At 42.6% G+C, this 258,738-nt stretch overlaps 5 protein-coding genes and 2 long non-coding RNA genes across 11 annotated transcripts; 4 read left to right on the top strand and 3 right to left on the bottom strand.

Moving 5' to 3' along the window:
- Positions 1–1,587: 1,587 nt before the first annotated feature.
- DDIAS (DNA damage induced apoptosis suppressor) lies at positions 1,588–19,339 on the bottom strand. Its single transcript, XM_068181631.1, has 7 exons — positions 19,215–19,339; positions 17,270–17,396; positions 16,352–16,513; positions 15,140–15,257; positions 10,987–13,369; positions 10,152–10,313; positions 1,588–9,481 (listed from the first exon to the last, which is right to left on the bottom strand). Exons 1-6 carry the CDS (start codon positions 19,321–19,323, stop codon positions 10,183–10,185), a joined length of 3,030 nt encoding a protein of 1,009 aa, XP_068037732.1. The 5' UTR covers positions 19,324–19,339; the 3' UTR covers positions 1,588–9,481; positions 10,152–10,182.
- Positions 9,479–10,310, top strand: LOC137469157 (uncharacterized). The gene is made up of 2 exons (XR_010996374.1): positions 9,479–9,765; positions 10,067–10,310. It is a non-coding gene; the product is annotated as an uncharacterized lncRNA (long non-coding RNA).
- A 678-nt stretch (positions 19,340–20,017) lies between the features above and the next one.
- On the top strand, positions 20,018–49,142 carry PRCP (prolylcarboxypeptidase). Of its 2 annotated transcripts, none has more exons than XM_068181572.1 (9): positions 20,018–20,181; positions 35,574–35,714; positions 36,823–36,924; positions 37,254–37,435; positions 37,888–38,045; positions 38,650–38,822; positions 40,185–40,349; positions 41,435–41,622; positions 49,082–49,142. In XM_068181572.1, exons 1-9 carry the CDS (start codon positions 20,056–20,058, stop codon positions 49,125–49,127), a joined length of 1,281 nt encoding a protein of 426 aa, XP_068037673.1. In that variant the 5' UTR covers positions 20,018–20,055; the 3' UTR covers positions 49,128–49,142. The 2 variants fall into 2 exon arrangements, with proteins under 2 accessions (XP_068037673.1, XP_068037672.1); XM_068181571.1 differs by lacking the exon at positions 49,082–49,142 and adding an exon at positions 45,924–49,047 and having other exon boundaries at positions 20,019–20,181.
- A 23,344-nt stretch (positions 49,143–72,486) lies between these two features.
- Positions 72,487–73,691, top strand: FAM181B (family with sequence similarity 181 member B). The gene has a single exon (XM_068178360.1). It carries the CDS (start codon positions 72,590–72,592, stop codon positions 73,628–73,630), a length of 1,041 nt encoding a protein of 346 aa, XP_068034461.1. The 5' UTR covers positions 72,487–72,589; the 3' UTR covers positions 73,631–73,691.
- Positions 73,692–82,818: 9,127 nt separating this feature from the next.
- On the bottom strand, positions 82,819–200,779 carry ME3 (malic enzyme 3). Of its 2 annotated transcripts, XM_068181569.1 has the most exons (15): positions 200,570–200,614; positions 178,485–178,544; positions 137,592–137,725; positions 136,110–136,259; positions 119,100–119,175; positions 114,809–114,970; positions 111,768–111,871; positions 100,063–100,172; positions 88,267–88,364; positions 86,981–87,094; positions 86,210–86,315; positions 85,498–85,640; positions 84,411–84,584; positions 83,904–84,002; positions 82,819–83,090 (listed from the first exon to the last, which is right to left on the bottom strand). In XM_068181569.1, exons 3-15 carry the CDS (start codon positions 137,720–137,722, stop codon positions 82,929–82,931), a joined length of 1,629 nt encoding a protein of 542 aa, XP_068037670.1. In that variant the 5' UTR covers positions 137,723–137,725; positions 178,485–178,544; positions 200,570–200,614; the 3' UTR covers positions 82,819–82,928. The 2 variants fall into 2 exon arrangements, with proteins under 2 accessions (XP_068037670.1, XP_068037669.1); XM_068181568.1 differs by lacking the exon at positions 178,485–178,544 and having other exon boundaries at positions 200,570–200,779.
- Positions 200,780–233,192: 32,413 nt separating this feature from the next.
- On the bottom strand, positions 233,193–238,601 carry LOC137469134 (uncharacterized). The gene is made up of 3 exons (XR_010996355.1): positions 238,124–238,601; positions 234,798–234,848; positions 233,193–234,080 (listed from the first exon to the last, which is right to left on the bottom strand). It is a non-coding gene; the product is annotated as an uncharacterized lncRNA (long non-coding RNA).
- A 3,545-nt stretch (positions 238,602–242,146) lies between these two features.
- PRSS23 (serine protease 23) lies at positions 242,147–252,079 on the top strand. 3 transcript variants are annotated; one of them, XM_068181566.1, is made up of 2 exons: positions 242,147–242,254; positions 248,911–252,079. In XM_068181566.1, exon 2 carries the CDS (start codon positions 248,924–248,926, stop codon positions 250,040–250,042), a length of 1,119 nt encoding a protein of 372 aa, XP_068037667.1. In that variant the 5' UTR covers positions 242,147–242,254; positions 248,911–248,923; the 3' UTR covers positions 250,043–252,079. The 3 variants fall into 3 exon arrangements, with proteins under 3 accessions (XP_068037667.1, XP_068037666.1, XP_068037668.1); XM_068181565.1 differs by lacking the exon at positions 242,147–242,254 and adding an exon at positions 243,829–243,979; XM_068181567.1 differs by lacking the exon at positions 242,147–242,254 and adding an exon at positions 244,016–244,024.
- Positions 252,080–258,738: the final 6,659 nt, after the last annotated feature.

Below are 258,738 nucleotides of genomic sequence, written 5' to 3'. Positions count from 1 at the left end.
CCATTTTTAATATTTTCTTGCTATTTTTAGGTCATTTTTATGACTAGTAGTAAAAGAAAGATATAGAAGTTGTGGTATGAAGCCTGTTTGTCGTTTAGGTGACATTTAGCAAAGAGCTTCTGTTAGTGTGAGATGTTGGGGGACACATCATCTGCTGCTCTGCTCTGGTCCATTTCAGCCTCTGCTTGTGTTGTAATCTGGAGGATTTGGAAATGTGTGGGACTTGGTGACTTCTGCTGTACTGGACCATGTGATCTGTGCTGAAGAGCAGCATCTTTTTTCTTGAGCATTCCCCCACACCACCAAATGCAGCTTCATTTGAGCTTGTGAAGAGCACCCAACTCCAAGACAGCTGATTCTGCACAGCTCTTAGGTGGTTCTTTAGAGCTGGGCTCAGGGTGTTCTGTGGCAGGTAACATTCAAGTTAAAAATCAATGCCATGTGTATTTAATTTGTAGCAGCTCTTAGTCCCTGAAGCTGGACCTGTCAGCATATAATTGCTAACAAATAGGGCAGGGCTCTTTGATCAGTTCAATCAAGGAGGAAGGAGACTGCCCAATAAAACACCCATGGGTTACTCAGCCTGTTTTCCAAAAAGATCAAAGCTGGGCTTGGGCTCTTCATCCCTGCCACGTAGCACTAATACATGCATTTTAAAGTGCTCCTTGCATCACTTCTGGAGCTGGAACATGACTGAAAAAACTGAGCTGGTCAAATAGCAGAAACTGCTAACTTTATTTTCTTGGATATTTACTTTGAGATTTTTAGAAGCCTAAATCTTTTCCTAGTGCTTTCCTAATCTGTAGGTGATGATTTTGGAGACTAGCTGCCTACTAGCAACCTCAAAGTGCTGGTTCTTTTTATTGCTACTGAATCTTTGTGTAAGGACTCCATCTCCAGACAGTGATGTGCTTTTGTGGTGGGGCGGAGTGCTGTGGTTGGGCTGATGTTCAAGTAAATGACCTGACTTCTCCAGTAAAATTTGAACTGATTCCTTTCAATGTTTATTCTGTGTAGACTTAAAAAGTTGGAAGGAAACAATGGTGGTATGTGCAACGTTTCTTACACAGTCATAAACCAAAGCTGTAGTTTGAGACTCGCCTCTCTTTCTGCTGTTTGCAAACATGCCTCTTGTTGAAGAAGTGGTGTTTTATTGTAGTAACTCCTTTCCTGGAGTTACTTTTGTACACCTCTGAATATCTCTGTAGTGCATACAGCCAAACTTTCTTTGTAGTACTGAGGGCTTATCTTCTCTTCTACAGTCTTATCCACTGCTGAAGGCTTCCCAACTGGAAGAGGAAGTTATCAACTGCAGAGTCTTGAAAAATAAAAAATCCCAATTATGTGATAATCAGCTCTCCAACTAAACACCTTGCTAGATTTTTGAGAGAACTGTCAGTAAAATCCTTGTGATGCTTGCTGGATAAAGTATTCAAAACCCTTGCAGAATTGATATAATGGGGACAAATTTGACTGGGTATGTTCTCTACTATCACAAAAGCCAAGCTTTTAGTGTGGTTGCTGGATTTGAATGTGATTCGAGGGTGATATATTCACAGCCATGGAGTAATCTTATTTCTGGCTGAATGTTAATTTTTGTAGTAGTCCTGTAATGAGACCCTTTCGTGACATTTTTAGCACAATGATTATGTCCAAACAGAAGCCAGTACTGGATGATCAACAGCTGTTTGCTTAATCTAGCAAGCCTGTTAGCAGAGATTAATAGAAGCATCTCTGAAAACTGGATGGTCTAAACTCCAATCTCCAGTGGGAGCCACTGATTCAGTCAGGCTGATCTTGAGTAAACTACCAAACACTCAGTGCTTCAGATCGCTGGATGTGAAGTACTTGCTGTGAAGTTTTGCATTGGGTGTTGACACAGCGTTTGCTGAGACAAGCCATGATTCCCTTCTGTCCATATTTGAATTCCCCCATTTAAATGCTAGGGGGCAAAAAACCCAAACTAAAAAAAACCCTTCATGTCAAAGAAGTAAGATGGGAAAAGTGAAATTATGAGCTCTGTAAAGAAGGGGGATGCTGGGTGCCTCTTCCTATCTCAAACCCTAAAGTCTTGATTTGACCTCCATTTGTAAGCTGTTTGAACGTGCAGTCAGATACTTGTTTGTACTGAATGCTAAATGGCTCTATGATCATTATTTAATGAAAACCACACATGACAAATTATAGGCAAGATACTTTGTTCTTTGCTGTAGAACACATGAAACAGCCCCTAAAATCTGTCAGCCTGCTGGTGCTGTTTGTATTTTTTTGGAGATGGCTGTGTTGGTAACAGTTGGCTCCTGCTAGTCTAGGTTGAGCAGTTAATGGCTATCGAATTCCTTCTGCATCAGTAATGCCAGGAGCAGACTGGGGCTGACACAGGAGACAGTGATTTGAAAAGAGGGAAAGTCAAAGTTAGTGATGCAGAAGCACGGTGGGTGCACACGCAGGACAACAGGCTTTCCAAAGCTTTTGTTGACAAGGGATGCAATTAGAGTCAAATCCACTGGGTTTTGCCTTGTTTGTTATCCCTAAGGAACTGCTGTTTGTTCAGCTGCTTTTCCACTTCTCTTTTCAGTATGAAGGACTGTAAATCAGTCTGAAATGTTGAGCTGGCATGATTCCTGCAGTCAGAGACTGAATTCAATTGGAAAATAGGTGAAATTCTCCAGCTACTGAAGCAGGCTGAGCAAACATGTAGGATATGCTGCCCTTTGGGAACCTGTGGTGCCATTGGGGTCAGAAATGGCTGGAGACACTGTTGCAAAAACCCTCTCCTGGCTGTGGGGCAGAAATGAGTGCTACAGCCATTTCTGCAATGGAAAGATGACTCTGGAGTAGAAAATGCAAGTAAAGAGATGGCTTCATGTGTTCAGGATTTTCTCCATCCCATCTGCTTTTAAAATTGCATCTATAGATAGGATTTTGATTGCTCTGGGCTTTCTTAAAGGTTTGCTTTGAAATTTAGTCTGAAACTCTGCATTATTTTACTTTTAGTGTCAAAGCACCAAATATCCGTATGCAATTGGCTCCTACCAACAAAGTCCTTTTTTGAGTTAATTCAGTTGGAAAAAGGTGTTTCTAGAGGATATTTTGTGAATTCCAAATAAGCAAGTATGGAAACTCTATCCTTTTCTAAATGTCTCTGTACATAAGGGCTCACCAGAAAACCCTCTAGAGCCAAAGGAAATGCTCTAATCCATTATACTAGTGAAAACCCTGTTTAATCAACATATTTTCTTCCTCTTTTTATAAACTTTGTTATCTCAACAAATTTTGGGTTTGACATCACCCTTTTTCCTAGCATCAGTTCTATCCTTTTGCTGTGGATAATTGTTGTAACTGCTGTTCAAGGATCATCGTTTTGAAGGACAGTCTTGTCTTATGATGATGAATGGTGGTGAAACAATAGCTTGATTTCTTATAAGCATGCAGTGCATCCTAAGCAGAACAGCCTCAACTGGAACTGGTGATGTCTTTGAAATGCAATCATCCACTTGAGCTGTAGCTAAATGTACCATAAATGTTACTGACCTCACATCTGCCTCAGTTTAGGATTTGTCTTGGCTGGGAAAGCAGACGGCAGGGTAGTCATGCTGAGCATGATGCAGGGCTCCCAAAGCAGCATGCTGCCTTCGCTGACTTACCCCTCTAATCACCACCTCACTCACCTGACCCAAAGTTGCCTTTGCTGTACTGAACCATATCCAGCTGGGATAGATCACCAGCTGTTGTCACTCACAGACGCCATCACAACCTTTCCCCTCCTGTGAACAAGCTGTAACTTAAACCAGAAGTAAAAACTATGCCATGTGAGTTACAGGTGTGTGTTTCTTTTCCAATGGGAGCCACATATCCAGAAAAAAAGCCTAATCTCTAAAGCTTGCTCCTTCAAATACAGTCAATGGGATAACTGGGGGAAGATAACCCAGACAGAGCAGAAAATGAGGTGGCAATGAGTGTAATTTAGGCTGCAAATGTTGTCAGTGAAAAATTAGACTGGTTTTAATAGCACAGTCAGGATCAACAGCTCAGCTTATCTGTCTGGATGAACAGAAGCTGGGTTTAGAATACTCAGAGATTGTCTCTGTTTTCATGTTAATAACTTGCAATTAGGACTTGGTGGATGTGATCACATTTTTTGAACAAGTTATCCTTTTCCAGTAAGCTCAGAAGATAATTTTAGCTCTGGTTAGTGCTACAATATTACTCAAAAACAGATGCCAGTTTTACATTTGCACCTTTGTTTTTTCCACTTCTGCTTATTTTGGGATAACATTCTCAAGGACATGCCCACTCGTGAGTACAGAGTGGTGGTGTCCCTGGTGAGCATTTTCTGACTGCCTGGTCCTCAGGCAAAAAATGATATGGCCCAAACCTGTGTCAGTCATGGTTTTGGCTGTGCACAGTTCCCTGGGGCAGAGGGGATGTTAAAAGTATTCTTAGGCTTGCATGGGTAGCAGTCAAGGGCTCTGGAGTGTCTGGTGTCACACGAATGCAAACCTCGGCACTTCTCAAAGCTTGATTCCTCTAGTACCTCTCATCAATGAATCTGCTCTTCTCTAATTACTGCTCATGCCTCAAGCACTGTGGAGGGATGATCTGATTGCATGAAACACTAGATCTGACTCCTGCTTTAGTTAGAAAGAAGAGCAGCAGAGACTCATTTTCTGTGCCACCTCAAGCTTCTTACTATGGACATAAAGTTAATAATTCAATAAGCCCCTTCCAGCCAGGACACCCTGTAAGGAATACTTCCCTTTTTACAGGACCAATAAAAAAGATTCAGACATTAAGAATTTATGGGAGTTTTGTGCAAATGAGTTGCTCTCTAGCGAGTAGGTGGGTGCTGCTCTCCATCCAGTGAGACTTGGGGTGGTGTGGAGGAGGAGCTGTCACTGGGAGGTGGGGTGCTGTGGATGTCTCTGAGGGCTGGGGTTGCATCATTGCCACTGAACTTTAGTAAATGCAGTGTCCCGCAGTGTCCCAGCAGCTGAGTCTTTACAGAAGGGCAAGCAGAGGAGAGGGAATGCCAGTTTTACTTTTTAATAGAGGGGGAATAAAATACTTGGTCTCTGGTGGGGAGAGCTGCTATGATTTCAGGCACTGCCATTGCCTCAGTTCTTACAGAGTGCTGGGAAGAAAGGGTTACCACTCACCCCCACCCACAGCCAGCACTGAAGGGAGAAAAACTATCTTCTGAAGCCAACATTTTAGTGGAGAAAAGGCCCTCTAATGAGAGTATGGAGCAAGCCCAGTGCTTGTTACTATGCTGATTGGGAGTGACAAGTATATCTCTGCATATTAGGGAAATAGTTTAAAATATGCCATAGTTTTTAGCATAATAAGATGCACTGCAGATATGCCATTTTATTCTCCACAGCTGTTTACAAAAGGAAAACAAAAACCCCAAAACCCTGAGATTGGAGCAGCTGTAGTCACTCAGCTGTCAATATGGGACAAGGCTCTTTCTGCTCTTTTATTTCCACTTCACTCTGTTCTGCTGCACATATTTGGCTGTTCTGTGAATTTGCAGATCACGAGATTTTTTTCAAACTGCTTTTGATCTATACAGAAAGACTCACCCCGTTCTCATTTGAATTCATTAATACTTTGAGTAGGCATTTTAATTTTATGTTTACTGGCTTGTTTCCCTTTGTAATGTTATCTAACTGACAAGTTCGTCATGCTCTGCATTACCTTTAGACTTTTGAATCTAAAACATTTCCTCTTTCCTGAAAGCTATGATAATTTTTAGAGATGCTACAAAGGCATCTTCGTTTCCTCAGGAGAAAACCTGAATTACCCTCAGCTTTGATTACTATCTAATCAACATGGAAACACGTAATTTCTTTTACAGTATGAACAAAGTATATTTTACACCATCAACTATAGTTTGAATTGTAGTTTAAAAATCTGCTTAAGCACTAACAGCAGCATTTTGTTTGTGATATCCATGCCAGGGAATTCACAGCATTAAAGGAATTTTCTGTGTTGGAGTTTTTCCCACAAAGGTCTGCTGTCTTTTCCCCAACAATTGTGAACTTAGCACAATGTACAGAATTTTAGCAAGAGCCCTCATTCCTAAACATTTGGCCAGAAGGATGAGGAGAGGATGTGGCTTTTGCTGATCAAGCACAACCATTTCAGTGGAGAAAATGCACTACAGCTGGTCAGACAATTGATCTCATTGGTGGGGTAGTGCTGTCTTTGGGGAGGGTATAGGTGTTAGCAAATCACCAAAATGTGAATCATTCACTGTCAGAAGCATTTGGCTTGTCTCTTCTTTAAGTTCTTGTGGTCAAGTGTGGTACAGTGGGTTTGAGAAAGGAATGTGTTTTGGATGACCAGGATGATGAATGTATGATGCTTCACATTTATTTGTAATGTCCTTTTTATACTTAGAAATTGCTTACATGTGTATCTGTATGTAAATAAATGTTTAATCCTTTCCACTTGGTGACTAAAGTGTTTGATTTGTTTGGTTTTTGATTTGGACTGCAAAGCAAAATTGCCATAAATATAAAGCATTCAATTGACATGGTTTGACATTAGACCAGCAAATGAATGGCTACTGAGGATTTTCTGCTTGGGCTGAGCATACTGAGGCTCTTGCAGCACTGAGACCTCACAAGAAGAGCAGATGTAGAGCTGCTGCCCATGGGAGCAAGGTCCCTTTGCAGTAGAAGAGAAAAAAAAAAAGTAGGAGAAATTATAGAGATTTGAAATGCCAAAAAATGCCGTCATCAGGCACTAGAGGGTGGCCTTTCACAGAGGCACCATCCACTCACTGAACTTGCAAACCTGTGGCAGGTTAAACTCTTGTTTAACCTGCCACAAGATGCAAGATGTTGGATGATGGTTGGAAGCTTTGGTTGTCTTTTATTCTTTGACCTAGTAATTTTTTGTTTTTTTAATGCCATTCCTTCTGCTCAGCCTTCAACTTGCTGTTTTCATCCTCATTGAACTCCACTGGAGTGCCCCAGTGACCTGCCTTCCTCAAGGCCTAAAATCCTTTTGGACAAGATCTCCCATTTTAAGCCTTTTGTCTTTTGGTAAACACATTTCAGTTTATGCTCTGACTTCTTTTGGGGATCACATTTCCTTCCCTGTGCTGTGCCCCACATCAAAGATGACTCCTGCTAACACTTACACTGAGAAACGAGCTGTGAAGCTTGAAGACACCATGTGTCTTTTATTGCCTCTTCCACTGACCTTGAAGCTCCTTCCTTGGTAAATGTCTGACATGAGGGCTGGACCATCTGCTCTTCCTTCCCCAGGAAGCTGGCAATTGGAGTCGGTGAGAACAGAGAGGTATTTGGATAGGGAAAAGTCTGTGTGCTTCTAGGTAGGTACGAGGCAAAGGGAGGGGAAGGAAACATCCTTCAGATGCTCAGACCTCTTGGGAAGTGAATATTTACTGAAAGAGAGGAAGGCTGGAGTGTATTGCTTTTGGAGGTGAAGGCTGGAGAAAACAAATCAAATTCTTCCTGGGGAAAGGAAAGGGGCAGGTGAAGAGTGGCAACTCTTCCTTCCAAGGAGCATGCAACCAGTGGAATGTGTAAACTTCTTCTTGTTCAGCAGGTGTAGCAGCAAGGGTACAGCCTGTGCCAGGCTTTGCTGAGGGTGAAAGGAACAGGAGCACACAAAGGCTCCCTGCAAAAAGGGAACAAGCTGCCCAGGGGAAGATGTGCAAGGCTGACTGACTACAGGAGCAAAAGCAAGAGAGCTTTTTCTACCTCTCTTCCATCCTCTCATGGTCAAAGTCTCCCTACCGAGCATGTGGGGAGCTCTGCCTCGATGTCATCTTGCTGACAGGGGCCTGTCACACAACAATACTTTTTGCTCTCACTCTGTATGCAGTCCTCTTGCACAAAGCACGGGAGATCTGAGTGCCCTGCTTTAATTTCAATGGTATGGCACAGACAGTCTTGCCTAATTTAAAATCTTGCCTTGATTTATGGATTTCTATGCATAGGGAATCAATCACAAACCCAGTGTGCATTTTCAGGAGTTTTATTCCCCTCAGAATTAAACAAGCTGAGCTTTAGTCTTTTTGTACAAGCTTATAATTATAATCACATCAGCCTGCACCAAAGCTATCACTTACCCTAGTATGTGAATGAATTGTCTGGTGAAAAAAAAAAATTACTCATGCTGGACCAAACATTTCATGTCAAGACGCTGTCAGGTATATGATGTAGAAGCTCTAGCAGTGTTTCATAGCCAGCTGCATCAAGTCTCTGGTGTCTCACTTGGATCAGCTCTAACTCCTGGTGATAGAGTGGGTGCTGTCCGGTTCATCACAAGGGAGTGCTTGAAGAGGCAATGATAACTGCAGTACCCTATTATGTGCTGTAGTGTTTTGATGTCTTCAAACCTTTTCTGTATTGCCTTCCCTATGCTCAGTGATTTGGGTATGAGTAATGCTGTCTTTCACTTCAATTCTTCTACATAAGCTCTACATGCAGATTTGTAATTTCCAGGCAGGCAACATTTCTTACTCCTTTTCCACTTGCCCCAAGGGTTCATCAAGTTGGATTTTATTTGCAATATATAAAATCTTTCCAATAGGCACAGCACTTGGTAAATGCAGGCACAAATCCAGGCCTTTTCACTGGGCCTCATCCTGGAGCCCTGCCCTACCCTGACTGAAGCAGCTCTGGTGTGGTTTTGGTGTGCTGATTTGCTGGGCTAAAGCTCAGCTGGACAACTCAGCAGCAGCTTGCAAAGCCCTTACAACTTCTGCTCTTACCTCCTGTCCCTCTGGCTGTGCCAGGAGGCCTTGCATAGGGAGCTCTTGTCCTTTACAGCAGAGCCCTGCCATGTTCTGCTGTCACTGGCACTGCACTTAGCAAGCAACTCCACTCACAGGTTACCTTGGTCACAGAACCACAGAATGGTTTTGGGTTGGAAGGGACTTTAAAGATCTTGTTCCAAAACCATCTGCCATGGGCAGGGACACCTTCCACTAGCCCAGGTTGCTCAGAGCCACATCCAATCTGGCCTCGAATGCTTTCAGGGATGGGGCATCCACAGCTTCTCTGGGCAACCTGCGCCAGTGCCTCACCACCCTCACAGTGAAGAATTTCTTCTGTGTATCTAACCTAAATTTCCCCCCCTCTCAGTTTAAAAACATCATTAGCTTATCAATTAAACATTGTTAAAAACTGTGATGTCTAATTCTGCTCTTTTTCTGTCTCTCTTTTTGCTATAACAAGATGTTCCTTTTTCTTCTGTTTCTGTCTAGGGTTCAGGGACTGCAGAGCTCTAGGCCTGGACCTGTCAGCAGAAATCTTGTGCCTCTTTCCACTGCCATCTGCTGTTGCAGGATCCTTAAATACCAGAGAAACTTTCGTGGTGTGCTTGAGTATCTTGCTGGGGATAGCAAGAGGAGACAAGGTCTTTCACTGATCTGCAGAGCTGTGCTCCATGTCCTTTCAATGCCAGGCAAGTCTTTGAACCTGTGCCTAGATTTCAGCTGTAAATAAGGGGAAAAAAACCCCAAACCAACCAATGCTGACTTGAAAAAGCTTCTTTGTAGAAGGAATTTACCTGTGCAGACCTGCTGCATAACCATGTGTAACTTTTTCTTGGGTCAGCCTGCAGGAATGCCTGCAGCCTCAGCACATCTGCACCCTTGGCAGGAGAGGCTGTACCTCATTTATACCCTACTCAGCCACAGGAGAAGCTTGTTTGATTCCAAATACCCTTCTCCTTCCCATCCCTCAAAGGGAAAAGCATTTGATTAAAAGCATTGCAGAAGTTAGGCTAGAGACTGAGAAACTGAAAAAGTTTACCTGTATGTTCTGTGATGGTGATCCATGCTAAAAATCATGGATAAAGAACAAGGCAGTGACAGTAAATGCCCTTATTCCTAAAAAACTCTTCTGAACAAAGAGGGAGACTTAAGCAGATGCTGTAGAAATTATATGAGGCCTCAAACACAGGAAGATAAAAACATCCACCTTGCAGCTCAGAAGGAACCAAGTAACCGCTCCCTGTCACTAGTCACAATGTAAATGGTTCATATTTATTTTATACCTCAAAAGAAAGTCACAGCAAGTACTTTTAAGTCTGTTTCTGGTTCTACAAACGTGGTGCATCCCCTTCACCCCCTTGGAGCCCCACCAGGACCTTAAAACACTCACTCACAACAAAATGTCAGCATTTTCAGGCTGCTCAAATCCTGTGCCAACAGATTCCCACATCCTTCTGCAGGACCTGACTTAAAAGCTTACAAGCAGCAGATCCAATACTTCTCTGTTCAATGACCCTAAATGCAGCTGTTTTGGATTTGGGATACAGAAGACCTTAAAGCAAGGAGAGGGAAGACACTGTCAGAAATCTGCCACTAGCAGTCTTTAACTTGAAAAAAACCTGTAGGAAAACTGGGAGCTGCTACCAAGCTCTCAGAATGGCCCCCGTCACCCAGCTCAAGGCTGTCACAGGATCCCAATGGGCCCAGATACAAGGCACCATCAAACCTTCGATGAAAACTTGGCCCTTCTTCTGAGTCATCAGGGAAGAATCTGGAGTGGATGTGGATTCCAGGGCTGCTCTTGTGATGAAAAGACAACAGTGAACATTAAAACACTTCACCTACTTCTTCTTTATGAAGTGAGATCTATTCAATACTCACACATTTACAAAAGTGTTTATTGCACATCCTCATTAATTTTCAAGAAAATATAGTAACTACAAATTCTAATTTCCCTCATCTCTGTGGTACAAAGGGCTGAAAATAAACCTAACTCCTCTTTGCAAGGTATATGCTGACAGGTGTATAAACAATTTAACTTTTAAATAACTGTTTCCTTTCACCAGATCCTTCCCAAAAGTTAAAAAAAAAATTAAAAGAACACATCACAGAAATGTATCTTCCCTAGAATTTTGGCTTCTTAGAAAAACGGGTCTGTGCTTGGAAGAACAGCTCAGGAGACCAGAGAGTTGGCCCTTCCAACACAACCTCTGAATAATTTCCACCTGAGAGGTGATTCTCACCTTCTGAAGGGGAAGAAGTTTTCAGGACGAGATCATTTAAAAATGAGGTCCTGCTGACACTTGCAGATAAAGGCGTTAGAATCCTGGCTCTATCCCCAGGGCTTATTCTCTCATTTTGGATGAGATTTTCATTATTTTCACTGTTCTTTCTACTTTCAGAAATAGGGTTCCTGCCAGTGTGCCCACAGGTGGATTCCAAGTCAGCAGCCCAGCTAATTGTTTTTAAAGATGCAGTTGGTTTCAGCCCTTTGTTTGAAGATGGAGGGATCCACTCCTCCAAGCTGGCAGGCAGTTGGCTGTTAAGGAACTTCTGGGAAGCAGAGCTACCACTTTCTTTGTCTTTCCTGTTCCTTGGTCTCTCATGGTTCACTAACTTGCCGGTAAGCTGCTGCAGCAGAGTGTTCTGAAAGGAAGACCTGGATCGCTTGCCTTTGGAGTGGATTTTAGAGGGATTTTTAGGGGTGAAGAGGGTGATAAAAGAGCTTTTCTCCCCAACAGGCCATAGTTTCTGCAGAGGTTTTGTCATAGGAGTTGACTGTGAATAAGGAACGAAGTCCTGAGCACAAACTGAACTGCATTCTGCATCCCAAAAGGAGTAAGTTACAGGTGTACTGTGCTTGCTAAAAGCCTGAGGGGACCTGTGTAGGGATGAGCTCAGTTTTGAACTGTTACAAGGAACACCTCCATGAGAAAGCACTGATTCAGCTGTGACCTTCTCTGTCAAAGTATCTTCCTGTATTAAAGAATTACATGATTTATTTAAGAAATCCACAGGTTTTGCTACATCTCTTACACTTGCATCAAAGAGATCAGCAGAAGCATTGTAGCTGCCTTCAGGGAAGGTGTTGTTCCACTGCATCTCTTTCCTACTAACACTTCTGAAGGTATTATCTGACAGTTCTGTCAATGGTTTTAATTCTCTTTTATATATACTTCTTGCATTGTTGGGAGTTGGTGGATCAGAGACCTGGGCCCCTGTGAGTGTAAGATCCTTTTTTTGGCTTGGTGTAGAATAATTTTCTTTATTTTCACAAGAAGCTAAACAGCTTTCAGATGCAGAATGCACACAGGTGGCTGTCTTGCTCTTTTTTGAACAGGAGGTTTCTCCATGCAGCCTAATAAAAGACCAAGATGAATTTGCTTTGTCATTATTTGCTTCTTTGGACTGCACACATCTGCTCTGAGAAATGGAAGGCTCTGGTGTAACTGGAGAGGAAGCTCCACCTTCCTTGAGGGTTGAAGATAAATCATTAGGGGAAGACTCATATTGTGAGACATCACTTGGAGGGTTTGCATTTGACTGAAGACAAGCAAACACTGTGGTCTCCCAACTATCATTCCCTGCTGGTGGTAAGAGCCTCCCTGAGACACAGGCTGCAGGCAAATCACCTACAGCTTGCTTGGAATACGATTTGTTAAGATTTACACCCAACTTGTTACTTTCAAGATGGACAAATTTGCCTGCATCAAGGCTGGGTGATGTTACAACACTCCTGCCATCCTCTATTCTGGCTAACAATTCATTTAGGCTTTCTGAGAATGGGAGCTCTTCCCAAAACATAGAGTCCATCTGAGACACTCCAGCTACATTTATGTGATTAGGAGCTGAGGCATCTCTCTTGCAAACAAGGGAGTTGTGGGATTTTTCTGCATAACAATAGTTTCTACTATTAGTTTTTGGGTAATTGTTTTTTACCTCAGATTCCAAGGGATGTTGTAACAACTTGGAACTGTTTCCATGTGAACATTTGGTGTTTGAAGAGGAAACTCTCTCCAATTTATCAGTTGCAGAGATACCATCAGTCCGACTAAGCTGTGAACTCGATTCATTATCCTTCTCTTTATCCCCTTCCTTCACAGAAGAGATCAGAAACTGTGAGTCCCAAAGAGTTTGATTGTTGAGGCTTACACTGCCCAATTCTGTAGAGACAGGCTTCTCCTCTTGTTCATGCTGTTCACTTACCAGATTTCCCACTTCCAGAGTGGGAAAGTCTTCCGCTGTTACCCAAGCAACAGATGAAGTCAGACTTAAAGATTGCTGCCAGCACCCTAAAAAACTTTCCCTGCCACTAGACTGAACAAAACAGGAGCTCCTGCTCAGGCTAGACAAGTTGCTGAGCTCACTGAGAGGTTCATCTATGGGAGCTGATGACGCATCAGGTAAATATGAGCTGTTATTACAGCTCCTGAATTTTGCCGACTGCAGGAGATGATCTAAGTAGCTGAAAACAGTAAAGCCAGTAACAGCAGCATTTGGCGGGAAGATCTGGCACGCCACAAGGTTTTTCGTACTTCTATTAATTATGGAACACTTCTGCAAGACGCTGCTGGCAGCAGAACGCCCTCCATCTTCCCTTGCACAACGCTGAGGGGGGGAAAGAAAACAAAAAACCAACCAACTTAGAGAAAAAATATGACCACATGTCTTTTAAGTCAGGCGTAAATTTAGATCTCCCTTCTTGTCAGGATCTGCAGGGGAGAGAATACAAAACAGTCTGTCACACAAGGCCCTCCCTGGGAAATAAACCCTGGCAAGGGCTGTAAAGGGTATCTCAGTGAGAGGTTCTTTGCTTGTTGCAATTACAGAGTTTTGGAGCTGGCAAAACAACCAAGAACTCTGAGAAAGGACTTCACACAAAATTTCTTCCTCCCTTTAGGGCACTGAATGCTTCCGGGCCTCCTCTAGTGCAGTTCAGTGTGAATGGCTGGGAGCCTAAGGCCAGTGCTTTGCTTTTATCCAGGAGGCACTGGGCAGCACTTGAAACAAAGCACTCTGGTACCAGACACTTGACTTGGCAGCTCAACTGCCAAAGCCAGCGTGGTACTTTCTGTGCACTACATCCGTGAAAGGGAAATAAGCTACGACCTTTATCTGCTCAGATTTTTTTGGAGAGCAGTGTTCCAAGGGAGCTTCAACTGCAATTCTTTATAAAACCTGCTTCTCTCTACACTGAAATCAGAGGTGAGAAATGACATTAAACAGAGAGGGAATTAGCTCGTATTTTAAGAAGTGGATAAACCCTTTCTCATCTACCCCTCAAGGTCTGGCAAAGCCAGAGAGGCCAAAAAGCAGATATAGTTATCTCTAACAACCCTCCTCCTCCCTGAGTCTGTGCAAGGTTTAAGGCTGAAGGCTGTTAGCCAAGGACAACACCCTCCTAGGTTAGTCTTTAAAAAGTATGTTATGCTGATTCTGAGTATTATCTGGGATGTATACACAGCTGAACACAATTATACAGAAATGCCTACAGCCAAGGGCTTTACACAAAGTCTTTGAATGTGTGTTCAGCTCTTGTGTGTGCGGGAGCAGCCACAAGGCTGATGACATCTGGGACTAGTTATACTTCTCAAGGCATCAGGCCCACAGACCTGGTCAAGGGTTCTAGGTAAGAAAAGTTAATCCATTAAGTCCTCCAACCTCCATTACTTAAGATGCTGTAAATCAGGAAAAACCTCACTTCAGATACAACCTGTGGGAGAGGCAAAACACCTGCCAGGTAGGATTTAGTTCACAGATTTCATAATATGAATGACTCACATAAGCACCACTTGAAGAGAACCTTGAAGACTGATCCTATAGAAATACTGTTAAGAACTATTATTTCAAAGAGTGTTAAACACATAAAAGAGCCACCAGTGCAGATGGTGAACATCTGTACTTTAACAACATTTTGAAAATGCTCTTAAATCCAGAAATATAAAAATGGTACAAGGGGATGTGCTTCTCCTTACATTTTAGACTGGAAAGGAGAATACACGGCATGGGAAAGGTAGGGCAGTGCTTGGAAAGAGAGTCTGTTTCTTGCTCCAACTGTACATGGCTTTTTTACAGGCTCCAAGCTGTTACTGATATGCACAGGAGCTGGCATTGCTCAGGCTCTCCAAAAAGCACCCTGACAAGCTGTTAAGCTGACTACTGCCAATCAAGATGATTTTTGGATGTGACTCATTCAAAAAAAAAAAAAAAAACCAACAAAACCACAGGAGTCTTGGGGAAAAGAAGCAGAATCTTTCTCATGTCCTAGCCTTACATTTTCTCAAAAAGAAGTTGTACATGAGGGTTTGATAACTCAGTCTATACCCCTAAGTGGCTACAGAAACTCACTAAAAGGCCATAATGTGGATTAAAAGTTACCTTCACTCCAAATATAAACCTTTTTCCAATGAAACAGGTTTCCACTGCTTGAACTAATGCTCTTGTAGTTGACTCTGTGTTTGTTTCTCCTGACAGCTGATTGAAGTCTTGAATATACCTAGAATAAAAACACACAGAAGTATTGGACCAACAGAGCAAGAAGCCTTTTACATAGCATTTTAGCTGTAGTACAGTGCTAATGAGGACACATGTTAAGGTAAAGACTTTGTGCTAGCTTCAACTGAACTCAGAATGAAAACAGGAAAACCATGAACCTATAAATTCAATTCTTTAGTTCACCTAACTTGTTACTGAGATAAAGTAAACAAAACAACCACTCTGAACAAGTTCAATACACAGACAACTTTCAGGTGTTCCCCATGGTTGTGATTTTTCTGCCAACACAGTGACTGTGCAATGCTGGTCAAGATGCTGCTATTCCTTACACACCCTTCCTTCCCAGCCTTTACAGCATGGTAGTGTCCATGTAAGACACGGAAATAGCTGTTTTTCATAGCTGACAGCAGTACAGCAGTGTAGGGCAGAATGCCTGTCACAAGCATGTTATTAATGCTGCTAATATGCCATTACAAACAATTCGTCTTTGAGCCAGTGATAACACAGAGCATTGGGAAAATAACAGACTAGAGAAAGAAGCAGGGAATCTATCTGAATATCCCATCCTGGCAGTTTGACATTCCAGAAAACCTGAAACCTATCATGTGGGTGGTCAGGCTGTGAGGATTAACAGACTTTCTTAGAAATCCCTTCTTTCTTCAGGAAAATTTGGTCATACTGCCAAATAGTCACAAGGTGCATTCAAACTGTTAAAAAAGAAAAGCCAAAGTCTCTATCTGGAAAAGCCAACTTACTTAAACAAAGGAAATTCAGTCATCTCAAAAAAAGGAAAAAGGACATAAGGAAGAAGCCAAACCAACCAAGGAGTGAGGCTTACTTAATAGGTAGTAGCTGCCTCGAATAGACAAGTGGAGGATTTCTTCTACTACCTAGAAGTAATCCATCTCAAAACATCAAGATTTCACGAAGAAACAAACTTCCACGCTTTCTCAAGGTGATGGGTACCAAGAAAATGCTGGAAGGGAGCACTTTAGCAGTTACTTCCCACTCATCTTCCCACCATCTAGGCTCATTGGAGTTTTTTTAGGCTGAATAAACAGCAGCACCTATATGGTCAGATAATCTATTCCTTACCTCTGCAGATTCTCTGCGGTGACCCCAAAGAATGGATCTAAGCAACTTCCAAAAACAGTGATGTCAAACAAATCATTAGTGTCAGCAATCTTTAGGGACAATCTATATCTGTAGCTTGCTTCTTTAGCTTCACCTGTGCAGCCACATTTTAGACAGTTGAACCTGACAAAAGACAGTAAAAGGATAAAAAAGATTGAATATACGAACTTCTGTTAATCACTGCTGAGGTAAGAATTCATCTGCAGCTGTAAATATTACTACTATACTGAATCAAATATTCCATACAAAACTGTAAGATTTTTTTCTTATTCTTTACTCCTTGAGGCATTAATCTTACTAAAGGCTCAGAGCAAGATGTGTGTATTATGACAGAATGCCTCTGGATTCTTTTACTGATTTATTAAATGCTAGCCTGTTGTGAAATTGAAGGGACAGTGGGTTTTGAGAGACTGTTGGGGTGCAATTTTGAATTTCCTGCACTCATTTTTCACACATTTCATTCTGGTTTGGGATTTTTCCTCCTGCAACTTGAGTATAAATACCTAGGTTTAAAAAATAATCAGGAAAGAGCACTGTTATCTTGTACTTCAGCATTTGAAACAACAGATATCCTTGTTTTACAAAGTCAGCGCCTTCCATTTAGCACTGATATTCATTGATTTACTGTTCTTCTGTGTGTCAGAGATTTCACCCACACTGCAATTAAAAAAGAAAGCTCATCCCTTTCTGGACATGCACTCAGTGAAGAGTCATACAGGACTACCAGGTGCACTGCACATGTAGAATGAAATGAAAAAAAAAAATAAAATCAGGATTTGATCTGGAGGGGCTGGATTTTCACCACTTTGTTTAGTGTTCAGCTATCAGAGATCCCCAAGTTAAAGGAAATCAGTACATGATCCCCAAAACAGGACATACCTCCTGGAATCCAGTATCAGCCTAGAAAAGCAGTTTCGACAGGCAGGATAGATGAAGCAGGAATTCTGGATGGAAATCACAGAGGCAGCCAAGAGTCCCTGCACACTATTCATGTGCTCAGCATCACCTGAAACAAATAAGTTGAAACGGTTAGAAGAGTTCTCATGAGGTGTTAATATTAACTGCTTTTAGTAGGGTTGTTTTAACAGTTTGAACAGCAGTGTTCAGGAAATTATAGTCTCTGATTGAAAATATAAATTCTATTAATTAACTCTTAAAAAAAAAAAGGATAAAGTTATGCAATATGAAGGAACTGTTCATGGCATTTGCACACCATTGCACACAGATCATGCAAATTCTCACTTGCATTTAGGGATCTTTATTAAAATTATCCTTGGGCACAGCACTGCAGTAAATAGCTTTCTAATTCTCTTCCTTAATTTACAGTGAAGTCACAACATGGGGTTAAACACTGAACTTGTAATTCTGCAAATGCTTCAACTCCAATGACTTGGGAGAGATTATTCAGGAAATCTTGAAAAAGGCTCACAACAGCAACTATATTTGCTCCTATATCATGCTCTTTGAGCTAAAAGGGCAGCTCCTGGTCAACAGAGGCTGTACAGATTTGACAAATAAATTATTAACTAAACATTTAAATAAACAGGAGTGAATTTATTTTTATTCAGTATTACTTTCCTGCAGATTTATTTTGGCTTTATTATACTATGCTGCCCAAAACATCAAGCTTTAGGAAACTTCTCCTATTTCAGACAACTTTTTTTCTCAGCAGATGTTAAAAAAATGTAGACAACAATCATAGAATCCTGGAATGGTTTGGGTTGGAAGGGACCTTAAACATCACCTAGTTCCAGCCCCAGTGCCATGGGCAGGGACACCTTCTACTAGACCAAGCCACTTGGAGCCTCATCCAATACCTCAAATCACAGAGTTCCAACTTAAATGACCAAAATGATCTCTACAGCTGAATCAAATGACTCCTTAAAAGCCTGCATTTGCAATAGCTCTTTAATCACAGCCGTAGCTAAATATAAATCTCTCTTTGATATAAACTGCAGAATAGGAAGGGAATTCCACATCTTCATCCCAAAGCTCTCTCTGAGAGCCAGAACACCAAAGAGATAGAGAACACTCAAGTATGGCTTTTACAGGCTAAAAAAAAATCTCACATTCTATAATCAACAATGATGTTTTGTTCATATTTTGCCACCGGAAGGTTAAACTTACAGGCTGTTCCTTTGCCCTTTGGAACACCTTTCTCAGCATCCTGGCAAAAACAAGTTCTGTAACACTGAGTACTAGAAAAATGTGAGTGACTAAACTTATTGCTCTGAGTAGTTCAGATTAAAAAAAAAAAAAAAAAAAAAAGGAAAAAAAAAAGAATCCCAATATTCCCTACATCTGGAAAATGGAGGTAGGGAAAAGCTGTAATAGGGGGCCAAAGAAAATAAGAAAAAACCCATCTCTTTACAACATACAAATTAACAGAAACTAATTTGACTCAGTATATTGAATGGTGCATGCCTTCAACTCTTACCAAAAGGGAACTATTTCATTTTAGTTACAAAGATTTCTTTTTCTATGTAAAAAAGGAGTAATAAAGTTAAAGTCTGATTTTTTTATTGCCCAAGAAGGTGGGCTTGGAGAAAATAGCAGGTGCTTCGTTCCCACCTGTTTTCAACTCAGAACTTTAGAAACAAAGTTTACATAGTTTTTGTTACCTGCACTTTTACGAGACATTAAAAAACACACACACAAAAAAAACCAAAAAAAAACCACCAAAAACAAAACAAAAAAACCCCAAACTGCCCACCCCAGAAAACAGAGAACGCTGCCAGTATTAAATTGAAATACGGGAGATAAAGCACAGCGTTTGAGTGCTCACACAGGTTCTGTCAAGAGCAAACAGACTCAAGATCTCCACCTCTATTTCCCTTTGGAAGAAATACAGGACTCACTGCCGGGATACAGACTGAAAGAGGTCGGCACGAATAGATCTGTTTTACTCGAGCTTTTTGGAATAAACCAGACATCCCAAACCTCAGCGCCCGGCCGGGGAATCACGCAGCCCTCCAGCTGCTCCCGCCGCCCTTCAGCGGCCCGGCTCCCAGCGCGGTTCCTGGTGCCCTCTGGTGATCCCGCTGCCTCGCTCGCTGCCTAAGGAAAACCAAAGCATGGGTCCTTAGCACATCTCGCTCCCGTTTGCAGCCCTCAGCCTCAGCGAGCGGCCGGGCCGCTTCGACTCACCCGGGCGCGGGCTGCGCTGGGGCCGGGCCGGGCCGGGCCGGGGAGCGGCGGGGCTCGGCCGCCCGGGCCGTCCCGGGGCCTGAGGGCAGAGCGGAAGGGCGGAAGTGCGGCTGCTGCGGGCCGCGACGGGGGCGGGACGAGGCGGCGCTCAGCCAATCGCGACGCACTCCGAGGGGAGAGCTGCCCCTCTCGCCCAATCACAAAGCCAGAAAGTGGGCCGCGCCCCCGCCCGCGGCGCGGAGCGGCGAGACGGGCGGCTCACGTGCTTTGGACAGCCAATCGCTGCCTCCCCGCGATTACCTATGGAAGCCGCCTCGGCCAACCGCGAAGGCGCGCGCGAGCTGACCGCCGACCGGCAGCCAATCGGAGGGCGCCGCTGGTTAGGGCCCGCCCCTGCACGTGTAGCTTGGCCCCGCGGGGCAGCCCCCGCGGGGGAGCCGGGCCCGTATAAAGCGGCGGGGCCGGCGCCGCTCCCGCTTCTCCCCCTCCCGCTCCTCCCGCCCCTCCCGCCCGCGGCGATGCTGCGGCTTCTCCTGCTCCTGCCGCTCCTCGGCGCGGCCGGCGCCCTGCCCGCCCCGCTCCGCCGCCACCGGCGCGCCTCGCTGCCTGTCGGCCCCTACCTGACGCGCTACCTGAGCCAGCAGGTGGGAGCCGGCTGGGGAGGGAGGAGGGAGGGAGTTTCCTTGGGGGCACTTTCCCCTGTCATTAGCCTCGCTCGAGCCACGGGCGGGACGCGACTGTTCGCAGGCTTTTAAATGAGCGCTGAATGCCGGCTGTGTTTTGTGGAAGGTTCCAAGGCGCGCGTGTTCCGGTGTTTCAGGTGTCGGGGATCCGCTCTCTTGTGTGTCCGTGTTCCCGCACACGCCGCGCCCGTGCCAGCAGCGAGGGGCTGCGCTCCGCGGCTGCGCCCGGAGCGTCCTTGCCAACAGCGGTGGCGTGGGGACTTCTTGTTTGTTTGGTTAATCACAGGATGGTTTGGGTTGGGAGGGACCGTAAAGATCCGTCTAATTCCACCTCCCCCCCCCAGCCATGGGCAGGGATACTTTCCCCTGGATGGTGATGCTCTTTTGGTTTTTTGCCTTTTTTTTTTCTTTTATACGTTCTCTGTGTTCTTCGCACACGTATTTGTAGCTCTGTAGCCTGCTGTATTAGTGGCTAGTTTTCCCAGTAATTCTCCATGGCCTTTCCCTAAGCAAAAAGACAAAACAAATTCCAGAGCTCCCAGCACAAGGCTCCTCTCCTGTCTTGGTTCTTTCTGGGAACCAAGGTTGAGAACAGCTCTTTGAGATCCATGGACAAAGTACAGCTAGTACCAAAGGGGGAGCCTCCAAGAAGGGACTTGACCTGGGGAGGAATTGTGTCACCACTTGTCCTCCTAATTGGTGCTTTTTATCAATTATACTGATTGCTGAAAACCTATAAAAATGTACTCAGCCCTGTACAAGGGGCTGGGCTTTTGTGGACATCTTTTAAGAACTGCCTCCGAAAGCCTTCAATAAAGATCCACTTTTAAATTACCTCCTTAGGAAAATTATCTCGAGTTTCATTTCCACATTAGAAAAAAAGGCAAGAATGGAACATGGGACAGATTTCTATTGCTGACTTGAGCTTTGTCATCCTGTCTCCTCCAGCAATTTGTTGGTGAAATCTATTGCATGTGGATAGAACAGAGGGCTCTGCAATGTCTTTAAGTGTTGGTGTGGTTTTGTTGAACCAGACTTGAAACCCACCTTGTTCATAGGTTTTCATAAAAGTTCCTTGGGTGTGTCGAGCAGTGTCTGCATTGTCCCCTGTTCTGTACTTGGGTTTCCTAGGGGAGGCAATGGTTCTTTTCACTGGGAGGCATGGTAAGGGAGGAGGACGTTTTCCCAGTACTCTCTTGGTGTGTTCAGAATCAGGCTTGTATCTGAATTTCATGTCCTAGTCTGCATAGGGAGTGGTGGGAAGGAGAAGGTGTTTAATTTACATGCACAGAATAGTTTAGGTTGGAAAAGACCTTTCAGATCATCAATTAACCCAGTACTGCCAAATGCACCACTAAACAATGTCCCCCGATACTATATCTATACCTCTTTTAAAAACCTCCAGGGTTGTTGATTTGACCACTTCTCTGGGAAGCCTTTTCCAATTGCTTGCTAACTGTGTCAGTGAAATTTTTTAAATGTCCTATCTAAATGTCTCTTGGTGCAACTTATGGCTGGGCATCTTGGATGATATGTGGATTGAATATCTCCTGTTTCAGCTTTGTACAAGGTGAAGTTATGGTAGAGTGAGCAAAATGGGAAGATTACACTGACAGAGAGAACAGATATAAAAAAAACAGATAATCTTTGTAAGATTATGCTAAATAGCTACAGAATAATTTTAGGGTCAAGGTCCCTGTCATTTGAGATGGAAGATAGATTTGGAATGATTTTAGTGAGAAATCCATCCACTGAGACTACAATCTTCTGCAGATAGTGTTAATGGTTTGGGAATGCTCCTGTTCCAGGATCTCCCTGCATAAATCATGGAATTCCTGTGTCTCAACATCATCTCTGCCTCATGTTCACTCGGGTAATGATTTGAGATTTGTGCCCCTGCATTAACTCCTCTAACAGCCCTGGAGCTTGTATTGTGAGCATACTGCAGATAGCTTCTGCCATGTGTGGCCAGCATTGGCCAGGATATCACTCCTGCAGCAGTGGTGTAATTAACCCTAATTGTTGTGGCACACTGCTTGTTGCACATTGCTGTCATAGTATCAGCGATACTAATTCTGCGCTGTGGTCTGAGCCACCCTTTGTCACCATCTGTTGTACTTCTGTCCTCATCTCCTCCCGGGGCTGTGGTGTCACCTGGCTTTTCTCCTCAGCTCTGGCACTGACAGCCTGGGTGCCATCCAGCTGCCAGCAAAGCATCAGAACTGTGGTGTGGTTGAGACCTGTGGATTTTGGGACATAGATAAGGTATTTGGGTATTGAGAGATGGGAGGGAAGAGTCACAGTAACAACCAATTGCAAATATTGAAGCCACATCTTGTTTACCCTTCTGTCTCTTCCTCTCATGCTTCAAGCAAAATCATGTTGGCTGAGAGTGACTGCTTCAGGAAAGAGGGAGACCATTCACTGGCCTGGAAATCCTTTCTTTCCTTGTCCAAAGACTTAATAATATTGTTGAACAGAGTGTGAGAGGTGTGTTCATCAAAGATTTGAATTCTGCTGCATGGCACTTGAAAGATACAGGGGTTGCACAAGAGGTCTAATCACACGGAGAGCATAGGACACGCTATCAGTAGCACAGTGTGTAGAACTGATAAACAGCATTCAGCCCTGATCAAACATGCACTCAGTGTTGTTGTCTGGGAATTTGTAATTGCATTATTCTGTAGTGCAACATAAAAGCTGTGATTAACATGTTAAATGAGGTGCGGTGATACTTTGCTGCCTCTCAGGATTGTTGAAGTTTAATTACGTACATTATATTTCTTATGTCATTAATTATCTGCTTGTGTTCTTTGCTGCCAAGTCTTTCTTCTTAGCTAAGGTTCCTGTTTTGATTCTTGTTTCTCTCTTTGGTGGTTTTCATTACAAATTGAAATAATTTATCTAAAAGCATTCAATATAAACAAAAAAAACCACTTCATAAGATGGCAAAATACTTTGCTGTCACAAAGGAAATCGTTTTATACCTATTAATATTAAAATACCTTTGCATAGAGTCTTTAAATACTTAATACTTCTACAGAAGAAAACTTTGAAAGTGTAAATAAATCCCTTACATGATTTGTTGCCTAAAAAGTTACTTCTTGATCACTGTGAATAATTTATTACTGCTGCACATTGGAACCTCGGGGCATGACAGTCTATAGACATGTAACATTGTTTGAAGGTCTAGTGTCAACTTTTACTGTGAATCAATGACATTTAAGTCTCTTTTCATAAAAATGGGGAAATAACAGGGTCAGAGTTAAGCTCAATGCTCATTTGCATTAAACTTCCTCCTGTTTACCACTTTACGTGTCAGACATCTGTGATGATGGGGCTAAAGTCTAGAATATTGAGAAATCAGTCAAGCAGTGCCTGTGTCAGTGTGACTAGCATCTTAGCTTGTTTGTTGACCTGTGCATGTATTTAATAACTTCTATTATTTTGTCTTGGAGGTGTGATTTTTTTTTTCCTTTTCCTCTCCCTTCAAAAGTAACTGATGTCTTTCAGCCCTCTACTCCTATGTGTGAGTGAAATTACCCCAGTAACGAGGTACCTCATGCAGACCTAGAAGAGGAGATGGCCCTTGAAGGAGAAACTCTGCCATCAGCCATATCTTTAACAAATTTTGTCTGTTTATGGGATGATTATCTCCTTTTTAGCTTTTCTGATGTATTAATGTGACTTTTGTAGGCAAGTCTGTGGTAATTTGTTTGCCTGCTACCCAGTTGATTGGGATTTGTATGTTAAATTAATCCATCCAAAATGGAACTTTACAGAGAGAATGATGTGTAGAATGTATAGAGCTGTATTAGGATCACCACTGTTGGGATGGCTTCTTTGTAAGCAGCTGGGTCTGTGACCACAGTTCAAATTCATTGGAATGACTTGGTGAGGCATCCAAGATCCATCTAGTCCTCTTAACCCAAGCAGAAATAACCTTACAGCATACTGAGGAGGCTGTGGAGTCAGTCAGTTCTGACCTTTGGGGAGCCTTGTCTTGTACCTTTATATCTCTGTCTTTGGCACACATACCAGTGTTCCAAAAACCACAGCCTGAGGACTTGTGCTGCTCTATGTGCAGCACTGCTGAGAGCATGATGCCTTAAAATTCCTGATATTTGAAGGCTTCTCAGTGATAAACTCATCTTAGGAAGGAGTGTGGATGTGGTGTCTCTTCACTCAAGCTGATAACTGATGGCTGTGTGAGACTGTGCTGGGAACCCTTCACCTCGGTCACAGCTTGTGAACTGCTATCAGTTTGTGTGAGAACCAATGTAACAAGTACAGATTAATTTTTGTTCAGCAACTTGCTGAGCCTGGTCCTTCAATCAGATTGTCTTTTGAACTAATACGTATCAGTTGTGTCAGCCATTACAAAAGAAGGATTCTGATTACATTTCATAACTTCCTAGGTTTCACACCTATGTCAGTATCTCGTAATAAATTCACATGCAAGTCTTTGTGCTCTGAAATGCATCCACACTTCATATTGTGTGTACATAAAAGGAAGATCTGTTGAAGCTTTAAAGTGATTAAGTTTAAAAAAGTAATGCAATTTGATCCTTTCTGGCTTTATCAGGAGACTTTAATACCCTGTTTTTTATTACAGACAGAAATTCTGAAATATAGAAAATAAAAGCCCTGATTGAAAATTAGAATGGATGTAAATTTTTTTTAAACCTAATTAAGTACTTTTCAATCATAGGTCTAAAACTTGCTTAGGAAGACATTGAGATGGGTTGAGGTTGTAATTTTTAATTGTGGTTAGCATCTTATTGTGACTCAGGTTGGTGTCTCAGAATAGTAACAGATGTCGGGAATGGTTAAGATGGGTTTGTTTTTCATGCCTGGCACCATAATACAATAGCACTTTTGGCTTCTGGTGAAGGAAAAAACAAAGTGCTTTTTACAGAGCCCCTTGGTACCAATTAAAAGTTAAGCTGGTGTTTAGAGAAGAAGTGATGCTGGTGTTTGTCTCTGAGGTGAATTACTTGGAATATGTGTTTTACTCATCAAGTAGTACAGGAGTACTTGGCAGCTCTTACTCTGTGATTTCATAGCATGATTTAAAATGGGAACTGTTAGCTATAAACCAGGAACAATAGCTCTTACTCAGTGAACAGGAAAACGGGGAAGTACTTGTTAAAGCTTGTCAGTGAATTTTTATTTTTATGCACTACTTATCTGTGGGGTCACAATGCAGACATCAGCTTCTCAAATTAATCAGGAAACAATTTCCTCACAACTTGCAGCCTCTTCCTCCAAGTGAGCAGTTAATACTAGTGACTCAAAAAACATCAATGATCACTATTCCCTCACTGAAAATGAGCATATCTCACTAGCTTTAATCGTTAAAATCTGTAATAGACCACTGAAAGATTTCTTATAGACTGTCTAGATTAAGAAAAGTCTAAAGAACAAAACAGTAAACAGAACTGCCTATGGCTGAAGTAGCAAGCCGTTTCCAAGCCAGATGTGCATGAGAACTCTGTTAACTTCATTGATTTTGGCTTGTATCATGAGATTCTGCAAGTTGAAGCAGAGTCTAAGAGCTGATTTTTTTTTTTTTGTGGGGAGATATGGAGGACAATGAAGTTCAAAATGAAATTTTATGCTAATGAGTTGTGTGTCTATTTCTTCATCTGACTTTGAGGAGATCAGCCATCAGCATAAGAAGTTGTAGATCGTGCAGATAATTTGTAGCATTTTGCCAAGTTGGTGAGAGACCAGAAGTCAAGCTTGATTATTTCATTTTAAGCTTTCAAAAAACCAAATACCTTAATTTATTTCACACATCCTGTAATATTTGGATTTTATAGCTAAAGCAGTGAAGCTTATAAGAAATTTAGTGGGGTAAACCAGTTTGTACTGGGCCATCTTACTGATACTTGCAGAATGGTTTATTTCCTTGTTTTCCAGGCATGTCAATTCTGAGAATTAAACATGCACAGAAGAATGGGAATTGCATTTCTTTTAAGCACATTCAGTAGATACCCTTTGTCTATGGTATAATGGGATAATTTTTTTATACCAAATTTCTAGTTTCTGTCTTGTGCTTTCATTCAGCTCTAGCATGCGTGTAGTATGTTCTGATATTTGGTGCTGTTATAGTGCTGCTGTCAGGTGTGCTGTGTGTGGTTGTTGTTCTCTAAACACACACAGTGAGCAAAGAACAAAAGTTCTGGTCCTTGTGGGCTGTTGTTTCTAACTTTAATTTGATGTAACAGGTTTTTCCATTATTCACGCTTGCAGCCAAGATACAGAGCTTATGTGCAAGTTCACCCTTGTGTCAGGCTTGAAGCCAAAGTGGTTATGTGAAGATTAGCTGGAAAAGGTGCTTGTAGAGTGAAATTTGAGATGTCTCTTTCCTGTAGAGGAGATGGCTCACTGAAAAGCCTACCTGCATGGGATACCATGGAGCTGTGATGCTGTGTGATGTCCTTTCCCTCTGATTACTGATAGGGACACACTTGGTGGTGCAGGGAGCCGCAGATGATATTTCCCTGAATGCTGCTGCTTTCCCCATCATCCTGTCTACCAACATCTTGCAGCCCTGCAAGCAGAAGTTGTTCCTTGGTGTTGCAAGCTTGTCAAAGTAGCAGTTGCTACGTGGTATTTTTGTTGTTGCATCAGGGCTGTGGAAGTAATTGCTGCTTTCCTGCTTTGTTTTGTGAAACTTTCTCTCTCCCCACCTCAACGCTGATCAGAATTGGTGGCTGCTAAATGCATGATCCACAGTGGCACGTGTAAAACACTTAGCCTTTTAATACTGATAGATTGCCATCCCTGCACTGAGCTTTTGTCATTTAGTCTGTGTCATTTAGCCTAATGAGAAGATTATCTGGGTAGATGACAGGACAGTTTTCCTGTTTGCTGTCATTGTTCATTTCTACTTCCTTGGATCCTTTTTTGTAGGATTAGCAATAGAAAATAAAATATAAATAATAGTGGTTGAACTACATCTGGGAGAATGATAAAGCAAATTTATTTGTAGTTCTGAAAACCTGGGAAATAAAACAATTGCAACCTGGATTAAACCTTTTAAAAATGTTTAGCAAAGTAGACAGTTCTAGACCTTTCTGGGGTAGGGGTAGAGCTGGTTTAAATATTGAATTTGACTAAATAAAAATATTATCTTGGATCTGAAATGCTTTTATATCCTGTGTCTTTATACAAAAAAAAGAAAAAATGAGGAAGTCTTTCAAATGAGAACCATGTTCATCAGAGAGGATGAAACTTTGCAAATTCTTTTGCTTAAACAATTAGTCCTACGCAGAACTTTAGGTCACTCCAAAAAAGACCTGGAATGCTTTTATGCTGCTTAATCTGTGACATATTGACATTTCACATCTAATTTTTTCTTCTCCTCTGAAGTTAATCCTCTGAATATGATGGATTTGTAATTCAGTCTGGAAGGCACATGGAAAAAATTAGTGGCCTTTGCCTGTTAGGGGTCTGAGAGACCTTGCACAAGGATAACTTTGTTCTTGCTGGTGTAGTTAATCTTTGTGCTTTTTTCAGCCTTGAGAAATCACACCTTGTGAAGTAGGGCTCTGAGCTGGTCGTTCCCCATGCCTTGTCCCATCCCTTGTCCTGTGGAAGAATTTAACCAAGAAAGTAATACCATGAATGGAAGCAGCAATGATGTGAACTTTGGGGTGTTTACTACCATAGTAGTTATGTAGCTGGTGGAGTCTGAGCAGCACAAGCCTCTTCATTGCTCTGAAAAGAGCCAGGTGGCAGGGGAATGGTGACTGGTTAAGGAGTGACAGCAGTAAAGCTGATTGAAGAGATTCCTGCCTTGGTCACCCATTCTTCCCCTTGTGCTGGAGCTTTGCGGCTCTCAGGTCTGGGACGGAAAATGTTGAGACTGCCTGTGGTACTTCTCCTTTCAAATGGAGGAGTTGTAACAGAGAATAGCATCTTCACTGTCTGCTGGAGGATTTTAAAGCCTAAATGTGTTTATGGACTTCATTTTTACATGGTAAGCAGAATCTGGAGGTTCAGTTGCAGCACAAAACTATTAATGGTTTGTGGAAGTTTAAATCAATTTGTTTGTGTTCTCATTAGCTGGTTGGGCTTCCGACATAAAAATAACCTTTCATCATGTACTGTTTGTTTCTAACAAGGGCTGACCTGAGTACCCTGGTGCTTTCCTACAGCATATCCTGTAGCAGTTTAGATTGTCTTTGGTCTTTTCAAGTGCCTGTCCAAACTGTGTGACTCAGGGCAGGGGCAGGGTTCCTGTCTGAAGTTTTCCTTGTTCATGTCTTTTAATCACTGAAGAGATAAATCACTGTTAAAAATCAGACTTTCTTAAACACCATTGCAAGAGCAGGTGCTGTGATTTCTGCATCATAAGAGAAGCTTCAGAAAGATACATGAAGTGTAGAATCATAAACACATTTAGGCTGGAAGAGACCTTTAAAATCATCAAGTCCATCTGTAATGTAACACTGCCAAGTTTATCACTAACCCATGTGCATTATCAAAGGCCAGTGTATTCTCAAGGACACTGTTGCAATGATAGATTCCTTCTATTACAAGGATCCTAAGCCTGCATTTGCTTTGGGGGCATATTTGGCTGGAAGCTCATTATAGTCAAAAAGCTTGTCTATTGGTATCCATATGGTTTGGTAAATGTTATGGATTAACAAATAAAATCAAATCTGGTGACCAAAACCTCTAAATTATGAAGCTTGTGAAAAATGACAATGACAGAGTCAGTCTTGGCTTGGATGAGCATATCCTTTGCTGGGTGGAAAACTGGCTGGATGGCTAAGCCCAGAGAGTGGTTTAGTGAGTGGGGTTAAATCCAGCTGCTGGTCTTCTGGAGGGCAGGAAAGCCCAGCACAGGGATCTGGACAGGCTGAATCCCTTGTCTGAATCCAGTTGTATGAGGTTCAACAAGGCAAAGTGCTCAGTCCTTGCCCCTGGGTCACAGCAACCCCAGGCAGTGCTACCAGCTGGGGGAAGAATGGCTGGAAAGCTGCCCAGGGTAAAAGGATTTGGGAGTGCTGGTCAACAGCAGCTGAACATGAGCCAGTGTGTGCTCAGCTGGCCAAGAAGGCCAGTGACATCCTGGCCTGGATCAGCAATGGTGTGGCCACCAGGACCAGGGCAGTGATTGTCCCTGTACTCAGCACTGGTGAGGCCTCACCTCCAATCCTGTGTCCAGTTCTGGGCCCCTCACTGCAAGAAGGACATTGAGGGGCTGGAGCGTGTCCAGAGAAGGGCAGTGGACCTGGGGAAGGGTCCGGAGCACAAAACTGATGAGGGCTGGCTGAGGGAGCTGGGGGTGTTTAGTCTGACAAGAGGGAGGCTGAGAGACCTTAATGTTCTCTACAACTATGCGAAAGGAGATTGTAGGGGGGTGGGTTTCTTTCTCTTAAGTAACAAGCAATAGAAGGAGAAGAAATGACCTCAAGTTGCAGCAGGGGAGGTTTAGATTGGATAGTTGGAAATCTTCACTGTAGGGCTTGTCGGGCACTGCAACAGGATGTCCAGGGAACTGGTGAAATTGCCATCTCTGGAAGTGTTCAAAAGGTGTGTGGATGTGGTTTTAGGGTGAGCTTATCACTACTGGGTTACTGGTTGGACTCAATCTTAAAGGTTGTTCCAGTCTAAGCAGTTCTGTTATTTTAATCTATGATCCTATCTCTTTTCAATTTCTGGTATAATTTACATTGAAGACTTTCCATTTAGTGGGTTACACAACCTGATGCAAAAAGGTGCAGTTTACATCTCCCTGCTCTTCCACAGAGCACCAAATGATTATGCATTTCAACAGAAGGGTGCAAAGCTTCAATCTCTGCTGTTCCTTGCCCTACTGTCAGCCTTGAAAGCAAGGAAACACCTCATTCCTTGCATTTAAAATTAAAAATATGAAACAAAGCTAAGCTTGATTTTTCTTGTCTTTTTCCCCCTCCCTTTCCTGGACTGAGCAGGGACAAACAGAGAATCTTAGCAGATACTGGTGGGATGAAACTTCAGTCCTGGCAGGCTCAATAAAATCTGCCCCCACCCCCTCGTCCTTTGTTATACAGACATGACAACAAAGTCCCTGTCCTCATGAACTTCAAATTTGGATAGAGGAAGCAAAGTTTGTAAGAGGAAACAAAACTAATAGGGCCAGCTGATTGAACTGGAGTCCCCCACAGCCCATCAGGAGTAAAAGCAGGAATAGAAACGCATCAGTGAAATCCCAGGGAGGCTAAGGTCCACATGGCTGTTCACACAGGAGGATATCCTCAGGCTATCCTGTATCTTCCTGTCCTGAGGAAATAATTCAGACAGGATGAGCCCTCAAAACAACTCCATGGACATGTGGAGAGTAAACTTAAAAATCTTAAAACAACTTAAAATCCCCTGGCTTCTCACCAAGTAAAACAACTGTCTTGATTTCACATGGAGTATCCAATTTGGGAAAACAAAGCTATCGCATAGAGGATTGAAATTCAAGGCATCACAGAAGGGCTCTCAGATGCTCTCAGTCTTGCCAGAAACCCAAAAGCATAAAACCATCAGGTGCTGATTTACCACCTCACATGGTATTGGATGCTTTTTAGTTAAAAACTGCCTTGTGAATTATAGTCTTTTTTGGTAAAGGCTTGGCTTTGCTGCCCTGTCTCTGTAGTCACTGATGTCCTTAAGGTGCTGCTGAGAAGGAAGTGGGTTTTAGCCCACATGTCCTGTTTTGTCTTTGTGCTCTGCTCATTGCCAGAGTTCCTGAATACTTCCAGAAGTACATTAAGCAGACTAACATCTGTACAATAACTAACATCTGTTGAGCATTTTTTGTCTCCCTCCCAGGGGAGATGTGTAGCAGAGTGGCTTGTTTTATTTTAAATGGACTTCTAAAATAGCAAAAAAGCACATTACAAAAAACTCACCTTGAGATAAGTAATCTTTGAGAGTTTAACCAAAGCACATGGTACATTTGCACATATAATGTAAAGATACAGAAAGGTGCTATGTAGTTGAAACAGAAGGCACCAGGGTGGGGTTTGGCCATTCCTCCCAGTGTGAGTTTGTTCAGTAAAGCAGTCTGGGGAAGCTGCCTCACCCTGAGCTGATCAGCTGCACTTCTCTGTAGACAGTTTCTCTGAGCTGAAGGATCAAAGCTGCTGACTTGAGCCTTCAGTCTGGTGCTCTCATCAGTCTCATGGGCTCAGTGCCTTGTGCTGCCCACTGATGCTTGTCACCAGCTCAGGGAGTGCAGTTCCCGGCAGCCCTGCCTTGGGTAGCACCTACAGTCTTCCATCAGAGCTGCCTGCCTCACAAGCCATGTGCTGTATGTTTGCTTTTATTTTCCCCAAATGCTTTGTGAGTCTTTGGACTCAAAGGTGTGCAGGCTTTCTTAATCAAGCAGTGTTCACCAAGGTTTTTGTATGTGGAACTGAAATTTAAGTGTTCACTTTGCCATCCTGCCTGCCTCAGCTGACAAGAATTTCTCTTAAAAACTTATCCATAACTTATGAGTTTCAGTGCTGCTTTTTCTAATTTTATCCTTCCTCTTATTAGTATCAGAATGACTGTTCTTGTGTCAGTAGATCATACTTTCTTCTGTAAAACATTTCTCTTGCGTCACAGATGATGACTCTGTTATTTTTTACCAAACTTGCCAGATAGTCCTGTTTACAGAAGCTTAGCACTTTGGGCTGAGTAACTGGTTTGCATTAATTCTAGAATAGTTTTAGAAGTGATTTTTGCCATCATCTCTTCGAACCCCCTCACAAAGCAGTGAAAATTTAAAAAATGTTTAGGATTGCTCAAGTCCTTGTACTTTCTGCTGACATCCTGAACACAGTTGTAAATATGAAAATTTTAATTGCAAAAACCACGTATCTGCTAGTATACCATTACCATTGTTTTAACCAGCAGTTAAGGTATTTTAAATGTGTACTAAACAGATTTATTTTCTTTTTGCTGTTGTGGTCTGGTTGTAAAAGTTATTGCTTTTGGCTTACTTCATTTGTGTAAGAGTGGGGAAAAAACCCCTTTCTGGTTCAACTTTTTAATGACATGTGCTTAAGGAAAAAAAAGCTATAAAAATACCTGATTGATTTGAATACTGCAGTAGGCTTCACACAGTTGCTGGGGTTTATTACCTGTTTGCATGCCTGTTCCATAAAGAATGGTGAGGTAAAGCAGTAGTTTGAATGAGACCCAGCAGCCCCTGTGCTCTCCTGCTGCGCACTCTGGCTACACAGGAGCTCCATCTGCTGTTCTCAACTGCAGCTTTCCCTGTGGGTCCAAACCTTTCACCTCACTGTTTGATATTGATTCTTGGGCTTCTTCCCTCTGGCTCGACAAATTTAAACACAGTTTTTACTCTTGTGAGAAGATTCTCATTGGGATATCTCCACATTGTGCTTTGATGTTCTGGATTTAGAATTTCTTTGAATTTCTTGGCAATAACCAGCATTTGTGACACTTTCTTCTCTGACTGCTTTACAAACATTAGGGTTTTGTTTTGGTTTGGATTTTTTTACTCATCTTGTATGTCTTACCCTTGCAAAGACAAGCTACTACAAGGTATGAAGCTCCATCATCTAGAACTGAAGGAGTTTCTGCACTTCAGCCAAGTAATAGCTACTTGTGATTTTTTTTTTTTTCCCCTCTGGAGAAGTGTGGATTTGTGTTTGTTCTGCCTGGGCTCTTACATGTGTCCACGGTTGGCCGTGCTGTGTGATGAACAGAGGCAGTCTAGCTGTTGAGGGAGTATCAAATTTCTACAGATTGAGGGAGGAATGGCAAAGAATAACATGGCTGATGGCAGTGAGGGGGTGTACAGCATGTCAGAGTCAAGACAGAGAATCATGACTCTTTGATCAACATGGTTACTAAAACCACCAAAAGAGAACTTAAATTCCTGTGTTTTTCTCCCTTTTGGTTTTGAAAGACAGACTCACTAAGAGTATTGTGATTTTGTGGTTTGTTTTGGGGGAGTAGATTTGCAGATCACATGAAAGGAAAACTCCAGTAAATAATGTCTCTAAAGAAAACTAGCCATAATTTGGGAAAAGATACGCATGTTGGAGTATCACTCATAATTTTCTAGCTCCTGTGAAACAGGAACAGTAAGATGGACTTTAGAATCTGTTCTGCACAATACCCCATTGGATAAGCTCAGCCCGGTATCAGAAATTTTCTCACTTTTTTTTTTTTTTTTTTTTTTTTTTTTTTTTTTTTTTTTTTGCTTGGGTTTTTTTGGTTTTTGCTTTGGCTTTCCCTCTGTACTCTTTTTTGTGTCTTGCATGTTAAGTTGCCTGCACTGGTATATATCTTTGTAATTAGGGAAGTTGAATACTTTTTGGGGTGTAGTCCTCTAGCTGGCACTCTGGCTTCAGGCAGGAAGGATGCAGACTCAAGTTCTAAATCTAAATATTTAATTTTGGAAGATTCCATAAAAGGCAAGCAGGACACATGGGCCTGTTTTTCCTATCTTTGGCAAGCAGCCTAACAAGAAATTTTAAATAGAAAAATAACTTCTCCCTTTACAAACAGACAGGGAACAAATGATGTGTTGGTTGTACTTTCTAACAGCATTGGAGTTTATCAAACTATACTGTGACTTTTTAGATGTGCCTTAACTGATTGTTCTCTTTAATTGTCCCAAGGTCTTATGACCAAAGACTTTTTCAGTTGCTGACCTTGTTCTGCCTTTCTACATTTAATCACTCTTAATAGGTGAAACTAAAATAGCTGTGCAGGTGAGTTGTCAGTGTGAAACAAGCCCAGCATGTTTTGTCAGTACTGAAGTTCAGTGAAAGAGCCCTTAAATATGCACATGATAGCATCACCGTGTACTTAAGAGTAAGGAGCAATTGGCCTCCCTGAGGAAAACTGTGAAAGTACATAAAATAGTTTTATTTGGGTCTGGAAGCGGACACTGAAGTTATTTATTGAAGGCAAAGACTTTGTCTCATGTCTGTCCGCACCATGCACAGACCTCTGTCTGCTCCTGCTCCTGCAGCACATTCATCCTCCCACTTGAGTCCAAGAGTGAGTAACCTCTGAGGGAGTTCAGAAAAGATATTTTGCAGCAGGCTGTACATCTGAAATAAGTTCCTTGCTCTCTCTGACCCAAAGCAAATACAAGTAGCTGAATCCTGCAGGTCAAGCACTAGTCTTTTCTGAACTACCTAAAGGAATCCACCTAGCAGGTATATTGCTGTGATAACAGCAAGTGCTTGGATTTGGGTGTGATCTGCTGCTTTTCAGCTTTAACTTGCAGATGTTCCCAAAACAGGGAATGTGAAAGTTTGTTTCCTGTAGCATCTGAGAGGTGTGGCAGAGTTTGGGTGTGAAGGCAGATGGATGGGTGAGCAGAGATCCTCAAGCCAGCAGATGTCAGGCTGTTACCACTAGCAGGAACTATGACAGGAAAAGGTGGATCGATGCACTGATAAAAGTCAAAATTGGGAAGCTGCAGGTCATCTTCAGCTGATGACTAACAATAGTGAAGAACTGTGAATACATGGTCATTAAGTAGGATAGATCTGGAGTAATTCTGTGGTTTGGTTTGCTTTTTTTATATTTCATATTAAAAGCCTGTATGGGTATCCCAGAATAAGATTATGCCTAAGCAGGGAGTTACTTGTAAAAGCAATTTACACAGCTTTCCAGTTGGATGAATTCTGGGGACAGGGTCAAAGTGGATGGTGAATACAAAGCAGTGTGAGTTAAAGTTGAAAAAAAAATGACCTTAGGAATTAAATTTATAATGAGGGACTAAATCTAACACTGTGGGGTTTGGGTTAAGGGGTATGATATATATATAGGCTGGCAATATTTGTAGAGCAGTGGTAAACAAAAAAAACCCGCTTTCTAACAAGAATCTGTTTAAATTTAATTCTTACGCCAGAAGGAGGAGAGAAGGAAGAGGTGAGATTTTTGTTGGTTTTAGTTTTGGAGTTCTTTTTGTTTAGTTTGCTGGTTTTTAATAATAACTAGGATAGTAAGGTTTTGCTGAGACTCAAAACATCCTGTGATGACTCTTTTTACTTGTTGATACAGTTTTATTGCATGAGGTACTTTGTGACCTCTCAGCATGCTGATTGGTCTGACTTCCTAAATATATTTAGAATATCTGGTGTTAAGTAGAATGCTATAAAAAGGGCATGGATTTTTTTTCTGAATGCCTGAAGATAGCATTTCTTCTTCAGTATGCACACCTGTAATTTTGACTATTTTTTTCACAAAACAGAAATAATTTGATGAATTAGGAATATAAATTAATTTAATAACATTTTTTTTTTATGTTAAGTAACTGTCAGCACTCCCAGTGGGCTCCAGGAACAGTTCTAGCTTTCTGACCGCGATGCTGATGCTTGTTCTTACAGATTGATCACTTTGGATTTGATGAAAATCGTACATTCCAGCAGCGGTACCTGGTAGCAGATCAGTACTGGAAGAAGGACAATGGACCAATACTGTTTTATACAGGCAATGAAGGAGACATCGAGTGGTTCTGCAACAACACGGTACGTGGGAAATAGTGGCATTACAGCCCTGCCTGCCAGAAATGGCATACTGAAAAAGTGAGGAGGAGCAACAAGACCAGTCACAGAAGGTTGTTGAAGGATAAGTTTGTAATGATTGCTGTGATTGTTATAAGAGGGAGGGGAAACTGAACAAAAGCACAGAAAAAGTTCAAGGGGGTTCAGGGTCCTATTTGAAGCCCAAACAAATAAAGGGATACCCTTCTATTAAATTCCTGCAGCAGTGAAGAAAATTTCTAGAGGAGACACCGTAGTTGCCCTGAGCTAGCAGTTCAGAATTTTGGACCAAATTAAACTTATCCTAGTACTTTAGATTCCCCAAGTAAAATGGAGGGTTTTCATGTTTGGATTTTTGTTTCTTTATTAAGAAAAATATGAAGGGAACTGGAAATCACAGCCAGATAATTCTTGTTTTCTACAGTACCTGTGGAAGTTTTTACTTCCCTAACTGATACAAATGCAGAATGGAGTGTGTAGCATTTTTCAGCCATTTCAATACAATGTCCAGTAACATGACAGGAGGTGGCATGTGCTGAGCTCAAAGACACCAAGGACTGCTTATATGCTTTGTGCAGCCAGCAGATGATCTCTGCTTCTTCTCATAGCTGGTGGTAACAAACTCTTATCAACAAATAATAACAAGTTGTACTTATTTATTAGTTGAAAATAACTGTATTGCAGTGCTCTAGATTATTGCTTATTGCCAAACAAGTTTTGTGTTTTCTGTAATGTAGTCCTAGCTCAAATGCATGCTTTTCTCCTGTAGCCTTTTTTATTTCCTGTGGATTAAGCTTGTGCCATAGGAGTTCTATTAAATTTCCTGTGTGTAGTCACAAAACTAGGATGCTTAATATTTCACAGCATGAAATATACCTACTGTCTTTGTATATATCACCTTCTCTGGGTTGATACCTGTTTTGTGCGTTTTCTTACTTCAGTGATACCTTAAAACCGAATTGCACTCTTGTCTTTCTAGTGGCATTTTGATAGCGATATCTTTCTAATCAAAGAATTGGAATACACTAGACTGAAACTAGAGACTTTTAAACAAGTTGAATCAATTATTTTGAGTGTCTTTTCCTCCAACCAGGGTTTTATGTGGGATGTGGCTGAAGAACTTAATGCTATGTTGGTATTTGCTGAACATAGATATTATGGAGAGTCTTTGCCCTTTGGGAATGAGTCTTTCAGCGTAAGTGTCATCTTTTTGTCTTCCTAATAAATGTATTCCATACAAACATAATTCTGCATATTTTAATTCTTGCCAGGGCATTGAGTGTTAACTTGAGTAATATGTAACTCTTTTGTAACTATCAATTCTAGGGTAAAAAAACCCAACAAACTAGAGGGTTTTTTTAGTGCTTCATGTACCAGCAAAGACTATTTCGTTTGTTCTCAGGCACAGATTTAGACTTGTGATTTTAGCTGTAGACCTGATTTTAGCTGTAGCTGCCAGGGGGAATAGAAAGACTGTTGCTGGAAATCACTCATGCTGTCCATAACCTGCCTTCTTTCTCTCAGGATTCCAAGCATCTCAATTACCTGACATCAGAACAAGCTCTGGCAGACTTTGCAGTACTTGTTGAGTACTTAAAGACGACCATTGCAGGAGCCCAGCACAGTCCAGTCATAGCTATTGGAGGGTCTTACGGAGGAATGCTTGCAGCCTGGTTTAGGATGAAATATCCTCATGTAGTGGTTGGGTGAGTATGCTCCTCCTGTGTAAACAGAGCAGACATTTGTTACTTCTGTGCTATAAATATTACTGCTCTGGGGGAAGTACCATAATTCAAGCTGGCTTGAATTTTTCAGTACTGGAAGAAGGATTCAAGTTACTTTGAATTTGGGAAGAGGTGCTGTTTGCCTGACAAAGGCAACTGTCAGGCAGCAGGCACTGGATGGTGTATTTTGTCAGAGTTGTCTTTTGTATTTGTATACCTTTTGTATTTGCTGATATTGTTGTACCAGTGTCCAAGACATATCCTCCAGCAGCCTTTTGCATGCAGACCTGTGGAATAATTTTTCAGTATTATGGTTAGTTCACCTAGAGCACAGTGTCCAGGATGAATTATAAATACTGCCTAGATAGTGACTGTGGGGAGGGTATGGAAGTCCATTTTGCAGGAGTTCAGGATCTTTTTATGTTCCTTTGCAGAGCTCTGGCAGCCTCTGCCCCAATCTGGCAGTTTGGTGATTTAGTTCCATGTGGCACATTTTTCAGCATAGTGACCAATGATTTCAAAAAGAGTGGCAAGGGCTGCTCAGAGAGCATCCGGAATTCCTGGAATGCTATTAACCACCTTTCCTCAACAGGTAAGACCTCACCAGTGCTTTTTCAAAGAATAGGAATGATCAGGAGTGTGTATGATCAGATGATTTCACCTGTGTATGTATTGGGTTTTTTGAAACTCTGCTCCTAGTACTGCAAACTTGAATCTAGCACTACTTTTAAATGCTGTTTTGTTGTATCACAAACTTTTTAGACCTGGTGGAATGCAGAATCCAGGTCCAAACATTCCTAAGGTCAGATAATGACAAACTTAAGATCAGAACCTCAAGGCTTATATTCTTTCTGACAAAATAGGCCAAATAGTCATTACTATAAAAAAGTACTTTGTTTGCCAGCTGAGGCATTCAGGAAAAGAAAATTATTGTAGTCACTATGAACTCAGTGATAGGGACTCAGTTGGACTTGAGATCTTTTCTAACCTAAGTGATTCTGTGATTATACAGCTACCTGAAAAGAGGTTGTAATGAGGTGCTGACTAAAATTTGATCTGCTGTGCTTGTATGTGTGTGGAATAGTTTCACTAATTAGTTGGGCTAAGTGAAAATATTTTTAGTAGCAGCACAGCTGATGTATGTGTTAATGGTACAATACATTAAATATTGTGTTATTCATTTATTTTTATTAAAGATGCAGGTTTGCAGTGGCTTTCCAACACATTTCATTTGTGCAGCCCCTTAAAAACTCTTCAGGATGCTGCTGTATTGAAAAATTGGCTGAGTGAAACATGGGTAAACTTGGCTATGGTGAATTATCCCTATAAAGCTGACTTCTTGCAGCCTCTGCCAGCTTGGCCTATACAGGTAATTTAGAATCAATATCTTATAGAATTGACTATTAGGTTTAATTAATTCTCTCCTTCTCTCCTAGCTTGCACCTTTTCCTTTGTTTTCTTGGCTCCATAGAAGCAATGTGAGAAAAGACAACCAAGATAGTATCTTGTGCATGAGCTGGTTTGTTGCCTAACTGCCCCTTGTAGGTCTAACAGGTTATATCAACAGCCCAGGAGAAAAAAAGTGCCAGGGATGACTGAGAAACCTCAGCTGTCCTGCAGAGCTGTTATTGAGTAGCAGAAATGCTGTACAAAAAGCACATGCAATTAGAGTTTCTGATGTGAGACTTAGCTGACAGAACTTGCAACTCAGCAAGTTTTGAGCCTATGTCCTTTTTGAGGTGAGAAAACTAGTGAGAGAGAAAATGTGGATCTCCAGAAACATATTCCTTGCAGGGTCTCTTCTCAAAGCAGAACCTCTTCTTACACTTGCAAGCCTTTGCTTGTGCAGTTCTGTGTATCCTTGAAGTGTTCTTATTCTTTTAAGACTCTGGCTGAATTTCCCTGCAGGACTTTGAGTTACTATGTGAGGTAGGTAAGATGTAAGTATTTTAGGCAGTAGTTAATTATAAAACAAAATCTTTCCCTTGTGTAGAGCTGCCTGGTGAAGGAGAGAGGGAAATTAATCTGTGCTATGTGGCTGACTGTAAAGAGCAGGATAAACACCTTGAAAATTATTTCTGCTTATAAACCTAAGCCAGAAAAGGCCACTACCCATCTGAACAATACTAAAGTATGAAATCTGATTTATATAAGCTGTTAGGATACTTTATTTTCTGAAACAGTAGCTCTGTTAGGACTTTGAGGGCAAGAAAGGGGGAGGGAAATATGGACTTGATGATCTTGGAAGTCTTTTCTAACCTTAATGAGTAGCTAGATATATGTATGTATGCATGTATGTATGTTGTTTAATCTGTTCTCTCTTGTGAGCTACCTACTTCAAACTGCAGGGAGCTCCAGTTGATACCTGGAGTTTCTCTGTTATATATGCTGTCTTTAATTAGAGAAGTACTAAATACTATTTATTAAATATTATCTATTTTAAAGTATGGGAAATTGATTGAAAAATTTGGTGAATGAAACATTAAGGTGGAACTGTTGGGTTTTTAAAAAAAAATTTTTGTCAGGAGAGATAAAGTTTCAGGTTCCTCATAGTAGTTTGCGCTACACATGTGTGATAGTGCATTTTGTGATAATTGGGGTATATAACTTCATAGCCACTTTTTGGAAATGGTCTGATTGTACTTGGAAAAGAAATTAATATCCCACCAGGTGTCATATATTAATATTTAATTAATATAGATTGAGACTTCTTCTTATCTCTTTATTGCAGGAAGTCTGCAAGTTCTTGAAGGATCCCAGTCTCTCTGACAAATTGTTGCTGCAGAATGTTTTCCAGGCAGTAAATTTATATTACAATTATACAGGAGATGCCTCGTGCTTAGATGTGTCGCAGACTGCAACGAAGAGTCTGGGTGACACAGGCTGGTACTACCAGGTATACTTACTAATCTTTATAAATTGCAAGTCAGTGGTGGTTTTTTAATCTACAGCTGATGAGAATTGTCATTTAGCTGTCAATATGTTGTGCCAGAAGTATTGATGTGTACTGATGACAAACTTAGTCACAAACCAAGTGTGATTGCAGTGGGGAAGGCAAGGCAGGAAAGAGAAGCAGCTTTCCCAGGAGGTTTAGACTGTATCTTCATTATCTAGCTACTTGTTGAGTTTCAGCTGTTCATATAGGCTGGAAAATTATGTACAGCAGACAATTTTAAGTTGTGTGGGGCAGTAGTTGTACGAGGTCTAACAAGGCCAAGTGGTGGGTCCTGCACTTGGGTCACAACAACCCCGTGCAGGGCTAGAGGATGAGGGCACAGTGGCTGTAAAGCTGCCTGGTGGAAAAGGATCTGAGGGTGCTGGTCAGCAGCAGCTGAACATGATCCAGCGTGTGCCCGAGTGGCCAAGAAGGCCAATGGCATCCTGGCCTGGATCAGCACTGGTGTGGCCAGTGGGACCAGGGCAGTGATTGTCCCTGTACTCAGCACTGGTGAGGCCTCACCTCAAATTCTGTGTTCAGTTCTGGGCCCCTCACTGCAAGAAGGACATTGAAGGGCTGGAATGTGTCCAGAGAAGGGCAACAGAGCCGGGGAAGGGTCTGGAGCACAAGTCTGATGAGCAGCTCCCTGAAAAGAGATTGAGGCAGGTGGGTTTCTGTCTCTTAAGTAAGAAGCAATAGAATGAGAAGAAGTGGACTCAAGCTGTACAGGGGAGATCCAGATTGAATATTAGGAAAAATGTCAAGCACTGAAACAGGCTACACAGGGAAATGGTGGAATCACCATCCTGGAGTTTTTTAAAAGATACTATGCATGTAGGTACATGGTTTAGAGGTGGACTTGGCACTTTTTGGTTTATGATTGAGCTCAATCTTACAAGGTCTTTTTCAACTTAAATGATTCTGTAGCAGTTAGGTAGTAGTTACTATCAAATGCTGTTGGAACCTGCCTTTTTAAATACTGCAGTAACAGCTATTGGATCTTCTCTTCAGAATATACTCTACTGACCTGCCCTTTCTTTCAGGCTTGCACTGAGATGGTGATGCCCTTGTGCACAGATGGTGTCCATGATATGTTTGAGCCTCAGAAGTGGGACTTTGATGCCCTCTCAGAAGAGTGCTACAGGATGTGGGGAGTGAGGCCTCGCCTCTCTTGGATTCTTTCTATGTATGGAGGAAAAAACATCAGCTCACACAGCAACATCATCTTCAGGTAAGCCTTGTTTCAACTGATACTCTAGAGTCTTCCACCAGTTTGGGTTTCCAGTGTAGAGAATCTGCTCCAAATAGCAAAGGGATCTGTCTCCAGCACTCCAGCTGAATAAATGATGGGCATGCTTTGTGTTGCTATTGAGAGTAAAATGGTCGGTCTGCAGTGGCCAAAGAAGCCAACTGTTCTGTTACTGCCTGTGTGACTCTAAAAGAAGAATCTGAGCTGGGATTCTGCCAAACATCTTCTTTCCATGTGGATTCCTTCTTATCTTGTGGCCAAATTCCAGGTTTCCCATGCTGGTAAATTCTTACTTTTATGAACCCAAAGCACTGTTGCTTACACACAAAAGGAAAGTCTAAATGAGTTCTACCTATAACACAGAATCTTGGTCACCAAAATTATTGCTCTGAGTAATAGCCATGTGAAGGGGCTGGCATGGCATTCCTTTTCCCCTTTGGTACAGAAAAGAGAGGGAAGTAACTTTGGCAGTTTTTCTATTACTGCTGTTTCTTTTAGTGGTATTTAGGCAGGTTTCAACAAAGTTTAAGATCCAAATACAAAGATGTTTCTATTTTAGTAAGGAATACTAGTAATACAGCAAAAGTTTGAAACACCTTTGTATGTGGACAAAAAGTGAAAGAAACCTTTCAGTCTAGCACAAAAAACTAGTCAGTGCTGCTTGCTCTCTATTCAGCCTTCACTTCCCTGATTTTTAAGAGTAAACTCTGCTATTTTTAAAGGGAGGTTCATGAGGTTTTACTTATGCTGCAAGGTGATCCAGGTGAGTATTGTCTATCCATCAGGTTCTTATGTAGGAAGGAGCTGTTCCACAAACCCATTGAGACCTCAGGAGTCCTGACTGGCTGTATCCATTGCCCACTGTGGGAGGCCCCTGGATATGTATTCTTCTGTGTTCTGGTTAAAATTTTGCAAGGCCTTTTCATAAAACACCTTGGCACTTCTACAAACCAAGCTCAGAATTAGTCTTTTGGATGTGGTAGATAGATATGCATTTTAAAAGTAGAAAATTCTCGCTTGAATTGAGGATTATTTTCTGGATCACAACTGTTAGTGTTGGTCTGTTTGGCTGCAGAGGCCTTTTGCTTTGCTCTTGTTTGCATCTTGTTGTTTCTGTCCCAGCAGGATATCTACTCTGGATGGAGAAATCCCACCCTTTTTTTGGAAAACTTTTTAATAAAAAAAAATTGTTGGTTTCACTTAGTTTCTGCAGTGCTGCTTATTTCCAAGGCTGCACAGCTCTGTACAGTAGAAATCTGCTTTGTAAGCCATAGACAAGCAAACAAATCTAAATAAGTGTTTAAGAATTTATGCCAGCTGAAGGAGCTGGAAATGAGAAAAGCCTGAAAGCAACCAAATGAATGTTAAAGTAGTGCTGTACACACAAAGCTTTTGGATCTCAAGCTGGGATGTTTCTCTTCAAATAAATACATTGTCAACACTGTACATTTTATATAAGAGCCTTTTATCCTCAAACACTGCAGAGTGCTTTACAAAAAACATCCCAGTGTTTACCAGGAGCTGTGGCTCCCTGTGGGGTGAAAAGGACTGTGTTTCAAGTGACAGGCAACTTGCACAACAGTGTAGAGCAGGAAGGGAAAAGCACTCCATCTAAAGAGAACCACTGTAGGGATTTATCCAGACACAGTGGGATTTGGCCAGGATGCTTAAACTGGTGCTGCTGCTTCTCCCTCTGTGAGCACATCACTCTGCAGTCACCCTGTTTGTAATTTGTGGGATTAATGTAGGGAATTCCATTGCCATTCTGGTACCTTCCTGGAGTTACGCAGTGTGTAAGCGGTTACTTAGGCTGTGAGCAGGTGGTACTTGCCTGTCCTGGGCCAGACACCTTTATTAAAACTAGTCTGAGGAAATTGGGGGTTTCAGAACACTGTTTCCCCTTTCCTTTCCAGCAATTTCCCCTCCTCTTATGGGAACATGCTGTGTACTTGGTGTGGAAGTGTTGCACAGTGGTGGGAAGTGACATTTTAACACCATTCATACATGTGGCAGAGATCTTGTAGCAGTTGTAGTGTCTCATCATCAGTATATTGTGGTAGTCAAAATCAGCCCAAGTTATATCAGACAGTATGAAATCTGGTGTGCACAGTGTAAAAATGGGTTTTTTTTCAATCTCAGTGAGTCACACCTAAGTTGTAGGATTCTAAGTCAGGGCACCCACATATCGAGTCCTGCACTGGCGTGGGAGAGGCAGAAAGTGAAGGCTCCGTTTTAAGAGATTCTGGTGCTCTGTGCAGAGGGGAGAATTGTTAGCACTAAAGAAGGGAATGGAGGCAGAGAAGAGAAGGCAGAACAATGTGTGGCTGAAGAGAAAAGGTTAGAGAAAAAAGTTAACAGGAAGCATGACAGTTGTGGAGGGTGGTCATGTTAAAAAAGGATGCACAGACAGTGCTGCTACAATTGTGTTAAACTTCTGGGCAGGGCAGGAGGGCTGAGGAGACTGGAGAGAACATAGGAAAGGGAACTGTGTGCTATGGGACAGGCAGAGCCCTATGTATGCTATCAAGGAAGTATATTAATTGAAAACAGGAGTAGCATGCTGTTTTTTGCATTCGTTTTTTTCTGAAGTCCTGCTTGCTTGGCCTCTGCTATAAAGAAATGTGACTTATTCTTTCTCTTCTTTTGCTTCTTTGGTTTATACTGGGAAATTCCTGTCCTGTGAGATGGGCAACTGAGTACTTACATGCTTGCTTAGTTTTAACACATAAATAATTGATTCCAGTTGGAATGATCTTAATTTGCAAAAACCGTAAAGATTTATGATTTTGTGGTGAGCCCTTCATCCCCCTCCCTTCAAGCTTCACTTCCTAAACTGTGTCAGTGCCTCTGGTGCCGTCCTTTGGAAGGAGATACAGTGGATGCAGCCATTAGCTCACAGAAAAGCCTGTGGCATGCTTAGCTTCCACATGACTGGGACCAAAAGATCCAAGTTCATGTGCATGATGAGTCTCTCAGCAACTCATCCCCTGTTGCCAAGGTGCTCTGCTGATTCAGGTGACCTTTTAAATCCAATGCGTTGGGCTTATTGGGCAGCTCTCAATGCTTTTTGTTTTGCAGATACAAAATCTTTCACTTGTCCTAAGTCATATTTAGTATCGCTAAAAGTAAAGAACTATAGAGACTCAAGATACTTAGTTGATTTGGTTTTTTCCAGTGGTGAAACAAGTAAAATATTAGTTTAGACCCCAGGTTTTTAATTCTGGTTATTTCTAAAAAAGCTTTTTGAAAAACTCATTATTTTACTGTTATTTTCTGGTGCTACCATTGTGATATTTTTCTAGCTGCATATCTCTGTGTCAAGGATGTTTTAATTTCTTAGCTTCTTCTAGAAATTTACCCTCTCATACCACAGCCCATCTCTGACATTTCCTTTTGTGGGCAGGTCCAGTGTTTTAAGTGAGAAACAGATCTAGGTTTGTGTAGTTCCACAAGTATATGGATGTTGCTTTCTTTGTGCAGAAAGATGGGCCATGTTTGGGAAGGTCATTGCAGTAAAGGAAAATAAGATGTAGTAGGGGTTATTGGATGAAGTCCAAAGCTAGGAAGGAGAGAAGGAAAGCTCTCTTCCAGCTGAGTCATTGGCGTGCTTTATGGACTATTCTTTGGAGCCGTATCTATAGTGTAAGGAATTTTTTTAATTGATCTAGGGTGAGGGAGGAGGGGGGAGTAAATGGTATTAAGTTGTCCTGTCATAGAGGAAGAGTCAGTTTAGACTTTTTTTTTTGAGGGATATAATCTTCATTTTCATATGGTTGTTATTAAAGTCAGTGCAATAACAAACCATCCAAGCATTTCTTTGCAAAACCAGGTTGGCACTCAGCTGAGACAGCAAAAGGTAGAACTTCCTAAAAATTCAGCTCTAAAGGGCCCAGTGAGTAATTTCTTTGTGGCAGACTGTGAAGAAGGAAAGTTAAGTGCTTTGGTTTGGGAGTTTGGGCATGTTTTGGTAGAGGCAAACCTGAGACTTTAATGACAATTACAAGTGGCAGCAGATTTCTCTTCAGAGGCTTTTGCACTGTTACAGGTTATTATCCGAATTAGCAGATAATTAATGAGAAGTGTAGCCTTGCTTAAGCTGCTGATAGCTCCATAGCTCTGTCAAGAAGTTGCTTTTTAGCAGAGGGGTGGGTGCAAGACATTAAGACAGGTTTGAGGTCTGTTTCTGTTGCTGCACATGCAAACCTAGTAGAAAGGCTGATGTGAGCTGCAGCCTTGCTGACTGCTGTGCACATGCACCCTAATGAAGTAGTCTTTCCTTACAGCAATGGTGGCCTGGACCCATGGTCTGCAGGTGGGGTGACCCAGAACATCACCAATTCCCTCGTGGCAGTTGTGATCCCAGATGGAGCCCATCACCTGGACCTACGCAGCCGTAACCCTTTGGACCCCAAATCTGTGCAGCAAGCTCGAGCCATGGAGATCTGCCTCATGAAGGAGTGGATTGAAAAGGCCAGGCACAGCCACTGAAGTGGTAGTGCAACAACTGTGGCCATTACACCTCTCTTGGCTGGTGTAGGGCCAGGCCTTGTGATATGGTCATTGGAGCATTTCCCTCCTGCTTCCTCACCTGCACCACAGTGGTCACCATGGCTTGTGTCCATGAGAGAGGCAGGCAGCAGATGGATGGAGAGCCTTCTCACATGATAAACTCCAGTCAAAGTGCATGGATTGAGCTGCCTGCTCTGGTTTGCTTTCCTCTTCTGCTCTTCTCAAATGCTGTACTTTACTGGACAGTAATGGGTTCCTGTTCCTGTTGCTCTTCTCACTGCACTGAGTGATTGTTCCAACTGCTGATATATTCAGCAGTGGATTACATGGGAGTGCTGTTGGTGGTGAAACTCCTGCTTGCCTCCACTGTGATTGAATTTCAGACATCCTCTGCTGGTGGAGATAATGAGGGAGCAGAAATGACATCTTACTGTGATGTTTGGTGGAGAGGTAGGGAAGGCCTGGGGAAAGTGGCTTTGCTGTTTGTAAGAAAACTGAAAGCCCTTAACCTTTGGATCAGTGTTGGAAAAGAAATAAATATACAATTGTTTTCCTACCTAGTTTTCCAGCAGCTTATTAATTGGTGGATTTTTGTATTCTGTGCTGTACTGAATGGTCAGGGCTGGGCCCAGACTCACTCTGCTGATAACTGGCTGAGGATGCAGAATCTGTGTCAAGATTTTACTTCTTCTTTTGCTATGAGTCCTAATTCTGAGATAAGTCACTATCTGTGTTGATGGTTACCAAAGAAAACTGAGTATATTTTGTGTGTGTATGTGTGTGTATCCCTCACAAATACTTAGCTTTTTAAAATCAGGAAGCTTTTGAAGCAAGTCTTCTTGAAGAGCAAATGTGACACTTGTGCTTGCTACATCTTATGAAGTGACAAATAATTGGGGCTGTGCCTTGTGTGGGTTCTTCCCTCCCCTCCATTCTGTGTATTGTTCAAATTCTGCATGATCTGTTTGCTGATGGCTCTTCAATAAAAGCCTTTTAAAAAAATTGCTTGCTGGACAAACTATTGAAAACACAGAATGCAGCTATTCCCTTGGATCAGCCTAAAGCCTGATGCTGAGCTCACCAAGCCAGGTGCACTGGGCTTTCTGTAAGGCTTCCAAACCAGACAAACTGCCCTGATTCATGAGACAGCATATTTGACATTAATAAATGGCTGGGAAAGTCCCCTTGTTTTCCAGCTTTAGCTTCATTCACACTGCAGCCCTTCTTCAGAAAGGATTCTTTGCAGTTTAAAGGACAACTCCATTTTAGAATGACTCAGGCAAGTCTTCATGTCCCCAGACTCTTAAAATTCCATCTCTCTTGAAAAGTTTTCTCAGCTTTGGTGATATGCCTGACAGTTGAGTATATTCCTAAGATCTCTGGTGGCCTTTTCTGTTTCCAGTCTCCTCCTGTCCTCTGGTAACAAAGGCAACGTAACACCAAATTTTTGTATTTTCAAACACTCCTGTGTATCGTCTTTCCAATAAATTATCTTTTCCTCATCTAGTGTTAAACATGGCATTTATGTTCAGACTCTGCAATCTGAACATGCCTGTGCTTTTGAGCAAGGTAATTTAGAGACTCCAGAGAACAAGGCCAGGGCTAAAGGATGAGCTGTGTAGGATTTGCCTGAAACCTGTTTACTGAAAGCTGTTGGTGTTCCCCTTTTCCAATAGTTCCAGTTTTTGATGGAAATATACTCCAGACTCTCACTCATGGACTTTAGAATAACATATCCTTGATTCTTTTGAAGCAAAATTTATTGATTTTTAATCAGTTATGTTACAGCAAAGTTTTTAGAAATACTATTGTATCTGCTTACTTGTTAATTGATGTGTGGTAATGTCCTGGTTTACTGCAGGGCAAGGAATGAAACCTGTAAGTCTTAATATAAATTTGGGGATCAGAAATTATTTAATTGAGCAAACAAGATCCTGGTCCAATTGCTCCCACTAGTCCGCTGATTGCTCAGGGTGCTACTCGAAGTGAAAATTTTGGGATGAGCATTTCCTTGTTGTATGGATAAAGATGTGAACAGCCCAAATTAACAGCTACTCTGTGTTATTAGTCAGCTTGTGTCTCCTCTCTCTCCCCTGCTAGTGAACTTACTGTCTCAGGAAACAGCTGCTGCTTTGTTGTATGGAAAACACTTTGTAGTTTCAAGCTGCATAAGTAATTTAAAATTTCATTCTTTCTCTTTTCACTCCCTTCATAAACAAAAAAAGTTACCTTCAACAACATTTAGGACAACATGCAATTTTTCAGCTTTAAGTTTTGTGAAATGACACTTAGAAAATTTTTTTCAGAGGGGTTTTGTTTGTGTTTTTTGTTTGTTTGGGGGGGGGGGGGGTCGTTAATACGCTTTAATGTTCCATACAGTTTCTGTCTGTGAGACTGATTCAAGTGCACTTTGGATCAGGTTCTTATTGGTTGGACCAGTTTATGAATGATGTGACTTGTTCTTATGGTATTTTTAATCAATTTTACTTCTTTTCTCGTCAAGCTGAGTAGTGAAAACTTTAGGTCATATTTATCTCAAACATTCAGACTTCATCTTAAAATCCCTGTACACATCTCTGAATGCTACCAAGGGACTGCCTTGTGGTTTGGCTACCTCATCTAAATGTTAGCTCTCCTGTGTGTTTCATACAGGTGAGAACAAGTTCAGCCATAACAAATGGTTGATTTATCTTTCCAGGCATATGATGATGGGCCATACTTCATCTCAGGCTTATGTAAGTCCTTGGCTTGTGGCTTCCAGAAATTACTGGAATTTAAGATTGTATGTTTCCTACTCACTGGGAAAAATGCAGAAGGAAAAAGAGTTAATGTTTTCCCCAAAGCCTGAATCTTAGTGGTGAGCCTGCAGTTTGTATCAATAAAAATGCATTAAAATAATGATGAGTTTCTGGAACTGGCTTTTGTTTTGCAGGGACATCAGTTTTTATCCTTTGGCAGATTCCAAGTTCTGCAAGTGACATTGTCTCGTTTGTACTTGACTCTTGAGGAGTAGGGGGAGAGCTGGTTACAGGAATCCTCGACTCACACACATGGCAGTCAGGATGGCAGATGGTGAGTCTGCACTCCTTTGGGAGTTTCTCACTTCAGAGCTTTGGCTGTGGTGAGGAGCAGGTGTATGAGCTGGTTGTCCTCTGTAGGTGACCACACTGAATGCAGTCGAGCTACTTATAATGGGAAAAGTCCATTTTCCTTTTGAAAGCTTTCCCAGGCAAACACACATATCCCATGTCTGTACTGAGGAAGGTTGTGAGTGCGGATCTGTAACGTCCCCTGACCTGGCAAGGGGAGGTTTTAACTGAGTAGCTAACAGGGCAGAGCTAAGGCTGCAGGCTCTTGGGAAGGAGCTAAATAGGTTCTGCAACTCATTTTGTTTGTAGGATAATTTTAATTTTGAAGATGATCAAATATTTCATCATCAAAAGAGTGTATAGAAAGGAAATTCCCTCCTGGAGCATGGATTCTAAATCACAGGAAAAGTGAGAAGTTTTGTCTCCCGTGCTGTCTGCACACCAAGGATGTTGCAAAAAATGCCATTATGCTTTAAATAAAGGGATTTCTTTTTCTACCTCTGCTCTTAAAAGGGGTATTTAGCTGTTGTGAATTGAATCTCTAAGGAATAATGAGTGACCTAAAGAGCTTTATGTAGGTTAAAGACAGCACATAGACACTTGGATATTTTAGCTCCTTGCAGGACTAATGGTGGAATCATTGTGGCTTTCTTGCAGTCAGGAGGACAGCATGAAACCACTAAACATGGGATGAAAGAATACCAGGGATTGCATACTCCAAGCCTCCATTTTTACCCCTCCCCTGTTGATTCAGAGCATCATATTATGCCGTAACTTGCATCTTACTGAGTGTTACTACTGTAGCCTCTAGGTTTTGGAGTTTTTTTTAATAATGTAACCTCTCTGCGTGTTTTTAAACCAAAGCCTCTGTCTTATAAAGATGACTGCAAATCTGTCTTTTTTTAAGACTGTCCCTGTCAAAAAACCTAAAATGGTTTGTTTTAGCAGTGCAGGTTAGCAGAAAATATGCAGTGAAGCAGTGGCCAAAAAAATGAAGATGTCTGCAGTAAATTAACAGTGCTTAAGTACTTTTTAATTTCCCTTCTATTGTTAAAAAAATCCAGATTTATAATTTAAAGATGCTGGGCATTGGAGCTTCCACTGGTCAGAGTAGACTTGTGCTCCTGTATTGTTTGCATTCCTTAATTTCCCAGCACTGCCTCCAGCTGCAGGAACTTAAGCCTTTCTTGTTTTATCTCCCAGCCCAACTTTATTTTACCAGCAAATCTGAAACCATTTGATCCACATGCCTTAAGGCAGTGTCCATCTCTGTATCCTTTCAATAATACAAGCCCAATGAAGAAATTGCTTTACAGCAGAGACTGCTGACAGCTGACTGCACTCCTACCCTGAACCCTGCTGAGGTGGGGACCTGCTTTGTCCTTGCTGCACCCCCTATGGGGATCCTGTGGTCCTGGGCAGGATGCAGAGACAGCAATGCCCTCAACACCCACACCAGGGAAGAGTGAGGATGTGCTCCTTCAGCACAGAGCGCCTCACAGCTGTGCTCTGCAAGGCAGTGATCAGCTCAGCCTCGGCTGTCGCTGATCTTGCAGTTGGGTTTTGGGTGCCGGATATTCAGCGGAGGAAAATCAGCTGTGGGGGTGCCTTGGGTGTAACCTGTGGGCATCTCCATGTGTAACAATGTTCTCTGAGAAGTCCTGGTGCTGTACCCAAGTGTTTCCTGCGTGTGGAGCCAGGGCTCCCCAGGGCGGGTGGGGCTCTCAGGGGCTTTTGCCTCCGCTGGTGATTTGAAAAACCTTTTGGTTCCATCCCCCAGTTTAGAGAGTAGGGGCAGTGAAACACTGAGACCGGGAATAGCAAATCCCTTCCGTTTGTCTTGTTGTTTTCTAATGTATGCGACCTCTCTGGGTGGTTTAAGCGGTTTAGGTACTTTCTATAAAAGGGATCTTTTAATGACAAAACTAATGTGATTATCTTACCAAGTGTGAGAGGCGTATTCAAGGTTTAAAGAAAATCTGTTAGAATAGCTGAATGTATCTGCTTAATCCTTTCTCTAATGTGGGTGGACAATGCTCTGGGAAGCAATTGGTCTTTCTTTCTTAGAGTAAATGCCTGGTCTCCAGAGGTAGGAACTTGTTTGCAGCTTTTTATACACTTATGCTTCACCTTCTAGAGAATACAAAGGCACAGGAGAGAGGCAGAGAGCTTTGAGAGGCCAAGTTTTACCTCAAATAGCTGGGGGTGTAACCAATACAGGGCCAATTCCGGCAGGCGGCTGAGCACTCTCTGCTCCCTTTCACTGCCACCTGAATAGAGGGTCCTTCTTTTTTGACCTCCTGCAAAACCACACTCCCTGCAACATGGAATACAAGAAGGCATTCTCCTTTCTGAGTGTGTGGTGAAGTCGTCTGCAGTTACTTGGATGATAAGACTCTGTCTGGTTTTGTGCTTTGGGTGAGCAGCCCTACCTCTGCAGATCTGGGGCTTTAGACCCTAAGGTCCAGTTTTCCATATCAACCCCTTGGAAAGGTTTGCACCTTCTGACAAGTTTTTGCCGGGTGGTGCCTGAGCAGGGGAGGGAGGACAGCACCGAAGGGTGATGCTGTGGGATGCAGCCACAGCTGGATCTTGTCTGGCACCAGCCTGGTGGTGTTCAGCTTCTCTGCTGTTCATAGGCCTGTGCTTGTGGTTCTTTGGTTTCCCCTGTGCCATCTGAAGGCACAGGTTTTAGACACATTAGGAAATCTTGTTGGGAACAGTTAGCAAGATAGTTAAAACCCCTCTTGTTGCTGAAGCATGTAACAAAGCAAGAAGTGACTCTGGGGCTCTTTAGCAAATGGATTTGGCTTTACAACAGAGACAAACACATTTTCTAATATGTTTTCTGAGCATCCTCAAAACAGCACATCAGGAGGAAAAGGATATTGAGCTATTGCCTTTCCCAGCTGGAATGAAACACAATCTCCTCTCACCACCCAGTAGAGTAACACAGGAAAAGGAGGTACCTCAGCATCACTATATGTGGACTTGGTGCTGGGTTCTCTGTTGTGGAGAGAGAGACAGTGTTAAAGAACTTAGTGCACCACATAAAAACCAGTCCCAGATTGTATCAAACTGAATATTCTGAAGGAGGGGAAAACAATTCTGCACCACTGCAATGAGTCCTTCATTCCCAAAGGAACAAGGTTTTGTGCTCGCTCACAGAATGCCATGAAGTTCTTGTCTCCTTCTTTCGGCCCATGTATGAATGGCCACCCTTCCTTCAATTCTTCACTCTGACTTGGTGTCATCTGCAAGGCTAAGACATTCCAAAGAACTTGAAATCTGAGAACAGCATAGCTTCTTCATTGTCTTTCTTGTAGGAGATATGCTTGGACTAGTTTTGAAAACACTTTTTCTCTAAAAGTTTTGCAGCACTGAAAGGCTGACCACCTTCTTGCTGTCTGCATCCTTACATCAATCCTGTCATGGATTCTCAGCTGAGATCTGACCAGCTACCAGGACAAGGGAGGAAAAGCTTTGGCTGCTCTGAGCTTTAGAAGTGATGTTCAGTCCTCGCAGTCTCCATGCTGCAATGAAAACAGGGCCCACTCATTTTTGAGAGGGACTGTGAGGCAGGTTTAACAGCTAATCACTGTCCAAGCAACTGGGATGAGGAAGAGGAGCAGTCTTGGCTGCCTCCATACAAGGGTAAGAAATTTCTTTTAGAGGATGGTTCGTAGGGTCAAACAAGTCTGAGAGAGCTATGCATAGGATCACCAGTGTTTCATCACAGGTGTTATATAACTGTTTCATAAGTAGGGAATTTGGACCAGAATAAGACCACTTAGGTCTTGCCTATTTCTCTTCAGAAGGAATTATAAACATTTTAATTTGTGTCTCTGTCCAAATCTTGAGCGGTGCTCCAGGGCTGCTCAGCATTCCCTGGGAAGCTATCTAGTACATCTGGGCAGATGCTGAGGAGTCATCAGGAGTGATAGCAGGCACAGCTCAGTGTGTCACTATTTCCAGGACTGGCTTCCCAGAGCGCCCGGAGCTCTGCTTCCACACCTGCATCAGTCTGATACAAAGCAACCCCAATTTTTGCGTTGTCTAATGTCTCTTGGTGTTCCTCCAAGCATCTCCCCGATCCACCGGCTGTGCTCAGCTCTTTGGCTGAGGCAGGCTCTGGTGATGTGAGCCCCATTCCTTTGGTTTAAGGGGACGACAGCGTGCTGCCCTCCATGGGACACGTATCTATGCGTGAGCACACAGATGAGGCCAGTGCTTGCTCGGCAAACGAGACTAATAAATGTCAGGGCAGCAGGAGGTGAGTGCAATCAACTGTGAGAGCCTGAGTTATAGCGGTAACCTGCTGAATTCCTGGGTCACAAAGTAATTTACAGAACAACCCCAATGTCATTCAATAATTACTGCGACAGCCCGGGCCCCGGGGGGCGCAGCCTCCTGCCGCGGGTGTTATTAATACCATCAACAAGCAGCAGGATGTTGGTGTGAAGAAAAGAGCCACAACGCAAGCGTGTGAACCTAAGGAACAAATGGAAAATGGTGTTAGTAGGATATTGTACCAGACTCTAGAAACTGATCTATCTTGTCCTAGCAAGTCATTCAGCGAAATATGAATGTGTCCCCTGTGGCAATGGAAATGGCTGATGGCAGTTTGCAACAGAAGGGGAGGAAGATCGTGTGTCAGTGCTGCTCATTTCTATCGTCCAGCCTCTGCGATAGTCCCCATGGAGACTGAACAGGAGTGGGGGGAGGAGGTGGTTTCCAAGCACCCCAGAATAATTTAAATTAATATCCAGTGAACAATGTAAACCTTCCCTTTGACGTGGCGTGGGAATAGGCAGTCACAGCACTTGGACTGGGTCACCCGAAAGGGAAGGTAATGCCACAGCCCAGGATTTGATCAGCAGAGTAAGCCTGGGGCTCGACCTCTGCTACCTCAGTTCCTTCCCTTCCCTTCCCTTCCCTTCCCACCCCCCGTTCTCCAGAACGTCAAGAAATGGCAGCAAAAATACCTTTTGGTGGATGGAGAATTTCTGGATAGGAAGGATGTATAGGAAACCTGCGAGTGGGTGTAGAGGGCAGTGCCTTCTGCAATGTGTGTGGACCCTGGCAAACGGGTGACAGGAGATGGAAGCGCCAATAGGGTGGCATTGGCACAGCTGTACTTTAAAATCATTTCACAAAACCACTTTGGGTTTTCTGAACCTTCCTGTCCCACTCGAAGTTCTGTGTGCTCTAAAGATGATTGCAAATGCACAACAAGGAATTACGTGGGCAAAGCCTGAAGGGAGTCAAGCCTGAAGTAACCCCGAGTTGTTTCTCAGCTGGGAAATGACAGCAGAGGGCTACTTGCTACTTTGCTTTGATCTGGTACACATGGCTAATAAACAGCCAAGCAGAGCCCTCCTGGTTCTGATCCTTCCTCATGCAGAGGAGCACAGAGTTTATTTAAACATGAGGGCAAGTGATTCTTCAGGGCTTTTAGAGCATCAGAGCTGCTCCTGGCCATTATGTCAGGGATAAAATAGCACACATTGGCCTACAGCAGAAGATTCTTAGCCTCAGGGTTGTTCCTGTAACACAGTGATGGAGCTGGGCTGTTACCTCAGGCACTCCTTGAGGTCCATGTCCTTGCTTGATCCACCCACCACGTGTGAGGAATAGGCCACCACCACTGACCAGGAAGTGACCATCATGCCTGAGGTGCCCTGCTCTGCACAAAGCCCTCCTGGAGCATCTCTGGCCACAGGGTCAGGCTGTTAACAGTAGCAGTAGTGTCAACACTTTGACTTGGGATATGAGATGAACTCTGTGGTCCTTTTTGCCACTTAAAAGTGCAAAATGAGTAAATCTCCACGAAATGTTGTGGCAAACAGAAGCAGGCCATGCGGAGCTGCCCAGTGGCAGGCAGTACTCTGGACAAGTTCATCCTCCACTGGGCACGCCTGGCACGTGAGGAGTGAACATGGTCAATTCACTGCTTTTTCATAGGTTGGATAGAATCCAGATGTCTGTGTAACTAAATCAGAATTAAGCAGAGGTCCAGCAGCTGATAAATGTTCATCTGCCAAGGAGAAGTGCCCAGGGACCTGCAAAACCACCAGTCTTGGAGAAACTCCCAGCAGGTAGGCATTTTATGACTTGGGCAATGCAGGGAGGGACAACCCTATAACTCTGTGGATGCCTCATTCCTAGAAATGTTCAAGGTTGGGTTGGGTGGGGCTTTGAGCCATCTAAAGAAAGATACCCCTATCTATGGCAAGGGGAATGGACTAGATGTCTTTAAATGTCCCTTCCAACCCAACTCATTTGATCTAAGGAAATGTGATGGGATTTCTGGCTGGGAACCAGGGGGACGTAGGGTAGACGAGTGTGTCCTACACCCATGGCAAGCAGTCACAGCCTGAGGTTTAAGAAGCAGCTCAGCCATACAAATTGTTCACTGGCCACAAATGACTTCTTTCTGTGATCTTTTTCAACGTTAGAATATTTCAATAGAGATCAGCACTCTTTTTCAGGTTTCAGTTCTGCTTTGCTTTTGTGCTGCCAGTGCCCATCAGGCAGACAGGAGGTGTATAGAGCACTGCAGGCATTGATGACGAGCGGTATGGGGGCCTTCTGATATTAGTTTTAGACTCTGGGCCCTTCCTTTTGTTCACAGTTTAGCAATATATTGCTGGTGCCTCCACCCCATCTAACCTCTCTCCTTGACTTTTCCTACACCACACTTCCAGAAGTGACTGCAATTTTGTGCCTGTGCTGCTTCTCTTGATGAGACCCAGGAAAAAAGGGTGATAACATCACAATATTTTATTGTGATGTTATCACTGTTACTGCCTAAGAACAGGATTACCAAAATACTTCTATTTCCTCTATTTCCCCTTTTGTGCTCATGCACGGATGTTGCTACTGATATTCCCTGAACTCCCCTGGAAAATAAAGAGTGTTTTATCCGTATTCCCCCAGTGCCCAATACAAATGCAAATCAGCTCTGGGACATTGGTTTGTTGTTTGTTTTGTTTTTAGGTTTTTTTTCTCTGTCTGGCCAGCATTGCTTGGCAGGTTTTTTCTCACTTGTTTCTTTTCCTCCCTTTCCTTTAGCTGGCGTGTCCGGAGCGAGGTCCCCCAGGATGGTCAGAGACCTGCTTCATTCCCACACCTCTGCCCTCCTCTTCCTCCTCCTCCTGTTGCCCGACTTGTGTCTTTATTAACCCTTTGTGCAGAAAGACCTGAAGGGCTAAAAATAAACCAGAGCTCACTCAAATTCCCTAAAATAATAGTCAGGTGGGCCACACTGGTTCCAGATGAGAACAGTTGAGCCAGTATGTTCCTGCTTTGTTGCTGCTCTGCACAGCTCATCCCTTGGACAAAACTGAGTAGGAAATCACAGCTCTGGGGACCCAAGATCAAAGGGAGGAAGGACTCTGAACTTTCCCATCACTTTAAATAAGTCAGAATTCTTAGGTAATAAACTACCTAAATGAATGACTCCTATATCTCACAAGTGGGATTTGGAAAAGGGGGATTTAAACTAGCGAGGCTGGTGAGAGTAACCAGTGCTCTAAACCCTTAGGCCAGAGCAGGTGCCTACTCACTTAGAAAATTCATGCACAATTTTTTAAAAAAGACAAGTAGTAGACTAGGCTGCCAGATTAAAGCCATGCCTGCCCTTTCTTTCTGCCTTTCTGCAGTTGGCACATTTCATGATGTGCCCAAATTTCAGTCTGATGCTAACTCTGTGTCCTCAGCATCTCTTGCCTATTTTAAAAACAAATTACTTTAAATTGTATTTAAAGCTACAGCTGAACATATTTACAGGTTATGTTTGATATGTACAGGATTACTACGGGGAGAAGTTAAAAATGAGACACCAGCATCAAAATTCAGCTATAACAATCCAGCCAAAGGCAGCCTGCAGGTGCTGTGATCCTGAGCTGAGCATCACTGCCAGGGGCAGCCATGAACTTGGTCAGGATCCTTGCCTTCCTCCCATAGGTTTCAGATCAACCAAGCACTTAAATACACATTGACTAGTGGTGCATGAGCAGCTCCTGCCTACCAAAATGTTCTTGCAATGAGCCTAGCATTTGGGACACCCTTAAACCCCAGCAAAGGGCTGGTGAAGCCTGGGTGAGGCTGAGGGATGCAGCTTCCTTCCCTGCTTGGGTCCACAAAGGGGCTCAAGATCCCACAGATCTGCTGAGCCTGTGGGCCTGGCTTCATGTGGTGTTGGGGCCCATGGAGACCAGGAGCCGTCTGCTGGGGGTGAATGAATTTGTGTGGGAAACATGTGGGACCCAGTAGGACTCCCAGCAATCCCTTCATTGCTCTTTCCCATTTCCCAGGTGCTGACACCAAGCAGTTTGTTCTGCCCTCAATGCTGCAGCTGAGCTTGTTCCTAAAAAAAAAAAAAAAAAAAACTCAAAGGGAAAAAAATAATTTGTGTGGGTTTCCTTCTTCCCTTTTCATCTTCTTTCCTGCTGTTATTCATTTAGCATGAAATAACCCTCCAAATCAATCCGGAAGAGATAATTTGCAACTGTTGCTGTTTTCCCATTGCTAATTGATGGTTTGAAATCCCATTCAAATCGCCCTGAATACACAGTCCAGTGTTCCTAAGCTAAGTGCCTACCAGGTATTTTTCCTGATGGGCTTTTATTTCCTTGCAGAAAACCCCACAAACAAGCAGTCCTGGATCACTGGTTGGATTTAATAGGACAATAGCTTCTCCATAGTACATCTTGTTTCCGAAGCAGAGCAGTGTTTTGGCAGGAACCGACCTCTGCTGAGTTTCACAGGCCTGATGGCATGTTTTGGTACTGGCAGAGCCAGAAATGAAGCAGTTAATTGCCCTACTGGGAAGGAGGAAATTTCTTGTAAAAATCCAGAATCTGGTTGAACAATGTGGCCTTTTATTTTTCAGCCTTGGAATCAAGCCTGGCTGCCCTTGTAAACAAAGAAAGGAAAGAATCACTGAACCAACCCAACACATAAAAACTGACCACGTCTGTCTTTGAAGTTCTTTTTATGTTGTTTGGAAAACTTGGGATTATAGAGATTTCTTCATTTTTTTTTTTTCCTTCTTTTTTTTTTCCCTAGGAAAAGAGAGATGGAAGTTAAGGGAAATTTTTTCTGAAACAGAGCAGAAGTCATTAATTAAGTATCCCATTCATCCCCGAGGCACCGGCTCATCAATCAGATTTCTTATTAGCATTCTGATGACCCGCCTGACCCCCTGTCTCTGCACTGTCTGCATGACGACACCGAGCAGCAGACCACACACCGAACGACAGGAGCAGGAGGAGGATTATTCCACGCTTTTCCTTGCTCGGGGTGGGGGACTGAGCTGGGAAGAGGAACGATGATGGACGTTGTTGTTTTGGGTTGAGGAGAGTCAATAAGCGGCTCCTGGAGAAACAGCCCTGAGAGCCTGGGAGAGTGACTCAGGAGGTGTCTGCTGCGTGCACAGGGCTGCCGTGGGGCTGGGACCTATGCTTGGTGCTATCACAGGGTTATATCAGTTATCACAGGGTATCTCTGCTCCCCCCGTGGTCACAGGGGGCTTAAATCCAGTGGGAAGAATAGGATTTCAGCACAGTGACCACTGTGGTCTTACTCTGAGGTAACCCCTGTCAGGAAATGATTGGGCCCTGAAAATGTGCTGGTGGCTTCAGGCTCCATAAGTAGGAAGACCCTTACCCTCAAGGTGGGTAAGGGTGCCACATTACCAGTCCTCCAGCCTTTCTCCTTCCAAGTTATCCTAATTACAAGCACTTATCTGATTAAATCTTTACACAAGTGCTTTTGGGCAAAGTTTTATGTTAAGAAAAAAGAGGACAGTGACAGCAGCAAGCTGTGACGTGGGCACATCTTGAGAGAAGATGCAACTGCAGCAGCCCCTTGCTTAGAATGGGAATTTACACAGCCCACACATGCTCAGAGCATGCAGCAAAGGGTTGAAGGAGTGTTGGTTCAGATTAGGTATAAAAAAGAAGTTCTTTGCAATGAGGGTGTAGAGAAACAGGTTGCCCAGAGAGGAGGTGGATGCCCCATCCTTGAAAACATTTGAGACCAAGTTGGATGGGGCTCTGACCAGCCTGATCTAGTTGAAGGTGTTCCTGCTCATTGCAGGGTGGTTGGCCAGGTGGCCTTAATGGTCTCTTCCAAACTAAATTATTCCATGATTCTATGATTCCGTGATGGCCCTGACCAGGGAAGGCCGTAGCCAGTGGAGGAAGGCAGCAGTGGCAGTGTGAATGGTGTGCCCATGTGCCTGCCACAGGAATAGAACCAGGAATATGGTACTACTCCTAGAGCAACTTGTTACCGAGAGTTGGCTGAGATTGCTCAATGAGATTCATTTTGCCAAGTGTTCTTAAAATAAAACATTTTGACTCAGCAATCTGGGCTTGCTGTTTCCCTATTTTTTCATTATTTTCTGTTTTTCTTTCTCTTTTACACAAGCAAAAGTACAGTGATGTGTGTGGTGGATGGACTGGAAACTGGGAAAAAGGAAAGGGAAAACTGGGAAATGTGAATAAAATTCAAAAGTTTATAAAGTATAGCTGGCTTGAACCTGACCAAGTGTCACATACTCTCCTTTAAGTCTCACAACCCCGAAGAGTTACCACCACAGATCTCTGGCCTTAGGCAATATTCCCTGAGTCATGCTAAAACTGGTAGGGATTGGACACCTTTAGGAGTCTGAGCCTCAAGATTTAGCCTAACAAGAAAATCCCTGTGGGCAGCAAATTGCATCTTCTCTCCAGCTAAAACCCCAGTGTGTGAAACATCCTTGTCTTTGGGGCTCATCCTCAAGGCAGAGGGTTGCTGTGACAGGTAAAGGGAACATGAAGGTCCTTCCTGGAGATACAAAGATATACATCAGTCTTAGCTGATCAAGGAGGAAATGGAGAGGATGGAAGTGAAAGTGGGCAGCATTTTCATCTGTCATATTAAACACCAAAACAGCACCGGGAGCCAATACCTGAACCCAGGGCTTCACAACCCATGCAGGAGCCTTTGGCACAAAAGCTGCAGGAACTCTTCAGCTTGCTGTCCCAGTGAATCCTCAGTTATTGGACACCAGTGTAAGGGGTGCAAGTCAACTTCTACACTGTGTTCTGAAATTGGCATTTTGTTGTGGTTTAACCCCAGCCAGCAGCTCAGCCCCCCACAGCCATGCACTCATTCTCCCCATCCCCTCAGCAGCACAGGGAAGAGAATGAGAAGAGTAGAAGTGAGAAATAATGACAGTTTAATAGATGAAGAAAAAGCTGCACACACAAGCAGAACAATATAAGGAATTTGTTCCCCACTTCCTATGGGCAGGCAAGTGTTCAGCCATCCCCAGAAGAGAGCATGTAATGGTGACTTGGAAATGTTTTCCTAAACATCAGTCTGAACATCCCAGGCAGCCTCTGTGGCTCCAAGTGCCCAACTTTGACAAATATTACAGAGGTATAATAATCCCCTCCGTGGCAAGTAACTGTGGACCAGGGCCAGGAGGATCAGCTGGGACAAGGGTAAGGGCAAGTCAGATATCAGACTATCAGTCAAAGTAGCTGGAAACTGGTTCCCTGGGCTACCAATACAGACGTATCTTCCATGCTCTCAGAAAGAGACCTGTGTATCCCAGACACTTTTTAAAAAGCCATATTTTTTTCTGGTGATGGGAAGAGCACCCTGACAGAGAGCTCTTAATGATGGTGCTTGAACCAGGGCATCCTCCCAAAGCTGCTTCTGGTCTCAGAGTCCTAAAGACTGATACCCCATTGGGTCATTGCTGGACCTCTCTACACAGCCCTTCATGTCATGGAGCAAATAACGGATGGTGGGCATCATCTCCACACCTCCATCAAGCTGATTACTGGTGTGTATTCTGCTGCTGGGAAACACAGAAAGGAATTAAACCCATCACTTCCCGAAATGTTAAGGGGGTGGTTTAGATATTGACAATAAAGTCTAGTTTTCATGGCCCTTGTTAACCTAAGCAGTGCTTGATCTAGTTCCTCCGTGAAGTATCAGGTGGGGAGAGACTTCTATGTAGAAGATCAAAGAATGCAGAGGATTGTGAGGAGGAAGGCTCAAACCTCCCCTCTAATCTCTCTCTGGTGCAGCAAACAAGGAGGTGAGTTCAGCTGGGTACCAGTTTGGCAGCTGCTGTTCTGGTGCTGGACCATCTCACAAAGCGGTCAGGTATTGTTTGCAAAGATGGCATAAATTAAATTCCATGGAAAAAAAATTAAACTGTATCTCTGGTGCCAGCAGCTCCTCTTATCATTTTATAGCCTGTTCACATTCCCTGGCAGATAATCACCATGACTAACATTTATCTGACACCACCAATTTTGCCACCAAAATCTGTTTTCTGACTTTAGCTGACTATTCACAGACATGACAGCTCCCCCTACGATAGCATAAATGCTAACAAAGCTCTCCTAGAAAATATATCAGTTTTGTGGACACTACAAAATCAAAATAAGATGTAATGAATGCCCCAGAGAGCTGGATGGGGGGGCTGAGTGCTTGTTATTTCTGTCTTAGGGGTGGTTTCCTTCATCTGATTTGTTTATTCTCCTGTTTTCTGTTCTATCTTCAGATGCAGGGAGGCTATGTGCAGTTAGATGGCCACGCTGGAGAATGAGCTGCCTGCCATACTCTTCATGCCAACTTGACTTCTGGGCTTCCTTTGTGATTTTCTGTATTTCCAAGAGGTCTGTAAGGTGGGAAGATCTGGTACAAGGGTTTGGCAATGCAGCGAAGGGCTCTGGGAGTTCCATCAGGGTTCACGTGAACCTGTCAAAATTGAAAAAGGGCAGGTTTATCTTTTAGCAGCAATTTGGGCAGTTCACCATGGGGCTCTGTGTGATGCTGGTTACAGACAGTGGTGGAAGCTGGGGTTGAGACAGGGAAAAAGGAATGACCATGACAGATGTGCACAGGTCTGCCTGTGGCTCATTAGCAGATTTCTAATCTAACAAGATTCTGCTGCCCTGATCAATTCCCTCTGAAACTGACCCAAGTTTCCATAGATCTCCACTCAAGTCATGTGCATTATAAACCCCCAGTTTGTCCTCTGGGACACAGACTGGGCAGGATCTCAAGGTGCCCTTGATGGATAGATACGGGAACATTTTATCCACAATGATTTTTTTAAGCACCTGATAGTTGTCCTTCTCAAGAAAGAAATTATTCAAGTGAATCTGCCCACCCCTTCTAAAATTCTCTTAACAGCCCTTCTACCCTCTTTCTCCTTCTGATTCTTCCTTGATGAAGCCCATACCATCCCATGAACCAAAATCATGCTTCTAAGGAAAACCACCTTTAAATAGTGCATATGGGCCATGTGTTAACTCTTCAGTGGTCCACACCTAGTGGTCCCCACCTGAAGATCAGAGATGAAGGCTCCATACTGCAGAGATGGCTCAAAGTTGGTATCTTGCACAAAAAAATATCACCAGATGTACTCAAAACAGATATACATAACTACTTCTGGGAAAAATTGAGTGCATAGTGTTTGTATTTCCATACCTTCATGTCTGGCTATTTGTGAGGGTGACAGGCTCAGAACTGGCTTGAGTCATTGGCAAAAGTGCCCACCCTATCTGTGTCTGAGGATGTAGTCTGAATCCTCTCATCCCTCAGAGTTTTCCAGTGGAGGATTTTTTTTTTCTATTCTTCCTTCCTGTGATGCCACAAGAAGACTGAATTTTGTCAATATTGGTGAGTCTCCCCATCCAAGCTGAATGATGGCTCCATATTACCTTTCAGATCCTTTTTATAAGTCCCTTTCATAGGTCCACAAGAAATAATTAAAAGTTGTTTGGAAGACAATGCCTTTACTCACTTTCATTTTCCTGAGCACCCAGTCATATGAACAAGGCTTACTACATTGGCAACTATTTATTGTAGTGTCTGTACATTCTTGGCATGAGGCTAATTATGGATATTTAGATATATTAGTAGACTTTCTAAACCTAAAAATGGGAGTAGGAGGGATTAGATGACTTGGAGATTTTTGGAGAGAGGTGCTCTGTGTTTTTTCCCTTTCCAGCTTTGGTCCCAGTCCAATTTAAACCTGCAATGAGCAAAAGTAGTTACTGGATGGCAGTGTCACCCTCAAAAAGGAGAGTGGTGACCTCTGAATTTCTAAAAACAATTTTCAGGACATTTTGGGTAACTGCCTGCACTGGTTTGACACTTGTAGCTCCAATGGATGTTGGGACAAGTTGGCAGGTGCCCTGAGTTCTTCAGATCTGGTTGAGATTAGTTTGATTAGGTTGATAATGGGGCCCTTTTCATGGTCAGCAGGAAAACAAGGTCAGCAGCATCACTGAAATAGGGCAGGGAAGTTACTCTGGAGCTGCCTGTTTCTCCCCATGAATAAGAGATTAGGGGTGAAATCATGTAGGGTCCTCTTTGACAGCCACAATCAATGGCTTCTGAGTATTTGTTTGGTTGTCAGTGTCTGTATTTGGCAATCTGGTGGGCAGGGTCTTGTGGTCCTTATCGAGGTTCTTGCTGAGCTGGATGATGGCTGTGGCGATGGCTGTGCCCATTCAGGCTGGCACAGCCAGGCTCCTCTTTCGGCTCCACATAGAGGGGACGATGAGAAACCCTTGCACAGCTCACCCAAGGGAGGGTGGGAAGCAAAGAAACCCTCCATCCTCCAGCTGGGAACCCCTGAGAGCGTAGGAAGGAAGGCGAGAGCGTCAACACACGAAAAGGGCAAGGCTTGAATCTGGTGATGGAGGCCCAAGCCATGGAGGATGGTGCTGCCAGACCCCACCTTGCATGGACCCTGCAGCCCCCATCACGTCTGGCGGTCCGGACACGCTAAGCAGGAGCAGCACGTTCCCACCGCCAGGCGCGCCGAGATATGACAGCGTGCCAAAGGATCTTTAGGAGCTGAAGGGGGGGAATATCCTGGCATAGAATTTAAAATGTGCTCTAACCTTTTCTGCAAACTGAAAGCAAGAAAAATGCTCATAAAACTAGTCTTTGTGCACAGAAAGAAGTCTGTTTTTATACTGTTGCTAAGTTCCTTATTGTTTTCTGGCTGTTTTTTGTGTTTCTGTGGCAGCCTTTTCTGTGGGCCTCTTTCAGTGACTTAGCTATATTGGCCTGCAGATAATTAGATCAGTGCTATCATTTTCACTGTCCTTTTTCCTCTGGAGCTATTTGCATGATAATGGCAGTTTGTGCGACTCTCTCCCTCCGTCTCCCTCTCTCTTTTAACCAGACACCATTTCTAAACATGAAATAATTCAGGGAACAATCTGTGAGTGGCTCTGTTAAGAAAAGACTGAAAACATCTGGTTAAGAAAACATTTCTGGTGACCGAAAATGCAATATTTATGTCAGCTATAGCTTTAAAAAAGAGGTCTTTTCTTAATAGCATTTTTAGTCTATATATATATTTTAGTCTATGTATAGTATTGGCTGTATGCAAAGCTCCTAAACACAGTATGCTCCCACTCTGGCTATATATGTCTTTGTTATATGTTTTTCTAGACTTATAGGCAAATAAAATATTAGAATCTAAACTCCTAATGAACCCTACAACAGGTACCATTTAAAAGGCAGCGGTGCCCCACAAACTGGTTCTGACCCCTCTTTCTGTGAGCAAAGTCTTTCGTCCTGCAAGATATGCCCAAAGCTAAGCAGGAGAGCAAAACCATTGAAACCCAGAGCTTGACCTGGGTGACTGGCACTGGTGTTGTGGTGATTTAGAGTCTGGGGCTTCCCATGGGAGAACATATCATGGCCAAGGGTGGGCCAAGGAAGCTCTTTGTGCAGGAACAGTCTCCTGCCATGCCCAGGTCCTGCAGAACAGTGGCCATCTCAGCCTCCAGGCTGTGCTGCACCACTGAGAACATTATCTTTGCTGTAAGAAAGGGGTCTTGGGACCAATTCCCGTTCCCCATGAGATTAAACTCCCTGCAGACATACCTCGGCAAGGGAGAAAAACAAATAGGGGAAAAAGTAGAGTTAATAAAATTGGTCCTGGTATCTGAAGACCATTAAATTAATTTGGGATTTTGATTTCCCTGTGGCAGCTCAGACAAGGAACATCTGTTGTTCTACACCTGATAATTTTTCACATGGATCTTCATGTCACCCTGGCCAAAACGTATTCCTGGTCTAGCTTCAGATCTTGGAGAGCCCCTCAGAGCAGCCCAGTGCTGCAGTGGATGGGTGGCAATGCTGGGAATAGAAAATCATATTTGCCTGTTGAGTTAAGCTTATTAAAAATGATTTGAAATTTCCTAATAGGCAAAAGTGGACACAGTTTTGATAGCTTTCTAAATTAAAAATAAAACCATTAAAATTGCCACAGTTGTTTTTCTTTTTATGAGAAAAAGATTCTTGTAAAGAAATGGTGTTTAACCAGTTTTCATTTATTTGAATTAATTAACTAATTATTTTTATTTAAATACTGGAACATGTTGCTGAACAGTATTTTTACAGATGAACTTGCACTGCAAATATAACAATTGTAACACACCAGAAAAACCCTGTGGGTAAATATCTGTGAGGAGTGGGCTCTCTTGTTGTCTGCCATGGGGTCACACAGAATCACAGAATGGTTTGGGTTGGAAGGGACTTTAAAAGTCTAATTCCAAACCCCTACCATGGGCAGGGACACCTTCCACTAGAGCAGATTCCTCAGAGCCTCATACAGTCTGGCTTAGGACACTTCCAGGGTTGGGACATCCACAGCCTCTCTGGGCAATCTATTCCAGAGCCTCACCACCCTCACAGTAAAGAATTTATTTCTTACATCTAACCTAAACCTATCTTCTTTCAGTCTAAAGCCATTCCCTCTTGTCTTGTCATGCCATGCACTTGTGAAAAGCCCTTCGCTGTCTCTCTCATCGCCTCTGGAAGGTGCTGGAAGGTGCTTGAAGATTTCCCCAGAGCCTTTTCCTCTCCAGGCTGATCCATCAGCTGAGCTGCACCATGTTTGTCTGAGAGACATAAAGAAGGAGGAAAAGTTATGATAACACTGCTGTGATCAGAGGTACCTGAAAATCACATTCAAGTCAAAGAGAAGTCACCTCCCAGTGAGCATAGCTGAAGCATTTGAGAGCTGCCCAGAGTGGCAGAGAGTGCTGATCCCAGGCCACGGAAGAGCTGGAAGGACAAGCAGAATTCAGCTCATAGCTACATGGAGCAAAGATGCCACAAATCATATGAAGATTTTGACTTGGATTATTCACACACAAAGGGCAGGGACAGGGACTGGCTTACCAGAGTCATGAGAAGTGCTGGTGCCCAGCAATTGTGAACGTTAGATCCATTGGCCAGAGTTATTCATCTGTTAATGAAATTCAGTGGAAATGGCTTCGCTGGGAATGGGACCAGGTCCTTACTTCACAGCATAAATCGTGAAAGAGAAGGCTTCTTTCTGAAACAGTGTTGCCAAACTGTGTGTGACCATGATCACAGCCCAGACAGCACCTGGCCCTCTTGTGCTCTCCCCTGTGCTGTGGATGGTGCGTGGCCAGACCTCTGAGGGACACCGAGCACCTGTGGTACCAGTGGCCATTCTGAGATACATGAAGGCTCTTTTGCAGCATTTTTAAATCCTCACTCTTTGCATCAGGTGAGGTTTGAGGAGCTCTTGTCTTCCCCAAAGCCACGCAGCCCCTCCTCAAAGCCATGTAGCACCTCCTCAAAGCCTGTCAGGGACCAGGAGATCAAACAAGCTGCTTCCTGCCAAGCAAAAAAAAAAAAAACATTACAGGGAAGACAGTCTGCAGCAAACAAGACAGTGCTTGACATTACTTGCTGTCTGATAGCATTTCACATTTCTTCCAAGCAGGAACCTTCACTCCTAGAGAAATAAAGGAAGGAATTCAATCCTAACCCCTGCATATTTACCTTCAGAACTGTCTCTGAGTGAAGATAAAACCCTGAAAATTTCAAGGAATACACAAGAACTGAGGACAAAAAAAAAAAGAAAAAAAATCTCAATAGTATCGAAAATCGTTTATTTTCTAATTAATTTCATGTATTTGTAAATGTTTCCTCATAGAGTATTTCTACCAGTAGCCATGTGCCGGATTATAAGCACGAATAATTAATGAAAAAAATTACAATTTCAACCCCCAAAACTCTTTCCTGAAGTTGCCAGTGGTGTTTTTTGCACAGCTCTTGCAGTGGTGAGTCACCAGCACAAGAGGTGGCTTATCAGCTTATTAAATGCACTATTTTTTTGACAGACAAGTTCATGATTTTACAATTCTTGTAGGATTTTGATCTACTCCAGGTAATTTATAATCAAACTTTAAATAATTATAGACAATTTAGGTGGAAGACTGGCATATTTCAGCTAATTTCAGCATTCTTCTTGAATGCTCCATGTTTTCAGAGTATGAAAAATATTAAGACCACTGAAGGTAGCTTCAGTGAAGAGCTCAAAGCCTGCTGCCATCACCTTATATATTGTATACAAGATCTGAACAAAAATCACAACAGTATGAAGAAGATCAGTTTCTTCAATCAGGAAGTTTACATAAGGAAAAAATAGCTACAAAGTGAAATGTGAAAGCAACACCAAGTTTTTTAAGCTGGTGCTGAGGTTTCTTTTCAGAGGAGCTGCCCCAGGAATTAGATTTGGACATAGTCCCTTACCCATTGCATACTTCTTCTGATCTTCTTGTCCTTAAGCTTCCAATCTACCTTCACACAGATAGATTCTCTTCACAATATTTCATGTATAAAGTACAGAACACAGGTGAGGAACAGGATTTAAAACTGTCCAGATGAAGGAGGGTGAGATGGCTGTCATGGAAGAGCTGATTCACTGCTCCAGGTTTACATTGGAGTAACCTCACTGAAATAAGGAATTTCAGTCCTCCAAAACTAAGAGCTGGGTCAGGCTCAGCTGAATTATGGACTTCTGCATTCATTCAGAAGATTAAATGGAGTCTCCCATGTGTGCCTGTTTTTCCGCTGAGTCCTGCACACCTCACATGGGCAAAACAATCACTGCATTACGAGCAACATGATGGCAGAACTGGACACTGAAGGACTGGACTGCATAGCACCGCAGAATTTCAGAAAATACTGGCAAACCGGAAATAAAGGATCTCCCTCATGACTTTATGAACTCAGCTCCAGTGGAAACCTTGCCTATATAAATTTGATGGGTTGAGGGATCTACATGCAAATATTAAATTCATGTTAAGGGGACTAAATTTGGCTTAAGCGGAATATTTCCTTTCATGTCTCCTGATTTCATTGAGTAGTTTATTGCAATTCTTTCTTTATTAGTAGGAAAGCAAATCAGTATGTTTTAAAATTGTTCCCACTGTTGTGAGTATAAACTTCCTGAAGATTTTAGCCTGTTTGCAAGAGATTGAGTAAAATAAAGATTTTTTTTTTTTTAGGTCAACATTTTCTTCTGGCAGACTGAGCCTGAAGTGCACTTTATTTCCCTTTAATTTAACAGCTCCAGCAGCTTTTCCAGTTAAATCGACTGTTCATTATTGAGCCCATTTATGAAGGGCTGTGCAGTGCAGTTTAATGAATCCCTGGCACAAAGCTCCCTTTCAGTGTAGGGAAAGAATAGCAGCCTATTTAGGTCCTGTAGGGCTGTATGTCAAAGGCTGCCTATAATACTTGTCAGGGAAGGGCAGAAATTCCCACTGATATAAGAATGTGCAAGAAATCAACTTTCACAACCAACTCGCCGATTAAGACGCGATCAGGAAATGAGTCTGTAGGTTGGGAGTGGTGACACCTGTTTGGGCAGCCAGATTTTCCCATAACTCGATAACCATATGGGCCATACAACCAGGAAGAGAAAAAAAAAAGCCCCCCCTCCCCTGTCGCAGAGATTTTTTTATTTCATGCTGCCTTCTTGATGCCACCATGAAAGGAAAATGGGTGTTGTGAATTGTGAGAGCTGGGCTCAGTGCTGGATTTGGTTTTCCTTCCCTAGGAGAAGGTTTTGCTAGTGATCATAAAATCATGGAACAATTTGGGGGTTGGAAGGGACTGCAAAGACGACCTGGTTCCAACCTCCCTGCAGTGAGCGGGGACATCTTCATCTTGCTCAAAGCCTCATCCAACCTGGCCTTGAACACTTCCAGGGATGGGGAATCAACCACCTCTCTGGGCAACGTGTGCCAGTGTTTCACAACTCTCATCATAAGACATTTCTTCCTTATATCAGCCTGAATCTATTTCCTTTCAGTGATGAGGCACAGTGTGAGATGTTTCCTTCAGGCTGAATCCCAGTGGGATCCTGCTCCAGCATGGCAGAGGATTTGCCCTGGGGCTGGACACTAAGATGGGTGGCCCATGAGCATCAGGAGGGCAGTCAGAGCTTCTGTGACTGGCTCCAGTGAGGAGCTGCTCCACAGAAGTGCTGGAATTGTAACGCACCCTTCGACCATGCAAGGCTTCCTTGCTTGTAGAAACTGCTCTCCTTTCTGTCCAGCCTGGTCTGCAAGGATAATAAATTATTCTTCTTGTGAAGAGCTTGATCATGTGGCCATGAGCTCAATCTATGGCCAGAGCAAAGCATTAGTGGTCAGGGCATGCTCCTACCTCCTTTGATTCTCAGAGTGACTGTGCCCTGGTTTTCTAAAAAAGCCAAGCTTGATGGCAAGGGCGTTACTCTCAGAAGCCTGGGTTCAACCCCCAGAGGTGGTTAAGATGCTGCTCCCTATAACAAGCAAGAAAATGAACAAAACCAGATAAATTTCCTGCACAAAAGTAGGGAAAAAAAAAAAAAAAAGCAGTATAACCCCTGGAGCCCATTAATAAGCACTGAATGCTCTTCTGTGGGATGAAGGTTTGGGGTGGTGGAAGCAATTCTGCAGCCACTTCACTCACCCCAGTCTGTTAGGGGTGAAGTGGAGGGAAAAGGACATCTGGTCCATAATTTTTCCTGGGGTTGGGGCTATTTTGTGGGTCTAAATCCAGCATTTCCTGGACATTAGACCCTGCTAGTGAGCTGAGGTGGATAGCTGGGCCTGAGAGTCACCACAAGTGGGCTGAGCATCAGCATCCTGAAAGAGCACAGGCAGAAGACAAGCAGGCTCATACAGCTGCTAGAAAAGAGATGTTTTTCAGGAATAACCAAACTACTATTTCCTTGAAAAAAAATCAAGTTTCTTTACAAGTTGTTGACATCATGTGGCTTAGCAAATTTCCCTTCAGGCATTGCCCAACTTGGGGTAATCAGCTCTGCCTGAGAGAACACGGAGAATAAGCATGTTTAATGCAATTATGAAGGCTTTCTAAATCTCCAGATCTGGTTGAGAATATGTAAATTCAGCTGCTTAGCACAACTGAATGCAAACTTTCCTTTGCATGCCTGACAATTGTTTTAATACTCTCCAAGTTTTAGGAGGTAATAAAGTCTCCCGCTAAACCGTAGCTGAGCTCTCAAAGCTGTTTAATTGAATGAATTCAGCCTTACAGAAGAGAAGCTGGGGCTTTCAGCTCTTTTTTATCTGAGCCACCGGATATTTATCCACTCTGCATATAATGCCACCCAGACTCATTAACAAACCCTTTAGACAAGCTATGGAATATTGCTGCTACCATGCTGAAGCAGATACTAATTTGAGGACAACTTCATTGCCGCTCTGTTTGAATAATTTTGTGTTGCTCAGATAAGAAACAGTCCCAGACTCTCTGCACATCCCGTGAAGGATAGTGACCCCCGTTTTCTAGACCCATGTACAGTTCAAAGTGGCCTCACAGGGGAGGCAAAACTATCTAGTGGAGCACACAGGGGATGTATATGTTGTTCTTTATATTTTCCCATCAATAAGGGAGCTTGGAGCAGGCTGCAAAGCTTGACAGGGCTTGACAGGGCCTGAGGGTAACAGCTCGGATCGTTAATCCCTGTCAGTTGTATTCGAGCTAAGTAGTTTAAATCCACCTTCTATGTAGACATACTCATTCTGACATGGAGAGATACATAAACTTCCCATAGCCCTCTGCCTACCAGGGTTTTTTGCTTCAATTACACAGTTGCACTCAGAGCAAGTCCTGAAATATGAGACTCTGGAAGATTCCAGCTGAGCAAGTTTTGCAAAGGAGACCCGGTCCCGATGGGCCGGCACCAGAGCCAAGGCTGTGCCTGGGACTGTGAGGTTCTGCCTGCCTCAGGGACCCTGCAGAGGCCTGCTGAGATGCTGGTGAGAGATCAAGAAAATCAGCAATCTTGTTTCATAGAGGATATTGAGCCTCCTTTTCCTCTCACAAAATATGTGCTTTCTCCTCTTTTCTTTTTGCAATACTTGCTTTGCAGTCAACAAGTGTTCCAAACCACAGGGAGGTGAATTTGGCTGGTTTTTCCAGTTTACCACTAATTACAGTCCAAGGACCCTGTCTCACTTTCCTTCTGCAGTTTTGCTTTCTGTTTTTTCCTTCCAGTACAAATCTGCTGCATTTCTAATGAACTGATGCAGACCATGAAATCTCACTTTACTTAATTCCAAATCAGATATGGATCTTCATTCAAATTTGGACATATAAAAGCATTGAACATAAATCTGGAGCTGGGTTGAGGGTTGTTCTGCATCAACGTAAAAATCTTCTGAAGGCAAATTGAAATGGTCTAGTGGAAGGTGTCCATGCTCACTGTAGGGGAGTTGAACTAGATGATCTTTAAAGTCCCTACCAATCCAAACCATACATAATTCTGTGACTTTAACTCCATGCGCCCCAGTCATTCGAAATCTCTACTGTATCACAGCTCTGAATTTTCTTAGGACTTGACTAGACAGAGAATACGCTATGTAATGTGCATATCAATGAGCTTGGAAAAAAGCATCCTTTACAAATCAATTTAAGTGTGTGTATCTTGGCAGCTGTCAAGAGTAAGAGCATGTCCCCGTGCCCTCGCACCCAGAGCCGTGCAAGCGCCGGACCTGACACCAGACGGAGGAACATGTTTTCTGCCAGCTGAGCAGCTGCGGGAGGGGGGACAAGACTGATGGGGTCTGAAGGATGCTGTGCACCTGCTCTGGGGTGCCTGCGTGTGTCTGGTCAGGGGATGCCTGTGCACCTGTCCCAGGGGGTGCGTGTGTTCACCTGTCCCGCGGGGCTGCCTATCTGTCCCAGGGCGGGTGTGTCCAAGTCCCGGGGGTGATGCTTGTCCCGTCCCGCCGCTGCCAGTGTTCCCGCCCGGGTCGGTGGGTTGGTGGGTGCAGCCAGCCCGGCCCCCGGGCTCCCGGCAGGGAGGCGGGGAGGGCCGGGGCCAGCCCCGCTCTGATCCCTCCTCCTCCTCCTCCTTCCCCTCCTTCCCCGCCCGCCGCCTTTTCCCCGCTGCCGCCGCCGCCGTCCGCCGGGCGCATCCCAGCGGACTCTGTCGGAACTCGGGGCGGCGGCGTTTGCCGCCGGCCATGGCCGTGCCCGCCGCGCTTCTCAGCCCCCACCACCTTCTCTCCTTCTGCTTCCCCGCCGCCGGCGGGCTCCTGGGCTATGCCGACCTGGAGAAGGGCTACGAAGGCGGCGGCGGCGGCGACGCGGGGGACTTTAGAGAAGCCACCCGGGACCTGCTGAGCTTCATCGACTCGGCTTCCAGCAACATCAAGCTAGCGCTGGACCGGCCGGTGAAGTCCCGGCGGAAGGTGAACCACAGGAAGTACCTGCAGAAGCAGATCAAGCGCTGCACCGGCATCATCGCCGCCGCCGCCCCGCCGCCCGCGCCGCCGCCCGCCGCCTGCCCGCCCGCCGCCTGCCCCGCCCGGCCCCCGCCGCGCCGGGAGCCCGCGCAGGCGGCCGGCAGCAGCCTCCAGAGCAAGAGCCTGGCCGCCCTCTTCGGCTCCTTGCAGCGGGGCCGGGGCGCGGCGGGCGGCGCCGAGGCCAAGGCGGGCGGCGGGGAGAAGGCGGCGGGCGGCCCGCGGAAGGTGCCGCTGCGGGACCGCAACCTGCCGCCCTCCTTCTTCACCGAGCCGGCGCTGCCCGGCCCCGCCGCCCGCGGGCCGCCCGCCAAGGAGCCGGAGAAGGGCGGCGGAGGCGGGAGCGCGGAGACCACCGAGTTCTTCGAGCTGCTGTGCCCCGAGTACGGCGCGCTGCTGCCCGAGCACGCCGCCACGACCGACGCCTTCGGCGGCCGCCCGCCCGCCGAGCTGGGGCTGGAGCACGGGCTGTACGAGCTGCCGCTGCCCGCGGGGCCGCACCCGCTGCTGGGCGGGCTGCTGTACCCCGAGCCGCCCTGGAGCCCGGCTGCGCCCTGCAGCCCGCCCAGGAAGGCGCCGGCCGAGCCGCTGCGCCCGGTCTACCCCGGCGGCGCCGAGGCCGTGCCCGGCGGCAGCGAGGAGCCCGGCGGGCACCTGCCCGCGGGGTTCGCCCCCTTCTTCCCCGAGTGCCCGCTGCCCCCACCGCAGCCGCCCTACGACTACGGCGGCGGGTACCACCGCGGGGGCTACCCCGGTCTCTAGGGCGGCCGCGGCTCGAGGTCCGCCGGGACGGCGAGGCGGGGAGCGGAGCCCGGAGCCCCCGCGGGGGCGGGCGGACGCTGGGGCAGCGCGGAGGCCGCACGGGGCTCCGCACACTCCACTGCATGTGAGAGCCCCGCAGCCGAAACCGCGGCCACGGCCCCCGCAGGATTCACCCTTGTGCACTGCCAGTCTCCTCCTCCTGCGGTTTGGGCGACGCTGCAAATAAAATGTGAAACTTTGGGTTTCTTCAGGTCTTTTTGTAGCGGCCGGTGCCCCCCTTTCATCCTCCTTCCTTAGGGACAAGGGCTTGGCTGGCTGTAGGCAGACGCGTTGCTGTACCTGTAGGCGACGTGGGGACAGGGGCTGCGCTCTCAGAGGCCGCGGGGACCACTCGTCAATGATTTCAGTCTAAATCTAAAGCTCATGTCAACACTTGAGGTGCGTTTAACATTTTTCCTAGGCTCACATTTGTCACAAGTGCTGGCAGGTGTTCAGCTGAGGACACAAAGGCAAGAAAGTGAAGCAAAATTAAAAATGCTGCTACCAAAACTCAGTGTCCTGAAATTTTAACAGCGTCTTGCAGGATCTTGCAAAACGGCGAATTGCAGTGATTCGTAAGTTAATTGATGGTGTAAGTTCGGGACGAAAAGGTACTGTAGCCACTGCGGCCATGTGATTCCTGCAGACTGTTGGATTTCTTCCAGGAATGTGTCAAAGCTCAGAAAGCGATGCGGCTCCGTCTCACTGTGTACAGGAGATTATTTGATAATCATTTAAGTTATGTAAAAGAGTCTATGATAGGTCCTATAAAAATAAAGCTGCACAATAGATCCAAGATGTGTGGTTGTTACTGCTGTTGAGACGCGGCGTTCAGGGGGCTTTCACTGTGCCTTCATCCTCTATAATGGTTTCTTGGCAGGAGTTAAGACAGGCAGCAGGTTTTGTCTTTTCTAAATCTTTTGAAATGCCGTATTTTATCCACAGCGACCCATGCTTGTTTGGCCTTCATTTGCACCGTCTGTTTCTGTAACTTAGTAGAAAGAAGGAGCAACAATATGCTACAAAGTCAAGGGATGAAAATTGTTACAGTTATGAAAACTGATCAAAATACTCCGAGCTTTCCTATTGAGATGCAAGTTTTCAAAGGCAATCCCGCAGTCTGGCTCCCTGCCAGCCCCAAGTGGATTGTTTGTTTTTTAAACGGGATCCACATAGGGATGAGCCTGGGGTTTTACCCTCAGCCTGGGGTTTCACCGTCGGTGGTGGTGACAAATCCTTGTGCTTTCTGTGTTTTAAAAGATAGCATGGACGGTAAAGCAATTTTTTTTTTTTTTCATTCTTCACCCAGATTTAACTTTTCAGAGATTTGGGGTCAGGATGCTGGGAAGTGTGGAGAGGTGAAGCAAAATATTTTGGAGATAAACTGAGATAATTTGTTTTGGCAAATGTTTTAATGTTACTTTTATAAGCAAGAGCTGTAACTGCTGCCTCCTCTTTCTTCCCCACAAGCTGCCCAAGGTGTCCACAAGCTGTACGGGAAGGAACCACCATGGATGAACGTCCACAACACTCCAGCGTTTGATAGCTGAGTGCTGTTGAGGAAATGCACTTTTCAAGAACAATTTTGCAGCAGTTTATTTCACTCAATTTCTTGAGAGCCTGTATAAGGATCAATGGGCAGCCAAGGTAGCTACAAATTAGGTTAATCCTGTCCTGCTGCTGGTTTTGATGATGGGACAATGTTCTGCTCTGTAAGCTCTGTCCTGCCTTCTTCACTTTGGCAAGCCTCCCAGCTTGCATTAGTGAGTTGCACACTGCCAAATCCCAGCAGAGCTTGCATCTAACTGCATCTGAGACTACCTGGGAAAGACCAGCTGGGGAGTTATGTCATGTGGAGATGTATTGTATTATTCTTTTTTTTTTTTGTTTAGCTCCTACTTCAAGCATGTGAATTTGTAGCATGTTTTGACAGCTGCCCAGAATTATTTCAGTTTGATGATGCTGTGCTAATAATCTCAGTGCCCATTTTACTCCCCTGAGCTTTGCACCTAAAGTTTGTGTTTTCAGCAGGCCAGGCAAATGTTGGGGGAGCTGATAATGCAGTGGTCCCAGGTAAGGAACAAACCCACCTTTTTTAGGATTTTTTTATCTTATAAGCTCGATAGGCAAATGTGTATTAACTGGGGATCTAATCCTGAAGGCTTTATAGCCTATCGTGCCAGCTGTCTCACAGATGTCAGTGAGATTTTGCTCAGAAAAAGTCAAAAAGAGGTTTTCAGCAATTGGTTCTGGGACAGATATTGCAAACCTGAATAGTCTGATTGCCCACAGACCTCACCTTCTTATTCTAAGTAGCTGTGAAGGGCCACAAAAGTGACCAGCTGGTGTTTTTTGCTCATTTGGTGCTCTGCTGCCTTGTAGATGGTGACCTGTGTTGCTCAGAAGCTGAGCATCAGCTTTCTTGGGTTAGACCTTGTCTAAAACCAGTGGGAGAAGCAGCTCTGTGGGTGCCAGCAGAGCTGGGCTGATCCAAGGCTGGACTGGCACCTCATTCCCAGTGCTGCCAGCTTGGGAGGGTTATTTGTGGGCTTGCAAGAGCTTTGGGTCAGGCTCTGGGAATCAGGCTGACTGAGCAGCAGCTGCACAAGTCTCTTCAGCTTAGCCTCTATCCTGCTATAGTTCCTTAAGGGGGATGTTCAGATTATAGGAGCTTGCCCTGAAAGAAAAAAAAAAAAAAAAAAAGAAATCTAGAAATTAATGTTCTTTGAAGAATGGCTACATTGCTGCCAGAGGATGTATTTGTATCCGAGGAGTACCTGGCATGGGAAGTATGATGAGCCGGGAAAGGAGCTAACAACAGCTTTTTCCACAACACAGACCAAACAAAGAACTTCTGTGTAACTCCTGAGGAGCACTGGAGCCCCTCTCCATGCTGTGGAGGCAGTGTGGGCACCTGAACAGCCCAGGCGTTGCCATCTAGTGAGGCTGCATCTTTGATCTCCTTTGTGCATGTGTGGGCTCTTTTTGTTGGGTTGTTTCCCCCAGCTTGAGTAGTGCAGGCACTGAAAACATCACCTAACAGTCTTACTCAGAAACACTCTTGGAAATTGCTTTCTCCTCTGAAACACTGAAGATCATAATAATAAAAGCTTTTGTAATTGAGCAAGATATTTTGATTTTTTGGATGCACTTTTATAAAGAGTCTGTCCCTAAGGACTAAAGCTAATTCTTTTTAGCTTTTCTGTCTTAAAAGAAATGTCTCCCCTTGAAAGGAAACGGGTTCTGTTTGGTTGGATCGAGGTCAGACTACCAAACTATTTCATTTTACAAAGCCTGCACTGAGTTCTTCAGACACACTAAACTCCATTTTATTGGTGGTGTATTTGACACATATTGCCTGATGTTACTGGTGATTTTGATGGGAAAGCATACACGTTAATAATTTTTTATATATAGTCAAAGATGATAAAGGGGAATGACAAAACCCTTGCATTTTATTTTAAATGAGGGAATCTTAACCTTTCCTTAATGGTGATTTACTGACAAATAAGTAAGGGTTCACCATGAATAATTACTACTGTGTCTCAGTATTTTGTGACTTAAATGGTCTGGGTCTATTCCAAAGCCACTTTCAGAAAGCAGAAAGATTCTTTTTTTTAAAGTGTTTTGAAACAGGCTCATTAACTATTTCATGGCCTGAGCTTGGGAATGCTCTAGTACAGCCTAGCCATTGATGATGATCATGTTCGTTGAACTTACATAGTTGATCAAAGTGTGAAAGTGAAAAAGATACAGAAGTTTATTGTAAACTCTTTTTGTTTCCTGACTTTCTAAAGAAACTGCTTTTGGCAACATTGCAAAAACTGAAGGTCATTCTGCACTTATTGGCAACAGGAGGAAAAAGGTGGTGGAGCAATTCCATAGAGATGTGCAAGAAATTCAGATGAGACTGTGAGAGTTTAAGCCTACAAGCCTGACTATATAAAGTGAGATCTGAGAATGCTTTTAGGATAGCTTTGTGTCAGCCAAAGAGGCTGCTGAACACTTCCTTAAAATCCAATGGTGTTTGTAACACATCTACAAAAACAGCCAAAAATAGAGTGTGTTATAATGAGTGCTCTCTCCCCAGTTCTGTGTGGGTAAATATTGGCAGGAGATTGCTGAAAGGCAATGCTATGAATGATTAAGGTGTTTAATAATATTTTTCAATACCTCACTGTAAACCTGATTATCCCCTCCCTTGCTGGCAAAGAACTACTTCACCAGCCTGCAGGTTTTTAGGTTTTTGTGCTTTTTGGACTCCCTCCATATGAAAAGTAAATGTACTGTCAAAGCCTTATCTTTAGGGTTGTTATGATTGTAGTCCACAGGCCTTGGTTGTCCAGAGATCACAGACTCAGTGTCACTGCATTGCTGTCAGTGGAATGTATTTTCAATTATTTGAATTCGCCAGTGTGGGATTTGAGGAATAGGCAGCATTTCCCAAACGATCCTTCATCTTTCCTTCTCTGAAATGGGGGAATCACATCTTATTTATACAATCTGTTTCACCCTCTCAGAGGCAGCTAAAACTGCACGATTTACCCTGTGCTCGCTCCAGGTATCCCCAACAATGTTGGGCATATAAGAAAATGTGGACTATTCTGCACTGAAGGAGGGAGGAGAGGATTCAGGATTTGTAGTAACAGTTTCTAGTGCGCCTGTTAGTGCATGTTTTGTGTGCTAGGACGTCTCCTGGTGGGCATTTTAGACTGCTTCAGCCTTAGCAGCTAATCATAATTCATTCTGTGAATGAATGTTCTGCTGCACAAATTCTGGCAAATCCTGCTGTGCCAGATGAAGAGATGACTGTCTCCATTTTCTGCCCTGTCTCTTTGCCGTAAGTGCCATCCCTTAGCTATGTGCTGAAGAGAACTGTACCTGTCCCTCTGTTGCGACAACCTGTGATCAGTGCCCAAAAGCATCCTCAAGGAGGGTTTGGAGTGAAGTGGGGGCAGTTTGACTGGTCCAGGAACAGCTGGAGCTCAGCTCAGCCATTTCAGCCACAGCTAAGTGAAGTAAATCTCCTGTCAGACCGGGAGTGAATTAAACCTAAAACACTGCGTGACAAATCACTTTACTGGTACCTGTATATGGGAAATACATATATATTCTCTCTTGGAGAAGCTGGCCATAATTGTTATTAATTTTATTTTTGTTTGGCTGCATGAAATATAGAGGCCCACAGTTTCAACCCTTTGTACGTCCACTGTGGTGAAAGCTCAGTGAAGGATATTTAACTTGATGTTGCTACAATACTCTTCAATCAGAGGAATCCTGCCTCAAAAGCTTCTGGGCCAAGGATGGTGTCACAGGAGAGGTGGTAGTCCCTTTTTTCTTAATTGTAGAATGTGATAGAGGCTCTTCTGTACCACAGGGTAAAGGAGAAATTTATAGAGACTGATTTCCATGACTCATTTCAATTATGTAGCAGACATGACCCTTTCTGTCTTCCAAACCTCATACCGAAGAGCTTGAACTTGTGCCACGTGTGCTCAGGACTCTGCTTTGGGTTCAGGTGGACACAACACTCCAGGGTGGCACTGAGAGCTGTCCTGGACCCTCCTTTAGCATGACATTCTTATTTCCTTCTCTTCCCATCTCTCTTTAATGTGTTCATCTCCCAAGCTCACCAGAATGGTTCTTTGGGTATTGAGGCTGAGCACCCTGAAAGACTATGGAGGTTTATGTCTGTGAGACCTCTGGACACCTCAGTGACTTTCCAGACCAATCTACAGGAGTTACAGACTAAATAACATTTAGTTCTCTGACTGCTGACTGTATGAATACAGCCCTGGATAACTGTGAGTTGAGCTGGACTCTGGCAGATCTTCTTTCAATAATACCAGCAGTGTTACAGTTCTGTGATCAAATCCCCTCCCATACCAACAGTCTCTTCTCTGCCAGTGGTTTGTCAGCTGGATTTGTTAGGTCTGGAGTAAACAGCCCTGTTATTCTCAAGATACAGAAAGCAGAGATCAGAGGGGTAAAATTTGGTATGAACTTTAAATGAGGAAAAATTCCATCCTTCTACCACCATTTTTCATCAGTGGCTAACTAATAATTTTTTGCATAGAAATGCCTCACAGTAGAACTGGGCTTCAAATAACAGCTATAATTGCTTCTGTGCACTCCAATAATTGCATATAAATCAATTACCACCATTTTAGGTATTTGAACAGCTCGCTCTATGAAGAAAAACCTTTCTTTCCTGTTTAATAGCCAGACCTTTAGCTTCTTTGTTTATCCACATATCTGGGACAAATGATTCAAACTCAGTCATTAATTAGTGATTTTATCAAGATTTTCCTTTCAGGATGGAAAGGTCATCACACCCTTGAAGTGCCAGCAGAACAAATGTCTCCTATTTGCACATGAAATCATGGCTTGTGAGGAAGACTCAGAACATGACTTAAAGTGTAGAGGCTTAATTTGGGGTGGATACTTGTAAGAACATGCCTGGTGTTCCTAATACAAATGTGATGGCCTGACTTTTTTCCTAAAGTCTGTGATTAATACTTTTTATGGCTTAGGTGACCCTTAGTGCCAAGAGCCAGCTGACAGAACACCAGGCACAGGGGCTGAAGTAAAAAGTCAGGCCAGAGGACGATGGCCCTGACTTCAATATAATTTATTTTTATTGTATTGTCTAGAGCCCCTTGGGTTGTCAGAGCCACACACTGGTTCCTGGATGCTCCTGGAGATAAGCCAGTGCTACAGCCTGTGGCAACTCCAAGCAATGTGCTGTCTTGGCCAATGTATGGGCCTCACCAGGGGAAGAAGAACATATTTTACTACAGGACAAATGCTACCTGGCTAATCCAGACCAACTGGAATTATAAATAAGATGAAATTTTGTTAAATAAGAGGAGAGACACAAGAGATGAGGCAAAGATACGTGAAGGTTTTTTCTTGGCAGAGGTAATTCAGATATCAGGAAGTTGTCAGGCCATCATGTTTGCATGACACAAGCCCTTTCTGAGCTTGAAATAGGTATTAATATTTCCAAATTATCATGTATATTGATATATTTTTCTAGTGTTTATGCTAGTTATATCACTGGTTTCAAATTAACTTGTTTTTCAAAGGAAGAAAAAAAGAACAATTTAAGAATAGAGACTTTTCCTGCTGCTGAGAGAAAAACTGGGAACAGAGAAATCTAGAATGATCTGCTAGAAATATCCTTGCTTTAAAATAGAAAACAAAACACAGCAGCTATAAATCCCACACTATTCAACTTGAGTTTTTTCTACACCAATTTAGTCTCTTTTACTAGTTGATGTTCCTTGTAGGGCAGACGCCCAGCAACTCCAAATCCAGTAAGTATTCCCTCTGCGGGAGACTTTTCTTGTACAAGGCTGGACAAGAAGAGAATATTCACTGCCACTGCTGAAGTCCCTGGTAAAATGGGAGGTACAGCCGACAGGACTTTTTTTCCTGGGGTAACACTGCGCGTAGAAGTCCTCTGCAGCCCTCCAGTGGTTCCCTTTGAATCCTACACGGTGGGAACACAGGGCTGGGGGCTTTGGCAAGGAACTCACAGCGCGGGAACAGCCCTGCTGCCATTAAAGGCTCCCAGCCAACTTGCTGTGCTCCCCCGAGCACACCTTCCCTTCCTTCAGCCCCACCCTCCCTCCCTTCAGCCCCACCCTCCCTCCCTTCAGCCCCACCCTCCCTCCCTTCAGCCCCACCCTCCCTTCAGCCCCACCTTCCCTTCCTTCAGCCCCACCCTTCCTTCAGCCCCACCTTCCCTCCCTTCAGCCCCACCCTCCCTTCCTTCAGCCCCACCTTCCCTTCCTTCAGCCCCACCCTCCCTTCCTTCAGCCCCACCCTTCCTTCAGCCCCACCTTCCCTCCCTTCAGCCCCACCTTCCCTCCCTTCAGCCCCACCTTCCCTCCCTTCAGCCCCACCTTCCCTCCCTTCAGCCCCACCTTCCCTTCCTTCAGCCCCACCCTCCCTTCCTTCAGCCCCACCCTCCCTCCCTTCAGCCCCACCTTCCCTTCCTTCAGCCCCACCTTCCCTCCCTTCAGCCCCACCCTCCCTTCAGCCCCACCTTCCCTTCCTTCAGCCCCACCTTCCCTTCCTTCAGCCCCACCCTCCCTTCCTTCAGCCCCACCCTCCCTCCCTTCAGCCCCACCTTCCTTTCCTTCAGCCCCACCCTCCCTTCCTTCAGCCCCACCTTCCCTTCCTTCAGCCCCACCTTCCCTCCCTTCAGCCCACCTTCCCTTCCTCCCTTCAGCCCCACCTTCCCTTCCTTCAGCCCCACCCTCCCTCCCTTCAGCCCCACCTTCCCTTCCTTCAGCCCCACCTTCCCTCCCTTCAGCCGCCCCAGCGCAGGGAGTGTGTGCTGGAACAGTTGCCAGCAATCCCTCTGTTCTTTCCCAGTTTTGGTCAGGGGCACCCATCCTGCTGGGATAATATTTGGTGAGGCATGACAATGTCACGAGGCTGGCGGAGGCCTCCCTGGAGCTCTGTGACACAGAGAGACTCCCAGGGGAGCCCTTGGCTAATGGCAGTGCGTCCTTAGCAGTGTCCATCAGGAGCTGCACCAATGTGATGGCTGTATGTGGTTTGGGGTGTCCTGCTCTCTGGCTTGGCCCCTGTGTGTCCCTTCACTCTTGTTATCTTGAAGGGCCGCCTGAATTGAGGAGGGGAGGGGTTGAGGGAGGTTTTGGGGTTTGTTTCCATGGGGTGTGGCAAACGACAGTGCCATGCACCACTTTGGGTTGGTTGAGACTCCCCAGCATCAGGGACTCCAGAAGCAGAAAAGAGTAGTGCTTCCCAAGTGTGCAGCTCTCCAGGGCAATGCACACACTTCCCATTACATCCAGAGAGCCACAGGCAAAGTGTGGCTGTCGTGTGAGGGACGGCTGTGTGGATTCGAGCTTCCTATGGGCACTCCCAGTAGCCATGGGATTCTGTGCTTCTGAGGTGGCCCAGGTAGCTTATCTCAGGGCAGCTGAGAGCAGGCAGTTTGTTAAGCAATCAGCAATCAGCAGTGCTGACTGACTGGGATGTGCTGCAGCCAGTCTGTCTCCCTCCTTGGAGTACCCACTGCCCACCCTGGACTCCATTTTATTCCCTACTGACATGCTCCCTCAGACAAAAATCAGTGGCAAGTAAAAAAAAAAAAAAAAAAAACCAAAAACTTGGATTAATTTACTTTTATCATTCTGCAAGCCTGGAGGTGCGTTATATCAGCAATGACATGGGCCACAGGAACTGATGGCAAAAATGAGAGAACAATTCTCACAAAACATTATATACTTTGTGTTTGCATGGCTGCGGGGGGCCACCTGTAATCATCAAAAGCAAATGAATCATAGTCAGAGCTGTACATGAGCTGTTTCACAAAGGTTTCCTTGTCTGCTGGCTCGGGGTACGAAGAAGCGAGGCTATGCTTGTAGGCCCAGTCAACAATCTGCAAAAAGATAAGCAAAATGAGCTGCTGAAACAATGCTGGCATGTTATGAAGTTGAAACCAACTGCAGTTTGGCCCTGTCTGTGTTTTCCCTCTTTCCTCCTCTCAGAATTGTGCAGTTGTTTTCTTTTTTCTCTTTATGAGTCAGCTGCACTTCACCTCAGTTGGGTGAGGGAATGTAAGCTGCCTGCAAGAGGTGGCTGGTAAGAAAAGCACCCCCCTGCCCTGGCAGAAGGTTGGGGTGTGCAGGTGAAGGAGGAGAGCAGCCCTCTGGCCAGCTCCATTCACACCTGTAAGCTCCTCATCCATGCTCTGCATCTGGCAGTAGCTCTAAGCAGCCCAAGGAGATTCTCAGTGGGTGTCTCTGAATCACAGATCTGATGTATACAGGGCACCAAACCCATAATTAGACAAGTACACATGTGGAATAGTATTTATGTACTTAGGTCCCTATTAAATACATGAGGGAAGGTTCCAAAATAGCAGTTTGGAGCCTAAAATCTTTTGGCAATTTCAGTCATGTTTGATTTTAACTCTAAACCTCATTTTTTTAAGTGCTGAAGACTCACAGCTTCAAGCAATAAAGCAGAGCTTTGTGAGCTGTGAGGCATCCAGAATCAGAATGCATTTTTCACATCTAGGTTTTAATGATGGAAGAAATCAAAGCAGCAATTATGGCCAGAAGAATTCCTGAGAATGACTGCTTTAGACTTTAGAATAAATTGAATTAAAAAAACACAAATCAAAAATGATGCCAGGGCAATTCCTTCCCTTCCTACCATGAAAAGTGGAAATAAGAATGGAAATACTCACTTTCACAGCAATTTTGAGAGACACTTCTCTGATGCTGCCCAAGGGGGGATAGAGTCTTCCTTCTGCAAGATTCTGCTCTGTCACCTCGGCAGCAATAGTCTAGAAAGAAGAGGATGGTAGTTTTTAGGGATGGTCTCAAGCACATACCACATTCCCTCACATTACATGGTATGTGACTGAAACCTCAGCAGTCCTGAGTGGGAACTCATGACCTGTTCAAACACATGTGTGTACACATTTCATCACAGACTGGAGCCAGAGTGGGGCAGTGCTGTGTTAGGGCAGCAGGTGTGGGGAAGGAGAACCCTGTCATGACTCCTGCACCTCTGTAGGTGTAATGGAAGCATGAGCTTTCCCTGAGCCAGGAGAAGGCTGCAGCTTTTTGCTGAGACTAAGCTATTTCCCCTCCACACATTGTCGTGGGCCAGGCTCTTTAAAACACCTGAAGTAGATACATGTGCCTCTTATCATCTTTTTTGCAATATCATTTAAATGTCTGTTGGAAACCTCTGCTGTGATGAGGAAGATTTCATCAGAGATGTGTCGGATCCCGCCGGCAATGACTCCCAAAGCCACCCCTGGGAAGACGTAGGCGTTGTTTCCTTGGCCAGGGAAGAAGGTCTGTCCATTGGGCAGGGTTACCTTTGGGAATGGACTCCCACTTGCAAATATTCCCCGGCCCTGATCAAAGAGAGAGAAAAAAGCATTCAGATTCAGAAGAGAAGTCTTATATTTCTGCTGTTCATTGTGACCTGTGCTCAGGGGACACTGGTGACAAAGTTGCCAAAACTCAGTCAGCAGAGGCATCTCTACCAGAGCCACCTCCAGCTGACATTTTGGGAGGACCCACCCCCCTCCAGAGCCACGATCAGGGCCATGGGAAGGGCCACCAAGCACTGAGCATGTGTTTGCACTGCAAGTGCTCTGCTGAGGAGTCTTTCTACCTCTCTATCAACCATCCATGGAGTATGAAGAGAGACTCGTGGGATAAAGGTCTGGGGCTGCGTGATTGCTCTGGCCATAGACAGGTGGTGGGGAAGGCAAAGGAAAGAGTGAGACAAGGGCTCCTCTCTCAAGCCAAGTCAATTCACATTACTGTAGTTCTTCAGTGACACTGGGTCTAAGTTGGATGATGAAATAGTAACATAAACAGCTAAGCTGGGGTAACACAGGGGACAGAAACCAGAGAGGATGGGACATCTCAGACAGCTGTGGGTGAAGGAGGCAAGCACTTTGTTTAGAGGATCACAAAGTAATTCAGGTTGGTAGGGACCCAAATTCTTGCTCACAGCAAGGTCAGCTATGAAATCAGACCAGGTTGTTCAGGGCTTTACCCAGTCTGGTCTTGGAAAACTTGCAAGGACAGAGACTGCATGAGCAACCTTGGCCCTGCCCCCTGCTCCACCTCCTGACCCTCCTCACAGCGTCAAAATCTTTCTTTACACCCAGCTCAAATGTCTCTTATTTCAATTTATGCAGGCTGTCATTTTTTTGCCAGCATGCCCCACTGTGGTTTCCTGGGTCCAGCCAGGCCCCAAACTCCTGGTGCTGAGCCATGGTACCTGGGTGAGGTGGTACCTGGGTGAGGCAGTACCTGGGTGAGGCGGTAGCACTGCTCCGCTGTGCACTCTGCTTTGCTCGTGGGGTTGCTCAGGGCGAACACGATGGGCCTCTCATTGAAGGCTGCCATGTCCTTCAGCAGCTTCTCAGTGAAAGCGCCTGCGACGGCCGCCACACCTGGAACAGCAGCAGCAGGGTGAGGCGGTGCCTTCCCGCTGTGCAGCTTCAGTGCATCGGGCTGGTCCTTCTGGGACTGGTAAATGAACTGGGGGAGGGAACCAGCTTCATCTCTGGAGATGCAGGTGGCATCTTTCTCATATGACAGTGAGATTTAAAGCCTATCTCAAAATAAAGCCCTCTGCTCCTCCAGGCAGAGTGGGCACAAGTGTTTTGGCCAGCCTGACTGCAGTGCTCTGACTCCCAAAGACCTTCTTGAGGTGCCTGTTGTCATCCTCATCCTGCCCAGCCTGATAGGGCCAAGTTTGTTGCTTGAGAGCCCCAGATCCTGCCTCCCCCATCACCTCCCTCTACAGCTCTGTCTGAAAGAATTCCTACAGCTCCAAAAGTGAGGAAGCCTGTGCCCCATAGTTAACACAAAAAGGATATGGAGAACTCAACCAACAAAATGGGGGTGAAAAAAGCTCATTTTGTTTTGATTAGGAGAACAAAAGGAGACTCCAGAGGAAAGACAGAAACTTTTCTGAGAATTGAATTGTCATGAAAAGGTCATATGAAGTGAACTCCACCTATAACTGCTGTAGGCTTCACTTTCTCCACAACCTCTTCCAGTGTGTCCACACTAGGGTGGTCCTGGGCAAACATTTCTTTCTCGTGGTTCAGGTGGCTCCTGCCCTGTAAGGAAAAAAGAATCAAACTTTGGTCTGTTGGCAAAAGGCGGACACATAACATAGTAACTCCTCTTCAGCTCATTTCGTCTCTCAGCCCTCTGCCTAAAGCAGATTCCACATAGCAGGAGCTCAGCATCAGCCAGTCAGGCATGGAGCAGTGGGTGTAATGCCACACTGGGCTGGCCTCTGCTCCTCTCACCCACCGAAGTATGCTGACTGTGTGGAGGAAGGACCTGGCTGCCCTTCACTTGTACATAAAGCACAAGTCTCCTCCAGTCTGAGGAGGGACAAGGGCAGAAGCCCTGGGGCCCAGGGAGTGCAGAATGGAGCTGGGCCAGGCTGGGTCACCAAGCAGGGCACAATTTTGCTGTGATAATGCCCCATATGATGTGCAAGACTTCCAGCACTGCTTGAGGCCATGGTCAGCAGGGTATCCTTCCACTTCAGAGGCCCAGCCTGAAGCATTGCCTTTAGGGCAGCCACTGCTGCTGGCACACTTGTCACCATGAGACCTAGTCCTCAGAAAGCAGGAGCAGCAATGCTGACACCAATAAAACTGCAGCCTTTACATCAGGGCTGAGCAGGGGTCCAAGGTATCTGCCTGCTCTGGCTTCTCTAGCTGGCAATGGATGGCGGGTGAGTGGAGCTCAGCTCTGGAGACAAATTCACCTTCACAATCAGTCCCTTGGAGTCCACCATCCACATTTTTTTGATGGCATCCTCTCGTGAAACTCCTTCCTTTTCCATGGCCATGAGGATGAGATGAGCTATGCCCATTGCAGCCTGGAACACAGTATATAAAAACTTAATTGGGATATCATTATCTTTTGGGGGAAGATTTTAAATGAGAGGTGGGTTGGGTCATCCCCCAGCACTGTAAAAGCAGGGAGACTTTCTGTGGTACAGTGCCAAGGCATAGGGCTGGTTTTAGCATTGTAGGTGCTGCCATAAATAAAAACCCTCTCAATCATTTAGCAGAGCAGGTTGCAGGTGAGGCTGAAAAAGCAGAGGTGGTACCTTGACAAGCAGGGGCTGTCTCCATAATTTAAACCAGCTGCTGCAGGGGAGGAAGAGAGGCAGATACTTAAAAAATGCTGGTGGCAATACCAGTACAGAGGAACTCAAAGCCAAGTGGGACTGCTGCATCTGAAATACGGCCATGAGGAAAGTCTTCTCCCATTCCTGCCTGGGAAAGCAGCCCTGGACATTCTGTGTGTTTGTGGTCCTATAGCCATAGTTAGATGGGGACTAACAAGGCAGGAGGGGCTCTGTGCCACAGAGATGGTGACCAGCACAGACATATCTGCCAGCAGGGGTGGAGAGACAGAGAGCAATCTTTATCTCTGTGAGGGATAGACAAATAATAACAGACCTTCCCAAAGTCTCACAGGTGGGTAAGAGCTGAGACAGGTCCTAGACCAACACCTTTAGTCCATGGACCAGGCTTTGGAGGGTTCTTCTTCTTCCTCTCTCTTTGAGCAAGGCGCCACACAGGCGACTTGGCTTCTGCCATGGAGCACTATGACTGACTCCAGATAGAAAGGTTGTGTTCTTACAGTTCTTTGAGTCTGAGTCCTTTGGACTCTGCTGCTAAAGAAATTTCTGCTTTACCCTAGACATCAACCCTGAGAACTCAAACCAGCCTCCTTAATATTCCTGCCTCATAAGGAACTTCCCTAAAGGTACTTAAAGCCCCACTGACACATGGGCAGCCTTGTAGTATCCACGGAGTCTGCCCAGGACTCGTGGGCCAAGAAATCACTGAAAGACTGTTGGTAACTTCCACACAGCAGCAAGATCCACCTGTAGGGCCCAGTCCTGTCCAGTGACAAGGAATCTGCTTCTGTGCTTCATCCTCATGAAGCCAAGCCTTGCAGGAAGTTTCACAGTTGACTTTTCTCTCTCTAAATTTGAAGATGGAGCATTTTAAGGTACAAGCTCAGGAACACTCCTACCTCTCCTGCTCCCTGGAAAACAAACTTCTGGTCAGAGAGCTTGGTCTTTGTGATCCTTAAGGCTGCAATGAGGCCAGCGACTGCAACAGATGCTGTGCCTAAAAGAGAGAAACACCATGAGATGGACATCCTGGCAAATGCACTCTCTACCCTGCAGATGTACCGTCAGAAACCTTGTGGTAGGAATAATTCTCTTAGATTCTGTCGCTAAAGGATCATAGTGTCTTCCCTATGCTGAAATATTAACATTCAAATTCTCCTGCAAGGCTGGAGAACTTGAAATTTTCCTCCATGTAGAGTCAAAGGGACACCAAATCCTAGAATGTCAGAAGAAGTTAATACCTAATTTGCAAGGGTTTAAGATGCACCTGACTTCTCTAAGGTCACATAAGACCTCCGTAGCAGAGCAGTGGTTTGAACTTGGGTCCCCTTGTCAAAAAATCCTGTGATTATGGAATTACCATCCTCTTCTCCTATTTACCTTCACAGCCCAGCATCACCATTTTTTTACTCCTCTTACCCTGATACCCTGAGTTACAGCTATCATATCCTGCTGCTAAACATTAAGGAGTCATTGAGAACAGGAGTTGGTCCCAGATAAGTGAGAAACAATGCAGTAAATGGAGCTGTTACAGCCACTGTGATAGCTACAGCTTTCCATGCATTAAGGGGGGCAAACGTCCAGACTGAATAACCTGCCTTCACCCCACATAACTCACACATAAATCCCATGCAACATTCATCTAATGTCCTGTCCCAGGTGAAGAAATATGGTGAAATAAATAAGGCACAAGCTAATAACGATTCAGGCACTGGTGGTATCTCAGCTCACCTGGGCACGCTGGATGCAATGTTAAAGGGGACCTTGGACAGAAGGTGGAAGTTTGATCACAGAATATGGAAAGTTGGAAGGGACACATAAGGATCATAATGTTGATTAGTATTCTTCCTTAGCATTTGAAAGAATATCAGTTTGGATATGTCCTAATTTTGATCTATTCTCAGCTGTAGTGCTGGTCTCTCCATTCTGATCTTTAGAAGCTTTGTAAGAAATCAGGAAGACCTGATAGTAATGAGTAGCAAGTCTTGTGAGGGTGGTCATGGCTGGGGCAAGCAATGACCACTTTTAGGTTAATACACCTAATTTCACCAAATTTACAGTATTTCCTATTTTGCTGCCCATGTAATCGGCCAGTGGTTCAGGGTTTCAAGTAGCCAGTGCTTCACTGAGGTTCCCTGCAGGGTCCTTAGGGCCTGGGGTGCTGCAAGGCATCAGGAACAGTCTGGTTGAGAAACAGCAGCTCCTGAGTAGACATGATCACGAGCAGTGACACCAGCAGATGGAGCTGCCTCATCTCTGAAGGACCCAGAAAACAAATTCAGCTGTACCTGCTCCTTGTCTTTAGTGCAAAAGCAGCAGACAAGCTAGGAATCACTGGGGAATGGTTCACACTCTTATCATTTCCTAGCAAGCAGAAAATATAGCGGAAGCACAAGTACTCTGTCAAAGAAGTACTTTTATTGACATGACTTATCTTGTTTAGGGAATCCATATACTTTACTCTGACAAAGAAAATCTTTATAGGCCAGACCAGAATTATTTGTCAGTACAATGTGAAATATTTTCTGATTATAACTCAGATGAATTTAGTTCTCCAAAAGCTAATAATTAGCCTCTCTTAAGAGTGATTCTGGTTTAGCAGAGGTGACAGCAGCCACACTCCTGCAACAGATGTGGTGTCCACACTGGCACAGTGGTACAGAATGGCAGCATCACTTCACAGAACCATAAAGTGGTTTGGGTTGGAAGGGACCTCAAAGACCATTTAGTTCCAACTTCCCTGACACAAGCAGGGACATCTTCCACTAGATCAGATTGTTCCAAGCCCCATCCAACCTGTCCTTGAACTCTTCCAGGGATGAGGCATCCATGACTTCATGAGGGAGCTGCAAGCATTCATGCCTTAAACACAAAACAGACTAGACTAATGGTTGATAACTTTGTAAGGTTTTCTTGCAATGAATCACTTGAGACACTCGTTTCAACATCAAGGATGAATTCCCTTCATCAGCTCAGAAGAGTTTTTACCATTACATTTCCAAACCCAGACCATGTGAGTACAGTCAGTTTAAAAGGGAGTTGATGGGGAGGGAACCAGCCACTGAGCGCCTCGTTGCTTCAGTATTAATATGTCACACAACTGAAGGAAGCGTACAAAGGATTTCCTCTTGCTCCTCCTGCACTACATCTCTGCCTTTTAATGCTGTCTCTAAAGTAGTGAATTTGCCTGGTGAAATTCCACTGGACTACGAAAATTACAGAGGAAGATAATGAATGTCCAAGAAATTTAAAAGAACACTGGATAATTGCCTAGTTTTTAGCTTTTGTGTTTTATGGGTGTCACATATCCAGTCCATGCTCATTCTCTGTGTTAGGGTGAGTCTATAATCAGCAGGACTGCTTGGTGTGCTGCCATGACAGATGCTGAGGATGGGACTCCTCTAAACATGTATGATCCTGCTTATGCTAAAGCAGCCACCTGAACTGGGTCAAATGAAATACACCCTGGAAGAGTCACCACTACCATATGTTTTTTAGAGAGACAAGGTAACTGGAATAAATGTAGGCACTTCTGTTGCAGACATCTAGTCTGTGCAGGAAGAGATTCCACCCTGTAAGTCTGAACTGCAAAGAAGTGGGGAAGAGACCAGGGTCCCCCAGTTGCCAAGATTGTGACATGCAGTAGAGCATGAACATCTGTGTGTACACTCACACATGTTCACACACTATCTCCAAGGCTTACTTTGCACAGAAATCCCCAAATCCCTGTGTGGGTGATCAAAGTTAAGAGACCAGAAGTGAAACCATTACAGTGTGATGGTTAAGTGTCAGGTCATAGCATTAGCAGTGATAGATGCCTGGAAAGTATTGAAAAGAAGGAAATGTAACTGGAGAAATATCTTGTTTCTCTTGGTCTTGACCCAGGCAAAACTGCTTTATACCCTGCGACTATCAAGAAGTCTGGTGGGACAAATGCTGGTATTTGCAAACCCATTTAAGTGGGAAATGCTCTTGAGAGATTCAACAGAGGGAGGTACTTGAGGTACTTTTTAAAGGTGTCACTAACAGGAATTTGACAAGTGGTGTGTATGAAAAGAAAGGGGGCATGGACTCAGTCTGCAGAGCCGAGACCTGTGGGATTGGGTGTGCCATTACTCATCCCCTGCACTTGTACTGCAGCTTTGACTAACAGCAGGGCTCTGTTCAGCTCTGCCACTCCTAATCCTCCTCTCTTGTTCCAACGTGTTTCTAATCCCTCTATGTCTCCCAAATTCCATCTCACCCCCATTACTCAAGTAATAAAGTTACTGTACTCTGGCCTTAGCGCAATATTTTTCTTTGATAATTACAATTTCTGAGCACGGAACAACAGAGTATCTCTGTGGAGAAGGGTTCACAGCTGGTTCATGTAAAGAACTGGCTAATCATTGTGCTTCAGTTCTAAAAGAAAGTCAGACTGGGGCAGGGAACTCCTCAGCATGGCAAGAAAAAGCCAGCTATCCTTCAACATGTTGGTCTATCTGTTTTCCAAAGAGAAAGAGTGCTGCTATTGCAGATAACTGCTTCCCTAAGTAATTAGCAAGAGCCAGCTTGGCTGGTCTGTATCTGAGGTGAGATATGGAGGGGTACAGAGAGAAGAAAGGAAAGTGCTTGCAAACCATCCTGTCTATCAAAGACTTAAAGTGAGTGCTAAACATGATATCACAAAATAGCAAGCAGATCTCGGGACCCCTCTGGGAAGCCCACAGCAATAGAACCAGTACAAAAAAGAGGCATTTAGAACTAAGGCACACTCAAGAACATGGCTATCTCTGCAGGAATCAATTTTTGACACTTGGGCACATTCAGAATATTGTAAAACGTTAAGGAAAACCCTGTGGAGTTGATGTTCCACTTGTACTACTGCAAGTGAGAACAAGCCCCAGTAGATGTCAGTGGAGGTACACTGGAGCATAACCTGAGGAAAGGATCGGCTCCCCAGCATCGCATGGGAAAGGCTGCAGCAGAGAGGCTCCCATTCCTGGGGACCTGACCCTTTCTCAGAGTGGGGAGAGTGGGCAGAGGGGGGAGCAGCTCTGCACGTGGAGTTACAGGAAGCACTGCACGAGTCTCTGGGGAAAGCGCTGCCCAGTGCCGAGGTCAAGGCTGTGCTCTGTGCTGTGGGTGCCAGCAGCCAGTGGCTAAGCAGGGAACACGGGGAAAGCATGGACCATGGGGGTGCTTGGGGGCAGGAGTCCTCTCATGCTAATGGTTGGCACTGCCCTGTCACCTGTCCTGGAGGGCTGACTGAGCTGAGCTGAGCTGAGCATCACCACCATGTTGAGTCCTTCCAATAGCAGCAGCAATGGGAATGTGCAGCCACACCACTGTCTGTTTCTTCACACAACACCTGTGTGGGTGATTCCCCCTTCTCCACAGTACACTGGTGGAAAAGATGACCAAATTCAGCCTGATCTTTTATTTTTTACTCTTGACCTGCCTGCTTACGCTTCGCCCTGTCAAAACCATGCCAATACGAGGGCCGGGGGAACAGCAAACTCTAGTTTAACAGCTCCAGCAAAGGGCAGCCAAGGAAATATATCTAAATTTATGGATGAGGAGGAAGCCTAGGGCTTTTCCAAATTCTGGTTCACATTAATTCCCTGCAGCAGTTCCGCCCATTACTGGAAAGCAGAGTGGAGCTTGTCCAGATCCACTCCAAATGCATACTCAAAAGTCAAACACAACAAAGCTGGAGCAAGAAACTGCCAAAGTGTTTCAGCTCAAGGTCCTCCCCTCCATGGCTGGGGGCTAGTGATACCGTTCCCCCAGAGGGCCTCTGTAAGACATAAAGAAAATAAACTTAGAAATGGTGCAGTGTTAGTCAACAAGAAGAGCAGTAAAATGCAAAGCATTGATGCACAGGGATAGAACTTGCTCTCTGAAGGGTGACCTGGAATTGTTGGTGGCATGGAGATGAGCTGCCTGACAATGGAGAAGCCTAATGAGGCCATTTCTAGGTTCCTGCTTTTAATCTTTCCACTGTAATGTGCTTGGACTATACTGTGCATAAACTTAATGATGGGTTCTGACCCTGGCAGCAGTGCCCTCCCTCCTGCCTGTAAGGTGCCAGCCTGCACCCGCTGTGCCCATGCAGGCTGAGCCCCCTCGTGCACCCGCATGGGCAGAGGCTGTCAGGCAGCTGCCTGCACTCTGCAAGAAAGCATCTCCATCCCCATTGCAGCACTGGTGACTCTGTGCATACTGCTGCACACCAACAAGCTAAACCAGATCAGAGCACAGCCCTTTCTTCTGTTCGTTTTGCCTCCTTAGCCTGGAATTAAAAGATGACAGCTTAACACAGAGGCGGCCTGTGCTGATCTTCACTGGAAAGGAGGAGTTGGCAGTGGCATCCAGAGAATGAGATAAACAGCAAACAAGAAAAGCAGGAAAAGAAAGGGAAACAAATGCCACAATTCCCAAAAGTGACAAAATATAAGGGCTTGATCTTTAGAGTCCTGCAGGAATAAGCCCAAGAAACTGAGACCCATTTACAGCCTGGAGTCCACACTGTTCTGACCTGCTTTGTGTAGCAGTCAGTGTGTGAATTCAACACAAACCCAGGAGCTGGCTCTTACATAGTTAAGGCAGCAGCACCAAGGGGAAATGCAGCAGCCTCTTCTGCTGTGGAGCACGGCAGGTCTAGAGGGACTATTAATAGTGAACCCCTGCAGGACTGAGAACACCTCCACATCTATCTCCAGGCTGGGTAAATCCCCAGGGAAAGCGTGCTGCTCAGGAGCTGCCTGGCAGGACATTGCCTGCTTTGTTCCACAGTACGGTACTGTCCTGCACTCCCTTCCTATTGTGCTTCCCCCTCCTTAGCTTCCTGTGATAATTACCGATGCATTTGCCACACCAGCTGAAACAACAAAGTAAGATACTGTACCATTTTAATCTGCTGAAATTAGTGACTGCTGAGCCAAGAACTCTCACTTCGCCTGCTTCGCACAGCACATGGAAACGTGCCTGTGAAACAGACCTCGTTTGCACATGATTGATTTCCAACTTGCCCAAGTGTTTGAAGCTGCTCAGATTTGTGACACTGGAGTCAGCCTGTTCCCAGCCTCAGCTGAGATCTGGAGCACTGTTGCTTCAGGCCAGGCACTGCTTCCTGAAGTGTCTTGGGAAGGTTAGGGAAAGGTTATCTGCTAGGATAATGAGAAAAGGTAGTTGGTGGGTCAAGAGATATTTTGAGGATCATCAGCAGTCACACATCCTATAGAAGGGAATCATTGCTGTAATGACTCAGAAAAGACTCAGAGGTGTTCTGTGAAAGGGGGAACCCTGAGCATTGCCTGCAGACTACTTTAGATGACAGGCTTTATGCTTTTGTGCACTGTTCTCTTTGCCCTGCCTGTATGTGTGAAAAACTTTTGAATGACATGATCTGACACAATTAATTAAATAAGACATAAAGATTTCTTCATTTTTTCTGCTATTCTGACCAAACTTGCAGAACTACTTCTGCTGTTCAGTACTGAGTAAACATCTCAAGAGGCATCTAAGTTGGTCAGGTATGATTTGCCTTGGGAGATCCATACTGTTCTCATTCCCCATCATGTTCCTAGGTGCACTTCCAGAAGATTTACTTTGTAATCCCCAGACACTGTGGTTAGGCTAGCTGGGCTAAAATTCCCTGGGTCTTTCTTTTTACTTTTCTAGAAGATAGGTGTGACATCTGTCTGTTATTCAGGAATTAGGATCTCCTCAATTACCATAACCTTTCAAAGAGTAACTTTGTAATGCTGCTTGCCACATGCCTCAGATGAATCCTTAGATGCATCTCATCAGGTCTCATGGACTTTGTCTCTTGAACAATCCCTGCTAAATAGGCAAAAGTCCATGGAGATGCTGTAATTTTGCATGCGTAAAGTTCTCCTAACGGAAATAGAACTCTGGATGTGTGGGAATCCAGGGCATCCCTCTGGAAGGTCTGGGACCCTGGCAGGGGGTCAGGAACCCCCCTGTACAGAGCCCCAAGAGACACTGTCTCTGATCTCTGTCCATGGAAAAGAGTTTTCAATCTTACAGGATGAATTATAAGCTCTGAGTATTTGATATAAGTAACAATTAGTGTGGCACGGGTGCAAAAGCAGAATTTTAGGATTCTAGGTAAGGGGTTCAAAGGAGGCAAGATGGAGGAAACTGGGCGTGCCTTGTCCTTTTTCTTCTTCATGCCCTCCATGTTTCACTGTGGTGCTGGCATTTTTCTGTTGGTTTAGGCTCTGGACACACTGTTCACCATGGGTGATAGATATTGGCACGTTATTGTAAATATACCACACGTAGTTTCTAGTATATAATGTTTGTAACATCCCACTGAGGGGCAGAGCCCCACACACTGTCCTGCAAGACAGACATGCTGCATGTCAGAAAGAAAACATTTTAGATAAGAAAGAATAAACAACCTTGAAAACCAGCACAGACGAATTACGACTCCTTCTTTGGCAGCGGGGCTGAAAGACGGAGGCTTTCTACAATCTCGGGAGCATCTAAATATCACAGATCCTGACATGGATGTTTTCCTTGATCTGCATGAGGCCTTTGACATCACCTCCCAAAACATCCTTGTGGCCAAACTGGAGAGGTACAGACTGAACAAGTGGGTGCAAAAGTGGCTGGGCTGGTAGGCTCAAAAGTTTGTGGTCAGTGTTACAAAGAGGCCAATACTATTTAAGTTCTCATAACAATATGGATTATAAAACAGAGTGCACTTCCATAAAGTTCATGGATGATTACAAATTGGGGGATAGTGATTGACACAGTGGTGGTATGACAGTCATTCACAGGGATCTCAGCAGGCTGGAGAAATGGGCTCAGGAAAACCTTGTGAGGGTCAGCAAAGGCAAATGCAAAGTCCTGCAGCTTTGCAGAAGAAAACTTTGGGGTCTTGGCAGACAGCAAGTGGAAGATGAGCCAGGAATAAGCCCTTGTGACACAGAAGGCCAACAGCCTGCTAGACTGTGTCAACAGTAGGTCAAAAAAAGTGATAATATTTTCTATTTCAGCACTTTTGAGGTCATCCCTAGACAAGCACGTCCCATCTGGGGCTTTCAGCACAATGACAAACTGGACAAAGTCCAGAGGAGGGACACAAGTATGACCAGGGTATACAAAAAGGACTGAGGAGCTTGGGTTTGAAAGGGATGAAGACTAAGAGGACATCTAATTTCTGTTTAGAAGCACTTGGTTGGAGTGTTTGTAAAGAGGCCAGATTCTTCTTAGAGGTGTACAAAAAAAAGATGAGGCACAATGAACACAAATTGCATCTAGCAAAATTCCAATCAGATATTAGGAAAAAAAATTAACAAGGAAGATGAGAAAACTTTGGAAGAGGTAGCACAAAGAGACTGTGGATATCCATCCTTGTATATATTGCAAAGTATTTGGCTGGACAAGGCTCTGAGGAACCTGAAATAATATAAAACTTGGATCTAAGTTTGAAATCACCCTTTATTTGAGTGAGGGCTGGCTGATGTCCAGAGGCCCCTTCCAGACTAATGCCTTCAATGGCTTTATGTCATTTATTGTATGAAGGAGGAATCCAGAGATGCCTGCTTCGAGGATTCACCAGACTTGACAACTTTTTAGGACTTTTAAGTTGTCTACTTTCTGTTTAACACTGAACAATTAAGTGGAACAAAGTTAGAGGAGGAAGAGAAAGAGCAGGAGCTAAAGCCTTCTCATGTACCTCTAATCTTATGTGCTTCAGAGCCTGCCCTTGTACTTTACTGGGAAAAAGGAAGAAGTGACAATCAATTTTCTCCCTCAGAGCTGTAATTGAAGCTGTTGCCCCTTGCATGAACCCAGACAGAGCTGGGAAAGGACTGATGTCATCACCCCCTTAGAGGAAGGAGAAGCACTCCCTCAATGGGAGCTCCCACACACGGGCACTGTGAGCCAGCTCCTGCCTAGATCCCAGGCTGATGGCTTTCACAATAAGCAATCACCTCGTCCCAGTTGGTGGTACCTGGCAGGCATCCCACTCAGCATCAGCAGGCTGGCTCCAACTGGAAGGGGTCTGAGTCACCTTCATTCTCTGGGGTTAGGATGAATTTGGAAATACAGTAATTTGTAAGACAAAAGAAAAAAAAAAGTAGGTATTAATACTTTAACTGTTTTTCATTTTGTGTAGGCCCTGGGGCAGCAACAGGGAGGCTTAAAACATCTTAAGGGAAGCAATTTATACCTTTTTTCCTCATCTCATCTGGGTGTGTATGTGTAGGCACACTATATCCAGAGTCCCACCAACCAGTGGTCAATGAGTTTAATTAGTATAGCTCAGGCCTCATCTACCTTGCACTGCTTGTGCCTAAGATGATTTTAATTCAACAAACTTAAAATATTGCCAGCTCACAAGATGGAATAATTCAGGCTTCAGAAGGTCTGTTCCTGTCTTGCTTGAGTAAAATTAATCAGGCCTGCATTAAGAAGGCTTTGTATAATTCTCATTAATCATTTAAACACCACTTATATTGAACTCTAACACTTTTTAAAGTAGGTGAGTCATGAATGATCATCACATTAGAAAGGAGAGAGGCCAAGGTAAACCCAAAGAACAGGCGTGTGTAAGTGAGGAAATGCCACTTCCTACCTTCTTCATATCTGAGGGCACAGAGGGATATATTAGGGTGGGTAAATCAGACTACTCATCCCAGATTCAACTCTTTTATCTCTGACATGACTCCAAGACAGAGTTAAATGAGTAGATCCACGTTACTTCAGCAGTCCAAAGGTCCTCAAAACTAATTTCTGACTACAACCCTAGCTTGGATTTCCCTTTTCTTTCTGACAGCTCTGTAAAAAAGCCTAAACAGGTGCATGCTTCCTTCGTTTCTTTGCTTGTTGTACAAAAGCTCAGCAGGATTTCTTTACTTATCTACAACTGAGAAATCAGTGCCAGGAAAATGTTTTATTTGAGAATATAACCATGTTTTACTATGAAGAGGTAAAATCCTACTCTTCCGAAAGGCAGGACTTCAAAGAATTTTCGGGAGACTTGACATCTCCTATGCACTGTGACATGCATCTAAGTGGAGAGGATCAGATAAGGTCCATTTTTATGACAATACTGTTTTACAGCATCCTCCTGCACTTGGTTTGTTGCTCTGGGGCAGTCATTACCAGGAACTGTCTGAGGCATTCAGCTATGACCTATGGCCAAAAGAAAACAATAAAAAATAGTCTGCTGCTTCCCACTCAGAATATGCAGTTTAGCTTTAATATTGTCTTTTTCTCCTGTTATCAAAGAAACCTTTCAAATTCACCAAGAAACCTTTGTTGTTCACTCCAGTTCTTCCAATAAAACCTACATCCAGGCCCCTGATATGTGATTTGCCACATCACTGGCCTCTTTTTGACTACTGAGTCCCCTTCCACTTTCAGAAAGAGCAACTAATCCAAAAGAAATCTTTACAACATCGGCTTCTTATTATGGCCTTCATCTGCCCATCTTCATAAAAGTCTGAGTGCTTGGTTCCCCCATTCAATACTTCAATACAAAAATGTGTCTCCTGTGCTTCTCTCTCCACTGAAAGTTTCTGGAGGTGGCAAGAACACCTGATGAATTGTCTTGTACAGGAGTATCCATCTGCCCTTCCCTGAAGTGCCTTTAGATTCTGTGCTTCTAAACCCTCTTCATGAAAATGTCTTTGAGCAGGTCCATGCATCCCACTACACCAACCATATTTCCCCTAACCAGGATCTTACTCCTTGTGTCAGATAGGAAGAAGCTGCTATACGCATTGCCAAATATTGTTAGATAAGCAGTAGATGCAGAAACAGCACTGGAAAGTCTGCTCACAAAAGAACCAGTATTGTGTGAAAAATAACACTGATGTTTCTTTCAGTCTCTTTCAAGTACAAGTGAGGATGAGCCCAACTGACTGCAAATAATTAAATCAAACACTGGAAATTTCTGCATGTTTCAAGCAGGACTAGACAAAAGAAAAGATGAAGGGACTCAGAGGAGAACTGGTTGTTTGTAGACACTTGGGAAGATCCTGTCCCTTTCAAATGGGCAAACAGCCCTTCCAAAGGTTTAAAGCAAAGTCAGCATCAGACCGGGATGCAGAGTGCATTCCTGTGGGCATTGACAATCCTGCTGACTGCTGAGCCTCTCAGGGCCTGGAGACTTGCTTGTTATTACCCCAGCTTTGCTGCTGTCACTTCTCTTTGATGCTGGAAGAGTTATGTTAACCACGCTAGGGGAGAACAGATCTGTTCTCAGATTACTGCAGAGTTAGCATCCACAGAGAGGAAAGAAGCTGGTTTACCTTTATTTTTGTGCGTGTAGTAAAGAGGATAACAATAGAGGGAAAATGCCAGGATCAGCTAATGACCACCTGGCTCATGCAAATGGAAAGCCTTGCATAACTGTTAAAACATCATCATTGTTTTAGGTAAATTAGAGAAAATTAATGGACCTCTCTAAGTTACCTGCATAATCTAAAGCATATGATCCATTTTCTCCCTTGGATATTTCTTCAATGAACAGCTAAATTCCTAAGAACATTGGAGACTCACTTTTCAGCTCAGATGGCTGAGCTTTTGTTTATATTTTTAAATGCTTCTGTGTAAACTCTAAAATTTGTCAGACATCTGACTACTGTATAATAAACAGTCTTGTGATATTGACCACTGCTTCTCATGACAAGGTGAAGGTTAAATTTGATTTTCCTTACAGTACTTACCCTGAATATCATCATTGAATGTACAGTATCTGTTGCGGTATTTATTGAGGAGACGAAAAGCATTAGCATTGGCAAAATCTTCAAACTGGATCAGACAATTCGTGCCGTACCTGCAAGTTAAAGGGCAATTTAAAATGGATAAATAGGACAAGATATACACCTTTTACTAAGGCAATGTAGCTAGACACTGTAGTGCAGAAATAAAAGTATCATGACAGAAATGCAGCACAGTAACAGCAAACAGGATCACACCCATCCCAATGTCCACAGACTGAGAAATGTGGAGTCACCAGGACACCAGGGTTAAATTGCATTCATAATTCAAGTGGCTTCTTAATATGTGCACTTATATACCTACACGTACATGCATCTTTGGACTTTTGGCATGAGAAGTTTTCAGTGGTGTATTTGTAGAGGAGATTCTCAAAGCAAAGGAGACACTCTTTGTGGTTCAGCTGCCACACTGCATTACAGCAAATCTGACTGCAAAGGAGACGCCAGCTAAAGAGACACCACCAGGGGCCCACTTCAACTGTAAGTGGCCAAAAGATGAGAAAAAAATCTGCTTGTAGGATCCCGTGGAGTAAATGTTTCATGGTGGGACTGAGTGGTTCATGGTGTGATTTCACAGCCACACTTCTGTGTTTGGAAATGTTTTTCTCCACTGAGTTATTTAGCAGGAAACCAGCACGCAAAGACAGCTAGTGACCTGTAGAGTGAAAAGGCAGGAAATAATGCATACTTTCCATGATTGTCCAGTAATTTCCAGCAATTTCAAGGAGAAGTGTGCAGTTTATAAATTGGGTAATATTCAGACTGGTCCATATGTATACACATTCATCAGTTTGTATGACTCTAGGCTGCATTAAAGCTTTGCAAATAAAATCTAAAAGGGCCATAATTACGCGTTTCTCACACATAAATGTGAATAGGGCAGTTAGAGAAACTCAGGGAATGAGTAATGCAACTATTAGCAACCTCTGGGCTGCAGGCAGGTGAAGGAGCTCTAAATAGCTGCACTTTGTTAGATGTAGCATCACCTTACATAGCTTCTATTCAGACTTTCCTCCTTTGCCACTGAATTCTGAGGTAGAACACCCCTGCTTTAGTGTAGAAACTGATACTGGATAAAACATACTCCATTTGAGAACGGAGGCTTCTGTCATGAAAAGGTCTTTTCATGGCACTCACAGTGTGGGCAGTCAGGCTCTCCTAGAAGGGCCTTAAATTTTTTATTATTATTATTGTTTTCCACTTCAATTATATCTGTCAGTAATGAGACAAGGATAAGGACATGCATTATGCTCCTTTATTTTTCCATCCTGAGAATCTCTTGCTTGATAAACCCCCTGGTCTCAAAAAGAGACAAGGGCTGGCTCTAACACTTGCTTCCCATTCTCTGTGTTTGCTTTTAGAAAGGACCACAATGGGGACAGAGCTTTTAGTAGGGTCTGTAGCAACAGGAGAAGGGGTAACAGTTTTAAACTAAAAGAGGGTAAATTCAAACTACATGTAAGGAAAATATTTTTTACAGCGAGGGTGGTTAAAGACTGACACAGGTTGCCCAGAGAGGTAGTGGATGTCCCATCCCTGGGAACATTCAGGGTAAAGGTAGATGGGGCTCTGAGTAACCTGGTCTGGTTGAAGATAAGTTTACTAATGGATGTTTCTCTTATTAATCATTAGGATGTGTAAGGAAAACATGCCTAAGAGGGAGATGACAGAGCATCCAGAACATCTGCTAATATCTCACAGCAAATAATTAGCAAATATTTATGCAACTTCAGTTGCTATAGAAACTATTTATCTAACACCAGTCTTACTTATTGGTATCACTCAGGAAGTAACATTACTGACTTGCTTAACAAAATCAATGATCTCAGCCATCATTAATGTACATGTGACCAGCTCTGTGTATTCCTTCCTTACTTCACATTTGTGGTCTGCAGCTTGGGACAGTGCACAAGTTACTTCTACATCTTTGATCCCTGTTTATTAAACAGAGCACAAAAGAAGTATGGTAGCCCATAAACACTTCATCTCTCTTTCTGCCTCTCAGTATGACAGGATAGTGCTGCAGTGCATGCTCTTCTCACTAAGGCGTTTTTTGAAGATTGTTTTCTTCTTCACTGCAATACATCTACTGAGCTTTTTAAAGTATGAACTCCATTTTTGAGCTTATGTGAGCCTTTGAATAACATGAAAACTAAACTTTTCATTCATAGAGACCACATATTGATCACGGTAAGACCTGATGACTGGATGTTTTAAATGAAAGAACCAAGTATTTCGGATTCACAGTTAAAGATGGGAATCTCAGATCATGATCTTAGTCCTCAAGGGCTACTCAACTTACTGAAGTTTTGAGAGAAATTTAAAGTACTTGCGCTACCCAAATTAACTGAAAATAAACACAAGTAGGCAGCTGACTTACTGAGTTGTCTTAGAAATCTACCAGTTGATCTTGCTGCCCTTTTCTAGTGGTACTTTGGCAGCTGCACAAAGTGCTCCATCCAAGGGTGACCAGAGCAGGCTAAGGATGAACTTAGAAAGGAGTTTGAACAAACCAAATGCTGGGGCCATGTGCAGTAACATCTTTGTGAGCATCAACATGATGAGTCAGTTCTACTGTCCCTCCCCCACAGCACAGCATCTCAATAGTTGTGTAATTCCTTTCATCCCGAAGGAATTCAGAGCTCTCTACAAAGAATGTTTGCGTTGCACCCAAAAGTAAAATGTAGCCAGCTTGGGACTAGAGCACAGAAGTCCTTTAATATGCAATAAGGCTAAGAAAAGGTCCAACTCAGGTAAGAAGGTGGAGAATGCTTGGTACTGCAAAGGAAAAGGGTGTCCTGAGAGCTGCTACACGTATTGGAATCCAGCCAATAAAAGGCAATGCAGAATGCAATTTCTCACACTACCTTTACATAACTAAAATTTGGTTGTGTAATGCCCAGCTGGACAATTCTGACTGCCCTCTCAGACCATGGAGAGAAAGGGCATATCCAGCAGCAACTTCTTTCAACTAGTCTAAGTGAAAAATGGAAGTAGATAACATCTCTGGAGATGCCTCTTTCTTCAGAGTATCTGTGAAGGCAGACTAAGATGACCAACCTAAATTTAGATATCTAACTTTAGACACCTAAATTAGGAGAGGTAATCTAGTATTATCTAATTATCACAGTTAGGGAGATCTGGTTGGGAACATCTTAAATATATGTAATGAACCTTAGGTCACTGGCTTATCACCCTTTCACTGCAATACTGTGCTGCCCTTCAATGTTTGCAATTTCTTTGTTGATGTCTGCAGAAACTGCCCTGCTCCTTCCCTTGTGTATGGTGTCCAACTGGTCCCCCATCAGCAAGCAGAGAAGTACTTGATGAAGCGAATTATACTGGCCACTCTTCCCCATCAGAATGTTTTAAAATGAAAACTGATTTTGCAAAATTGTATTTAATTGGAAACATTGTATTTCCCACTAAGAAACCAAAATTAATAAAATCCTGTGGAGGAATAATTTTTAATGAGGTATGCTTTTTTGGTACCTGTTCTGTTTAATATGTGACATCTGATACAAATGCAGTCCCAGTTAGTACTCACATACTTGCTGTCTACAGGTGCAGGATGCCTTTTAATAGAAAAAGTGTTCATAAAGTGAGTATTTGAACAAGGATTTGTGAAGATCCCTTCCAAGACATTTAAATATTCTTAAATTTGAAGCAAGAATTGATGCTGGCCTTGCAGAGAGATCTTCAAAACTGCTGTGATAGGAAGAGACTCTTGAGGTCAGTCTGCTTGGTTTGTTGTCAGTTCTCATAGATTCTTCCACTGATCCATGTGACTCATCTCCTAACTTTCAGCTGAGGGCCCTGAAGGAGATTTGGAAGCAGATCAGCAGGTCACATCAGGACTGAATGTTTTCCAGTCCAGGAAAGGCATAGCCAGCTAAGGTTCTCTCCAGCAATCTCATCCTGGCTGTCAATGATTCATCTTCTCTAGAGCATTCTATGATCTTCTTGGCATGGGACACAAGTAGTTAAAGAGCCAGGATCTGACTGCCTTTATCTAAAAGGAAAGCTTAAATGTACACTGTCAGGATTTCAGACTGACAAGGTACATTGAAACTTAGCAAGTGCCATGGTCCAGTGTGGCTTCTTCCATTTCTCAGTTATCTCCCTTTCCAAAAAGGGAAGTTTGTATTTTTTGGAATGGTTTTAGGCTCAAAGTGTTGCCATTACTCTTGAGCACACTGCAGTTTGCATTTCGTGGGATCTCTGTAGTTCTATGTCTCCTTGCGGAACTGGAGCTTTCCCCTCAGCATGAGTCATTCTTACATCTGTAGGGTGTCAAGAAGGATCCTTGGACAGAGGTGTTTTTGAAAGAATTCAGACATGCTGAAACTTGTAACTGGTTACGCTACAAGAGGCATTATTTAATACTGTCACCATGTCTCCTGTTGGCTGCCAGACCACCATCTGGGGGATCCTATTCTCTGCCACCTCTGGAATTAATTTACCCATTTTATAGAATTGGAAACAAAAAGATACATTTTGTCAGTTCTTCCTCATCCAAAAAAATTTACCAGTCTTTCAGGCAAAGATTATATTGCCGCTTCATTAGTTTGCTTATTTCATGGCTTTGTGCCACGAATAATGATCCAAATTTTGGCTTGTTGTATTCCTCTGGGAAATGATTCCCCCCCGCCACCCCCCGCCTGAGACCCCTGTAGCTGTAACCATGTTAGTTTAACCCTTCCTTCCTTTCTTGACCTAATTGGCTGAGAGCCAATTATCTTTTCCTGAGCAGGAGTCTAGATAAAGGCCCTGTTCTTCCTTGTTTGCTCTCTTTCCCCCCTGGAAACCTTCGAGAGTAAACGTCTTGGACTACGTCGGGGGTTACAGCCTCTGGTGGAATCTTTTGCCTTGCCCCTGAAATATTCCCCCCCAAAGCCCTCTCAGATCTGGGCTAGTCTAGTAACTCTGGGGGGCTGTGGGGGTAATTATTTCACTGGCTCTCATACCTTGCAAAAATCCTCCTGTGAAAATAGCCTCACTGGGAAATGCTTTATAGAATGGTCCCATACACTCATTTTAGACCAATCTCCAGCCTTTGCCTAGCAAATCTTCTACAAACAGTACTTTCAATGAAACAATACACTATTGATTAGAATAATAGTACAAATTGTCACCCTAATGAAGGATGACTCTAGCAACTGAACAGATATAATATTATAAGCCTATTGTAAAAACTATCACCTGAAAATCTTTATTAAGAATTGATCCCTTTTCCTGGGAAACACACAAAAATAGGACTTATGCTTTGTTTATCGCTGTATTGCTGTTCTGGTACTGTTACTATCCACCTAGATCTACACAGAACCCCTGGGCTGTTCCAAGAGAAAAGATGCTCTCAGCAGAGTTTGTATCCCCTGCAGAGAATGATACACATTTCTCTTGGATGACCACCTGGAACAAGTGGTGGAACAAAAATGTGGAACAAAAGAGCATGAATCCCAGAAAAGGAGCAATGATTACACTGCTTTTAGATTCATTATTCAAGAGACTTCTCAGTTGCCTAAACAATCTCATTATGCCATTTTTTCTTTCAACCTCATTTGTATGTACCTCTTTGAATTCATTCAGACTCATTATAAGCCATGAGGTCAGAGAGGAAAAAATTCATGAGGCAGCAGTTACCATTTGAGAAGCATCTGACCAAAAGTGCCCAAGTCAGAACTTCAAGGGTGGCCTGAAGACCTGTGCAGTGCCTTTGCTGACCAATATTAAAAGCGTTTTTTTTTTTTTTTTTTGGCAATGAGGAGGGAGTATAATGTATTCTTACATGCATTAAAAAAAAAAAAAAAAAGTATTTGCAAGAAGATCCTGTTTCTTTACGGAAAGAATCAAGAAAGAAGTTCCAGTCCTTGTCTGAATTTAAAATTGTATAGCACTACTTTCAGCCATTCATGATGCAAGGCATCGAGCAGAGGAGATGCAACTCCTTTTCATAGTCTTAGATAAAAACAGGCAGAGAAGAAACAAATTGTCCTTGCCCTTGTCATCTCACTGCTGCTTGAGACACCAGCAACCAAATTCTGATTTCCAAGAAAAACTAAATTATCTGTAAAGAAGCCCATCATCAGAAAAATATCATGCATGGCAAGTGCTTAGCATTTAAGATTGGAAAAACAAAGTCCACTCAAGCAAGTAAAACAAGACTAGAACCTGAGTCTCTCTGGTGTCCTGAGGCCAATCTTAGCATTACATTTTTACTATGATACTTGTCAGGCTTCTCATCAGACCAGCAGTACTCTGCCATACAATTCCTGGCCAGGGCTAGGGGTCAGTTTGGTCAGGCACCTCCTCAAGGGGCCAGCTGGGAGCAGCCCTGTGAAGAAGGACTTGGGGGTATTGCTGGATGGAGAACTGAATATGCTCCCAGCCCAGAAAGCCAACTGTGTCCTGGGCTGCATGCAAAGCAATGTGGGCAGCAGGGCAAGGGAGGGGATTATGTCCCTCCTGAAATCCCACCTGGATCCAGCATCCTGCTCTGGGGACTCCAGCACAAGAAGAATGTGGACCTGTTGGAGTGGGTCCAGAGGACGCTATGAAGATGATCATGATGGCTGGAGCATCTTTCCTACTGAAGACAAGCTGAGAGAGCTGAGATTGTTCTCCAGGGAGACCCTGGAGCCGATACAAACTTAAGAACTCTGGGTCCTGGGTTTAGAAATCCCATGCTAGGGAGCTGCATCACAAATCCAACAGGACCTGCTGCCTCCCTCACCATCATCTTAGGCTATAGACAATTTCTAACATTGGGCAGGAGTCTCACTGGGTTTCTGCCAACATAAACATAGCCACCATGCTCTGAGGCACAGAGCCTGCTGTGGATTCAGTGAGTGCTGCATCAATAAAAGCACCTCTTGAAGCACAAAGATATCAGGAAATCCCAGAATTGTACATTTTGGAAACTAGGGAATGTGCTAAGGTTTGCTGTTCTTAGTCACCTGCCGGGGCATCTGCTATGAGATACTGTTAGAAACAGGGTGAGAGGCAAAATGAAGTTAAGATTGATTACAAAGTTCTTGGGGTAAAAAAGAATCTTGAAAGTTCATAGTCAACTTTCATTATATTCTTTTTAAGGAAAAACCTCCAAACAACTATTCTGCACATCCAATCTCATGCCTTTCAAGCACTAAGACCAACACTAATGGCTGGTATGACCATTCTATTGCTTTTATGCAAAATGACATCATCCTGCTTTGCAGTTGGCAAGAGGAAGGACTGCAGCTGGAGATACAGGGCTCCTCAGAAGCAGGCCAAAAGCAGGAGATGCAACCAAATTAGTGCTGATCCTCAGATGTAGCCTTGAGCTACCTTCTGGCACACAACAAGGAGCAGAGCACAAAGAGAGCTTCTCCAGCTGCATCTTACTGAAACTGCTGTGGTTCATCTGGCATAGGTAGAAAAGCCCAGACAAAAGCTTAGAGCAGAGGGCTTTGTGACATCTGTAACTGCATTACCGCAAAGGATTTGAACTCATGGTAATAAAACCCACAGTGTTCCCTAGCAGCACATCTGGAGCTCAGTCATTCCTCAGTAGCAGAAAATTAAGCTAATGAAACCTAAATATTGTTCCTTGACTTAAAATATCGTCCAGTGTCCTAAAGCAGATTACAGATGCTGGCTGATGATCTTATCTCACATCAAGCCAGGACAATGGACAGCTGGGGTGGCTCTTCCCATCACCATCACCTTTCTCTCATGAATGGTGTCAGAGTCCCTCTGGCCACGGTAACTGGGGTAAATGGGCAAGGAGAATATCCACCTTGTTTTCCATGAGGGCTGGATGTGGTCTACATGATGCCCAGGGCACTAGTAATAGTGTGCAGGCCTACTAAGAGACACACAGATGCTAGGGAGTGACTTTGAATGTTAGCAGTACATGTGAGGGCTTTTTTGAAGTCCATCAGTGCCTAGATACTGGTGCCTAGAAAATAAACTCTAATCTTTCAGGATCAATTAGCCAAGTTAACCAGAGCATGTGAAGAAATAACATGGGGGCATACCGTACTGGTGATTTTGTTTCTGGAAAGTGCTGGTGAATTTGTGATCCATGACCCTGGAGAACTGCTGGAACAGAGGTGGCTTCTTTTCAAAAAGGTTCTGATTGTTGAAGAGCACATGAAACCTGGCTTGGTATGTTTGTGGGTAAAAAGTACTGGGAAGGCATTAGCCAAAGAGAAATCAGGTATGGAATATACACAAAGAAAAAGAAACTCAGCAGAGGTATCTTTCTTTTTCCATCTGAGTAATTGAACACTTGATCTCCTGATGCCTTTTGTGCTCTACCTTATGGCGCAGGCTGACAGAAACTTGTTCCCCTGGTCACTCTGTTAATAAGCACTCCTGGGAAAGGAAAGGGGAGTGAAGTTATGACAGGTTAATGAGGCTTCTGTGACACGGTTTGCTGGCATGGGGAACTGCACCTCGTAGAGTCTCAGGCTTGCACATTCCACATCTACCAGCCAGCGACTGAGGCTAGAGCTCTAAATGGAGGCTGGAGTTCTGGGACAGGTCTGGCCCCTTGGAGCATGATGAAAGCTACACAAGCATTAATTTGATGAGATACTCACGCCCCAGAAACTCTGGGGTTTATTGCAATTACAATCCTTGGACACTTTAGGTGAATACTTATTTCAGCCTAAAGCAATGTACCAGGTTGAGCAAAACTGACTTGTCCTTTGCCACAGTGACTGAGCAGAAGGAAAACTGAAGCAGTGCATTTTCCCATGTGAAGCATATTGCTGCTCACTGTGAGAAAACCGCAACTTGTCAGGCTACTTCATTCAGACACAGGTAGGCTCAGTGGGCCAAATTTTGCATGTAGCTGCTTCCCAAGAGGAGCAAAAGGCATAGCTTAGAGCTGTTGTTAAAGAGCTTAGTCATTTCACATATTTTAGGTGCAAGAGTAATGAATGGTGGTTTAGGCAGCAGGAAAACACAAAAATTTATCCATCTGTCCCAGAAAGAGCTTTTCTTCCTAAAATTGCCCAGGGTACCCACACTTTATTTCAAAATATTGGAACTGCTAACTCTGAAGCCTCTGGCACATGCCTCGTGGGCATTACTAGGTGGGTGCTATGAGACCAGGAGTCCTTTCTACTGACTCTATGGGTCTCCAGCAACAGAAATTTAACATCTGTTTGATATTATTATTCCATTAGAAGATTAAATCTTCACTCCCTTGGCTTTTTTGTGGGCTCCAACACATTCCACTTCAGTGACAAATGTCCCTTGAGCCAGCAGTGCTTTGACAGGGTAGGAGGTACCTCTGCAGAGGAACTGACAAATGGTTTCCATGAGAAGTTAAAGTACCCTCAGGAAGTAGGCAGAATTTCTGCATGAATATCAAGATGAAAAGGAAACCCCCAAATTGCAAGGGATTTGTGGCAAAACCAAAAGGTTGCTCCCCAAGTAACTGAATTTGCATGTGACATTACAGACTTGCATAAGAGATTGCAGCAGCTCGTACTCACAGGCTGCCTCAAAACTGGAAGCAGGCTACAATAAAGCAGCATGTTCTTGACCTTCTGAACAATTCCTGCTTCCTTTTGTAACAGAAGTGAGAGCTCCTACTGGGTTGAATCCAATCATTCCAGTGGAAATTTGAGACCAAATGAACCTGCTTCATATGAGTTTGCCAAACCCAGGCTGATAGCAGGAATATTCACTAGCCCAGAGTGCATAAGGATCACACCCCTACAATGCTTTAAAGTACGCTGGTGGTCAGAATGGTAATATAGGGTAATGGCTCCTTCTGCTCTAGGATCTCCAAATACTTTACAGATGTGAATGGAGAAGTGCAAAGCAGAATTTCCCAGCCCCACTTTGCTGAGAACTTTCAGGGGCCTTACTGTGTTCAAGGAATTCATCCTGGTTAAGGGAAATAGAAAAGTGGGGACAGGGGCCCCAGGAACTTGATTACCAATACTTGGATGAAAGCATTAGACATGACTTCACAGCCTCCCAAGATAAGAGTTCATTGTTTCATGGTCTTCTCCCTTCAATGTGGAGATTAGCTCATGTAAACTAAACACAGGAAAATAACAGCCAATCCTTCCTCTCCAACAGCAAGCATGGAAAAGGCAAATTGTCTTTAGTGGGTGCAATGAGCTTTGCATTTAACACCACAAGCATAAATCTCAGAGCCAAATTTATCATGGCTGAGACCATCATCTGCTTTCTCATTCTATTGTTCCCATTCTGTCATCAACCCCAACACTGCAATGCCCCCATGGTCTTCTGGCCAGAAAAAAAAGCAGGTTAGGGTTTCCCTGAAGGATTAATTAGTGACTACAATGAAAATAAACAAAACCCCCACAAATCAACCCTGATGACTCTTAAATCGTTTCTACTTGTCTCTTGTGATTTTCTAGTTGTATTTTACCAGCTTTCTGGCCTCTAAGAATTTCTTCCCACTAGATAATGCACAAAGCATCTAACTTAATATTACAATGTAATTAAATGACATTTCAGTCAAGATTCTTTATCAAATACAAAGAATGTTCAGCTGTGACTGATAGTCCTCTGCATTTCTGTCTCTATTTCCTCCACCCACAGCCAGCTGGGCACTCATACTATGTGTAAACCCATCCTTTTCAGTGGATAGGGAGATGCTGTGTCAGACACTGCTCATGGTGCCTCCTGCCTCCAGGGAGACAGGGAGCTGTGAGGTGATGACACATGTACCACCCACTCCCTCCCCTTTGTGCAGGAACACACACACACATACAGCTGTCTGGAGACACAGAGGGAGGGTCAAACATAGCTCCTTCACCGGGAAGAAAAGACAGGCAGCAGCTCGGCAACCAGGCAGAGACTGCAGCTCTCTGCTGCTCCTTATCAGTATCATCTGCGGCTTTAGGAAAGGCAAAAAAAGCTGCTTAGGAGCTTGTAGTTTTCCATCTATGGGTCTTTTTTCCTTAACAATTGTCCTCACGATGCTTCTTATGATAATCTCCTTGGATCTTCATGGAGAGTTTATTACTTATTTTTTTTCAGAGAGAGGTGCACAGGGCTGAGGTGGTAGTTCTGCTCTTCCATATTAAACTTCCTGGTACATCAGAGACCCTCTATCCCAGTTAGTGAGTATGAATGGAAGTATGCAGCTGGTCTGTCCCATATTTATAATCCTGGACTTCTGACTCCACAGACTTAAATACCAGCAGTAAAATTCCTATTTTTGACAAAGCCATAGAGAGGCAGTCAGCAGACTTCACACTGTGTGAAGGAACACGCCATTTCCATTTAGATGATTTCCTTCACAATGGCAAGAGCTAGAAACTTCCTTTCTAAAGTGTAAACAAACCAAAGTTTAGGTTCTGATTATGCTGAATGAGGCTCATAAATACATGACAGAGGCCATATCCAGCCCACAGGACATATGTTTGACACCTCTGGCCTATGTCGATAGGAAATGCTTATAAATAGTCAGTCCCATTTCAGTTCTCTGAAGACAAATATTTTTGACACAGAGTGCTCAAGCATAAAGAGTCACTTGCAGACCACCCAGGAGACTTGCACTGAAATGACCTTCCTTTGCTTGGATGATCAATTATATTGATGTTTATTTCAGGAGTTGCAACATTTATTCTTAAATGGAAGCAGCCCGGAGGAGACATGTATATAACACCACTTACTTGCTGGTAACTGCCTGCATAAACTCATCAATCAGTTCGTCGTACTGCTTCCCACGAACCCTCTTGTGTTTCAGTCCAATATACAGGGGATCATTCAGGAGAGCCTAGGACACAAAGCAATTCTGTTGACATCGTCTCTTCTGTGGATGGACAGAGATTTATGTCCCAGCCTACCAAAAATTTTTGTCTGATGTAGTCATGTTACTTTTACTTACTATGCCAGCTCACACGTCTCCTCCCAAGCAGGAAGTGTTTCCGTAGGAAGCTATGGCCTATCTTTTAGCATAAATAAAGTCAGAGGGATGCAACAGTTCTTGACTGCCACAGGAAATGGAGCTCTGCATCCCCAGAACAGCTCTACTACAGGCTCTCTACCAAAGTGCCTCACCCCTGGTGAATAAAACTGACCCTGTGTGGGGGTGTTCACTGTGCATTCAGTTCTTAATTTTGCACGGAGGGCAGGACAGCTGTTGACCACAAACATTGCTTTGTGTAATGAAGACCACCTGATGTAACTTGAAATGATGTCTCATTTAGGTCTTTTAGGTGACAGAACAGAGGTGACCACACTCAGTGATCAGATGGCAGAGTGTTCCCAAGACCTGCACCTGCCTAGCACTCACCTCAGTTATCTGGCAGGTATAAAGTCAAGGTATTTTCATACAACAGATTAACTTATATTTTAGTTCCCAACAAGCACATAAAATCAAGCCATTCCTCCAACCAGTCCAGCAGGAGTTAAATCAACTGCCATAAGCCACCTAAAAAGGATTGGATCAGCATGGCAATTACAGGACAAACACTGGCAGGAGACAGGTGGGCCAACACCTCTGAGAATCACTAGAAAGGAACTCTACTTCCCTTCCAATTTCAGGAACCAAACTATCCATATGAGGGGCAGGATGAACCATCTCCAACTTATTTTCCTGTAGCCATATAGACCTAAATATTGGCAGGTATGCTAGTATCAGATCTGTTTTTACAGGCACAGCTGTTTTCCCTTAGAAGGAAGGATGAAAGAGGTTTTCCTGTGAGATTGATACATTATGGCTCTGCAGGGCCACAAACAGAAAGGAGACCCATTTGCATAACTTCACAGATTGCTCCTACAGCACTGTGTGCTCTGGGCCCTGTTCATGGAGCACAAAATTCTGCCACAGACAAGCTGAGAAATGCTAAGCTCTGAAAAGAGACTGATTTGCTGAAAGTATATGCAAAGTACTATGGACTGTCAGAAGGAGAAACTGGCAACTGATGCTAAAAATATAATACAATGGCTGTATTTACTGAGTTCTACCTGAGGTTCATGTGTTAGCAACACAGTCGCCCTTGGCTCACCAGATGTTAATGGGCAGAGATGAACAGGATGAATGCCCATAAGAGGTATCTTATTTACACACCGATAAACGAGTTTAGCTGTGGGGCAGGATGCTCCTAGGATGTGCTTTGGGTTCGGTTACTCTGGATTTATGCACAAGAGAAAGCCATTAAATAAATAAGCAAACAAATTATGAGGAAATACATTGTTTATATTGCTGGAAAAGAGTGGCTTCTATATCTTAACCCCAGATGTGGAAATTGACATCACAGAGAAGTTCCTAAAAACCTAAATTACATCTAATCTTGGGCAGAAGAAAAAGGGTCCAATACTGATTTTGTAAGTCCCTTTTACTGATACCATCTGACCCTTGTAGCGGCCTAAAAATCATTGGTGCCACTTTGGATTTTAGTGTCCCCTGTCTGCTGAGACAGAAACAAGATGGACATGCACCATAAGATGCTTTTCATGAGAAGGGCACTTTTACCCAGGTCCCTCTGGGAGAAGCTCCAGCTGGGAGCCTCAAAACACTGGTGGTGTGCAGATCAGCACAGAGGATAAGGAAGAGATGAAGGATCCAAAGTCAAGTGCAGTGTTCTATTGACTAGAGACTGCAGTAAGTGAGAGACTGAGATTTAATTCCTGCTTTAGCCTCAGAGGGTCTAAACTCAGAGTTCTCCCTTTTCAGGAAAGACCATGAATCAGGCTGAGATGAGCACACCCTGTATTCCACAAGTCCATGACAGGCCACTATGCTAAAGGGGTAGCAAAATCCTGGGTCCAGAGACCAAAGACGTAATTGAGATTCTCAGATGTCATCTATGGGCACTGATTTTGCATTCTTTCATTCTTTTCAAGGGTCCAGTGTGAGAGACTTGGGGCAGGTCTGAAAGGGGGGCAGAAAATCTAGCTGTCCACTGAGCATCAGCATGTCTGAAAATGTCAGCAATAATTTGTCTTCATACACAAACTTAAATCTCTTATACCCCAGATTTTTTATGTCCCTTAAGAAATGTGTGTTTGGTTTACATGGGGTCATGTGAAGCACAAGTACATTTTATAAAAATGGACAAACCCAGGCCATCACAAATCGCTATACGATATTAATTTAAAAAAGACATCCTCACAGATGTCCATTCTGGCATTGTTGAAATGTTTCACTTTGGCCTTTCTGAGCCAGAGTCATCAGGCAAAAATCTGCAAACAGATGGAGTCCTCTTGCTTGGTTATCATGTGCAGTAACATGTGCAATCTAACAAAACAGTGACATTAATCATTCCCAAACCACTCACCAGGGACTCTCCATTTCTGGAATATAGTCATCTCTACACAGACATGAATATCTGCCTGTTCCCTCACAATTACCAGAGGAAGAATCATTCTGGGACTTCCTGTACGAAGCCTGTCAACTCACCTTGCCATACTGAAAGGTGGAGCTGAGCTTTCAGCTCCAGCTGGTAACTCTGAGACTCTGAGTCTTCCCACCAGGGGATCATGAGTCTATTTTGTGTTTATTTCAGTTTCCCATAAGAACAAAAGGTTCTCATGCATCAAACAGGAATTAAACCTTCCCACTTTCCTGCAGGAAACATAAAATCTGGTCTAGCCACCATCTCATCTCGGATATCTCCAGCTTTGTCCTCACATTTAGAGAACTGGCCCCAGTTGAGCACTAATCTTGATTCTTTCTCCCCCATGTCAGATTTATGAAAAATTGGCTTACCTCGTTGTCTGTGCCAACATCCAGTAGGACAGGGAGACATTGTTGTGGGTTAACTCCACCACAAGCAGTGTACAAAGCAAGTTTTCCAACTGGGATACCCATGCCGTAACTTCCTAGGTCTCCTAAACCAAGAATCCTCTCTCCATCTGTCACCACGATAGCCTAGGAGGATCAGAAGAAACTGTTGTATGGGGTTGCCAAGGCTTTAGAAGCAAAACCAGCTCCACTGTTTCCACACTGATGCCACTTTGCAGATGCACTGTTGTTGTATTACGACACGAAATAACTCATGAATTCACTTAAGATGTAAAAGAAGGAAAAGAAGAAGTTTTATTTCTGACTTAGCTATATATAGAATTCTAAAAGTGACAGTGGATTGGAGGGTGAAATTGCCACTCCAACCACACTGGTCGAACTAACAGTCTATCAATTCTCTCTTCTCACAAAGAAGAATGTAAAGCAATCATTATTTACATGAACAGTGCGTGAGAACTCTAGTAGAAATATGTAAACATTTGAAGGCATAGAAAACTTTTAAAAGAACAGGATGACACCCTGTGAAATGGATATTTGCTCCTTGTCCACAACAGCATGTTAATTAGCTGTTAGCAACAGGATGCTGTTCATTTTTGGGGGTAGAGAAATTGTGGTTAACAGGTAGCACCTCACAGTGTGGGACAACAGCAACTCTGTTGGAGAATACTTCAATTCACTGCAGCAGAGCCCAAGCAGCATGGCTGGTTTTTTTTTTTGTTTGGTTTTTTTTGTTTGATTTTTTTGTTTGGTTTTTTGTTTGTTTGTTTGTTTGTTTGTTTTTGGTTTTTTGTTTTTTTTTTGGTTTTTTTTTTTTTTTTTTTTTTTTTTTTTTGCATCCCCAGCTCTACTACAAGAAATATCACAAATGAAATCTGGCTTTGATTTTTTTCTTCTTTTTTTCTTAGAAGAATAACGTGTGCTTAGGAACTGCATCTGTGGAAGAGACATTTCTGTGTCCTTCCTTATTCAACATAAACTATGCACATATTTGAACTTTCTGCTATTTGCTTTTCCTTTTGAGTCAATGTGAAGTGTTAGCAATGAGGAAGTCTCTTTTTGGGTGGGCTCCATCTGGTTTTGGGTGTGCACTCCCTTCTTTACCACACCCAGAGGATGCAGTTGGGATTGAAAGGCAGTAATGGGAATAGGGAAAGCAGCAACCATATGCACTGCTTCAGGTTTATCCTGAAATTAAATGGAGTTAATATTCCAACTATGCAGAGAATATTAAAACAAAATTAAGTTCTAATGAATCAAAATATTTCTCTGGAGCACTGATCCCCTTTCATCCAAAAAAGTGTTCTCAGGCAAACCTAAAAACCTTTCAATAGCCTTTAGATATCCATCAGAGAGAGAAAAATTCTTCAGCCTAGGATGTGCTGCAGCACTCTATAGTTACCAAAGCTCCTCAAGGCAACACTGACAAATGAATCAGAACACAAAATACAGCATGGGAGAAATGCATTGCTATTTGTAAGAGAGGGGGAACAGGATTCATGTTTGTTTGTGGCTCTTTGGATTTGAAAAACACCCTAAAAAAGGGCACAATTTTTTGAGCACCTGATACACAAGGACATTAATGTTTTTATTTGCTCATATTCATATGATCAGAACTCAATAAATAGGACATTAATCTCTGGCTGAGCAGGGCAGATCCTTCTACCTGAAGGTAGGAGGTTACAGATTTAACAGTTAGGAACCTGTTTTCTACTTCCATCTGTGATACAAATTTTCTTGATGACTCTAGTGAAATCACTGTAAAAAGGTTAGGTGTACAGTTTATGACAGCCATCTAAATGGTTTCTAAACACATTTGACATCTGATGGGGAGAGACAGAAACCTCCAGAGGTCATCTCCTCTCTCCAGCAGCTGTTTTGAGAACAGATGAAGAGCTGAGCTTTTCTTTGAAAAGCTCAGCTCCCTCTTCATTGTCACTGCAGAAGTACTTACAATATGGGATAGGCACTAAGTCCCCAGGCAGCTGATATTGACTGAGATGACTCTGGACCACAGGCTGTGCCCAGTTAACCAGTCCAGGTTTGCAGTGCCTTAGCAGCAGGCATGTGGCCCAGCAGAGTGATCCAGAGTGCTATGATGATCTCTAAGCTGCCAAGGCAATGCAGAGAGGCAAGGGCTGCTGTTGGAATTCCTAGTTCTCTCTACTGATTGCACGAGGTCAGTCTTTACAGGATGAACTCTACACTGAACTTTACAGGATACTCTACATTGAGTGAACCAACAGAAAACACTCCATGGGAAGGATTTTTAACAGCCCTGTACAGCAGTAATCCTGGTGGGGATTCAAGATCCTGAGTGCACTTCTAGGGCAGGCATCCCACAGAAAGAGGAAGGAATGAAGGGAGGCAAGGCAGGATGGAAAGCCAGTGCAGTAGCTTGCACGGCAGCACACTTATCTTGGAATAAAATACATTTTTCTTCACCATCCTCACTTTGAGTGGCTTGAATTCATAGCTGCCAGGATGACACTCATCCTGTACGATTCTTTGCATTCTTTTTGCTTTAGCTGGGCCATTGTGAAGAAAAGAGTACAAGACTAAGGAACCAGAGAGAAAATTGTCAAGGGAAGGCACTCCTGAGGATGGCCAGAATTTCATCCAATATTATTTCATATCAGGATTCATTAGCCATCCTGGAAGAGACACAAACCCCCCACATTCCCATATAAGTATGACCAGAAATGGTTTCTTTTCACTTGTTCTGTTTCTGGTACTATGATTCTTTCAAGGCAGCCCAGCTTTAACAGGAGAGTTGAAGGTGTGGCTCATTAGAGCTTGGCTGAAGCTTTGCTAAGGTAAGCAGAGCACCAGCACCCTTCCAGCCCTTCCAGGCAGAGGATTCAGGGTTTGGCCCAGATTTCCCATTTCTACAGTAAGCACTGTTGCCATGAAGCCCTAATAAGCCAAATCTAATGAGCAAAATGTGGGCAGCATCTCCAGGTATTTCTGCACCGTCTTTAGTAGGTGGTGTTCAATTGTGGGGAGTGTTCAGCCTTTAAAAAAAAAAAACCTGGGTCCCTCCAGGGACTTAGGTGCAGTCCAGGTGCCTCCCTACTTATCTCAAAATCTTGAGTGTTCCAGTGCCTACCAGTTCAGGCATGAAGAAGTCTGTGCACAAAGACACAGGGAACCATGTGGTCCATAACAGTGAGGCTGCTAAAATGAGTTGCCTTTGTAGTCTGGTAAACCTGGAAAGTAGATAGTCTGAATCTCTTTCATGGACCATTGCCCTTCCTATGGTCTGCTTTGGGTGCCAGAGGGGCTGTTTCAACAACAGCCTCTAATCTTTCTGTGCCAGTTTCCCCATCTGCAAAAACATTTCTATTAGCCATAATGACTTCTGCTCACAGTTCTGAGCTGGAAACAAATGGAAATACTGAGTTTGTTGGACAGAACAAGGACAAAATACCTAGCCTGCCTCTCTTCTCCATGGTTCCAAACACAAGTTTGCATGACGGTGATCACTTTTTCTGAAAATATGTTAAATTTCCATTCTTTTTCCCCTTAGAAATGGAAAATGCTTGCAAGATTTTCTCAGCTGCCAAACCTTTGCTCTTGGAAGAAGCAGACGATTGACAGGGGACCAAAACTCTGTCAATAGCCATGAAAATTCCCAGGAAGATGTACTTTCAGACTGATAGAATAAGGTAAGGTGACTGGCAAGACCTGTCTTAAGTGTTGACTTCATTTCATGCCAGGGACTTGCCTAGCCCCGAGCTCTAGTGAAAAACACTTCACAAGAACACTTTTTGGGTGGGGTGTCAGTATTATTTTAAGCTGCTGGATATCAAACATGATTTGCAGTGTTCTTGATGCTGCATGACTCACTGGATTTGGGAAGGAGTCCTACAAGCATGTTAATTACAAAGATATCTCAAAGAGCTTTGGTACAAGTTAACCACACAATTCTTCAATACACGTATCTTACCTTTTCACTACGGCCCCTATTCTGTGCAAATTTATTATCATGCACATTTTTTTTTTCATTGACCAAGATCCTGCTACCTCTGAAAAGTTGTTCTTGACTGCCTACATACATGATAGAGTCTCTGAAGTTCCAACTTGACTGGAAATTGAAATTGAAGTTCAGCCTGAAAATTATCTTAGGAAGAAAAGCATTCTTTGCTTGTCTTTTAAACAGCCAGTTCTGTAAATGATGCCAAGCACTTCCACTAAATATCCCATTTTGCACCAAACTGCCTGTAATTTCTCAGTCCACAGAAGACATGCCACATACCTTAACATTTTCTTCAGGCCAAGAGTTTAGCATTGTTGCAATGTGGCCTCTGTCATGGATGGTGATAAACAATCCCCTAAGAGAGGAAAAGAAAAGGAAATAAATAGAAGAAAAATAAGCCTTTTAATAAAACTAGTAACTTCAAGATAAAAGGAAACAGGTGGACTTGAAAATGGAGGATGTGAGCTGCTGAGTACAAAACCAGGCAAGTCACTGATACAAAAATGAGACCTCAAGGGACTGCTAATAGCAAGGTAAATTCTCATTTTCAAACCAAAAGGCTCAATGTCCTCAATGGCAACTTCATTCAGCAGCCACCAGTGTTGCACATTTAACGCTTGTGAAAAATCTTTGCTTCAGGGAGCAAACTCTGCCTTAGTGCAGAAGAGTTTTCTAGTTAAAACAATTTTGATAAATGCAGTAGAGGCTGATGGTTTTACCATAAGCCTTGTTACTCATTCTTTCCTGAGGAGTTTACAGCTTCTGGCCATCCAGACAGTGAAAGCATGATCCTTCTCACCCAGCTACCAGGGTCAATGATGGGGATGGCTCCACCAGAGCTAGATGTTTTGGGTCACCTCTCTAGTCCACAGAACTCCAATCCAACTGGATCAATATCTGCCATGATGTTTGCTTTGATCAAGCCAAACTTGCCCTTGTGACAATATTTCTTTTTTCCCCACGAATATCTGATCCCAGTTTTTGACATTCACCAAGTGAAAATCATGAAAAATTACGAGAAGTAAAGCAGAAAATTAAATGTTTGGGTGTAACTTCAGTGTGAAGTGTTTATATGGACAATAACATAGCTGATTGCACTAAGTTTGATCATTTCTTAACGCAAAGGTCTTCGGGGTTTAAACAAAAGTGCTTTCATTTTAAATAAAATCAGGATCTGGAAGAGATCGTTATTGAAACATGTTTTAGATTTGTGGCTTATTTTTTTGCCTCTCTGCTGTTGTTATCAAAAAGAATATCTGTAGCAGGGATTCTTTCAATACCCAGGACAGTATTATTTATGTTGACTGATCTCTGCTCTGATACTCTGGGATTTTGCTGAAGTTCCTTTTAGGCTGCACTAACCCCAGAGGAAGCAACCTGTCCTCTATACCTATGTCAGGGAAAATTGCTTACATTGCTTACATTGCTCACAGTGCTGTCTAATCAGTGCAAATCAAGGGCTCTAACTCGAGGAGTCCCCTTGGCAGAAGGATGCAGCCATTTTCCTTGCCTTGTTATCTGCTCACAAAAGCAGGAGTTGTGCCAGCAATTAGTAACAGTCGGAAAAAAGGAGAGATGCATTTTTGTTGCTTACATCTCTCAACTATTGCTCAGCCCTAGAAAGTTCAGATCCGGTCATGGTTTGGGCTTCTAATGCGAAACACTGGGGAGAAGAAGCTTGAAAACAACTTCCATTGTAAGGCCATATGAGTGATGGATAATCAAACATAATTGGGCTACTCACTCTGGCAAGGACATATCTCACATGACTCTTCTAGGGGACAGATATCTTCCCACAGTCAACTGTGGGATTCCTAATGAAAATGCCCTTTACTTTGAAAAGAAGAAAAATAAAAGTGCTGACTTCAACACTGATCAAGTCACAATCACACAGACAGATCAGAAAGGCAAAAAAGGAAAATAACATTTCATTTATTCAGTGTAATTCTTTAACACTGTGCCAATAACCAATGAACTAATCACATACACATGGCTTGCCTCAAAGGCAGTATTCACAGATGTCAATCTTCATAAAAAGGGAGTACTGTACTGCTGCCATCTATGTTTAGAAAGCAGTTATTAACTGGGAATTAAAAGTGCAAATTAGCAACATCACTGCATATATTTCAGGTTGTGATATGCTTTTAGGAAGAATGCTATTGTTTGAAGGTAACATTTTCCATACATAACGAAGACATCTATTAAGTGTCTAGCCGTGTGCCTCATACATTCGCATCTTTTCAGTACTGAAGGGAGTCCACCAGCTATTTAACCTTTGAAAAACATCCTGAGCTCGCAGCAGAAGCTGAACTCAACTGTCTACCCACTGCTGGTCATGCAGCTCAATGGAACTGAAAGCTGTTTCATATGAAAGTGGAGAGGGCAGCCACCCAATGCCCCTTGATTTTGACCCTCTGTTTGGGAAGGCAGCGGGCTGGTCTTCAATCCCTGCTCGGGATTTGCCAGCAGAGAGAGTTCAAATTGGGTCTTCCAAAATTTGATGACTATTCTCACTATACTCCTTGGGAATAGGACTCTCACAGCTGTCATCAGATTGGCTTGTCTTAGATAGTCTGGTTGGTGACTGAGAACCAATCCTGGAGAGACAGCCCTCCAGAATTTGTGTTTCCTTCCTTAATATTATGTATTTGATGCCAATTGCTCCTTACTTTACTTCAGGCAAAATCAGATGGTTTATTTTAGACTAACACCCTAATGGCACTACCAGCTTTGCAAGGGAAACCATCAGGAGGAGCAGCAATGATGATCCATGGGGAAAAATGGGGAAAGTGACCTCTCTCAGTGACACATCAAGAAGTGGGCATGTATCTAAGTGAGCCTTGTATTTCACTAAAGCTGAATCTGAGAACCAAGGGCCCAGGTTCAATAAAACACCTAAATTTCCAATGCCTTTAAGCAACCAGCTGAAGCAAGTCCCTGAATCTGGTTGAGGCTCTGTGGCCTCCCATTAGGTGTTCAAGCATCCAGAAGGGGATCCCGGTGAGCTGGAAATCCCTTTGCAGATGGAATATGCAACGACCCATTCTGACAGGCAGTCGTGCAAATTCATGCTATTTTTGAGATGCAAAAGGAAACAGACACATCAGACATTAGACTCAGGGGTCACAGGTATGTCCTCATTTTGTATGATCCTCAGGAGAGTTGTGCTCTCCCTCCTGACAACACCTTACCCACAGAGATGAGCTGGCCAATTAGTTAAATAAACATGCTCCAAACTGGCGGAGGGTTTATCTGTCCAAAAATCCCTTCTGCAAGACAGGCAGAAGGAACAGACAAGCTCCACAAACTGAACTCAGCAAAAGCTTTGCTCATGAGTGAACAGAGAAGAGTAGCAGCCAGGTTTGTCCCAAGGACACACAAATGCTTTACTGTGAGGGTGGTGAGGCACTTGAACAGGTCGCCCAGAGAACCTGTGGATGTACCTTCCCTGGAGGTATTCAAGGCCAGGTTGGATAGCCTCAAGCAAGACCATCAAGCAAGATGGTCTAGTGGAACATGTCCCTGTCAATGGCAAGAGGGTGGACTACATGATCTCTCATAATTTTCAACCCAAACTATTCTATGATTCCATGATTATAGAAGAGGTAACAGGAAAAAAAGCTTATTTGTGCCTTTGAGAACAGCAAGGTAGAGCTCTGAATACTAAGAAGAACAGAATGGCCCATGTGGACCAGTAGTAAATAAGAAATATCCAAGTGGCAACAAAATAAATTAACCTGATTTTTCTCTGGAAAAGATGCAGCCTAAGCCTTCTGAAGGAGAAATGAAATCTCAGCAACCTCATCTTTATTTTGCCTTTATTATCATGTCTGCTCCAACTCACATGGGATTACAGTTGATAAATTGCTTCAGAGAAACAAAAAGAAATGAAGCAGTTTTCCTTTAATCTCCTTGGCACTCAATAACAAGGATTCAATTAAAATGTAAAGCTAAAAATGTAAGTAATTTTGATCAAGTCACATAACACAGGCATTGTGTGGGGCAGAGATACAGTGTTTTTCCAGACCAGAAAACTCACCTGTGCCCAGGAACCTGCATTCTACATGGGCTTAGTCATGCATGGGGACAAAATTACAAGAACTAGAGCTTAGTAAAAATTAACTACCTCAGTATTTTCAATCCAGAATGTAGATGCTGTACCATTATTTCTGGTTAAATAGTAACCTTCAGAGAGCTGTTAGCTTCGTGGGGGTAATTGAAAGTGGGGAGTGCTTCAGCCTGCATTCATTAGGGTTTCAGAGCTGCCGTCTCATATTCAGTCCATTAACGTCACAGGTTTCACTACAGCTGCCTTTGGTTAAGGGGGAAGTCAGACAGGATTTTATTGTGCCACTGAGCACGTCTGTAAGAGTCCAGGAAACTTCAAGGAGAGTTACAGCTTCTTAATTTGTCACTGAGGCAGTATTTCTGTCTGGATATCAGCAAGTCGAGTCAAACTGCCTGAACTGGACTGCAAGAGCTACCAAACTGCACGTCACTGCAGAATCCATCAAAGGCCTTGAGTATATTCACCCATATGACCTTTTCTCACCCCTGAGCCAGGGCCCTTATCTTCTCTTTTCTGGTTTTATCCTGACTGAGTTCATGGCAGTACTCCAGGACTTATAAAGCTACACAGTGTACCATGTGAGCCATAAGAAGAATCCTGCCCTGAGCCCCAGTACTGGTTAGATCATGGCCATCCTGATGGCATTCTGGAGGTCCCACAATGACAACAATCCCTTAACTACAAGGCTCATTATAGAAAAAGTTCAGAGACAAAGAAAACATGGCGTATTTGATACCTAGAGGAAGTGGTACTAGATACTGGTGATGGCTTTTTGGAATAACATTTATATTTTTTACAAGGACGTAGTAATAGGACAAGAGAATAGCTCTTTCAAACTGGAAGAGGGCAGGTTTATATTAGATATTAGAAAGAAATTCTTTCCTGTGAGGATAGAGAGGCACTGCAACATTTTGCCCAGCGAGTTTGGGGACTTTCCATCCCTAGAAGTGTTCAAGGCCAAGCTGGATGGGGTTTTGAGACATGGAAGGTGTCCCTGCCCATGGCAGGGAGGCTGAAACTAGATAAACATTAAGGTCCCTTTTAACCCAAATCATTCCATGATTCTATGATTCTTTTAGACATTTGGGAAGGAATTAGTTTTAACATGCCTCAGATATTAGAAAAAAGAAATATCTGTTAATCCTTTCATTCAATAAGAAGTTGCTTCTTTAAAAAGGCTTTCTGACAGTCCTGGTTAGCAATGATGACTTGTGAGCTATTTCCCATTAGAAACAACAGTGGAGCCAGCAGTGCTATCTCTAAAGCGCTATTGTTTGTTTACAGAGAATGTTCATTCCCCAAAGCACAGAGGAGAGTGAAAAACATTATGCAATCTATCCTCACAGCTCTAAATCTCTCCTCACTTCCCTCCTACCCAGAAGTCTCTCTCCCTCTCCTAATGGCTTTTCCTTGGCAACTACCAATGCTCTTGTGGCTGTTTGCAACCCTTCTGGTGTAGTCTTGCCCCACTGCTGCTGACGTGAAATCAAACGGAAATCCACTGCAATCAAATGCAATCAATGCTTTTTCTTCATCAAGCTCCATGTAAAACCTCGGGCCATGGCTGTGCTCTTCTTCCAGTCTTGTCCTGTGCTGTGGGTTTGGGCAGCATTCCTATGACTTCAGTTACCTGTTTACATCTATAAAATTAATGGCCTCTTTACACTTATCATATATTAGTATCATATATTTTACTCAGCAATTATACCCACCAGTATTCACATCACACTGGTCAAAAGCCAGAAAAGAGCAGAACAAATGATGGCACTGGATCACTGATACATATACTAGCATGAAGCAAAAGGACATTGCTGCTTGCTTTGCTTGAACTTCCCTGACAGTCTAAGAATAAAGATGCTTGCGTATTTATGACCCATGGAGGAAAAGAGAAACCACCAAAAGGATGTCAAAAGCTCCTACACTGATAGGGGTTGAAAAACACAACCCCTCCCACTCAACTATTGCAGCTTCATCCTTCTTCTCACTCACATCTCCAAAGGTCTTCTCTCTGAAGAATAAGATACTCAGTATTTGCCCAGTGTTATCCAATATTTACTGACACTGCAATGGTCAGGCTTTCTCAGGGTTTGGTATACAGCAGGAAGAACACAAAAAAACTCAGCTGCAAATTCCACATGCTTTCTGCACAGAGATCAGTCCATCAGCCTTGTTTATTCAGAAAGGAGGTGTCTTCTTTAATGGTCAGCCAGGCTTTGCCTTATACAATTACTTGTTCCTGAGAAGAGGAACTGATAGAGGGAAGATAAAATGGTAGCTAAGGTCCCTAATTCTCCAGATACTTCTCAGACAGCCAAGGAAGGGTCCTTGCAAGGAGTCTGGCTCCCTGTGTGTATGCTGCCATATCAGTTCAGTGAACTCTAAGGCTAAAGGTAACAAAACTCAAGCTTTGTTTGATTTTCTTTGCACTTATGACCTTCTAGTCTGGGTGCTATGAGGGGAACTTGCCCCACAAGTGAGATGATAAAAATGACCATGTAAGTTAATGTAAAGAAAATGCACGTATTCCCAATACTTACATCAGACAAGCAGACAGCATGAGCAAGTGTTTTTATCTGGATAGGAATGGCTCATTCTTGGAATACTAATAAAGGTTAAGTGTCTCACTGAAGGTGATGAAATTCTACTCACATAAAAGTCCTTGAGTGTTTTAACTTAATTCAGCCTGGATTTCCCTTAGAAGACATAGGAAGTCCACAGGAAATCATTGCTTAAAAAAGGAACAAACAAAAGAGATGAGTCAGATCTTTGCCAGCATCCCAACCTGCACCAGGCTGCCGTTGGACAGTCATGAGAAAGTTGTGAGACAGCAGCCAGAAACCTACAGTGAGTTATAAGGTTGGACAAAAAATGGCTCTGACAGGCATGGCACAAGCTGACCTTCTGCAGTGATCACAGCCATTCCTTACACAAAGGCATGATGCTCTCAGAAAATCTGGAGCAAGACTGTCTCAGAGTAACACTGAAATACACATGTCAAAATGATTTTCACACTGAGGAAATGAAAAACCAAGTTGGCTTGTCACGGTGGAGAGATGCTGACTGCTGCTGCACGCCGCTCTGTGCTCTTTGCAGTCTGGCTGAATTATGCCCCAAGCCCAGCTGACTGGTAGGCATTTTGGCTGCCCAAGGCTGCAAAAGGGACACACGCAAGGGAGGGATCAGCTGATGCACTTGGCTTTTGTTGCATACTAACCACAGAAAACTCTCACTGCTGTGCCAGAGGAACAGGCTGGAGGAGCCACTCTGGATTTAAGGCCAGTCTGTACTAGAGATGAAATAAAATGTGGTTACAGTAAGGGCCTACATTTGGTTTATTTTCACTTTCAAAACTCATATACAAAACTGACAGGTTGAGCAATATGAGCCTTTAGGGACATTTCCACCAGCTGCACCCCCACTGTTGACTTTTTTTGGTTCTGGTCTCTGCCAGAACAGGACAAAAGGCTTCAGAACAACAAAATAAACTTTGAAATTGCTTGGCTGTTTTAGGGAGCTTGAGATTACAAATGCCTGTGGGCTACAGACTTTGGAGAGAAACTATGTGCTAGCATGCACTGATTTGTCTAAATACAGTACAATTAATCATCAGATTGGACAAAATCTCTGTGATGATTCATCAGCTGTTTTAAAGATTTTTTTATAAAGGCCAAGACATTTTCATTGTTTTAGGTAATTTTCTTTGTAAATTGTAGGCTGTTGACCAGTACCCTGAGGTAATAATGAAAAAATAATAGAAACCAAGCACAATCAACTATTAGTGAAATCTATACAGAGACTTATAAGGCAATATATCTATAATTTAAGTACAGTAAGAGATTTAATTTCAAATGATCTGCAACACAAATAATTTCATTACAACTATAAATGTCCTTAATGTTATCGCCATATATTTTAGGTAGGAAACCCAAAATTCAGTGTTGAAGCCAGAAGATGTAGGCTCCAAGGTACAATAATGAAAGATTCACTATCCACACAACCCCCCTAAACCCACACTGGGAAATCTCCATGATCCCAAGGGATTTAAAGCTGCTAAGCTTTAGAAAACTGCCAAAGATAAGGAACAGAAAGATTTAAGTGAGAACATATGAGTGCAAGCTGTAGCTCTCCCCATGCTTTGGCATAGTCCACCCCCTGCCACAGCAGGAAGGTCCAGACCACAGCCTAAAGCAAAGCTTTTGGATCCATTTCCTATCCACCAAATTATTAACACCCACCACTATTTTTAGCAGGGCTTTTTTTTCGAGGAAAAGGTCAATTATACTTTGTCCTCTCTTACCTGCTAGCTCATTTCAACAAATTTATCAGCAAGGCAAAGGTCGCAAAGATGTTTGTTCCCATACCCTTTTATGAAAATTACTGTTGAGATAAAGAGAAAAGATAAAGGGGTTCATGTCCTCACCACCCTAGGGAGGGGAACATAGACCTTACAATGACAATTATCCTGACAGATGCCCAAAACCACAGTTTGCAGCTGCACACAACAACTGCTTCCCACCTAGTACCTACTCTAGTAGCTACTCAGCCCTCACTAGCAAAGTGTTTGAGCTTTCCTGGGCCGCAGGAATAAGCAGAAGGCACAGAAAAGAAGGAAAAAAGGTGACTAGAGGAAACCAAATGAAAAACCAGTGTGGTTATGGGCAGGATAAAAAAGGCACAGATAGGAAATCAGAGGGGACAGCAAGCAGAGCTCTGAAAGCCGTGCTCACTGCTCCCTGCGGAAGAGGTGAGGGAAGGGGAGGAGCACAAACTGGTGTGGGTGGCTATGGTGAAGCACAGGTGGATATGAAAAAAGGATTAAGGTGATGTGGAAAGGAACATAAGGTTTCACAGATACAAAATGTTAGGGGACAGTGGACAGAAACCAGGACGAATCCCGGATTTATTGGTTCTGCTAGTCAGGCATCAGCCTAAAGAATAAATATCCTTTCTTTGTCTCCAGGGGGAAGTTGATGGAGAAAGACCAGCTCAGTACTTACTGTTATTGGTCATTATGCAGCAATGTGAAAAGGCAAGAGGGTTGGAATCAGGTCCCCAGTGGATCTCTGATATCCACATTCTAGGATTAAGGCAAGAGGCAAGCAGACCCATGTTGCTCTTGGCTTGTCATGAGCTGCTTTTCCCTACTGTATTCTCAAGACTGGATTCTGTGGTTGAACCAGAGAACTGCCAATTCATAGCATAATTTGGGGATTAAATCCTCCTTGTATTTTAAAACTTGACCCCAAATTTCCCACTGTCCTTTCCAGCAGTGGTGTTTCAATACTGTTTAGAAGGGCCTCCGAGAAGGTCTGTTGGTGTAAGGATCAGGCTGCTGGAGCCAAGGACTGGGTAAGAGCCAAGCAGATCTGCAGTATGGGATCTGACCCTGGCCTACCCCAGATCTCCCTTCATGCTAATGTGCAGGAGGGAGAGGGAAAGGCTAGACTGCCTTCTGTCACCCACAAGTATATTTAGAGATGCAGCTGGGTAAAGACCAGGCATTGAGGCGAGACATAAGTTTCCACCATACAGGGATTCCACCAACTAGCAAGAGTGGGCATTTCCCAAATTCAGTAACCTTTGCTGTGTTTAAGCTCATCGTGCTCAAGGGGCACGATGTGCAAAACAGTTTGTGCAAAAACAAACAGTTTGTGCTTTCTTTGTGCAAAAACAGTTTCAAGTGTAGGAAAATTTGACTCAACCCTGATTTTCCTCTGCCTTTTTGGAGGTTCAGTCCTACACCTGACTGTGTGCTGGATCCTGGAAATATCTCAGTAACGGGGAGATTATAGGATTACAAAGAGAAACACATTGAGATGGTCTATCAGTGCTGTTGCCCAGTTGATTTTGACCAAGGAGCCCTTATCTGTTTCACAGCTAAGCACACAATGTATTCTGTTTTACTTGATAGTGCAGAGGTTAAGGTGGGATCAAAAACCCCTGGGAAGTTAAATTAAGTCCTACCCTGATTATATTTCCTTCCTGTGCTCTGCAAATTCTTCCAGGACCCACACCTTCCCTTTTAAAGTGCACCACAGGGAGCCCCAAGAATGAACACAGAATTAGAACAAAATCTGACGAAGAAAAGAAAGATTATTTTGACAATGCTAGAGAAATTAGCTTCCAGATAAATGAAATATAATTTGGTATACTTTTAGTGAATCCATCTAATAAAAAAAATATCTAACTTTTACCATAAATTGCAGCAAATACAGAAAGTAACAGCAGCTTTTATATTAATTCTTCCATAATCAGGTCATAGAATCTTAGGCTCACAGAACTCTTTGGTCTGAAGGGGACCTTAAAGATAATCTAACCACGCAAACCATCTAATCATAGCAAACCCCTTCCCATGGGCAGGGACATCTTCTACACCAGGTTGCTCAGAGCCCCATCCAATCTGGCCTTGAATACTTCCAGGGATGGGGTATCCATAGCTTCTCTTGGCAACCTATGCCAGTGCCTCATCACCCTCACAGTCAAAAACTTCTTATATCTAACCTAAACCTACCCTCTTTCAGTTTAAAACCACTGCTCCTTATCCTATTACTACATGCCCTTGTGCAAGCCCCTCTCCAGCTTTCCTGGTACTGCAGGTGCTGTAAAGTGTCCCTGGAACCTTCCCTTCTCCAGCTGAACAACCCCAGCTCTCTCAGCCTGTCTTCACAGGAGAGGATCTCCAGCCAGCTGAGTGTCTTCGTGGCCTTCTCTGAACCCTCCACAACAGGTCCATGTCCTTCTTGTGTTGGGGGCCCCAGAGCTGGACACTGCACCCCAGGTGGGTCTCACCCGAGCAGATAGAAGGGAGAATCACTTCTCTTGCCCTGCTGGCCACTCTGCTTTGGATGCAGCCCAGGACAGGGTTGGCCGCCTGAGCACAATCCATGCCTGTTCCACAGTCCAATGGATACTGCTGTGCAAGGTTTTCATGATAGTCAGCACCATTTCCCCTCAAATTTACATCCTGGTATTCATTATTCTAAATAATTCTTCTCCCTCCTCCCTGTCTTTGGCATTTATTGTTTGAGGTGGGGTTGTTTCTTGTGGCAGCAGAATAGATTTATGACAGATCAAAGAAGAACACGTTCTCTTGTATTTCCTTCACCAGGTCAATCTCTTTCTTTTGGACAACTCCACCTCTTCCTTCGAGCTTCTCCTGGTATATCAGGGAATTTCAACAGACTTAAATCTAAATCACCTCTGACAGGAGCAGAAAGCCTGACCTTCATAAATTAACATGAGATTTGCTGTTAACTTCTGTAGGCCTGACATTTTCCCTGAAACCCATAAAAGTTTCTTATGGTTGTTAGAGCCAGTGCATACCCATTTTTCTTAGGAAAAGAGAGAGAGAGAGAAGACTGCAGATAAGGAACAAGGAGCACTGACTGTTTTTCTAATGAAAAGATGGAGCTAAGTCCTTTTTCACTCCCCTTTTTACTCATTGCAATGTAGAAACTGTATTACAGCCTCACAACACCAACAGTGTTCATCCCATTCCCCAGCCTGCATGGAACCTCAGATCAGGACCAATACACCAGCTCTTCTCTCTGTATGCCCACAAACGAATCTGTGCTTGTCTCCACATTTTGGAAAACACTTCAGTAAAGTGGAAACAGAGAACGGACAAAGGTAGGGATACAGCATGCTGAAAAGACTTGACTGAAAAAAGTAGGGAGAGAGAGAGAGAGAGCAGTGGGAACCTTTGAACTATTTTGCCAGCTCCCAGAAATTCCAACCAGGCTGAGCCATTTTCAGCAGCCTTGGGCTCTCTCTGCATGAACTACTTTCTCCTCACCTATTCCAACCATGGTCTTCACCCCCTCATTCAATAATCTTGTCCCACACCAACGACTGTCTCCCACCTATGTGTCCTGACAGCCTCTTCAGGGCTTCCTGGCTGCACATGGTCTCTGAGACTCCACAGACATTCCTTCCCCTTCAGTCAGTTACAAAACCACTCTTTGGGTGGCTGTGGCAGTGTTAAACACATTCCTCTTCTCATGCACTGACTTCAGCTGCCTCTGGAAGAAGGCTGAACCAGGCTGGTGGCAACAAGAGAAGTTATGATGACAGGTGTTTTTACAAGAAGTAGAGATTGTCTAAAGGGATTTCAAAACAAACTTTCAGGACAACAATCCAAACCCCAGTCTTCCCGCTCACTTCTGGTCTCCAGTGTTTTATAGAAGAGGGAGTGGAGACAATTCTGTGGCTAGGGACAAGTCTATGGGATTAACACTTTTGTTCTAATTTCATTTGGTTTGGTCTTAAAGTGTCCAGAAATGGCAGGTAACTTTGCCTCCCTCCCTCCTTTCCTGTCTGCTGCTCAGATGGCACAACACCACAAAAAAAAAAAAAAAGTCACTGATCAGAGCCAGACCTGCTGACAAGACAATTCTGTAGATTGACTGATGTTTCATTTACTCATTTTTCATCAGACACACAGATCATTATTCTGTCAGACTTAATTTTCACACCATCTGCATCCTGTTAGCTTTCTCCAGGTTCAACTTAATCCCAACATGTTTTTCATTGTTCTGCAAGCAGTTCTCAAGGATATTTACATTTGTAGGGAAAAAAGTGAACTTAGGCAAGCTTTTTCTGCCCCCATAACCGTTCTCCTATGGTGATACAACCACCTTTTCCAGCCCTACTTTCAGGGGATGCCAAAAGCTTTTGAGGAGCAGCTGACAACTTCATACTTTCAAATGCCACTATGTTTATGAATTAACTAGTGTCTTGAGAGACTGTGGTCTTATGCCACTGTAATAAACTATCCCTCACCATCACAGAAGAAATAAAACCCTGATTCCATGACCTAAGCTTCCTCTTTACTATCTTTTTGTAAAGATAGTAAAGAGATACTTTCAAAGATACTGTCACAATTGAAAGAGAGCCTCAGGCTTAAAACATACCTTTTAAATAGCATTGCACATGTTCAGTCCTGTGCTCTGTAAGGATCCCCATAGTACTCATTAAGTGCATTTTACATTTAAAAACACAGCAAAAAAATCTAAATACTGCTATACACTTTTTTTTTTAGAGGCTTTGTATCCTTACTCTAAAGCAAAAAGGACTCTCAACCACAGTCTGAAAGCTTATAGGGGTGGTAGAAGCATTTCCTAAGGAAATGGTGGCTCTGTCTGTTAGTGGGATCAAAGAACCAAGATTCCTCCTTCCTTCCTTCATTTAGTGTCTCAAAGTTGCAAGCCCTGCTCTGTTACATTTCATTCTTTCCTTTTAACAAACTTCTGATGTGTATAAGGGGTTCCTGGGCTTTGAAAAGCAAACACTTGAAGGCACATATTCCTTGGATACCCTAGGATAGCCTGTACTTTGCTTGAAGCCAGTTTTGTTATCACTGCTGCTGAACATAAGCAAACCTGCCCTCCCCACGCCTTGAGCAGCTTGCTTCTGCTTCAGCACAGCAGCACAGCTCCTGTCCAGGAGGCAGGGAACTGGCTATCTGGATTGCTCCCAGCCTGGCCCAAAAAGGCTTTATCCTTGAACCATCATTACACAGCAGCACAGACATCTGTAGAGGCACAGGGGTGATGGGAAGGAGGACTGAAGGGATGCCAGGGATGGATTACAGGAGACAGTCTGCAAAGCTGCACGTGTGCAGACATAGGATCTGAAGTTGTACAACTCTGCAAGAAATCTCCCTTAAGTCTGAATCAGACTTGATCGTAATACAATGCAACAGGTATATTCTTTATATGAAATAAGTCTTGTCACCTTGGGACTCTATTTTCAGTCACATCCTCTGGCCTTGACAATGTGCATACATCTGAGTCCCCTCACCACCTTTACAGAACTTGTGAGTCAAAGAGAGGAACGGATTTTCAAAACAAAACTGCAACCACAAGACACAAAACGAGGAGGAGCATAACCTGAGAAGTCCCCAAGAAGTGAGCATGTTTGCCTATCTAGTCCTGTACTCCTCCTGTTACTGGCCACAGCTGCAGACAGGACCTGTGCTTAAGAAGACTTCTCTTTGGAGATGTTACTCGTCTTTTGTGGTTATTTAACATGGTGTGATCACAGAAAAGAGATTTTGACAGGGTTCTTAATCATTACTGCAGAAGAGGTGCTATTGCTCAGTACTTTAACCTGTACTTACAAATTATATAACAATTTATATTTATTTCAAGAATTCAAAATACAAAATGAAACTGTACTTTAGCCTGAAGGCTGTAATGCTTATTACATGATTTTAAATAAACAAATATTGTTAAATAACCAGGGAGCTGGCTGGAAAACAAGATAGGAAAAATGTATTCAACATAGACACCTTCCAGCAAAAACTTCATAGCTCTTAGGCAACAGTGCCTGAATGTAATTTTTATACATTTTATGGTTCCACCTCTATTTCAGTCATTCTAAACCTCTGAGGCTTAATCACATAGGAAGAAGTCTGAGGTCAATGGAAAAAAAAAGTCCTGCCTGAAGAATTTAAAGCAACTAGTAAAGAGAGAGGCAGTAGGAGTTTGGGGAACTCAGAGAACCTGCTGGGGCATCAGGAGCTGTGCCTGGCCCACCAGAAGAAGTGGGGAAACTGTGGACATCACAGATAAGCATGAGAACAGTCAAATGCTTGCAAGAGTTTTTATTCCTGTCACTCTTTTCTACTGTTAAATATAGAAAGTCTGTTCATTTAGACAGCTGGCTGGATAGCTTCTTGAAAGAAAGGAACACCAGGTGTCTTATTCCATTTGGAGCAGATAAATCTGCTAGCAGGGAGTATATGCTGGAGGCCTGACCTGGAAGGAGAACTCTGTCCACTGGCCCCATAAAAGTGCAGGTTAGAGAGGTTTACCCTTTAAGGGCTTGTATATAAAGACTAAGAAAGTGAAAAGAGGCATTGAGTCCTGCAACTACAACAACAGTATCTGACAAACAAAAGCTGCAGCCATGTAAACATAGATAAATCTGCTCTGATAAATGATTCTGAGAGAAGCCCTGCTGGACATCTTGGGACTGTTTTTAGATGCTGTTTTACAAGAGCTGCTTTGTAAGCAAGTTACGCGCACTGTAATCCTTCCAGGCTCAACCTTCAAGTATAAAGCCAAGCACTAATGGGACTGAGAAAGATCCCAGCATGGGGAAGAAGCTAACTGTGTCCAAAGGCTGCTGCTGCTGTGGCCACAGACAGACTGCACAATAAGCTGTGCTATGTGGGCACATCCATCCATGTTGGAGCACAATGTAGGATTTTAAAATGGAGATTTTAGCAGAAGTATTGGCATCCTACCTTGAACTATGTGTTTTGCAGGCCAACTCCTAATGTACATAATATGCTCCAGGACAGAAAATATATCCTCCAAGATAGTAAGAGTCAGATTGAAAAAAATAGCACCTATATACCCTTCCCATTTTAGTCTCACCACTTTACATGATATAACAGTTTTTTTATTTTTGCAATAAAAACATTTGTCTGCTAAAACAACCTTGATTACATCCAAATCTGAAGCTAGGCTGAAATTCATCCTGTATCTTCAGGGAAACAAACTCCCCACCACAGGAAATCCAGTGTACCAAGGACATGGTCATTTGCTCTTTCCTGAAGAAGCCATAGGCTGGAATCCAGAAAAGACCCAGCCCAAATTTAGCAGCAAAACTGTCGGACTATGAGAACAGACATTCCTATCACATTAGTAAAATAATGTGGACTTAAAGCATGAGAAAGCCTGGAGTTACAGGAAGGGGAATTCTCCAATAGAAACAACTGCAGAAAGAGTTCAGTATGTGGAAAGACATCCCTGCTTTCCTGAAGATAACAATGGATGGAAAATAAAAGAAGCAAAGCTCCCAACTATTGTTTTAACTTATTGCAAGCTAAAGGCAGCTGGGAGGCAAAGACACAGTGGGTGTACAGCAGGAATTGCTGCATGAATATTGATTACCTAAGAATCAGCAGCTGCTGCATTAATATTGATTAGCTGAGAACCAGCAGTGTGCTGTTCTCTGCCTGACAGTGCTCACAGCTCAACACTTGGAAACACAACCTGGGCTATCTTATCTCTGCTACCTTTTACTCATGCCCAGAAAAAGTTAGTGTCCTCCCCCTAAAAAAAGTGCAGATCCTTCTCTGGTTTCCTCATACACACTGAGGAGGAGGAGGGGATAATATCAAGTCTTGGGTAGATGAATGACTTTACCACAGCGCAGCAGATCCACAAGTTGCACATCAAGGCCCAGAACACAATTACCTGGTGCAGACACAAGCCAAAAAGCAATCATGAGGAGCAGCTCATGTGAAGGAATACACTGGCTTTATTAGGAATTTTTATCACAAGCAGGAAGCAAGCATGCTTGCCAAGATAATCTTATACATAAAATGTTATTCATTATCTTGTCTACACAGCCCTTATGGCTTTGAGGTGTGCCTCAGGGACCACCTGTGACCTCGACTCAGTAGAACTTGCCTCAGTTGCCTCATCTGTAGCACTGCTCTCAGCTGAAACTGCAGTCAAACCTCATGCTTGTGAAATGCTTTGAAAATGGTATTATTCCATTCCTTTACTTTGCAAATTTGTATTGCAAAAGCTTAAATGTTCATCTGACTACTGGTACATTTCAAGGACCAAAAATTTAAAAGCCTACAAAGAAAACTGAACTGTACTATTGAATTTTCAGGCTAGGTTAAAATGTACTTCAAAAAGCTAACAAGGGATTTATCTAAGCATTAATCATTAAAAAGAATTATACAGAATGGGGTCTTCCAACATGGTACAGAGTGCTTAATGTTGCATGAATTTATACAGTGACTGTTCTGAGCAGAGAGGAAGGCACTGATGCAGAGCATCATCTATGAAGATGATTCTAGTGGGGTAGTTTGTGGAAGAGCATACAAAAGTTCAAAATCAGCACAATGTATCTAAAACTCAACAATTACTCAAACAGCGTTGCAGAGGGCACTCGGTGCTCCTGAGACAGGAGATGGGGAGGGGTGCAGCTCTAAGTTCAGCAAGCTGTATGGGGACTGTACAACACTGTTTGAGAACAAAACCACTCTGTTCACTGTTTATAGGAAGAAGTCAGAGCTATTCTCGACTCCCCAACTCATCATCAAATGTACACACACAAAGCTGCTGGCTGGTTCACTTTTTGATGAGGGATTGAGTTTTAGATGTTTTGGGCCACCCACATAAAGATAGTGTCAATACAAAAGAAACATTCACATGAAATTAAAAAATTGCAAACACAGTCTCTTCACTCACCGTGGTCTCCTGAAAGCCAAACCATACTGCTGACAAGCCAGGCCAACTGTTGGGGTGTAAACTATGGGCATGAATTTCTCGATATCAGAGGTCAGCACTCGGTAAAAAAGCTTCTCATTCCTGTCTTGCAATGTCATAAGAATAATATACCTTTAAAGTAATAAAAAACAGTTCTATATCAATTTATGGTAGTTCACAGTTTCACAAAAAGCAGTCATTGGCTCACTCAGTATGCACTCAGTTCTCCCAAGCCCTGACACTCCTTTGTGCTACGTCATGAGCAGGTACTTGGAGTAAAATTTCCTAGAGGGCCTGGCCAGCTCCACCATCCTCAGGGACAGCTCACAAAGACTCAATAGGGCTGGATGTCACACCCGTGCACAACCTCAGAGTTTTGGAAATTTGCATCAAAAGGCATCATACACAGCTATCAATATATCATTTTCAAGAGTAACATAGATATTTGTGACACAGAAAAGCCAATGCAATTGGTCTACAGGGTAAGAGTCCTGCTGCCTCAGTCCTCAGATCAATAGCAGCTGAGAGAGACAGAGGTGCAAACCCTATTGTCCATCACAGCAGGAATCAAACAACATCTTTCATCAATAACACTGAGGAACAATACTGGATGCAATGAAAACTCAGAAAGATTAGCCAATACAATATTGCTTCTGTTTTATTTTTATTTTTTCCTACACACTGACAGTTTTTTTTCTGTTCTTCCATCTAGTGTTTTAGTGAATGTATTGGAGAGCATACAGATAGGTACATGAGCTACATGTGTTCACTCTACCTTCAGTGCTCTGCTTCTTTCTTGTACCCAAAGTACACCAGAACTCTCCAGTAATGTAGTGGTAGAAAAAAATAACATCAGTGGACCTGTTGGAGCAGGTCCAGAGAAGGGTCATGAAGATAATCAGAGGGCTGGAGCACCTCTCCTATGAAGACAGGCTGAGACAGTTGGCGTTGTTCAGCCTGGAGAAGGGACAGTGCTGGGGACATCTAGCAACTTCCAGTATCTAGACAGGGCCTAAATAAAAGCTGGAGAAGGACTTTTTACAAGGGCATGCATTGATAGGACAAGTTGGAATGGCTTCAAACTGAAAGAGGGTAGGTTTAGATTAGATATTAGTAAGACATTTTTGAGTGTGAGCATGGTGAGGCACTGACACCAGCTGCCCAGACAAGCTATGGATGTCCCAGCCCTAGAAGTGCTCAAGACCAGACTGAATGGGGTTTGAGCAACCTGGTCAAGTGGAAGGTATCCCTGCCCATGGCAGGGGACTTGGGAGTAGATAATCTTTAAGGTCCCTTTAAACCTGAACTACTCTATGATTTTGCTGCTGGAGAGTATGGACAGCTGGAAAAAGTGACTCAGAGGGAAATGCGTACATTGAAGCAGAATCCACAATTTTTCCTCAAGGCTTTAAAGAACTGAAAATTAAAGGGGAAGGGAGAGGAAACAAGACGTTTTTGACATACTTGTCTAGATCATTAGATTGCTTTTCAAAGTTTTTCATCACACGAAGGAGTTGAACGTCTTGGCTCAGGAAGCAAGGAGGAATGAGACCATGAATTCCCAGCTGTAACCTTTCTTCAAGTGTAAAAGCCATTCCCTGGGAAGAAAAAAGGAAGGCACATTCAAATGGCATAATTTGCACTACCAGCTAGGATATGCAAGAAGAAAGCAAGCAACAGCATGCAGCCCCCACGGGCCTGGAGGCAGTCCTGCCCCACAGGGAGTCTGGGGTCCAGACCACCCAGACCTGCAGCTTCTGGATTAGCTGTCCAACACCAGTAATGCTTTAATGACTCACACTCTTTTGCCGTCTGAATTTGGTTTATTTCTATAGTGTTGTTACACATATTCTTAGTGTTTCTTTCACTTCATACTCTTTTTATATTATTTCATTAGCTCATGCCTATTAGTTTCCCTGGCCCTCCCGGAAGCACAGCGGTCATCTTCCTTTACAAATCACATAACATATGTAGAATCATGGAATCATTTCGGTTGGAAAAGACTTCAAAGATCATCAAGTCAAACCAACAACCCAGCACTGCCAAGTCCACCACTAAATGATGTCCATAAGCACGACATCTACATGGCTTTTAAATACCTTCAGGTATGGTGACTCCACCACTTCCCTGGGCAGCCTGTTCCAGTGCTTGATGACACTTCACATGAAGAAATCTTTCCTAATATCCAATACAAAGCCTTCTTGGTGCAACTTGAGACTGTCCCCTCTCATCCTATCTATCACTTGCTATCTGGGAGACTGACCCTCACCTGGCTATAACCATCTTTAGGTGGCTATAGGGAGCAACAAGGCCTCTGAGCCTCCTTTTCTCTAGGATAAACACCCCCAGCTCCCTCAACTGCGCCTCATCAGTTTTGTGCTCCAGACCCTTCCCCACCTCCATTGCCCTTCTCTGGACATGCTCCAGCCCCTCAATGTATTTCTTGCAGTGAGGGGCTCAGAACTGAACACAGGATTTGAGGTGTGACCTCACCAGTGCCAAGCACAGGGGAGAATCCCTACCCTGGTCCTGCTGGCTACACCATTGCTGATACAGGCCAGGATGGCATTAGCCTTGCAGGACCCAGCACTTCACTTTGTTGAACTTCATACATTTGCCTTGGACCATCAATCCAACCAGTGCAGATCCCTCTGCAGAGCCATCAGATCAACACTCCCACTCAACCTGCAAGTGATGAAGATGCTGGCAAAAATGTTTGTAAAACTATCAGCAATGCCAAGGAACCTGTTCCAGGACAGAGGGAAGGACCGAAACTAATTTTCCTGTTTGCCAGATCCATGCTTTGTACATACATGCTGTGACACTCCTTTCATTAGTAAAATGTGCACTAGCACAAATTAAAAGAGAAAAAAGTCTTCATATATTTTAGAAAAGTTATTCAGCCTCCAGGATAGCTGAAAACAATCTTTATCTTACAAGCATTCTCATACGACTATTTTCTGCTCTGAAACAGGATAGAGTCAAGTATTTTCAAAAACCTTCACTGTAAGAGCATAGCAGAGAGAAACTGTTCCTCTTCCAGCCAGCAGATGAGGAGTCAGCAGTTGCCTGGGAGGCAGGAGACCAGGATTTTGCTGCCAAGCCCAGAAATAACATTGAGGCCTCCATGGTCATTGTTAAATGTTGTACCCAGGACATTTCTGACCCAAATTTCCTTCCTGGACAAGAGAAACTTTCCCCCAAAAGAGTTTCATAGCAGAACTTGTACATTCCCACAAGATAAAGTTTGAGGTTTTTGTAAGTCATCATTTCTGAATTAAAAAAGAGGCAACAAGTTCTCATCAGAAAACTTGTAATCATCTGCATTCTCCAGGCTGGAGACTTCTGAAGTACTAGACTAAGATCAGCAGTGGACATCAGCTCTGAGTCAATATTTGGCTTTACATTGTCAATATTATATCCCAGCAGGGAAAATACAGCTACTGTGAATGTCAAAGTTTATCTACAATGAATGGGTAAAAAAGATACAATTTCAAACCATTTACTTGCTGTGACCTTTGCACATGGTGGACACATAATGGGAGACAGAAATATTTGCCAGTAAATACTCTACTTGCTTGTCTAGAGAAAGTCACATCAAAGTTTGTCCAATCAGGGTTCAGACCTGACCCCTGCTCATACCCTAGAACAGAAACGAAGCTAGCAAACACAGTAAACCACCAGTGGTTACTCTTCTGAAAAGGGTAGAAAAGGCAGAAACACAGTATCCTAGCCATTTCTGCATCCAACCACTGAAAATATTCCTGTGGTAATTTTTCAATAGGAAATAAAGTCCTTTCAGTGATTTTCCACACAATAAAAAAGGGAGAAGTTTTAATATTTCATCAAATGATCACACATCCAATACAAGAAAAACTTTCTGCATTTCAGCTCATTACTATTCAAAATAATACCACGATGCCTGACAGAAATGATAGCCTGAATGGCCACTATATTAACCCTTTCTTGTTTTCTGGCTTGGGCTCTGCCTGAATGACATCTCCAACCATCCTGCAAGACCAGGAGCAGCTCAAACTGCTCCAACAGCTCAAACTGTTTAAACACAATCACAATTGTGCTGTTAATAGTCCAAGGCTAAGAATGGCAATAGTGACACACAACATCTCTAACTCATTGCATTTACTGCAGTTCTGCATTTATCTGAATGAGCAATACCAGTATAAGCATCCTCATACTGAGCAATTGCAAACACGTGTGATGAGGAACTTGCTGCTTTCACAACCAGTTAAATCTCCCAAACACTTTTCAGTACAGAGCTGGTCCATCATCCAGTGCCTCTGTGTCAGGGTTGGGAGCGGTACAGAAATTGCCAGCTCCAACATTAAGGCTGCTTTCTGAAGTTTCTGTGAAGGCCTAGGAGTAGGACCCCATGGTGGGGTGGTTATATTCACTGAAACAGCTCAGCGTGAAATGAATCTGGAAACACATTCTGCCCCAGATCAAAAGCTCAAATTCACTGAGGTATTGCTATGTTTAAGATTAAAGCTTTTAGACTTGGATTTTTTTTTTAAGACTGCCTGAAAGCCATATTGTACCTCTCTTTTTCTGGTCTTGAAAGGTCTAATGATTAGATGATGAGCCACAGCCTTGCAGAGCTAAAGCCAGGTGCTGCAATTCAATTTTAAATGTATTGGAAATGAGTTGGCATGGAGAGGGCAGATGCTATGTCACTAACCAAAAACAAAGGCAAAAATATCAGCTGCCCACAAGGCTTCATGCTACATAGAGGCTAAGTGAGGGGTTTTGTTCTGAAAAAGGCTTACTGCAAATAACCTCAAACGCTTCTGTTTTCTTACTGCTGACAGCACCAAGTCTGTTACGTGGCAGGTCCCTCGTTGCAGTTCAATCCCATAAAAGCCACTTATTTTGGAAACTGAAGGGTGAAGCCAATTCACAGATAATGATTAGTTTTATGACTGCCTGCACTTTATAGCAGTGAGAAGGGGGTGTTTCACTCAGGGCTGGATACAAACAGGGGGGATGCTGGCAAGGCTTGTGTTTAGAATTTACTCAGTATAGACCAGCCTTCTGTAGGTGGGAATAAAGACACAAATGATAGCTCCTATGGTATCAGAAAACTCCTTTTAATGTAATGGGTGCCTAATCAAGGGCTGAATTATTCTTTAGTTAGTGCAGAACATCCAGAGCCCAGTGTAACTCAGATAATCTCCACCTCCTGAGCATCTTTTTGGAGCAAAGCCTTGCCTTACTGCATCTATCCATAGCCCTGTGCTCTAGAGAGCAAGGAGCAGCCGCAGTACAGGGAGGGCTGTGGGACTTCTTGGATGGCCAGACAAAGGGATTCATGCAGTTTATACTGTCCCAGGCCATTGCCCTCTGTGATGCTGGGACTCCAGCTGCAGTTCTCAGGAAACCTTTGGGACCACATACTTCATCCATGCAAGTGAAAGTTGCTTTGGCAGTCTCTGAGCTGAATAAACAAGTGAACATCTCCAACGCTTTGGCAACAGTCCCTGGAACTGGGAACTTCCTAGTCTGACTAGAGCAGCGTGCTGGAAGGGCACACGGGGGAAATACAGACACAAAGGGATCACCACTGCAAGCTGCAAGAGCAGGTGCAGTTAATCTACTTCTCCTTTACAGTTAGTACTCCAGCAGCCAGGCTAGGGAGGACCTAATAGTCAGGGAACTTAACAAGCTTATTCTATACAGATTTTTCCTGTAATGCGTTTTCCATACATATTTTCACCTGTCCAGTTTTATGGTAGAGATGTACTTTGACTATCTGCAAGCAAAAGTTCCTCCCGTAAGGGGTCAGCACCAGAAGCTAAACTAGTCACCAGTGAGACAGCACATGGGCTGGGGAGCAGAGAGCAACAGAAGAAAACATCCATTTTCTACATGGAGAAAGATTTTTCTACAGAGATCAGATCCTACAGTGACCTCCTTGACTCCAACTGACTTGATAAACTTCTTCACAGTGCTCCTTCTCAGCTACTCAAGTTTCTCGTCGTGGTGTGGAGGGACTTACAGGCACTGAACTCCATCCTAGAAAAGCTGTATTGAAAATATTTGCAAAAAAAGAGTGAGGGAGGGACATCAGAGGGGCAATTCTTTCTTTTCTCCTTTTAAAAGTCTTGTAGCTTCATATTGCCTTTCATTTGGATGTATTTGTGCTCTTAAGCTTAGGAAAAACCCAAACCTATGATGCTTTGGGGTATGGGGAAGACATCTACGAAACCTGGAAAGAAGAATCCCCTGTGTGTCTTCTCAGCAGTGATGGCTGGGCAGACCTTTTGTTGACTGTGATTTACAAACTCTTCTCACAGCACCTATTCCTCTTTCTGAGTTCACAGACAGTAGTTGAAAAATCCCTCACTCTCAGCCATCCCCTTTGCTAAAAAATGATATAATAGTGGATTTCTAATCCTTTCATATTGTTCATCCTTCCTCTTCCACAGAGCCTGGGAACACTATTAAAAACTCAAAGACAAAGGTAATTAAGCAACTCAATTTTGTGTTCGTTTTAGTTCCTGGGGAACCATCTTTAATGAGGTCCTCTAATTCAATTACAACGTAATATTAATGAGGTTTTACCAGTAACTTTTTTGTTTTGTGCAAGTAACTTTTTTTCCACTGGATTATATTTCTATTATTCTTCTCAGTGACTTTTGATTTACACCAATGTACGACTGAGCAGAACTGGAACATGACAAAGCCCCTGTGCCAGAGGGAGCTGATCCTGCACAGTTTAATCTCACAGAAGTAACCACTTTCCTGGTGAAGACACTCCTGCTGCAAGAAGGCACTCCTGCTGGTCCCAGGCAAAAAGCAGCAAAGCTGTGCTTTTCCCACTTGTTGCAGGAGGTTTCCTTCAATAAATGATACTCATAAGGCAAATGTCTTCAGGGATTTGTTCATTAATCCATAGGAAGAACTGTAGCACTAAACTCCTCAAGCCCTGCACTGTGATTTCAGACTGCAGTGGTACAGCTCTATAACCAAAGTTAGTAGAGAACTCATTATGATTTCCTGAAGTTTGTCAGCCTCCAGGGCAGCAATTTGTCCTCCATATAAAAAAAAAAATCTATTTGTTAGAGACTTTATGTGTTTTGTCTGCAAATAAGTTTCTGTTGCATTGAGAAAAACAGATTTTTAAAAGATGAATGACACAAAATTCTCCAAAGAACAGCTTGTTTGGCACACTTACTTCTTCCCACAAAAGCAATGTTAAGATCCTCACAAAGTTCTAGCCAAGCTAATGGGAATATTTCTTTGGCTCTGTGGAGGGTAGATAAGACTTTTGATTTTGACTAGATTCACAAATGTGTTTATATGCATGATGTGTCTACATACAAGCTTCAGTGTCTTTTGGTAAAGGAGAAAAGTAAAATCACTTCAGGGAGAATAAGGTTACCATATACAGAAAAATGTGGTGGCATGGGGAACAAAAGCCCCTGAGTAATTATTAGGAGCAATAGAGCAGTGCAGAATCCCAAATGGTGGGGGGCACATGGTGCATGCAAAGTAGAAGACCATTCCTGCCTGGATCAGCCTAAATCATGAAGCACTTGCAGGTTTCTCTCTCATGTGTAGCAAAATATTGCAGACAAGGGTGGCCTGATGGAGTAAGCAGTAATGAGGCATCAGCTTTTGGGCTACCTCCAAGCTGTTGGGCAGAACCCTGAGTCAAACCCCAAATTCTCAGTCCCTTAGCATGTAATCCTGGCACTCAGATTCTGGTGGGTTGCCCCTACTAAATCCAAAGCAAAGGAAGACTCCCTGGTGTCTCTCCTACTTTATTCCCTAAATAATTCCACATCAGTTTTACACCTACAACTGTCAGAGATTTGCATGCCAATTAGTGAGTGAAACGAGCTACTCCATGGTAGAAATGTCTCATAGTCCACATGCCTGTCTCAGCTAAGGGAGAAACTACAATTTCTTCTTGTGAGGAAAGGGGGCAGGGTAAAATCAGTTTCTGACGGTAGTTTGCCAAGCACTAACCCAAATATTTCAGTTACTGTGATGTTGAAGACACACTTTTCTCCCAAATATAATGTTGCCACTAGACAGGAAGAATTCAGCATAAATGACAATGCTTGCATTCCTAAGCCTGTGAAAACCAGCCATCATCATCAATTTGAAAGAGCAAGTATGTCTGAGAAGAAAGATCAAGGCAATTCTAAGGTAAAAATGTGATCCAAAACATTAATAAAATACAGTTCTAAAAAGCAGTTTTACAATGTCTGGAAACAACTCCCATTCTACATGCAGCTGATCATGTGAATTGTGGTTGCATACAATTTGTGCCTGATGCTACTGAGAGTAGTAACTTCCTTTAGAGGTGTCTTTTGAGTAAATCACATAAAATCAGGCTTGTGCACTTACTGCTTGTACACAAACTGTACCATGTGGCAGGTCCAGAGGGTGGGAGCCTCTCTGCAATCTGTATCTCTTTTGCTACTGCCACCCCAGCAAATGGAGCTGCTCCAAACATAGGCTGCAGCTGGATTACAGGTCATGGATGATTGCTGATGCTGTAGTCTGTTAAACATCACTGAAAAGCACTGCCTTGGCCACACGATTAGCTGTTTCACAAGAATTTGGATGGAAGCTGAATCTGAATGAAACCAAGAGTCGTTTTGTTACTGACTGTACCAGAGATGTTTTCTCCACTGCAGCATTCCTATGTCCTTGTCACTGTCCTCCTTCACATGCTGCTTCTACCAAAGCTCTGTAGAAAGGAACCATAGCAGCAGCTTCTTGAGCAGTACCAGATATTCTTTGCACATCCTTGTCTAATCCAGGAGAAGCAGGCTTGGCTCCTGAACCATGATTTTGATAGCTGTGCAAAGAGATCTAACACATGTCGGCTTCAGAACATTTGAGATGTTTATAAAACATTCAGATACCCTCTCAGATAAAGGATTCTAGAGAAAGGCAATGTTGTCTTTTAAAAATCAGGAACAAGAGAAACAGACAAGGCTCCAACTAAGAAATTTGCCATCTTAGTAAATGAAACACGCTAGAAAAGACACCCTGGGCTCTCCTTTTATGATACAACCACCACTCGAAGGCAACTAAACACACAGGTAAACACAGAGCGACCCACAGGAAATGTGTGAGCATCCATTTCCTATTTGAGTAGTTTGTACAACTTTTGTTTTTCCCTTGCTGCTTCTGCAGTCCTGCATGGCCTGATGGACTTCAACCCAGGCAGCTTGTGCTGGGGCTCAACAGAGAAATCATCCCCCAGGGCAGTGCCCATTGGCACTGGAACACACCAGAGGCATACACTAATCAAGAGTGTCCAGCTTCTCTTTGGAGATCTTTGTGCAGTCCTCATTTGGCAGCTAACCTTAGAGTTCAGCTGTGCTCTGGGCCATGCTGATATTTTTCTTCCCACTTCTCAGCCTTCCAGAGATTCAACCCTCCAGTGGTTTTGTCTCTCAAGGCATTAAGCAAGTTGCTTTCCTCTCTTTCCTCCAGCATTTCTACAGCTGCATTTCACAAAACTCCCTTTTAAGACTGGCAGGTAGCTGAAGGTGTATATATGCACACACACAAATATGTGTGTGTTTGTGTGTGTGTGTGTGTGCGCGCGCGTGTATACATATATACAAACACTTTGCCCCAGTGCATGTCCGTTTCCAATCCAGCCTCCAGCCAGTCCCAACATGATCTCCGTGCTGACCTCAGGGGTCTGTCTCTTTGCCAAACACATGTTTTTCCTAAGCACACATGGGCCATCTAACTGTCCAAACTACTTTTGGCACCACCAGGAGAGTAGCTGGCCTATCATGACTACCCTATGACCCGTCCCCTTGTTCTCCGTGTCTGAATACTTTACTTCAAAATTTTTATTCCTTTTAATGCATAGAGGAAAAAGGAAGAAGAATGAAGTGCTCACATACATGCAGTCTGACCCTCTGTCTCCAGCTCTCATCACCTCTGTGTGCACTCTCCCTGGTTTGTTTACTGCCAACTCGATGTGAGCTGTTGCTAAATCCTATGCAGTTGAAGGCTCAGCACTTGGCACACTTGGCCCTGACACCGAAGCATCTGGGCTGCGATTTCTACAGAAACGCAATACAAAATGATACATCCTTTCTATCAAACTTCCCCTTCAGGACCTCTAAATATTCTTCCAATTATACAGTCCTTTTATTTTCCATTTTCTTTGCTCCTCAAAATTTCAGTTCTATTATTTCCATATGGTGTGAGTACATTATGTCCAAATATTCCAGGTGACAAAATACCACTAATTTCATACCAGTGCTTTAATTTTTATCACTTTCTCAAGACTGAGCTTAACCACTTCAAGTTTCAAAAGCACACACTGCTCTATAAACTATAAATCAAATACCTAATAAAGTTCCTGAGATTTTTAAAAAAGAAAGTTCAAAAATGAAACTCCCATCCTCCTCTTCCAACTGTTTTTAATCAAGGACAGTATGAAATAAGTTATCCAAGTTTAGAATAAAAAAAAAAAGAAAGGACAATTACTTGGAGATGAAATTTGAAGATTAAACCCCTTTTGATTCCTTGAGCTGTCTGACAAACATTTCTGTGGGACAGCAATTGCAGCAAGATGTTATGAAATATTTATATCAGTTTGTAACATGCGTGACCACATGTTGGTCAAGACAGCTGAACAGTTCATTATTGCTAGGAAGCTGTAAATCACTCCTCTGGCAAACCTTCACATGAGTTTCGAAATAAATTGGTTCTGTTCTTGATCCCATTAGATGCTATAGCTTGAAATGCAAACAATATTATTGTTGGCATGGCTGCTGCCTGTCCACCTCGGCTCAATTACTCCAGCCTGTCCTAGCTGAAACAAGTATTGTCTGAGGCCAAAGCAGTGGCTTCCTTCCTCCAGCAGAACATCCATTCCTCTGTACCCAAAACAATTTGGCTAAATGACACAAAGATGAAGCGTGACTACAGTAAGGGTAACAAACAGTCCAGGCTCTTTGAATAAACAAGTGTTATCCCAAAATAATTTGACATATGGGTGATCAGGTAAAGATTATGGTTAGAGCATTGATTTCACTCATGCACCTCAGTCAGGAGACACCAATCAAACCTCCAAACCTGCTATTCAAAGTGGGGTTTCAACTTAATAATAGCTGCCTTGCTAAAAAGAGGTGTTGCAGTGTGGGAAGCATTGGAGACAGAGCCAGAATCTGCAAATACTGGGAATGCTGACATGATTTTCACTCATGGCTTGCCATGAAAGACCTGTAGGCAGAGCATATCTTTGGGAATAGACCCCTCAAACTCAAGTTTGAGGCCAAGATTTTGATTCTCCTCTGCCTGGCATCACAGTAATGCAGCAACATCAGAGTAAAGCAAATGTAAAATGACTTTTAACTTCTCAGTGTTTGAAATAAATGAAGGTCTGGATAGACAGAGCTGAAAAGTTGGATGGAGACCTTATATTGACCTTTAAAAATAAAAAGGGCACCTATAGGAAGGATGGGAACAGACTTATTTGTAGACCCTTTTGTGATAGGAGAAGGGTTAGTGGTTTTAAACTGAAAGAGGGTAGGTTTAGATTGGACATAAGGGAGACTTATTTTAAAATAATGGTTTTTTACAAGGGCATGTAGTGATGGGAAAGGGGGAATGGCTTTAAACTGAAAGAGGGCAGGTTTAGATTTGATATTAGGAAGAAATTATTTCCTGTGAGGGTGGTAAGACACTGTAAAAGATTGCCTAGCGAAGCTGTGGATGTCCCATCCCTGAAAATGTTCAAGGCCAGATTGGATGGGGCTTTGAGCAGCCTGGTCTAGAGGGTGACATCCTAACCCATGACAGAGGGCTGGAACTAGATGATCTTTAAGGTCCTCTCCTACCCAATCCAAGAGTCTGTGATCTGGGAAAAACAAGGTTACAATTCACCATCAGTATGATTTTGGCAGTTCTCAATGACTATGTGGAGTTTTGTCATATCCAGCATCTTCCTCCTGGGCCTGAAACTCAGATGTAAGAAGTTATCACACTATCTATAAAATCCGAGTGAGGGAGCACTCCTGAAGTTGTAGGTTACCATTATGTTTAGCACTGAACAAAACCTAACAAGTCACACTCTGCTTTGTTATTCCTCACCATAAAAGCACAGCTGTCAGAGTATGTGTCCATATTGCATGTCTTTTGTGTGTTTACAAAAGCTTTGTCTTCTGTCCCATCAGTACACAGAAGTGCTGACTTTTCCATGTCAGTCATTAACCAACATCACTTACTTTCTCGCAGTGTGTCTGCCTTGCTTCCAGAGCAGCATTCTTTCCAAACCCAGGAGCAGAGGTTGGCAGTTTTGACTGACTGATCCATCACTGATTTTGATGAATTAAGGATTCTCTTGGAGGGAAGTCCTGAAGCTGAGCAGCACTCGAGGGAGTAACTGAACAGTTATTTAAGCATGTGCATACAACTGCATCAGCAGCCTCTCCAGTAAGTAAAAGCCATAGGCTGGACAAAAGCCCATTGAGCCAGAGATATGGAATCCCAGTTCTCATACTGGCGTGGGCAAACAGAAGATTTTTTGGTGCAACTCTCTAATAGTACACAATCGTCAGGAGGAGGAAGCCAGTGGGATATTTCAGCTCCCACAGCAGGGTCAGCACGGCCCCAGGAGCTGACTCAGTCTTTCCAGAGCTCAAGGAGAGCTCCCTGTCACTTGGATATGAGCATTTCCAAGCTCAAGTACATTTCCATTCATTGAGCAGTTTCTACTCTTTTGGTACAACACAGATGTAGCATGCTTCTTCTGTTCTCTCTCTCTCTTTTCTGATTTTCTTTCACAGAAAATGCAAAGAAGTTACGTGGCAGACGTGATATTGAATGCCAAATTATCTTGTGGCTGTTGCTATTTCCAGGATATATCACTCACAGCTTTCAAGAATGCCAGTGAACATTTTGTTTGGGCTGCAGTATTGACACACTGTCATTGTATGTCCTCTGATGACTTCCTGAAGCAAGGTTTTGTTTTTTCTAGCTGATAGCAGATGTATGTGTGCCAGAAGCTAAGGAAATGAACAACATTAGTGTCAAACCTGCAGGATGAACCTGACTGCTGCTTCAGCACACAATTAAAAAAAAAAGTGCACTAAAAGTTGATTATTTTCACAGTTATTAGTAACTTGTTATTAGCACTTTCAAGATGGCATTCTGTGTACAAATAATGTCAGTAATAATGAAAGCTAATCCGACAGACAGTTCCTACATATTTATTGCTCTAGGCTGTGTTAGGCAACTTGGTACATACTGATTTAAAGATCACAAAATCACTCCTGCTGGCACACAGTGGTGACCTGCTCCCTTTGGGACATTGTCTGTTGTGAGTTCACCAGCTTTCTGTTCAAGTGTACACACTGTATTTCAGCCAACAGTGTTAAACTTTGCTTTTTAAAGAAATCAATCTCTCAAGTTGCTTCCAACCCATACTAAGATTTAGTGGACTGAGCCCTTGGATACAGATTGAATTGTGACTTAGAGCTTGGTCTCTGAACCACTGCAATGTCTGGTGTGCTGAGACAGGGCACATACCACATCCCAAAGCAAACTGTGTGCAAGCTTCATATATGTTGTCAAAGATATCTAGCTCTGGAAGAAGCTTTCAGACAATGTTAAGAAGATCCTGGGTGTGACCTGGAAATAACCAAAAGCCTTTCCCTTCAGCAATAGCACCCCTAACAATTTGAAATAACCTTTTATTCCTAAAGTCCTATCAACTCAATTCTTCAAAAACACAAAGCACAACAGAGAGTTTAACCACAGATGGAGTCTGGACTACCCAAAGGAAAGAGGGTGGTGTCTTCATGTCTGAGTCCCAGGATGACAATCAGTGATATGAAGTCTAAAGACGAGCAGTTGCTTGTCTAAAGACAAAGCACTGAGTTAAACCTTTTGCTAGAACAAATTTTAAAAATTAAATCTTTAAAACCAATTTAGAAATTTTTCTGAAAACCATCTCTACTGCCCAAAGCTTGCCGATTTGTTCTGAGCCTAATGCAGGCCTTCACTCAGCAGCACACTAGGGTGGAAATTATGAAGCTGACATTTAGGCCTGGCAAACTCAAACCTTGTATGTACTGAGACAGAAAGCAAAGTGGAATAAACTTCCTTTGTTCCTTAGCCAGAGAGTTTGGCTTAACACTTAGCCTATCCCTTCCCAGCTTAAGAGAAATTGGACTCCAGTGGTAAAACCCTGGCTCCACAGCAAAACTCATGTTGAATCCAGAGCAGATCAGATATGATAAGTCTTTGGAATTTTTTTCCTAGACAAAAACATAAATGTAAACAATGACAATTACTACATTATTATTAAAAAATAAACCCTCCTTTAAGTGGAAGTTGAAGCAATGGCAAGACATACCAAGGTTTAATCATACTAAATCTGCAAGGTCCTGTGAGGAGGAGGGAGTAGGACTCAGAAGTTCTTATGGGTCACTTCCAGCCAGAGATATTATACGATTCTGTGATCTTACAGACTTAAGTTTTTTAAAATAAATGTAACTTTTGTAGCAAAAAAAATGTTGCATTATTAAGTTACATGTCTAGGAAGAAAATCTCATGCTTTTTAATTTATGTAGAATCAACAGAGCCAAATTCAGTATCAGGTACTGGATGTAACAAATGCCAATGAAGTGCACTCTTTCAAACATAAATATTTTAATTTCTGCTATTCTGAAATGCCCCCAACTTAGTGCCTTTGGATTTGAATTTAGCTACCAGATACAATATTTTCTCTCCATTTGGGCTAGCCACAAAGTTGTAAAACCAACTTATATTTGATAAAGGAAAACTGGTTTTCTTTCACCATTCTTTTACCAAGAAAATAAATAAAAATTAAAATCTATTTAGTCAAAATGAAAATTAAATGAAAATAAAATTTCATTTTCTTCATGAAAAGAGTGCTACTTTCCAGGTGTATTTAGGTACTAGTACATGAATATAGCTACTTGAAATAGCAAAGACATGTTAATAAAATATCTCTAATCTGCATTGTGTTCAGATCCCAGATATTTAATATAGCTTTGCCTAAATACTTCCACAAGTCCAACTGAAAAGATAGTAAGAAACAACATATTCTCTATTGGCTGTATTTTATTTGTTTTATAAACTAGGTTTTCTCATAACATTATCCTGTGAGGCTGGGTATACACACACACACACAGACACACACACACAAAAAAAAGAAGCCATAAAAAATTATTTAAAAGAGACCTCACCAAATAGCCCTAATATAAAATCAGAATAAAGGCATCTGGGAAAGGAAAAAAGAATACATATACATGGATCTAGACAAGTGTTATCTGGCTGCTCAACTAAAAACAATGTCTTGGGCTGTCTTCTGATAACAAGAACTTGCTTACACCATTCATGTGCAGAAGCATTGCCAGCCGAGGAGAAAGAACATTAGGGAAAATAAAGACAAAATACATAATTAGGTTTCCTTCTTGTTACAGGTCAGACCTCAGTGAGCCAGTATTTCCCTCCAGATCATTTACTCCAGCAGGATGCTGTTTCTGCACCACAGTGCTGTAACTCATGAGTTGCTTTCGCTACAGGGGTTCATTTTTTTGAGGGGGCTACATGAGTTTTTCTAGACGTATACTTTGTTGGACAACCAAGTTCCTCACCTTCTAATTTTGAGACTTTCTCTGCAATTTCTAAGGCTTAGAACATCCCAGCTTATTAAAAGGATGTGCACATGCATGGCATTGATAATTTTTTTAATGAGTCCAGAATCAGTAGGAGGTTAGTGTCCCTAACAAAAGCACTAAAGGTAAAATGGCCTTTTGGGAAAGCTTCTACCAGTTGATTTCTTCTATTTAACCATGAACAAACAAAAAGAAAAAAAAAAAAAGAAGTTAAAAGTGAATACACAACACATTTTTCACATGGAACCAGGTAAATATTTTCTGTTGATTTTCTCTTTATTTTTATTTGGCTTTTTGTTTAGAGGAAGAGAAAACAATGATGTGCAGGTATTAAATTGTACTGAGGAGGCAGACATCCTCTGTTAGTGTGGTTTTGTCAGCAAACATTGGATTACTTGGTGTTTTCTTTAGAGCCTGGAGCAGAGCCAGGTAGTGACTAGTGGTGGCACTGAAAGAAGAGGAACACGGTTGAAGTCAGTCACCAGAAGAGACCTTTTTTGCTTGTGCTTTGCCAAGTTGCTTGACAACGTGGCTGATGGAAACAACTTCTTTTCATCAGTTACAATGCGATTCATTCAGGCTCTTTCTCAGCTCAGCCTTATTGTCAGCCCTGTACACAGCCCAGTGCCGAGTTTTGCAATGAAGTCACCATAGAAATGACATGATGAGCATGTACTGACCTCCCAACTGTGTTTCATGGTCCTGAAATAAATTTGAGTTCAGTTATTACGGCGCCTCTGATTTAATAATTGGCTTTTGGGAGACACTCAAATGCTTCAAATGGAATCTTTTCTTAGGGTCAAATCCTGTCTCTTTTTGTAGCCTATGGGAATTCTGCCATTGGACTTTAATGAGACAACAATTTGGCCATTAATCCATGAAAATTTGCTACTCTGGTTCACACTGCCCTCTCATTTAGGACCTTGTTGTTCAATTCGCTCTGAACCAGCTTGTTTTCACTTTCAAGATTATTGTGCAGACTAAAGAGTAATTCAAACAACAAATTCAGCAAGAGCAGGCATTAGCTTCCTTAACTGTATGGCTGCTGGCTGGACACTGCTAAACCCCACTGCAGTATCCCCCTGAACCTGCTAACAGTCACTAAGTCACTGAATAATAATTTCAACAAAAAGGCAGTAAAAGCACCATAAACAAGGCGTTTCTACGGTGCACAGCCTAGGACCATAAATATCTTTCACCTCTGAGAGAGAGGAGCCAATTCTTTAGGTCAGGAAACATCAAGGATCAAGTTCTCTCTAGCTGTATATGAGGGCTCCCATTACTGGGTGTGTACCTCAGGGCACACCTTCCAAATTGCCTCTTGCACATCAGCTGACTACATAACATATTGTATTTTTGTAGTCTTGTTTGAGTCATAGGTCTTTGATAATCTTCAAGCAAGATACAAATGTTCTTTTAGAAATGTCTGTACAGTGCTGTTCAGCAGCTGAGCACTTGTGTTCCTAACCAGTCTTCACAGACTTGCTTGGAAGCAATTCATGGACTCCTGAGGCTCACAGATTAAACACCAGTGGTACAGAAAATACTGCAGATTTTCAGAGGTGACCAAGATCACAGAAACTACCACTAATTTCAAGTCTGTTAGATAAATTTTCCTACCTTGGCAATTGCTCATCACTCCTGTTCACAGAGTTATATTTTAAGTTATACTCCTGGACTTCATTCCTACAACATTTTGCAGCACCTAGGGAAATGCTGTTATAAACACAATGGCAGATTTTTTTCTCTGTGTGGAAGGGGGTTGAATAAAAGAATATCCATTTTTCTGTGTCTCTGGTTAATAAAACATAGCATTTCTCTCCTGTTGCCTCTCACCGATCCTGTTTAAGTGGTCTGGCACACTCTGAAAGTGCACAAGGGCTCTATTATGTACAGGCAGTAGGTACAGCAGGTTTCACTGGACTGTAACTGATTTGTTTCAGATGAAGGGATGCTGTTAACCACCACTGTGAATATAATTGCTTAGTTGATTTCCACATTCTTGTCATTGTTGGCCTGGCTACTGCAAGAACAAGCTGGTGAGGAATTCCCTACTGCTGGTTAAAAAAAGAAAAGAAAAATAAAAGGAACTCTTCAGGTCAAACCAGGAGTTCATCCAGACATGCCCACACCAGAGGCAATACAAGTATGCCTTTTCACCATTTCACAGCTTTTCCTTTGCTCCTTCTTTGGACCAAAACCAACTCCAGAAGGAGAGATCCTCCAGGTGAAGAAGGAAAAGGGACCTGTGCATTTGGTCAGAATACACAGGTGCTACCTCTGAGCTCTGGGATGAACATTATCTGATTCCTTCTGTGACACGTGACAGGGAGCTCAGAAGCCATTAGCAGACTTTCAGTGCTGGTTGTTGCTTGCAGTCTGTCCTTACACAAAGCACAACTCTGCTCCTGATGTGTTGTATCTGTAGCATGTTCTGTGTTATGAAGTTTGTGGGAAAGCCCCCATATTTCAGCTGAAACCAGATCTGAGTGCTTCCACCAGAGCATAAAGAAAAGACATAGTTAATTTATCACACTGGGTCAGTGGTTCTGGATTTGGTTCCTTCCCCTCTCACAGAGTGTTTTCACCGTGGAGCTTGGTAGCACCTGCAGCCTCCAAGAAAGACTGATACCTGCCTGTGCCAGACATACATACATGGGGTCCGTGGGTTCTGATCTAAAGGCTGTTGAGCAGCATAGCACTAGGAGTGGGAAGGTTACATGGAAGCTATTTGCAAAGGTGTAACTGGAGAAGTCTGGTAGTCCATGGGTCCTGGGTATTCAGGAGACTTTAACATCTCTCTGCTACCAAATCCCACAACATTTTTAATCTACATTCTCTGGATTTTTGTTAACTTCATCTCTCCCACGGAAAACTCACCTCACATCATTCCTCCTCTGACACTCTTTTCAAAGCAGCAGAAATGAAGGCCTTTTGTTTTTACAGAGGCTTTTGGACATGCTTTTTCCCTCCATCTGACATGTAATGTCAAGTGCACGTATAATTCTTTATAGACTGAGATTCCTAAGTCTGCTTTCCTTCCATTTAACTTGTCACCTTCATCATTATTATTTAAATATCGGGTGTATAATATTTTTCATTTCTCAGTAGAACTCCTTGGAAAATAAGGTGGACATACTATCATTTATAGCCTTTTGAACATTTTACTTGGTTTAAGTAATTAACCAACATAAATTTTCCTTATGAAAAAAACAAACCAAACCAGAAAACCACTGTGGTGAGACTCAGCCCTTTACAGAAACAGCTTGGCAGCATTAAGTATTGACAGCTATGCTTACAAGCTTTGCTCACCAGAAGCACAGACACATAAGCTCAATGCACTCCAGGCACCAGGAGAGGACTGTAACTTGCAGACCGACTGAAAGAAAAGCAGCCTATTTCTTTTAAAAAAATGCAAAGGTGTTGTTCTGGACTGTGAATAAACCCTCAAAAACATTCATATTAGAATAGCCCTTGTCATGCATCACAGCCTTAGGGTCCAAAGCACATTGTAAAAAAAGATACAGGAGATCAAAACAAAGCAATGAAAAAAGGCGGTCTCTGTCCCAAAGACACGACTGGTACAGAGAGGCAGAAGCAGCACTGATTGGCATGATGAGCTTCATCCTCAGCACAAGCCTCGCAGTGCTCTCGGCACGCCCGCTGCCAAGTCAGTAAGTCAGCCCAAAAATATTTGTTATGTTAAAATAATCCTCTGTGCAAGTCGTTTTAGTGTAGGATGACATTCGTCTCGGAGGTAAAACACAAAAGATCTTTGGCTGAATTCTTATTGTGAGTGACACGAAGAAAAACCCCTCGCCATAGGACACCGATTTATTGCCTATGGCCCCATTGAAATGTCTGCATAGAAAATCAGGCTACTCCCATCGAGCTGCATGACACCCAGCTGGGCATGCCGTGCAAATGAGGAGCTCACAGTGCCAGCTTTGGCAGTCACCAGGCCTGCTGAGAACAGACATGGCTAAGCAGGACAATCATCCTATAGCATAACACAGTCAAGGGGTGCTTCCTTGAAGGGACAACATTGGACAGACCCTATGGATCTATACAGCAGAGTGGAAAAGAGAGCATGCTGCTCTTTATAAAAGCAAGGATGACCGAGGAAGAGATGCTCCAGATTTCTGTCTTGCTTCACGTAATTGGGATGCATTACCAGCTGCAGGAGGTATGTAACCAGCATAAATTACTGCATCATTATCTACCTAATAGGCAACTCTTGCTCTTAGAATTAATTGAGTGAGCCAGGAAGGGCAGAATAAAAGTAGACAATGAAACCGTATGAGATGTTTTCCTTCTAATACCATTCAGGAGCAGCATTAGACCACCCCCATCTGAAGGGGGTCAGGATGGAAAAGTTTTGGGATGGCACTACATCAAAGAGTACAGATGGCTCCTGGTAATATTCTGTCACCAGGGACCTTGCATTGAGTCCTATTACATTCTTGAACGTATTTTGTGAATACATCACTGATCCTACAAATCTGACATGTAGTAAATAAGAAGTAAAAAGATGAGCTAATCTTCCCAAAAGATGAACTTCTCACATACATTTTATTGCAAACACAAAGGCATTTCAGCTTTCTGGCACTGCTGCCATGAAAAGTTCACAAGCTGAATGTTGTGGTCTGTGTCTGACATGTGCAAAATGACTTTTCAGTTTTACTGCATCAAAGGGAAGTTTCTCCAGACTGCAGAAGTGCAGTCAAACATGGATGTTTAGTTTCAGCCTCACAGGAAGGGCTGAGAAGCACATGCAAAGCATGATCCTGCCAGCACAGCCCTTCAGGGAGGTCACAGGCAAAAGGTTTACAGCACTTTCCCTAAAACAGGAAAGGAATTAAGTCATTGTTTCTATACTGGATAAAAAGTTAAAGAAAGACTCAAAGGCCAGGCTCAGTGGTAAGCAGATGGAACCCACCAAATACTTCATAAACTTCCTTCTCTCCTTGAACTACCATGGCACCTTTGGGGGACATCTCTGCTAGTGAGACCCAGAGCAGTTGTTTTGGAGGTGGTACCAACAGAGCAAATCCTGCCCAAATAGACTATAAAGCATAGGAAGTGCAGCTTCCAGGCCCAGGCACACAGCAGGGCACTTGTGTACCTGCAAGATAAGCAATGATTTTGAGAGATATGGTGCTTAGTGATGGACTTGGCAGTACCATGCTAACAGCTGGACTTGATCTTAAAGATCTTTTCCTACCTAAACAATTCTTTGATTTTGTATCAGTAGCTTAACTTGGTCAGGTAGTCATTTTTTGAAAAGTTGGTTGAGTGTTTCAGCTTTGGTGGTACTCAAAGAAAGTTCTTTCTAATGTGGAGAAAATGAGGGAAAGCAGAAAATATTACAAAGGAATGACAGAAGCTCATGTTGCAGGCTGCTTTGAATCGGGAATCAACATCTGACAACAAATAAAAGAAGCCATGCAATGAGAATCACCTGTGAACTGCTCTGACCACAAAGACCGGTTAGATTCATTACAGAAAAGTGGAGAAAGAACAGCAGCACACAGAAAAGCCTGAAACAAAGCAAAAATGCTTCAGGTTAATTCAGACAGAGATTTCTACAAGCCTAGATGAAACGACAGCTGTATGACATTTCAACATAAGACAGACCATGCACTGGAGATGTTATGCAAAAAGATGCTGAGAACATGCAGATATATTGAGTACAACCTTTAGAGGGACACAGAGTGCCTGCTTACATTGGGATGGAGGCTGCTGCAGCTTACAGTGATCCAAAAAGGTAGGGAATGAAATACCAAGTTCACCATCCTTGGTACACAAGGATGAGCTAATAGCCAGATAACCTTAAGAAAGGTCAGATAAAATTGTATCTGAAATAGGCTGAATTGTAGCTTGTAGAGAAAGGATTGCAGTTTGGAAAGAGATTTACATGTGGAGAAATATAAAATGTACATCACATATAGGTGATGGTAGTTGCACTTGTAGTTATAGTTAAGGTCAAGGGAAAAGAAAGGGACAAACAGCATCTTCCCCCAAGAAGTCTTCTAGAGAGCAGAAAATAAAAATGTGATGAGAAATGTATGAATAGAGGCAAACAGCCACAGATGGCAAAGGATGATGGGACTTCAAGAACAGAGATGTAATGGACTTTGTTGAAGCTGGCAGAGATTGGAATAGAAGGAAGGGTGTAAAATACTGTCTTTGAGTCAGTTTTTTTTCCTAAGACAAGGAGATCTTGTCACTAGAAATGTTTCTCCCAGAAGGAATACGCAGTATGTACCACATTGTTATTTAGACCACAGAGAAATGCTGATTTGAACTTTTATCAAAGAAGAAGAAACTTCCATATCACTAGGACCTGGTCCTACCACACTAATTTCTCATTCCTGGTGTCATATCTGTTTCCTCTGTAAAAGAAAAAAAAAAAAAAGTGAGGCAAAGGATTTATGACTTAAATCACAGCTTAGCTGTAAATAGGAGACAGGGAGAAACTTGCATGAAAAGACAGCAAAACCACAGAAAGGGGTGAAGTAGAGACAATGGAATGACAATATCTCTGAGTTCACAACCCTGTCCCACGAAAACAGGTTGAATATTTTGATGTGAAAAGCTTGTATCAGCCTCAAGATACCCATAAGGTATGAAGTCTTGCACTTCTTAGAAATTAATACTTAGCCTTCAAAAACCTAGCCAAGGAATCTGCCCTGTCCAAAAGCTCCAGGTCTCTGCATCCACTTCTACATGGAGCCGACCAAGGGGGCAATGCCACCAGCAGCAGCAAGACTGGGGATGCCCCTGTGGCATCTGGAGGAAGGTCTTAAGCTAAGCCAGCAATCTCCTGCAACCAACATCACAGTTGAAGGCAGCTGTCAAGAGGGAAGATTCCCCACAGCTCGGGGTCCTTCTCTCTTTCTCTTTTGAGTCCTTTTGAATCCAGAGCAGCTCATCAGGGCAATTCTCCGATCCCGAGCCAAAACAATTTGAACACGTACAACATGGCGGTTATTGGACATTTCCCCCAACAGCGCGCATCTCTGTTTATAGTGCCCTTGACTAATGCAGGCCCTTCCCAATGCCGAACCTATAGGACTGCGTATTTTAACAGGGGATTCATTTTGTATTAAAAAAGCATCCCTTAACTGTAGCCAGATGTTCACTGAACTCTGCAAAAAAGTTTCTTCTACCAGTGCCACTTGGTTTACTCTTACATCTGTTGCGTAGCTCAGGAATTAGTAGAATGTAAAACGTTTTATGAATTCCCTCTGCTCTCATCCAGTGTTAATGTATTCAACATGTTTTTCTAAAACCACATGCACGTTTTTTCCATTTCTTCTAATTTACTTGCATAACTTAACTCCCAAAGCTAACCTGGAAAATTCACAGAAATTGGAGACAAACCCCATCCATCTTTATAAAAGCTTGGTCCATTTCTTGTTCCAGAGAGGATCATTTCCAAAGGGTGAAATCTGACCTGACTGAAGTTAAGGGCAAAACTTTGAGGGGCATCATTAAAAGCAAGTTTGTCTCAAAACTACCCCCAGGACTCTTCCCTCACCCCTGTTATTTATTGTTATGACACATCATCCGCTCTATATGAACATGTTTGAATCAGTATTCAGAAGTTTAGAGTTCCTTGGACTGTACTCAAGCTTAACCACACCATAATGGCATAATGGAATTATTAGCATGTCTGTTTATTATATTCCTAGACACTTCTTTTCTGTCTGAGACTGAGCTTTCCATCTTATTTCCCTCCCTTTAATGTCAAGAAGTAAGCATTGGTGTCAGATTTGCCAAATAAATCTCAAATCATCTTGGTCTTTTTTTTTTTTGGAAGTGAGTGAGGGAAAAATGACAAACTGTAATTACCATCTTTCTATTGTGCAAAGCCAAAATTGCTTCATACTCAGCATAAATAATAACTTTGGTCTTTAAAATAAATTCTGACCTGACTTCAATTTTCTTCTTAGTTAAAAAGGTGGTTGGTTGTTGCATAGAAGGAGGGAGAAAGCAAGTACTCCCTATGTTGCCTATGTGGTACAGACGCATCAAGAAAGGTTGTGAAAATCAATGAGCAGGAATTCCCTGGTTTGGATGCTGCATTTCTATCTTTCTGATTTCAGGTTGTGCTTATAGTGCCAACATAAATCCACAGAGAACAGCAGCCTCTGCACATCTTGTGCTTCCAGCTGAACTTTCTACTTTAATGAAAGTGAATTCCTGTGCATGCTGTTCCCCAGCTGAATGCTTCAATGGGCAAATCCAGCTCCTCTCTCCTTGCCAATGTCCTGCTGACATAGCCCACTGCATGGTGGCACAGAGTAGGAAATACATCTGGACGAGGTTCTATGTCCAATTTGATAGTCATGAGCCAATTTTTTTTGCCAAATGCTTCTTGCCCCTGTTAGTTCTCCTGGGGTGGGGAAAGGAAACATATGATTATTGATTTGCCTGAAGAGGATACATTCCCCATCTGGTGGCCTTGGGAGAGTATTAATTTCCTTCCCACTCAGTCAAGCTTCCATGAAAATGTCCCATAGCCAATACATCCATTAGGGTCTAAGGTCTGCTCAGTTGCAAGGTTACTTTCTTTTAGTTACAGAGATGAAAAGGGGTTGGAGGGGGCATGAAGAGGTCCTCTGGCTCATAAGGCAAGATGAGCTACACCTACATCTCTCTGGACAGACCTACTCTTTAATCTTAACAATCTCTCGTGTTAGATGTTCCACATCATCCATTCAGTTCACTTCAGAAAACTGTCCTGCTGTCCAGCTCTCACTTGCAGTGAAGCTCACTACTTCCCATCATGTCTCCCATAGCTACAAAAACTAATTTATTCCTCTGTGTTATTGCCCCACTTCAGATATGTGAAGACCACTGTCCTTTATGGAGCATACCTCCAGCTTCTGACCAAGGAGCCACATCTCTTTGGAAGTGCTGTGTGCCAGATGGGGCGTGGCACCCTGCTCAATTGCACAGGCCAAAGGGAGGAGAAGGATCACTAAATGCATCTTGCAAAGCACAATCTATACATACTCATATGAAGACTGTTTATTTTTTTTTTTTTCCACAACAGTATGAGATTGCTGTCTTGTGTTTGGTTTGAGATCCGCCACAACCCCCTAACCCCCCTTTGGATCCTTTCCTGCAGATGTGCTCCCTGGCTGGACTTCTCCCCTCAGCATGTGTTGCACTGTTGATTATTGTAAATCAACCTCACGTATGTATGATTTTTCATGTAATTCCTGCAGTTTGTGCAAATCTTTTTGAGTTCTAGTTCTGCCATGGATGTGCCCACAGACACTCCACAGCTTGCTGTCATCAGCAAATGTAATGAATAAATACCGTAATTGCATTGCTTTAAAATCACTGCTAACTCAAACCCTACAATACACAGAAAGCAGTAAAAAGCACAGAAAATAAAGCCCTCTGTTATATCACTGCTGGCATCTAAATTTCTAAGAGCCAGCTTAAAGGAATGATTTCTTAGTTTTGTGTTCTGCCATGGCAAAGTGCATGGGCCATGATGGAAGGTTCTTCTGGTCTCAGTAAACTCAGGAAGGGGGAATCACTGCTCCCAGTGCCAACAGCATTCCCATGATCTCAAGTACAGCTGATAAATGCAAATTGCTCAGGCCTCCTGAGTCCTCAGGAACTCAGAGGGAGCAGTGAGTACAGTGAACAAGCAGGTAACATTGCCATGGAGTAATTTTACTATATCATTTCTTTATTGTTTACTGTATCATTTCTATCAATACCACACAAAGCACAAGCTGTTCAGGCAAATAAAAAGTAAATGTTACAACTGCCACTACCAGAAATGTTTGCTACACCTCCCATTTCAGGAGAAAACCCCTAGACTGGATGCTTCAAAGAGCAGCAGATTCCCACCATAATGAGTTACTTGGCAGCTACAGCCAAGAGAACTTCTGTACCATGCTTCTCAGGGGAACAAAGCAGGACTGGAAAAGGCAAAATGGAACAAGCCATTTGTTTAATTTATACACCATGGTTGTTATAAAAGTGTAACAATCAGGTGGAAAATGTCTCCAAAAGCATGAAATGGAGAAAAAATGGTTAATGGAAATGCAGGTTATGTACCTATTTCTCTGTTTTGTACATCTTTTGTTTCTCGCCTTTGTTTTCTCCTTCCTGTTCCTTTAAGCTTAGGCATAGTTGTTACTACATCACAGTGATGAGCATTCTTGAATTATCATTTCTTCACACTACCATGTCCTACATCACAGCCCTGTGCACAGCATCCAGGCAGTTCACTGCTGTCTGGCATTCCTGTCCATCTCCAGCCACAGCTCTCAGCTGTGGCTGCAATCAGCTGGGACAGCTCAGGGCTGCAGGCAGAAGCGGCTGCCAGCTCACATCTGGAGCCAGCTGACAGCTGCTTCAGTCAGCTGAAAGGCTTGCTCCTCACTGCACACTTCCAGCAATGCCACTCACAGCCCATGACTTGCACAGTTCCCCTGCAAATCCTCTGCACTGAAATGGAAAGAGATGCAGAGGGCTTGGTGCCAGCTCCTCTCTCACTAAGAAAAACCATTTGTATCAGTTTTATCTGCCCAGTACACAGGCCTTTTATGATCCTGCTTCATCCAACCTACAGACCAAATTCTGGGCACAGTATCATTGCATTCATGATTTGCATTGAGGGAATGAAAACAAAAAATTCCCCATTCCCTAATGTACAGCCAGGAAGGATAAACAACATAATTCAGCCTCAGAAGGTCTCCTCTTCCAGACTTGGATAATAATCTAGTGGCAGTCAAGGAAAACTGCCAATAACCAAGAAGGCGTCTCCTGCCTCCCCATGGGAGCAAAGTAAGTACGAATGTTAAGCTGTGTTTTCCCATTTCTCCTAGCCTCTCCAAAGGCCATATCAAAAAGGGAGTAGGAAACAAACAACTTGGTGAAGTGATCCTGCTGCAGTACATCTGTCTTTTCAAAAGCTTGAGTCAGCAAGCTGTGGAGGTTGGAGCACTTGGCCTGGAAGTACATTAACCCCACAGAAGAGCATGGCAGCAGCAGAGCCTCGGCATGCCACAGCAAGCTCCCCTCCACCACAGCACCTTGCTGCACTAGCAAAGTCCAGCCTCTGTGTTTCTGAAAAGCTGGACTCTGCAGCGTGGGAATGCATGGGATGGAGGAAAGGCAGGAGGTGCAGGCAGGATGCAGAGTGGCCACAGCAGCATAACCAGAACAGCAATGGTGTCAGACCAGTGACCCAAGCAACCTGCTCAGGAGAGCAGGCTCTGACAACAGCCAGCACCAGCTGCTTGAAAAACTGGGAAATTATTTGCAAAGATAGCAAATGGGTATCTGCTTTGCATCCAGTGTGTTTCCTTTTGAAGATCTGGGGCTTTTGCATGAACAGTGTGTCTGCACCCACACATGTATTGGCTGAGGTGTTCATCCACTTAGTTTAAGAGGCTTTGGAAGTAGAAAATAAAGACATGTATTTGCATTATGATTCCACAATGCTCCAAACTTTCAAGTTAATTCAGTAAATAACAGGAAAATCCAGGGAACTACTACACCAAGTCTCTTAAATCTCAACCTTTCTGTGAGTCTCACTTGAAAAAACAGGTGATGCTCCTCACTTCACTGCTTCTTTCCACTTTTCCTCCATCTCATAGGGGCTACTGCTGCCTCTTCAGCATCCACCTCAAGCACAGCACAGATTCATCATCCTGGTCCTACTGCCCCAGTTCCATCCCTCCAACATGCAAGCAGAGCTCTGTATTAGGCTATGGCTCAGGCAGAGAGTACTCTACTTCTTCCTGGAGTCCAGGTTTCCAACTCAGTACCTTTACAGTCTCATCTCAGGTAACTGTAAATACTATATTAAATGATAGCTTTATCAGTGGCCTGAATTTGATGGGTTTTATAAGCAATTTTCTGCTTCTTGTAACTACACTGAAACTATGGCATGCCGGGTTAAAAAAAAAAAAAAGAGAGGAATGGCAGCCCAAAAAAAGTTTAGAAATCTCATGTTATGATGAAGCACAAAATTATTTTTATTTCACCAAAGCAAGGGATATGGGCTAAAACATTTGAATACTTTAGATTTCTGTACACAGGAGAATAGGAAAAAATTAGCAAACAACTCAGGTACCTACTAAACAAAAGACAGAAACAGGTCATGACAGGTCAAATAGCTAAACCCCACTTTTCAAGCCAAACTGATCTGAATTCAAATCAATGATGTCCAATTCTGTAATTTACAGCTTGGTAGCATCTCCCTCTGGAATGTCAAAATAGCAATTCAATACATAGTCCAGTGCTTTCACACTTCCTTAATGGAGTTATTCACATGCTGAACAAAGCCTGAAAGGAGCCAGGCTAGGAGGAAAAAAGTATGGATCTCACTAAATATTCAGTATTTAAAATGCAGGTCAGAGAACACAATCGAGTTTAATTAGAAAACTCAAACGGGACCCTGCATGTTAATGCACTTGCTCACTGCTTGGGTTCATTTCAAAGTGTTCCCACTTGATTGTCCTTGGAGACATTTGTGTTTGTATCTAACAAAGAAGATAAAAAATGACAGGAAATGTTTGTTCTGGGTGTATCTGTGTAAATCTGCTTGCAGCAAAGCTGTTATTGCAGCCCTCCACTACAGCACTGAGTTCATGAGACAGGAATGGTTGGACACTCAGTGCTGCGTGAACTTTCTTCCCTGGAAAACCCCTTACTAAACTGCATCTGTAGCAAAATGTAGTTTCCAGGGCACTAGGGTTTGACTTTTAAAACTCTGGAAAATTTTGTCAAGAATTAGAGCACTGACACAGAACTGTACAGATCACAACCTGCCTGGAAATAATCAGGTTTTCAATTCCCAGCTGCAGTGCACAGGGATGCTGCTTAAATGCACAGATGCAATGATGATGTATTTATAAAACAAAACTTCACATGCTTTTATTTAAGGTTATAAATAAAATGGCTTATTGAAATCACTCAGTGTAATAAGAAACCGTTAGTGTGTGAAGCACAGTCTCCACTGAAGCCCATGAGCTGCTCCTGTTGGTGCTACTCAAATATGATTATAGTGAAACAAGTTGGGTAGCATTCCTCTAGATAAATCTTTCAAACCCTTTGAAGTTTAGCTCTTCACTATATGTTTTTCAAAAGTTATCATACAATATAAATCAGCAATTTTTATTGCTATATTTAATATATTTTATAGAACCAAAAATAGAGATGTGTTGTGCTTATGTTTCCTTCAGTTTATGGGTTCTGTGGAAAAAACATAGGGCAAACATCAGAGCTGAATCAAACACTACAAAATATATTTAAGAAACAGTTTAGATTACTTCAGGCCAGGACTGTCCTGAAGGGAGCTACTAGAGGGTTATTGCCAGTATCCTTATGAAGGATTGATCTCCTTCCTTGTCCTTCCTAAAGACATTATAAGAAGTATATATATAGGTATAAGAAAAAAAGAAAATTAAATACTGACTTTTGCACACGATGTTTGCAACAGACCTGAACAAGCAGCCCAGTGGGAATAGACCAAAAAGTCTGAATGTTTTCAGACTACTCCTATCTTTCTGTTTTGTTTGCAGTGCAAAAGTTTTCAATGCTAAACTAGTTCTCAAATTTTCCTGACAGATCTCCTTTCCTCCAGAGAGACCTGTCCTGACTAGAAGATATCACTTCTGTATGCAAGGTGCAGTAAAGGATGGAGAGCTGGAATCTCAATTCTGGGACAATGAAGTGAATTGGAATCAAGACAGATTATGAACAGAAGATTAACTTGTGTAGATGCTTGCTATTTCAGCTGAATTAAATGCAACTAATAGCAAGTGGCAGCAAACACACGCATGTAAACTAAGGTTGTTAACATCAAATATAGAATGTAAATCATACTTCTGAAGAAATATTCAAGCCCATTTCAAAGCATTATTCACAGATTTAGACATTAAAAAAACCCAGACAAACTAGTCACATGAATATAATGAGGTGAAGATCTGAAAGAATATCCTGTTCTGTTCTGTAAGACTGTCCCAGGCTCAAGAACAATTGTAAAGCTGGAAACTCAACATGGGATTGCCCTGTGTTGTGTGACAGCCACCTATAAGATGGCCCTGTGTGTGTACTATGAAAAGTCTTATTTTGTGTTGCTTCAGCTGGGAAAAGGCTGACTTAAGTGGTTGCTTATTGAAATAACTTAATATTCAGTTCACACACTTGGTCAAGAGTGGTGGATATGGCTCAGGCTCCTTGGTGGGACCCATGTACATGGGGCAGGGCCAAGGAGTCCATCCACAGTTCAGTGCTCACCACTGTCCTTCCCACAATCTGCACATTATGGAACCAGCCATGGGGATCTTTCTGAGTTTTAATCTCAGAGGAGCAATATCTCCTCCTAGACAAGGTCTGCTGCTGCTAAAAGCTGTTCCATGAGGGCATTCCCCCTCCACATAGACTGAGTGCACTCAAGAACAGTCTCAATCTAAGACCCACTTTCAGCAGCTGCAGATGGGACTTGACAAAGGCACAACTCTCCATCACATCTTCTTGCCCTTATTTTCTTTTGTGGTCATCAACCAGTCCCATGCCCACTTGAGGAGTCAGTTTGGACACTGACATCCCAAACAATTCTTCCCAGGAGGGACTAGCAGAGCTGGTGCATCTCTCTAGCCACCCCTATGTGAAGAGCACACACTGATCTTCAGAGAAGCAGACTGAAACATGGGACAACTGTTAACCACCTAATCTGAGTCAAACCTGACCCTTTTAAATCCCATAGCTCCTAATTTGTGACTATTTGGCTTACAGATGCCTGTATACTAGTATTTGGTCTAATGAGAGATGTTCCCCTTCCTGCCCTCAGCAAAATACCCTGGAGTTCACTTTCCAGCAGTGCAACAGGAATTTGAGGGCTGCATTTTTCTTTCCCAAAGGGGAGACAAAAGCAACCAAGCATCTCTACTCCTTTGAACCTTGCAGACAAACTGGAAAAAAAAAACTCATTACTTGGGACATATTTAACCTCCTGCAAAGGGTGAAACAGGCCAAGTGCGGAGACAGTTAAAAAAGCAAACCCAATCACCCTTCCTCCATCCTTGCAAACTCACTGGAGCTTAAAGCATTTCCAGAGATCTCCCACTGTGGGGAGCTACAGACCACAGTGCCCTCGAATCATGCAGAAAGGAATAAAATTAAGCGGCTTTAATACAGCAGGTAGGAACTGGATGTCAGGGTTTCCTTCTGGAGAATGTGGAATAATTGCTGTGGTATACAGAGAGTCAAAGAGATGAGTACCCAGATGCCACAACCAAGCTGGTCTCCTGAGCAAAAGGCTGGCAGGTCCCCTTTGGCATGTCCCTGTCCAAGCTGCAGGCAGCTGATGCCCTGAAGGAATGTGAGCTTTTCCCTCCTTCATAAATGCTTCTGGCTCTTTGTGTGCTGCTCCTGATAGAGGAAATCCCTTCCCAACCCCCAGCAGGAGATCACTTTAGGCATGTGCACAGACAGACAGCCTGCCATGCCAGCCAAATAGGCTTTCTTCAATCCTGCACATTGACATCAGGTCGTGAGCTGATGTCTAAGAAAATTAGTAGAAAAACTCATAGCTGTAAACAGATGGCCCCATTTCACCTAGTAGAGAGCAATGAGAAAAATCAAATAACTGTCAGATGAACACTTGAATGAAGCACGACACGAGCATTTGGGTCCCAGCAAAAAAGCCTCACACAGAAAGGAGTGACAATGCAACTCAGAAAGCCATGGCAAAGTGGCAGCCTGTCTACCATAAGCAGATGAGAAGATGCTTCTCCCTAAGATAGCTGCAGGGCTGACTTGTATTTGAAGATTTAGCTCAAATACCCACTCACCTACAAGACTCTTGGGTGCACTAAGACACTGACCTCCCAAAAGGTCAAATTCTTAATAAGCATCAGAGTGAAGAAAGCACAAGAAACAGCCTGTTTTTCAAATTCCAGGCAGGACAAATCCACCCCATCAGCCATGGAACAGCATTTGATAATGCCAAATTCAGCCCTGCTTGGGGCTGGATTTCAGCTGCCAGGCTGAATCTGATCCAAACAGTTAAAAACAGTTGTTTTGTATCATGCCTCACACACTCCCAAACTACTACTATTTTTTCACCTTTTAGAAAAATTAAGACCTGGTACAAAGAACACAGGCCAGACACATGAAAGTTGCTCCATTTGAAATTGCTAAGGTGAGAGGTCTCCCTTTCTGGCAATGAGACTGAATCAAGAACACTTATAGGGCTGCTTAAGTTGGTTTGTTTGGATCCAGAGCAGAGGCCACAAAGAGCATTCACAGATACAGCAACGAAGGCATTATGATCCCCATAGCTTATCAGGCTGAACAAGAAAGTACTTTTCTGCAGCAGGTTATAGAAGCATAAAATCCTTCTTTCCTGTATTTTCACTATATCTGCTGTATATTCACACCCGTAACAGAGGGCAAGTTCTTAAAAGCACAAGACATGATGATTCAGCAGAAGCATTGGCAATATGCAACACACATAAAATGAGGCTAAATTTCTATCAGTTCCTCCTTTCCATCTGCCTTATGCCTCTTCTGTCTCTTGCCTACTCCCTGTGCTGTAGACCCTCTCATTTACCTCTCTCTGTGCATGTGATTTTGGTAAATTATCTGGAGGCATCAACGTTGTGAACTTTTAGGAGCTTCAGTTTATACAAATGAAAGAAAAACGGCCCAACAGCAAAGCTGCATTTAAATGTTTGCTTTTTACTTCAGAGAGGGTGAGCACCTTAGAAAAAAGAAGCTTATTTTAAATACCTGCAGAGTCTGCTGGACCACAGCATCAAAACAGTGCAAAGGCTCCCTCATGCTCTGTGGGCTTAGAGTTTTATTGAGATATAGCCTAAAATATGATAGCTGCATTCCTGGCAATAAACGAGCAGCTTTTAAGTAAACAGTCTTAGGGAGAAGTTGATGGAAAGGAGACAACAAACACCCATTTTATAACATGCTGCAGTAATTCCTTCTTTGGAACTCTTCCTCTTCTTTCACAGCTCTGTGTTGAGTTGCTCTGCCTATATTAGACTCACAGAAGATGCAGTATTCATATGCAGGATGGCCCCGAATGCAGGAAACACTTGTCTAGAAGCACACACTAATTTCCCATTAACTTCAGCAGAACTGAAATCATGCTGACATGAGACCACAGTTTATTTCTCATTTGGGTTCTAACTACTATAAGTAGTTTTCTTCCCAGAATTGTATACAGGCACATGCACAGCTGCTGAAGTGGATGAAGGTAAGAAACACACTTACTGTAAAACTCTCCAAGGGTTAGAAAAAATGGTTGGCTAACAGTAATTTTTTTCTCTCAATGGCAACATTTTACCAATATATAGATACATAGCCTGTAAATGAAAACCAGAAAAAGAAGACATTAGAGATACATCACCTTTAGATCTTTAAGCAGTGTTAAAGCAGGTAAATTTTCAATGTTTCATACATTGGAACCCTCCTAATAATTTCATATCAAATGTACATGGCCAAAGTGGATGAAAAGCAAAGTGACAACAAATCACAGGCAAGATACAGTATAGGCAGCAGAATTCTACATTTTAAGGTCCCTGCAGGAACTACCTTTCTGGAGATTTTGAATGCAACTATAATGTAAATTTAACATTTGCAGTACATGTTGAGCATCTGTACTTCCAGTTTGAAAAGGAAACAAACCTTGGAATTGGCAGAATGTAATATTCTTATGCCTTAAGGAGAGCATGCTCAGGTGCAATAAAGCACCTGGAAGCACAGGATTCTGTAATAGCAAAATCCTCCAAATAACACAAAGCAAGAGTGGGCAGGTGGGAGGAGTAATTTAGGGCAGGACTCTGTGCCAAATCTGGCATATATATTAGTTTATTGTGTGTGAAGCATAAAATGCCTGCAGCAAGCTCCACGTGGCAAATCCAGTGAGATACACATATGTTTAAACAACCTGGGATTTCTGAATGCTGATAACAGGGAAAATCAGTTTGAAGTCAGGAAAGATAAAGTCCTGGCATCTGAGGTCCCAGGATAGTGTTAGTTACACAAGGTCAGGAAAGCATAGAGAAGTCCAGTCTAGAAGCAGCATGAGGGATCAGTGTTCTCCCAGATGGAAAATGAGGAAAATAAAGAAATTTTCAACATACATTTAATCAAGTCCTAAAGCAGAATTACTACTGAAAAGCCCAAAACAAGAAGCCCAAAAGGACAGAGAAAGGAGGAAACACCATCCCATTTACGGAAAGCAAAGTCTCACCCTGAGTGACCATAAGGTCAAGTCAGCTCTTTGTCAGAGCAGCCTCAGATGGCTGGAAGTGGAGGCAGCTGCAGTGAGCCAAGACACTCCTACTGAAAAATAAGGCTATTGGCTAAATACCCCCTAGAAGGGCATTTTCTTATCGTTTTCTTTTGTAGATGTTCAAAGTAGTACAGTTGTAGCCTACGATCATGTTTATGAAGATAAAGGTCAAACATAACTCTTTGAGTTATGGCTGGTACTAAACAACTTCCCAGTGATCTGACAGTTTTGGGGAACCTTTGGGACCAGCAAAGTGAATTGACAAATTATCTCAGAAATAAGCTAATGGGTTGTCTAAAGCTGGAGATACTCTTTACACCCTTCTGGAAGCAGCTGATTTAGGGACTGGTGGAACAACAGAGAGGTCTTCAGGTCTCTTCAGTGGGTGAGAATCCACTGCCTGAAGGCAAAGAGCAGGAGTGTAAATCAGTTGCTGACCCTGAAAACACTGTCTCATTCCATCATTCAGAAATTAATATGGTTAAACTAAATGTCCTGGGAATAAATAAGTCATTTGAAGGACACAGTATAGAACAGATTGGGTATTAATGACTTTGGGTTGGTTTTTGAATTTATTAACTGGGCATTTGCAAAAAAATATGCATATCTGTGACGTCACATGCAACTCTAAAAGCTGGTATGTGCTTCAGAGACCGAAATCTACCCAACAGTCTTTACTTGTATGTTAATTACAGATGCATTGCCCTGGGATGAGACAAACATTTCTCTGCCCAATGTGACCAACCTTCACAGTCTGATGATTACAAAATTTCATTTTTTAGCTATTTTCATGGTCTTCAAACACAAGCATTTGCAATTATTGCATTATCTAGATCAACACTTTCATACATAAATTAAAATTACATAGTTAAGCTCACAGTCTTGCCTAGCAGCATTTCCTGTTCAGTGATTCGGATCAGCGTGGGCTGATCCTTATTGGAATGCCTGAAACCTTTAATTGTATTGCACGTGAACACAACAGGACTTTATGTTCATGGCAGTGATTTAATGTCCACTCCTCTTTAATGAAGTCTTTTAAGTGATCCATAGAGGAAAAGTTAACAGCTTTAATACTTTGGCTTATAGGAGTCCCTTTATCAATCAGCATAAACCCCAATACTTTTGCAACAACTCTCATAGCAAATAAATGTCAGCAGCAGTTGGTCTGGTTTGGAAATGAGTGCTGCTCTCCTTCTGGCAACAGTTTAAGGACACACTTTTCCCTTGAAATAGTGAGCCCAGTTCTCATTAAAAATCTGATTCTGACAGCTCTTATCAGCAATACCTGGAGCAACTCTACTGATGTTAATAACATAACAATGGGGTAAAATCAGGCTAAGTGAAAATAAGGACTCGAGACCACAGGCAATAAAAGTTTTGCATCTGTTTATATTGGACCCAAGCTTGGCCTGGCTGATCTAACTTATGTATTCATGAAAAACAAGTATGTACAATGCAGCAGAAGTACCCAAGTAAAGCTGAAAAAGCACCCACTGGAATATTTTTGGCTGCTTCTAATCTTCTAATCTTTTATTTACTCAGTGAATGCTTTTCCCCCCCAATATAGACAAACTCAAAAATTACTTTCCTCTTTCCTTTTTATTCTGGCAACATCCTTCAGAAGACTGTGAACAATCTGGGGGCTGCATCATACACCTACATGAAAGGGCAGGAATTTACTGTCCTCACATTCCAATCTAAATGAACCCAGAGCCACTCTGCTCTGGAAACAAAGCAGCCGGCCACTTTGGCAGTGACTAATGTGGCCACAGTCTTCTTAATAGGAACTATGTTATTACTGGCCAGTTTTCTAGCAGAAGCAAGTAAAGTCAAGTCTCTCTAGAACCATTTCCTTAGGTAAAACTTGTGTCTTGCAATACACAGGATTTTGAGTATTGTGACTAATTTGGGAGTCTCATGCTGAAGCACTTAATGTCCGACTTTTAGATACCAGGAGAAGACATAACTGTATCAATCTCTGGAGATGGCCAAGACTTCAGAAACAAAATGAAACTGGAAAGACTAAAACCAATCAAATTAAATTCATGTCTCAATTTTAGACCTGAGAAGTTAAGGAAAGGTCTAAGAAATGCAGATGAAACTTGTGACATTTCCAGCTCACTGTTTTAACTCCTGGAGATTTTCTTTCAAGAAGTAACTCCTGAAAATTATATCCTACTTTTCACACATGCTTGGAAAACTAGTCATCTTTGTCCATCCTTTCCATGCCACTCACAATTTTAGAACCCAAATAATCCAAATATGGTCTAAAGTTGCTCCTTATATGAAGCCCTGCTGCCATTCTGGTGACCTTTGGCAGGATATACCTTTTTGCAGAGCATTTACAAATGAGATGAGCAGAACAGATCTCAGCACAGATTCTTCTGGGACTTCACTGGTAACTTCATTCACCCCAAGTCTTTTTTTCTTGTCTTTTAATTACAGATATAACCATGCCAGGATCTTCCCTCTTCTATCACAATTGCTTCACCTTCTAGAAAGTCTTTGGCAAGGGCAGTATCAAAAATGTATAGAATTCCATGCAGACAATATCAATCAAACCATGTTATCAATGTATTTGTTGATCCCTGCAGATATACAAAACAAGGTGTTTACAGCAGTCCTTAAAGAGGCCTATGGATTCTTCTTCAGGAGACTCAGTTGTCCAAGCATCTATTCATTCCATCCCTTATTAGGCCTGTAGCTCCCCACATTCCCTCAGAATGCTTTGAAGCTGGACATCCATCATCTGAGAAAGTTTTAAGCAATGATACATTTTACTACAAGCAACACAGCAACTTCATGTGTGAGTTTCCTTAGGCTCTCAGGTGAACAACACTATGTTTTATTATCTACTGCACCATAACTTCCTCCACAGTGGCCTCAATATTGGATATATTCTCTCATTAATTTACCCCAAAATGCCCTGTCTGTCTCACCCATTTCTTCCATAGTGAATAACAATGCAGATAATGAATCTGGCCTCTCTGCAATGGGGTGTCCATCATGTCCAGCTGCTCAGTTTTAAACTGTGATCATAAAGTGATCCTACTGTCTTTGGTCAGCTTTTTGCTTTTGAGGGTTTGAAGAATTAATACTGTTTTTTTTTTGCACTTTTTAGCTAATTGCTCCTTCTTTTTGCTTTATATTTTTGTATCTTTGTATCTCCTTATGGAGATTAGGATCCTTTTCCTTCTCATCCTTTGGATATGTTTTTTAGCATTTTAAAAACTGTCTTTCCATCTTTCATGACCTAATTTACTTTGCTGTTTAGCCTGTACCTGCTCTCTTTGACCATTTCCTTTTTTTTCACCCTTGCTAGGGGGTGATATGTATTAACAATTCTGGTTGGGTATTGTTCAGCAGCCCCATATCTTCTCTAAGTGTTTAATTTTCTTAAAATCCATTTTTAATGTGCTTTTATAATTTTTCTTCATACACACACTCTTAATCTTACAGAGCTGAGCATAACTGTGGTGGATGTTTGGCCTTTTTATTCTGCAGGGACAGTGAATCTAAAGGATGCTGTAGTCACTGGTATGAGCTGCACTTAAAATGTAAAATTTTCAGCCAGATCCGGCACCTTACTTAGTGTCAAATCAAGGCTTTTTCTATTTTTTTTTTTTTTTTTTTTTGTGGTGCACTTTGATTAGCTGCTGCAGAAAACAAAAACTGACACTGTCTGCCCATTTCACCTCTGGGCAAAACTTAGACAAGATGTGAGGCAACAGCTATGGTGATAACCGGATTTTCCACACACAAGAATATTTTCTGTCCCTGTGATCTCTGTGTATTTAAGAGTCATGGTTCTGGTACAAGGGACAATACTAAGGATCTAATGTTATTCGCTTCTTATTGAAAATGAAATTTCAGCCCATATTGCACAAAATTCCTAACAATTCCTGCTAACAAATGTGATCTTTAAACTATTCGGATTTTTTTTTTGACTGATCGCAAGTGCTACAAATTCACGTCCAGACTTGCACCTTACTGTGAATTAAGTCCTTCCAGATGGCAGGTGGCACTCACACACACTCATTCACACAGTTACACACACAGTTCCACGCTCACACTCACATTCACACACAGGTTATATCAAAAAGCATTGGAAGTACAGTTGCTCTGGTCTCTCTTATTTCCAAAATAAACCTTTGACAGGTATTTCTGATGGCCTTTAAAGAAGGAGTGGCCTATGTGCAATTTTTTTTTTTAAATTAATAGCAAACAAGGCAAAGAGTATGAAAAACTGTCACAAAGTATGGATTAATTTTTGTGTGGAACTGCTAAGGATTTTATGTCAGTGCCTGTGAGAGATGAGATGGCAGCAGCTATTTGTCTGCCTGGCTTTCTCATATACACAGCAGATGCTATTCTCAGAATTATTTTCCACATCCCCGTAGCACTATACCGAGCATGTGGACTCTCATCTTGAGCAATAGCACAGATATTTCTAGTGGAAAACAAGTCAAGCCCTGGCTTCAAGTTTTAAATGAGCCAGAGACTTTTGTGTATGAAAACAAGTTGTCCAAATACTTCTGGCCATCCAAGAGTGCATTTAGTACATTTAAGTAATCTGTGAAGACCTACCTGGCAAGAGCTACATCCTCGCTCTTCTCTGCTTCAGAGATGCTGTATGGATATGCATGGGTTTTTTTAACTTTGAAAGCTCTATGTTGAGGAATAGGGAAAGAGGAAATAAACAACAATTCTCTTGGCACAGAATAAAAAAAAATACACCTTCTGCCAAAAGTTGTAGTTTAATTTTGGTCTCACTTAAAAAATAATCTTTACAGAACATTAAAATTCTACATTTTGTGTCCCTTAGGCAGCAATAAAGTATAAATTAATGTCAAGCTAAATAAAAAGAAACAAACACATTTGTTTTTAATATCTAGAAATTAATAGCTAGAAATTAATATCTTCAACTCCTTAAGCTCTTGGCTTCAACCACAGGGACAGAGCTACTCTTCTTGCTGTCCAGGTCAGCAGTGGAGGCAAAACTCCAAGGACAAAATTTATTGAAGTACAGTCTCCCTCAGCAACATGAATGTCAAACAGCCACAGATGAATTTAGGCAGAAAGGGATCTCCAGAGATGATCTAGTCCTAGCCCTGCTCAGAACAGGTCAGCTTGTTCAGGATCATGCCTTCATGCAAAGACCAGGTGGGTTTGACAGAGCAAAGAGAATAGTGTGACTGGAGCACAGCACGGACCTAATAATTTAGAATTTAGAAACTTTTCAGAGTAAAAGAGAAGGAATCAGTAGAAAAATGAACATGTTCTGGATATCCATAGTAAACTAAGTTTTTTAGTGTGGGGCTTTGTTTGTTTGTTTTAAACAAAATGACCGGGAACAGAGAAAAGCAAAGTATTTCTTGTTGTCCAGACCTGGCATATTGTACAAGGTGACCTGAACCAGGCATGCCAGACTGTCTCATCTGCCTGAAGTTCTTCACTGACAGTCACTGACAGAGCATCTGCATCCTTGTTCAGCTGCCTGAAGGAACCAAAGCCAAACGCCTCTTGATCTTTAATTGCTCCTCTCCCATTCCCTGCTTCTCTCATGTGGTAGAGAACAACAGAACAGTGTTTCTCACTATTTGAATTAACCTAATTAGCACAGTGAGACCCTAGGCCACACATGCTGTACAGATCTAAACAATATAATTACAGGAATATTTTCATTTTAAGAATGTTTTTGTTTGCATATTCCCCTTTTGCCTCATTTTTCCTCAGATGAATTACTGAAAAACTCATCTGATTGTGTTCACTGAGTGCCTGTAAGACCCTTGGAAGAGGTTGGCTTTTGTTACTCAGATCTTATTTCCTCCTCTCCTCTTCTTGTCTTTCTGAAAGAAAATAATTCAGTTCTTTTCTCCTTCCACATTTTAAACTCCCTTTTTCTTATTCTAGCTTCTTAAGTTTGAGCTATTAAAATAAAACCCCCTGCAATATGGTAACAGGAGGAAGAACAAAAAACAGTAGGAAGGCTTTTATTGTACTTAGTGACAAAAAGTAAAACTTCTTTTAAAAGGCTAAACTAAAAACAAAAGAGTTTTAATATTTCATTTTTATTAGAAAATGGAAAACTTCTAACAAAAGCCTTCTGCAAAAAAATTTGAAAGACACTTTTGTAAGGGAAAAGACTTTCAACAGCAAATAAATGAACCCCCAAAATAAGCTTTCATCTTAGAACCTTGGGGACAGACCTTTTAGTAGGGCCAGTAGAGACAGCAAAAGGGATAATGGTTTTCTACTAAAAGAGGGTAAATTCAGGCTATTTATAAGAAAGAATTTTTTTTGCAATGAAGGTGGAACTGGAACAGGTTGCCCAGAGAGGTGGTAGATGCCCCATCCCTGGAAACATTCAAGGCCAGACTGGACAGGGCTCTGAGCAACCCTGATCTTGGCAGGGGAGTTTGACTAGATGAACTTGAAAGGTCCCTTCCAACCCAAAATATTCTGTATTTCTATTTGTTCCTATTCACAAGACATTGGGTGGACTCCTTGTCCAGCACTATCAGCCCTACTGAAAAAGCTGATTAATAATTTTCAGCTGATCCTCAACTTCTAATTAGACTTCTGGACAAAACAGCTCAGTTCCCTACACTCTACCACAAATCAGTGGAGACCTGCTGAAAGAATTCCAGGTCAAATTCCCTGGATACTATTGAGGTGAATTAAGACAACCATAACACAGGCTCCAATAACAGTCTGAAATAAAAAAAAAAGCAAAACACCCCCAATAGAAAACCCAACCACGCTGCTGAACAAATAGCCAGGACAGATGGAAACTGCACAGACCTACAGGGCTTCCTGCAGTGGCAACTTGGAAGTAGATGCCAGGAGAGCTGCGTAATGTTCCTGGGGTACAAAAGTTGACAAAGCTACAGGTGATGTAGTCAGGAAAGAATTTCAGAGGCAAAGTGGAGAGGAATGCTTCAGCAGAGCTGCACCTCTCCAGAGAGATGAGCACTCCTGGCCATGCCAGTCCTCACAGGCCTCTCTAAGGGCACACAGTCATTCTGAGGACAGTACAGAAGGCTGAGTCCACAGCTGCCTTGACTCCCCTCTGGTTATCCTCATGTGTCATCTCTAGCACTGTACTGGCAGAAACCTCCCAACAATTTTGAAGAAAGTGACAGGGCTTTCCATCTCCATATTTCTCCAATCAGCAAAATTTTTCCTTGGTTCTAGGTTTCAGACTTTCTTTCACATTCTCTAAAGAACTGAAGCCCAGTGTGAGATCCTCAGAGAAACCTCTCAGTGAATGAGAGGAGTGACCAGTAAGATAAAGCAGATGGGATTGAGAGCATAAATGAGTTTTGGGATCTGCTCCTACAGCTTCACAGGGCATTCCTAGGGGGTTTCCAGTAAGGCTGCAACGATGAACTGGCTGGTTTTGCATTTGTTCTCTTACAAACTAATAATGAACCCTCAGAGCTGCAGATGACTTCAAAATACGTGGAAATTTCAAGCCCAGCCTGTGACAACATAGATATTTATTTTAAATGAAAGCCAGGCTCAGAGCAAATCATTACATAAAATGGGCAAGGACTGTTTCCGTAAGAAAAAGTGCATTTTACAGTGGTTTGTTTTAAAGAAAATCAGCACAAAAAAACTGTTGAAAAGACCCTTACCGCTTATCTCTACAGCTTACCACCACAGAGGTGTTTACCCTTTCACAGAGCAATTTGTATGGAAATTCTATCCTATTGATTTATTAAATATGCTTTGAGGCTGTAGAATATGTGCTTACGTGCTGCACTTGAAGTTACATTTTCAGATTAGGGTTCATTTCAGAGCTGTACTTTGGATACTGCTTTAGAATTCTAATTTTTGTATTAAATGAGAAACATTACTTTAGATAAGCGCACATTTCAAATTCATTTTCTAGCTCTACTCCAACACACCAGGGCTTGTAAAAATCAAGTCTCCACCCTATTTTTGAATTTTTCACTCATTTACCAAGAGAATTTTAGCAGCTGACTGAGAACCAATTACTTTTAAAAAGATGTGCTAATTTTTGGTAATAATATTTTGTGGTGTTTATTATTATTTGTTGTTTGTTATTTTTTCACCTTGGTGAGACTGAAAATGAATCTGCTTCAAATGGAACTCACATTTTCTGACTCTTAGTATTATTCTCTTTCCTGCACACACTGAAAAAAAACAAACCAGTGTTGAGATTGAGGAGGTCATAAACATCTGAGCATGAATAATGTACGATATTAACTAGAAAACTTGAACGTAAAGAAGAGAGATCCACTCTGTCTAGTTAGCCCCAGTAATAGGTCCCCAAGACTGAGAAATTGAATTAGATTGGTACATGTTGTCCTACTTCAGAGCTTTCATCCCACCACCTCAAGGCCTTCTTTAGTAATGCCTTCGTTCCATCAGTACCTCAGGCTCTGAGATTCTCTAGATGTCTTTCTTGAAAAGTTGCTGGAAATGGTATTTCTCCTGGAGGGACAAAGAAATCTGTGATTATTCCCAGTCTCTTCTAAGAGAAGGGCAAGAGGACATCAAACAATTCTACCAAAATGCAGGTTCAAAATAAATGAAATATTTCTTTATACAACCTTCAGTCATCTTAATCAACTCATTACCTTGGATGTTACTTCTTTGAATATGAAGTTTAAAAGCATTTAACAAGCAGGACAGGAAAAAATTTTGAAGGCCATTAAATGGAATTATTTAAATTTGTAGGTCCCTGAGACAGATACTGCTGGTGGCAGGAAACACTGTTGCTCCTTGTTTGCCTTCTCCTATTTTTCCCTAAGCATCTGCTACTGGTCACTCTAGGAACAGGACACTGGCATAAACCATCTGGTCTAATTAAAGACAAATAGACATATCCAAGGATTGAAATTATTAATCTATGTGAAACCCAGGAAAGACAGGACATGAACAGCCATTTGCTTGGCAGAATACAAGAAGTCCCCATATTAGTTCAAGTTGCTCATATTTGTTTTCATAATATTTCTTGCTTTGGGGTACTCCACACACATCTTTAGCATTAATGCTCCAAGCCCAATTCATTGCAGAGCCAAGGCACGTGCCAGGGGATCTTACCACACAGTTTGTGCAGAAACCAAAATTCTGCAACTACCAAGTAGTGGCTTGATAACAAGATACCTTAAAAAGGCAAAAGTATATTCTAATACTTTATAAAGCACTGAAAACAGCATTAGTAACAACTTGAGTAGCTGTACACTGTGGAAGTGAGTGTTAACACCAACACAAAATTGCACTTTCTGAACAGTAAACTTCACACTGGGGTGGTTATGATTCATGGCTGAGCTGGATTTCCTAACTGATCCTGGGAATAAAATAGGGGGACCTCTGAGATTTCTTCACTTTTAGACTTTTCCTTTCCAAACTGTGGAACAGGGGAAAACGAATCAGAGGGTGGGTGGAGGGAGAGCAGAATAGAGTCAGCTTGACCAGCCAAACTCTGCTGACAGAGCCAAGTATCATCCAGCATGTTATTGGCCAAAAAGCCCTACACTGACAAACACTGACTGCACAGCTTCTGCAATGGAGGTACATGTAGTTACAGCCACAACAGCCAGGCATAAATGCTGAAATAAACCCAAACAAGGTATAGCTAGTGCTACAGAAATAGCAACCCTGACAGAGTGAAACAGATATGAACGGCTTTAGATGAAAAGGCTGTAAATAAAAAAAAATGCAAGAGTGTTTTGCAATTTGCAACTCTTTGGATTTAACACTGCTGTTAATGCAAGGGTATTGAGAAAGATATTTTGCTCCATGAAGAGCAAGACTAAAGAAGCTATATCAAGAGCAAGATTAAGAACCTATGTCATCCATAGTTGGTTTTTTTTCCTATATGTACACACCTAAATGTAGCAAGGTGATTCTCAAACTTTTGCCTGTGTGGCATCTCTCTGGCTGTGAAAGGCCTTCATAGAAAAGAAGCTGATTATGCTCTGTCACTGGAAAGATTAGCAAGGCACAAGCATCCCTTGGAACAACAGCATAAATCCCATCACATGATCTCTACTACTAACATGTTTACATATACCCAGATGGCAGTACTTTGAGGATTTACCCCACATATAACCAGTCAGTACAAAAACCATGTCTGACAAGTTTGTGAAGTCAGAAACTAAGATCTAGTGCTTCTTGAAAAACATTAACTATACTTAAAATCTGAATGCTTTTTTGAAGTGCTGAAGTGTGGCACAGAGAAAGTGTGTGCCATTCAGCTAGATCCCATCCCTGTGCCAGATCTGTCTGAAATATCACACTGACACCTGACAGTGCTTCAGAACTGAGTCTTGCTCAGCATAACAACAGCAGGCTTTTCTTCATATTTAATGAAAACAAGACCTGCCTGCAAAAAAACACCCCCAACAATTTTTTTGCCTTTTATACAGAAACATGACTTTTATTTGTAGAAAGGACAACACTCTACAAATGAGCAGAACCCTCCAGGGCTCACAGATGCAGCAGAACCTTTCAAAAGCCAAACACCCCTCAGAAGGGTTTGTACCACAACAGTGACAAGGGTCCTTTGAGGGTCTGTGAACTGCTGTGGTGGTAAGGCTTTTTGTTCAAGGCATGAACACTGGCTTTTGTGTAGAAAGTGTGTTACAAGGCCCTGAAGATAATTGCTGCAGCAATTTAAGGTCTTTTAGTCTCTGATGGTCCAATTTGACTGTTTAGCCTTGCTTAAGTTGACTGCTGCTCTAGAAAGGTGAGCAAGAGTCTGTCCACATAAAGCATGAAGCAACAAATCTAAACCACTGATGAAAGGTCAACTGTGGAGCACAATAGATAAAAATAAATTTTGAAGCTCCCTTTGACCTTGGCTCTTTAGCTCCAGAACACCCATTACCTAACTAATGAACACCGTTTATCCCTTGACAGGAATCGTTTTTGGAAGGATGATGAACTAGCATTTGAAACACAAGTCACCACTTACTCGGGGATTGATGAAGTACTACTTTTCAGAGGTCCATCAGACTACTTGCCTTGTATTTGGAACCTCTCCCACACAGGTATCTCTATAAGAAGCCTATTATACCTACCTTCCAATCCCTCCAACCTTACAGGTGTTGCAGGTAGGAGAGCATTTCCTTCAATGGCCAAAAAACCCCAAGAGTACTGGCAATCACCAGAAGCTGTGAGGCTTTAAGCAACCCTGTTTCAGAAAACAGACTTTATAAACGGGCTTGAATTCTTCATTCCTCTCTAAAACAGCTACTGAATTTAGGTGAGAAACAACAAGCAAAATACCATAAACTCTTAGTGCAAATCAATTAAGAACCCAAGGTTTAAAATACATCATTAGAGAACTAAATATTTTAAATAATAAAGTTTGAAAACTAAAAATATCAATTCTCCTATGTAAAATTATCTGTAATTGCTTTCTCATCTTTTATATTAACTATCATAATGAAAAATTAGTCCAAGAGAAAAGTACTGTCCTGGGGGAATAAAAAGCTTTCCAATTAGAAATGCCAGGCAAATGTATTAATCATTCTGCACTAACCATAAGCATTGCCATTCTCTGTCTCAGAATTATAAGCCCTTGGAATATGTCCATCATTGCCATTTAGCTTGGTGATGCAATATAGTTGTGGATAAAAAAGTAATGGATAAGCTTTCAGGGTTACAAATTCTTCATCAAATACTGGAAATTTTTGTTTACTCTAGACCATTTAACCAAGCTGTAATTTGTGGGTTTAATGCCTCATGATTCACCAACACCAAGGAAGCCCACAAGAAATATAATTTTCAAAGAATTTCTTAAAAATGTGAGTGGAAAATCCCTGTTTGCTGCACAAGAGGTCTTTGACTCTGCTATGAACAAGCATAAAAATCCACAAGCAGCTGTCATACAGACCACACTGGATTCACACTGAAAAGGTGCAGGCAGAGAGGTCTGAGCAAGCTGAGCTGCACTAACACTCCAAGGTGTCAGTGTCCTTTTCCATTGTCTAAGCTTTTAGCCACAAATTTGTAAGTCCCATTAAAGCAAGATGACATCACACACACACACACAAGTAAAATTCACCATTTTCATACCTTATTCCAAAGCAAATAAACAGAAATAACATCACAACTGAGTTACATCATCAAGAACAGTAAGGCAATGTGAAGTGCTTTGCATATTTTGTATTTTAAGACTAAAATTAGAATTAGATTCCACTTCAAAACGAAATTCTACTTCTATCCGGAAGTTCTTCACATGGGGACTCATGTCTCTAAGTAGAAAGAACAGAACAAGAATGATGGAGAAAAAGAAGAAAGAATGGAAAAAGAAATGAAAACCTGGGGTCATCACTGATGTGGAAAGAAAAAGAAACCCAACAAACCAAACCAAATAAACACAACACCTACCCCTCAAATTAAAACAACATCATCAATTAAAAGTCTCCCTGGCTAAAAAAAAGGAAAGACTGTAAACCTTAGTTTGTATTTTGAGTTTTAAAGAAAACTGGTAACAAAACCTAAATTTTACTATTGTTACTATATCAAAAGTAGAATTGCACTTGAAAACAAGTGCAGGAGAATAATTAAATACATGTATATTGAAAGCTGTCATTACCAATACTACATTTTACCTATGATCCCATGATGTTCCCCAGTAACAGAAGATGCAAAACCTCTGTAGCAGTCAGTCTTATTTATAGGACCAGTGACTGGCCATTTGGGAGTTACCATGGGTCACAGAGCAGACCCAGTTATAGAGACTCACTGTTACACAGATGAAGGCTTTAGCAACACGCATGCAGACCCTGCAGCTGGCTTTGATTGCTTGTGCTGTATGTACTGAATTTGTTAGTACAGAGACTGCCTACATCTGATGTATGTCATTTGAGGTTTCTAGAGTTTTTACATCAGCATGAATCCAGTACAACACAAAACTGAAAGCAGATCAATTCACAGAAAGTGCCGACTGACATGTTCCCCTGAGACAGGGATGAACTTGAGCTATAAAGCCTGCATTAAGAAATTGTAATCAGATTATAAATGCAAATATTTTATTATGCCATTGAAACTAGTTCAGATGCCAAAGCAGCCCAAAGTGGTTTTAAATGAGCATCAGGTTGTCCTGATCAATTAGTAGTCCAAAGTAGTCTGGTAGTTATCATAGCACTGTTGAGAGCTGGCAGATTACTGGATGTTCAGAAGGATAATACATCACATTTGATTTTGATTGTAGAAGTGAAGCTACAACCTTTCTGTATATCACCCACACAAAAACCTCCACTCACTTTCAAAAAGCTTGTGCCACCATTTCCCCAAGAGCTTATCTGCAATACCTGCACTTTAAAATAGTACACCTCTTTCAACACCATCATATCACCAAAAGCTGATGTCTGTCGAAGCACAGTGAAGACAAAGAGGTATTTCTAAGGGAAATCTTAATTTCAATTTTAAATCAGATGTTTTCCTGAAGTCTTTCTAGATGTAAGTGACAGCTAAGTGAACTGTGGGCAAATATGCTTACATCCAGTGAATGAATTTGTTTGTAGCAAAAAGCATCCAGATTGAAAAAATGGTTTCTCTATTCTTTCCTTGGTAGCTGATCATGTTTCCAGAAGAAGATAAAATCTTGCAAACCTTAAACTTGACTGTAAATTCTCACCACATGTTTAAGTCCTCAAAGGCAAGAGAGAAGCATATGTATCCATTTTATCTTTGCTTTCCTGAGACATATTGATAAAGTTAAAAAAATTATCATCTCCTTGACTTCGGGGTGGCACAAGATACCTATCTCTGTGCTAATGTGGTGCAAACTGGCACAGGATGAGGAGGCAAAGTGCACTGTGCTGCAGCTATACAGTACTTTATATCTATAAACTGCATTATGCAGACTCCACTCCCTTCCCTCCCCACTGTACAGGAGTAGGATTTTGTTTTAGTAATTTTGGGAGGATTATTTTAGAAAAGTAAACTAACTGGAAACAAATATATGCTATACATGATTTCAGAAACAGGAACACCACCTACTTCTACTGTGTCTTTCAAAATGCCAGGCTCAAGGCCTGTTTCACTGCTTGCCCATCCTGTTCACCCTCAAAAACCTACCACGGGACACTACCAGGACAATCAGGCTGCTACAGCTAAGAAAAGGTCTCAAGTACAGTCTCTGCCTTACAGTACACTCAAGTGTATTCCTATCTCCTGTGGGGCAGCAGATCACAGGGAGCCTCAGATACACCCTCTCTCATCCATTTTTCAGTGACCTGATGCCAACAGATAGGACCACATATACTTCTTCGTGAAGCGGTTTGCGCAAGAGTTTCAGTTTCATGAACAAGATGAAGCTGAGCTGCTTACCAAGACAAATGGACAGACAGAACCAGGAAATGGGCTCCTCCAAACTAGCCCAAATACAGTATAGACACAGGCAAAACATCAAACCACTTTTTTTATCAGTCTTGCTTTTATTATAGGGCAGAGATTTTGTTTCTTATCTCCTTATCTCGTATTCCTGATGCTAAAATCCCCTTAGTTGCGTTAAAATTGTTTTCTGACGTCATATTCAAAATAAGGTTGTATTAATAGCATGAAACGTTTCACACTTCTCAAAAGTGTTACAGATTCTCCACAGAATGCCGCCTCAGATTTGAAGTTATGCCTGCATTTCCAAAGCATTTCTATTCACGATCTACACACAATACTAATGAAAGAAGAGCTCTAAAAGAGACAGCTTTTGCAAACACATATAGAAGATATTATTCAAAGCTGTTACTGCTTCAGAAGAATGTTTTTAATTGTAAAATGCAAAATATGGATTAACACAGAGTAGATAAACACATCATTTGTAGACCACAGAATACACAAACTGAAGCTGATGTTCATGAAACAAATTGGTTACATTACAAAACACAGTCAGTCTCTTAATTTCCCTGTTGGACATAAGATAAGGATATGCCTTTGAACTTCCTTAAAAAGTCACCATATGCTGAGAGGTCAGTATGGTTTTAGTGTGATGTAGATGCTGATGCACTGCAGATGGCAGTAGCAATGCTCCTGTCTACATGACAATCAGGAGAATCTCAGAGAACAGCAGGAGTGAATCAGAACTTAGAATAAAGAAGCCAGATTCTGCCAAAAACCATGGTCTAGGCACATGCATGTGATTGCTTATGGGGGAAAAAAGGGCAGTTTCAGACAAATTTAATGTAAAATTCTACTTTGATAAGCATCCACACTCTATTTAAATTGTTCAAATCTTATACTGTTAGGAGTATTTTGAATCTATGACAATCCTACTGCTGACTAGAAGTTATGTGAAATGCAAAGGGATGCCCCTGCAGTTGCACATTTTAAAGTCACATCCTATTACATGCAAATATACAGAATCTATCTATATTACGTTATGCTGGCCTCAGTCAAACTTTCTGCATAAAAGCTGCCCTGATGCTTTTACAAGCCTTTTCCTCTCCAGACAAAAAAAAAAAAAAAAAGTTCTGCAAAGCTTGAGGTTACCTGAATAATTCAGAATAATTCAGAGACATTAAAAAAAAATAAAAAAAATTGTTTTTCCTAAAAGCCAACAACTTCTAAGCTATGTTTATGTTGGAACAACATTGCTAAGACTCAGCAAGAGGCAAACATTCTGGGTTTATTTTTGTCCTTACTGAAAATCTATGCCTTGGAGTAATGTTTGCACAGATCTAGGTGCCCACATTCATATTATTCACCAATCTTTCTACCACTGAATTTTCCCATCAAATCTCCGAATCTGTGCATAATCCTGAACCTACGACTTTATAGAAGTCTTTCCATGTGGATCAAGGAGGTAAGATTCCACTTCCTGACTATAACCAACTGTATCTGTAGTGTAGGATCAAACTCCAAACATTTAGACAATGTTGCTGATCTGTTTTCTTTCCAAGAAATACATTGACTTCTGGCTTGCAAAGTGCCTGGTATATAGAGTTTGCCATAACTATGAGTTCTATTCCTTTTATCATATGATATATTTATCATATGATATTTTATCACTATAATCTTTGTTACTGCAACACTTTGCTTTGCTTTCCCTAACTTTCCAAATGCAGGAACAAGAGAGTTGGGACATGGGATTTCTGAACCAGAATAGCAAATGTCTCAGGGTATGTTCTTTCACACCAAGACAAAGGGAACCAAAATTTAATGTCTGACTATTTGGGGGGAATGGTTTATAAAGGTTTGCTCTCCATGGCTTGGAGGCAGATCCTGGCCCCAAACACCCTTAATGTGTCTATTTTACCAATCATACATTAAACTTACTGCTCAGTTACTGCACAGTACATAGGGAAGACAGGTCAAACTCCTACACCCACCAGCATTAGAGAATCCAGGATCTAAACTCACTATAATACAAGGGACTGTCATACCACTTCAGGATTTCTTCTTCCATTCATTCACTACACTTCTGCTTTTCCTTTTTCAAATTAAAGAAAGAAAGTGATTCAGTGAAAAAATGCCATGTAACCTCGGCTGAAGGCAGATTATACATTGAAAGTGACTGTGTTTTACGTCTCATTTATTTAATAAAGCAAATGCCAACTGGAGACATCATAAACTGTCTGAAGCTCAGCCTGCAAGTTCATTTCAGTTTTGCAGTTGGTTTTCTTCTGCCTGGTACTCAAAAATACAGATTATTGTCTTGTAGTTTTGCTTCTCTTCCCTCTGAATGCAGAGCAAAGTGCATCACCATTTGTTTACAACCCAGCTGTGCTTCTATAAATCCACTCCTCAGATAGGCGTTAGCCAGAAGACACCCAGAGTCTTACAGCAGTGTGATACTAAATCAAAAACCTATGCCCTAGTTCAGCAAAGCACTTTCTTAAACAATATGAAGCCAGTAAGATTATAACTTCACTGCAAAGGCCTGTAAATACTCATTTGCTTCCCATAAAATTCAATCTGCTTTGGATCTAGTCCTAGATATTTGCTGGAAGGTGTCATTAAATAAAATGAGAGGAAAGCCAGGCCAATAATCTTTTGATTTCTAAGAAATCACTGGTACATCTGTCTCATTAGATATTGGAATAGCAGTCACAGCAGGACCACACATCACACCCACTAGCCCACTTTCTGGCCCACTATCTTTAAGTGTAATTATTTAGTCTATTTTAATTATGCAGACAAGGTTATAACCTCAAGTTTACAGGTATTGGTATCTGTAACTGATACACACTGTGATTCGAAGTTTTGAACTGTTATGAAATAAAGCCAGAAATTTTAAGTGACTAAATAAAAAAAAAATGAAGTGAGCTCTGGTAAACAGAATTAAAATAACCTCCTATAACAGCACTCACTTCCTCTGTGCACAGCTTCTGGGAAATATTTCACAAACTATTTCTCATTTAATACAACAATGCATATATGGGATATAGCAGTTGATACATCACGCGTGTTTCTAACAGGCTGCGGTGGAGATCATTTTTGGTACAGATAATAGATGCTACAAAAAGACTACTGAGCAAACAGGTTTGCTGGCTGAATGGTGAGGGATTTTATTCTGAGAGACTCATGTTCACCTACAAATGTCCCATATTACCTTGGGCAAGCTAAATTCAGCTCTCCACTGAAGTACTCCAAAACCAAATGTAAATTATGACAACATGATGTCCATGACTGCACAAGCCTTTCTTGATTGCATATCAGTGATTCAGAAACCATCCTCACTGACTGATAAGAAATGGGACAGAGTTCAAAAGTGTTTGATGTAATACAGCAGTGTGTTTGGGCTCCAGTAGCCCGAATGACTCTCATTAATGAAAAGCAGAAAGTGAATGATACATGCCTTGAAAGTCCCAAGAATCAGGAATAAGAAATAAGCCACAAATATTTCTCTCAGTCACATTTTTTCTTTTCTGTTTTTTTTTTCAAGTCTTGATGTTCAACTTCAATAGTTTCTATATTTTGCTAAAATCTGGAAGCCACAGCTGGGGATTATGTGTCTAATCACAGCCTCACTGGACTGAAAAAGTAATCCGTAACTCCATTTTACACTCAAGTTGGAGAAAATTCTACCTACATGATGCATTCTAGCTAATTAAGATGTTTCTTAATTTGCAGAGCAATAAGCAAGCACCTTTACAACTTCTAGTATACTTTCTCTTCACTTCTCATTTGTCAGGTGAATTAACAAACAGGAATAGAGATGCTTTTCCTAAAGAACGAGCTCTGAGATCTATTCTCTCCTGTACAGGTATCTCAAGGCATTCCCTCTGTTTCTACATAGATTTTCTGTTGGGGAAAAATATAAGGATTTTGGCTGTTGCCCTATGATTTCTGAAAGTCCAGGAGCTGGCTCAGAGCTTCAGTCTCACATGATGAATTAGTCTGCAAGTGGACAGTAAATCCAGTGCATCCCAAATATAATCAGCCTCTGCATATGCACAGACTATATGCAAAGGAGATGCTGGATGCCTAGAAGCCCCAGATACATGGCCCATCTCATCCAGAATGGAGATGAGGAATATCTACAATGCACAAAATTTGTCCAGATGGTCTAGTAACCATGCCTACCACAGATCTGGAAACCCTCACATACTTGCAGCTCCTCAGCCCAAGCCCTCAGCCTCAGCTCTCTTAGCAGCATTCTTCTGCTTGGATAGGAAAACCTAGTGCTTCTGCTAAATAAAAGCTGAAGCCTCTTTTCAAGAGACATAAAGCACTTTCCATAGTATAAAATTACTAAAAATCTGAAAGAAAAGAGGCTCACAGTACTTCAAGCCAATTTGGTTTGGGCCCTAAATCAGGGTTCATTGTAATCAGCTCAGAGTTTGCGAAAAATTTTCCAACACTAGGAAAATTAACACCAGTGATGAACTGACCAGGTGACTCTTATCAATGACTTTATGCCTCCTACAAGCACACTTGATACAGTACTGCAGTTCAGAGAGTATCATGGTGTGAATCAGACACTGAGAAAGACTTGAGAATGGTTCCTGCTGCTCACTGTGTCCTAGCAGATCTGTAGCCACGTTCACCACTGCTCTTCCCTGCTCCAACACTGTGCCATATTTAAGCTCCTGTAAGATGTTATAGTTATTCTCTGACAAAAGAAAACAAAAACCAAAACCAAAAGAAAAAAGTTAAAAGCATCTACTTTACTGAATTTGCTATTTCTCAGGAAATACTAATCGAGAACTTCTTGCTCTGTGTTACAAATTGCAGCACAAATATTATGATTCTGTAAGTCAAACAAGATTAATATCCCTCTTTCCCTGCAGGAAATCCTAATAAATGCTACAAGGGTTTCCAGCTTTGCAGGAAGTGAAACTACTGGACTCTCATATTTTTATATTTGGCTTCAGTGGGAAACTCATTTTGCAACTCCATCAAATACCAGTAACATTCCTACAAGGAAAACAGTCCAGCTGCCAGTCAATAGGACATTCGACCTTGCAGAGAAACCTGAAAGGCACTTGTACAAAACAACAATATCTGGTTACAGTTTCACTGTCACTGCCAATTCCATTAAAGCTTATCTTTAAAATGTAATGAGCTTTTTAAAAGTGGCTAACACTAAACCCATTTTACAGCAGCAGCCAGAGTCTTGCTGCTGCTTTCCAGCTCCTTCCCATCACTTCCTTTCTATTTATATGAGAAAATACTTTTGCTATCTTATAACTTCAAATACAGTTAACATGCTAAATACAAAACAATTGCTTGCCTCTAGGAAGAGTGGCCCAGTTTCAGCAAGCATGAGTCATGCACTCATTCTCCTTTCATAACCCCACCCCATTACTCTTGACCAGTGGACATTTGGAAGGTCACAGTTCAAAGGCACTTTTGTGCCTACAAGAACTCTGCAGGACAGCTTCAAGTTTTCCAAGGCATCTCACTTAGTGCCCTCGTTTTTCCTCCAGCAGGTCTTGTGAAGAAGTCCAGCTCTTCTTGCTTGAATGCCAGAGGACAGCTTCTGGCACTGGACAGGCATCACTGAGCAGGTGACTCCAAAGCTCTTATGGAAGATGAATGAGTTTAGGCAGACCACACTAAAATAAAGAACACTAACATGCACTTTTGATTTTTAGGACACACAATTATGGGAGTAGCTGGAGCCTTCATGGGATTATCTATCAGTAGAAATTGGTATTATTAGTAAATTCCATTTTTGCTTTGAGACTTTGGCTTAAACAATCAGTAAGCACAATTTTTTACACATGCTTTCATTTTAATTACCATTTCTTAACAGAGCAAGATGATGAAATTTGACAATCTACCTTTAGCCTTCACAGTTTGTAATGAAAATGACCTTGTGTCTTGAATGGTGCAGCTGCTTATTCCTAAATTCAAAAAAAAAGGCTCAATGTAAAGTTGACTTAAGTTAACAGAAACCCTGCCAATGACTTAAGCCTACGCTGCCCCTTAGAAACCAAAGAGCAATGCTCAGGCAGGGCTCTGCTTTTGCAAGCATTTTTCCCTCCTAGACACAATCCAGGAAAAGCTGCTGGCATCAGCACATGGAGTGAAAGGCACGTTCCACATCTCCTTCGAATAAATACTGCTGCACATCACAACCTGGGCAAGTTACCAAACCTAAGAGGAATCTGCTGCATGTGTTTAATGAACAACAAGTCACAGTGGTATGTGCACTGAAAATCCTTACAACTTGAGACAAAAAAAATTCTTTTATCTTTACCTTTGAACATCTATTTCTGTGTTTGAATATAATTTACAAATTCATGAGCCACCGATGGCAGCCAATTCACTAGTGAGCATAAAGTAGCAGAAACTGCAGAATGAGGCTCTGTATTAAGACCAGCAGTCAATTCCACTTAGAAAGTTTTCTGTAAAGCTGCCTACCTGGAGCACATGGTCACCTCTATCATTGTTTTTCATGGCTTTCGTACATCAAGCCACTGTATCTGCCAGGCATCAGGGGAAAAGAGTTTTCAATTCTTCTTCCCAATATCCTCATCAAGTGGCTTTCGTACATCAAGCCACTGTATCTGCCAGGCATCAGGGGAAAAGAGTTTTCAATTCTTCTTCCCAATATCCTCATCAAGTATTTTGGAATCCCCTCCCACAAACTGTGTGTCTCTTGCCCAGAAAACACCTGAATTGCTAAGTTGTTCTAGTACAAGTGTTTTTCACACTTCTGCAACCATTGTACAACACTTTTCCCTAAAAGAGTAGTGTCGGCTGGAATCCAGACTTTATGCACTCCACTACTGCAAGTTACTTTCTCTTGCAGCAGGCTTTTTTTTCCTAGATTTTAAAGAGGTTCTGTCATAGAAAAATAAAATCCAAAACAATAAGAGATACAATTTTTAGATTTTCTTTCTTTCCCAGTAGTCAGATTTAGCACTTCAGCAAACAATTTTTGTTACTTTTCTCATTTAATGGCTAGATCTAGAAGCCTTCATACAGTACTGGGGCAAAGAAGGGACTTGACTCTCCAATAATTGTGATCAAGGAATCTGATTTACAGAGGCAGTTGTTTTATCACAGAAATTCGCCACAGACACAAGTGACAACACAAAGACATCAAATTCCCTGTGAGGTAGGAAATGGCTAAAAGGGAGAAGTTTTTTTGATTGGGTGGTGGTAGGGCTGTTGGGGGCTTTTTTTGTTGGATTTTTCTTTCTTTGTTTATTGGACCAAGTAATCTAGCTGGGGATACAAAAAATTAGAGTTGCTAGAAGAAGGGCTACAAACATAAAAATTCCTGGACTTACTTCTCCCCTTTCCCCCCACATCTAAATCATTAGGCACAATAAAACAGATTATCTCTTGCTCCAGCCTCTGCCCTGCTTACCTGCTGAGACCATCTTGACAACAGAAACCCTTAATAATCTGGACACTTAAAAAAATAACAGGATTTGGCAGTTTAATCCATTCTCTCATTTATAATAATCACAAATAATGCAAATAATCATAGCTGAAATCACCTGCAGGTTTTACCAAACCATTCAAATGATGATTAAACATAATTTAATAGTTTCCATAATGAATTTAACCACTAGGCAAAGTGACAAATGCATTGGCTCAGCCAAAGAGAAAATGTTCAAGACATCTTGTTCAGGAGAACATAGCACTGTTGCTTTTGAAATAACCTATTTTTTCCAATATTTAGAAACACAATGAAATCTTAACTACATGTTTTATGAGGCTGAACACAGCTAATCCATATGGACTTACTATAAAATAGACTTACCATTTTTTAAGCTAAATATACAGAATAGAATTCTCTAAGGTGTGGAGCTAATATTTTTTTTATATATACAACAGAGAAAGGTACTGAAAATCTGTTTCAGTTCTGTGGGTCCACATATTGAAAAAGGATACATGTGCAACCGAGAGCTGCAAAGTAGAAAATGTTGATATGCAGAAAACTCTTGCATTGGCCTTTTTTCTTTGTCAGAACCATAGTTGCTCAGTTCCTGTCTTAGTTTTGTGTTTGGCAGCTGCAGAACTATAAAAAGCTCTGACATTTAAAACATTTTTTGAAGAACAATATTGTATTGTATTAGGCTGACAATACAGAAGTCATTTATCAAAATGTCACATTGTCTGGAGAGACAGATAGCAAGTGTCACCCCTGGGACTCAAAGAGGAGGTTAAAAAATTAAACACATGCTCATCATCTCCACTAGAGCACATTCTAAACTGAAAGTAGTCAAGTTTGCTGTTGTGCTAAGCCTTCTATTGAAAGAGAGGGTATTTCAGCAGTGTTTATTCTCCCCAAGCACCAAGGCCTGCCTGACCTGCTTACAACAGCTCTAAAGCTAAGTCTGTCCCAAAAGAATTTATTTGGGTGAGTGCTACAATAGGCTGTTCAAAGTTTGGTAGCAGGTCTGTCTTTCAGAGAGAAAAAGACAAAAAAATAAGTAACAGAGAGGTAGAGGCAAGGCTCCTCCTTCGCAGGGTAGCATCCAGCTTTCAGCTACAGCAGCCATGTGCATTGGCAGCTTCCCTATCAAACTTGAGGCTCAACCTCTGCCAGGGGCTCAGTGCTAGAAATGTCAGAATCCTGCCTGCATGGGTGTATGTGGTGGCAGAGGCTCTCTTTGAAGTGAAGAATGAGTAAAACACCTAAAGTACAGGAGAGCTGCCAAAAGGTATGCTTGAACAGTTTGTCCCATCAGCCAGGCAAGTGAGATGGGGCAGGAAGGTAGATCAGCATCATTTATAGCAAGTCAGAAAAGAAAACTATCCCAAAGCCTTGGAGGGGCCTAAATTCTATTAAAAATTGTAACTGTCCCACCTTCAGCAAGGAATTTTAAGAGAGCACAGTTATTCATTAAAGAACAACCTTTCCTTTCTCATCTCTGAATGAAGGTCAGTAACAGCACCAAGTGTTCTTCTGGAAGTGGCTGCTACAGACACAAAGAGGAATTCAATTTACATTCTCTTAATCAGCAGAACTTAATGCAGTAAAAAAAGAGGCAGTCTAGGAAGTTTATAGAGTGTGTGGAGGCCAACTTTTTGTTGCAGCTGGTGAGTGAGCCCACCAGGGGAGGGACTACATTAGACCTGCTGTTTGCAAATAGAGATAGGCTGGTGGGAGATGTGGTGGTTGGAGGCCACTTGGGGCAGAGTGATCATGAAATTACAGAGTTCTTGGTATTTGGTGAAATCAGGAGGAACATCAATAAGACTTTTACACTGGACTTCCAAAGGACAGACTTTGGCCTATTTAGGTGACTCATTCAGAGTGCCTCGGGAAGTAGCTTTTAAAAACAAAGAAGTCCAGAGGAGGGCAACAAGGCTGGCTTGGAACACAAGCCCTGTGAGGAATGACTGAGGGAGCTGGGGGTGTTTAGCCTGGAGAAAAGGAGACTCAGGGGTGACTTTATCACTCTACAACTTCTTGAAAGGTGGCTGTAGTCAGGTGGAGGTTGGTCTCTTTCTCTAGGCAGCAACTGACAGAACCAGAGGACACAGTCTTAAGCTGTACCAAGAGAAATATAGGTTGGATATTAGGAAAAAGTTTTTTACAGAAAGAGTGATCAAGTACTGGAATGGTCTGCCTGGGGAGGTGGTAGAGTCACCATCCCTGGATGTGTTTAAAAAATGACTGGATGCGGCATTTGGTGCCATGGTTTAGTTGAGGTGTTAGGGCATGGGTTGGACTCAATGACCTTTAAGGTCTCTTCCAATCAGGTGATTCTGTGATTCTGTAATCCAAAATCAAGTCAAATGGAATTAGCTCTAGGTCCGGTTTTGTTCAGCAAATGCCAGATCTAACACATCAAAACCAAAAACTCAGGAGTCAGAATCTGCCACAAGCATCACAAGACTACCAGATCCATCTCTAGCAGGTACCTTACTGCATGTCCAAACCAAGTGAAAGCAAAACCAAGCCACAGACTATTAGCTCTTCACTTCATCCTGGGATGAAGCACCGCCTTTCAGGTGAATACCACTAATTCTGACGAGCACTGACGACTCATCTCATCATAGAGCAGCACACAGTCTCTGATGTCAGTGACATCGTATGTTGTGCTACTTATGAGGGACAAGGCTTGGAGTGTGCCGAGGTCAGTGGAGCACACACTGTTCACCCCACACATTATATGCTCAGTCTTCCTGACAACATCTAGAGTGTTTCCAAAGTAATAAACTCATAGCTTACCCCATATTTCACTAGATGCAAGGAATAGGAATGTGAACAAACTGCAATATTCAGCATTAAATCCATTCTAAGTGCAACAATATCAATTTTCATATTCTTCTCCAAAGAGTTTGCGTTACTTAAGTGCAAATTTTATTCAAGTGCCAGAAAAGCTTAGTTCAACCTATGAAACCAGAGCTTCATTCATTCTTGGCTCTGCCTTACCAAAACATACCTGATGTAAGGATTAAGGCTTCTCCAAAAGAAAGGGCATGATAAAAAGAAAGCAACATAAGCAGCTGCCAAACTGATGAATTTCCTCAACTTAAAAGACAGTTTTAAAGGTATTTTTACAACATTTTCAGAAAACAGAAAGAAGCATTTTGTTCCAAAACCAATTTATTTTTATTAAAATCTTATACTGAGTGCAAGCATAAACTCAGCACTTATAAAAGCTGCCCAACCAATGCTTCCAAGACCTCTCAATCTCACTTATAAGGGTTGAAGGGATAACAAGGACCAACATATTACCGGATTAGTACTGGACAGAGGCAGGGTCTGCAACAGCACCCCTCTCACCCTCACAGCAACAGATATCCTATGCACTTCCAAGCTTTTCCATGGGAATGCTACTCCCAAAGCATTAGCAGCATCTCAAAGGGGAGAGTGACAATGTTGGCAAGAGGTTATGCAAGCAGACAGGAAGGCAGATGGCTTCTTGGTTTGGCTATGATAAGGGAGATGAACTGGAATCAAAGCTGGGGGAGCAAAGGGACTTTTGCAGGCTGCTGCTAATACCAGAAGCACCAACAGATTTAGTTTGGGATCAGTCTGCTGACTACACCATAACAACAAGTTCTTTGGCATCAAAACATTAGGAAATGTCCTTGCCAAAAGACAGTCTGGCCTCAGAAAAATATATGATTGACACTAACACCAAGCAAATAAAAATGAAAGTTCACATGCCAGGATGGTGGCCAAAACAAATCTAACTGAGCAATCATATTTCCAGAACACCACCACATTCGCCAAAATATTTGGCCAAAGCTCAACTCCTCAGAGTTTGTTTCCAATTGAAGTCATGGGGGATACATGCACCTTGGCTTGACTAATGAAGCACAAACATGTAAGGAGCCTCTCTGCTCCAGGCACCATTTTAGGCTCATCACAATGCACAGCACTCCAGCTCACTCACATTTCTACTCTAGAGTATTTAGAACCTGATTTGAGAAAACGTCATCTCTCAGCTATAGTTTCACTTGGGTCTAAAGCTGCAGGGTTTGGCTACGAAAGTGTCTTGTTTGATATCCCTAGAAACTCAACAGTACCATCAGGTCAGTTCATGTACATGAGCATCCTGTCTCCCTCAGCAGCCACAAGCCTTGAGAAGAGTAAATAACACAGGTTAATAGGATACTCTTCTACTGCACTCTCCCATCTATTCATCGTTTTCAGTTAGGGAACTTCCTAAGCCAGCTGGTTTTTTTAAGTTTTAAGTAACCCCCAGTGGATTTTTTTTCCCCTAAATTAACTTGTCCAGTCTAAAATTGGACAAACCTTGCTCAAATAGTTTTGGGCTCCTGAAGAAATACGAGGGGAACCTCTAAACTCTGCCCACCTCATACTCTTCCTTTGCAAAACACAAACAGATGGCAAGTTAACAAATGCTGGAATGCACACACTTAAAGCCCCATGCATCACTCAGTTGTTATGTGTCTATCCAGACCTAAAGCTAGTCAACTGAAAACTCCAGCTGCAAGAAAAACTCCAGTTGTAAGAACTCAATCTTGTGGATTTAGAGAGATTCACTACTTTGAAAACAGAATTCTGCCTCGATTTGATCTTGCCAACTAATTTCAGACACACTGCTCTTGTGTTCATTACTAATTTAAAAAAAATCAAATAATTTTACAAATCCACCTAATTTTAGCTCTGTTTCACCACAGCTGCCAAGCGCAGTCATGTGCAGGATCACATGATTTGTTTCTCAGCTGCAGTGGCAAATTACTGACACTGTTGAAAGAGCCCTCAGCTCAATTTAAATCCCTGCAAAGCTGAAGGACAAACAACCTTTCTGCATTTTAATCATGTATACAGCAGTACATTCAAAAATGCTGCAGAAACCTACAGCAGTTCTTTAAGGTTTGATTCTTACAGATCCAGACTAGTAATTTTGTTTTGTTGGTTTTTTTTTTTTTGGTAATTCATCATGACATTCCATGAAAAACAATGGAGAACATGCATGCACCTCAGAGGAGTAGAGAGTATTATCCAGATGTACTCAGAGACCACAAAGTCAGATCCCTGCATTCCAGTTGCAGGAAAGTTTAATGGATTATCTTAACCCTTCAAATAGGGCAATATCCTGCCACTCTGAAAACAAACTGTGACCTCCAGTGCTGCATCTGCTTGTGATGGCAGATCTCCAAGCAGGCATGATTTATCTCAAAATTAGAACTTCCAGAAAAATACAAGAAGTGTCATCAACCTTCGAGTCACATGTCATGAACAAAGTTACAGTCAATTTTGGACACAACAAGATTTTTGAGTCCCAGCAGGTGTGTGGTCAAACTAGGAATTGTCCAGCTCAGCCTGTGTTTGCTCAAATACAGAAAAGGCCTATGAATTTGAAAGAGTCCCTGGAAAACTGGGAATCATAAAAAGCACATCTGAGATGAACAGAACTGCACAAATCTTAAGAACTGACAGCCATGTCAGAGAGAAAACATCATGGACTTGACCACACCAAACACACGGCAGGTTTGATAAACAAGGTAGTGGGTAAGTGAAGCCCCATTGCTCCTCTCAGGGTCTGAGCACTGAATTAGCTTTTCACAAGGCTGAGGCCCTACAGTAGAACAGACTTATTTCTCAGCAAGTCCAGTTTTAATTGGATCACCACAGAACACTCTTACCAGTGCTCTGTGATTATCTGACATTGTTAACATTTCTGAGTTTTCCGATTTTGCAGCATTCAAGTTCTGGAAAAGAACTTCTTCATGAGGCACTTCATAAAAACATGTGACAAGATCTTCACCCTCTTGTTATTTCTGAGACTCTTCAGTCAAATAACAACAACTGTCATTGCCTTTTAAAGCTGTAAGTACCTCTCACAAGAATGCTGATGTTTCCCAAGTCCTGTCCTTGGAATAAACACGGACTGTCACACTTCACAACACAAGGAAGAACAGTATTTGAATACCACAGTAGTAAGAAATGTACACAGTAAACAAAGACCAAATGGAAGAAACAACTGCAAATTTATTAAATTCACAACTAGTTTTTGGATTTATTTTTCTTCTTCTTCTCATGCAGCTTTGGAAACCAGGGGAACTTCTCAGAGGACAGCCTGCTTTTACTTTTACTAATATTTAGGATATTACAGAGGACCTGCCAGCAGCGGATTTTGAGTCTGCTTCTTCTTCAAAGCACCTTGAACCTAGTAAGCAAGCAAAGACTTGGATCAATAACCTCAGACTGTAAATCTGTCTGCAATTCTGCTGAAGGGACAGTGATCTTCATTGAATAAATACCAGACACTTCACAGCTTCAGACTGACAGCTTAAACTTCATCCAAAAGCTATAAAACACCCAGGGTATTGAATAAAGCAGCAGAACACTTGCTGCATAAAGTCTCACTTTTGAACATTTTTTTCAGAGGTTTTGGAGAGATGTAAGGACTATTCCCTGCAGAGCTGCTTGCAATCAGTTGAAAATTTAGATTAAAGTGAGATCCACTGCAGAAAAACAGCAATAACCCCATGCCTGCATTTAGTTACCAAAGGGGTAAAGAGCAATTGCAATGTGAGAATACACAGCTGAAAACCTACCTAAATTAGGGATCCCGAATTTCGATTTACACGCTGCAGCACAGCAGACCAAAGGGCTACCAATCCCACACTGACAACACAAGAACTGCCTGAAAAACACCATTTCAGCTGAACACAGGTAATTCTTCAAAGGCTACAATGGGCCGCTAAGGGGCACAGAGAAATGGAAGCCTGTTTAGAAAAGTCTGGAAAGAGGTACTGAGTGTTTAGTAATGATGGGTTACCTAGGTGCATACACAGGCAGCCCTTATCTCTTACCACAGATATAAGCCATCTCTGTCTTGACCGGGATGCTCTGCAGATGATTATCTCAGTGACTGTAAGGTCTGCACTGACTGAGAAACGTAACAAACAGCAAACACACAGGCTGGAGACCAGCTGGGAGACTTCTCATGGCCAATTAAACATGGCACACTACAGTACATTTTTTCTCTAACAGGACCAGTTTTCTACCCTTCTCTTCACATGGACAAAAATTCCATTTAAATGTCAAGAAAAATACTTTATTTCACTGGGAGGAGGGAAAACATTCAAGAAAAGCCTCAGTTCTGAAAATTATAAAACACGACATTAAAAATCTACTCTTGCATCAGCCAGATTCAACTGTTTGTGTCTTATTATTGCATTACATAGAGGAAAGGTCAAAGTATTAATTTTTTAGTTCAAATCAATATATGCAAGAAAACAAGAAACATTAGCTATGTCACTCTTTGTAACTATCATGAAGCACCCAGCAAAACCTCTCAATGCCAACAAATTACTGTTATTTTGACCTAGTTGGCAGTACCTTTTCTCTTCAGCCTTACAGACAGGCACTATATAATGATTCAAACCAGACTGCCTACAAAGTTGCTGCATATTCAGTAATATCCAGTGTCATCACATGCCTTGGTCCTTTGGGATTCATCTCTGTGGATGCTGAAAAGGTACCAGAAGATGCAGCTCAATGTACAGCATCCTACACAAAGCAAAAGTGGTCATCCAAAGGGTCATCAGTCTGGAAGATGATATAGGAGGCTCATGGACTGGGTAATTGTGTACCAAGTGTATGACAAATAGTCACAGCCCAATCAATCAATCAATCAAACAATCAATCAATTTTAATACCATGTTTAATACCTGCTCATCTTAGGTAAATAATACACTTGCAGTTATTTCTAGTAATATTAACACAAGAAAGTAGAACCCAACCTTGTTGAGTCTGACATATTTGACCCCAATATTGGCACCCAGATTTTTTTTTTACCTTCAAATTATGAAAAGCAGTGTAGCGTTAAGTTATGGGTTCTCACTTCACATGCTTTGTAGACTTTGCTAAAAACTTCCTCCAAAAGCATTTTTAAAGTTCTTATTATAATCGTATTGTTAATGTTTCCACAGTATTGAGGATAAATACATCTTCAGCCTGGTGATATGTTGCTTTGGTAGTGGAGCACACATAGCTATGGATACGCTATGAAAGGAAGACTGAAAACAACAACAGCCACACAGGCTTGTTTTGTCATGTAGGTGTAAATGACCCATTTCACAGCCAGGTGTAAATGCATAAAACTATACATATATATATGTGTGTGTGTGTGTGTGTGTGTGTGTGTGTGTGTGTGTGTGTGCGTGCATATCTACACACACACACACACACACACAAACACACATATATATATAAATAAAAATAAGCCAGATTTCGCTATTGGATTTTAAAGAGAAGTTGTATTTTCTCCATCCCATTTTTTTTTTTTTTGTGCTTTCAGGCAAACAGCTTCAGTTCCTAGGCAAGGAACTGGCTCTGTCAGTGCCACTGCGGCAGCAGGACAGCGGTCAGAGGGGAGGCAGGTGAGGTGCCCGACTCCACAGGAGACCGCAGTCCCGAGCCAGCAGCTGCACACCCATCACACATCCCGTGCTCTGTTCGGGTCAACCCACGGCCGCGCCCCCTCCCCAGCATTTCACCGCTTTGGGTGCGGAGCCGCTCCCTGGGGACGGTCACGGGTGACGCTGCCACAGCCCTCGCCAACCGGGACACCTGCGATCCAGGCCTTCCCCAGGTCCGCCGCCCTCCCCGAGGCCCGGGCCGCGCACGCCCCTGCAACACCCCCGCCAAAGGCACCCACCTTGTTGAGGTGGGGGTTCCTGGTGATGTCGTAGCCTCGCTTCTTGACGGCCAGGGCGCGGCCGGGGCCGGCCGGGGCGGTGCACCCTGCCTGGCTGCTGCGGGCCCGGCTGACGGCGAGCAGGAGCGGCCCCCGGCCGGCCCCCACCATCCGCAGCAGGCGGCGGGCGCAGACCCCGCCGCACGCCGGCACCATCGCCGCGCTGCTCCGGCGACAGCGAGCCCGGCGGGGCTGGGCGGGCGCGGCCCGGCCCAGGCGTGCCCTGCCCAGGTGAGCCGAAGCGAAAGGAAACCCGGGAAGGAGATCCCGCCGCAACCCCGCGGCGGCCGCCCCTCCTCCGTTACCTGTTAAGGCTCAGCCGGCGGCACCGGGGAGGGGGAGCCGGCCCGGGCCCGCCCCCGCCGGGGACAGCGGCTCGCCCGCCCCGGCCCCCGGCGGTGAAGCGGGGCTGCCCGGCAGCGGCGGCGCGGTGCTCGCCCCTGTGTGTCCGCACTGCCCCTTGAGCCGCGATAAAGGGCGTCGGGTGGGCGCTGCAGCGCCTGGGCACCCTGGACAAGGACACGGGACCTTAGCGGGACACGGAGCTGGGCGGCGGAGCAAAGCCGCTCGGAGGAGTTGTTAGTGCTTAAGGAGCATCTTCAAAGAACTTTTCAGTCAAGGCGTGTGAACAGCCGTGGTTAGTTTAGTTAGGCATTTCAAGCCGCATATACTCCATAAATGCCCTATGTGAAAGTTATATACACCGTATATTGTACGTATAATGTTTTTACTATATATGTAGTTATAATTATATAACTATATACAGTATATAATCTGTATTTATTTATGTTGTAATTATATATTTACTGAAGAACGAAGATCCCTGCGCTTTTTTTTTTTTTTTTTTTTAAATAAATGAGCTCTTTTATCCTTTAAAATGGTGAAAACATCATGGCCACCACCACTACCATCACCACAACCACTTCTGTGGAAAAAACAGTGCTCTGATTACCCCCCAAAACAGTGGTAAGATTAATGCTCAGTTTCATTTTAAGATTAACACTACTTCCGTATCTGCATCCCTCTCATGAATTTCACATCTGCTTTGCTAGAGGGACACTCTCCAGCTTATGCTTCCATTAATGTTGCTGTCTGCATGTATATTTTTTAATATGCTTTAATATATTTCTGGGTAAATGATAGAGTCCATGCAGAAAAGAACACACTGCAGAGCAAAAGACAACTAGATGGATATGGTTGTTTTTCCTTGCCTTGCCTCTATTCAATAGAATAGACTGTTGCAATTTGATTCCACAACCTTATGATTTCTCCCTACAGAGCACATGGTTTCATGCATTGTTCTAGGTGTGTTCAGGATATTTACACCTCTGCTGTAGGCAATGATTATATTCAGACTGCATACTTGAGGACTGTGGCAACTTCATAACTACTAGAAGTATGGGGGGGAAAAGACTCCTGGAAGCAGGGTTGTTTGTCTTGTCTTTGGGTCTTTCCCTGAAAAATTGGTCATAAATGGAGACACAGTCTTGAGGACACCCAGACAGTGGAGAAAAAGAGTATGTGCATCATTGAGGCCAGAATATTATCAGGGAGTTTGTTAGTGCATAGAGGATACAAGAAGAAATATACCACTATTCTTACTTTTTTCTGTGTGTAGCTATAAACTGGAAAAATCTAGAGACGTTGACCTTCTCAGGAACAATTTGCATAAAAGCCAAGTCAACATCATGCCAGCTTGTCAAACATCATGAAAGCTTGTCAAAGCTTTCTTCCTTCCACCAGCCAGTTGGTACACCAGCCAGCATGTCAGTACTCTGAGGTCTTCATGGACTCCTCTGGACCTGCTCCAACAGGTCCACATCCTTCTTATGTTGGGGACCTGGAACTGGATGCAGCACTCTGGGTGGGGTTCTCATGAGAGTGGAATAAAGGGGGAGAATCCCTTCCCTGACCACACTGCTTCTGATGCAGCCTGGGAATGTAGGCAGAGGAATGGAGACATAGACATTTGCCTTGGGCTACATAGCAGGTCAAATGGCAAAGGTGGGAATTCCTACACAGCCCTTCTACAATGGATTAGCAAAAAGTGCAAACTGGGGAGTAAGGGAAGTATCTGCAGTGTCTCATTTCTAAATGGGCTGCAGAAATGGTTGCATATGTGATCTCCCATTATTGATTGCTGAGGTTATTGGACAGGGATATTTTTAACAAGTGCACAGGATTATAAGCATTTTTCGTTCATGCACACACTGCCACAAGAAGATATATACACATATGTGCACATATGTATGCATTTGACTTTATTGTTACTGTGTGGACTCTTTCACATACTTTATTTCTTTAATTTTAAAATTCTAGCTTATGTGCTTTTCAGAGCAGGGATGTATTATAAATTTATAGGTGTTAAATTATTTTTTTCTCTGCAGCCACACTGTCTCCCTACTTTTGTGCAGCCACTGAATAGTGCCTTGCAGGGGCCATCTCATCTTTTACCTCCTATTGGCTGACATTAGCCATCAAACTGACTTTTTCATCTTAGTGAGAAATAAATTACAAATGCTGGGTCTCTAAAATTTACCTGGCACTGCAAGATAAACCTTGAATCTGATTTAGATTCATTATCTCCAAGCTGCAGAGTGCTTGCTGTCAGATGCGCATGAATGTATTTTGTCTAATGTGCAAACCTCTCTTAAATGCAAATTGAATAAAAGAGATGGCCACATTCTTGATTAAAAAACTAGAAAGAACATTATAAAAAAGCTATAAAAGCAGTGAAATGCACACTTATATTAATCATTGAGGTCTTAGGATTTTTTTAAGCTATTTTTCAGCAGCAGGAAGAAAACAATGGTTTGTGGAGTGGGATTCCATATACACTTGGGGATTTGAGAGTTGCTACAGAATGCAATTGAATTTATTCCTCCAGTAATTTAAGAAGCCTCTTTCTGCTGTGGCCTTGCATTTAACAGTTTGGCATCTAAGAGAATGCCAATGAAATACTCTTTAGGCTTACCAGAGAATGAATCTCTGACATATAAAGCGGAATTGTATAGTGTCTATTCTTCTGTGGCATTATCTTTCCTCTCACGAAATGAATTGAGCTGCAGTTATAAACTCTCATTGTAGTGATTTTCAAATCAGATACCTTGAGAATTCCTGGCATTGTGCAGCCATGTGTCCCCTGGTTTATGAGATTTTGCACAGACTATATACTCTTCAGACTGTTAATTGAACTTCATTGTGACATGAGAAGCCTAAGACAACTGGAGTAAAGAGTTTTGGTTGGGACCCCTCTGTACAACAACTAGTGGCTAGAAAAACTGTTAAGTGCTGTAGAAGAGTCTGGAGCCAACTGATTTGCAGATAGAATCAAAGTCACGTAGATTCAAAAAGGCCTAAAATCATCGGATTCCAACTTTAATCTAGTGGTGGACTGCCAAATCCACCACTAAACCATGTCCCTACACACTATATCTATATTCCACATACCTTCAGGGATGGTGAGTGAACCACTTCCCTGGGCAGCCTATTCCAGTGCTTAATCACCTTTCAGTGGAGAAATTTTTCCTAGTTTTTAATCTGTACCTCCCCTGGTGTAACTTGAGGCCATTTCCTCTGGTCCTGTCTCTTGTTGGTAGAAGAGACTGACCCCACCTCTCTACAGCCTCCTTCCAGGCAGTTGTAGAGAGCGTAAGGTCCCCCCTGAGCTTCCTTTTCTCCAGGCTAAACACCCCCAGATTCCTCAGCCACTCCTCATCAGACTTTTGCTCCAGACCCTTCCCCAGCTCAGTTGCCCTTCTCCAGCCATGCCTCAGCCCCTCAATGTCTTTTTGGTAGTGAGGGGCCCAAAACTGAGCACAGGATTTGAGATGCGGCCTCACCAGTGCCCAGTACAGGGGGACAATCACTGTCCTGATCCTGCTAGGATTTGAAGACACCACAGGGATCATTGTGCCAACCTTCCCCATGTGCAAGAAATTATCTACTTGATAATTTATCTTCATACCACAGTTTTGTCAGGAGAGCTTTAACTTTTTAAACCTTTTTATTACTTTCAGACTAATATAAGGGAAATATTTTTGAATGATGAGGGTGGTGAAACTCAGGAGCAGATTGCTGAGAAAGGTGTGGATGCCCCATGTCTGTAAACATCCAAGGTCTGTTTGGACGTGGCTCTGAGCAGCTTGACCTAGTTGAAGATGTCCCTGACCACTGCAGGGCTGTTGCTACTAGACAGCTTTTAAAGGTTCCTTCCAATTCAAACCGTTCTATCATTTTTTAATTCTAGTTATTTCAGGTCATATTCTGACATTCCTAAGTGTTCTAGGGCAGTATGAGTCTATATGATGAAAGGACAAAACTGTGTGAGAAGCTTTTAATCAGAGAGGATAGTTTTACTTCAGAAGTGTGTTCATTGGCATCTTTCACAATGAGATTTTTAAATGTTTTAATTATATGTGTGAAAAGGCAAGGTTCAAAAATACCTATTTTTTAACATTGCAAAATGAGAAAATAATACCAGGTTGTGCATAAGTGAACATTCTGAAAATGGCTTCAGGGACAGGTAAACCTGGATATCATATTAAAAAATACTGTGAAGAAATCTGCCTGCCTAAATACAAAGCATTTCTTCACTCATCTTCTACAACCAGGCAGTTGTCATCCCTTCATTTTTTGAATCTCATTCCTAGAAGAGGAATTACTAATGTTACTAATGTAAGAGGCTTACTAATGTTAGGTGGAGCATTCTCCAAGAGCTGTATTTATATAATGCTCTTTATACTCATCCCTATCCCAAAGAATATCTTCCTTCGTGGGCAAGTCTCCAATAAGAACTGTAGTAAGAGTAAGGACTGGAAGAATTCATCTGTTGAAGATTTCTCAGGCTCTTAGAGAAACTGGTGCTGGTGTGGTACAAGACCCCCCTTTGAAATCTGCTTTGGCTTGGCCTCTGTATAGTTGTATTACCTCTGCCATTAACAATCAGGAGCTATCAAGTGAAACTGCAACTATGGCCTCCTGGTACAATCATCTCATTAGTGCTGCATCCAAAAGTGTGCCTCCTTTAAACTCTTTGGGAGAGGGAAAACACTGGCACAGAATTTCAGAGCGATAACCGGTTCACAGAGGGCAGCAGCCTCTCACTGACCTTGCTGTGCATCCAGTTTTGCATGACGGAGCTCTTCAGAGCTCTATTGATGAAATACAGGGCTGATAAGCAAAGAAAACAGCTGAAAGTGAGAAGCAGCTTGAAAGGTCAGTTGCAGAACAGGTACAGATGTACTCAGCTGCTGGCATGCTCTCCTACCTGGAGCAGAGCTCTCAGTCTTGCTGCCATTTAAAAAATATGTGTAAAGTCAATTTTGCAGAGTCTTATGCAATCATAAAATAATCTTTTTTAAAAAGTGACAGGCTTCAAATCATGTGGCATAAAACATGTTATTTACATAAGTAAAGCAGAAATGTTTGCTGATTTTCTCAACTAAGTGCTCTTCCTTGGCAATGCCAAGGTTTTCAAAATTTCTATCTGTTCATCAAGCCTTCAGTTAATTCTCAGACCTCCAAAATAATCTTCCAAAAAGCCTTTGGGTCTGAGGTTAGGAGACTTTGAGTCTCTTATGCATTTTAAAATAAACAAGAGCTGACATTTTTGAAGTCAATGGGCCTGTATTTTTGATATAAATCAGCATAGCTTTTTTTGACATTTCTGTTATTTGCACACTAGCAGAAGCTTAGCAGCCTTGTATCACTGACCTTATATCTTAATTCCAAACAAACAGTGTTTCTCCTGAGTGCTTGTAGTCAGACGTACCTATTTATTGCAGAGACAGAAAAACCAGAAAGTAGGAAATGAAAACTTTAAAAGGCCATTTAATAAAAGTGGCCTTTTGGCCACTTTTGGAAAACTTGCACTGCTAAAAGTAAATTATATTAGATAGTTCACTGAGAAAAATCTCTCAGATACTCTGCTGAGAAGATTTGACAGTTTGGGTAATACATTTTATTTCATGGAACCTGCATGCATGAGACAGATGTAGAAAGGAATTTTAATCAGTGTGTTCATTTTTTTAATCAAAGCTGCTGCCCATCATTAAAAATAGTGGCCTGCCAAGCTCCAGCTGAAGCCCAGCTTTGCACTGAGGCTGCTGGGAGCTGGGCAGACGTGCTTCTGCTGACTCTGCTCTGAGAAATCAACTTCTGGCAAAGGAGGTGAACAGCAGCTGGCTCTGCTGATGTTGTAAACTTCTGCAGCACAAGTTGCCAGCCCTGCGTGTCAGAGAGGGGTGTTGTTGCTTTTGGTTTTGGTTTTTTTGGGTTATTTTTATTTGTTTGTTTTTGTTTTTGGATTCATTTTGTTTTTGGTTTTTGTTTTGTTTTGTGTTTGTTTTTGTTTTATTTTTAGAAGAGGAGGGAGAAGACAGCAATTACAACATTGAACCAGGCAGAAATGAGTTTGGTTGGGGTTTTTTGGCAAATAGACATTCTTTAGGTCATAGTGAGGAATTGTGACATTGCAAAGGAGATGAGTGAATTAGTAGGCAAAGTAAGAAGAGTCTTTATTCGTAGCTGTAATGTGCAAATGCTACCAGGACATCCATACAGGCTATTGGATCCATGCAGAAGTCTAGGAGGCTTCCAAAAGCTTTTTAACCCATGGAAAATGCCACATGTGAAAGTTAATGCTTTATGAATTGCCATTTAATACAAGAGGAAAACATAGATCATTGTAATGGTGAATATAATTTATGCCACAATAAATCTTAAATTATGAACTCATTTGTGTTGCTTCTAAATTAAGAGGGGAGGATATAGCAAGCCACAGGCCCATCCCTAGGGAGCTCAGACTAACTCCACTAACACACCTATTGGCATGTGCAATGCTGATGAATAAGCTTATTCTCTAGGGCTGAGTGGAGACAATCCATCACTGATACAGAGGAATCTTCAAGCAGCAAAGATTGCAGTGAGCAATTTATTAGTGAGGAGATGCTTCCCAGGAATCACAAAAGACAATTGATAACAAAATAACTTCATGTCCAAAACTCATATCAAAATCAATGTAAAACTCTGTTTCCCAACAACACTAGAAACAGCAATAGAAGGAATTGGAGGGGAGAAAGGTAGAGACATTCCAAGTTCAAAGTACACACACAAATTATAGATCATCTCCAAAATCTGAAGAGCTGCTAAAATCCAAATATTTCCACAGGATACATCATACACCTAGCAGCAGTGTGTGGGTGGACAGGCTATGCAGTAGTGCATATTTCACTGAAATGGAGCTGTGAATGTCAACATGGACAACTCCTAACCCTCTCTTTTTCCACTACAGCAGAATAAGTAAGAATTCAGTGTAGGGAGCAGGTGAGTGTTAGTGGGACAGATTCTCAAAACTGAACCACCAGAATAATAAAGAAGAAACGGATACCATCTTTTTACCACAAGACAAACTATCACTTGCACAAGTGTCAAATTGCCAGTGCAGTGTAATAAAAAAATGGTATAACACAACAAAAAGAATGAAGAACCTTTGAAGTCCAAAATTATACAAAATGCTCCTAAAACATTAGATGTTGCTTAACTGCTGAAAACAGGAGGGATAATGTAAGATAGGTAAGCAGAGTCTAATCTTGAGCACAGAGAGAAAGATATCACCAGAGGCCACTTTCTCCCATCCTCAGATCAGCACCCCAGGGGCTGTGAATCACCAGCTGGGAAGTGCCTGACTCCTCTCATCCTAAAGAATGGAGGCGTATCTTCAAGCTGCTGTCTAATATTTAAATATGCAAACAAACTAGGATTAACCCTTAGAATCCACCTGCAATGAGTCCAGCTTGTATGCCTTGTTCTGTAGAGTTTACAAACTGTTTATAAACGGTTTATAGCCAATTATTTTTCTCTCACTGAAGCTGGCTGCCTCTGTTACTCTGTATTCACATCAGTATTCCCTGACAAAAGCTAAACTTTTCCTGCAGCACGAGAAGGGTCTCTACTGTCAGCTAACTCCCAGTTAGGCTGTATCTGTAGCAGTGACATCTTGATAACTGAAGGATTAAATCTGAAAAAGAAGGTCTACGTGTGTGTTGGAAGGAGGGAGGAAGAGAAGACGAAGAAGAGAAGCAAAGTTGCTTTGGAGTACTAAATGTGCTGGAGCGTCTGGTATGACAGTCTGTGTACCAACATCATAACTAAAGTGCAGATGTATCCTGGCAGCCTGCCAGGCTTCTCCCCTGTCCCAGTACAGGCAGATACAGGAGACCTTCCCCTTCCCACTCACATTCCCTAAAACCTGGATGCTTATTGACACTTGGCTGTATTTCAGAGCCTGTGTGAGTCACTGAGCAAGGGTTTATTACTCATTGCTGAGCAATAGCTCAGGAATTAGGAGCTTGGGGGTTCATGTGTCAGTGGTCACTGTCTATGTGATGTTAAATAGGGCAGGTTTTCCTGGGAACCCTCCGAGTCATCCCTGGGAACCCCCCGAGTCATCCCTCTTTTCCTTTTATTTATTTATTTAGTTAGTTTTCGACAGGGTTCAGGGACAGGGTGTTCCTGCTTTCTGGGTTATTTTGTTACCCGAGGGTGAGCAAGAAGACAAACTGCAAGAAAATGGATTTTATTCATTGTGGGAAAGTCAGTGTATACGGGGGAAAAAAATGTGTTCCACATTCTCTCCACATGATGAATTTAAGATTCATGTGGAGATAAACCAAAAATACCCATGACACAGCTTTGGTTTTTGCATTTCATTTCCACAGGAGATTCCCAGAGATGTTTGTTTGCAATAAACAACATAAAAGGAGACCCTCTGCCCACTCTCTTATGGGAAGCAATTAATGGCTGGATCAGCATTTCCACTCTTAATTCTGCTTTTCATATGGTTTATTTTAAAAATTTGCTCCAGTCATGAACTTACCATGTAATAATACTTTGCATTTGGAAAAGTCTTTCATCTGAACAGCACAAAGTGCTTTAAAAATGTTAGTCAATTAGTATTCACACCAGCATGAGAAATACAGGCTTTTTTTTCCCAAGAAAAACTGAGGCATTTGGGTGAGACATCCTGGTGACATTTTGTATGGTGATATGACAGGATATCAGAAATCCAGATTTCTGTTCATTAATTTTGATAATCGCTTGAACCCATCACTCTTTTCATTGTTCTACTTAAAACCAATCTTTTTCATTTTCATACTGAGAAGAAATTTTAATTTTAATTCACTAAATTTTTTCTACATGGCTATATGTAGGTTTAGGATATGAGGTAATAATAAATAATAGATTGTAAAAAGTATCTTGTATGTGTAATCCTCATGAATGATTGTAAGTCTTCATTGATGAAACAGAGGAAGTCGTTGATCTGCAGTCATCTTATGGGTGTTGAGCATCAAATATTAACAGCACACTACATCTGCTCTGCAGCAGAGCCTACAACTGATAATGCAGATGTGAAGAGGAACTTTTATCTCTTAATAAGTAAATTATACTTATCTGGGGCAGAATTTGCCCTTGGTCTCATAATCACTGAGAGCTTGGATGGGGTTAAGTCTAGGTAATTTAGGCAACTAATTTACACTCTGAATTTCCAAAACTGATTATAACAGTTCTTGTCCATTACGGGCTGGGTGCCCATTTCCAAAGGCACTGTAAGATTTCAAAGGCACTTCCCTCTTTTCATGGACCATATAGACCATGCAGCTTCTGAGGTTCTGACTTTTAAAATATTACTTAGCTGGATACAATTCAGGGTACCACTTGGTTGCTTCTACTAGGCAGATTGGATGCACGTCTCCTTATGATGTTCTGCAAAAAATTGCAGTGGGATCTACAGTGCCTAAGTCTCTCCTACTGATTTCAGCACTCATTTTAGCATATAGGACTTACTTAAGGATCTCTCAGCCCAGTTTTTGGAGCTGGTCTTCTCCATGAGAATATGTAAGTTCACAACACAGTATAGCCAAACTACATGTGAAAATCTTGTTTTGACAGCACGAGAAGCAACTCTAAAAGTGACATTTTTTTCTTGCTCATTTTGCTTAGGTAGAACAGCTGCTAAGATGTTCTGCTCTGTGTCAGACAAGAGTACTGAACCATATCCTGCATGATGTGACACCCAGCCTAAGCCTATGGGTGCTCTGTGTATTATGGGAATGATCTATAAAGAAATGTCAGAAATTACTGTTGTCCTTTACAACCTTGCTTCCTGACCTATGGAAGATTGCAGAAAGTGGTTGTATCATGCAATCAGGAGGAATGGAGGAAAAGAAATAAATTTTATAGGAGCCCACAGGATTACATAGCTCTATTGAATGCCAAAACAAGTAGTTGCAAGTCACGTAGTTACAAAAGAGTGAAGCATATGAAGGAGGCATAAAATCGATAGAAGGGAGATGAGATGCCCCTCCTGACCATCTGCCCACCTGCAAGCTGGAACAGCTTGGCACAAAAAGTAGTGGCAGGTGTGGGAAGAGCTGGCAGGCAAACTGGAACTGGAGCTGGAGCTGGGCTATTGAGAACCTAATAATCTCCTGAGTCACAGAATTCACAAAATTAATGTGGACAGTGGCACTCTGATATCCTACTTGGTTTGTGACATTCAGTTTGACCTTAATATCCTATTTTGGAACAACACAATACCGTTACCTTAGCTGAGAAGCAAGAGCCCTGGAAAGAAAACTGTAGTGGGCTCCATTTGAGGAACTGCAGAGAGAAGCTTGGAGGGAGGAGGTAAGTCCTCATTACTCCTGTTAACTCTATTTCTCTTTCTGAATGTGTTTTTTCCACCAATTATAACAATTGATCAAGTTTCAATAGTCAAGGACCACCATATCTGCTCCTCTCATGATCCAATTGGCAATGCACAGATTAATTACCCATGTTTTACAGTTAATTGCATAATTAAGAACAAAAACTATCAGTATATCAGTAAGTTTCCATCCAAACAACTAAATTTAAACTTTGTTTTAACCATGAAATACCAGGTTGGCAGGGACCTCAAGGATTATCTGGTCCAACCTGTTCAAATCCCTGAAGACTGTAATACCAAAGTCTGCATATAAACTGGTTCCCTGACCTTTATCAGGAGAAAATATATTTCAGCTTTAACTCTGGAGAGGCAAGGGTAAGGAACATGTGTGATTGCTAATAAGCTATGCAGCACACAACATTCTGGGAGGATTGCAGAGTCATGCATTACTCTAATGACTCTTAAGAGGGAGTGACAGTCCTGCTCCACAGTGTATTGATCACCAGAGCAGCTGCCAAAAAAACAGCAGTGATAAATCAAATATGCATTAAGCTTGGCTTTATTTCTCACAGTATCTTGTTCCAGGGTTTGTATCTGAGCAACTTGAGGCACAAAATGATCCTGTTTGCATTAACTGTGTGTTCCTTCTGGGGAGCTCTCTGTAACTATGGTGTCAAAATGCTTCACATCTTCTGACATGTAGCTCTTGCTCCAGTTTCTTGTGATTCCTATTTTTCAGAAGACAACCAGCACCATAATCGAACAGGATCTTTTTTAGGCTCACTTGGGAAGTGTGTGTTAAAACAGGGGAGTTTCACCTTTCCATCATAGTTGCCTAAGAGCAAAGCCATCTTTCAGTAGGTTCTCAGGTATAATCCTTTTTTCTGCCAAACTGTTAAAATGCTGGGTGCCATAGGTCTTCTGATTGCAAGTGCAGTCAATGCAAATAGAAATAATTCTTGTGGCACTAAACAAGAAACTGGGGAAGCTGCAAGCAGTAACAAGACGTGACTCTAAACTGGTGTACTGCACCAAGCAGGGTGGTAGCAAAGGGACTGATGTAGGGATTGTAACAAGAAGGTACATCCCTGCTGCAGACAGGACTTCAACTTTCGTTTTGTGTGGAAGCTTGTTATGTTCCAACTTCTCTTCTTTATTCTTATTTGATTAATCTAGGGCCATTGTTGGTGGTATAAAATCCTTTTAACAGATTGCTTAGGGCATGGCCCACTGTGATCAAGGGCAGCACATTCAGTCCCTGTCATCAAACAGTGCTGCCTGTAACCACCAGAGGTGAATGACGTTATATACTTTTATGATGTGGCAAATACATATGGCAACACTCAGATATGGCTTAGGAGAGTGTTTTTTACAGGCACGAATGCAAATATATAAAACTGTTCTGAGCAAGGTTCGAATAATTCATGATACATATTTTGGCTCAGCTTGAGGATCATCAGCAAAACCTGCATACAGAAAATAGCAGGCAAGATTAATAAAAAATATAATTGTTTGTTATGATTTGGTTTAAGAGCCTTTTCAGCTGCTCTTTTCTCATGCCAATAAACATTGGCCATTACCTGCTGATGTACCTTTGTTTAGCTTGCCACGAACCACACCTCAGAAAAGACACTACAAGAAAGCTGTAGAGGAACTTTCTACAAGGGCACGTAGTGATAGCACAAGGGGGCATGGTTTTAAGCTGAGCAAGGGCAGGTTTAGATTAGATATGGGGAGGAAATTCTTTACGGTGAGGGTGGTGAGGCACTGGCACAGGTAGCCCAGAGAATTGTGGATATCACACCCTGGAAGTGTTCAAGGCCAGGCTAGATGGGATTTTGAGCAACCCAGTGAAATGAAAGGGTCCCTGCCTATGTGTAAAGACTTACAGACCAGAATTGCCTGTCTCAAACACTCTGAAGGCCACAGAAGGACTTTGCAATGAGCTAAGTACAGAAGGGAGTGACAGGATGGCACTAACTCCAGTCCTGGTGGAGGTGAGATCTGGTTATCACATCCTGGCTAACACATCCAGACAAAAATTTACACTATGGTAAACTTCATAAAGAAGTAACTTCTTGTACGCATATCACTGGTCAGACAAAGATCACTTCCAAGTTATGGGACAGATGGCATCTGTGACCATCAGTGACCACCAAAGCCCCCTGAATATACCTGGAACCTGGACTATAAGTTAAGCCGACCCAGCAGGAACCTGAGATAAGATAAAGGTGCTACTATTCTCTTGGGTGGTACTGTTGTCTAAGACCTAGGGGAAGGCTAACAAAGCTGGGGGAGAAGAATGTATCGCTGATAATGGACACAAAAAATGCAGAATTTATGGCCCACTTGGAAAACCAACTCAGCTGAAATCAGCTCAGATGGGGTAAAAGGTTGTTCTGGCAGGGGGAGATCGCAACCCCCAACTCACGGACCAGCAACCCAAGAAACTGACTGAACTCAAAAAAAGAGAAAGACAGAGCATGTGGACTAATTAGCATTAGAAGTTAGGGAATAATTTAACCAACAGAATAAGAGAACTGTGTAGCCAGTGAGCATTAATTCCTTTGTTTGCTAAGGTGTATAAAGAGTGAAAACTTTTGAATGACCTCAGGGCCTCCACCACCAAGAAATTCAGGGTGAAGGATGAACAGGACAGGATGCTGCGGAATCTGTGGGTTGAGACTATCTGCTACTTGATCCCTCTCTCTCTCTTCTTGCTCTTCTATTTCTTTCTCTCTCTCTAACTCACATTTATTGTTAAATGTATTATTGACTTCAACATATGGTCTTGTTTGCAGATGCAGAGGCATCGGGCAGAGGCATCTCTCAGTAGCTGGATCATGGTAGGGAGTTTGAAGCTAGATGATCTTTAACAGCCCAATCCAAAACCATTGTATCATTCTATATGTGAAGGATGTTTGTGTAGACACTCAGTGGTCAGTAAGAAACAAGCCAGATCTGGTATTTTATATCCACACCCAGAAAAATTACATCGTAGTCACTTCTCTGTGTCAAAAGTTAGTTTTGAAACACAGTCTTGTTTATAAACTATTCCTTTTTAAGGCTAATTCCAGAACATTAGACTTGTCTGTGTAGTTATAACTATTACTTTATTTGTCTGATATGAGTCCTACTTGAATATTTGAGACTTATCCTGGGGAGCACACTAACAGGATATGGTCACATCAACATCTGATGGGAAGGTTCACTAGCCATGAACTTACAAAACCTCAGCTCTTTTGTGGAAACAGCCCTTTGCACGCTTGATCCCCCGGCGCCAGGGAACAAGCTCCCTGGATCAGACCACATTGACCATGGAGTATGCTCCAGCGGTTACTGGGATGCTTCAGCAGTTACCAGATGCTCTGTGAACCCAAATCCCAATTAACCCCTCAAGAACATGTTCACAGGCCTAAACACAAGACATTTTATCTGCAACACACAGTAACAGGAACTCTTCAGCATCAGGTAGATAATGTTCCTGTCATGTGAGAGATTTTGGATGTTAACAGAGGGTAAGAGCAACGGCTTTGCCAGTGAGTGGGTTTTGAGACAAGCTTTAAATGAAGACAAGATTCTTAGAGTGCTGAAAGCCTGAAAAGCAAGGATTTTTTCCCCCTCCAAATAACAAACAAAGCTGAGACCACAGTCTGCCCATCGTGAGTCCCTGGGATACTAGAGGGAGATGATGAGTGATTAGAAACAGCTGAAATACTGTTTTAAACCTCTATTAATTAATCCTGTAGCAATCCCACTGTCTTCAGGACTTCCTTCGACAGGAAATTTTTCTTCCATTCTCTGAAAGCTGGAGATAATTTTTTACTTATTATTATATGTCAAAAACTTGTTTTGAAATGAATTTGTCAGACTTCCCCGAGTGATGCTGTACCTACGAAATAACCCTGCAAATGTGAAGAACCACCACCGAGCATTAAACAACTCACTCCACCTATAGGAAACAGCTTGTAGTGTATAAACATTGCCCCAGGCAGGATCACATCTGCATTCCCACTGCCAGGTATCCAGCTTGGCAGGACACCAACATTCAGCTTCCAAAAACAAACCTGTGGCAGCAGCAGGAGCCTGTCATGGGTTCTCTCCCACAGCCAGTTTTAGTCGTCTTCCGAAGCTGGGGCTGGGAAGTTGGTGTGTCATTTGGCACCTTTGAAGAGGTGCCAACAAGGAGAATTTTCCTAACTATCCTACAGGGAGAGTCTGCACCTCAGGATGTCTTGTGTATGGATCCCATCAGTACTACTGCATGGCTAGGACACCCAGGAATGGTAGTGCTGGAAACCCCAGCATTTCAAGACCCTCATCTGCAACAAAAAGAGGCAGGAACACACATGAAATAGGTGTTAATTGTGTTGTTCTTGCTCTGCAGGACACTGACTCATTCCTTCCATTTTGACAGGCTATATCTGGAAAAACAGCTCTTAGTGATGGCTGGTGCTGCCTGCAATCCTGGCAGAAATACAGCAAGAGAGATCACACCAGTTTTTATAGGTATAAGAAGGCCAACATCGAGAAACAATCACGGTGGAAGAAGGCCTTTTTGTTGACTCTGCAAAGCTGTTTGAGATGTAGGCACCTGCTTTTCTGTCCTTTCCACCTTTTCTCCTGGATTACTTTGTCACTGGGACAGGCTCTAATCTCCCCGACATGGAGATCAAAACACAGGGGCAGTGTTTACTCTTGAGTGTGTCAGCTACGTGTGTGTCATCTGGGAAAGCCAGAGGATTTCTCTGAGGCTCTGACACAAAACTCACATGGGAATAATTTCCTAAGGCAGAACCACAACCTCATAATGGATCTCTACGCAAAGAGAGGAAGAGTGCTGGGAAGAAACGCTGGGATCAGGAATGGTAGCTGAAAGATGCAGCTGATGACAAGAGAAGGGAAGAGAGTCCCAAGAGTGAACCTCATGTATCAAAACACATTGCTGCTGTCCGGCTCTGACAATAACCTAACTCAAATTGCCAGCCTGAGATAAGACTGGCAATTAAGTGTGGTGTGGTCCTCTGAAAGCTTATGGGGTGTAAAGCAGCATGTGGGAGAAGGATGCTATCCCTTCCCATCACACAGTGGTTTTCCATGACCATGCAGGAAGCTGTGGCAGAGCCGGACCCTGGACATGGTCTGAGGAGCCCCAGAAGCCACAGCCACCCCTGTTTGCTGGTTGCAGATGCTGCACTTCTCCCATTGACTGAACAAGGCCTGAACGTCACAAATGTCCAAAAGGCAGAAGCGTTAAACTGATATTATCTCACAGAGTGAAACAAAAAGATGCATAGACATAGAATCATGTAAATCCATGGGATTATTACCATTTATAAGAAAATAAAAATAATCCAAAAACCTGAACATACTCAGTCACAGCTCCCACAGGAACGCGCTGCAATGTGTTCACCTTTACCTGCAGGGAAGGGATGGGAGAACAAATTCCAAATGCCGGATGTTTTATTGCATAATGTATTACTGGAAAATGGAATAAGGATTAATATGTAGATCCATGGTGAATAATACAAAATAAGTAATAACAAAATTCATTCTCATTCAAGAAGCACAATAATTATCCATTGGAACCAGAAGAAACTCCATCCCTTGTCAGAGTTTCAGCTAGGCTTGACAGAGTACACTCATCAGGAACATGCATGGGAAAATGATAAATCATATTATCTGGACCAGTTTATCATCTCTAAAAAAAATCACACTCTTGAAAATTCTGGTTTAATACATTCAATTCACAAATGGGTTGATTTTTTACTTGGTAAGATTAACTTGGCAGAAGCCAACTGCCTTATTTATGCACTTGAAGATTTTCCTATGTCAGATAAGGGTTAAGAAAATATCTTTTTTAGCTCATTGAAGAAAAAATACGTACTTTAATAGTGACTGCTCCTCTTCTTCCCAAGACTAGAAGTGATTGTAAAATAGGCCTATGATTAATCTCTCGGTATACATCTACCCACATTTGCCCAGGCCACCAACTCCTACCAGATGGAACCTGAACTCTGAGTTGCAGAGTTCCATGAAACCAACAGCTAACAGGGACTCTCCTGTGTTTCAGTGGCTGCTTTCTCTGAGCCACATGTTCATTCATGCAGTGAAATTTTAAGTAACTATAGCTTGAAGGCAACATCTTTTCTGAGAGACATCAGAGTAAAAGGACCAGCAGGTACTGAGGTTGAATTTTAACAAATGCTTTCCTGGGTTCCTATGCCACCTACTTCTAAAGAGAAAGGTCCATGGCACGCTTTAAACCCTAAGATATGATTTACACAGAGGCAAACAGCTTGGTGCAGCATAGGCTACCTTTTGTCAGAACTGCTGAAAGTTATTGGTTATTTTCTTCACCTCTGCTTTTCTCCATGCCTTGCTCCTTCTCACTGTTTCCTGACTCCAGCATCACTATTTGAATACATCATGAAACCACACACTGAGCCTGAGACTATTTCTAGAGAAATGCTTGTGATACCTATTGAGAAAGGGTATGGCAACAACACGATGGTGCCACATGCCTAGAAAAAGACATGGAGAGAGAAAAAAAAAAAGACAGGTGAAGGTACAGAAAGTAAGTTTCTACATATTGTCTTGATGAATGCAGTAGAAACACCTTACAGAGGAGTAGGGCATTGGAAGTGCTGATACAGAGACCCCGTGCAAGTAAGTGGACAAAGACCAGTCAGTTGAGCAGCTTCATCCTACAGGTAGGCAAAGAGAAGGCAAAGGGAAGGACAGACTTAGATAATGGTAGTACTAAGGGCTTTATCATCTGGGCATCCTTGCACAGAAGATAAAGTTCTTGGTTTCATGCTGTAGAGCAGCACTGAGCCATTGAACTTTGGGGGTTGGGAGGAAAATGCGGTTGCCATTTCAGGCATCCAAACCAAAGTGCAAGAATGCAACAAAAGGGCTGTGTTACTACAGCTCGATGAATCACTGCCCATCAGCTGTACACACCAACATAAAACAACTTCACCTTTCATATCTGCCAGCCAAAATGTGTGAACTAACCCTGAGATGAAGGTAGATCCCTTCCAAGGCATTGTGAGAGGAGTTTCAGCAAATGTGTGTTGATTGTTACCCAGATAGGCTTAAAATAAACCTGAGGTGCATGTTATGGGACAGATGGCAAAGTCCCAGTATTCACATTGCTTTATTCAGATAGTCATATAAATTACCATGGTTTTGGCACTGATAGTCTGCAGTCAGTGGTTTCCCCATATATTTAATGGACTTTCCTTATAAGAAACACTAAAAATCTGTTAGTTTTCCTTTCTTGGACCCTGTATTAAAAAGAAATACAAAAATTATTAAACTGTCCTGGGAAAAAGAGAGAGGGCTGGGTTTCATACCAATAGCTACAGGTTTTTTTTTAATCCAAGCACAGATGACAAGGCACCCTTCGTGTATTTTAAAACACTCCATGTAAATAAATCATAAGCCTTTTAGGCAGAGGAGGAGTTAGAGACTGCTAACCTTTCCCTTTAGAGTCTGTGCACTGAGTAGTTTAGGAACCTCCCTTTTTTTTTTTTCTGTGCTGCAGGCAGATGTTTGAGTTCAGCTAAGCCATTCCAGCAATATTTCCCAACATTCATGAACCATATGGACACCCTCCATCCCAAGCAAGCAGTCATTGGCATTGCTGGTGTATGGTGAGATCACTCACCCACTCTGTTAGTAAGGGAGTAGTAAAAGTGTAGGGGACAAAGCCAAGAAAGCTGCTAAGTGTCACTAGGCCTTTTTTAACATGTTCATTCAGTTTATTATGCAGAGGTAGTTTTAAAAATCATCATTGCATTGTTCCTCAGTTTAGGGAAGCACCAAAGCTGCAGGATGCCCAGTAATAATCTTTCTCATGGCTGAATAAAACTTTGTGTTTACATGGCACTTTCTGGCGTGAAAAAGGCTCTATCATTCTTCTACCTATCTAAGGAATTTGATCCTTACATATTCAAAAACCAGTGGGTTCCAGTTCAAACTGGGCTGCCGATAAAAAAGTAAATGTGGCCAAATGCAGCAGAGGCCATGTAAACATTGCACACACAAGCACACTCACAGATATGTGGGAAATGTACATGTAAGCAGTGTATCTGAGGCATATGTATACTTAAATAGTGGCTCTGTGTGCCCTGAATACTGTACACTTGAATGAACTTTCCCTCAGAGCAAAAGTGTAATTTTCCATCTTGTACTTATAATTTTTTCCCCATAAAAATATTTTAATGATTTAAGTCCCACAAGCCCAAGAGCTCCAGATGCATATTTTAGTTGTTTGTCATAAGAACTATCTAACATAAAAAATGACCACCCTTTCAGCCAGAATGAGTTTGCACAATGTTAAAGTGAAGTAGAAGAGTTTTCCACTGTAGTGAAATAAGGCCTTGTAAAAGTGCCATTTGTGAAACTTTAAAACCAGCAGCGGAAAAATAAGATTTTTTTTTTTTTGCCATCTGAAATTCTTTAAAAGGAAATATATCTCTAGAAGGTAAACTCTTGTTCCTATCAAAGGCAGGAATTGCCTTCCAATTGATTTCAGTGGTGCTTAAATTTTAGACAGAGCTACATCTTTTAGCTTTTTCACTTTTGGTTTTTTGGAGTCATGAATTATCACCATCCTACTCTTTTGGGAAGAACTATGTACCTACCATATTAACCACACTCTCCAGCAAGGGTGAGTAAATAAAAGTCACAGATGTTTTTCCTAAGCCATCCAAATAGATGAGTGAAACAAAGCACTGATTTTCCAGAGGGCCACACAACACACTGCTCACCTGCCTGTAACTGCTGCTGAATCAAGGCAAGGCATGGATCTGAGTGGCTTCCTATTTCTTCTACTTTGCTGGGGCCTGTACTTGGATGCAACAGAGGAGCCCAACAGAATTCCATGGATGGATGGAAATGGATGCATGTTTCAGTGCAAACTGGATTTGCACTGATTTCAGGAGGTAAAATTCACTGTCATCTCCTGAGGAACAGGATTTGGATGTATCTCTTAGGAACTTTTCTTCCAAACATACCTATCTCTATCTCTTGGTGAAAAGTGCTTGCTGGGTCACATGCCAGAGGGAGCAGACTGCTTCAAGTCAGATGTGGTTAATGGAACATCCACTTAATCTCTATATAAGACAGTGTTACCTGTCTCCCAATTCTTTTTCAAACTGCTGAATTTTCACTCTGGGTTATTGATTTTCCCATAAGCAATATTCTTTGTTTCTGGAATTACTTGGGTGATGCCCACTTAATTGCCCTCTGCCCTTTTCACCTTGGGGTGGACTCAGATACGGAGAGTGATTTACCTAAAAGGGAAAGTTCTTGCAGTCTTCAGTTAAATATTTACTTATGCCTTTTTTTGGCGTGCCTCGTCCTTGGTACTCCCAAATCCTCTGAGACATCAGTATCAATTCCCACTGACTCTACAGACACTCCCCTCCTCAAGGAGGGTTACTCAATACTGTTGAGGACACATTTTCTGCTACTTAACTCGACTGCAAATATTTTTGTATTTGTGTTACTAAGGTCAACAGAGAGCTTGTGGACAATTTCCTTCTGTTCTTAGAAAAGTATGTGCAAGTGTGGTTAGGATGCAGACATTTCAAATTGGGTTCAGAGTGGACTGCAGGACCAGGCTGAGGAGCCTTGTGGCAGTCAAAGAGGTGTTCCCTGCCTCTGTGAAATACCTGTGTGCTGCCAGTTTGAAGACTGCTGTTCAGGGCGGCAGCTGGCCGAGGCAATCCAAACCCTCCCAATTTGGATACTCATGTAAAAGCACCTCAGGTTAGAAGATTTTTGTGTTTGTCTTGAAGATGACTGATCAGATTTAAGGCAAGCTGTTTTGAACAAGCCTTGAACATGCCCACAGGGATGGGAGGTATTTGGGAGGGACAGTGCTAAGGCTTCTTTGTACATGTTTAATCTTAGGTTGCTGATAACATTTGAAAAGAGTGGCAAAACCCTCATTGCACAGCATGTACTTTAACACAGCACCAAGTCCTTGGTGGAAATGTTGTCTTCTTCCCCTAAAGGTGATCAGGCTACTATGTGCATATCATGAGATTTCTTCAAAAGCTACCTAGTGATGCTTTTCCCGGTGTGCTTAACTGGTCCATGGAGCTTGTTATTTAGAAGTCCCACTGGCTGCAGCTGTAGTACTAAATGCAACAGACCAGTGTCTGCTGCCTGGCATGAAGCCAGGGGCATGTCATGACTCATACCCACCTGACTGAACTCTTTTACCCCTAAAAACAGGGTGGCCACACCCAGCCTACCTTTTGGGAATGGTCCCAAGAATGTGCTGTTCTCTACACTGTGCTAACAGGTATGTATTTTCTGCTGGCTGATGCTAATCCATGTCAAGGGGCCATGAAACAACATAGACAAGCATGGAGCAGTGTCAGAAGTGGTGCTGTGGCCCTGTTAAATTTAGCGGTCTAGACAAAGCCATTAATACCAAGAGTTTAGCAGGATTCTTGGAAGGGCCAATGCATTTATATGGCCAGTGGGAATATCCAGAGGAATGGGAAAAATCTCCAACGAAAATCAGATTTTTGGAACTGATGAAGTATTAAGTTCTTCTGGGATCACATTACACAGAGTTTCTGGTATCCTCCCTAGCAGCATCTGCTGCTGCAGGTTTTTGGGAAAAGAATTCTGGCCATAACAGCCCTCTGTCCACTCTGCTATGTCAATCCTGGTGCTAAATGCCACACACTGTTATATTTGTAGTAAAATCTATGGGGAAAATGTGAAAATACCTCTCATGCCCTCTGGTTTCCTGGCTCACTCTCTGATATGAACAGGGAAAAGCCTGGAGCTGGAAGCTGACAGCTGGCTTCTGCCCAGAGTTCCACTGAGATTAGGGGGCCTGAGTGCACTGGCCTTGCTGAGTGAAGCTGTTCTGCCTCTCACCTGGGATGGTACATTGAAAGAAATGTGGGTTTAGTTTCTAAGGTAGTTTTACTGCCTAATATACTTGTGGGAAGTATTCATCTTAGCTGTGTCTGTCACGATTTTTGCAGTCAATTCTGCAACTGATCCCCCACTTAAGCTTTTTCTCTTGTTTTCTTATTTAAACCTATCTAAACAAAGACATTTAATCTCCTCCATGCACACATACCATAGCTTGCCTCCTGTATCCCTTCTTTTACCTCCAGGATTCAACTTGGTATCTTCTTCCAAACATGCCTGTGGTGTGATGAGTTGGGGAGTTTTAACTTCCATATAAGCTTCCTTTTGTGAAGGTCCATGAGAAGCAGCAACTGTAGAAGAGGGGGCTGAAGCAGCTGTGTGGAAATGACACCATGGGCAAACCCAGTCACTCATTCTTACAGCAGCCAACCCACATGATTGCCCTGGCTGGAAATACCAATAGATTATGGGAAGTTCAGAATAGCCACAAGCATCATCTGCATCCTCTTTCCTGAGGGCAGGAATCTGGGACACAAACATAGCCATTATAGGAAAAAATAAAGTGATACCTGAGTGAAGAGCCAGTGTTGGTAGCTCAGCTGGAGTCCCAGTAGTGTATGTAGCAAGATCCCAAGGGAATTGCATGCACAGATCAGTTTGCATGGCCATGGTACAGGCACAATGCTTAGTGTGAGAAGGAAGACACGGATTGTGTAGTCCCTATGAGAGACCCTGAGCCAAAATTACTCATGTCACAGCATTTCCTTCGGGTGAGTGGCACTGTCTTTGATGGGTGATAGTTGGTCCGCAGATATTTTATATGCAGTGTCCATTTACATTGAAGAAATATTATACTGGATAATATATCTGTATGCCCCTTTCATTACTAAGGCAGGTTTTAGGTATGAAGTGAAATGTAAAGCCACATCCTATATCTCATGTTGACTACAAATTCCCACCTAAAAAGGGTTTGGAAATACAGAATCAGACCCAGGCAAACTCTAAATGCAGTTTGTCCATGTTCTTTCTTGTGGGTGATATTCCTTCCATTATTGAGGCTTAGCACAGAGCGTAGCCAACACTTAAACCCTCAGCAGGATGTTAAGTGGTGTCTAGGCTTTGTGCTGGGTCTCTGCACTAGCAGGAATTTTTACCAGTGAGGAGAAGGATTGCTTTGTCCATACTGAAAGGTACACAGCCAGCCTTCTCTGTAGTATGCCATTTAATTTAGTTTTGATTTAATCCTTTGCATAGAGGGGATGCTGATTGCTCTAAAAGAATAAAAGCTGCCACTCTGAGGCATGTGCCTTTTGCTGGCCATGTGATCCAAACAGTTACACTCAAATCAAATCAAAGCACTTCAAGAGCCAAATGTAGTGAAGTTTTTCTTACTTGGATGTAAAGTTTTAGTTATTTTTTTATTATTTTAAGGCAAATTAGAAGCAGTATTCTAAGTGCTGAGGATTAAAAACAGTATCCTCATACACGCAAGTACTCCCACACTTCTTACTTCGTATGATTTTCCACTAGCAGCTGCTTTTTGGATGCTAGGACATCAGATATGGCCATGTTTCCTTTGCCTCACAGGTTTCTAGTGAACAACTCAAGGATTTGGGCTGTGAAATAGCTATCAAGTAAAAAGAGGAGCTGTAAAACTCAGAAAAACAAAATGTAAAAAAAAGTTTTGGTTCAGTGGCTTGGTAAATATTCCAGGAACTACTCTTCTTTCTATGGTATTAGGGAGGAAATCCTCCCTCCTTTTCCTTGTTTCCTTGTGGAGGCTGATGTATCTGGTCCTCATTAGGGGGTAGTTACAGCAGTGGGATCAAATGAGCTCAGACTATAGTTGTGAGGCACTGCAGTCTCCTGGTTCAGGCAGGGGGCTGTGGCTCAGACATCCTGACTTGCATTCCTGGGTTTGACTCACAGTCAGGCTATGGAAAAGTCCCAGGTACCCAGAATCCTTTGAACCTGTGCATCAGGTACACACAGCACACTCCAGCTGTGTGCAGAGGCTGGGAGATGTATGAAGTTCTCTTGAGTTCCTTTGAAGTATTTAGCTTATACAGACTTACCTTGACAACTCAGGTCTTGCTCTGTCCCTATTTCCTAACAAGCAGGATTGTCACATGGCTATGGGATGGAAAGAGTTAGCTCCATCCCTCACATAGCAGTGTTGTCCTAGCACATTTCAGCTAACTTCAGAAACTTATCTCCTACATCTAAGGGCACACCTCCACGAATAAATTAAACAAGCCAGGGAATGCTGCAGGGCACAGGATTTGAAGTGCTGCTGTACTGTCAGAAGGACCCTTGACACTGGTGTAGTGGAGGGTACTAGCCATGTTCAAACAGTGCCCTGTCATGACCTGGGAACCTGCCATGACCCAACACAGACACCTTGATTAGGAGAGCAGGAAGATTTACTTCCTGCAGTTGTATGGTGCAGTTTGGGCTCAGGCCTAGAGCTTGGACACATTTAACTTCCTAATACAGACCAAGTCTAGGACCTGGAAAGGTACAGACACTTTCAGAGTCTGAGTCAGCCCAGCCAGGATCTGAATCACCCCTGAAGGTGTCTGTCTGTCTCTCTGCAGTGGAAGACTTGGGTGTTATCTTCTTCAGTAGCTGCCTCAGCTGTAGGTGTACAGTCAGGGCAGAGGAATCTGGGCAAGCCAAGATGTATTGGATCTGAGTAGTGTATTTTCCCTTGAACTCTGCCAGATGATAAATTAATTAATTGATATTGGTTTTATTACCCACATCCTGGTATCACTAATAGATAATGGCCTCTAATTAAAACATTTAGAGCTTTGAAAAACTAATCTGGATGGTTTTGGAATATCAGAATTTGGTATCTGCATCCACCCAGCATCACAGACTGTTTTATAAATTGTAATTCTTTCCCATAACATTCTAAGATGACTCTGACTAGCAGTGTATGTCCCTGCTCGATGAATGTGTAGACTGAGGTACAGAGAGGTGAAAACATGGTTTGTCCTTTCTTTCCCCCATATATCTATTCATATATCAAGCTGGAAATGCAGCCCCTGGGACTCGGTTCCTACTCTTCCAAACCTGCCAGCCAAGGAAGTGTCTTGCTTTGTTTTAATGAAGCTCTGTTTGCCATTTCATTTTACAGACTGTTAGCCCAGAATAATGGAAAGTGGATACCATGATTGACAACAGGAAGCCTTTATAATTTAATAGCTGGCAAGCTCAAGACCAGCTCTCTGTCAGTAAATACCATTTGGGCCAGAGTCACTTAAAGATTTCTGTCCTTGTGCCTCCAAGTTGACCAGGTCAGCTGCAGCTAAGGCTGGAATCTGAATCCCCAAGTGCAGAAGCAATCCTGATCCTGGAGTGCCCTCTTAGAAACTATATCCCAGGCCTCTGAGATCATGAGTCTTTTACATCTGGTCAGAATAAAGGCAGAGAGACAGGAAGAAAAGGGTAAGGTCTGATTTGTGTTTTTTAATGGAGTTTTGTCCTTAAGCTCTTCTCTGAGGTGAATTTTCTTGCCAGACATTATCAGCTTCAGTGGTTTGGCTCAGATTTTTGCTCTAGATTCTTTTGTCCTGTTGACTTTTGGATCAACTCTACACTGGCTCTGTTTTGAAGATTGCTTTACCCATATTAATGTTTAACTTACACAAGTATTAAATCATAAGTTTAACATGGAAATGTTTTGGTCTCTGGGCAGTTCCTTTCCTTGCTGATTTCACACTATACATAAGTACAGCTTCACTTGGCAGGATTTCTTCTGTTTGGTGCTGGTCTCATGACACTCCGTTATTATTGCGTCCTTAATTCAGAGGAAAACAATAAAAAAAACCTCACTATGGTGTTGTAGGCATTACTGTGGGTTCCTGTGAGTCAGAGTGGCCCAAAGCAGGGGCCTTGGTTGAAGCCTGAAATGAATTTATTTTGCATTATATCCACAGTTAGGGCTGGAAACTTGGTGGTGAATCTAGAGGCTGTATGAGGAAGAAAAATGTGTCTTACTGTTGTCACATACCTTTACAACTCATCATGGAAGTCATGGTTTGATTAGTAGATACAACTAACAATAGAAACAGGAGAGCAAAAGATATAGAAGATGCATCAGGACAGCTATCCTCATGAAGACTGTCTTAACTTTCCATGTTGACACTATTTTGGGCAGACTTTCCAGGGAACACAGTGACAAGAGTTCTTGTTGCGGCTCCCACTGCCCTGAGTTGCCTGCAAGATCTCCCAGAATCACAGAATATGCTGAGTTATAAGGGAACCATCAGGATCATCGAGTCCAGCTCTTAACCCTGCACAGGACATCCCCAGGAGTCACACCATGTGCCTGAGAGCATTGTCCAAACACTTCTTGAACTCTGTCAGGCTTGGTGCAGTGAGTTACTTCCCTGGGGAGCCTGTTCAGTGCCCAACCACTCTCTGGGTGAAGAACCTTTCCTGGTGTCCAACCTAAACCTCCCCTGGCACAGCTTCAGACCATTCCCTTGGGTCCTGTCACTGGTCACCAGAGAAGAGATCAGTGCCTGCCCCTCCTCTTCCTCTCACAAGGAAGTTGCAGACTGCAATGAGGTCTCCTCTCAGTCTCCTCCAGGCTGAACAGACCAAGTGCCCTCAGCTGCTTCTCATGTGGCTTCTCCTCAAGGCCCCTCACCATCCTTGTGGTCCTCCTTTGGACACTCTCTAATGGATTAATGTCTTTCTCATATTGTGGTGCCCTAAACTGTACACAGGACTTGAGGTGAGTCCCCCCCAGTGCAGAGCAGAGGGGGACAATCACCTCCATCAATCTCAAAGAAAAGCTTCCAAAGGCTTAATATCCTGAACAGCATAGGTCTACAGCTTTCCTTTTGTGATGTTACTTCATTCCTATTTCTGTCTGTACCAGCCTTTGCAGAAGATTAATATACAGCAGAGTCAAAAAACATCTTGTCAATGTTTGAGAGTCATGGTAGAACAGTGAAAATAAGAGCTAAGACCTCTCCAAATGGCCTCAGTTCTCATTTCATCTATGTTTGCTTAGCTAGTTGTTTGGTTGGGAGGTTTTTTTTTTTTTTTTGTAGTAAAGGTTTTTAGAAAAAGATAGACTAATTTCATCTGTACGTCCAGCACACTCATCAACCAACAACTCTGCCTTTGCTCCTGTAGGTGAGGGTGTCATCAGTTCACATTGCTTCAACTCCCTCTCCTCCTGTGTCTCCACTGGGACACAATTTGAAGGAAATGCTGTTGGGCTCAGTGGCGGAAAGGCAAAGCAGCCTAGGAGTGAAAAGAGGAGCTCCACACATTAATCTCAGGTTACCATCTTGCTTTTCTTTCTCCTTCTAAAGCCCAGCAGACAGCTCTGCCTTTGTAGAAAGCCATCCTCCCTAGCATGTGAGTGAGCTCTACAGACCCTTCTACTCTGTACAGCACATCCTACCTGCCCGTTCACAACCACAGCAGTCTAATGTGCACATAAACCACAGATAACTCAGGCTGCTGGACCACCTCCTGAGGCACAAGTGCAGTGCAAATGCCTAATGCCTACCTTGTTCGGGTGAACTGGGGGACAACCCAAGGGCTCAGAGCTGTGGTTCCCCTCTTGGCATTCTCCAGAGCAGTGAGTAAGCTCATGGCCTGATGGTGCTGGAACGATCTGGGTTCACCAGATCCTCTTCTTCATGTTTCTGGTTCTGGGGGGATATGCTTTGGGTTTTCAAAAAGCTTTCAATTTGTTGTGAGACGTTCTCAGAGCATTTTATAAGTCTAATACTGAAAGCATGCTCTGCTTAGCACTGGAATACTCTCAGCCAGGTTGGTGCTGGGCAGAGCAGATGCTCAAACAGTGCTGATATTGCTTCTAAGGTCAGAGAGTGATGGATAAGTGTCCTACTGCTGCTGGCAAAGCATTGTGGATAAGCACATTGTACTTAGACTGGAATTTGTCTGAAGTTCAGAACTGAACAGCTTTGTCTTACAAAAATATTTTAGGATCTTCAGGGAGCATGGGTGGTTTGGTCTTCAGATTTATGTCCCCTGTTCTCCTGGCAGTACATGGACCATAATACATAGCAGGATGTTTGCCTGCTGCTTAGTCCAATAAAAGTCACTCCCTGTGATGACTGGGAGGATCTTTTGGAGCCTGTCTACTCCTTCCTGACTTCTCCTGCTGCTCCTTACAAGAGAGATCCCAGCTTGAGGGTAACTCTGGCATCTCTGCCCTGTTTCATAAAACAGATACCAATAGTATGAGTAAGGCAGGATCCCATGTGACTGTATAACCACTGCTTTCCATGGGAAGAAGATATTTCTCACATTAGAAAGCCCAGTGAGTAGGAGGGGGAAATCTATAGCAGTGGTTTGGCTTGTGACTCTGGAAAAGATATGTGATGCAAGCTAAACAACTCTTACCTTTCCTTGGCATGGGAAAATTTCTTTTTCTAATTCTCAACTACCAAAGACAATGTAAATGGTTATCTACTGGAAGGTGTTGTAGTTCTAAGCTTCTCAATACGTTTTGTATTTTATTAGATGAAAAAACTCAAAACCTTTGGCTTTGTTGTGGCTATAAGTAAAAAAGCTGGTAAGAATCATTCCTCCAACAGGATTGCTCAAAAAATGAGGAGAAAGTTCACTCAGTGAAGTGAAAGGGGTGGTAAGTGTAGCTGTGTACATTGTTCCTTACTCCAAACAGCTTATTGAGACAGCTTGCCAACCCCACTCATCAATGTTAATGTATTCCATTTTCCTCTCCATGACATGTGAAGTTCAAATTTATCCGAGCAGCAAGCAGAGACAGAATCTCTATTGACTGATTTTGGCTAGAAGTACATTTTCTGATTTCCAACCAAATTTTTCATGGAGGTTCAGATTATTTTATGAAACAACCATGTCTTCCTGCTTTTATGAGAATACAGCTGGATTCTACAGAACAGGTGTGAGCCCTTGCCCCTAATGTTTTAGTCTATATTAAAAGTAGGGATAAATTAAAAGTGATTAGATCTATCTGAAACCTCAAGTTTCCATTCCACATGAAATGCCAACATTTTAATGCCAGTTCTATTATGGTGAGAACAAAGAATACTATTATGACTTTAGCTTTGGGGAGTATTAATATAATGTAATATAGAACAAAATATGTTTGGAGACAACAAGTTGTTGTGAGATAAAAAAAAATCAAAGAAATCAATCCAAAATACCATCAAAGTCAGCACTGTTACAGAGGAAGTTCTGAATGTAGATGAAACAGGAAAAAATTATGTCCAAATATTTTCAGGCAGTCGTAGATGCTTTAATTATAGCTGCATTATCAGTAGGTAGATTAAATAAATGTACAGCTCTTCTGGAGAAATCCAGCTATTAAGTCAAAATGTCCTTTCACTTGCTCCAATGCAGTGTCAGCAGTCTAGTGAGAGACACGGTTAATATATATACACAGACACACACATACACAGAGACACACACACATATATACATATACACTTGGTACAATCCAGCAAATAGGTGGATAGGAACTTTCCACAGTGACACGTTTCCAGGGACAGTGCAAAATGAATTTCAATAAGAAAGTCCTCTGCTTTGAGGAGACCTCAGCACTGATATCTGTGATGGAGGAATAAGCTGTCCTTTAGCAGTGAGGATTTACCTGGGGGGGTGCTGTGGAGGCAGCTGCTCTCCTCATTAGCACTGCCCACAGCTCCTCCTCAGCTCTGGCTGTGTATCTGTGTCTCCTCTTGCTGTTAGACAACTATGTAGGTCCAGCCTTATGTTGCAGCACGTTCACAGAGACATATACATAGGGCATGGGACTAGCTGAGTTGCCAGGTTTTAGATCACCTGTTTGCACCAGAGGGATATTTTCAGGCTGCCTGACCCAGAGAAGATAATGTGTCCCTGAGCCATGGGGCACAAGCAATGCTGACATTTTAGAACAGTTGGCACAAACCCCTGCCTGGCCACTGGCTTCTTGTCCTTGAGACATTCAAGTTCACATGTGATTTTGATTTGATTGCTGTATCCCAGTAACTCTTCTTTGCCTCCCAAGGTTCCAGCTGCTCACTGCACTGCACTGGTCCCCTAGACTCTGTCAAATTGCACCTCTCAGCTGCAGGTAATTTGGTCCAAATTCCCTTATGGCACCGTTGTGCATCCTTCCTATTTTGTAAAGCTTCTTTTCTCCATACAAAGATCTAGATCCTACAGTGGGAAGATCAGAGATAGAGAAAATAAAGTATCAGCACAGTTACCCATACACAGCTTGCTTTATAATTTTCTTATTGTCATTGCCTTTCTTCTGCTGGCAGACAGGAGCAGTGTCCAGTTCCATAACTCCACAGAGTATTTCAACTTGTTTGTGTTCAGCTTCTCGGAGAAATCTCTCATGGAAAAATTGTCTTCTGACCACAGAGTAATCACTAAGTGAAAAAGGCTTTGCCAATCTGCAGTCATTCCTAGTTCAGCACCAAAGGAGCTCTTCCTTCGAAATCACTGGAAAACATAAGTGCAGAACTAAGGTGGCAACTATCTTCCATTCCAATCTTCTAGCTTCCAGAAGGCTATTTGTAACAGGGTCTAGCAGGCTTGGCATCCAAATAATGAGGAGGGTGTAGGAGCTACCCAGAGCAGTAAAGTGTGAAATTATGTACTTCCTATCCACTGCATTGAAACCACAATTTAATAAAACAATTAACTGCTTTTATCCTTGAACATAAGTTTTCATCTGCTGTAAATTAATATAATTGAATAGGCAAAGTGACTGGTCCAAGGAGTTTCTGAAAGGCTTTAAGAAAAAGGTTGAAGACGAGCTTTCAAAATTTCACAAGGCATCTATGCTATGGTTCTGACTGTAGTATTCCTTCAAATAATGGTTTGCAAAGCTGCTTTCAACATGAATTTTTATTTCAGGTTACTATTTGCTGTAACAACAGAAAATGCTACTGCCTGCAGCTGGGCATGGGAATGATTGCAGGATTCTGGGCAGCAGGGGCAAAAAGCTCCCTCTTCTGATGGCTCCAGAGCTGAGGCCAGAAGGCCAGAGGAGACATGAAGGAAGGACTGGGGGAGAAAAAAATGCCATCAGGCATTTCAAGGAAAGTCCAGTTAAGGGTAAAGCAACTTGGAGATGTCAGTACAGGTGTAATTTCAGCTGTTTATCCCACTGCTCTCTCTCAGTACCTTCTATCCCAGTCCATCCCTTCTTGAGATCCACAGCTTTAATTTCTTGTTGTGACTGCACCCTCATAGACTTTTGGGCTTCTAATATTTTGAAGTACTAAAATGTCTACTTCTAGATCAGAAAACCTGTTCTACTCTTAGCACTTATGGCCATTTCTTAGGTTGCCCTGTCTTCCTCTAGAAACCCAATGCTCACAAGAAAAAACTGAATGTGAGATTACAAACTGAGAACTAAATCCTGATCAATATTCCCAGACACAAGTGATTTTTCAACAGAGGACGTCAGAAACTTGTCTTCTTGTCAGTGTCTTCATAATTCCAGTTTCATCACTAATTTTGGCAAGTGGGGAAAATGTTTTCTTGCAGAATGCAGTGGGAATAAACTGTGACAAGGTAAAATGGGCAATGTAGGCTGGGGTCCTGATGAGGGATCTGTGATGCTAAGGAATAATCCTCCAAGGAAAATGCATCATGGGGAATTGTAAAGAAATTTACTTTGTAAAGGACGTCTAGAGATATCTAGTCATCCTGCACATTAGAGCTCTCCTCGACAATGAGCACAGCCTTCTTCCCATCTTCTTTCTTTTTCCTGAAGAGTGAGATGCATGTTATAGCTCCACTTGGGTACATGTCTGCACCCTAGCCATGCAAACATCCCTCCACACCTCTGCAACCACGGTGATGGCATAGCTGCACAGCTGCACAGTCCTCCAGTTCCTCCTATTTATTTCCCAGGCGGTGTATTAGTATTCAGGAACTCCCCAGGATGTCCTCTGCTTGTGGGGGACATAAGGGCCTCCCCAATGCCCTGCTTCCTCTCTGATTTCATCTCCATCCAAAGATGAACCCACTTTAAAGTCTTCCTTAGTGGGCTAGAAAAGAGCCAGAGGAGCTTTTTCATAGAGTCAGATGATGGCACATGGATCTTTCCCCTTTTGTCAGGCATTCAAATCAGGTCCAAGGCAGCAGCAGCCAGAGTTGCTGCCAGCTGGCAATTTGGAGACACAGACTTGTAATATAAATTCATCTTCCAGTAGCACCACTTTTTAACATATTTATCAATCATCTCAGCAGAAAGACCAGAAACTGAGTGAGTGAGGAAGACCTGGGGGTCCCCTTGCCTCAGCACAGGTACCACTGCACACTAGAGGAGCGGGGTATTGATGCACAAGAGGTACACCACTGATCTTAAGGGAAAATCACAGACCTTGTTTCCTACCTGAGAGTCTCTCTTCAATTCCCACACTTCATGATCTCTGTCAAACGATGACATTAATTAACCACCATGAGGAAACAAACGACTCCTCAGATAAATTTCCAAGAGAGAAACAGTTTAACCTCAAAAGCTGCTGTTTTCCAGCTCCACACTTCTTTTGCTTTCTGTTCCTCAAACAATTCCAAGAAATAAGAAAATCAGTTCAAAAAAATTTATTATTATCTCCTCAAGCACATTAGAGACAAATTAAAAGTTCTATCCTTCACTGAATGACACAGGGGGTTGTACTACAGGATCTGACAGTCTCCTGAAACTACTATGAGGAATATGGAAAATGAAAGAATATGAAATTCAAAAGTGAGTTGAGTCCTAATGTTACAAATGAGAAGCCAAATTAAATTAGAGTAATATTTCCTACTGAAAGGAAGTTCTGGGATGCTGACTCTATTCTCGATTGTGCCAGTTACAGAGTATGCAAAATTAGACAGATGGACTAATTAGACTATCTAGACTATCTAGACTATAGATATTTTTTCCTATCATGATTGTAAATAAGGTAAGAAAGCATCTTTTTTTTTTTTTTTTAAGTTTTATAAGGTATAGCACAGTGCAGTTCCAGAGTTAAAACTTGTGGATTCCAGAGAAATAGAAATAATATATGAGCCAACATAATGCAATATTGTTCCTAATCAGACAGAGCTCCCATTTATTTCAATGAGACTATTGCCTGCAGGATCAGGTTGACAGGTCCTAATCGGGGCTCAGTCAGCTGTCAGCTTTCCCCAATGAGTGGAGTACAGGGGATTCAACTTCATCTCACCCTCCTTCTGCCATTCCTCTGCCCTCACAACAGAAGCTCCGTGTTCACATTCAGAACAAGAGCGCTCACGACACACTGATTTCATTCTGGCCAGGCCTGGCATTTCCCGTCTTTGTCAGCGTCTGCGCCTGCCTCTGTGCCGTCCTTTATTGTGAGCCTAATAAGTACATAAAGGCTGAGGAATGGGGATCCGAGCAGACTCACAGCAATGAGCCTCCAGGAGCTTGTTTGCCCGGGCAGACAGACTGGGTAAACAATTAGCTCCAGCTCCAACATTCAGATCCTGTAGAAGAATTTGATGCTTGGCACTAACTGCTCTCCATGACATTCAAAATTTGGCTTTTCTCCAATCAAATATTTAAACATTTGTGACCGTTTGTCTGGACCCAAAGCCTCGGTTAGGAATTTCTGCTCCATTCTAATTTTGTAAATGGAGATTTGGCGATTATTTACTGGGAAATTTGAAAAAAAAATGTACTTAGCTTTACAGCAAGGGTAAAAGAGAGTTTGTTTGAAAGTCATATAATGGAACAGGTCAGCACTACCAGCATATATTACCAACACTATAAGCAAAGTACACTTAGACAAAGTATAACTTGGAGTGTTGCTGTCACAGACCCTTCTGTGTTCATTGCTGGTAGCAAACAGCTGGCTTCTAATGAAACATAACAGAGAATTTGTTATTTTAAAACTGCCTTTCCATTTATAATCATGCCTGTTGCAGTACAATGGAGAATTGTATCCTTATTCCTTCATGCTGGCCATGCAGGAAATATTTAAACGAGTGCTTGTGAAGTATTTATTTTCAAATGCATTAATGATGTGTCTCCAAATCAGTAAAGTTAGTGTACCCTGAGTAATGCATTCAGGTAGTACCTTTTATATTAGGACTTTATGCTTATTACAATCCATGCCTTTTATAGTTTCAGATTGATACAGTAAAAGATACACACTATTATATAAGTCAATCTCCTGCACATCACAAACTCTTCCATTTTACTCTAATTAATTTTATCCAAACCATCTCTTCAATGTGAGTAAGGAACTTGTGTAATTTCTCAAGGAAATTAACATTCTGAATGCCACAGATCTGTCAAGCCAGCTTTGACATGGTAAATAAATAAATAAATAAAAATATTGTAAACAACATATGAAAATTTAAAGGACAATATTTTTGATTAGATGTTGGAAGAAAGTGAGAAAAAAGGTTGCTTGTTTTCCTGGCAGGCTGGACATGAGCTTGCGCTTGCTGCCATGTGTGCTTGCTGCCCGGAAAGCCGAATGTACCCTGGGCTGCATCAGAAGCAGTGTGGGCAGCAGGTCAAGGGAGGTGATCCTGCCCCTCTGCTTTGCCCTCATGGGACTCCACCTGCAGTGCTGCATCCAGCTCTGGGCTCCTCAGCACAAGAAAGACATGGACCTATTAGAGAGACACAGAAAATATTAGAGGGAAGGAAGACCTCTCCTATGAGTAAAGGCTGAGAGAGATGGGGTTGTTTAGCCTAGAGAAGAGAAGGCTCTGGGGTGACCCAATTGTGACCTTCCAGTGCCTGAAAGGGGCCTGCAAGAAAACTGAGGAGAGACTTTTTACAAGGGCATGTAGTGACAGGAGAAGGGGGAATGGCTTTAAAATGGAAGACAGAAGGTTTAGATTAGATATAAGGAAGAGATTCTTTACTGTGAGGGTGAAAGTCACTGGCACAGCTTGCCCAGAGAAATTGTGGATGCCCCATCCCTGGAAGTGTTCAAGGCCAGGTTGGATGTAGCAACCTGGTCTAGTGGAAGGTGTCCCTGCTCATGGTAGGGCGATTGGAACTAGATGATTTTTAAGATCCCTTCCAGCTCAAACCATTTTGATTCTATTATTGTTTTTCACTTGTCTTTGAGAGCAGAATCAAGCCAGTCTTGCACATAATCACTGAACTTGGTATTAATTGTTTTCTTCAGCCACCTACACACAAAATGCTTAAAAAAAACCCCAGAGCATATAGGAAAGATCACTGTGGAAGTCTTAGCCTGTGAGGTTGTACTTGCTCTGTACAAGAAGTCACAACCTGTTCAAAGGCAGAGAATGGTCCAGAGCATATTCTACAAGAGAGGGTGTTTATTGGACTTAAAACGGAAATTTAAGGCTCAGCTTCATTATATGGGCTCCAAATCAAGAGAGAGACTTCTCTGGGATCAGGCTGAGGTATTAAGCTAGTAGAAAAAGAGCAGAAAGGAAGTAGAGCAAAAGCACTCATTAACACAGATTTAAAATATCATGAAAGGAATCAGCAAAGCAACCAAGAGACTTGCAAGGAAGAAAATATCTAATTTACTTAAGCGAATACTCAGTCGGGAAAATAAGCAAAAAGAATTTGCCTGGTCACTAATAGACATCAATTTGATCCAATACATATGCCCAAATTTAGTGGCAGGATTTCTGTGACTAGACAGTTTAAATCACTTGCTATAACTCAAACAGCAAGTAATGACCTCAAGATAGCAGAAACTGTATGTCAATAAAAGGAACCAGCTCTTTCTGTCACTGGTAAGGGAAACCATTGATTTCAAATGTTTTTGAACCACAGGATAAGTATCTACTTAAAACATCTATCTGCACTGTATAGAGAAAGTGACCTAGGCTGAACAATCTATTCTGGATTTTCCACAGTAACAGTGGGACTATCTAAAAATACCTACAGCAGTTTCCTAGATTGAAAGTCAACACAGAAAATACATGTTAGCCTTGCTAGGTAACAAAGGCATAGTTCTAAGAATTAAATATTGTTGTTCACAGCTGATTCTAAAATTAAAAATTTTAAAATCGGGTGTTCCCAGAACCATTTCAAGATCTCTTGACCATTACTGTAAATTTTCAATTAGTCCTAAAACTGTAGAAGAAAAACTGTAAAGTTTGGCAGAAAGTGAGTGTGATATAAGTATTTGAATAAGATAAATAGAATGACCCAGATAACTGTCAGCTTTTTTACTTGATGTCAATCTCAGATCACATAATCAGATTGACAATATATTCCACAAATTATCAAAGTAATATAATTAACATTTATAGCAACAGATTTTGTTAAAGTATAATTCAGTCTGTGATGTAAGAGCAAGTTTTAGAATAAAAGTATGTATGTGTGTATATATATATATATATATATGTATATATATATATATATATATATATATATATATATATATAGGATGCTATAGTACGCGAGGACTTTTAGGGCCTTTGACCTTAACATATCTTGCTAAACAGCTGAAACATAAATAGAAATAACTAGACAATGATGAACTAAAGGCTGTAATGTACACCTACACTGTGATAATTTTTAGCTCAGGACTGACGGTTCTGTAAAATATCTTTCTAGCTCAAACAAGATTAGCAGCCGGTGCAGAGAACTCCATGGGTAATGCAGGAAGTCAGGCTGGATCTCAGTGCTTCATCCCAGCTATAAAACCCTCTTTGTATGCATAACTTGACTATTAAGTGAAATACCAAAATGTTTTGCATCACCTAAGGTACTGCTAGACAGGGTCCTTCCTCATTGCCCACGTTCTACTATTCCAATCAGTAGTTATATGGGATCTTCCTACTAATAGCCGTGGGTGAGGGCAGTTTAAGGACCTTTATTTCTCCTGAGAGCAGCTAAACTGCCATTCCAGGTGTATCTGTGTGGATGTCTTTGTTGGGTGTGCTACTCACTCCTTTTCTGCCCCAGGAAGTCTCCTGCTAAAGTGGCCGTGCAATGTTGCCACGGAGTTGTTCAGGATGTCTCTCAGACTTACTGTCTTAGGTTATTGATAAATGTAGGCAGATACCTATACTCTGCTCATCTTAGTTTGTATTTTCAATGAGAATTAGAAAGTAATGTGAAATTCTAAATTATATTTACAGGCTTGATGCATGACTCAGCTCCGGGTACAAACCTGGTCCCAAGTCTTGGGTTCATAGTATCTGTATCTTGATCTGATTTGTCTTGTGTGAGGCTGTATACATGTAATTAAAAACTAAATATTTCCACTTAAATCTCTCTCCTTGGTTCTAAAGGGAGCCCAGGTTAAATGAAAGAGTATAGGCTGGGTGCATATATTTGACATTTTGGAGACAGAGAGGAAATATTAACAGACCACCAGTAAATACCTGGTTCATTGTATGGAGCAGCACAGGGTTATTTTTATATATTCATCTTTGAGCTTTGAAATGCACTCAAAGTCATACTGTGTCACAAATAAGTTATAAGACTTGCTATAAATATTTCTCATAGGATATGTCTCTGCAAGACATATCATCAAATCGTTTGCCTGTCTTCCAGGCTTTGATCTGTAGATTGTAGTAATTAGTGCTGGGAAAGATCCATTGGATTGCCTAAACTGCTACATGATATTCAGCATTTCCCCTTCCTAATGTTTTGCCTCACACAGTTTATATATCCAGGGGGCAGGGGGCAGAAATCCCCTGGTATATTATTTCACAACCAATTCACACAGTGATTTTTCTGGTGAGGTTTAGCCCAAATACATGTTTTTTAATCTCATTGCATGAAAGTCTTGTCATTATACTCCTCAGTGTCATGTGAAATAATACCTCCTTAGGGTGCTATATACCCTGCACTGCAACTGCAGATTATTAGATTCATCCTATCATAAACTATGCAAGTTTTCTTTATTCATCTTTTATGTATTTTTTTCTTTCTTATTTACCTCCAATCTGTCTATGTCTCACGTGGAGCTACGTAGCCAGACCTAAATACAGTCCTGCAGCTGCAGTCATAGCTGAGAAGCATAAAATTGCTGTAAGTACCTTGCAAATGAAAGATGTCAGTTTGTCACATGGGAAAGAAAAGGATGATAGGTTAGTGAAACAGGTTACCTCTTTGGGAGAAAAATCATCATTCTCTTTATAGTTGGATACAACAGATTTGGAAAACAACCCAAGTTCGTCTTGACAAGATGCAAACAAGAGCCAGCCAAGAGCAATTCTCTGGTGAGGAGCATGTCCACTCCACACAAGCTGTCTAGGCTGCCTCTATTGATGCCCAAGACAAAAAAATTCCAGACTGTAATTCCATAATGATATCAGCATCTAACATGGGTAGGCTGGATTGCCTCCTCTTCTCTGCTTAAAGACAGCCTTCCCTAGGCTATTGACATAATTTTTAGATGGCTAAAATTAGCCAAGGCTGATCTTGCTTACTTGTTCCCAAGCTAATCACTATGATTCCTCCTCCTGTTTCAGAATAGAAGCCCCTTACAGATGGCCCCATGTGCTGGCTTTGATGGCTAAACAACCCTCCCATGTGCCTTGGGCCCTCATGTTCATTTCCCTTAGAAGCACTGATACACGGGACATTATGTTGACTCACAGAAATTCTACCAGCAAAAGCTTATATGACCAAGAAATTGAGACAGAAATACTAAAAAAAAAAAAAAAAAAAAAGAAAAAAAAAAAAAATAGTCCCAGTCCCTGGTTAGTTCTTCTTTTTCTTTGCCTCCCTAGGATGGGGAGATAGACCTGATTTTGTTGTCCCCACAGGGTCTACATCCATTGCAGGGTGATCTTCACAAGAACACCAGCTAGTTTAGACCATAGCTAAAACACAGTCTGAAATATGATGAGGTCCTTCAGAGTTCACACTGCTAACTTCAAGGTGCCTCCATGCTCCTGCAAGATGACCAGGTATCAAAATTAGTATGAGCTCTCATACTAATAAGCATCTCACTAGAAATGCTACCAAATCTGGCTGTACAATGTGATAAGAAAGGCCTTTCCCTGCCCTGCAGGGTGGGCTCTCACTGTGGGGAGAACCTTCTGTTTTGCCATGTATATTGAATATGGGATTCTCTTAAAATAAGCTGGGCATGAGGTGAGTATTATCTCCAACAGAAGCTGAAAAAATTGTCTACTAAAATCCTCAACGACCTTGTGAATATACAATAGTTTCATGGTCACATACAGCACTTAGAAAATGTTGCAGCTCAATATTCTTAAATGAGCACTTAATGGGTTCAAAGTCACCAGACAGAGCAGTGACACCACCGGCAGAATCTAAACCCAGCAGTTAGACACAGGCTGGCATGAAAACAAAAACAGTAGTGATAAATTCAATCCAATTTTGCATAACACTGAAGGTCCCATTTTTTAGGAAATTCCTGAAGTTCTCAGAGAGAGCAGTTGCAGGGCAGTGGATGTTTTATTTTTAAGGTGTCATTTTGGAATGACTTCACTGTAGTGATATGCTGTTTATTCAAATGGCGAAGACGCAGAGTCTTAAAAGAATCTCAGTCTTGCTGGAGAAAATCCAGATGCCTGTTTTGTTTCAACAAGTTTTCACTATCATGAAATTAAAGAGGTACTGTTAGTTTAAATATCAATCATCAGAAATGTTTTCAATAACATGAATAGTAGGAATTCTCAATAGTTAAGAGTGTATATAATATATATAGCTGTGAATTTTGAAACAAGTTGAATTTAAAATATGAATTCTCTTTTTCTTCTTTCTATGCACCTCATAGTTTGATCAAAACTATCCACATAATATACTCTACTTAGAGAATCCCATGTCATGTCTGACAGATATGGATAATCCCATTAAGCCTTTAAATTGAAAATTCTGGTGGGGGTGGGGGGGAAACAGCTACAAAATAATTCCTAAACTACTGTATTTTTAGTCCAATGTTCCCTCTTGTATTTCCCACATAGTAGTAGATTAGTTCTCCAGTAGATTTAGAAACTTTCTGTAAAGCTTGAGTTTTCTCAGGCAAAGCCTTTTGTTTGCAGTTATATCTGCAGGTGCAGTAGAAACCTTCCCCTGTCTGAGTGAATTGCAACTAGATGCTCAAACATCCCTATACACCCAGGAAGAAGATGGACACACTGAGTGGGCTTCACATAATGTAACTGTAGGCACCAAAAAGTTAGATTTAACTTCTTATGATAGACAGCAGAATAAAATGAGTGCTTTTAAGGAAGGATTGTCTGACCTAACTTACATCCTATTTTAGGATGTGATTGTTTGCAAAAGACCTGCAAAAGGAACCTAGAGTGGTCATGACTAGCTTTTAGTTGTCTTTATTCATCAGTGGAATCCGCTGCAAGGCTAGGGCCCTCCTCCCTGCTGCTCCACAGTGTCACTCGCTGGTGACAAGATTTTTGCCAAGACAGGAAGGATATTGTATACATTCAGCTGTCAGTTTTCCCACTTGGCAATCTTTTCCATAAACTAAACAACTCAGATTCCCAGTCCTGGCATGCTTCCTTTCAGAGCTGACAGTAAAAGCATTTAGCTTCTGGGAACTAGGAATAAGTACCTTCCCCACCACCCTTGCATCCACAGTCTTGAAAAAGCTGAGGAAGAGTTCCTTCTCTCCTAGTGGTATCATCTTGTGGTGCAGCACATCTGAGGTGAATGTCTGTCCTTCCCTTTCCCATCAGCAAAGCACCCAGTCATGGGAGAGTCGCCACTGTAATTGTCATCCAAACACTTCATTGAGATAGGATATGCTCTCACACTTGTTGCACAGATTTGGAAACTGTGGCACCAGCGCCTTCCTTCAAATCTTGAACTGATGTAGGAGTGGGGATGAGAGAAGTACTTGCTTCTCCAAAGTCCAAGTCTGCATAATTCTTGCATTCAAAATAGACTGTTTTAAAAGGGATAGAGAGCGTCTTGACCTTTAACCTTCTCCAACAGTTAAAAAACATTTCAGGAAACAGGGCATCAGTGAGAGGGGTCTGCGTCCCAGGGAAAGTAGAAGGAGCTGGCTGGAGAGCTGCCATTGCAGTGGGGAACTCCAAGGACTTTTCTTCTGCATTGCATCAGCAGTGAGCAATGGGGAGACTCGTTTGAGCCAACTGTGGGTTGTCATTCTTCCTTCCAGATTCAGTGGCCTCTGAAATCACTTCATTGTCTGCAGTGGAATCTGGCAGAGGACCATAATGCCAGGTTACTTCACTTCCCTGCAGAATAAAAGATTTCTTCAACCATGAGAAATTATCTCCTGACAGTGCCATTCATTAGGGCTCCCACCTGTAGACTGTTTCATTTTCAGCTTACTCACAGGGTGCTGAAAAGTCAGTGTGTGTGTTATCACTTGACAATATAGTACAGCTAATACCTCTTCACCTTTATGTATGTTGTCACTTGCTGCTCTTTGCCTCAACATTGGCTCACAGTAGCATTCAGATCTTGGACTTCACTCTCTTTAAAAAAACAAACAAACAAACAAACTTGTGCAGCCCAATTTCACCAGAGCTCTTGTTTCTTAAGATTATACACATAGGGGAAAAAGAAATTGATATGTGGTTTTTTTTTTTTCTCTTTTGAATTAGAAAGTTAAAACATAAAATTTTGTCTATAGAGGCTCAATAGAACAGGACAGTAGTTTGTTATTTCTAAAGACAGGCCAGACAAACTGTCTTTTCTGAGATTATGGTTTAATGTATACACTAAAACTAATAGAAATCAGAAGTTTTTATGACAACAAAATGCCTTGTAAATAAATTTAAAACTAAACATTCTTCTCCACTCCTTTTGTCATGACAGTTTTGCCCAACACTTTCTGTAAGGTTTCATTCTCAGGAGGGGGCCTGTAAACACCAAGCCTTGTAGTTCTTATTCATCCATCTGTGTTGTACATAGACACACTCTTCATGGAATCACATCATCATAGGGTGGCTTGGGTTGGAAGTGATCTCAGAGATCTTCTAGCTACAAACGCCCAGCTACATGCAAGGACAATTTCCACTGCTGCTGCTTCAGGCATAGAAGGTTTGCAGTCCTGTATTGTATGATGGATAACCCAGGGCATTCCAAACACCTACAACTAAGTGAGGTGAGCCCCACTGTATACATCTTAGCATCTCTGTATCTCTGTCCCCCTGTCTGCTGTAAAAACTTCTATCAGCATTGTATCATCGAGGATAGTGTCTATTTGAATTTGTGTCTGGAAGGCCCTGGAGCACATATGGCAGCTGTGACACAAGAGACTGCACGTCCATGGGAAGCAAGAACCTAGCTGGACCACTGCTGCAGCGCTGAGACCCACTGTAACCAAACCTCACAACATTTTCACCCCTACAAGGCATGGGCCAGCCCTTCCATCCATGCAAATCATCAGATGTGTGTGTACAGGGAAAAGCTTCTGAGCTTGCACATCTTTTCAGGATGTGATTAGACAGAGTCACATTAGGAAGGGATCTCTGGTTAGTATGGCATTGCAGACAGAGCCTGACTTGTCTGCTGCCTTTGCTGATACTCCAGGGACCTGCCTCACTGTTGCATGGTCATTCCATCATGGCCCAAGTGCAGCTGCACTGGTGTCACCAGCCCTTCTCCAACACCGGTTGTATTCTCTAGCTGTCTGTGTTCTCTAGCTGTCTGAGCAGTTACTTTTTTTTTTTTTTTATTTAGTACATGCTTTTTCCATTCATTTGGCAAAATCTTTCTGTAGACCCAGATGGGGATGGTGCTAGGGCCAAGAAAATGCAAATTAGAAAAATCATGTCTGAGAATGTAAGATCCTGTCATATTACTGCTCTTCAGATTGTCCATGGGTGAGACAAAGGTTTTGCTTTACTTCAGGCTCTCCTCATCCTTTGTAAGGGCAGCAGCGGGTTGAAAAGGTCGGTAGAAGACTGCAAATAAATTGACTCCTACGAAATTTGTATTTCCTTTCTGAAATAAAAGTGATCAGCTGAGAATTTTGAAAAAAAACCCCTTTTTTGGTGACTTTTTCTTGTGGAATTAAAACATTGCAAGGATTTTTGCCTTCTTGGCTCTGGTTTCCTCTTTTCTTGCCAGATATCATTATAAGGCTTCAAGAAGGATGAGTAATTAAAACCCATGCGAACAGTGTGTCGGACAATTAAATTTAAATGTCCGCTTGATGAGGCAACACGGGTGAGTGACCGCAGAGCTCCTGGAGCTGATGCCCTGCGGAGGCAGGAAGGGCCGAGGGGGTTCAACCTGCTCAGAGGGACCCTCTGAAAAGGGATCTGGGGACCAAGAACCTCTTGCCCTCGGGGCTGCAGAGGTGCCACGGGCTGCACCCCAAAATCTCGCACCGAGACGGCAGCCCCTGAACCACCCGTAGTGCCAGAACACCGCCAAAAAAAAAAAAAAAATAAAACAAGGTTGGGGAAAACCCCCTCCGTTTTTCCCCGGGAAATAAATGAAAATAGCAGTAAAGGATTAAAAGCGGGGGTGCCGCCGCACAGGACGCACTGGGGCGGCAGCCCGAGGGGCAGTGCGCGGAGGGACGGCCCGGGCGCGGCAGGGGCGGCGCGGCGGGGCCCCGCGGGCGGGCGGCGATGCCGGCGGGAGTGCTGCGGGGCGGGGCGGCGGCGGGATCCAGCGGCGGGATCCACCTGCGGGAGGCGCCGCTCCGCTCCGCCCCGCCCCGCTCCGCTCCGAGCGCGCCGCCGAGGGCCGGCGCCCGGCGGGAGGGAGGGGAGGCGCTCCCGAGCCCCGCGGAGGCGGCGGGAGAGATGGGACCGGCACCGGCCCCGCCACCTGCCTGAGCCGCTCCCGGAGCCGCCGCCGCTGCTGCGGGGAGCCGGTAGGTAGCGGGCCCCGCCGGCAGGGAGGGCGCCGCGGGGTGCGGGTCGCCCCGGGGGACAAAGGGGCGGCGGGAGGATGGCGAGCGCCGGGCTCGCCCTGCGCTGCCCCGGGCAGTGCCTCACCTGCCGGCGCCCAGGGCGCCCGGCCGAGCGGGACGCCGGGCGGTGGGAGCGGCTGTCCCGGCCCGGAGCGAGCGCTCCGTGCGCGCCGGGCTTAATGTTTAACCCCGCTCGCATCCACCGGAGCGCACCGGGCGCCGCCTCCCCGGCGGCGCCGGCGACAAAAGGGCGAGCGCGGCTGCTGCGCGCCGGTCCCCGCTGCCGGTGCCCGCTGCGGGTCCGCCGCTGCGGCGGCCGGCGCCGCTGCCGGTGACCAACTCTGAAAGGACGGCGGGTGAGGGAGCAGCTGGGTTAAAATTCACCTTTGCTGCCTTTTCATGCTTTAGAGGTGTCTGAAGGCAGCGTTCCGCTGCGGTGCTGTACTTGGATTCGTCAATATGTTTGAGTTCATTAGTATTTTTGGGGTGACCTTTTTAGACATACGTGACACGAGCTCTTCAGTGAAGCGGCCGCTGGAGCCTGGGGAAGTTGTTTTTTGTCTCCTGCCCCGAGCAAGGTCCGAGGGCTTGGTACGGTCCCACCGGGACCCAGCTTGCGCAGCTGCCCCGTCACTCAGGTGGTTTGGAAGCCCCGGGGATGCAGGTCCTTTCTGTAGCTTTACCCCGATATTCAAAGTGACCGTCACCGTCTGCTCGTAATGCAGTTTGCTCTCGTACCGTGATACCGAAGCTGCTTGACATGAAGGGAAAGAGAAAGAAGAAAAAAAGGAGGGTGAAAGGAGGCAGTTCTGGGAATCGGACTCAATGGAAGCACGTACTATGCTCCCTTTTCTCTGTGTGTCCGTGTCACTGGTACAAGTGCCAAAATAGCCGCTGTGCCCGGTGTGTATGTTAATGGGCACACCCCTGGCCTGCCAGTATCAAAGTTAGTTTCAGGTTTTCCAAGGCATCTCTTCCTACAGCCCTCAGTCTAGCAGGCAAGGCAGTGTAACCCTCGCACCAGGGTGGTGCAGCATCTCAGGCAGGCTAATAAAGTTGTTAGATTTTAATGGCAGGAAGGCTTCTGTAGTTATTAAAGTGCAACTGCATTATTTTTGCTGTGTTTTAACAAGTTCTGTGACCAGGAAAACCAGCAGAGGTATTTTGGCACAGCACTGACAGTGATTTAGTTCTCCTTTATGATTTGGTTTGAGGCAGATTTTTCTCTCTCACTGTCTTGGTTTTCTCTTTTTTTTTTTTTTTTTTTTTGATATGTTAATCTTTCTGGCTTCCAGCAGTGTGGAAAAACTTTCTTCATTTCAAAATGTAATGGAGACTGGTTCATGGACTTTCATACTAGATGATCCATGATTTATTGTTATTTAACCATCTACTACAAGAACCACCCCCGAAGTAGTGAACTCTTGCAGAAAAATTAATTGCTTATTAGAAAATTATTCATGTCCATCCTGGACAAGGCAGTTTTCTTTCAGCAGCATCTATCTTGGGGCGTGAATGCCCACAGCAAGCAGGAAAATGTGTCTGTAAAGTGTTTTAGCAGCATGGAGAGCCCCGGGGTAGCTGTCACTGTTTCCATTCTCTAAACAATTTTAATGCCATTAGCGAGTGTGATTATGTACAAACCGCTTCTAGGGGGTTCCTAGGCTGGATGTCAGAGCAGGGCTTTGTGCTGAGTCAAAGGGTGGATTGAGTTTATGACACAGTTTAAATAGAAACAGAAGAGCAGAGCTACAGTAGACCAGCACATCGTAATTCATTCAGTACCGCTCTGTGATAGCCGTGCAGGGAAGTGCTCGCTCCTTACCAGTCTGCTCAATTTGAGAACACCTCTCAGGGTCACCCTTGAGTAAGTAGCTGAGGACAGAGAGTTTTAACCCTGGGTTTTTTTGCAGCTGTTTGATTGTGTTTCAAATGAGAAGAAAAAGTTAAAGGAAAGAAGAGCCTTACTGGAAAGTCTCTGTTTATAGACTGCTTTTTCAATTCCTTCATTTTTAAGAGGAAGGGTCTACACAGAAAGAGGTACTGTGCACTAATTTGCATCCTGTTATAAATAAAACATAGTTGTTCCATTTATAGCTCCCCAGATCTGATTTAGTACCAGTTATGTCTCCAGATGGGATATAACTATGAAGACTTCAGTAAATGAGCACTGTTTAGCTTTATAGGTATAAACTCACAACTGTATTTTATTGTCAGGTTTAAATAATATTTTAAATAATAGAAAAGTTCTATAACTGATGAAAAGGCTTTTTTATCCTCTAGAGCTGCAATATGATCACAGCACAGAAGCAGTCGGGGAGGGCGGGTGGGAGGCTTGCTCAGAGACGTGAAGTGGAGTGAGTACCACTTTACACAGCGCAGCACAGACACAAATACCATCTTCTGAAGCCTTTTTTCTGGGACCAGCTCGAGTCCCATCTCGTCTTGTTCTCTTCATAGGGCGGCTGCCCTCTGCTGTCTAAAGCTGCCCTTCCAAGTGCTGGCGGTGCTGTGGTGGTGGTGGTGGAGAGATAAGGCAGAGCAGGTTGCAGGGCGAGGTAATCTCTCTTCTCAGTCCAGATGATAATCTCTCTTCTCAGTCCAGATGATAATCTCGGAGGAAGCAGAGGAGCTGTTTGGCACAAAGTCCCTTCACCGGGTCGCCGTGCTGACAGGCAGGGGAATCTGGCTGCTTGTGCAAATAACAACTGACAAGACGCCTCTGGTTTTGCCCTGCCAGCTAAATAAACCTGCCAAAGGCTAGCAGAGGCTCAGTTAGCATGAATGGGTTTTAGCTCCAAGAAGTGTCATGAGTGGTGCAATTTAGAGAGATGCAATCTGTCAAGAAATCTGAGGGCAGTGAGGTCAAACTGCCTAGAAATATGTGCTCTTAATGGTGGCATCAGCTACCTGATGCACAGCTTAACCATGGTTTAGTCTGCTGTCAGCTTTTAACTGTGAAACCAATAAGCACTGCTGCATGCAGCCCTCACTGACACAAACAGGACAGCTAGCAGTTATCTTATGCCAGTGTATATTGTCTTTGTGGGGATGGAGCAGTGTCATTTGCCTCTGTTACCGTCTTTTTTTTTTTCTGTCTTCAAAATCACTGCCCTACATCAATAGATGTGATAATACAGCAGGTGTTCCCTGGGCCATCCTTACAGCAGTTTGGAACTCTCTATTTCATAGCTTGCGAAATGCAGCCACATCCAATATTAAGATTTGCTGTGGAAGGAGTCAGAGGAGCGGTTGGTTTTCCTTGAATACCAAGTATTTTCTGATTTTGAGACATCCAAAATGATATGATTCTGATTAATGTTTAAAATGGCTTGTATTTGCCAGCATGAGTCATCGATTAGGTATAATGCATCATATTTGGTGCATTTAGACTAACCTAGGAAAAAAGTATGTTCCTTTAAAGATGTCCTGTTTGTTAATGAAAAATTTGCCAACAGAATGTGTGGTCACTTCTGAAAAAGTCAGTACCTGCCTCTGTGGGTTTCAGTAGCATCAGTTCTGTTCAACTACATCTGTTTTTTGTACTTGAAGTCTTTTGATATCTTGCATGAGTCAGTTGATATTTTAAACATTGTGTGCTTTAATGATAGCCTCTGTTCCCAAAGAGGATGGTACCAAAAATCTAAGAATCTAGGCCTAATATTTGAGTTGAACACCACTGGACATCAGCAACCTGTAGCTTTCAAAGTCTTTTTTGGTGCAACTTAGGGATGGAGTATTCCTATGAAAAGTGTTGGAGAGAAGGATTTTTCTTTTTTTATTCTTAGATAGCTATGGTCATTTCCTGTATGATTTGCTTTGGTTTACTCGTTTGAGGCATTTAAGGAATGATGCTGCAGTTGTGATCAGTGTAACCTCAGCAGGGTTTTAAATATGTGTAAGCTCAACTTAATTGTGAACTTTCGTTTGAATAATCTTTGTGTGAGGGAGATCCTGCCTGCCTTCTTGCCCAGGGCACAGTGCCTCCTGCAGCGATCCAGCTGTATGGCTAATTTTCAAATAAACTGAAGTTACACATTTTTTGACACAGTACTAGTGCATGCTGTTCTCTGCAGTCTCAGGCACTCTCCCTGCGGTTCATAAACACATTTACAGCCACATTTACCTCCCTGTGCTCAGAGGGGGTTGGTTTGCATTTCTAATTAATTGAGTTTACAAAGCAATAAGCCAGTGTGTTAACTGAAAATTCCCTCAAGAATTGTAATCTTCCTTCATTAGCTGCCTGTGTGTAATCATATCACCCTTTCTTATGTAAGCCTCAGGGAGAGCCAGTGCCATGTGGTGCAGAGCCTTTGTCTGGTGTGAGTTGCCAGGGGAAGTGAGTCTCCTCTGTGGTCATCCTGTCAGGTCACCTTCTTTGTCCTTCCCCACCTGTCCCTACCATGAGCCTGATGTCTCTGGCTGAGACAGCAAATGGTGTGAAGAGATTTAAAGGACATCTTTCGGCAAAGTCAGAGAGTAGGGGAGAGCTTTCAGAGAGTGTTCTAATCTAGCTGAAGACAGACACATTTACTTTTTGCAGGAGCTTTTTTTACTGGATGAATGGATTTAAACAGAATCTGAATTTTCTTTAAACTGTGTGAAGACAAGTACTATAACTTCCCGCTGATGTCAGCTGGGAGTTGGTGGCTCAGCACAGCTAAGGATTAAATGTCCTGTATTTCAGTGTTAACCTGGGACACTTGTTTCAAGACTCAGGCTAAGGCATTTGTTTGACACAGAAATCTGTGCTACTTGATGTAAGTTAACTCCATTCAAATCACTTGACCCTTATTACATTTATACTGGGTTAGCAAGCCACTACTTAGCAAGGTAGGATAATCTTGCAACAAGTTTGGGTGAATAATTGTATTTGCTTTTGCTTTCCACAGACCGACATTCAGAATGGCAGCCCTGTCCACTTTAATCCTTCTTTTGTGTGCTGCTCAAGATGTGATGCCTTCCAGTCCTCACTGGAAGCCAACCTGGCCATCTTACAGAGTACCCGTTATCCTGCCACAGTCTACCCTGAACTTGGACAAACCACAGTTTGATGCTGAAGCCAGACTGGAAGTGGTATCTCCATGTGGCCCAGCATGCCACAAAAGTTCTCCTCTGCCAACTTATGAAGAAGTGAAGAACTACCTGTCCTATGAAACCTTGTATGCTAATGGCAGCCTCACTGAAACTGAAGTGGGCATATATATTCTGAGCAACGGCGGCGATGGGTCTCGAGGCAGATCTCGAACTAAGAGGCAGATCTATGGCTATGACAGCAGGTTTAGCATTTTTGGGAAAGACTTCTTGTTGAATTACCCATTCTCCACATCGGTGAAGCTCTCTACAGGTTGCACGGGGACACTGGTGGCTGAAAAGCATGTTCTTACTGCCGCTCATTGTATCCATGATGGAAAGAGTTATGTCAAAGGAGCTCAGAAACTGCGGGTGGGGTTCCTAAAGCCCAAACAGAAGGATGGCGGCAAAGGGTCCAATATCACCAACTCGGCAATGCCTGAGAAAATGAAATTCCAATGGATCCGAGTGAAACGGACGCATGTCCCCAAAGGATGGATCAAAGGCAATGCCAATGACATTGGCATGGATTATGACTATGCCCTGTTAGAGCTGAAGAAGCCACATAAAAGAAAGTTTATGAAGATAGGTGTGAGCCCACCAGCAAGACACTTACCTGGAGGGAGGATTCACTTCTCTGGCTACGACAATGACCGTCCGGGAAACCTGGTTTACCGTTTTTGTGATGTCAAAGATGAAACGTACGACCTGTTGTACCAGCAGTGCGATGCCCAGCCGGGTGCCAGTGGATCTGGGGTGTATGTGAGGATGTGGAAGAGGCAGAATCACAAATGGGAACGTAAAATTATTGGTATATTTTCAGGCCATCAGTGGGTGGACATGAATGGCACCCCGCAGGATTTCAATGTAGCTGTTCGCATTACACCCCTCAAATACGCACAGATCTGTTACTGGATCAAAGGCAACTACCTTGACTGCAGGGAAGGATAAAGACAATGAAACTCCATGAAAGCACTTAATGACTGGTTTTAGTTACTCATCTGAGGAAAGGCTAGACTTGTGCTGCAAATGTATGTGATCATGTAACATCGGGAGGTGATACATAGCTTTTCAAGCCAGCCACCTTGTTCTTAGGACAGGGACTGGGTGGTGCTATCATTACAGCCTGAAACTGGGGAGAAAGGAGCGTCTGCTGGGTGGGGAAGGAGCAGGTGGACTTGCTGAATTTGCAGCTGAGCAACTGAAGATTAATTAGGGGCGGATCAGTAAACAGTATGAAAACAGAACCGTCTCCAAAGAATCTTGTAAAAGGGACGCTGTTGACTATCTCATGCCTACAATGTTTGTTTTAATAAATCCTAGGATTAGTAGAAATGCTTTGATCTGAACTTTTAAAAGAAAATATTTCTATGCTGTTGGGGGCTGAAGAGGGGCATTTAATGGTGTTTGCAACCCAAACATTACAGCTTTGTGTTCCTGCATGAGAAAAGGGAGTGTGAAAAGGGCAAGGCATGCGCCATGGGAGATGAATGCCACACAAATAGCGTGAAGGGTAAATAACCACATAACACTTCTAACGTCCTTTCAGCCTGAGTGATTTGAGACTTTATTAGTAACATAGTTAAGAAAAATGCTTTTTGAGCAGACAGACCTTGATGTTGTAAGGATTTGACTGTGAAGATAATGTTGGTCATATGATCAGTGCCGTTACATCCTGCTTTGAGAAACACTAATTGCACATGGGATTAAGTCTATATAGGAGCTGGGACCTATGAAGGAGCAGGATCCCTATGAATATACTAGAAAGCATGTGGGGAAAGGGGCTTTTCTGTTTATGACCTATTTAGGCCTTTTAAGGAAAATCTCATGTCAGTAACTCAGATTTTCAGAGGGGAAGCCTATCTTCAGTCTTGCTGTCTATCTGAATTGCATCCTGCAGAACAGGTAAAGGAGAGAGCAAGACAAGGGCTCTACTGAGTTTTCCCCCTATTTGTTGAAGATCCTTGCTGTTCTACCTATTTGTAAGTCTAAGGTCCCTAACGTAGTGGCACCCTAGACTTACAAATGTCTCTCAGCCTTTGACAGTGTAATTTGGTCATCTTGACTAATGTTTCTTGCATTTTTGGAATAGGAATACTCCTCCCCACCTAGCTGTTGAGTTACAAATAATTCTTGGCAAATGCACAGTTCAGGATTTCTGCAGCTGGAATAGAACCAAGTTATAGGATGCAGCCTGGGTTTGCTGTGAGGTGATCCTCTGCTGTCTTACAGATAACAGTGATATTTTTACTATAGAAGCATTAGAGTTGAAAAAAGAACTGTCTTTGGGGTAAAAAACAGCACAGCTAAATACTGTAGCTCAGCAAAGAGCATTCGGAAGTCAACGTGGTCTGTACAAACAGCCTTTCTTAGATGGGTTGTGCCGCTGTATTTCAGTAACATGGTTGAGGACATGATGCCATGTCATGATTATTTTTTTAAGTAGGAGGATAGACACTGGCTCCAGTTCCTCTTTCATCCATCACTCACTGACTCCTGAAGCTTCCCAAATTGCCCATGGTGCTTGGTGTTGTGGGGCAAATGCAAGTCCCTGGTGAGAAATATCAAAGCTGGGAAGGAGTGAATCCAGGCAGAGCTTCACTGTGCTATACCAATACAAGGAAAATGTTAATTCAGCTAAGCCTTTTTTTACACTCTACTAATTACTACGGCATTTGTAAACATATGCCTGATGGTGCTTTATCTTTGTGGTGGCTTTGGCTCTAGTTCTTACAAACATTTGTGCTGGAGCTGCCCATGATTATTATTTTTATAGAAGCAGTGTACAAAAATGTGGACTCTCATGTGGGTTTTTGGTGCACTCAGATACAAGCAGTTACTAATGCTTTGAAATATGAATAATCACCATATGTATCTGATGGTCTTTTTCTGACTTTTTGTTTTAATTTCCTTTACTCTATGGATGTTATCTGGAGCACTTTTGTTTGAATGTATCACAGTGAATAAAGAAAAGTTATGGAATTTCAATGCAGACATTCTTGTATTTGTGCTGTATTGGGTTGCACTTTCAATCTCATTTCAGCTACTTATTTGTAAAGACATTCAGATACAGATTTATTAAAATCCTCAGTGCTGCTTATTTTCTTTCAATTTTCTTCTGCTCTCACCTGTTCAAAGTGTTTGTTTTGGTGTATTGTTTTTGGTTTGTTTGGTAGGCATAATTACTTTATGCATTTGGATGCTAATAATCAATCTTAGCTTTTGTATGACTCTTACAGTTCCAAAGCCAGTCATGAGCTCTGATTAGTTAGAGCTGAAAATAACCTATTAGACTGAAAAGCCACATTGTTTTTATGAACTTCAGGGTAAATAAACTATGGAGGAATGTGAACCAGTCAGTATAAGGTCATAATTGAGGTCAGTCCATCTTCTTTTTCTTTTAGTTGATGTAGTATAAAAAAAGTTCCTTTGAGGCCAACAGTGAGCTCCACAGTTTTTAGAGAAACACTGGATGCAGAAAGTTTTTCATTTTGAAATTGCTGCTTGTACAACTTTTGTAACCTCTAACAGTGCATGCTATGTCACATGGGCTTGAGAACCTCAGTCCTGAATTATTGGACGTACTTCCCATCCACTGATCCTGTGTTCTCAACTGCTTTCTCAGACTGTAGTCTAAGAACTTTTCACAGAATCAGAGAACCATTTAGGCTGGAAAAGATCTTTAAGATCTTCAAGGCCAACTGTAAACCTAACACTGCCAGGTCCACCACTAAGCCACATCCCAAAGCGCCATATTTATGTGTCTTTTGAAAACCTCAAGGGGTGGTGGCTCCACCACTTCCCTGGGCAGCCCGTTCCAATGCTTGACAATCCTTTTGTTGGAGACAGTTTCCCTAATATTCAGTCTAAACCTCTGCTGGCACAACTTGAGGCCATTTCCTCTAGAGTAATATGAGCAAGGTGGGGGTTTTTGGGGTTTTTTTTGTTGTTGTTTTTCTAAGAATGTACGCATCAAGTTCAGTGTAATCAGGAGTGGGAAAGTCTCTTCCCACTGCACACCTTGTGCAAACATTCCAGTTTTAGGAAGAAAAGGAAATCTCAGATAACACAGGCAGACTTATGGTGCTGAAGTTCAGCGCTGTTTCACCTGTGCCCACCGGAGTTGGTGGTAATTTTACCAGTGTAATCATGTGCAGCAAGGTTGGGCATACTAGACAGGTTTGAAAATTACATCCTGAGGATATTTGCTTTGATGCTGCAAAGTAGGCTCTTTTAAAACCAGAACTTTAAAAATATGAGAAAGATAGCCATGCAGCCAAAATAAGGCTCATCAAGAAAACACAGGTAACTAAATTATATACAGGCATGGCACTTGAAATTTCATTGTCCAGCCAATGACTGCCTATGACCTGCAGAACTGAATGAAGTGCCTCCTTATTCTTGTATATGAAGGCAAGACAGTAGATGAGTATAGAGGCACTGTTTTGACTGTGATTGAAAAGGATTAAAATCTGCTCCTACATCTGTAAGAGGCTGACATATGAAAAATTTTACTTAATTTGCTATAAATCCCTCAGAGAACAGTGCTGGAGATGGAAAGTGAGGTCTCAAGAAAACACAGACCCTGCTGAGCTCTTCCCCAGCACACACTGAACTTGGCCTACTGAAGACTGCAGAATATCATCAAGTTTCCTTCTCAGAGAAAAAGTATTTTCCTTGCATCTGTAATTGTTTTGCAACTGAATTCCCAGGCCTGCCTGGTTAGAGGGCAGCCCTCATCTTAAAGTTGCAGGCTGAACCCCAAGCAAGTATAATACATGCTTGAAATTCTTTTCCATGTTTCCACTTAATCTGCCATTTGTTAGCAGGTTTTGGTAGCGTGCCAACGCAATATGCACAGGCCTTGGGAAGAGAAGCTTTCAATGAGTGCATAGAGTATGTTGGGTGGGTAAAATCCTTGCTTTTCTGGAAGAAAAAGGAAGTGTGGACAGAGAAGAGCAGCAGTGAAAGGGAAGTACGATTTGTATCACAGGAGGAGGATTCCTGGAGGATCAGTTTCGTGGATGTGCATGTGTGTAGGGTTTTTTTAAATAATACTGTTACTTTTCATTACTAGTTCACCCAGGTGGAGAACAAAACCTTAGGAGCTGAAGTAAATTAAGTCTCTTCAAAGGAGCACATTAATGCCAGCTCTGAAGCCAGTATGCAGCACAGATGAAAGGTTTAGGCTGTGACTTGTCTAATAGGTACATAAGAGAAAAGTGACAGTGACATAAGCATTAGGAACCTGGGAATCTGATCTCCTCCTCCCAGAAGATTTTTTTTCCTGTCTTACATGGTGACTATTAGGTTGCATGTGCTTTGTGCCTGCTGGAAAACGTAGTGTGGGCTTTTATAGGTAAATGATTATACAAGGGAGGAGAAGTATCTTAACATGCTTCAGACATTATTATCAACACTGATTATTCCCAGGATAAAATTATCAGAGATGCTTTGGGTGCAGATTGATTTTTAACTAGAGTGGGCATAGGCTGAGCCACGAAGCAGGCTTATACTGTTTGTTTTGTTTCTAAAGACCTCTAACAGTAATTGTTGTGGCTCAAGGAGGGGATGGTGAATGTTCTTCTGCAAACTTTTTATGGACAATGGTGTTTTTTTTTTTACAGTAAATTCCATTTAAAAGATTTGTGCATAAGCAGATACGAGAAGTTAAACACTTCTATTAGTTCAACTAAGCAAATAATCATGATTTAAATAGCACATGTAATATGTAATATCTGAGATATTTTTTAGTAACATTTGCTCATTAGCACTCATTTCAGATTTGGAAATCACCATTTATGCTGATTTGGTGTGGAGAGTGTATTTGTCTAGCAAGCCTGACCAACTTGAATATAAAAAGCATGTACAAGAAATACTGACTTGTGATAAGAGTATGAAGATTGTTAGTTCATAATGGAGTGACAGCAGTAATAAGGTACAATAATTATTTTTCAACTGATCCTAAACAACTTCCTGTGACAGCTTTATGCCACATTATCATAGATTTGGTTATTTTCCACAGGTTTCATACATGAAGAAGTTAATCATGATTAAGGTGCTGGTTGACATAAAGCTGAACATGTGTCAGCAGTGCCCTGGCAGCCAGGAGGGTCAAGCGTGTTCTGGGGTGCCTCAGGCACAGCATGGCCAGCCAGGCAAAGGAGGGGATTGTCCTGCTCTGCTCTGCACTGGGGCAGCCTCACCTCGAGTGCTGGGGAAGTTTTGGGTGCCAAAATAGAAGACATTAGACTATTAGTGCCCAAAGGTGGACCACAAAAATAGTGAGAGCCCTTGAGGAGAAGCCACATGAGGAGTGGCTGGGGTCACTTGGTCTGTTCAGCCTGGAGGAGACTGAGAGGAGGCCTCATTGCAGTCTGCAACTTCCTTGTGAGAGGAAGAGGAGGGGCAGGCACTGATCTCTTCTCTGGTGACCAGTGGCAGGACCCAAGGGAATGGCCTGAAGCTGTGTCAGGGGAGGTTTGGGTTGGATATCAGGAAAAGGTTCTTCGCCCAGAGGGTGGTTGGGCACTGAACAGGCTCCCCATCAGAGTTCAAGAAGTGTTTGGACAATGGTCTTGGGCAGATGGTGGGATTCTTGGGGATGTCCTGTGTGGGACCAGAAGTTGCACTTGATTATCCTTCTGGGTCCCTTCCAACTCAGCATATGCTATGATTATGTGAATTTTGCATCCTGTTACCTTTGAAGCCAGATATATTTAGTGCTATGGACAGGTCAGAAAAACAGAAAAATGTTCACATTTGCAAAAGTTTGGTAAAGGCTTGTCTAACAAAGTCCTGCTTCTGAGCTGAAGTTGAGGAAGGGCAAAGTGAATTGGGATTTTTCAGCCTGGAAAACAGAAGGCTTTTGGATGACCTTATTGTGGCCTTCCAGTATCTGAAGGGAGCCTACAAGAAAGATGGAGAAGGACTACAAGACAGGGCAAGGGGGAATGGCTTCAAACTGAAAGAGAATGGGTTTAGATTAGGTATTAGGAAAAGAGTCTTTACTGTGGGGGTGGTGAGAAACTAGAACAGGTTGCCCAGAGAAGTTGTGGATGTCTCATCCCTAGAAGTGTTCAAGGCCAGGCTGGATGGGGCTCTGAGCAACCCTGGCTAGTGGAAGGTGTCCCTGCCCATGGCAGAGGGTGGGAACCATATGGTCTTTAAAGTCCCTTTCAACCCAAACCGTTTTATGATTCTGTATTTGTCATCATACAGAAAGGAGTAGGTTTAAATGGCATAGTTTAGATGAGTTTAAATCTCAGCTAGTTAGAAAATGGTTTCTTTTAGCTATTTTCCAATATTTTCTATCCTTTTATTGTTCCTGCCCCTCTTGAAAAATAAATTTCCTGTGATGGAAAAGAATGGACATCCTTAGAAATGAGGGGATCAGGTGCACTTAAGAAAGCCTATTCAACTGGTGTGTTTGTGCTTTCCTGCTGCAAAGAGGGAGCTTACCCAATAGCTTGGATGTTCTGACTTTTCTGGGACAGGCAGGTCACACTTGCTTTGGTCTTGGCCAAAAAATTGCACCTGGGTCAAAGAATCCTTTCTAATAAGAACTCTTTTGAAATCAGGATGTTTCAAGAAAGTCTTTTCTATGAATAGAAGTTTATAGAAACCAAACCTATTTTTCTAATGAATTTCCAATCATACCCTCCTTCAGGTAATTTTTCCTGCTGTGTTCTGGTCCCCATGGGAATGAGGATGACATCCCTGCTTGAAAGATGATATTATGTCTTATCAACAGCATTTAACAAAATTCTCCTGTCCAAAAGTCATGTTTTTCCTGAATCAATTGCAGGTTTTTTGTCACTCTGAATTGAGCATACTGGGGCTGGTTTCATTGTTGGTGGGGCAAGAAGGACATGAGATCACCACTGCAGCAAAGGGTCAGCCAGCCGTGGGACTGGAGCCCACAGAAACAGGTGGAGCCACAGGGGTTTTCTGGCCTCTGCCATCTCACAAAAGCTTCACTCAGCAAAGAAGCGTGGGGTGGAAGAAAATGTCACACTGGGCCTCGTCCCGCACCCACCAAGTCTGCTATTGTGTTGGGTGGGAGCAGGATTCGTGCACACAGGGATCAGCCGCACGGCTTAAATGTCACCAGTCGTGTGGGAGCACTTCTGTCCAGCCAGCCCTTCTGAGGGATCATTGTGGGCAGTGAAAGGGCAGGAAAGACTTCTGCAGAAAGTGTGGGTGGCAGAAAAGCAACCCTTCATGCTGGAAGCACATCAGATGTGTGAAAAAACTCTGAAATGTCATTTCCCTGAAGTAAAGAGTTAGGCTGAGTGATCTCTGCAGGTGGAAGGAGGGCAGCTTTGCTCAGCAGGACCCCTCCCCGTGCCCAGAGGTGTCTCTGGCAACAGCTGAGCAGGAGAGGAATTGCCACACTCTCACCTTTATGGATAAGCTACTCAATATCTGCCATCTGCCTCTGGTGGGAAGTAATTATTTAACAAGAAGAACAATAAAAATTGAAAGAATAACCTGACAGAAGCCATGTTAGGTACATTGTGCCAATTAAATAACTGTTTACAAACAAGTTCCCAGAAATACTCTTATTTTTACTAAGTACCTGTGGCCGCTGCTGTTGTTGCCAGCACTAAAAACCTTAACTGCATAGGCTGGACTCAAGCTTGTGGGTACTGTGGAGACATCCGCTTTAGAAATTCCCATTTCCCAGGCTTCACCATAAAAAAGAGACTTTCTGTCTCCAGACCTCACTCAGGAAACACAATCCCCTTTTAAGTACATGATCTTAAGCTTTGTCTAATGAAATGTCTTTAGGGTGTTTCTCAGAAATTGGCTCCCTGACTTCTTCCTGTGAGACATTCTGCTGCTCTTCCCAACTTTGTGTCATCAGCAAATTTCATTAATGTGCTCCTTTATCTTGTGCAAGTGTTGCTGGTGAATATATTTAGTTCAGACTGCCTAAGAGTGATGATTGAGAAGCTGTGCTTGTAACCTCTCTCTACCTTGATGCTTCTCCTTTCAGCACCTTTTGTTTCTGCTTGAGCCAGAATTTTTTGTTAATAATTCCCTATATGACACCATTTTAATTGCTTTGCTGAAATCTAGTTAGATGAGGTCCACCAAAACCAATTATTATAAATTAAATTATTGCTTGAACAATGCTAAGAATCTGCAATAAATTATGTGCAATATAGATGGCCTATTTCATCATGCTCACTTTAATGTTCACGAGAAAGAAATCACACAAACTGATTGCAGTTTTGGGGCATAGATTTAGTGTAATTCTATCAAAATAACTGTAGGCCATATGTGTCGCTGTAGAGCAGGATGGGAACGAAAATTACTCCAAATCAAAGGCAAAGAGAATGAACTCCGATTTATTTCAAATGCACCGCTCTATTTATAGAGAACATCGTGCGGACTAATTTCATTGGTCTTAGAGTAAAAACACTCACACCATTGATGTGCAGTGAATGACGCACGGTGGCAGAACCTATCTATAAACAACGGGAACAACAAGATAGATTAGAGAATTATTTACATTCTTTCCCAACTGTCCCCCAGGCTCTCGCCTTGTTAGAAAACCTTCTCTTTTTCTCTCTGACTGAACTGAGAATATCCACACATATGGGACAAAATTTCAAAATTATCTAGGTTTCAAGCCCATG

The sequence above is a fragment of the Anomalospiza imberbis genome, chromosome 2 (genome assembly GCF_031753505.1).
Source record: "Anomalospiza imberbis isolate Cuckoo-Finch-1a 21T00152 chromosome 2, ASM3175350v1, whole genome shotgun sequence".
NCBI classification, from domain to species: domain Eukaryota; kingdom Metazoa; phylum Chordata; class Aves; order Passeriformes; family Viduidae; genus Anomalospiza; species Anomalospiza imberbis.
The sequence above is the reverse complement of the archived record's forward strand: the minus strand, read 5'-3'. Positions and strand labels throughout refer to the sequence as shown.

Excerpts from the sequence above, each read along its gene's own strand:
- DDIAS (XM_068181631.1), bottom strand. The coding sequence starts at position 19,323 with ATGTCTGGTTTATTCCAAAAAGCTCGAGTAAAACAGATCTATTCGTGC. Across the intron at positions 15,258-16,351 it reads ACCGCAGAGAATCTGCAGAG|GTATATTCAAGACTTCAATC; the intron begins GTAAGGAATAGA and ends TTTTTATTCTAG. Across the intron at positions 10,314-10,986 it reads AGGTGAGAATCACCTCTCAG|GTCTTCTGTATCCCAAATCC; the intron begins GTGGAAATTATT and ends CCTTGCTTTAAG.
- PRCP (XM_068181571.1), top strand. The coding sequence starts at position 20,056 with ATGCTGCGGCTTCTCCTGCTCCTGCCGCTCCTCGGCGCGGCCGGCGCC. Across the intron at positions 36,925-37,253 it reads TTGGGAATGAGTCTTTCAGC|GATTCCAAGCATCTCAATTA; the intron begins GTAAGTGTCATC and ends TCTTTCTCTCAG. Across the intron at positions 38,823-40,184 it reads TGCCAGCTTGGCCTATACAG|GAAGTCTGCAAGTTCTTGAA; the intron begins GTAATTTAGAAT and ends TCTTTATTGCAG.
- FAM181B (XM_068178360.1), top strand. The coding sequence starts at position 72,590 with ATGGCCGTGCCCGCCGCGCTTCTCAGCCCCCACCACCTTCTCTCCTTC.
- ME3 (XM_068181568.1), bottom strand. The coding sequence starts at position 200,764 with ATGGTGCCGGCGTGCGGCGGGGTCTGCGCCCGCCGCCTGCTGCGGATG. Across the intron at positions 111,872-114,808 it reads ATGTTGGCACAGACAACGAG|GCTCTCCTGAATGATCCCCT; the intron begins GTAAGCCAATTT and ends TTTGTGTCCTAG. Across the intron at positions 86,316-86,980 it reads CCAAGGGACTGATTGTGAAG|GGCAGGAGCCACCTGAACCA; the intron begins GTGAATTTGTCT and ends TTTTCCTTACAG.
- PRSS23 (XM_068181566.1), top strand. The coding sequence starts at position 248,924 with ATGGCAGCCCTGTCCACTTTAATCCTTCTTTTGTGTGCTGCTCAAGAT.